This window comes from Amaranthus tricolor, chromosome 5 (genome assembly GCF_026212465.1).
Source record: "Amaranthus tricolor cultivar Red isolate AtriRed21 chromosome 5, ASM2621246v1, whole genome shotgun sequence".
Classification (NCBI taxonomy): domain Eukaryota; kingdom Viridiplantae; phylum Streptophyta; class Magnoliopsida; order Caryophyllales; family Amaranthaceae; genus Amaranthus; species Amaranthus tricolor.
In genome coordinates this window covers 24,222,727-24,480,226 of record NC_080051.1, presented here as the reverse complement: position 1 = coordinate 24,480,226, position 257,500 = coordinate 24,222,727, and the positions used below count along the sequence as shown (strand labels likewise).

At 31.7% G+C, this 257,500-nt stretch overlaps 22 protein-coding genes, 2 long non-coding RNA genes, 1 other non-coding gene and 4 pseudogenes across 32 annotated transcripts in view; 17 read left to right on the top strand and 12 right to left on the bottom strand.

The window, feature by feature from the left end:
• Positions 1 to 7,903: 7,903 nt before the first annotated feature.
• Positions 7,904 to 9,475, bottom strand: LOC130813604 (cytochrome P450 736A117-like). Its single transcript, XM_057679439.1, has 2 exons — positions 8,621 to 9,475; positions 7,904 to 8,512 (listed from the first exon to the last, which is right to left on the bottom strand). Exons 1-2 carry the CDS (start codon positions 9,473 to 9,475, stop codon positions 7,904 to 7,906), a joined length of 1,464 nt encoding a protein of 487 aa, XP_057535422.1.
• A 13,771-nt stretch (positions 9,476 to 23,246) lies between these two features.
• On the top strand, positions 23,247 to 25,112 carry LOC130813603 (cytochrome P450 71A25-like). The gene is made up of 2 exons (XM_057679438.1): positions 23,247 to 24,206; positions 24,507 to 25,112. The coding sequence occupies exons 1-2, from the start codon at positions 23,247 to 23,249 to the stop codon at positions 25,110 to 25,112; spliced, it is 1,566 nt and encodes a 521-aa protein (XP_057535421.1).
• A 20,698-nt stretch (positions 25,113 to 45,810) lies between these two features.
• Positions 45,811 to 47,886, top strand: LOC130812994 (cytochrome P450 71A25-like). Its single transcript, XM_057678668.1, has 2 exons — positions 45,811 to 46,819; positions 47,119 to 47,886. Exons 1-2 carry the CDS (start codon positions 45,860 to 45,862, stop codon positions 47,722 to 47,724), a joined length of 1,566 nt encoding a protein of 521 aa, XP_057534651.1. The 5' UTR covers positions 45,811 to 45,859; the 3' UTR covers positions 47,725 to 47,886.
• A 13,352-nt stretch (positions 47,887 to 61,238) lies between these two features.
• Positions 61,239 to 63,521, top strand: LOC130813602 (cytochrome P450 736A117-like). Its single transcript, XM_057679437.1, has 2 exons — positions 61,239 to 62,186; positions 62,910 to 63,521. Exons 1-2 carry the CDS (start codon positions 61,239 to 61,241, stop codon positions 63,519 to 63,521), a joined length of 1,560 nt encoding a protein of 519 aa, XP_057535420.1.
• Positions 63,522 to 68,749: 5,228 nt separating this feature from the next.
• On the top strand, positions 68,750 to 87,309 carry LOC130812993 (serine carboxypeptidase-like 13). Of its 7 annotated transcripts, none has more exons than XM_057678667.1 (15): positions 68,750 to 68,857; positions 69,192 to 69,264; positions 71,789 to 71,934; positions 74,224 to 74,327; positions 75,332 to 75,451; positions 76,005 to 76,107; positions 77,225 to 77,265; positions 78,081 to 78,182; positions 80,952 to 81,047; positions 83,284 to 83,358; positions 84,365 to 84,430; positions 84,714 to 84,838; positions 85,489 to 85,605; positions 86,031 to 86,085; positions 87,001 to 87,306. In XM_057678667.1, the coding sequence occupies exons 3-15, from the start codon at positions 71,871 to 71,873 to the stop codon at positions 87,082 to 87,084; spliced, it is 1,152 nt and encodes a 383-aa protein (XP_057534650.1). In that variant the 5' UTR covers positions 68,750 to 68,857; positions 69,192 to 69,264; positions 71,789 to 71,870; the 3' UTR covers positions 87,085 to 87,306. The 7 variants fall into 7 exon arrangements, with proteins under 7 accessions (XP_057534650.1, XP_057534647.1, XP_057534644.1 ...); XM_057678664.1 differs by having other exon boundaries at positions 68,757 to 68,857; positions 69,087 to 69,264; positions 87,001 to 87,307; XM_057678661.1 differs by having other exon boundaries at positions 68,758 to 68,960; positions 69,055 to 69,264; positions 87,001 to 87,307.
• A 407-nt stretch (positions 87,310 to 87,716) lies between these two features.
• LOC130812987 (cytochrome P450 736A117-like) lies at positions 87,717 to 90,190 on the top strand. Its single transcript, XM_057678657.1, has 2 exons — positions 87,717 to 88,749; positions 88,917 to 90,190. Exons 1-2 carry the CDS (start codon positions 87,802 to 87,804, stop codon positions 89,523 to 89,525), a joined length of 1,557 nt encoding a protein of 518 aa, XP_057534640.1. The 5' UTR covers positions 87,717 to 87,801; the 3' UTR covers positions 89,526 to 90,190.
• LOC130813601 (cytochrome P450 736A117-like) lies at positions 89,797 to 91,897 on the bottom strand (annotated as a pseudogene).
• Positions 91,898 to 93,240: 1,343 nt separating this feature from the next.
• On the bottom strand, positions 93,241 to 96,851 carry LOC130812991 (cytochrome P450 736A117-like; annotated as a pseudogene).
• A 7,949-nt stretch (positions 96,852 to 104,800) lies between these two features.
• LOC130813600 (cytochrome P450 736A117-like) lies at positions 104,801 to 108,856 on the top strand (annotated as a pseudogene).
• Positions 108,857 to 110,947: 2,091 nt separating this feature from the next.
• LOC130812986 (cytochrome P450 736A117-like) lies at positions 110,948 to 113,738 on the top strand. Its single transcript, XM_057678655.1, has 2 exons — positions 110,948 to 112,065; positions 112,656 to 113,738. The coding sequence occupies exons 1-2, from the start codon at positions 111,118 to 111,120 to the stop codon at positions 113,277 to 113,279; spliced, it is 1,572 nt and encodes a 523-aa protein (XP_057534638.1). The 5' UTR covers positions 110,948 to 111,117; the 3' UTR covers positions 113,280 to 113,738.
• Positions 113,739 to 114,344: 606 nt separating this feature from the next.
• On the top strand, positions 114,345 to 118,524 carry LOC130812989 (cytochrome P450 736A117-like). The gene is made up of 2 exons (XM_057678659.1): positions 114,345 to 115,624; positions 117,351 to 118,524. The coding sequence occupies exons 1-2, from the start codon at positions 114,692 to 114,694 to the stop codon at positions 117,966 to 117,968; spliced, it is 1,551 nt and encodes a 516-aa protein (XP_057534642.1). The 5' UTR covers positions 114,345 to 114,691; the 3' UTR covers positions 117,969 to 118,524.
• Positions 118,525 to 121,570: 3,046 nt separating this feature from the next.
• On the bottom strand, positions 121,571 to 124,818 carry LOC130812992 (uncharacterized). Its single transcript, XR_009042151.1, has 2 exons — positions 124,677 to 124,818; positions 121,571 to 121,881 (listed from the first exon to the last, which is right to left on the bottom strand). It is a non-coding gene; the product is annotated as an uncharacterized LOC130812992 (long non-coding RNA).
• LOC130812988 (cytochrome P450 736A117-like) lies at positions 122,737 to 125,220 on the top strand. The gene is made up of 2 exons (XM_057678658.1): positions 122,737 to 123,925; positions 124,561 to 125,220. Exons 1-2 carry the CDS (start codon positions 123,014 to 123,016, stop codon positions 125,218 to 125,220), a joined length of 1,572 nt encoding a protein of 523 aa, XP_057534641.1. The 5' UTR covers positions 122,737 to 123,013.
• A 5,460-nt stretch (positions 125,221 to 130,680) lies between these two features.
• LOC130813599 (uncharacterized) lies at positions 130,681 to 131,908 on the top strand. Its single transcript, XM_057679436.1, has 4 exons — positions 130,681 to 130,768; positions 131,136 to 131,248; positions 131,357 to 131,517; positions 131,632 to 131,908. Exons 1-4 carry the CDS (start codon positions 130,681 to 130,683, stop codon positions 131,906 to 131,908), a joined length of 639 nt encoding a protein of 212 aa, XP_057535419.1.
• Positions 131,909 to 135,518: 3,610 nt separating this feature from the next.
• Positions 135,519 to 141,177, top strand: LOC130812985 (cytochrome P450 736A117-like). Its single transcript, XM_057678654.1, has 2 exons — positions 135,519 to 136,621; positions 140,376 to 141,177. Exons 1-2 carry the CDS (start codon positions 135,578 to 135,580, stop codon positions 140,985 to 140,987), a joined length of 1,656 nt encoding a protein of 551 aa, XP_057534637.1. The 5' UTR covers positions 135,519 to 135,577; the 3' UTR covers positions 140,988 to 141,177.
• A 2,810-nt stretch (positions 141,178 to 143,987) lies between these two features.
• LOC130812990 (rhodanese-like domain-containing protein 11, chloroplastic) lies at positions 143,988 to 149,520 on the bottom strand. Its single transcript, XM_057678660.1, has 10 exons — positions 149,246 to 149,520; positions 149,029 to 149,124; positions 147,886 to 147,993; positions 146,490 to 146,586; positions 146,212 to 146,251; positions 146,039 to 146,113; positions 145,360 to 145,447; positions 145,193 to 145,260; positions 144,302 to 144,374; positions 143,988 to 144,203 (listed from the first exon to the last, which is right to left on the bottom strand). Exons 1-10 carry the CDS (start codon positions 149,393 to 149,395, stop codon positions 144,120 to 144,122), a joined length of 879 nt encoding a protein of 292 aa, XP_057534643.1. The 5' UTR covers positions 149,396 to 149,520; the 3' UTR covers positions 143,988 to 144,119.
• Positions 149,521 to 151,494: 1,974 nt separating this feature from the next.
• LOC130813598 (cytochrome P450 71A9-like) lies at positions 151,495 to 157,365 on the bottom strand (annotated as a pseudogene).
• Positions 157,366 to 159,510: 2,145 nt separating this feature from the next.
• LOC130812984 (proline transporter 2-like) lies at positions 159,511 to 183,777 on the bottom strand. Its single transcript, XM_057678653.1, has 11 exons — positions 183,371 to 183,777; positions 183,007 to 183,090; positions 180,076 to 180,261; positions 168,901 to 169,021; positions 167,924 to 168,148; positions 167,736 to 167,830; positions 166,886 to 167,075; positions 162,093 to 162,217; positions 161,677 to 161,892; positions 160,922 to 161,152; positions 159,511 to 159,975 (listed from the first exon to the last, which is right to left on the bottom strand). The coding sequence occupies exons 4-11, from the start codon at positions 169,001 to 169,003 to the stop codon at positions 159,826 to 159,828; spliced, it is 1,335 nt and encodes a 444-aa protein (XP_057534636.1). The 5' UTR covers positions 169,004 to 169,021; positions 180,076 to 180,261; positions 183,007 to 183,090; positions 183,371 to 183,777; the 3' UTR covers positions 159,511 to 159,825.
• An 8,788-nt stretch (positions 183,778 to 192,565) lies between these two features.
• LOC130813597 (uncharacterized) lies at positions 192,566 to 193,246 on the bottom strand. Its single transcript, XM_057679434.1, has one exon. The coding sequence runs from the start codon at positions 193,244 to 193,246 to the stop codon at positions 192,566 to 192,568; it is 681 nt and encodes a 226-aa protein (XP_057535417.1).
• A 1,756-nt stretch (positions 193,247 to 195,002) lies between these two features.
• On the top strand, positions 195,003 to 200,377 carry LOC130812981 (probable UDP-glucosyl transferase 73B6). The gene is made up of 2 exons (XM_057678652.1): positions 195,003 to 195,575; positions 199,046 to 200,377. Exons 1-2 carry the CDS (start codon positions 195,063 to 195,065, stop codon positions 200,006 to 200,008), a joined length of 1,476 nt encoding a protein of 491 aa, XP_057534635.1. The 5' UTR covers positions 195,003 to 195,062; the 3' UTR covers positions 200,009 to 200,377.
• On the bottom strand, positions 195,885 to 198,269 carry LOC130812982 (uncharacterized). Its single transcript, XR_009042150.1, has 3 exons — positions 197,934 to 198,269; positions 196,791 to 196,860; positions 195,885 to 196,374 (listed from the first exon to the last, which is right to left on the bottom strand). It is a non-coding gene; the product is annotated as an uncharacterized LOC130812982 (long non-coding RNA).
• Positions 200,378 to 202,866: 2,489 nt separating the features above from the next.
• On the top strand, positions 202,867 to 206,458 carry LOC130812979 (28 kDa ribonucleoprotein, chloroplastic). Its single transcript, XM_057678650.1, has 4 exons — positions 202,867 to 203,656; positions 203,764 to 203,865; positions 205,387 to 205,668; positions 206,142 to 206,458. Exons 1-4 carry the CDS (start codon positions 203,189 to 203,191, stop codon positions 206,202 to 206,204), a joined length of 915 nt encoding a protein of 304 aa, XP_057534633.1. The 5' UTR covers positions 202,867 to 203,188; the 3' UTR covers positions 206,205 to 206,458.
• A 1,507-nt stretch (positions 206,459 to 207,965) lies between these two features.
• On the bottom strand, positions 207,966 to 211,226 carry LOC130812980 (protein-L-isoaspartate O-methyltransferase-like). Its single transcript, XM_057678651.1, has 4 exons — positions 211,102 to 211,226; positions 209,548 to 209,824; positions 208,677 to 208,841; positions 207,966 to 208,595 (listed from the first exon to the last, which is right to left on the bottom strand). The coding sequence occupies exons 1-4, from the start codon at positions 211,105 to 211,107 to the stop codon at positions 208,348 to 208,350; spliced, it is 696 nt and encodes a 231-aa protein (XP_057534634.1). The 5' UTR covers positions 211,108 to 211,226; the 3' UTR covers positions 207,966 to 208,347.
• Positions 211,227 to 221,254: 10,028 nt separating this feature from the next.
• LOC130812977 (protein SIEVE ELEMENT OCCLUSION B-like) lies at positions 221,255 to 224,915 on the top strand. The gene is made up of 7 exons (XM_057678647.1): positions 221,255 to 221,516; positions 221,906 to 222,019; positions 222,119 to 222,567; positions 222,661 to 222,770; positions 223,217 to 223,359; positions 223,483 to 223,965; positions 224,046 to 224,915. Exons 1-7 carry the CDS (start codon positions 221,319 to 221,321, stop codon positions 224,661 to 224,663), a joined length of 2,115 nt encoding a protein of 704 aa, XP_057534630.1. The 5' UTR covers positions 221,255 to 221,318; the 3' UTR covers positions 224,664 to 224,915.
• Positions 224,916 to 225,017: 102 nt separating this feature from the next.
• LOC130812978 (protein MHF2 homolog) lies at positions 225,018 to 228,890 on the bottom strand. Of its 2 annotated transcripts, none has more exons than XM_057678648.1 (6): positions 228,786 to 228,890; positions 228,650 to 228,698; positions 228,498 to 228,538; positions 227,445 to 227,484; positions 225,874 to 225,930; positions 225,018 to 225,776 (listed from the first exon to the last, which is right to left on the bottom strand). In XM_057678648.1, exons 1-6 carry the CDS (start codon positions 228,804 to 228,806, stop codon positions 225,673 to 225,675), a joined length of 312 nt encoding a protein of 103 aa, XP_057534631.1. In that variant the 5' UTR covers positions 228,807 to 228,890; the 3' UTR covers positions 225,018 to 225,672. The 2 variants fall into 2 exon arrangements, with proteins under 2 accessions (XP_057534631.1, XP_057534632.1); XM_057678649.1 differs by having other exon boundaries at positions 225,874 to 225,927; positions 228,786 to 228,880.
• A 57-nt stretch (positions 228,891 to 228,947) lies between these two features.
• Positions 228,948 to 229,019, top strand: TRNAT-UGU (transfer RNA threonine (anticodon UGU)). The gene has a single exon. It is a non-coding gene; the product is annotated as a tRNA-Thr (tRNA).
• Positions 229,020 to 235,737: 6,718 nt separating this feature from the next.
• On the top strand, positions 235,738 to 240,183 carry LOC130812976 (uncharacterized). The gene is made up of 5 exons (XM_057678646.1): positions 235,738 to 236,493; positions 238,271 to 238,307; positions 238,454 to 238,690; positions 238,778 to 238,825; positions 239,339 to 240,183. Exons 1-5 carry the CDS (start codon positions 236,192 to 236,194, stop codon positions 239,831 to 239,833), a joined length of 1,119 nt encoding a protein of 372 aa, XP_057534629.1. The 5' UTR covers positions 235,738 to 236,191; the 3' UTR covers positions 239,834 to 240,183.
• A 4,892-nt stretch (positions 240,184 to 245,075) lies between these two features.
• LOC130812975 (cathepsin B-like protease 2) lies at positions 245,076 to 249,659 on the bottom strand. Its single transcript, XM_057678644.1, has 11 exons — positions 249,501 to 249,659; positions 247,348 to 247,401; positions 247,178 to 247,258; positions 246,887 to 247,043; positions 246,755 to 246,759; positions 246,573 to 246,647; positions 246,354 to 246,479; positions 246,030 to 246,248; positions 245,816 to 245,929; positions 245,543 to 245,578; positions 245,076 to 245,385 (listed from the first exon to the last, which is right to left on the bottom strand). The coding sequence occupies exons 1-11, from the start codon at positions 249,552 to 249,554 to the stop codon at positions 245,257 to 245,259; spliced, it is 1,050 nt and encodes a 349-aa protein (XP_057534627.1). The 5' UTR covers positions 249,555 to 249,659; the 3' UTR covers positions 245,076 to 245,256.
• A 7,505-nt stretch (positions 249,660 to 257,164) lies between these two features.
• The window catches only part of LOC130812974 (leucine-rich repeat extensin-like protein 6), a 1,219-nt gene continuing 883 nt past the window's right edge, over positions 257,165 to 257,500 (top strand). Inside the window, exon 1 of the mRNA XM_057678643.1 lies at positions 257,165 to 257,500. This exon is cut by the window's right edge and continues 883 nt beyond it. Coding sequence (XP_057534626.1) covers positions 257,204 to 257,500 — 297 coding nt within the window. The 5' untranslated portion in view covers positions 257,165 to 257,203.

Sequence of the window (257,500 nt, the reverse complement as noted above, 5' to 3'; positions counted from 1 at the left end):
AAAAAAGTTGAATTTTTTAGATGATGAAAAATATATTGTTTTATTGAATAGTAAAATTAATGGATAAAAATAAGGACTATAAGCATTAAAAAAATAGATAAATTAACTATAAATATTAAAAAATATTAAAATAAAATTAGAGGAAAACATATGAGAATCCTAATTATTATGAAAATTTGAAAATAAATTTTAAAAAGTTATATTGAGATCATAAGCATTAAAAAAATATCAAATTAGAGTAATTAGGTTAATTATTTCCAAAAATATGATATAAATATTAAAATTCTTTTGAAGAATAACAAATAAAACTAATTAAAATAAAAAATAAAAATATCAAATAAATAAGGAGAGAATACATTTTTGCAATCTTAACCGCTGAAAATATCAAATAAATAAAGAGAGAATACATTTCTGTAGCCTTAACCTCTGCTACTCTTATACAAGAGTCATGGATGTCATTGACAAGACACTTATGCACGCACCCTTCTGAAATCATTAGAAACGTTGAGGCCTTGAGGGGGTGTTTCGTGAATGTCATTTATGTTGACTTTTAGCTCGTTGATTGGTGAAGAAGTTCAAAAGGTATTCTTTTAAGCTAAATTGAAAAAAATTTCTTTAGTTAGTTTTTTTTATTGGCTTTTAGCTTGTTTTCATCTTTTTTTCTCTAATAAACAACTAACAATCGATATCCAAATTTACCAAATATTGTCTTAGATATTTGGTTTATTAAACTAGCTTAAAAATCAGCAAAAATAATCAATACTTCAACAGCTAGTCTCTTGAGAGACCGTCTCTTTAAGAGACGTATTTCAAGCTCAACCCATTAAAGATTAATCTCTACTTATCGTTTTCTTAATGCCCACTTACATTATTTTTAATGCTAACTTACGGTATCCTTAATGCCTACTTTTAATATCTTAAATGTCTACTTACATCATTCTTGATGACTAATTACAAAATTTTAAAAATTATATAATGGACCAACCCAATTTGAAATGGCCTCTCAAAGAGACTGTCTTCCACAAGAATTTGTAATACTTCAAACTAGTCAAATAAACCAACTAATACAATTAACAATAAACAACAAACAACTAACAACCAATAATTATTTACCAAACCCACGAAAAGCTCATGTCTCCGGTAAGTTGCAAATAGACAAGGGACTACACTGAGCCTGGCACGACTCTTTAAAATTCACGCTCAAGATTACCGTGTGGTGGACTATATATTGCACCCACTGGCCCAATAGAATCAATGAAAATAGCCCATAAAACTAATTTTTTCAACTCATTTTAATGGTGTGATTCAAATGTTAAATAAATAATATATTTATTTTTTGAACATCAATCAACATCAATACGGGATTCTTAATCCTAAAAGATTTGGATTGACCACATAAAACAATCATACATTATAATAAAATGTTTGGAAAATTTCAAGTGTCACACCTTAAACGAGTTTGCCAAATGAAACTCATTTATTGGCTAAAGAAAAATGATATAGCATTTAATCTTGACCAATATCTCTATAATTAAAGTATCTTTAACTAATTAACATTGATTTATAGTTAAATTAAGTAAATAAGAGAAAAATATATATTGCATAATATATTATTGATATCATATCATATCATACATTATACTTCCTTCATTCCAATTTACTTGCAATGTTTGCTTTTTACACAATCCAATGCAGTAATTCAATCCTTAATATCTCTAATTATGTATAATAAAAAAGTATAAAAATTTGATATTAATAATCTTTGCAATAAAACGAATCAAACAAGATCTCACTTGATTATATTTAACTTATAGATTAAAAACTAATCACAAATTAAGAGTGATGAATGAATAGTGCCAAGTTTTGTAATGTTGCAACTGATATGGAACAGAGGAAGTACTAAAAAGTTTGGAAAATTCCAAGTGCCACAACTAAGGAGAGTTTGCCAAATGGAACTCATTTATTGGCTCAAAAAAATTACATGGCATTTGATCTCGACCAATATTTTTACCATTAAAGTATCTTTAATTAATATTTATTAATAGTTAAATTGAGCAAATTAGAGAATATAATATACTGCATAATATATTATTGATATCATATCATATTATATATTCTCTCCTATTCTCCACAAGTGTCCCATTTACTTTTTGGGTACTGTCCATATCTTGCTCTTAATTTTTATTTTATTATAAATTTATAAGTTAAAATATAGTCAAGTGTAATCTTATTTGATTCTTCTCAATACAAGGATTATTTATACCATTTTTTCATAATTTTTAATTATGCACTATTAGAGATATTAAAGATTGAATAAGTGCATTGAATAGAGTGCATAAAGCAAATGAGACACTTGTGGTGAAGAGGAGGAAGTATTATACTATAGAGCTTGGAAATTTAAAGTGTCACATGAAAGAGAGTTTGTCAAATGAAACTTATTTATTGGCTAAAGAAAAATGACATGACATTTGATCTTAATTAATATCTCTACCATTAACTTATCTATAACTAGCATTTATTTATAGTTAAATTGAGTAAGGTAGAGAGTATAATATACGACATAATATATTGTTGTCAATTTCAAAAATGATAAAGTTAATTTATACATATAATTGTCAAATTGAGTGTTTTTATTACATAATATTCTTGTACACCTGAAGCCATCTTCCAATCAACTTTTTTAACAACTTTCTCTGTGAAGAATTTAGCATTATCCTCTTCTAATCATCACCATTTAATCCTATGTTTCAATTTGGCTTTCTTAACCTTTAATCTTTTGAGCATCTAATATAAGGAGTTTGTGTTAGGTGGCTACACACTTTCCAGCAATAACCATACAACTTAGGCAACTACCTATATCTATCATACTTGTTAAAAAAAAACAAACTCTACTTTTAAAACTCAATAAGTGACTATTTCTCTTCTTGGACTGTGCGTTAACTAGAGCTGTTCAAATGTGACCCAACCCGAAAATCTGAACCGAAATCGAAAGTTAACCGACCTGAAAATATGTTTCTTTTTTAGGTTTATCAAACCGACATTATCCGAACCAAAGTTGCACCCGAACCGATTTACGATCGAAAATCGTAAAATCGAACCTGAGCTGCAACCGATTTTTATAACCGACATATAACCGTTAACCGAGATTACCCGAACCTAATAGTGACCGACCCGAGTAATACTCGACTTGAATCATGCTCAAAACCGAACTTGATCCGGCTAAAACTGACTTAACCCGAACGAATTATTAATCGACATGCTGTAAACCTGAACCAATTTTTAACATAAAGGTATGATCGACTCATGCTCAATAATCTTATTAGTTAATCTAATAAAGTAATAGAAATTTTAATAAATTAAATTTTATACATACATGGTTTCATATATTTAGAGTTAATAATCAATGGCCAATGTTTATTTAACTATTTTTAATCAATTTAGATGAAAAGTGATAAAACTTTAATTTTAATTTACAGTCAAACAAGTAAAAGTAACAAAGTAATAATCACTAACTGATTTGCATTTTAACTATTTTGCCTTAACAAAGGGGAATCTTATCATCAATTAAAAAATGTCTGACAACTTAATCTAATATTGAATCGATCTATAGTAATTAGTAATTCGTAGCCGAATTCTACTGGAAAATAATACCTGAACTCGATCTGTACCCGATAAAAACCGAACCAATTATTAACCGATGACAGTTCGAGACCGATTGACTACTCGACACGAACTTCAATCGACACCGAACCGATGCTAACCCGATAACTCAAATAACTGATCTTCATACGAATCGTGACTAACCGACCTGACCCGAGTGTGACCCGCCGTAACACGTATCTGAAAAACAACCGATCTGAAATAAACTGAACCGAATGACACCCGTCCGAAACCGACCCGATCACCCGAATGAAGACCTCTAGCGTTAACTACTAACAAATTGTATGAGTGCAAAATCTAAATTGACTCTACTTTTGCATTCCTAGTTTCATAGTCAAGGCTTACATGCAGGGCCGTCTTGTACATTTCAAAGGCCTTAAGCAAAATATAAATTATGGGCCCCTAAAATCTAAAATTACGTTTTATTATATTTTGATATTTGTAAATTTATTTATCAATACTTTAATTAGTACAATTATTTTTTTATCAATATATTAAAATATTGCTAAATTTTATAATTACATGGAACCAACAACTATTAATCATAAATTTAAATAGCCATTCCTTTTAAGTTTAAAGTTTAACCACTATTATCACTTATCTTAATTGAACTAATAATAAAAGTCGTAAATTAAAAATTAACAAGAGAAATTATATTGCTCACCTACAATGATTTATACTAGTATATCCTAATTATTCAATACAAGCTGATAATATAAATTTATTAACCAATTTATATAATTATTTTTTAAAAAAATAAATTGAATGTGAATACATTAAATTTTGGAGTAATACTCTCTCTATCCATTTAATTTTACTACGCAATACACAAAAGCCGTTATTTTAATTTAATTATATAGCAAAAATATAAAGTCCTCTAAAAATCGGGACCCTGGGTGATAGGTAGCTCATGGTGATCCCCTAGTAGCCGGCCTTGCCTTCATGGATACTTTCATAGCCACTACAAAATAACTCTACGTGTCCATTCAGATCACCTGTTGACACTGTTGTTAATCATTTCCTCAATCCCTCTTGCGATGCATAGACCCTTGGACGTTCCAAATCTCTTTTATCAAATATCACTCACTCTTATAATAATCCTATTGTTCTTTCTCGAAGCTTCGAATAGAAGGTAGTTAAAATTTTGTCCCATAAAATCATATTTGTGGTTTGTCGTTCCTTACTGTTTTGAAATGTTGATGAATATCCCAGAAATTGCTGGCTAATGAATGGTTAGTTGGTTAACCATTTAAATAAATGAAAAAGAAGTTAACCGTGTTAATTGGCTAGGGAAATACCATTACTCTCTCTTTTACTTTATCTGTATGAGAAAATTATGGATTTATGTTTTTTTTTCCACAGCTTATTTGAAAATTATACCAGAATCCAGAATGTAGGGATTAGAAATTTAGAACATCCAAATTCCAATCGTAGTCAGGTCTTGAATTTCCAATAGTAGTCAAGAAGAATCGGTTGGTACACACCCATGTAACACTCTCTTTAGATACTTCTCCCAAAAAAACAAAAAAAAAAAAAAAAAAAAAAAAAAAGTCAAGAAGTAGTTAATATGAATATTGCTATATCACTTATTTTTTAGTCTATATTAAATAACGTGTTATTTAATTCAAGCAATGTTCATATATATATATATATATATATATATATATATATATATATAGGATAATGATATTTACAATCCTAAGAGTTGCATATAAAAGTCAATAAATTTTTCTTTTTTATCAATTATTTTAGTTTTTAAAATAATTTAACATGGAAATTGGAATTAATTAAATGGAGGTGTTAGGCAAATTAGCTTGTAGGCAATTTTAGCTTATTTTGATAGAAATAGAGGGTTGGACGGTCAAACCATCCAATGCTAGTGTTTGGTAAATTAACTGATTGAAACAAGTTATTGTCATAAATTAGCTGGTCAAACCAATCAATAAACTTAATTGGTCAACTCAGCCAATATAATCAACTACCAACTAGTGTTCTACTGGTTAAGTCATATTCAATCATCCTCACCCTTTTTAAAATTCTTGAATTTTAATTTTCTATCTTGTTTATCGATTTGCCAAGAACCATTTGTTGTTCATAGAAAAAAGAAATATTCCCTCCGTTTCTTAATGAAGTTTCATAAGGATTGTTCATGGAAATTAAGAAAAATAGAATCTTTTAGATAGTGGAGATATTATTTTATTGAATAATAAATTTGATGGAGGAAAAGTGAGGACATTATATATTAAAAAATATTAAAAGAAAGTTAGTGGAAAAAATATAAGGATCACGACTAATAAAAAAATATTTTTATAAGGTTTGTGGATAAACATGTGGAGATCACAAGGAATATAAAAATGTTAAAATGATGTTAGCAGAAGATATGCGGGGACCATAAACATTATTAATATATTAAAATGAAGATAAGTAAGATTATTTTTGTCTAAAATTTTTGTTATAAATGAAAGTTCCTTATATGAACAATAAATAAAACACTCTAAAATGAAAATTGAAAATTTCTTTAAGAAACAGAGGGATTATTTTATCTTTTAACATAGTTTATCCGGCAGCTAAAATTTCCACAATGGTACGTTTACCGACAATTGCTTGACTTTGCTTATAACAATTGTTTACGGGGAATTCCTTAACGGGTGATTAGGGATGGTATCATTGATTCCATTGACATTTCCTCCCTCCTCCGTCCCCTACAATACGTAATACCAGCATTTACACAAGTGCTAATAAAAAAGTGATAGTGGTAGAATAATTTAACTTTTTTATTATTTTTCTACAATAATCTCTCTTATTGCTTAATTATAACTTAGCTTAAATTTGAGGGTATTTGCCTAAAGTAAATTCAACTAACCAAATAATCTGTTATAGCAGATAATCTACCAAAATAAGATAAATTGAAAATTAATGTGAAAATAGAGAAAAAAATTTAAAACTTACAAAAATAATGCTATAAAAAAATCAGAATTTTTTTTAATATTTTTTACATTATATTCGATATTTTTTAATTAATTTTTTTAAAAATAAAACTTGTTATAACAAGTCATCCGGTTATCGGGTTTTATTTAGGCAAATGCCCCCTTAAATTTGAAATATTTATAATTAATTAATAGGAGAAGTTATTGTGAAAAATCATGAAGTAATTAGATTATTTCAAGTAGTTTTTCTAAAAAAAAATATTGTAATGTCATAGGGACAAACTAGAATATAATTGTTGGTAAACAGATAAGAATAGAGGGACTATTAGCTACCAACATGTTTTCTATGCTAATTAATGTAAATAAGAAAAACAATACTACGAAGAATCTTTTTAAATAAGTTTATTTAAATGATGTTAGTAATGATTCTTAATCTATGCCTTTGTGACATAGGTTACATAAAACCTTATAAAATTATGATTTCAGAATTTTAATTTCAATTTAATTTCCAAAGTGCTAAATGCAAACAATTATTGTTGTATTAGGTTAAATGGATAAACTTAATTCAAGTATAATATTTTAAAGCGTTGTAAGATGTGGGCTTGCAGTTTTGCTTTCACCAAGTTATTATTGTTGTAGAATTATCTCTTTATGAAAATCTTTTTCGAGCTGAAATACTCTTTAACGGCATCTTTAATTTATGAGTATAGATTGTGTCTTTTTTCCCTCAAGATCTGATCATAGTTCATTAGTTTTTATAGGCAAGAATATGATGATGATGATTTTAAAGTGTGTAAAAGATCTCCTATTTAACAAGGCTTGCAATTCTCATGATGAGGTAATTTCTAGTAGAACGATTGAAGAGTAGCACTAGTCACTAGAAAGCTCAACGTTACCAACACCAAATTACATAGTGGTCTTTAAGGATGCGCGAGATAATCGACTGCACAAGTTCTCCCTCTTTCTTCTATATATGACCAAGTTAATCAAAGAAAGAAATATATTAAGGTTATTAATAAATAAAATATATTTACTATAAATAAGGCGCAAAATAAAAGTTTTGCATAAGAATTCCAAAATTTTCGTCGACTTTGCCAAATTATTGACTTGAACTTATAAAGAACCAATGAAGATATTTAATTTATAAACTGAATTTACTACTCATATATACTATATATATATATATATATATATATATATATATATATATATATATATATATATATATATATATATATATATATTACATTAAAGGGGAAGTAGATACATACTGACATAATTATTCTAGTAAATTTAACAAATACTCAAGAATATTATCATTTGCTAACAAAGGGAGTTGCAATAAGCATAGGAGGATCTCGTGTTTGTACAGCAAGACCAGCAATTTCAGTCATGTCTATCGCACTTCCATTGGGTAATTGCCAATCAAAGTCGTGAACAAGAGTAGCAATCGCAAGCTCTGCTTTTACAACACCAAATGATATCGCAGGGCAAATCTTTCTCCCCGCTCCAAATGGAATATAGTTAAAATTTTGACCCTTAAAATCATGTGTGTTATTTAAGAACCTCTGCGGACGAAATTCTTCGGGTTCAGTCCAATAAAGAGGATCTCTATGAATTGCCCATACGTTGATGATTGCGTGTGTTCCTGCTTCTATGTCATAACCATTTATATTAACGTCCTTTGATAACTTTCGAGGAATCAAGGGAAAAGGAGGGTGCAACCTGAGTGTTTCCTTCACCGCTGCTTTTAAATATGTTAATTTCTCCAAATCATCCTCGCAAACCTTTTTACCATTGCCTGCGACGACTATTTTTCTAACCTCTTCTTGCACTTGTTTCATAATTTTGGGATGTCTAATTAGTTCAATCATTACCCATTCTATTAGTGTATAAATTGTGTCAGTTCCACCAACAAACATATCCTGCAATAACATACATCAATAAATTTAATTATCATATAAATTTTGGCAAGTAATTAAATATATGAAATGCAATAATAATATATATATATAATATATATGCTTACGTACCATTATAACAGCTTTGATACTATGAGGTTGAAGTGCTACTTTATTTTCCTTTTGAGCTTGTAACAAAATCTCCACAAAGTTCATGGTCCCATGATCTTCTTTAGTATGGATGTTATTATTTTGTTTATTATTCATTTTAATTTGATTTTCTTGTACAACATTTTCAAGAATATGATCCAATCCTTTAAAAACTCTATCCATTTCACCATCTAAACCCTTGAGTCGATCCATCCAACCAAGCCAAGGGATTACATCTTTAAAGCTATTATTCCCAAGCAACTTCATAGCATCATTCAATAGCTTCTTAAAATTACTACCCCCCTCATTATTTTCACTATACTTCTTACCAAAAGACGCCCTACAAATTAAATCATTCGTAAAAAGCATTATAATCTCCCTCAAATTAAATATCGAACCATCAGATTTCTTAATTTTTTCAACCATTAAAGATGTCTCTTCTTCTTTTATAACCCGTAAAGATTGAACCTTTTTCGTACTCAAAAGCTGAGACACACAAATACTTCTAATTTGCCTCCAATAATCCCCATAAGGAGAAAAAGACATATCAGTAGCATTGTAAAAAAATTTATTAACAATATGAGAATTAGGCCTATTAGAAAACGGAATGTCATTATTTTTCATGACTTGTTGGGCATAATATGCAGATGATACGACCAGGGTTGGCTGACAGCCGAAATGGAGCAACATTAGGCCGTTTCCATAAAGCTGGGACAAAGCTTGAAGTGTACGATGTGGTAAAACTCCAAGCTGGTGTAAGTTACCAATGATTGGGAGCTTTGGTGGTGATGGTGGCGACGCCGTTTTCTTTCCATTACTTCTCTTTTTTGTTTTCATTTTGTACAAAATTGTTATTACAAACACTAAGAATATAGGAAGGGAAAATAAATGGCACGAAAACAACCTCATCATTTTTTGTAACAAATCTACAAACATTATTTTTTTAATTCTTATTTTTTGAAATATGATGATGTATATAATATTATTTTATGAAATATTATATATGGGTTTTTGTTTGAGTTACTCCAAAGTGCATGCATGTATATATATAGTACTCCATATAAGAAAAGTATGCTGGCACTCAGGTTAATGGGCCTTGTTGGGTACTAAGAATAATATTCAACTTAAATTCAATAAATATTAACTGTTTTTTATTATTAATATATGTTGTTCAAGGTTGAATAATGGGTTATGGGTTTATTTTTACTTCCTAGTAACTTCACTAATATTCTTCTTTTATTTTTTTTTATTAATTGGTAACTTGTTAATTGTTTTTGTTTTATTATAAGACGAGAAAATTACAGTAAATAGTGCGATTGTACGTATTTGGGTAGCTAAGCACTAACCGTCCGTTTGATTAGTGGTTCTAAATAGTGGTAATGAAAATAATTTATAGTGTAAAATTTCATCAAAAGTTCCATATCATTCCCATAACAATGAAACTTTTTGATCACAAAATAGTTTTTTTGTTTACAAATTTCCATTACCACCTAACACCTCTCTCCCAATGGTAATACATTAGAATGAATTTTATGAAAAAAATGTGATGAATGAAGTTAGACAAGCATGGTCATCAAGATAACTAAGATATTTTTCAACCAAAATCACAATAGTTTTTCATTCTTATTACCACCGTTTATTACCACATAGGAACCCACCAAGCAGGCCAAAATATTCTTCTTTTACTTTATCTTTTTATGAGAAAATTAGGTATTGATGTTGTTTTTCCACAGCTTCATTGGAATTATGTATACCGTAAAAAATGGAACGTGTATGATATGGAAATTAAGAAATTGCCAATATTGATGTTACTCACTGTCTTCTTTAATGTCAAAATTTTTTTTTGGAGTCATGATATATATTTGTAGTTTCAATTAAAGTTCCACATACATAAAACTAAAATTGAGTAATGTCATAATAAAAGCACGTACCACTATTTTTAGGAGAATAATACTCATTATCACTCTTCTTTCCTCGACCTGATCGTAACTCAAAAAAAATTGTATATAAAAAATTTAATTATAATTGAATCTTTTCACAATTTTCTATAAAAATAATAAATAATAAATAATAAATAATCTTCTCTAAATTATAAATAATTCCAACGTTGAAATGTATTTACTTAACAGGTAATTGTCTTTATAATTTTTAAGTAAAAAGAATAAAAATTAGTAAAAACCACTATAAAAAAACGCTAACTTTCGACTTACAAAAACAATCAGAATTCAGTCAGTATCCTGGTATACCGACTGAACTCTGATTGTTTATGTTAGTCGAAATAAATGTAGTCGAAAAACTATATCACCCATGATTTTAGTCGGAATATCAACTAACAGAATGTTAGTTGGTGTTTTTGTCGGAATTCTGACTTGTCTGGCTTGTAGGAATTTAGTCGAAATTTCAATTGTTTTCCTAATAATTTTCAATTGGAAAATTTTGTCTAATATTTATAGGAAGATAGTCGTCAATTTCAAAAATAAAAATCTCAAACATTTACCCAAATTCACTTATGAAAAAATAATTTTTTATGACAGATTTCCAACTAACAAAACAGTCGAAAATTAGCCTGAAGGCAGTGTATATGGATCCTCCGACTAGTCATTCTAGTCGAAAATTTCGTTGCAACAATAAATTTATTTGTTGTCGATTAATTTCCATTTGATTTTCTATATATTTATAAATATAAAATATACTATTTATTAAAACATAGTTTAAATATTAAACTATAAGTAATTATTAAAATTCAAATGCGAAAAATAAATCAATATAAAAAATTTATGAATCAATGATAAGAAACTGAATCACAAATTAACAATAAATAAATTGTTTGAATATATAAAAACATATAACATTTGCATTAAATAAAATCTAAGAGGATGAAGGTCGAGGAAAACTGATTCTGATGGAACACGGATCGTACAAAGTGGAGCAAATTGGTCACTTTTCTTGTTTGATATTGCTTCTCCACAAGAGCATCATATTGCTCTCGAGTAACACTTGGATTGATGCGATCATCCAACTATTGTATTATTTCTTGCAGATAATTGAGCCTCTCATTCACTATTTATTGGGGAGGAGGATTATTTTGGTATTAAGATTGCAGCATCACTATGTCAGCTATTAAAATGCCTTCATGATCAATATTTGGATCCTAATATTGTTCAAAGGTCATGCAAATAGAGGTGGCGAATTGGTTGCCAGATACAATAGCAAACCAATAAAAAAAAATACAACAAGCAACATTACTTAATGGGTAAACTTTTAATGATTAAAAAATATAAAATTATTAAATTATGTATAAATTAAAAAAAAAATACCTAAGTTACTTGTATATTTGATGGGATTTTTTTTGAACCTTAAATAAAATAATTTTTTTGTGAAATTTTGTAAAGAAAGGTATATGTGATGTTGAGGTTAAGTGATTTATTATTTTAGTGATCATGGGCACAATAAAATCACTCAAAAAAATTTGAAATACCGACTAACTTTGCAACTTAATTATGACAATTTTTCCCCTTAAAATATTTTTTGACCTATGCTTTCTTATTAGTTGAAAATTTAGTTTGTAGTTTCCGACTTACAGTGCTGGACAATAGTAAACTTAATCGGAATTTTCGACTAACAACAATTTAGTATGTAATCACTTGAAAATTTCGATTAAATTAAATTCATAGGTACTTCAATCGGAAATTTTCGACCTATTGAGACTTTTTTTCTATGAACTCCCACCCCAGCCCCAATTCCTCCACCACCCTAGCTAGGTCCACTATAATTCACATTTTAGCAAAAGTATATTCTTCGACTTTGTCGGTTTATTTGAAATTAAAGTATTTACGTTGTTTGCACTGCAGCTTGAAAATCAGAAGATATGAAGCAGACTTTGCTAGAATTATTCAACAGACAATTGAAGTTAGGTTTTGAATCTGATAATAATAATAATAATAATAATAATAATAATAATAATAATAATAATAATAATAATAATAATAATAATAATAATAATAATAATATGCATCATGAATCTGAACTATTGTAGCATTTTGATCATTAGTGATCACGTTGTTTCGTTTAATGTTCCAATTGTTTATTTCTTAATCTTCAAAAACTGCCAATATTGAATGCTATCATGATTTTGGTTTTTTTTTTTTTTGTCTTTTTTTAATCACGATTTATTAAATGTAGGTTATATCTGTTGGAATCCGACAACATGACTTCAATGTTTTATTTATAGTAACTAATAATAAATCAGCCGATGTCCTGAGAAACCGTCTTTAAAAGATGTCTATCATCCAATTAACCATACTGTCCATTTACTGTATCTTTAATACCTATATACATTATCTTAATGCCTACTTACAATATACTTAATGTCCACTGAAAAAATACTTAAAAATGTTTATTTACAATATTCTTAATGTTTACCGAGAAACTTAGATTACCAGCCTACTTTTTATCTTTAATGCCTACTTACAATATACTTAATGCCATCAAGTAAGTACATAAGTACTTATAATAATCTAAATGCTTACCGAGAACTTATTTTATATTTTTCATTTTGGGACAACCCAATAAGAGATGGTCTCTCAAAGTTACCGTCTTTCACAAGAATTTGTGCTCATAAATAACGAAATTTAAGACTAAAATTTATAAGGGAACCTTTAGGTTTTGGGTTTTTCACGTTGTAATCAAAACTTTTTAAAAATCTACGCGGTAACCCTTAGGTTTATCAAATTCTTTTTCCGTTACCTTTTGACATAGAATATGTTTGAAAACGTTAATTACAAAGTTTAAACCTTGTTGTACGCCTATTTATTCGTTTTACCAGATCAAATTGCATTAGTTTCATAATTTGATAGTAGAAGAGAATTGAAAAAAAAAACTAGGGTTTGAATTTGGGAGAAAAAATGTGATTTGGAGGAAAGAGGGTAGAGTTAGGGTTTATATTTTGGAGAAAATTTATGAAACTAATGCAATTTGATCTAGTGAAACGAATGAATAGACGTACAATAATAATATTTTCATGATTTATAAATGACCTAACGTATACGTGTTTATAATATAGCTCAGGGTTACCACATGGAATTTCCTAATGTATAAATGACCTAGCTTATACGTTTATAATAAATGATTTTTTTTTAGTTTATTAGGAAACATTACTACAATAATCCAACATTTTCATGATTTTCCTATAATAATACTAACTTTGAGGGGTGTTTTTCTAAAGTAAACTCAGTAATTAGATGACTTGCTATAATAAGGTTTTTTATAAAAAAGATAAATTAAAATAAAATATCGTAAAAAGAATATAAAAAATATTTTAAAAATTCTGATTTTTTTTTATTATTTTAGAATTTTTTATGTAAATATCAAAATTTTTTCTCTAATTTTACATTAATTTTCAGTTTGCTTTTTTGGTAAATTAACTACTATAGTAGGTAATCGGGTTACCCATGTTTACTCTAGACAAACACCCAAAAGTTGGGATTATTCATAGTTAATCAACATGTGAGATTATTGTAAGAAAATCATGAAAAAATTGAATTGTTGTAGGTATTTTTTTTTTTTTATTATGATAAAATATGTGAGGATGAAACTGAAAACCTAATTAGCTAAAAAGGTAATATTTACTGTCCAACAAACAAGACTCGATTTGCGTATAATCTTTTTTATTTGTTTGTTATTATCGAATATTTCCTTATTAATTATTATCTAGCATTACAAGTATTTTTCTATGATACCTACCTTCATGGGCTGATTAGGCCATGTACAATTTAATTTTAAAAAATAAGTAATTAGTAAAAGTAAGTTTTAATTGGTAAAAATCAGTTATAATCAGTAAATCAGTTGCAAATAGTAAAATCAATTATAATCAATAAAAATTTAGTTATAATTTATAAAAATTAGATGCAATCACTAAAAATTAATACCAATCAGTAAAAAAATCAACAATTGATAATGATCAATTTTAATCAGTAAAAATTATTTTCAATAAAATATGCAATTTTACTCAACTAAACAAAATTCCTATTTTAATTTAACAAATTTAAACTATATAATGTACAATGACCAAAATAAAATGTTCCAACATATATCAAAATATGCTATTTTACTCAACAGTAGCATAACATGTACTCCCTCTGTTCTACTTAATTTGTATTATTCATGTCCATCCCACATAATTTGCATTATTTTTATTTTTGGCAATGGTTCACCACTTTCTTTTAATCTCATCTATACATTTTAACTCTCTTTTAATTTCATTCACATAATTCATTCTCTCTTTTTATTTATTATTATTACTCACTATTTTCTTAAAAAAACTCTTACGTTCAATTTAATCACTACAACAAATTTAACTTTTTGTGACATTAGATTTAATGGCATTAAAAAAATGTCACTAATTTATATTTTTAGTGTAATAATTATTGGTTTTTAGTTTAAGTTTCACTATAAAGTGATTTAGCGACACTTTATTTGGTCTTTAATGACATATATAATTATTACTATAATCTATAGTGACATTTGTGAGAAATTTTACTAGATTTTTTGTCGCAAAAAACATTAATGTGATTTTTTATTATATTGATAAAGAGTTTAATAAATATCATCAAATCTTTTTAGTAGAAATTTAAAGCAGTGATATTTAAATTAAATGCGGCTAAATAAATATTCATCAAAAAAACCTGAGGAAAGAATAACACAGAACAAATAAACTAGCTTGCTCACCACGTTGTTCCTCCACTTTATTATTCAACCTTGGACAACATATAATAAGCGCTTATAAATTTTGAATAATTTTTGCAATATTATTATATCTCATTAACAGATCCAGTGTGATGTCATTGAGGATTTGAGGCCAGTTAACATCACTTAATAAATATATCTTAGATGAATTGATTATTGTATTGCCTTTTATATATGTGATGGGATCAAAATCCAATAAGCATATATGTTTCACAATAAATGACATTATTTATTTTTTTTCTGGATACGCTATTGTCATTAAAAATATTATTGTATATATTTTTTGGCACACCGCGCACGTAATCAATTATTTTTTTTAATTTTTAATAATAAAAGCAAGTACTATAAAATATAAAGGTCACATGCATGTTTAAATTAGGAGCCAAAGGGTCCCCACCCATTTCACAGTTCTAGTAATAATATTCATCAAAGATTCACAAGTTATTAGAAATTAACATGCAGCTTTTGTTTGAAGGATATTTTGTTAAGATTATTACAGCCACCAGTCGACTATTACGGTCAATTTTCGTCAAATACTCAAATGCTAATAAAACACTTGCATCTTCTAACTGTACAATCATCGTTTAAAACAAGATTATTCCAAACACCACTTGACTATTACGGTCAATTTTCGTCAAAAATTCAAATGCTAATTAAAGTACACTTGCATCTAACAATCATCATTTAAAACTCTATACGGTTATTTCACATCATCATATAATAAAAATTACTCTAATTATCTCATTTAATTAACAACAAATTTTTTTTTTAATAATAATGGTCTTCAAAATTCTTTTTAATCTCATTAATAAATTAATTGTGTTCATTAACCTCATCCACTACCTAACTACAAAGTAATATTTACACTCTACAGAGTAGACTAACATAAAACATACAGATTACCTATGAAAAACTTTTTGTTTTTATTTGTTCTTCTAATTAACGTTTTGTACGAAATTTATATAATTTTAAAAATTAAATCAAATAATTTTAATTTTAAGTTTATTAAAAAAATCTAAAAATTTGATACATTGAGACGAAACAATCAAAATTTTATATGAATATATTTTTTCATATAGATTGATGAGAGCTCATAGTCAAAGTTTGATATTAAAATTTGCAAATTCTATTAAAGAAGAAAATAATTGAAAATTTTGGATAATTTAGAGTACAAAAAGTGTAAAAGTCTTAACTATACAATGTATAAAAAGGTATAAAAGTTTAAGCATAATTATAAGTTCTAACTACACTAAAGTTTAATTCTATAAAAAATGATAGCAAATACTATGAAAATAGTAGAACCAAAATGACTATAAATATTAATTTTATAGCTAAGGACAAAAGGTAAATATCAAGGTAAAAATAATAAAGGAAAATAAAAATCAGAAAACAAGTTTCGCGGATCGCGAAAAACGTTACTCGGTTACTCCGCGCGAGTAAAGAAAAAAAAATATATTCTGTTTTAGGCTTTGGTAAGTAGCGGGTCGCGAGTGTTGGGCCAAAAGCTTCTGTTTATTCAGCGCCTCGCTTGAGATACCACCTTTATAAAAGACGGCTTTTCAAGCTTAGACCCAATATTAAAAAAAAATCTAAAAACTGACACGTGCGGTTGAGCCTATTTTTATAACCTATTGAAGTTGGTGTTATAACCTATTAAAGTTAGTATTATAACCTATTAAAATTGGTATTTGAAGTTGGTGTTATAACCAATTAAAGTTGGTATTATAACCTATTTGGAGATACCAACTTTAATAGGTTATAATACCAACTCTAACAGCTTATAATACCAACTTCAATAGGTTATAACACAAACTCCAAATAGGATTACACAATGCATATTTTCTTAAATTTTTTTTCTAAGTAATAATGGGCCGGCCTACTTGAGACGCGTCTCATATAAAGACATTCCCAAGTAAGAATTTATTGCTCAGCAGTTTAACGGGTCGAGGGAGTACGTGGGCCGCGAGTTGTGGCCTGCTGCACAGATCTCAACTTGTGCCTATTCTTCTTCTGGGCTTTAATTTCCAAAAATGAACTTATTGGACTTGATTTCACAAATAGCTTTCCGTGAGTTTAATTGAAGCAATTAATTTGCCTTTAATAATCGGCTAGTCTTTTGAGAGACTATCTTTTTGAGAGACATATCTTAAACCCAACTCATTAAAAATTAATGGCTACTTACATTATTCTTAATGCTTACTTACCGTATCCTTAATGTCTATTTTTAATATCTTAAATGTCTATTTACATCATTCATAATGCCTACTTACAATATTTTCGTTTCAGAAACTTTTTTTGTTTTTTCTCGAGTTGAGAGACTCTTTGGCCGCGCTCTACTTTCTGGGCATGAGTTGCCACCGTCTTTCCCTCCCCAGATCCTGCTCATAGTTTTTCTATGTGCGGAATATACTAGGTATGATGATGAAGTTCACAGTGCCTCTTGTATTCAAAAGCAGTTACTAGGGTTCATAGTTAAAAGTGAACGATTAATTAATTTAACCTAAAAGATATATTTCCTATTTATTTTCCTAATAAATTGGGAATATGTGAATCACGGGATTAAGGATAGTTTAATTCTACTATTATATAACGTGACCCAATTTTCTTGGGTTGGATATACAATTTTCATAGGTGCAATTTTAAAAATTATTTTCAATTATTGTAATATTTTTACTATCTCCCCTTAAGTTAAATTCTCTACAAATAATTATTTTTTCATTCTATTTTTAAGTTTCTTCAATATAATCTCTAGCACTTTACAAAGATTAATTATATAGTGCTTATAATTAATTGCCAAACCGTTGTATTTCAAAAGTGTATTCCAAGTTTTAAGCCTAAGCATCAAGTAGGCGGAATAACGCTTGTAGAAAAATTAGATAGTGCCTCGATTTGGTATCATGTTTACGTATAAAGTATTGTCTTAAAGTATCTTCGGTTTAAGGTCATTTATTTATTTTAAGTTAATTAAGTAATTTCAATTCCTAGAAATTTGTATTAGGTTGCAAAAGACTTGTAATCTTATAGCGGTGCTTGTAATCTCTTCAAGAGCGTTGTGGCCTTGTGGGTGTGTCCATACGATTACGAATTATCATGGAATGCTGTTAGTAAAAATATACTATAGCCGGTATCTACAATAGCCAGGTTAAAATGTGGTAAGGGGTACTGTCAGCAAAAAATATACAAATATTAGATTATGTAGAAATAATCAATAGTTAAAAGTTATTCACAACAAATGAAAAATAAGTACAACTATTATAACAATTTTTTCAATAAAAAATTAGAGCAAGTAATATCAATATTTCAACTTGTAGACTCAGTATGGAAATCAGGATAACAGTTTTCCAAGAAAAAACTTGGCACAATTATAAACAACGCAAACCGTGATTAAATTATCAGTTCAAACAATATTATACTTAATGGAAAATCTATATTCACATTCTAGACTTGACTTCTATTGAATAATTCTATGCAATGAGTTATTAAATGTAAACATATACATATATACCACTTTGACAAAATAATCAGAGCCACAATTGGAGACAAGTGACCTAAAAAATAAATTAGGACTTAACATGGGTGGTTATTGTTACTACTCGGTTTTCCCTCGAGATTTAACACAACCTTATTCAATATCATCATTAGTATGCCACATTTACAGACTAACGCATAGAATCCAAGAAAATATAAACTGAAAATAGTAGTTAAATCTTTAAGAAAATTGAGAGAAAAGTGTATTTTTTGTGAACTAGAGTTCTCTATTTAAAGTAATAAAATCTTTAGTTTTAGTTGTAATAGCGGCTAAAAAATAACTCTTATAATCACGTCAGTTATTTATTAGTTCTAAGTTTACAACCAAGATTACAAGGATACTGTGTAAAAGATGGTTACAAAATTACTAAAAAAATAAAAGTAATAATCGTCACTCATGATTTTTCTGTGTAAAAAATAATTAAGCTCAACTCAGCTTTATTTCTCGAGCTCAGCTCAACGGTGGCAATGCACATGGTCCAAGCCCTAGCTCAAGTCGAATCAACTATCATCTCTTTATTTATGATTCAAACCGACTTAAGCATTAAAGAGACTTTATGAGAGTTCAAACCCGAACAAGTGTTCCCTTGTGGTATCAAGTCTCAGGTATATATAGCACGGTTATACATAACTCAAACCTTGGATCATATTTCACGAATTAGTCTTGTTAACTTATATCACGGTATTTTATAACATAATCCGACTCTTAACTTAGGTATAACATTTTTTTTCTGCCTTGTATTTTTTGTTCCAAGTTTCTTACAGAAAAATGAAACAATATGGGTAAAAAAAATGTATATTGAATTATTTTTGTTATAAGTTATTTTTGTACATGTCATATTCACATGAAAAGAATTATTCAAATGATTTTGAATTTGAATTATTTTCAAAGCCTAATTGCAGTTTACCTATTATAGATTTTACCTATATTAAAAAAAAAAAGCAACAATTCAATGGGAGAAAGAATACAAGAACAACCATGAAAATTACTTTCTCAACCTTCAAGCTTAATCATTTGAGAGAAATTACCAAGAGTGCTTATAATTTTAACTATTTATAAAAAGTCTCGTAATCAGATCGAGTTGTAATTTAATGTAGCAGTATTATTAGTCTTTTTTAGAGTTCCAATTCGAGTCCTAGATCATGAAACCTGTCTTTTTGGAGGTTTAGCTTAGATAGTCTAAGTTAAAGTTAGAGTCTCCTTATTGCTCATAAAAACTTGTATTTGATAGCAGGTTGTCTTTTTAGGGTTCGCTTGGATTTAGGGCAAATATTTAAAGAGTAAATAAAAATCAAAATAGAATTACTAAGTTAGTTAGATAGATGATTAAAGGAATTTGATTGTTAGAGAGGTAGAACAATTAATTAGAAGATAATAAAAGATAGAGAAAATAGCAATTAGTTATCTTATTTATAGGTATAAATTTACCTTAGGGAGGGTGAGAGCATTCTTTACCTCCAAATGAGGAACATTAACCTTTTTTTTTATTCATCTTTTTTAGTATTTACTCCTATTCTACCTCTACCACAATTATTTCAATTATTTGCTTCTTTATATACCTTTATTACAATAGTTTGACTTTTTTTTACCCCTTAAATATTTACTATCAATCCAAACGACCCATTAGTGTTGTTTTTAGGAATAAATGTAATTTATCTTTAAGTGTAATAGACTTAATAAAAGGTGTGAGATTTTAGGAGTTGGATAACTTCAATCAAAGATGAACTTCATAAACAAGCAATTTGTTTTGTCCCATCTAATTCCTCAAATTTACATTTTGTTAATTCTATCCAGGCAAATTGGCTAACAAATTTGTCAAAAAGTTTAATACTTTATTCAACTCCTTCTAAAATGTTAACTCATAGTTTTAAAACCAATTTTTCAGTTTGGACCGCTAAAAATTAGGGCTTCATAAACAACATAAATACCTAATTTCCACATAAACGAACAAACTACAAGAACACTAATGTCCGTCCCTTTCTTTTATGAAGAGCATTAGTGTTTAACTCTTGGAGCACGAGATTAATTAATTATATTATGTCTACTCACCGGATAATATACTCATATGAGGTGATAATTGGTTATTTATGTTGTTTTAAAATATAATTTACGAATTTTAGTGTTAAATTTTGATTACGATTTTTCATTGATTTATAAGAAAAAACATATTTATGTGAAATTTTGTTAAATTCGTCTTAATATATACTTTTTGATTTTAAAGTTTACATTGAGATATGTGAAAAAAGTAAACAAGAAGAACATTTGAAAAGAGAAAGTAATTGATTAATAAATAAATATAAGATAGTTGATGAATTATATTGAATATATATAATTTTTGTATCTTCAAAACTATCTTAAGTCGGGTAACAAAGTTTTTATTTTGGAGGACGTTATAGCTTTTGACATTTTCAAGTTAAATAAACAATATATGTAGAATAACATTTGTTTTCTTCAATATTCTCCAGTCAACTCTTGACTTTGACGATTAATTGAGTTTTTGCGTAATCTAAAACACTTGCACAAAACTATATATATAAAAATACATAATCTTAGGGAGATGATAAATCAAAGAATTATATATTGTTTTAATTGAAGTAATCATTATTTTTTTAATTTTAAGTCATAACTTGTGTTTGATTATTTAATAAAAAAATAGATTATTTGTTGAAAAATAATCTTAACTGTGAACCATTCGCTTGAAATGATTCATAATATTGAAAACTTAAAATTATCAATACTTTTAAAGCAACCGTCTCAAAAGTCATAATAAACCAAAGTATGTTTTTTACTAAAAAAAAAGTATTTTGAGAAGAATAAAGCTTCGGTTTATATAAGAAAACTTCAAAGAATTAGTACGAGATCTTTTGAATTAATTAATAACTAATAAATAATATTTAATTTAATGATACATAATTGAAATTATTTTTATCAAATTTTGCCTGAATTTAAAGACAATTGCACAAATAATAATATAATTAATGCCTAATTTTCAATATGTTTTTCCATATTTAGCTTTCTATTAGGGATTAGGGATGTTTTGTTATTTTTGAAATTAATTAGTGTAAGTAAGTCGAGCTTAATAATCACAATCGTATTTCCTCTATTCAAAAATATTTACAACATTTGACTTTTTACGTAATTCAATGAATTAATTATTAAACCTTAATATCTTTAATAATGTATAATTAAAAATTATAGAAATTTTATATAATAATATTTGCATTGAAACGAATCAAACAAGATCTACTTGACTATGTTTTAACTTAACTTAAAAAAATAATTGCAAATCAATGAAGATAAATAAATAGTGCAATATTTCTAATGTCGTATCTATTATGAAACGGAGAAAGTAATAAAATAGTAAAGTGAGATGAACTTTAAATATAAACATAATTACAATAATAGTTTTGTAACACTCCTAAATTTCAGACCCCTTAACGGAATCAAAACCGTAAAGGACGAGAGGAAATTTGAATGTTACAGTTTTCTCTAATATATTAATGTAATAAGAAAACTATTAACAATTCCTTCAAAAAGTTTTTACAAAACCTCTTAGTTAACAATCAGAAGTGTTATATATATGTGTGCGAATACAAATCAATCTAATGATTTTAATTAAAGCTTTCTTTGCAATATTTGTTAGGAAACAATAAAATATTTTGCTTATTTCTCTATAAAAGTACTAATTTTTGATTAACCATAAATAATATCAATTTAAGGGGTGTTTCCCTATAATATCCCTAACATGTTAAAAAAAACAAACTATATGAGATTATATGACAAAAAAAATTGGTAAATTAGCTAATAAACTAAAGTTAATATTATTTTAGAAAAAAACACCCCTAAGATGGTATTATTCATAGTTAATCAAAAATTGGTATTATTGTAAAGAAATTAATAAAATGTTGTATTATTCACGGTCATTTTTTCTATTTGTTATAGGAGTTTACTATTTATCACCTGCATAAATCTTACTTTATTTTCTCCCCTCTTACATTTAGTAATATTTTCAACTATATTTTGGAATCAATAAATTTTTATATATGAAAAACTTCGAAAAAAGTAGAGATATATATTAAAAAAAAACGAAGAAAGAATTAGTCAATAACTAAATCATTTCAAAAAAAAAAGTCAATGACTAACTTTTCAACCTTTACCAACATATATAATAACACAGTAGAAAAGACTTTAGGGTTTTTTTAATTCGTTAAGATTATACAAATAATAACCTTGTTTATTTACTCTTCCTATATATATATCCATGCATGCAAGCTTGGAATAACTCAAACAAAAACACACCATATATACTTATCATCACTTGATCAACAAAAAAAGATGAATTTAGAAACTCTTAAAATGTTCAATTTATTTCAATCTTTATTACAAAACCCCAAGTTTAACAATGTTCTCCCATTGTTCATTCCTTTATTGCTAGTGGTGCTATTTTTGCACAAAAGTTTTTCTAGCAATGGAAAAAAAACACCACCATCTCCACCAAAACTACCAATAATAGGGAACCTTCACCAACTTGGTGCTTTAACACATCGATCACTTCGAGAATTGTCTAACCGATACGGAAAACTTATGTTGCTCCATTTCGGCTACCAACCAACCTTAATCGTATCATCAGCAGATTTAGCTCAAGAAGTTCTTAAAAGTAATGACATTATTGTCTCTAATAGGCCAAGTTCTAGCATTGCCAAGACATTTTTCTATAATGCTACGGATATGTCTTTTTCTCCTTATGGGGATTATTGGAGGCAAATTAGAAGTATTTGTGTGTCTAAACTTTTGAGTACTAAGAAAGTTCAATCTTTACGAGTTATAAGAGAAGAGGAGACTTCTTTAATTGTTGAAAAAATTAAGCAATCTAATGGTTCAGTATTTAATTTGAGGGAGATTATTATGAGTTTTACGAATGATTTGATTTGTAGGGCATCTTTTGGTAAGAAGTATATTGAAAATAATGAGGGGGGTGGTAATTTTAAGAAGCTATTGAATGATGCTATGAAGTTGCTTGGGAATAATAGCTTTAAAGATATTAGCCCTTGGCTTGGTTGGATGGATCGACTTAAGGGTTTAGATTGTGAAGTTGATAGAGTTTCTAAAGGATTGGATCATATTCTTGAAAATGTTGTGCAAGAAAATCAAATTAAAATGAATAATGAACAAAATAACATAATTCATACTACACAAGACCATTACAATGGGATGAACTTTGTGGAGATTTTGCTACAAGCTCAAAAGGACAAAAAAGTTGCACTTCAACCTCATAGCATCAAAGCTGTTATAATGGTAAGGAGATTTTAATTCGGTTTCTGTTAAGATAATTTATCTCAAATCAATGAATTTAAGATGGTGTGTACACTTTATAAGTCATTGGAGCCCTTCCTCTCAATGTCATATGGTTTTGAGACAGTATCTCCTTGGCTTATGAAATGTATGCGCCTCATGTTTCTGATTATATGCTAAAATTATTAATAAGTCCAGCTTAATTTAACAGTTTTTTTACCCAATAAAAGGCTTTAAGAATTTATACAATTTGTACACTAATTGATTATGTACATTAACATTGTTGTGTCATTATGTATGCAGGATATGTTTATTGGTGGGACGGATACAATATATACACTTATAGAATGGGCAATGATTGAAATAATTAGACATCCCATAGTTATGAAAGAATTAAAGGAAGAGCTTAAAAAAATTGTTGGAGGAAAGGGCACAAAGCTAAGCGAAGATGATTTGGAGAAATTAACGTATTTAAAAGCCGTGGTGAAGGAAACACTTAGACTACATCCTCCATTTCCTATGATTCTTCGAGAGTTTTCAAAGGATGTCAATATAAATGGTTATGACATAAGTGCGGGAACACATGCAATCATAAATTTATGGGCAATTCAGAGAGATCAAGTTTTCTGGAAAGAACCAGAAGAATTTATTCCAGAGAGATTTCTAGACAACTCATATGATTTTAACGGTCAAAATTTTAATTATATTCCGTTTGGAGCGGGAAGAAAAATATGTCCAGCTATAGGATTTGGTGTAATCAAAGCCGAGTTTGCAATTGCTACTCTTATACATGAGTTTGATTGGGAGACACCCAATGGGAGTGCGATTGATATTACTGAAATAAATGGTCTGGCTGTACAAACAAGAGATCCTCCTATGCTTATTGCAACTCCGGTTGTAAGCAATTAAGAAATTGTTAAATTTATTACGAATTTATGTCGTTTTCTTAATTATTCCACTTTGATGTGAAATAAATAGATGATTATGTGTATTTAATATTGTTGACTAATTATTCTAAGCCATTTAGATTAATTGTTTTAAGTTTTAAGTCAATAATATGATATATTATGCTGATTTGGTGTTGTTAAAGATAAGCTCTTAATTTGTTAATTAAATTGTTTTATACTTCTTCTAAAACAATACTTTGAATTTGTCTCTCAAATTCAAATGATACTTGAAGGCTTATTACGATTTAATTTTTTGTTGCTCCTAATTAACAAGCTCTAGAATGAGTTAGGAGTATTTAGAGTTGTCTCTGACATTACGTAGTAGCAAAATATAAATTATGGGCCCTGAAAATTTAAAATTATATTTACATTTGGTGTTTGTAAATTTATTTATTAATACTTTAATTTATTAATTTTTTATTAATATATTAAAATATTACAAAATTTTATAAATACATGGAACCTACTAGAGGTGTTCATTCGGGTCATCCGGTCGGTTTCGGATGGGTGTAATTCGGCTCGGTCGGATTTCGAATCGGTAAATTTTCAGTTGTATGCAACAACGAGTCATACTCGGGTCAGATCGGTTAGTTACGGGTCTGTTTAAACAATGGTTGTTCGCATTATCGGGTACAAACTGGTTTGTTATCGGTTGAAATTCGAGTCGCGTGTCAATCGAGCTCGGGTTGTCATCGATCTAACATTAGTTCAGTTTATTCTGGCACAAATCGGGTTCGAGCTTTATTTTTCGAGTAGTTATCGGTTACGAACAACTATTGATCGGGTCCATATCGAAATAACTTAATAGTCGGGTTTTTAATTGATGTATGCTCATTTACTTACACAAAATAATTACTAATTTTTTTATCAGATATGGCAGATCAATTTATTTCAATTATTTTATATATATATATATATATATATATATATATATATATATATATATATATATATATATATATATATATATATATATATATATATATATATATATATATATATATATATATATATATATATATATATATATATATATATATATATATATATATATATATATATATATATATATATATATATATATATATATATATATATATATATATATATGAGACTATTATTTAACAATGCATCATGTTGCTACTTTTGATAATTGATTGAATATTAAAACTCAATAATCAAAACTCGATTTGTTTGAATGAATAACAATAATCTAAACTATCTTATAGGCTATTACATGCTTAGTCTTATGAGTGTTATTGAAAACTCTAAACTAATAGTCCCTCCAATTCAGAGTAATTATCTCGATATCTTTTTAGGCTTGTTATTAACTTATTAGAAATTTAGAATATATTACTAGAGGGAGAATTTATGCAAATTCCAAATGAGACATTTGTTTTTAATTAGAGGGAGTATAAGCTATTAGAATATACATTACTCTATTACACTAATAATCGATCGTATTTCTATGTTTGAACTGAAACTTATTATAATAAAGTGAATTAGATTAATCAAGTAATCATAACCATTTTATATGATATTATGTATTTATACTTATTAGTGACCTTGAATACTTTAAACTAATAAATCTATTACACTAATAATTGATCGTATTTAATTTATAAAGCTTAATAATGTTCGGAACTAGAGCTATTGGAGTGAATGAAACTAATAGAAACTCAACGTTATAGACTATCATTGACAGTTAACTCAACGTTATAGACTATCATTGACAGTTAACTCAACGTTATTACTTATTAATGATCTTGAATACTCTAAACTAAAGTAATTTATAGGCTATTAATAATCGATCGTAATTCAAAGTTCACTTATCGTAATTCGATCTATTATAGTAAATGATACTAATACTTCACATTTTTTGTTACTTTGAATTAAATAGCCTAAATTATACAATTTGACCAAATTCAATAATAAAAATATTTAATATTTGATATACAATATTTATATTACTGAAATAAATTATTTTAGATAACTAATTGTCCAATTTGATGAATATGTTATTCAATTGATACATCACTTATTCTAAGTCGTTGATCTTTGTATATAAACGTGTGAGATCTTACCATCTTAGCAATCCATGAGTTGTACTTGCACAAAATGTTATTGGTTACTAAGATAGCACACGGATAAGGTGTTTTAGATGTTAGATTTATAATGCTAATATCGGATCAGTGGTCAAGAAATTGACACGTCACTCTCATTTGATAAAAAAAAGGAAATTTAAAAAAATTTAAAGAAAATTATCTTTTTTGAATTCTAGGGGGTCAAAACACAATTTTCAGAATAACAATGAACTTCAAAACACTACATTACTCCCCTTCTCTCTACTCTGAAAAAAAAATAACCCAACATAATTCAGTCCCTGCCGCCTGCCACTCTTGCCACTCTCACCGTGACTGCCTGCCGCCGGTGGCCCAGACGCTGCTCACGCCTCACTGCCTGCCACGCTGCTGTCGAGGGTCCATTGTCTTCTTCACAAAAACCATAAAATTAAAATTTTGATTTTTTAGGTATTTTCCTCTTAATCCTAATCTTAATCTTAATCTTAATCTTAAATTCTTAATTTTGTTGTTCTAATCTTTATTCTTAATTTTGATTCTTGAATTTTATTAGAATGTTGTTTCTTGATTTTTTTTAATGTTTTTTGAGTGATTGAATCTTTGTTATTGTTAATGTATTTGTTGATGTATTTGCTCATCTTGAATAGTTGAATTATTGAATATTTCTTGATTTTAGATATATGTGCTTCGAGCCATATCCAGAAGATAATTTGGAGTTTATTAAGAATAATGAAATTAAGCATTATTAATTAAGAATTTCTAAACCATTGTTGTACTGTTGTTGTTTCTTAATAGAAGAAGATGATATGCTTTTTTTTTGAGTGGAAGATCATATGCTTAAGTTAATAAATGTAAGGAGTGCTTGATAATCTGAGAAGTTGGAGTGCTTCATAATCAAGACAAAAATTTTTTGTTGTACTGTAATTTTTTGTTCGTTCTTTATGTAAATTGATTTTGAACATTGTTGACTAAATTTTTTCTTTGTCACTCATTTTTAATAGCTTATTATTTGGAGAAGTATAAGATAGTTTGTATTAGTAATCTTGAATATATATTAGTGTATGATTTTGTTCAAACAATGTTCAATACTTCTATTGAAAATTGAAGATGGTTTTGAATTTGTTCAATCTCTCATTCTTAATTGTAGAAAGATGAATGCTAATGAGACAAATGAAGCTAATGGTTTTGAATTTGACAATATTTCTAACACGGGTAATTTGTTAATCTAATGGTTCAAGTACCTTATAGGTATCATTGTTTTGCATTGTGTTCAATATTGAGATAGAATACTAGCATGTGTATTATTTTTGTTGAAATTAACAGCGTTTGAAGAGTTACAAACTAGTGCATCCACTCCAAGGAATGTCAACCCGAACCCTAGACAAGTTGTTGCTGAATAAATGTTAATTTTTGGTTTAAAAGCTTGATATTTGTATATTTACATTAGATGGATGTATAAGTGATGGATGTAAATTTTTGGGGTAAAAAACTTGATATTTGTATATTTAAATTTGGTGGATGTATAAGTGATGGATGTAAATTTTTTGGGTTAAAAACTTAATATTTGTATATTTAAATTTGGTGGATGTATAAGTGATGAATGTAAATTTTTGGGGCTTAAAGCTTGAAGAATTGGTGGATTACTAACATGAAATATATAATTATTAATTAGTAATAGAAAGCAAGATAAGTCTAGATTGAAGTGTTGAAGAAACATCTAAATTTTGTATTGTTCCACTTCAGTATGTTTCTAAGGTTTTTGTAATGTGCTTATTGGTTTATAATTGATATCAATATCATGGGGAATCTTATTTATTTATGTATAATCTTGTTTACAATGTTTCAATATTAGAAATTAGTTTTCAGATATTCAAAAAATCATAATTAGAAAACTGTAATTGGACCTAATTTGCTGAAATTAGGTGAAAAATTGATTCGGATTTATAACAGTTCGATTAATAATCGGTTCGGGTTTGTATCAGTTCGGGATAAAAATAGTTCGATTAATAATCGGTTCGGGTTTGTATCAGTTTGAGTTAAAAACAGTTCGATCTTAATCGGTTTTAGTCAGGTTGCATTCAGTTACGTGCATAATTCAGGTCGGATTTGACTCGGGTCGATCACTGTTGAGTTCGGGTAACATTGGTTATGTCGGTTATTGATAGGTCGTTTTACTACCAAAAATAATTCCTAATTCACCTAACTAGTATAGTTGGGAAAGTAGGGTCGAACCACTGTGGAAGGACAAATAAAGTCACAATTTGAACCAAGTTCACTATTGCTAACAATCAAATGTTGGATTCTTGTTTATCTAAGTATAACGCAAAAACAAGAGATGAATAAAATTCAATGATTAAAAACCTAGGGCTAAAAGGATTCACTATGCATCGATCATGATTCATGAACAACAATTGGGATAGGAATGAATATAGGCGAAGGAAGATGTTGCTCTCGCAAACAAATTCGACAATCAAACAATAAAACAAGCTATCGCGATTAAGGCTTAATTGTTCAAAGAAGGAAATCGTTCACTCAAACTCGCAACTCTCGCTTATAGAGTTGAGCGAATAAAACTTGCAAATTGGCCAAACATGCAATCAATCTAAAACCCATCAATTGAATCGCCTAGACAAACCAAATTTAAATCCTAAAATCGAACAAGAATCATGACCTTTTGCATAGTTTCACCAAACCCTAGAAATAAAACTACTCACTAAGCATATTAAAACTAATTAGAGATTCAACAATTAAATTCATGGAGAAAATCAAATTCAAATTAAATGTAGAAACAAACATTCAAAGATAACAACGATAAACAAGAACAAGAAATTAGAATTGAAACTAATACCTTCAATATAATTAAAATTACAATGTTCAAGTGTTGATTAACAATCCCCCATGACAAGTAATGTGTTAAATCTTTTCAATACCGAACCCTCAAAAACAGAGAAAAAAAACTTGTCTCCAAAATTCCTCTCAAAAGCTATTTATATCCCCCTTAAAAGAGATCGGAGGATATGGGAAGTTACAAAAAAAAATAACTGCTTGACCCGGCCGGGTATGTGGAAACCCGCCCGGGTACGCAGCAAAGCATTTTAATCTTCAATGGAAGCCTGGCCGGGTATGTGGAAAACCACCCGGGTATGAGAGTCTCACCCGGCCGGGTATGTGGAAACCCGCCCGGGTATGAGAGGCTCACCCGGCCGGGTATGTGGAAACCCGGCCGGGTGCGTGTGGCAACTTTTTCCTCCAAATAGCGTCTTCAAATTCTTCTAAGTATCAAGTGCAAACCCGGTCGGGTATGTGGAAACCCACCGGGGTATGAGAGGCTCACCCGGCCGGGTATGAGGAAACCCACCCGGGTATGAGACCTGGTCAGCACAAAAATGACCTTTGAGTAGCTTATGACCTTCCAACTTGCAAATCTCGCTCCAAGAGTCGATTCCTAGTATAATTAGAGCTTTGTACCTACAAAATAGATAAGAAACAAACACTCCAACCAAGCATAAAAACCAATAGAAAATTGAGCAAAATACGCGAGAAATGCTATGAAAATACAATGGGGGCATGGTAGAAAATAATATATAAAATACACACATCAAACTCCCCCGAGCCGAACCTTTGCTTGTCCTCAAGCAAACAAGACAAGGTTCTAAGAATAAAAGTATGCTTCACCCTATAAAAGCAACATCGCAAAACACTCGTGATCACATCCTCTCAATCAAAGCATTCAAATAGTTCAATACCAATCCAGGAGTAAAATATCATACAAGCGAATTCAAGCCTTATCACTAAGGAATAACGAGAAATCAAGGAAAGAGTTCTCACGGGTGACACTCCTCTATCTGTGGCGAGTATAAAATGTACTCGATCGCTCTCCGCCCACAAATATGCAAAAGATGTGCATATGAATGAATTTTTGTAGCCTAAAATGCTAATAAGGCACCCTCCCATCTGAACAACACTCATGTGTTTAAAAGGGAAATAATATCACTCGACCTATAGAAGTCGACTCGAAATGCATCACATACTCTTAAATCTTGGCAAGATATTAAATCGAGGAAACACATATAACTGCATGATTGTCAAGAAGGTCTTTATTAAGCTTGTAATGGGGTTTGGGTCAAAGGTAGGATTCAATTTGAAAATATGCGAGCTGAAAGTCTATTTTGGGGGAGCATAATCTAAAAAGTAACGTAGCCTAAAGATGAGACTAAAACAACTCCAAATAACTTCAACTCATAACTACCGAACCAACCCAACTAATGGAAAGCACCGTCATATCATCATCAAACGATAAAAGATTTACAACTTGCAAAGGCGAAAATGTACAATAAAATAAAAGATGTGAGCCAAGAGGGTTTTTGAATTTTTTTTTTTTTTTTTTCTTTTCTCCTTTTTTTTTTTTTTGAATTGAAACTACATAAATATGAATAATGAAAAGATGGTAACATATGACAACCCAAGAGGGTTTTTCTCCTCTTTTTAATTTCTCTTTTTTATGTTTTTTTTTTTTAGAATTGAAATTGAACAATGAAGAAGATGATGATATATGACAAACTAGATAAGCACACTCCAACAATGAGGAAATAATCAACCTAACTTAAGTACCCCATGCACGTAAATGTGAGGCAGATGACAGAATATATACCGCCCACTAACTAACCAATTGCTCCCCCAAGCTAGACTTGGGTTGATCAAATAGGGTCAAAAGGTTTATAATGCGGTTAGTTATGAAAGAAAATGTAGGGCTTAAAATAAAGGATCAAATGGCAAATAAAATAAAGGATCAAATGGCAAATAAAATAAAGGATCAAATGGCAAATCATGACTTTGAAAACAATTTTGCACGGCTTCTAGCAAGTGAGGGCCTTCTATCATGCTCATCATGCAATTACATAGCTAACAAGACCAGTACCAAGCCAAAATGGAGATCAGTGATACACCAGGAACTAATCGCTCAAGAAGAAAATATGAGAGTCTCACCCGGCCGGGTATGTGGAAACCCGCCCGGGTATGAGAGTCTCACCCGGCCAGGTATGTGGAAACCCGCCCGGTTATGAGAGGCTCACCCGGCCGGGTATGTGGAAACCCGGCCGGGTGCGTGTGGCAACTTTTTCCTCCAAATAGCGTCTTCAAATTCTTCTAAGTATCAAGTGCAAACCCGGTCGGGTATGTGGAAACCCACCGGGGTATGAGAGGCTCACCCGGCCGGGTATGAGGAAACCCACCCGGGTATGAGACCTGGTCAGCACAAAAATGACCTTTGAGTAGCTTATGACCTTCCAACTTGCAAATCTCGCTCCAAGAGTCGATTCCTAGTATAATTAGAGCTTTGTACCTACAAAATAGATAAGAAACAAACACTCCAACCAAGCATAAAAACCAATAGAAAATTGAGCAAAATACGCGAGAAATGCTATGAAAATACAATGGGGGCATGGTAGAAAATAATATATAAAATACACACATCAAACTCCCCCGAGCCGAACCTTTGCTTGTCCTCAAGCAAACAAGACAAGGTTCTAAGAATAAAAGTATGCTTCACCCTATAAAAGCAACATCGCAAAACACTCGTGATCACATCCTCTCAATCAAAGCATTCAAATAGTTCAATACCAATCCAGGAGTAAAATATCATACAAGCGAATTCAAGCCTTATCACTAAGGAATAACGAGAAATCAAGGAAAGAGTTCTCACGGGTGACACTCCTCTATCTGTGGCGAGTATAAAATGTACTCGATCGCTCTCCGCCCACAAATATGCAAAAGATGTGCATATGAATGAATTTTTGTAGCCTAAAATGCTAATAAGGCACCCTCCCATCTGAACAACACTCATGTGTTTAAAAGGGAAATAATATCACTCGACCTATAGAAGTCGACTCGAAATGCATCACATACTCTTAAATCTTGGCAAGATATTAAATCGAGGAAACACATATAACTGCATGATTGTCAAGAAGGTCTTTATTAAGCTTGTAATGGGGTTTGGGTCAAAGGTAGGATTCAATTTGAAAATATGCGAGCTGAAAGTCTATTTTGGGGGAGCATAATCTAAAAAGTAACGTAGCCTAAAGATGAGACTAAAACAACTCCAAATAACTTCAACTCATAACTACCGAACCAACCCAACTAATGGAAAGCACCGTCATATCATCATCAAACGATAAAAGATTTACAACTTGCAAAGGCGAAAATGTACAATAAAATAAAAGATGTGAGCCAAGAGGGTTTTTGAATTTTTTTTTTTTTTTTTCTTTTCTCCTTTTTTTTTTTTTTTTTGAATTGAAACTACATAAATATGAATAATGAAAAGATGGTAACATATGACAACCCAAGAGGGTTTTTCTCCTCTTTTTAATTTCTCTTTTTTTTGTTTTTTTTTTTTTAGAATTGAAATTGAACAATGAAGAAGATGATGATATATGACAAACTAGATAAGCACACTCCAACAATGAGGAAATAATCAACCTAACTTAAGTACCCCATGCACGTAAATGTGAGGCAGATGACAGAATATATACCGCCCACTAACTAACCAATTGCTCCCCCAAGCTAGACTTGGGTTGATCAAATAGGGTCAAAAGGTTTATAATGCGGTTAGTTATGAAAGAAAATGTAGGGCTTAAAATAAAGGATCAAATGGCAAATAAAATAAAGGATCAAATGGCAAATCATGACTTTGAAAACAATTTTGCACGGCTTCTAGCAAGTGAGGGCCTTCTATCATGCTCATCATGCAATTACATAGCTAACAAGACCAGTACCAAGCCAAAATGGAGATCAGTGATACACCAGGAACTAATCGCTCAAGAAGAAAATATGAGAGTCTCACCCGGCCGGGTATGTGGAAACCCGCCCGGGTATGAGAGTCTCACCCGGCCAGGTATGTGGAAACCCGCCCGGTAATGAGAGGCTCACCCGGCCGGGTATGTGGAAACCCGGCCGGGTGCATGTGGCAACTTTTTCCTCCAAATAGCGTCTTCAAATTCTTCTAAGTATCAAGTGCAAACCCGGTCGGGTATGTGGAAACCCACCGGGGTGTGAGAGGCTCACCCGGCCGGGTATGAGGAAACCCACCCGGGTATGAGACCTGGTCAGCACAAAAATGACCTTTGAGTAGCTTATGACCTTCCAACTTGCAAATCTCGCTCCAAGAGTCGATTCCTAGTATAATTAGAGCTTTGTACCTACAAAATAGATAAGAAACAAACACTCCAACCAAGCATAAAAACCAATAGAAAATTGAGCAAAATACGCGAGAAATGCTATGAAAATACAATGGGGGCATGGTAGAAAATAATATATAAAATACACACATCAAACTCCCCCGAGCCGAACCTTTGCTTGTCCTCAAGCAAACAAGACAAGGTTCTAAGAATAAAAGTATGCTTCACCCTATAAAAGCAACATCGCAAAACACTCGTGATCACATCCTCTCAATCAAAGCATTCAAATAGTTCAATACCAATCCAGGAGTAAAATATCATACAAGCGAATTCAAGCCTTATCACTAAGGAATAACGAGAAATCAAGGAAAGAGTTCTCACGGGTGACACTCCTCTATCTGTGGCGAGTATAAAATGTACTCGATCGCTCTCCGCCCACAAATATGCAAAAGATGTGCATATGAATGAATTTTTGTAGCCTAAAATGCTAATAAGGCACCCTCCCATCTGAACAACACTCATGTGTTTAAAAGGGAAATAATATCACTCGACCTATAGAAGTCGACTCGAAATGCATCACATACTCTTAAATCTTGGCAAGATATTAAATCGAGGAAACACATATAACTGCATGATTGTCAAGAAGGTCTTTATTAAGCTTGTAATGGGGTTTGGGTCAAAGGTAGGATTCAATTTGAAAATATGCGAGCTGAAAGTCTATTTTGGGGGAGCATAATCTAAAAAGTAACGTAGCCTAAAGATGAGACTAAAACAACTCCAAATAACTTCAACTCATAACTACCGAACCAACCCAACTAATGGAAAGCACCGTCATATCATCATCAAACGATAAAAGATTTACAACTTGCAAAGGCGAAAATGTACAATAAAATAAAAGATGTGAGCCAAGAGGGTTTTTGAATTTTTTTTTTTTTTCTTTTCTCCTTTTTTTTTTTTTTTTTTTTGAATTGAAACTACATAAATATGAATAATGAAAAGATGGTAACATATGACAACCCAAGAGGGTTTTTCTCCTCTTTTTAATTTCTCTTTTTTTTGTTTTTTTTTTTTAGAATTGAAATTGAACAATGAAGAAGATGATGATATATGACAAACTAGATAAGCACACTCCAACAATGAGGAAATAATCAACCTAACTTAAGTACCCCATGCACGTAAATGTGAGGCAGATGACAGAATATATACCGCCCACTAACTAACCAATTGCTCCCCCAAGCTAGACTTGGGTTGATCAAATAGGGTCATAAGGTTTATAATGCGGTTAGTTATGAAAGAAAATGTAGGGCTTAAAATAAAGGATCAAATGGCAAATAAAATAAAGGATCAAATGGCAAATCATGACTTTGAAAACAATTTTGCACGGCTTCTAGCAAGTGAGGGCCTTCTATCATGCTCATCATGCAATTACATAGCTAACAAGACCAGTACCAAGCCAAAATGGAGATCAGTGATACACCAGGAACTAATCGCTCAAGAAGAAAATATGAGAGTCTCACCCGGCCGGGTATGTGGAAACCCGCCCGGGTATGAGAGTCTCACCCGGCCAGGTATGTGGAAACCCGCCCGGTTATGAGAGGCTCACCCGGCCGGGTATGTGGAAACCCGGCCGGGTGCATGTGGCAACTTTTTCCTCCAAATAGCGTCTTCAAATTCTTCTAAGTATCAAGTGCAAACCCGGTCGGGTATGTGGAAACCCACCGGGGTATGAGAGGCTCACCCGGCCGGGTATGAGGAAACCCACCCGGGTATGAGACCTGGTCAGCACAAAAATGACCTTTGAGTAGCTTATGACCTTCCAACTTGCAAATCTCGCTCCAAGAGTCGATTCCTAGTATAATTAGAGCTTTGTACCTACAAAATAGATAAGAAACAAACACTCCAACCAAGCATAAAAACCAATAGAAAATTGAGCAAAATACGCGAGAAATGCTATGAAAATACAATGGGGGCATGGTAGAAAATAATATATAAAATACACACATCAAACTCCCCCGAGCCGAACCTTTGCTTGTCCTCAAGCAAACAAGACAAGGTTCTAAGAATAAAAGTATGCTTCACCCTATAAAAGCAACATCGCAAAACACTCGTGATCACATCCTCTCAATCAAAGCATTCAAATAGTTCAATACCAATCCAGGAGTAAAATATCATACAAGCGAATTCAAGCCTTATCACTAAGGAATAACGAGAAATCAAGGAAAGAGTTCTCACGGGTGACACTCCTCTATCTGTGGCGAGTATAAAATGTACTCGATCGCTCTCCGCCCACAAATATGCAAAAGATGTGCATATGAATGAATTTTTGTAGCCTAAAATGCTAATAAGGCACCCTCCCATCTGAACAACACTCATGTGTTTAAAAGGGAAATAATATCACTCGACCTATAGAAGTCGACTCGAAATGCATCACATACTCTTAAATCTTGGCAAGATATTAAATCGAGGAAACACATATAACTGCATGATTGTCAAGAAGGTCTTTATTAAGCTTGTAATGGGGTTTGGGTCAAAGGTAGGATTCAATTTGAAAATATGCGAGCTGAAAGTCTATTTTGGGGGAGCATAATCTAAAAAGTAACGTAGCCTAAAGATGAGACTAAAACAACTCCAAATAACTTCAACTCATAACTACCGAACCAACCCAACTAATGGAAAGCACCGTCATATCATCATCAAACGATAAAAGATTTACAACTTGCAAAGGCGAAAATGTACAATAAAATAAAAGATGTGAGCCAAGAGGGTTTTTGAATTTTTTTTTTTTTTTTTCTTTTCTCCTTTTTTTTTTTTTTTTTGAATTGAAACTACATAAATATGAATAATGAAAAGATGGTAACATATGACAACCCAAGAGGGTTTTTCTCCTCTTTTTAATTTCTCTTTTTTTTGTTTTTTTTTTTTTAGAATTGAAATTGAACAATGAAGAAGATGATGATATATGACAAACTAGATAAGCACACTCCAACAATGAGGAAATAATCAACCTAACTTAAGTACCCCATGCACGTAAATGTGAGGCAGATGACAGAATATATACCGCCCACTAACTAACCAATTGCTCCCCCAAGCTAGACTTGGGTTGATCAAATAGGGTCAAAAGGTTTATAATGCGGTTAGTTATGAAAGAAAATGTAGGGCTTAAAATAAAGGATCAAATGGCAAATAAAATAAAGGATCAAATGGCAAATCATGACTTTGAAAACAATTTTGCACGGCTTCTAGCAAGTGAGGGCCTTCTATCATGCTCATCATGCAATTACATAGCTAACAAGACCAGTACCAAGCCAAAATGGAGATCAGTGATACACCAGGAACTAATCGCTCAAGAAGAAAATATGAGAGTCTCACCCGGCCGGGTATGTGGAAACCCGCCCGGGTATGAGAGTCTCACCCGGCCAGGTATGTGGAAACCCGCCCGGTAATGAGAGGCTCACCCGGCCGGGTATGTGGAAACCCGGCCGGGTGCATGTGGCAACTTTTTCCTCCAAATAGCGTCTTCAAATTCTTCTAAGTATCAAGTGCAAACCCGGTCGGGTATGTGGAAACCCACCGGGGTGTGAGAGGCTCACCCGGCCGGGTATGAGGAAACCCACCCGGGTATGAGACCTAGTCAGCACAAAAATGACCTTTGAGTAGCTTATGACCTTCCAACTTGCAAATCTCGCTCCAAGAGTCGATTCCTAGTATAATTAGAGCTTTGTACCTACAAAATAGATAAGAAACAAACACTCCAACCAAGCATAAAAACCAATAGAAAATTGAGCAAAATACGCGAGAAATGCTATGAAAATACAATGGGGGCATGGTAGAAAATAATATATAAAATACACACATCAAACTCCCCCGAGCCGAACCTTTGCTTGTCCTCAAGCAAACAAGACAAGGTTCTAAGAATAAAAGTATGCTTCACCCTATAAAAGCAACATCGCAAAACACTCGTGATCACATCCTCTCAATCAAAGCATTCAAATAGTTCAATACCAATCCAGGAGTAAAATATCATACAAGCGAATTCAAGCCTTATCACTAAGGAATAACGAGAAATCAAGGAAAGAGTTCTCACGGGTGACACTCCTCTATCTGTGGCGAGTATAAAATGTACTCGATCGCTCTCCGCCCACAAATATGCAAAAGATGTGCATATGAATGAATTTTCGTAGCCTAAAATGCTAATAAGGCACCCTCCCATCTGAACAACACTCATGTGTTTAAAAGGGAAATAATATCACTCGACCTATAGAAGTCGACTCGAAATGCATCACATACTCTTAAATCTTGGCAAGATATTAAATCGAGGAAACACATATAACTGCATGATTGTCAAGAAGGTCTTTATTAAGCTTGTAATGGGGTTTGGGTCAAAGGTAGGATTCAATTTGAAAATATGCGAGCTGAAAGTCTATTTTGGGGGAGCATAATCTAAAAAGTAACGTAGCCTAAAGATGAGACTAAAACAACTCCAAATAACTTCAACTCATAACTACCGAACCAACCCAACTAATGGAAAGCACCGTCATATCATCATCAAACGATAAAAGATTTACAACTTGCAAAGGCGAAAATGTACAATAAAATAAAAGATGTGAGCCAAGAGGGTTTTTGAATTTTTTTTTTTTTTTCTTTTCTCCTTTTTTTTTTTTTTTTTTTGAATTGAAACTACATAAATATGAATAATGAAAAGATGGTAACATATGACAACCCAAGAGGGTTTTTCTCCTCTTTTTAATTTCTCTTTTTTTTGTTTTTTTTTTTTTTAGAATTGAAATTGAACAATGAAGAAGATGATGATATATGACAAACTAGATAAGCACACTCCAACAATGAGGAAATAATCAACCTAACTTAAGTACCCCATGCACGTAAATGTGAGGCAGATGACAGAATATATACCGCCCACTAACTAACCAATTGCTCCCCCAAGCTAGACTTGGGTTGATCAAATAGGGTCAAAAGGTTTATAATGCGGTTAGTTATGAAAGAAAATGTAGGGCTTAAAATAAAGGATCAAATGGCAAATAAAATAAAGGATCAAATGGCAAATAAAATAAAGGATCAAATGGCAAATCATGACTTTGAAAACAATTTTGCACGGCTTCTAGCAAGTGAGGGCCTTCTATCATGCTCATCATGCAATTACATAGCTAACAAGACCAGTACCAAGCCAAAATGGAGATCAGTGATACACCAGGAACTAATCGCTCAAGAAGAAAATATGAGAGTCTCACCCGGCCGGGTATGTGGAAACCCGCCCGGGTATGAGAGTCTCACCCGGCCAGGTATGTGGAAACCCGCCCGGTTATGAGAGGCTCACCCGGCCGGGTATGTGGAAACCCGGCCGGGTGCGTGTGGCAACTTTTTCCTCCAAATAGCGTCTTCAAATTCTTCTAAGTATCAAGTGCAAACCCGGTCGGGTATGTGGAAACCCACCGGGGTATGAGAGGCTCACCCGGCCGGGTATGAGGAAACCCACCCGGGTATGAGACCTGGTCAGCACAAAAACGACCTTTGAGTAGCTTATGACCTTCCAACTTGCAAATCTCGCTCCAAGAGTCGATTCCTAGTATAATTAGAGCTTTGTACCTACAAAATAGATAAGAAACAAACACTCCAACCAAGCATAAAAACCAATAGAAAATTGAGCAAAATACGCGAGAAATGCTATGAAAATACAATGGGGGCATGGTAGAAAATAATATATAAAATACACACATCAGTTATAAAATTCAGTTGCAGTTCGAGTTCGATTTTGCCCTTTTCAGTTATCAAACGGTTCGAGTGCAGTATTGGTTCGGATAATGCCAGTTCGGTAAACCTAAAAAATTAACATTTTTTCGTGTCGGATAATTTTCGATTTTCGGGTCGGATTTTCGGGTCGGGTTAGATTTGAACAGCTCTAGAACCTACAACTATATTAATCATAAATTTCAATGGCATTCCTCTAATTAATATTTTCTAGGAAAAAATATGAGGCCTCCTGTAAATTGAGGCCCTGAGCAATAGCTCATGGTGCCCCTCATATAGTCAGCCCTGTGAATACTCCTAGTTAGGGGTGTTCAAAACCGGATACCGGGTCGACCCGGTTCCGAAAAACCGGGTACCCGATTTTCCGGATAGCTAAAATTGTATTCCGGATCCGGCCTGGTTTAAACCGGGTACCCGGTTTTGTTTATTTATTTTTTTTTTCTTAATTCTTTTAACAATTTTTTAAACATATAATTCAAATAATATTAAAATACTTAACTAACTTAGTCATAAACTATTAAAATACAAGCATTAGTTAATTAAAATACAACCACAATTCCATAAACTATTAAAATTAAAAAAAAATAAAAAAAAATAAAAAAATAAAAAAAACCGGATACCGGGTACCCGGTTATCCAAAATTCGTGATCCGTATCCGACCCGAATACCCGGTTTATCCGAATTTTGGAAACCGGGTAATTTATCCGCTTTAAAAAATCTGAAAACGGGTTTTCGGATCGGGTTTTCGGATACGGATATTTTTGAACACCCCTACTCCTAGTTGGGTATGCATTTTTCTGAAAAAAAAAACTAGTGATGTCAATTTAAGTAAAACACGCTTATCGAGTTTTGATCCCTGGTTACATGTAGAAAGCAATATATTAATCAATTCATTTAGGTCATTTACAAGTAATATTTGATTTTATTTTGAATTTCAAGTGATATCAACCAACTTTAGTAACATTGCGCTAGATCTGCCGGTCATGCTACTCCTTATTCCTACATCACACAATCTAAGGATCTCCTGCCACAGTAAATGAAATTCATACAAATACAACTATGAACTATATATACAAGACCAACTCTCTTAAGGAAGTTCCCCCGTTCGAAGAAGCACACTTATGGAGAAAATAACATAGTCCGTTCTTGACTTTGACGACGTCCACATAATCACTATCCAGTCAACAATTACTTTTACATCTGCGCCTCCTGGTTTTTTTTTTTTTATTATTCTTTCCGTTACCTAATCAAGTTCTGATACGGAATGTTCACAAAAATTAAGAAAAATTAAATATTTTAGATAATAGATATATTATTTCATTGAATAATAAATTTGATAGAAGAAAAGTGAGGATTACAAACCCTAAAAATTACTATATTCTATTCTAAGAAAGTTAATGAAAAAATATGCAGACCACAACAAATAAAAAAATATTTTTATTAAAATAGTAGAAAACAAATGGGAACCATAAAAATTTTAAAATGTTAAAATGAAGCTAGTGAAATATATATAAGGACCATAAGCATTATTTATTGTCGATTAATTTTCATTTGATTTTCTATATATTTATAAATATAAAACATACTATTTATTAAAACATAATTTAAATATTAAACAACAAATAATTATTAAAACTCAAATGCAAAAAATAAATCAATATAAAAACTATATGAATTAATGATAAGAAATTGTTTTACAAATTAATAATAAATAAATTGTTTGAATAAATAAAAATTACATATGACATTTGCATTAAATAAAATCTAAGAGGATGAAGGTTGAGGAAACTGATTCTGCTGGAACACGGATCGTACAAAGCTGGAACTCGGATCACCGGTGACTACTCATTAAGATTGTAGACTGGCCTCACAGACCAACACAAGTCTTTCCAGCGCACTTCGCCTTACTCGTGCGCGCCTGGGAAAATTTTTCAGGTCACCCATCCTAAGATTGCTCTCCACCAAGCACGCTTAACTATGGAGTTCTTAGCAAATGGGCTCTCATGAAAGAAAGATACACCTTGTTGATATGAGTAGTCTATTAATTTCTTTTCAAGCTAAATCTGGGGTATTACAGATTATGGATGGTTAACGAAAGTCAATGGTGACTAATGATGGTTAACGGTCATTTAGGCCGGTTAAAGGTCATTTGAGTTGATCAACGATCACTTGGCCTGAATGGTGTAGACTTTGATACTTTAGAGGCAGTAATTCGAAAACAAATTTTAAGGCTGTAATTCGCAAAAGCCCTAAACTTGAAGGCTATTTTTGCAAAATAGTCTAAGCCAAATAAAAAAGTTACTCTAGTTAGCTTTTTTTGTTAATTTTTGGTTTATTGACCTAGTTTTCTCTAATAAACAGCCAACAGACAATACAATAATTTACCAAACATCTCTGTAAACAGCTGACTTTTTTAACTAGCTTAAAAGCCAACAAAAACAACAAACATTTTGAGCTAGTCAAACAAGCCAACTAAAGGAGCCCTACAACTAACATTTAATGGCCAAACATCCCTTACGTAAATTATTTAGATAAAGGATGTGAAGAGTGCATGCGTGCTAAGTAGACCTGGGAAAACGGTCGGTCGGTCGGGTTTTGGGTCGGATCAATTTCGGTCGGGTCATTTTCGGGTCGGGTCATTTTCGGATCAGGTCAGTTTCAGGTCGGATCACTCTAGGTTTCGGGTAGGTTCGGATTGACCCAACGGGTTACCATGGAACATTAGAATATCCAATCGACTAATTCAACATAAAAAAAAAATCATTAAAATGTCTAAAAAAAATCATTAGAGAAATTACATGTACAATTTTCAAAAAATAGTTGGTATGTCAGGTTCATTTAAGTGCATGAAGAATAGGGGAATTAATACTTATTTTGAAAGACTTGTAAAATACGTGCTTTATAGAAGTTATTTTGTTTATTATATTTGTAACGTTAGATAAAAATGACGTTAAAATTATCTTCACAATTTTCATGTTGGAAAGATATACAACTAACTAAGTACTTATTTCGTCTTATAAGATACGCGTTTTATAATTTAGGGTAGCGACATTCGTTTTTTGAAAAGCTCATTCAAACGTGCGAAACGTTCGTATAAATTATATTGATTTGCTTACTGAAATGTAGAAGAATTAAAAACTCATTTGACTGATTTAACAAGATACATGTATTCAATTAAGATGATTATAACGTCCTGTTTTTAAAGAAAAATAATTACGATGGCTAAAAAGACGTTAAATACGTGTTTTTTGAGATCTATTGATGAGTTTTAGGGTTCAAGTGATTTACTCAATATGTTGAGATACTTTGAAAACTAAAATTTTATTTGAAATGAATTCTAACATTGAAATTACTCTAAAAATTGATATTAAATCTGTCAAAACGGGTCGGTTTCCGGTCGGATCATTTTCGGTCGGGTAATTATCGGGTCGGTCATGTTTCGGATTAAGTCACTTTCGGGTCGGTCGGGTTCGGGTTTTGTCGGGTCGGGTCCCGGGTTCATTTTCGGGTCGGATCAAATTTTCCCAGGTCTAGTGCTAAGCATCCAAGAGATAGGTTTTCTTTGACCGACAATAAAGCATCTATAATTTTTGAAAAAAAATTCATTGTGATTTGTGGGGCCCGTATAGACATGTTTCGTCGTGCGGCACTAGTTCTTTTTTGAGGATAATTGATGACTATTCTAGAGCTGTTTGGATTTATTCATTGAATGATGAAAGGGAGGTCTTTCGTATGTTTTTGATGTTTATTGCTATGACAGAAAGACAACTTAGTATAAATGGTAATATAGTTTTTGAACAGGTATGATTTTTCAAAACAAGAAGTGTTCGTACCAAATAATAACCTATTATCTGCTTCATTTAGGTCCCAAAATGGTGATTAATTTATAAAAGTACGAGGTAAACTTAACATTTCTTTGTAGAAAAGTTATATGATATTTGTTGACTATATACTAAATAGTGCAACAAGTGCCCAACAGAAAGTAATTGGTCTTTATTGGCGACTTGTACTCTAGGGCGATTGTAACGTCTACAACCAAGTAGTAACTTTTTGTCCTTGCGATTTTGACAATATTTATTTTTATCGGTCTTTGACACAGAGTAAAAGTTAACAAATTGTTTAAAAATCTTGTGCTTTTTTAAAAATTATATTATTTTTCTAACATTTTATTATTAAACATTTAATATATACTACATAATTTAAAATTGAGACCTTTAATTTTTTTAGAGCCCTGACTCCCTGTGCGGCTGAACATCTTAACATGCTCTGCACCTTTCCTGCCATATCATTTACGTTGTAACATCTCTATTTTAAAAAATATTTTCATGTACCAACATTACTATAAATTTAACTTTTCGTGACGTTGGATTACATTGGATTAAGTGACATTAAAAAATGTCATTTTTTTTTATTTTAAATTCCACTATAGAGTGATTTAGTGACACTTTATTTGGTCTTTAGTGGCATATGTACATAATTGTTACTAAGGCCTATAGTGACATTTATGAGAAATGTCACTAGTTAAATCTTATGTGGCGAAAAACTTTAGTATGATTTTTTATTATGTTGTTGAAAGATCTAATAAATATCACTAAATCCATTATATATATACTATTAAAAATTTAAAATAGCGACATTTAAATTAAATGTCGCTAAATATATCACACTAAAAATAAATTATATAATAATGCAATTTTTTTGATTATACACATCTTTTTTTTTTCTTTAAACATAAGATCTACACAATTTAATTGTTCCATAATTTTCAAAAATACTTGCACAAATCTTGAAATTTGCATATTCAAGGTCACATAGGGAGTAAAATGAAGCAAGCATTATCTATTTTTAAATGAAACGTAACATTATATTCCATAACTTACAGCGTACATATATCTTTAAAATAATGAACATTGTTTACAATTTTCAAATTAAGACTACTCAAAATCAATTGTGTGGAAGATTATTCAGAATTCAGATGCATGTATTTGATTACGAGAAATAGAAAATGAGGAATTGTCGCTTCAATTTAATTCCATATTAAGATGAGTTCCTGTTTAGTTTTGTAAGTCAATTAATTAAGAGCTTAATCTTCTGATTTGTAATTAGTCAAGAGTCAAGTGTTGGTGGAAGTATGTCTTTACTATCTTGCCAAGTTATGAAGTATGATCTATGGAGAAGATGGCTATTTACTATTCCTGTAAAATGCAACAAGGGGTTAGCAGGGCCCGGAAGGTTTTTCCGGAGACCCACTCCGACGCCCAAGTCAGTATCAGTATGAGACAAATTGCCTAATAGGTCCTTCCAAGAGCACTATGGCTGCAAGGTGGATTAATACTTAGGACTTGTTTAGATGTGGGGTCTTTGTGATTAATATCTGAAAAATATTCTTTTGAAATTTAATTAGAAAAATTGTAATCACCCACTTAACGAAATCAAAACCGTAAAGAATGAGAGGAAATTCGAGCGTTACAATTTTCTCATATATATTAATGTAATAAGAAAACTATTGACAATTCCTTGAAAAAGTTTTTACAAAACCCCTTAGTTAACAATCAAAAGTGTTATATATATGTGTGCCAATAATAACCTTGCTTATTCACTCTTCCTATATATATATCCATGCATGCAAGCTTGGAATAACTCAAACAAAAACACACCATATATACTTATCATCACTTGATCAACAAAAAAAGATGAATTCAGAAACTCTTAAAATGTTTAATTTATTTCAATCTTTATTACAAAACCCCAAGTTTAACAATGTTCTCCCATTATTCATTCCTTTATTGCTAGTGGTGCTATTTTTGGAAAAAAGTTTTTCTAGCAATGGAAAAAAAACACCACCATCTCCACCAAAACTACCAATAATAGGGAACCTTCACCAACTTGGTGCTTTAACACATCGATCACTTCTAGAATTGTCTAACCGATATGGAAAACTTATGTTGCTCCATTTCGGCTACCAACCAACCCTAATCGTATCATCAGCAGATTTAGCTCAAGAAGTCCTTAAAAGTAATGACATTATTGTCTCTAATAGGCCAAGTTCTAGCATTGCCAAGACATTTTTCTATAATGCTACGGATATGTCTTTTTCTCCTTATGGGGATTATTGGAGGCAAATTAGAAGTATTTGTGTGTCTAAACTTTTGAGTACTAAGAAAGTTCAATCTTTACGGGTTATAAGAGAAGAGGAGACTTCTTTAATTGTTGAAAAAATTAAGAAATCTAATGGTTCAGTATTTAATTTGAGGGAGATTATTATGAGTTTTACGAATGATTTGATTTGTAGGGCATCTTTTGGTAAGAAGTATATTGAAAATAATGAGGGGGGTGGTAATTTTAAGAAGCTATTGAATGATGCTATGAAGTTGCTTGGGAATAATAGCTTTAAAGATATTAGCCCTTGGCTTGGTTGGATGGATCGACTTAAGGGTTTAGATTGTGAAGTTGATAGAGTTTCTAAAGGATTGGATCATATTCTTGAAAATGTTGTGCAAGAAAATCAAATTAAAATGAATAATGAACAAAATAACATAATTCATACTACACAAGACCATTACAATGGGATGAACTTTGTGGAGATTTTGCTACAAGCTCAAAAGGACAACAAAGTTGCACTTCAACCTCATAGCATCAAAGCTGTTATAATGGTAAGGAGATTTTAATTCGGTTTCAGTTAAGATAATTTATCTCAAATCAATGAATTTAAGATGGTGTGTATACTTTATAAGTCATTGGAGCCCTTCCTCTCATTGTCATATGGTTTTGAGATGGTATCTCCTTAGCTTATGAAATATATGCGCCTCGTGTTTCTGATTATATGCTAAAATTAATAATAAGTTCAGCTTAATTTAACAGTTTTTTCACCCAATAAAAGGCTTTAAGAATTTATACAATTTATACACTATTGATTATGAATATTAACATTGTTGTGTCATTATGTATGCAGGATATGTTTATTGGTGGGACGGATACAATATATACACTTATAGAATGGGCAATGATTGAAATAATTAGACATCCCATAGTTATGAAAGAATTAAAGGAAGAGCTTAAAAAAATTGTTGGAGGAAAGGGCACAAAGCTAAGCGAAGATGATTTGGAGAAATTAACGTATTTAAAAGCCGTGGTGAAGGAAACACTTAGACTACATCCTCCATTTCCTATGATTTTTCGAAAGTTTTCAAAGGATGTCAATATAAATGGTTATGACATAAATGCGGGAACACATGCAATCATAAATTTATTGGCAATTCAAAGAGATCAAGTTTTCTGGAAAGAACCAGAAGAATTTATTCCAGAGAGATTTCTAGACAACTCATATGATTTTAACGGTCAAAATTTTAATTATATTCCGTTTGGAGCGGGAAGAAAAATATGTCCAGCTATAGGATTTGGTGTAATCAAAGCCGAGTTTGCAATTGCTACTCTTATACATGAGTTTGATTGGGAGACACCCAATGGGAGTGCGATTGATATTACTGAAATAAAAGGTCTGGCTGCACAAACAAGAGATCCTCCTATGCTTATTGCAACTCCGGTTGTAAGCAATTAAGAAATTGTTAAACTTAATACGAATTCATTTCGTTTTCCTAATTATTCCACTTTGATGTAAAATAAATAGATGATTATGTGTATTTAATATTGTTGACTAATTATTCTAAGCCATTTAGATTAATTGTTTTAAGTTTTAAGTCAATAATATGATATATTATGCTGATTTGGTGTTGTTAAAGATAAGCTCTTAATTTGTTAATTAAATTGTTTTATACTTCTTCTAAAACAATACTTTGATATTATAAAAAAGGTAAAGAACACTTATAGTATTTTGCACAACGTAAATGACACTTTGAATTTGTCTCTCAATATTATGTCTGTTCAGATGATCAAATTTAAATAATACTTGCAGGATTATTACGATTTAATTTTTTGTTGCTCCTAATTAACAAAGTTTTAGGATGAGTTAGGAGTATTTAGAGTTGTCTATGACATTACAAAGATAATAGCAAAATATAAATTATGGGCCCTGAAAATTTAAAATTATATTTACATTTTGGTGTTTGTAAATTTATTTATTAATATTTTAATTAGTATAATTAATTTTTTATTAATATATTAAAATATTACAAAATTTTATAAATACATGGAACCTACAACTATATTAATCATAAATTTCAATGGCATTCCTCTAATTAATATTTTCTAGAAAAAATATGGGGCCTCCTGTAAATTGAGGCCCTGAGCAATAGCTCATGGTGCTCCTCATATAGACGGCTAAGTGAATACTCCTAGTTGGGTATGCATTTTTCTGAAAAAAAAAACTAATGATGTCAATTTAAGTAAAACACGCTTATCGGATTTTGATCCCTAATTACATGTAGAAAGCAATATACTAATCAATTCATTTAGGTCATTTACACGTAATATTTGATTTTATTTTGAATTTTAAGTGATATCAACCAAAATCTAAGGATCTCCTGCCACAGTAAATGAAATTCATACAAATACAACTATGAACTATATATACAAGACCAACTCTCTTAAGGAAGTTCCCCCGTTCGAAGAAGCACACTTATGGAGAAAATAACATAGTCCGTTCTTGACTTTGACGACGTCCACATAATCACTATCCAGTCAACAATTACTTTTACATCTGCGCCTCCTGGTTTTTTTTTTTTTATTATTCTTTCCGTTACCTAATCAAGTTCTGATACGGAATGTTCACAAAAATTAAGAAAAATTAAATATTTTAGATAATAGATATATTATTTCATTGAATAATAAATTTGATAGAAGAAAAGTGAGGATTACAAACCCTAAAAATTACTATATTCTATTCTAGAGGTATTCATTCGGGTCATCGGGTCGGTTTCGGACAGGTGTAATTCGGCTCGGTTGGTTTTCGAATCGGTAAATTTTCGGTTGTATACAACAACGGGTCATACTCGGGTCAGATCTGTTGGTTACGGGTCGATTTAACAACGGTTGTTCACATTATCGGGTTCAAACCGGTTTATTATCGGTTGAAATTCGAGTCGCGTGTCAATCGAGCTCGGGTTGTCATCGGTCTTACATTAGTTCGATTTTTTCGGTCACAAATCGGGTTCGAGCTTTATTTTTCGAGTAGTTATCGGTTACGGACAACTATCGATCTGGTCAATATCGAAATAAGTTAATAGTCGGGTTTTTAATTGATGTATGCTCATTTTATGGCAGATCAATTTATTTCAATTAGTTTATATATATATATATATATATATATATATATATATATATATATATATATATATATATATATATATATATATATATATATATATATATATATATATATATATATATATATATATATATATATATATATATATATATATATATATATATATATATATATATATATATATATATATATATATATATATATATATATATATATATATATATATATATATATATATATATATATATATATATATATATATATATATTATATATATATATATATATAATATATATATATATATATATATATATATATATATATATATGTATGTATATATATGACTAATATTGAATAATGCATCATGTTGCTACTTTTGATAATTGATTAAATATTAAAACTCGATAATCGAAACTCAATTTGTTTGAATGAATAAGAATAATCTAAACTATCTCATAGGCTATTAGAATATACATTACTCTATTACAATAATAATCGATTGTATTTCTAAGTTTGATAATTGAAACTTATTATATATAATAAAGTGAATTAGATTAATCAAGTAATGATAACCATTTTATATGATATTATGTATTTATACTTATTAGTAAGATTAAATCAATTGTGCAAAAAAATATAAAACGCATTAAGTCGCTGTTACTAACAAAAAAAAAAAATTTCTTTTAAGTCGCTGTTAGTAACAGCGACTTTGGGCTTTTATTTTTTTTTTTTAAGTCGCTGTTACTAACAGTGACTTTGGGCTTTTAATTTTGTTTTTTTTTTTCACTTTCGCTGTTACTAACAACGACTCTTCCCGAGGCTAGGCTTGGATGTACGGACGCTTATTTTGGGAAATAAGTTTTCACGAAGCTTATTTTTGAAATTAAGTTGTTAAATAATCTTATTTTTTTCAAATTTTCGCCTAAAACAGAATATTTGTTCTATACTCGCGCGGAGTAACGTTTTTCGCGATCCGCGAAACTTGTTTTCTGATTTTTTTTTTCCTTTATTATTTTTACCTTGTTATTTACGTTTTGTCCTTAGCTATAAAATTAATATTTATAGTCATTTTTGTCCTACTATTTTCATAGTATTTGCTATCATTTTTTATAGAATTAAAATTATCCAAAATTATCCAAAATTTTCAATTATTTTCTTCTTTAATAGAATTTGCAAATTTTAATATCAAACTTTGACTATGAGCTCTCATCAATCTATATGAAAAAATATATTCATGTAGAATTTTGATTGTTTCGTCTCAATATATCAACTTTTTAGATTTTTTTAATAAACTCACAATTAAAATTATTTGATTTAATTTTTAAAATTATATAGATTTCGCACAAAACGTTAATTAGAAGAACAAATAAAAACAGAGAGTTTTTCATAGGTAATCTGTATGTTTTATGTTAGTCTACTCTGTAGAGTGTAAATATTACCTTGTAGTTAGGTAGTGGATGAGGTTAATGACACAATTAATTTATTAATGAGATTAAAAAGAATTTTGAAGACCATTATTATTAAAAGAAAATGATGCACAAATTAATGAAAACACTAAAAAAAAATTGTTGTTAATTAAATGAGATAATTAGAGTAATTTTTATTATATGATGATGTGAAAATAAGCGTATAGAGTAATTTTTAATATAGGTAAAATCTTTAATAGGTAAATTGCAAAATTAGGCTTCTGAAAATAATTCAAATTCAAAATCATTTGAATAATTCTTTTCATGTGAATATGACATGTACAAAAATAACTTATAACAAAAATAATTCAATATACATTTTTTTTACCCATATTGTTTCATATTTCTGTAAGAAACTTGGAACAAAAAATACAAGGCAGAAAAAAATGTTATACCTAAGTTAAGAGTCGGATTATGTTATAAAATACCGTGATATAAGTTGACAAGACTAATTCGTGAAATATGATCCAAGGTTTGAGTTATGTATAACCGTGCTATATATACCTGAGACTTGATACCACACGGGAACACTTGTTCGGGTTTGAACTCTCATAAAGTCTCGTTAATGCTTAAGTCGGTTTGAATGATAAATAAAGAGATGATAGTTGATTCGATTTGAGCTTGGGCTTGGACCATGTGCATTGCCACCGCTGAGCTGAGCTCGAGAAATAAAGCTGAGTTGAGCTTAATTATTTTTTACACAGAAAAATCATGAGTGACGATTATTACTTTTATTTTTTAGTAATTTTGTAACCATCTTTTACACAGTATTCTTGTAATCTTGGTTGTAAACTTAGAACTAGTAAATAACTGACGTGATTATAAGAGTTATTTTTTAGCCGCTATTACAACTAAAACTAAAGATTTTATTACTTTAAATAGAGAACTCTAGTTCACAAAAAATACACTTTTCTCTCAATTTTCTTAAAGATTTAACTACTATTTTCAGTTTATATTTTCTTGGATTCTATGCGTTAGTCTGTAAATGTGGCATACTAATGATGATATTGAATAAGGTTGTGTTAAATCTCGAGGGAAAACCGAGTAGTAACAATAACCACCCATGTTAAGTCCTAATTTATTTTTTAGGTCACTTGTCTCCAATTGTGGCTCTGATTATTTTGTCAAAGTGGTATATATGCACCTTTCCTGCCATATCATTTACGTTGTAACATCTCTATTTTAAAAAATATTTTCATGTACCAACATTACTATAAATTTAACTTTTCGCGATATTGGATTCCATTGGATTAAGTGACATTAAAAAATGTCATTTGTTTTTATTTTAAATTCCACTATAGAGTGATTTAGTGACACTTTATTTGGTCTTTAGTGGCATATGTACATAATTGTTACTAAGGCCTATAGTGACATTTATGAGAAATGTCACTAGTTAAATCTTATGTGGCGAAAAACTTTAGTATGATTTTTTATTATGTTGTTGAAAGATCTAATAAATATCACTAAATCCATTATATATATACTATTAAAAATTTAAAATAGCGACATTTAAATTAAATGTCTCTAAATATATCACACTAAAACTAAATTATATAATAATGCAACTTTTTTTGATTATACACATCTTTTTTTTTTCTTTAAACATAAGATCTACACAATTTAATTGTTCCATAATTTTCAAAAATACTTGCACAAATCTTGAAATTTGCATATTCAAGGTCACATAGGGAGTAAAATGAAGCAAGCATTATCTATTTTTAAATGAAACGTAACATTATATTCCATAACTTACAGCGTACATATATCTTTAAAATAATGAACATTGTTTACAATTTTCAAATTAAGACTACTCAAAATCAATTGTGTGGAAGATTATTCAGAATTCAGATGCATGTATTTGATTACGAGAAATAGAAAATGAGGAATTGTCGCTTCAATTTAATTCCATATTAAGATGAGTTCCTGTTTAGTTTTGTAAGTCAATTAATTAAGAGCTTAATCTTCTGATTTGTAATTAATCAAGAGTTAAGTGTTGGTGGAAGTTTGTCTTTACTATCTTGTCAAGTTATGAAGTATGATCTGTGGAGAAGATGGCCATTTACTATTCCTGTAAAATGCAAAAAGGGGTTAATAGTCGGGTTTTTAATTGATGTATGCATTTAATTGATGTAAAATGCAAAAAGGGGTAAAATGTAAAATGCCAAGTTATGAAATAAGTTAATAGTCGGGTTTTTAATTGATGTATGCTCATTTTATGGCAGATCAATTTATTTCAATTAGTTTATATATATATATATATATATATATATATATATATATATATATATATATATATATATATATATATATATATATATATATATATATATATATATATATATATATATATATATATATATATATATATATATATATATATATATACATATATATATATATATATATATACATATATATATATATATACATATATATATATATATATATACATATATATATATATATATATATACATATATATATATATATATATATATATATATATATATATATGTATGACTATTATTTAATAATGCATCATGTTGCTACTTTTGATAATTGATTAAATATTAAAACTCGATAATCGAAACTCAATTTGTTTGAATGAATAAGAATAATCTAAACTATCTCATAGGCTATTAGAATATACATTACTCTATTACAATAATAATCGATTGTATTTCTAAGTTTGATAATTGAAACTTATCATATATAATAAAGTGAATTAGATTAATCAAGTAATGATAACCATTTTATATTATATTATGTATTTATACTTATTAGTGACCTTGAATACTTTAAAATAATAAATCTATTACACTAATAACTGATCGTATTTAATTTAAAACTTAATAATGTTCGGAACTAGACCTATTGGAGTGAATGAAAGTAATACAAACTATCTTATAGAGTTATAGTTACAGTTACAGATTATCATTTACAGTTAACTCAATGCTATTACTTATTAGTTATTACTGAATACTGATATTGAATACTCTAAAGTAATTTATAGGCTATTAATAATCGATCGTAATTCACTTATCGTAATTCGATCTATTAAAGACTTATAGTAAATAAAACTAGTACTCCACCTTTTTTGTTACTTTGAATTAAATAGCCTATATTATGAAATTTTACCAAATTCAATAATAAAAATATTTAATATTTGATATAAAATATTTATATCACTCAAATAAATTATTTTAGATTAAGATAACTAATTGTCCAATTTGATGAAATATATTAGTCAATTGATACATTACTTGCACAAAATGTTATTGGTTATTTGGATAGCACACGGATAAGGTGTTTTAGCCGTTGGATTATAATGCTAATATCAGATCAGCGGTCAACAACGTGCCACGTCACCGTTATTTGATAAAAAAGGATTTTGGTTCCTTTCTTCATCCTTTCCTTTAACAGCGACATTCACATTCCCAAATCCCGCCCAAATAAACCTAACTCAACTCTCTCTTCTTCATCCTCTCACTGAAACCGGCGGCCCTCTTACAATACCATCTGTTCTCCTCCAATCCGGCCGGTAGAACACGTTCATCTCCGGCAGCCTGTAGTACCGTAGGTATGAAGTTCTTGTTTTTTTTTCTTTTTCTCTGTACCGTAGCAATTGTATCTGTTAGTAGCAATTTGGCATTCTTTATCTTTCAAAATGAGCTGGTAATTGGAATTAGGCACCAAGTTCTACTGTAAAACTCCTTCTTCCTTTTGATCTAACTTTGATTTGCATTTGAGTTCTAATTTTGTAATGGGCTGAATTTTATTTTATCATAGATTTTTTAGGGATGTGATTGAGAGGAATGATGAGTTTTGCTTTGAGTAAATTGCTTTGAATTTTGAGTTTTGCTTTGAGTAAATTGCTCTAAGTTTTGACGATAGCCTTTTCATAAAATTTGTACCAGGTACTTTCGGATAGGATTGATCTTCCATGTATGCTTGTGAAAAGGAGTCTATACATAGGGATTGATGAGGGGGCTGTGAACTTGATTAAATTTGGTGAAGGAGGTAAGGGCTGATGCTGTTGTCTTTGAAAGTTATATTCATTGGGGTTAGTTTTTACTTTCTTGGCATGCTTGAAGTCTGTATTTATGAAAATTTAGTTCAATTCTCTTCTGCATGAATTGTGTTGCTAGTTATATTCATTGTGTTGCTAGTTATATTCATTGTGTTGCTAGTTCAATTCTCTTCTGTATGAAGGTTTAGTTCAATTTCTGTATGAACTGTAATTAACAAACATTGTTGTTGCTGCACAGACCTGCTAAGCTGCTGCTGACTCTTGCTCTTTCGAGGTTGTTCATTCAGCCCACATCTACTGATACTAGTTAATAGCTGCAACTTATAATCTGTATGTACTTGACTATGCCGATGAATTGAACAATCAAATTGAATAACCAATCTGGATTACATGCTGTTTGACTTCAGAAGGCACCAATGCACAGATTGTGATCATATTTGGTTGCTCAACACGGGATTGATCTCAAGCATATTCATTCAAATCTGAACTAAGCATATTTGGTTCTGTTGGAAATTGATTTTTTGTAATTTTTGTTCATGTAATTTTGTCATGGAATTTTTTGTTCGTTATTTGTGTAAATTGATTTTGAATATTTTTGACTAAATTTTTTCATTGTCACTCATTTTTAATAGCTTATTATTTGGAGAAGTATAAGATAGTTTGTATTAGTAATCTTTAATATAGTTTGTCTTCATGGTTCTCATTGTTCATAACTTCAATTTTATCATCAGTGTTTATCATAGATTACATGAAATTGTAAATTTGGGTTGAACTGTTCAATTGTCAATTCGATTCTTCAGCAACTATTCAACTATATATTTTCAAATGTTGCTATACTTTTGCATCTGTTTTCTTGTTTGGGTTGAAATTGTAAGTTTTTGTATAGAAAAAGGCTGATATTCATGGTTAGCTTTATCAAATGGCCCCTTGTAAGTTGTTCATATGTTGTTCATATGTTGTTCACTTGATTGTAAGTTAATTATCATTCTATTATAACTCGTGTTTCGTGTACTTTATGTATTCAGTTATGGTTTGTTCACTTGATTGTTGTCATGCAAATGATGTTGGTTCTTATGGATCTGATTGTGGCTCAAATTGAAACACGAAATCTGGACACAAGTAATTTAACCTTACAAGTCACATGGAAACTTGATAGTCGTTAGGTTGGGTGAATGTTATCCATAAGTCTTTGTCTTATAGGAAACTTTCTAATAGCCTTGTTTACTTGAGATTAGGCAATTAGAAATATTTCCTTAGCAATGATTCTTGTTGGTAGCTTGCTGAACATGCGGCGTTTGTTGACCTTGAGAGGCATTACAATGATCTCACCCGACATGTGATACATATTCTGGTAGCAAAATTTTAGGTGTTTCTTTTTTGTATCTTTCTTATAAGAATGAATTACTTTCTTTTAATACTTTTTTTGTTTGTTTTTGTTCAAGATTGAAATATGGTACCACAAGCAAAGCAGCAGTACGTGAGAGATTTTGGTGCTCGTTGTCGACTTTTATGTTTTGTTTTGGAGAAAGTATTTAATGGTGGACATACTCACGTACATTTGATGGATGATACGTTTATGGTGGATATATAACTATATATAGTTGCTGATTGAATGTTAATTTTTGGGGTTAAAAACTTGATATTTGTAAATTTACATTAGGTGGATGTATAAGTGATGGATGTAAATTTTTGGGGTTAAAAACTTAATATTTGTATATTTATATTTGGTGGATGTATAATTTGAAAACTGAAATTGGACCTAATTTGCTAAAATTAGGTGAAAAATTGATTCGGATTTATAACAGTTCGATTAACAATCGGTTCGGGTTTGTATCAATTCGGGTTAAAAACAGTTCGATTAATAATCGATTCGGGTTTGTATCAGTTCGGATTAAAAACAATTCGATCTTAATCGGTTTTAGTCAGGTTGCATTCGGTTACGTGCATAATTCGGGTCGTATTTGACTCGGGTCGATCACTGTTCAGTTCGGGTAACATCGGTTAAGGTTTATATGTCGGTTATAAAATTCGGTTGCAGTTCGAGTTCGATTTTGCCCTTTTCGGTTATCAAACGGTTCGAGTGAAGTATCGGTTCGGGTAATTGCGATTCGGTAAACCTAAAAAACTTACATTTTTTCAGGTCGGATTTTCGGGTCGCGTTTGTTTTGAACAGCTCTATTCTATTCTAAGAAAGTTAATGAAAAAATTATGCAGACCGCAATGAATAAAAAATTTTTTTTATTAAAATAATAGAAAACAAATGGAAACCATAAAAATTTAAAAATGTTAAAATGAAGCCAGTGAAATATATAAAAATGTATATATATATATACATATATATATATATATATATATATATATATATATATATATATATATATATATATATATATATATATATATATATATATATACATATATATATATATATATACATATATATATATATATATATATATATATATATATATATACATATATATATATATATATATATATATATATATATATATATATATATACATATATATATATATATATACATATATATATATATATATATATATATATATATATATATATATATATATACATATATATATATATATATATATATATATATATATATACATATATATATATATACATATATATATATATACATATATATATATATATATATATATATATATATATATATATATATATACATATATATATATATATATAGATATATATATATATATATATATATATATATATATATATATATATATATATATATATATACATATATATATATATATACATATATATATATATATATATATATATATATATATATATATATATATATATATATATACATATATATATATATATATATATATATATATATATATATATATATATATATATGTCACCCATCCGATACAACACACAATCATTCGGACACGCATGAATCTTCTAGTACTCTAAGCCGAAAGGACACATGAGCTTTTTGGCATAATATGTCTGTAACACCTCGGCCCTTCGGACCGCTGGTGACTACTTTTGGAGACTGTAGACTAGCCCCATAAACCAACACAAGTGTTTCCAGCGTACTTTGGCCTCACTCGTGCACACCCGGGAAAACTTCCCAGGAGATGACCTATCCTAAGATTGCTCTCCACCAAGCACGCTTAACTGTAGAGTTCTTAGCAAATGGGCTCCCTAGAAAAGAAGATGCACCTTGTTAGTATGAGTAGTCTATCAATCCTTTTTCAAGCTAAATCTAGGGTATTACACTCACCTCCACTTAAGAATACAACGTCCTCATTGCGCCGTAACTTCAGGATCTTTTTCCCCGCTAGGTGCACTAAACACTATCAGCCACGATCGCAGGGTTGCTCTGATACCATTTGTAACACCCCGGCCCTTCGGACCGCTGGTGACTACTCTTGGAGACTGTAGACTAACCCCACAAAGCAACACAAGTCTTTCTAGCGCACTTTGGCCTCACTCTTGCGCACCCGGAAAACTTTCCCAAGAGGTCACCCATCCTAATATTGCTCTCCACCAAGCACGCTTAACTGTGGAGTTCATAGCAAATGGGCTCCCTAGAAAAGAAGATGCACCTTGTTGGTATGAGTAGTCTATCAATCCTTTTTCAAGCTAAATTTAGGGTATTACAATGTCGACTTTGGAAGTTCATTTCCCTCAGGAAGCATCTCACCTAACGCTTCTAATAAAATTGTGAAACTAGCGTCACTCCAATTGAACTTTGACTTAATATTGAAAATCGTCAACACTGCTGTTAGTTTGGTGAACTTTGTACATCCAGGGTACAAAGGCTTTTGAGAAGCCTCTGTCAACAAGTCAAAAACACGAGGACGTTTTCCTAACTCATCCTCGACTCCCTCCATCATCTCATCAACACGATCCACATCCTCATCGACATTCTCTTTATCTATCTCATACCCATCAACATGATCTACTACATCTTCATTGACATCGGCCACATTATTGACGTCCTCAACAACACTTTTCTCTTTGTAAACTCCCTCCTCACCATGCCAAACCCAAACATGATATTGAGGCCTAAACCCACGTCGAAGTATGTGCTCCCTAAGGATATGAACACTATCTAACTTTGATACATTGCCACAAGTGACACATGGGCAATAAAAACTAACTCGCCCCGTTCTAACTTGATATTCAACCGCAATACTACAATATTCTATTACGCCATCAATAAATTTTGACGATGCAATGCTTCCATACATCTAAGAACGATCTTTTGTCATCCTAATTAGTGTGATTAATTAATTCAAAACAAAATTAATAACAACTTTTTAACATATATACTTATTTATAACAAACATATTTAACCCTAAAAATATATACTTATTTATACTAAATCTATTTAACCCTAATTATACATACTTCATATTCTAGTTCTATACTTCATACTTCAATATTAAGCACGACATTGTAAATAAAATCATATTCTAATTCTAATAGTTAAAGACATAAGTATAAGAGCAAACCATATTTTTAACAAATTACACAAATATTTAACAAACTAATAACATAAACTTGAATAATGTAAAATTCACAAATAAAATGATATCTTTAGCACTAAATTACTAAATTGCATGCTAAACAATGAAGATATGAATTTGCAAATTAGTAAAATAAATATAATTACCTTGATTTCGCGAGTTATGTTATTTACAACGAAAAACAAAGAAGCAAAATTAGTATACAAACAGTTATCCTAATTTTCGAGTGTTTTCATGAATATCTTGCAAAACTTAAATGTTTAACAAATTAAAAAGAGAAAAAATCCTTAATTTCGTGGGTTTTGAAGATGAACAAGACCAAATTATTAAATTTCGAGTTTATGAACAGTTGCAGCCGTGGGTTTATGAATAAGAAGTAGCAGTGAACAAGAAAATATCATAGGTTTCAATGGGTTTTTCGATTGAACAAGAAGTAACAGTTTTGCTGTGGGTTTATGAAACAAGAAGTAGCAGCGTGAAGAAGAGCTGGGTGTTTTGAAGAAGATGAACGTATATATGTTTAATGAAACAGAAGAGGGTTTTGCATTTTAACGTTAAAAGCCGCGTTTTTGAAAGTACTAAATGTTGCGGGCAAGATGAAAACCGCAACACTTAAGTTATTTGTTGTATTAAATGTTGCAGGCAAGCTAAAAACCGCAACATTTATGTTTTCAAAGTGATTATCTGCTGCGGGCAAGATGAAAACCGCATCATTTGATTGTTTTTTTTTTCTAATTTTTTTTCCTATTTATTGTTGCGTATATAAAAACCGCAGCAAATGATTAGCAGCAGATACGTTTTTTTCCACTAGTGTATATTAGTATGATACTAGATAATACCCGTACGATGTATGGCTTTGTTAAAATTTCTAACATATTTGTATTAAGAAAAGAATAAAAAATTTACGGCTTTATGTTTTAAACATCTCAATATATCCTATACCCATTTAATAAAAAACATTATAAAAATTTTATAAAAAAACTTGAAAAAAAAAATAAAATAAAATATAGGTCTATGACTTTCTAATGCATTAAATGATATGACCTAAAAGTAAAAAAAATCAATAAATATGGGTAATATTATAGTCATATTTAGAAAGTAGTAAAGTCAAAGATATTAACAGTAGTCATTATAACAATGACATTATCATTAAGTTTAAGAGGAAAATATTTTATCAAGAAAATGATAGTAAGCAATTTTGAAAAGTAATAACATCAGCAGTTTTTTGTTTCACTAATAATTATAGATTATTTATTTTTCGGTTGAGCCACACAAATTTGTCTTTGCCCAACTTCCCATTAAGCCTCATTATATTATAATGACTTGGAGTTAGATACTGGTGTGCTAGCTTAACAACTCTTTTATAATTTTCCGATATAAACTCGAGATGTATATTTAACAAGATAAATATGCTTAGATGATCAAAAATTTAACAAAGAGTAGACCACCATCCATAAATAAGTAATCTGATTGTTACCAGCTAAGATAATTTCAAAATTTAATACGTCAACTCGTTATGTTTCTTAAAAAATAAATCATTCTCTACTAATACACTTCACTATGATCATCATGCTATTTCTCCAATATTTTCAATTTATTTCAAAACCCATGCATAGGAATTAATATAATATAATCGAGGTGATGACTCATGTAGTGAGGTGATGAATTTAGAAATTTTGTTGTCTTATCCCAAAAACCCATTCATGGCATGGCTCTGCCTATAAATACATGCATACTCTTAGGAGTAATAAATCATCAAAAAGAAAATCATCCAAAGATCACTCAAATTTATTAAAAGTGATATAATATATGATGGAAAATACAATATTTTGTTTGTTCCAAGATTTCTTGCAAAAACACTTGTTTTTCTATCCTTTTACCATTCCTTTTATACTTTTTGTGCTACTTTTGTACAAGAGTACTATTACTATTTCAAGCAATGGAAAAAACACACCAAAATCACCACCAAAACTACCCATAATAGGGAACCTTCACCAACTAGGCAAATTACCTCATCGTTCCCTTCACTCATTATCCCAAAGATATGGGAAGCTAATGTTGCTCCATTTAGGTAGCAAACCAACCCTTATTGTATCATCTTCAAAATTTGCTCAAGAAATCTTGAAAACTAATGATATTATGTTTTCAAATAGAATAAATTCTTATATTTCTAGTAAATTTTTCTATGGTGGTAAAGATATGTCTTTTTCACCTTATGGGGATTATTGGAAACAAATTAGAAGTACATGTGTCACTCAACTTTTAAGTAATAAGAAAGTACAATCATTAAGATCAATTAGAGAAGAAGAAGTTGGTTTAATGGTTAAAAAGATTAAGAATTCTTGTAATTTAGTAGTTAATTTAAGGGAGCTTATTATGATTTTCACTAATGATGTTATTTGTCTTGCATGCTTTGGAAAAAAGTATAGTCATGAAAACAATGAAGGAGGTAAAAATTTCTATAAGCTATTGAATGATGCTATGAAGTTGCTTGGGAATTTTAGTTTGAGAGATGTGAGTCCTTGGCTTGGTTGGATTGATAAACTCAAGGGTTTGGATGATGAAATCAAAAGAGTTGCACATGGGTTGGATGAAATTCTTGATAAAGTCATAGAAGAAACTCAAAACAAAATGAGCTCTAGAGAAAACATTCATGGTGGTGATGATAAAGAGATGAACTTTGTGGAGATTTTGCTTGAATTTCATAAGAAGAACAAAGATGTATTTCAACTTGATGGTATCAAAGCCGTTATAATGGTAACTATTTACTTGCTTCCATCCACGCTACAACTCTGTCTATTTAAGATTATAACTGATAGTAACTTTTTTCACATAACGCATTATTATAATGTTACTATTATATAGGAATAGAAATATCAAAGGGATAGAGGAAGTGGTTAGAGGGATTAGAGTTTTGTTATTGATAGAATCAATATATAAATGTAAATATTTAATCTTCTTGTAAATTACATGATTGACCTTGGGTTTAGGTCAAAGCTTAAACTTTTATCAGTTTGGACTAGAAATGTCAATGAATTAAACCAAAAGCTTAAGTTGATGGTTGAAGCTCCAAAATATGTTATATACGTCAACAGTTATTTACTAAAGTTATGATTTTTCTTTATGAATAAATAAAAAAAGGAAAAATTGATATTAATAAACTAACCTTTCACCCATCCGCTGTGAATAATCCCACCTTTGTATTATTTTTTAATAATCCAACATTTGGTCTTAAAATTAGTTTGCTATCAATAACTTTTTATTTTATAATAATTCAACATTTACCTTTAATTTGCTATCAACATGCCTATTAGTATGCTGACAGCAAACTAAGGACAAAGGATGGTTTATTAAAAAATAATTCAAAATTAAAATCATTCATAGCAGATGAGTAAAAGATTGAATTATTAATATCAATTTATCCAATAAAAAAATAAATTAATTTCTATACTCATGAGCCATTTTAAAATACTTATGCAGGATATGTTTGTTGGTGGGACAGACACCACTTACACATTAATAGAATGGACCATGATCGAGCTAATTAGACATCCCAAAGTCATGAAACAATTGCAACAAGAAGTTCGAGAAACCGTAGGAGGCAACGGTAATAAAGTTATTTGTGAAGATGATCTAGAGAAACTAACGTATTTAAAAGCAGTGGTTAAGGAATCACTTAGGCTACACCCACCATTTCCTCTAATCTTCCGATGGACATCACAAAATGTCAAGGTAAATGGTTTGGATGTCGTTGCAGGAACACAAGTTATCGTGAATTCATGGGCAATTCAAAGGGATCCCAGTATTTGGGAAGAACCCAAAGAATTTCGTCCCGAGAGATTCCTAAACAATAATACATATGATTCAAAGGGTCAAAATTTTCACAATATTCCTTTTGGTGGCGGGAGAAGAATTTGTCCTGCGATATCATTCGGTGTTATTAAAGCCGAGTTAGTGATTGCGACTCTTATTTATGAGTTTGATTGGGAATTACCAAGCGGAAGTTCAATAGACATGACCGAAATCAATGGTTTAGCCGTTCAAACACGAGATCCTCCTATGCTTATTGCCACTCCCTTCGTAAGCGGTTGATATTCAATAATGATGTACTATACTCTTGTAGTACACCCAAAAACTTATCCTTAACTTTCATCAATGCTTATACATCCCAAATAACAATTTATGTTTGTAGTTTGACCATGTCGAATAAAATAATCATGGGTTTTCATGTAGAATAGAAAAAATAAAAGGGTTCTTCATTTTTGTGTAAGAGGTTGATGTGCGTGTCAAATAAATCAATAATCAAAAGTTTTGAATTGCGTATTCAATATTATCAATCAAACAATACAACTGCATGTGGCTCTTCGATCATAAAATCATTATTTATTCAAATTTATAATATAATTTCAACCGAGAGTGCTTATGACGGCTCAATGGATAAATTATTATTTATTTAAATTTATAATAAAAATGACGCATACCAAAATAATAATTAATACAAAAAGAACTGAGACACATGGACGACTATACCGCAACTCTGCAAGAGCACAAGCTATTTCAGAATAGCGCGCAAGTGCAGGCCGTATCTTAAAGGAATTATGGGCATTCTATATATGCAAATCTCAATTAACGACCAATAAAGTTAACAGCTTTTTTTTTAAAGGATTTTGGTTAATAACTAGTGCAATAATCAAGAAACTAACCAAGCAAAGCTAAATCATAAGATACAAACAACCAAACAATGATCATTAGATTCACTTACTTATAAGATCAAAGGCGTACTCAGGATTTTAGGAATGAGGTTGTAATATATATATATATATATATATATATATATATATATATATATATATATATATATATATATATATATATTTTAAAGTCCAAATTAACCTGAATTTAGTTTTGCATTACTTGATAGATCATGAGATAGAATGATGCATATAAGACACAAATAAATAAATAAAACTCCACTAACTTATTAACCTTTATCGTATCTCAAAATAAAGAAAACATTGTGACTCTAAAAACATTGTGAATTTGATTGTATTATCAACTAACCCGCAAAATTGAGAACTTAATTGTGTTATCAACTTAACATCACTATCTTCAAGTATTAAGGAATTAATAAACATACAAATACACATAAACACATACGCATTGAAAAAGCATAACCATACAATTTACATAAAAGTAGTTAATATCATAAAAGAAATCATCAATAATCTTTTTAAATTACAATTTACAAAATTAAATCAGGAAAATTTGTCAGAATAATCCCACCTATTGTCCATCTGCTGCAAATAATTTTTACTATTGATTATTTCTAAATAATCCAACTTTTGTATATTATTTGATGACAGCACCCATTTCCACATTTTAACTGGCTATTATAGGTATCTACCACCAAAGAAGAGTAGGGTAAGACCAACAAAGAAGGATAAGGGGGAAGAAGAAGTAAGCGTAACGGTTAATAGGTATCTACAGTAACTGGTTAAAATGTGAAAAAGGGTGTTATCAGCAAATAATATACAAAGGTTGGATTATTAAGAAATAATTAATAATAGAAATTATTCACAACAAAATAAACAATTTAGAATTATTCTGAACAATTTTTTCATTAAATTACATAAATTACTTGGGGTTGGCATGAGTCGTAGGAGGTGATGACCAGTGAGTGGGTTTTGAAAATTAATTATTGTGTGGATTGGAATGCAGGCGATATAATTGCGTTTTAATTGCTACAATAATCATAACAGGCTCACAACTTATACTTAATGTTCGCGTGAAGTATCAAGAAAATAATAATCATAACTAGATAAACTACTCAAAAATAATTATACTAATTATCCAATTAATCCATTATTTTTAACTATCCACTATTTCATTAACTTTTAAGTTGTTATTTGTAATTAACAAAAAAATTTTTTATATTGAGCGTCGTCCCCTACAATTTATTTATTTATTTATTTTTTTTGAAAGATCCTACAATCTACTTTTAAAGTTTATTTTGACAATTTATATTTTAGTTGGCAACCCTTGTTCATTCTTTTATTATATATATATATATATATATATATATATATATATATATATATATATATATATATATATATATATATATATATATATATATATATATATATATATATATATATATATATATATATATATATTTGATTTCCTTAAAATATTTCGGCTTCTGCCTTGTTTCTATAAGTTGTTAAAAATTTGACCAAATTATGAGTAATAGAATTATGAGTAGTAGAGTTATTGTAACAAACAAACATAAAGTAATTTTATAATAGTTGTATATTATTCCCATTATAATACTAATATTAGTTTTTCGAGAAAAAAAGATATATTCCTATATTTATCAGTTATTAGTCAAATGTTTTAGCTAGTTAGGAACCAGATGGGACGTTAGTCAGTTATTTCGGCCAACAAAACCTAACTAAAGAACAATATAGCTTCCACAAGGAGACCACTTATATCGATGCGCAACAAAAAGCATGTGTTTAGGTACTTTCTCTATCTTATTTAATTTGTAATATTTTCTATATTGGTTTGTATTATTTAATTTGCATCATTTTTATTTTTAGACTATAGTCCACCGTTTTTGTAACACTCTTGAATTTCCATCTCCTTAGACAAAACCAAAATTGTAAAGAACGGGAGGAAATTCAGGAGTTAAATAAAAAGAAAAAGAAAAGGATTTAAATAAACGTTAAAGATTAACTTAAAAGGTGAGTGAGTGGAAATTTTGGCACATCTCTACTGAAATTGAGAATATAATGTAGATCGATAAATGGAGTAATTCAACTAAACTAATCGAAGGTATCCAAGCCCTCCAAAAGGTGTCACGACGGGATGAATCATCGTCGGCTCATTAATTCACTAATTCCAACACGAATCGTGGTTCCAGCGTTAACGCGTCGGTTTAACGGATACAAAAGAATTATTCTTACGATCATACATCCAGAAAAACTACGCAACGGACTATAACTTTACAAAGAATCACATGGCCCAAAAAAAGTAATTGTACAACTCAAAACTTTACAAATAGTATAAGAGCTACAACGTCAGGCTAATCGCATAGTAATTGCTATAATCGTACTCCACTCTTTCCCCAAAGCCCAAGCAAAAGAAGCTCCTATACTTGTTATGCCAAGCTATGATCCTCTTGCTTCTCAATATAATGACCAAAGTAGAAGGTCATAAACAAACAACAATAAACATATACACGTCAGTTTTCAATGAACTTATAACAATTAGAATCATAGAACAAGGGAATAGATGACGACATAGCACAGCAATACAAATCTACTCATTTGACTAAACACTTATATTTACCCATGGTTTCTCTTCAACTACTAATCCCTCAAAGTATATTTAAAGGTAGTGAATCTTTTCTCTATTGATGGCATAGTGACACGGCCAAGGGCGTTATCGGCCACCCGGCGCCATGGCAAAGTGTGAGCTCATACCCCCTCCAGCTGACCCTCTCGGGTCCTACCTTCGGGAAAAACTAACACACTGAGATACCAATCCAGTGAAGAAGCCACCATATTTGGGTTTGCAAGGCCCGCATGGTAACACCTCGGTCAAGGGGCGATATCGGCCACCTCAGTGCCCAATGACAAAAGTATGCTCATACCCAACAGTGATCCTGTCGGATCTCACCTAGGGGACTACTAAATCAACCGGACATAATCTAGTTGAGTCACGCCAACTAATCATAATCAAAACTCAATGACTAGGGAGTCATTTCGATACCACACGCAACCATAGTACGTTCTCTACTATTTAGAAATTTGTTCTCATAATCTCCTGATGCTTTCATTCTACTTGCCTATACCACTATTATGACTATTCGATAGCATAGTTTACTTTCTGGTGTTCTATAAAATTATTCGATTGCATATTTTACTTGCCTATACCACCTACCCACTAGCTATGGCGAGTAGGATTTTTTTATACCCATAGCTACTCTCTACCCACAAAAATCATACACATACCTACCCGACCCGAATGGGGCGGATACAGTGTAAAATTTGTATAATTTTACTCGCTTGTCATCCCTAACTAGTTTTTATCACTAAATATTGGTTACTGATGTGGTTTGGTATTTTTATTTATTTTCATCAATAGTCATTGGATATTGGTAATTAAGCAGTGATAAGGTTTATTAGATGTATTTTCTTGGATAATTAGGTAATTAATTAAGAAAGTTAGTGTTTTGTCTAACCGAAAAAATAGTAATTTATTAAGTGTCCTTTAAATACAAGAAACATGTCATTTGTATCTTAAGAACTTATATAATTTTAACTATTGTTCAGGATTTAAAAATGTCTAAAACGATCCAAACCATCAACATAATTCGCCATTAACACATGATCCTCATCTACATCAAAGTTGGCCCTCATTATTATTAATTTTTTGTTTTTAAGTGCTCCCTCATCATGTGTAAACAAAATTCTTCAAAGTGATTGATTTTTGAACTTATCAAATGGGATTTGCAATTTAAGGCATATGAATAATTTTAAAGGCAATTCCAATACATACTACTCATCCAAACACGCGCACAAATAACTCTAATATCTATTAACATTTGTACAATTTATGAGTAATTCTTACCTGGTGGGCCCGTAGCTTGTACAAGTATGTGACTTGTCTATAGCATCTCTTCTTACACAATGATAAATTGTTAGTTGTGTACTTGTGTTGGAGCATTATTTATCTTATACAGGTATAATTTAATAACTAATAATTTTTGGTTTGCATTCATTTTTTTTACCGTTTCATCATGAAATGGCCTCAATTAGGTCAATCTAAACTTAAAAAAATTGCTGCTTTGTACAATTTAAATTCTATTGTTTTTCTTTTTTTTTTTCTAATGGTCTATTTGTATAGGTTCGTCTCATAGTGAGACGGTCTTATACAAAACTTGTTAATTTGCATTAATTGTGTTCTATAACTTAAAAAAATAGTCCTATGGACCAGATCAACAGGTGATATAATGATTAATGTCTATGAGTGAGGTTAACATATTTCCTAACAAAAATAATTAGGTCTTGATTGGAGTAAGCATGGTTGCCTCTTTATAGACAACAGAGGTTCATAACCTGGGTTCATTAAAAAATGTAAGAAAAACAATGTTTAATATTATTTCACGGTGAGATCGGATTTGTTCAGTGTATATTTATATTATCTTAAAATAATTATTTATAATTTTTAAGTGATTATAATTTTAAAATAATCATTTAGAATTTTAAAATAATCAATTAAATAAATAGACTAATTACGTGTACTTCTATATCATGTTGCCTTGCCACAGTCTCAAACTAGATTTGCTATTAACTGTTAGTACTTGAAGGCAATAATTAACATTTTTCCTGGTAACTCTCAAATCTCGGGTTGGACCCGGAGTAAGTCCTGTATTCTCTGAAGCTACCTGTAATTAAAAAACACATTTTTCTCACAAACTATTTAGTTTGTAGTTCATATCTTCTGCTCTCTAATCCACATTCAGTAAGAATTCAATAATTTGGTTTCCTACTTCTTTCAATAAATCAGTATTATTGTCTGCTAATCAGCATTAAATGATTGTTTAAATATGTTTCAGTAATATAATCATGGTGGTTGGTTATTTTCCAGCAAAAAGTGAAACAGGATTAATGATGAAGAACAAGAATAAACAATTATTATCAAGAATAATCCATGTTAGTGTTGTTCTTATATGGATGAATTTGAATGTATCAGCTTCTTCGGAATCTACAATTTTGGAGTATTTACCTGCATTTCCTGGAGATCTACCTTTTAAGCTTGAAACAGGGTAAGCTTTTTTATTTTATTTTTGGGTAATTCTTTTTATTTTCATGAATTTGCAACAATGCTTAGAAATAATACAAATAATGATGATGTAAGAAGTAGAAAAGATATAGTTGCTCTGTACCGTATTAATGGTAACATTACAAAATAATATAGTATTTATTTATTTATCACTTTTAATCTACAAATAACTTGATCTGCAAATAATTTTAAATCTTTAAGTTAAAATATAATCAAATGAAATTCTATTTTATTCTTCTTAATGTAAAAATTATTAATTTTTAAATTTTTAAATTTTTTGTTATATATACTTAGAGATATTAAGAATTAAATTATTGCATTGAAATGCGTAAAAATTAAATGGAGTAAGTATTTTAGAACCGATAAAGTATATAGATAAGAATAAATAAAGTGATAGAAAATAAAAGGGCTACGAATTCATGATGATTGATGAAGAACACCTGTTAATTTTTGCTTTTAAAATTATAAAAATAATGTTTTTTTTTTTTTTAATATTTGGTCAAAAACCACTTTCTAAGTTATAATATTATATTTAATTAATAAAAATTAACAGGCTAATAGTAGGTTACAGCTAAAAACATTGATATTGAACTAAAAAATAAAAAAGATTTTAGGAAAAATAGATCGGGTCGGTTGGTTGGTTGGTTTGGTTGGGTTTGACACGTCTCTCAAGAATAAGGATAGGTTTGGGTCGGATTTGCGTTGGGTCTAGCTAGATCTAAATTCAGACCTAATTTTTTATTGGACTTGAATTCTAACCCAAATCCATAGGATTTGAAAATTTTAGACTCGGACCCAGATCTGGTAGGTCTAGAGTCTGGATCAAGGTCCAAGGCAATTTTTTTTTTCTTGAAAGTTTTTTCAAAATATATTATACAATTTTCGACCATTCGTATAAAATTATTGAAACATTTTCGACTAACAAGGATCTTCTAAATTTTTATACTAATTGAGCGTGTAAATATATTAAGCTTTCCAACATTTAAGTTCATATTTATCAAGTCTTTTAATTTTTAAAGTATAGATACAATGACCACATTTCAAATTACATGAACCGACAAAGTTCAAAATTACATGAATCAAAAAAATTCAAAATTACGTGATGTTCTAAAGTGTAAAAAAAATTCCAAATCAAATAATTAAATACACATGATAGCTGATATACATTTTTTATAAAAAAATATAAATGGGTGATATATGGGTAGGATCTAGGTCTCAGATGGGTAGACCCGGACTCGGACTCGGACTCTAAGGTCATTAACCCAGATCCAACCCGAATCTATAGGGTACAAAATTAGAATCAGATCGGATCTAGAAGAATCCTAACACCCATGCCCATGCCCATGCCCATGCCCATGCCCATGCCCAGTAAGGAAGTATTGACTTTAAAGTTTTTTTAAGGCTACCATCTTATCACATGCTTGATGCTTCTATCAAGTTATCTAAAACTTATGGTTAGCGTTTATGATCTTTGTTGCATTTCTCGGCTCTAAATAATCACTAAATAAGGGGCTTGGAAATTGGAATCCTTTAGCGTTTTGGAACAGAATTATCGAGTATATGTGTTTGTGTAATGTATATATTTTTTAGTTTGTTAATTTAATTTATATAACTATAATTAGAAAATTTAGTAATTATATAATTATTTATTATTTTAAACATGATTATATATGGGAACAAAAATTTGGATGTTTGAATACACGATTTATTGTCATTTGAAAAAACTTGATGATTTAAGAATTTTTTTTTGAAAAAGTTGCTAATAAAGACAAAAGTTTAGAGTTGCTAAAAAACATCATATGTAATATTGTATGCCATTAAATTAGCTTCATTCTTTTTTCTTGTGTGTCAATAATGAATGAAAAAGTATGTTTAATTCATTATTTGTGTCAATCAACAAACCTTAATCGTTTTCATTCCTTTCATGGATTAATTATCAATAAGGAAATATGCTTCATTTCGTTTATGGTTAAATAGTAAAATAAAAAAGGAGTAGTAATAATCAATTGCCACATAGGATGTTTAGCTTCCGATAAAGTTATTAATATACATATAAGCAACACACTTGATAACTTGACATTTTTTATTTAACTTTATGTTTGTTAGTATGTATGATATGATACTTTCTCTGTTTTTCTAATAATTACACACTTGAGTAGTAACCACTATTCATCAATTAATTTTTTTATCAAATAGGATCAATATATTGATTTTAAGGCTATATCGAAGAAAAATTAATTAGAAATAATGGGTCCAACTAAAAATAATGAAACTGTATAATACAAGTCAAAAATGGATAGATTTGGATTCCAGTCGGATTTATCCCAATTTTTTCCAGTATTTTTGAGTCGAGTGATTTTAAGGTCATGGATTGAAATTTTTGAGTTTTAACCCATTAAGATATCGATCAATTTAGGATCAATTTCAAATGGAATCAAAATTTGACAGTCTAATTTTACCTAACTATATATGCTTATTTTTTTTAAAATCATGTGAACTAAGTGTAGATATATTGGAGTTTGGGAAGAGGAAGTGCAACTCTTTTACTACTTCATAGAGTCGGAGCAAAATCCAAAAGCAGATCCACTTATGCTTTATGTTTCTGGAGGACCTGGTTGCTCTTCATTCACTGATCTTGTTTTTGCTCATGTTGGTAATTTACTTTCTTCATCATAATTTCTTATCATCGTTATTCATTGCTATGTTGGTTTATTCCCTTTTGGAATTTACACGTTACAACAAGAGATGATCCTGGGTCCCAGACTTCATTTAAGATCAGGGTCTAATTTTTTGAGACTTTGCGAATCCGAATCCAGTTTCAAGTTCAAAAAAATAAATGGGTCTGGATTTGAGTCTGGGTCTTGGGTTTTCCGATTTATACCCGATCTAGACCCGTCTCTTACCTACCAAACCCGCTCTAAATCTAACATATTATACAATTCAAATTCAATTATAAGTTCATTATAAATCTATTTTTATATTAATTTGGACTCAATTTAATTTTATATACAACCAAAAAATCTATTTTAGTACTAATAAAAACTTTAAAATGTAAAAGAAAAAATTAATATGAATAATTCAACCAACTCGAATCATTTAAGACCCCATACCTGTCAAATCCAGTAAATTTGGATTCGAGTCTAAAATTTTCAAAGACCTGATCGAGGCGTCAATTATAAATGTTTTTAATACATTCACATATATTAATAGAGTATTTTGTTAAAAAAAACTATTATTATTGAACTACTTATAGACAAATGATTTAGTTATATTCAACTTCATCAACATTAAAACTAGTTAATAAAAGTATGAAATTGTGAATTTGTTTCCTAGGGCAGTATTAGCTTAATAAGATCCATATTTATGGACTTTAACACGTATGAGACCGTTTCACCATGAGATATACCTTATATATACAGAAAATAGCGAGAATGATGCAAATTTAAAATAAAATCAGAAAATAGTCTTCTTACTTAAATGTCGTCTCATTAAAAACGACCTCTCACAAGAGTAGTCATAACACTTTATACTAGAGCGTAGAGGTGTTTATTCGGGTGATTGGGTCGGTTTCAGACGGGTGTCATTCGATTCAGTTGTATTTCAGATCGGTTATTTTCGGTTGTGTGTTACGACGGGTCACACTCGGGTCGAGTCGGTTACTCACGGTTCGGTTGGAGATTGGTTATTCGAGCTATTGGGTTAGCATCGGTTCAATGTCGGTTGAAGTTCTTGTCGAGTGTCAAACAGTCTCGGGTTGTCATCGGTTACTAATTGGTTCCGTTTTTTCAGGTACAGATCGGGTTCGTTTTTTTTTTTTTTAAAAAGAATTCAGTTATGTATTACTATTACTATCGATCGAGTCAATATCATATTAAGTTGTTAGTCATTTTTAATTGATGACAAGATTCCCTTTACTTAAAGCAAAATAGTTAAAATGCAAATCAATTAGTAATCATTATTACTTTATTACTTTTACTTGTTTGACCAGAAATTAAAATTATAAATTTTTATCAATTTTTCATCTAATTCGATTAAAAGTAGTTAAATAAACATTGACCAATGATTATTAACTCTAAATATAGGAAATCATGTATTTATAAAATTTAATTTATTAAAATATCTAGCACTTTATTAGATTAACTAATAAGATGATTGAATATGAGTCTATCATACGTCTATGTTACAAATTGGTTCAGGTTTACAGCAATTCGATCTAAAATTCATTCGGGTTAAGTCGATTTTAGCTGGATCGAGTTCGGTTTCGAGCATGATTCGGGTAGGTCATTATTAGGTTCGGGTAATCTCGGTTAACGGTTATGTGTTGGTTACAGCTCGGGTTCAGCTTTCCCATTTTCGGTTGTCAACCGATTCGAGTACAACTTCGGTTCGAGTACTGTCTGTTCGACAAACCTAAAAAACGGAACATATTTTTGGGTCGGTTTACTTTCGATTTTCGTTCGGGTCACTTTTGAACAGCTATAGTAGAGCTTTTTCTTGTATAATACTCCCTCTTATTCTTTTTAGTTGTCTCATTTCCTTATTTGACAGTTTACCTTTATTGTTCCATTTCATTTTAAGACATATATATTTAGATGGTCCTCTCATTTTTTTAATATTAAAAAAACCTAAATATTGCACATTGATCTACTATTCTAGGTGGTCTTCTTATTTTTTTTAACATTAAAAATACCCAATACTTCACATATGGGTCTATTAATTATTTTAGATGGTTCCCTCATTTTCTTAATATTTATGCCTAAAGCAAATGAGACAACTAAATTGAATTAGGGGGAGTATTAAGTTTCTCAATTCATATTTTCTATTATGTAAATATAAACACAAATAAAATATATAAACCGTCCTAATATAGCTTTATAGTCGCCTAAATTAGCCGGAATGGCAGATAAGCTAATTTATTGTTTTTTGGTTGCTATGAATTAAGGTCCCCTGTACTTCAACTATACGGGAATTATTTTTAACTACACAACATTAAGTTGGGATGTTGATCTACCAAGACTTCAATTAAATCCTTTTTCATGGACCAAGGTACATTTCTATACCAACTATGCAATTTTATGCTTAAAAATTTCATTTATTAGTCATAATTTTGAAAACATGGTTCAAATGAAAGAAGATAACGAAAAAATTTGATGTACTTCAATTAGAAAAACATGATGGGTTGGTCAAAAATAGGAGTGTTTAATGGGCCGGATAAGGGGCAGCCACACTTAAGTAAATATGGGTCGGGCCGGATAAGTGCCCTTTATAATTAAAATAGGTTTAAAATGATCCGGGCTTTCAAAGCCCAGTTCGGCCCAACCCGACCCATAGTTTTGCTATTAAAGGTTCATTTTAATTTCCATTTATCAATTTATAATAAATAAATTTAAAAAATATTAATAATTAATTCCATTGACATTGTCATTTATAATATTTAAATTATACATTAATAATGCTATTTACAAAGACCCGTTTTCGGCCCTTATTGATTCTTTTTATAGTCCGCTTCATTTTAATTATAGTATAGCTTGTTTTTGGCCCGACCTATTTTCAATCCGACCCTTACAAAGCCCTTCTAAAAACGGGCTAAATAAAGGCTCAAAATAGGGGGCACAACCCATTAAACACCCATAATCAAAGCCGAAGGTAGAGCAATTGAGTCTAGTTTTTTCTGATTTGAACACTATACTTGTCCTTACTTAAATATAAATCTAACATAAAAAATGAAAACGAACATCCTAATCAAGTAGATCGAAAGTAAGTGAAACAAATGTTACATTTAATTAAAATAGAAGGGTATACTAGTTATGTTTTTTTGTTAAGGTGGCCGATTGCCGAAATATGATTGTCACTAATTATTTTACTAAGGTGAGAATCATGTGTCAGCCTTGAGAGTTTTTCCGCTCATCCTTATAATAAAGTTTATTTATCAATAACTTGTAACTATAAGAGTTTATTCCTCTTTCCCTTCCTTTTAACGGTAGAATTTTTTAGCTTATCCCTAAATTAAAAAATTATTTACAAGAAATTAGTAAATTCAAATATTTCAGGTTGCAAGCATAATATTTATAGATTTACCTGCTGGCGCCGGATTCTCCTATGCAACTAGTGAATCTTACTATCCCGGTGATACCAAATCATCAAAACAAGCACTTCAATTTTTACAAACGGTTAGTAATATTATTTATTTTATTTGAGTTTGTCTAATTTGATTTAAAAAACTCTTACAATAAATAATTAAATGAGGCAAACTCAAAAAAGAAGCTGTTAAAACAAAGCTTAATTTAAAATAACTAAAAATAACTAAGAGTCTAAGACAATACTTGGTGAATCGAGCGCGTTTTCCAACTTGGTTATCTAAATTATCATAATATTATCCCCTCGATATTAATATAATGATTTTTACTAATTAAGCTGATTAATTATAACTGAAAATTAGGTTAAATTCTTTTAGAAGGAGTAAATTATAATGACAAACAAAAAAATCAATTTGCCACAAAGTAAATTAAGTATTGGTTTTATAGCAATTAAGGCAATCATTTAAAAACTACAAAAAGAATAATAACACGGAAAAATTACAATTAGGATGAAGTTAACACGACTAATTAACTTGTGGTGTTAATTAATAAATTTATGTTATAAATATATCATTATTGAACAAAACAAAGAGAAGAGAGTCAAAACATGAACAAATAATAATCTGTTCTATGGTTTTAAGTACAGTGGTTTGTGGAGCATCCTGAATTTGCAGAGAATCCTCTTTATATAGCTGGTGCTTCTTATGCTGGAAGAGTTGTTCCAACAATAGCACTGGAGATTGTTAAAGGTAATCGTGAATAAAATTCAAAAATAGTGTTAAAAGGAACTAACACGACCTAAAGCTTAAGTTGATGGTTAAGGTTTTATAATATGTTATATGTTTTGATACGCCCCTCACACGAAAGCGCTTTCGTGCAGCACAGACCCCTCCTCATACCTAGTGCAAAATATTCCACTTGAATTTGAAAGGTGGTTGAGTTTCGAACTCATAACCTCTTGTCACGATGGCTTCTGATAATATGTCAAGAAAACAACTTTACCAAAAGCTTAAATTGATGGTTGAGACTACATGATATATTTACGTAGTATACTCTAAGAATTAGAATCTTTTATATGATTAATATATTAATTTATTGAATAATAAATTTGATGGAGGAAAATTGAAGACCATTAGCATTAAAAAACTATTAAACTAAAGTTAGTAGACAAAATATAGGGACAATAACCATTAAAAAAATATTTTAATAAAGTTAGTGAGAAACATGTAGAAATCATAAGCAATATAAAAATGTCAAAATGGAGTAAGTAGAAAATATGTGATATCATAAGCATTTTTAAAACATTAAAATGAAAATAAAAAAGTTAATTATGTCTAAAATTTGTAATATAAATAGAAATATTTTTTATGGGACAACAAATGAAGCAACTCAAAATGACAAATAGGAACAACTTTAACAAATAAAGAACTACTAATTAAAATATACTATATATTTCGTTGGTTAATACTTATTTTTATTTCAAGTTTTTCAAATTCGATTACGATAGTGAGAAGTTAGTGTCAAGGAACCAATTTAAACAAAAGTTTAAACTGATAGTTGTGACCCCAGAAACAAGGATATGTAATGATCTCTAATACGCCCTCTCACATGAGAGTCATTTGGGCTAGAAGTGTAGATATAGCACATATCCTCTTCAAACATGGTTCTGAATATTCCATTTTAAACGAAAGGTGATTGAGATTTAAACTTGTGACCTCTTGTCACGTTGGCTTTAATGCTATGTCAAGGCACCAATTCAATCAAAAGCTTCTAGTTGAGGCTCAGTTAACAGTTAGCGGGTTAAAATTTTTGTCTATTTCTTTCAACAATTCTTGATTGCTTATTTTTCTAGCTTGTATGTTTTAGGAAATGAGGAACCAGGTTCTGGGAAAAAGATGAATATTCAGGTATAGCATTACTAGCTAAGTTTTATTTCAAACGATGGTGTTAATGATATCTAAGATACTGTTATTCATGGGTATGAGTTGTTATCTTTTTTTCCTTCTTAGATTCCACTTATAGTTTTTTTATGGGCAGCATAGACTGGATATGATGATCATAAAGCAACAATTATTTATCATGTTTAGGCAGTAAAAAATAAAATTATATAAGGAGTATAATATTTGAAAAATAAAAAGACTGTTTTTGATTGATGATTAATATTCCATTTATTGATTTCAAGTACAAAATCAGTAATAAAAAATATAAAAATAAATTTGAAAAATCATTATCAAATTCTCAACGTCAACTATAGTATTTTTTAATAAAATGATAGAATTAACTTATATTCAAATCTTAACTTTTTATTTAGCAAAACATTAATAAATTTAAACAATTTTAAATTTTCAAATAAAAACGGCATTCACATGTGGTAACCTTTGCTATACTAGAGTCTAGTATATAGTATGTAGTAATACTTTCTTCGTTTCAATTTACTTGCAATATTTGCTTTCTCATGCAATCTAATGCACTAATTTAATATTTAATATCTCTTATTATGTACAATAAAAAATTATAAAAATTTGATATTAATAATCTTTGCAATGAGAGGAATCAAATAAGATCTCATTTGACTATATTTGAACCTAAAGATTAAAAACTAATCACAAATTAAGAGTGATGAATAAATAGTGTCATTTTTACCAATATTAAAGCTACTTTAGAACGGAAGTAGTACTATTTTTATTCTATTAATTTGTTTCCACTATATTGTTGACTTTAGGGGTACATTCTCGGAAATCCGTTGACTGATAAATACCTTGATAATCAAATACAAGTTGATGTTGCTCACCGTCTATCTTTATTACCCGATGAGCTTTATATGGTAATTCCTTCATTTTTGTTATAGTATATGTACAAATTCGCGCAAAATTCAGTTTTTTTTAAGCATCGAAATATATAAATATATGATATTAGAAAATAATATCAGAAAAAATACTTAATTTTGATTGTTATATGTATAAATTAACTTTGTAATTTTAAAAATTATCGATAATATATTATGCTGTAAAATATATTCTCTAATTTACTCAATTTGACTAAAAATAAATGCTACTTTAACATACTTTAATGGTAGAAATATTGGTCAAGATCAAATGTTATGTTAGCGAATAAATGAGTTTCATTTGGCAAAGTCTCCTTAATTGTGAAAATTAGAATTTTTTAAGTTTTTTAGTATATTGTATATGATTTTAGAATCTCAACCATCACCATAAGTTTTTAGTTGAGTTGATTTCTTAAATTTTCAATTGAGTTGATACTATGTCAAGAGCCTAACTCAACCAAAAAATTATAGTTTTCGTTAACTTGTTTCTTTAACATATAACTTATCTTTGATTGATTGGGAATTTTTTTCTAAACAAATTGAGAATTAATTTAATAGAAATACTAAATACCTAGCACTATTCGCAACTGTAATTTTGTATTCTGACATTTTAAAATTTGCTACCTTGTTGTCATTTAAATGAGAGTCTTTTAAGACTGATTTGAATTTTGAATACTTAATTTGTATTGATTTATCAATGAGAGAAACACCTCTATTTATACATGAAATTCGGACTAAAAATAAGGAAACAAATTATTAATCTAAACCTAAATAATAGGAAACAAAATGTTAACCTAAACCTAAATAATAGGAAACAAAATAACTTTAATATCCTAAATATTAAATAAGATCTTAACTTTTTAAAACAAAATATTCTAAAATAATATCTTCATTTTATTCTACTTCTTATTTTCCTACACTCCCTCTCAAGTTAGGTCTCGAGATCACCGAAACCTAACTTGCACAATATTTTGATCCAATTGCCTTTAACAGAAAATCTGCTAGTTGATATTTTGATTTTACTGAGGAAATTTTGATGATCTCTTCAGCGAATATGTCATAATTGACTTTCAATTTTTTGAGTTTAGATAAAAGGTCATTAAATTGATTGGGTTGGTTTAATTTTTGTTTTGGGTCAACAATTTGGATTTTGAATTTTTGGATTAATTGAGATTCAAAGATAAAATTGAGTTGAAAATGTTTAAAGGGTAGATGGGCAGAAGATATGGGTTTGTGGGTTAGTTCGTGGGTCAGTGTGTTGGGGGTTTTCAATATGGGTAGGTTTAGGTTAGACAAGGATAACAAATGGGTAGCATCCATATAAAACTCATTTTTTAGAAATATACTCTTAATTTTCATATTTGGTCTTTCTTTCTCTATTGATTTTTGAGATCCTGAGTTTGTGGTTTCGTTTTGGTTATCCTTGCTTACTTCTCCCTTTGGAGAACCTTTCTTGGGGCGTTTTTCGGGTTGGGGTTCGAGTGTTTTTTCTTCTGGTTCGTTTGTCCCTCCTTCTTTTGGAATTTGATTTTTGTCTATCTCTTTACTTCCCCTTTCACCATTGACTTGCGTATTCCCTTCATCTATATTACTCCCCCTCGCAACCTCACGCTGCATGGTGCCATTCACGGGAGGTAGCGAAATTGACCCGTACAGAGTATGAATCCAAGTCCATAATTCATGGGCAGTAGTAGTAAATGAAATAACGAGGTCGATAATGTCAGAGTTAATACATGCGAGAATCCATGACATAACCCTGCTATCATATTGTTTCCATTGTGGAGTTATGGTCGTCGGGGGAATAACTGTGATATGATAAAACATCCCTCGATCGCCAAGTTTAATTTCCATTTCTTTACACCATTTGGTGTAATTTTTTCCATTAAAGTTTTCAAATAACTTTGGTTATTTTATTTTATTTTTTTTATTTTTTTATTGATTTTTGGGTTTGTATCAATTTTTTGGTTTCTTTGTTGGAAAAGAATAATAATTTGCTCAACCCCTGCCAATAAAAACATCATGTCCTCCATTTGATTTTTTTTAATTGGTTTTTTGTTTGGATCGATTTTGGTTATCATGATCAATGATAAAATACCGATAGAGTTTTTCCATTCAGGAAAACCTTACGGCGCTGATACTATATAGAAAATCATAATGCGGAAATTAGATTGATTTGAGTTTTGAATACTTGATTTTGTATTGATTTATCAATAAGAGGAACACCTCTATTTATACATGAGATTAAGACTAAAAATAAAGAAACAAAATATTAACCTAAACCTAAATAATAGGAAACAAAATAACTTTAATATCCAAAATATTAAAAAAAGTCTTAATTTCCTAAAACATAATATTCTGAAATAATATTTTTATTTTATTTTACCTTTTCTTTTCCTACAATTATATTTCATCCGTTCCATATAAGTTGTAAGATTGGCAAAAATGACACTATTTATTCATCACTTTTAATTTGTGATTAGTTTTTAATTTATAGGTTTAAATATAGTCAAGTGAGATCTTGTTTGATTCGTCTCATTGCAAAGATTATTAATATCAAATTTTTATAATTTTTTATTATACATAATTAAAGATATTAAAAATTGAATTAATACATTAAACAGCGTGAAAAAGATAATATTACAAGTAAATTAAAACATATATACCAGCAAATTCAAAATAACTGATAAATATATTTGGCTGAGGAGGGGGGGTAGGGCTGGAGGGGTGAGTAATCCTTTGACTAATGTAGTAGTATCTTTGGATTGATAGTCGACCAAAGAAAGTTGCAAAGGAGATTATCCGAAGGATGTGGCTGATAGCCGTATTACTACACAATGTAGGAAGAATCTTGAAGATGTATCCAATGTAAGTAATTAATTAATATTTATATTCTTTAATTTAAGTTATACTTTTTGTTATATCTTATTTTCATACATGTGTTATGTTAAAAAAAAAAAAACCGAATCGTTTGATTCGACCCGCTGACCTGCCGACTCAAACCTTAAATGGCCGATTATTTTTCGAAAATGTTATAACCTACGGGTTGGATACCCGGCCCACTTTAATCGGATCAGGTCATAGGCCGTAAAATAATTTTAAACGGGTACCCATTAACCCGTAAAATAATTTCAAACCTCGCAGTGCAGTTTCCTCCACATTTAGATTTCTTTTATTCTCTCACTTGCAGTCTCCTGATCTCTACTTCATTTATTCTTAGTGTTTTTTGGATTTTGATTTTTTTATGGTGAAAGCGCAAGCCTCAAAGAGGTATAACAAAGAAAAACAAATGAAAATATAATGCAAGAATGAACACATGTGTTTATGAGGTATCTTGAATACCTCCCCCTCAAATGTAGTTTATTATAATGAATTCAACTATTACAAGTATAATAAACTCCCTTACCTTGAGAACAATCTCTCAAGATCACAAATACTAAAGCAAAGTAAGAACACTCTCAAGTTTCTAACAATGCAATAGCCCTCTCAACAATATGTGTGTTTGTGGTGAATGTTACTATGGGTGATGAATCCTATTTATAGCCAAGTATTCATCACCCTTAGTATTCCCTCATAAATCACCATAAACTCACAATTAACATCCTAATTAACTATGACAATTAACCATAGTAATAAACATCACAATAAACATTACATTAAACCGGCAAGTAATGCACCTATTCAATGACTACACAAACATTCTGACCAAAACAGAATTCAATACAGTCTTCTGATCTTCCGCTTGACCCGAGCCACTACTTCGCTCGGTCGAGCGAGCTTCCAGAGAAGCTACTGACTTGTTCTGCACACATTGCTCGACCCCCTGCTCGACCGAGCCACCCCCGCTCGACCGGTCGAGCCACTCTTTGCTCGACCGAGCGTCTGGTCGAGCTGCTCCCAGTTTGTTCCTCTTCTTGTTGCTTTGATCAAACAACTCTCATCAACCGTTCCAAACCTTAAACCACCCATATTCGACACATCTTTATTGACCCTCTCTAAAGTAGAAGATAAAGCATGCTCGATTAAATGTTTAAAGTTAACGTCATCACTAAGATTATTGGCACTTGCTTTAACATATGGCTTAGATGGATTTTAGTTACTTTCCAGTTTGATGTATTCTTCTTTCTCTGGTATTTTCCTCTTTAATTTTCTTCTAAATAAATGTTATTTGGATTTCTCTAAATTAGTTGATTTTTAATGTTTTGGTTTAGTAAATAAGATTAGTCAACCATATGTTTTACTTGGTTGTTTACACAGAGGTTTAAGATTGTAGAGGTGATTGTCATTAGTAAATTAAGTATTATGCGTACTTATCCGTATCCGGTGTTCCGACCCGAATTGTCCGATTACTCGGATAAATTAGACCGAGACACGAACTGTTAAAATAGGTACCCGACTAACCGGGTACCTGAAATACCGGGTACCCGGTAATGAACACCCCTTTGTGTTAGCATGTGTTTGGTTCCAAATAAAATACTATAACATGTCATCTCAATCTTAGTCGTTTTGGTTTAATTATTGAGCGAAAAAGAAAAATTAAACTGGATATATACTTTCCTCTAAAATTGTAACAAATCCAAATATTTTTTTTTTTCATTTTCACATTGCACTTTTCCCATTAACCAATTAAATCAAATAACATAAGAATAATTTGCGAATTATAATCTTAAATTAAAATTACAGCTTTAATATCAATTTTTTGCGAATCACAGAATTTGGGCCACTTGAACTAAAATTCCGACCATTAAGAATATTATAGACTTTGATATTTTGATGGTTGTAATTCGCACAAATTAAATATTAAGACTGTAATTTGCAAAATTCTTAAATTAAAAAAAAAAACAATAACAAAATTGCATTTCATTGGCAAACATTTTTGTCAAGCCAAACACCTCCTATAAGACACGTGCTTTTGTCAACTACTCTCGAATCCATCCGTTCCTTTTACTTGTCACAATTCCATGAAAACTATTAGGAGTTTTTTTCTTTTTTTTTCAAAATGCGAAAAAAAAAAAGCTTTTTGTCAAATTCTTAGGCCTGCCTCTTGTTTTAACCGCACGAATTTACCAAACTTTGTTGGTTTGATTATTTGTGGCGTATGCAGTTAATTGATCCAGTGGAACCCGAAGATGTCATGAAGCCTAAATGCTTCTTCACAATGCCAAATGAGATATGTCGGGTATTACATTCCTTTTCTTAATTGCTTTTATTTTAAAGCATTGATGACATATTTATCAATATAATTTGATCTTGATTAGGACGGTTTTATGGTAAGATTATCTTTTATGCGCCGTGCCAATATACACTTAGTTTATTAAAGTGATTACTCACACCTCTAAATTGATCAATAAGAGAATATGATTTTTTATATGGGTCCGTCTTATGATGAGACGGTCTCATACAAAACAAGCTTGTTAAATTAGGCCGGACTTATTGTGAATGCCAGCATATTAACGGGGGGACACAAGTACACACACTTCAGAAGCCAAGGAGATATATACCATCCCAAAACCATATGGCAATGGGAAGAAAGTCTCTAATAGCTTATAAAGCGTGCACACCATTTTCACTTTATTGATATGGGATAACTCATCCCAACACCCCCTCACATGCGAACCCCCGTCAAGTTCGCATGTGGGAGTAATCAATTAGGGTAGGAACGCCATTCTTTTCGAACCTACCATTTTTAAATTTTTGATCGAACCATCGGCTCTGATACCATGTTAAATTAGGCTGGACTTATTGTGAATGCCAGCATATTAACGGGGGGACACAAGTGCACACACTTCAGAAGCCAAGGAGATATATACCATCCCAAAACCATATAGCAATGGAAAGAAGGTCTCTAATAGCTTATAAAGCGTGCACACCATTTTCACTTTATCGATATGGGATAACTCATCCCAACAAAGCTGATTATCATTATTTTGTTTTATACGAGAAAAAGTGGTATGTAATAATGAAACTTTTACAAATAATATATTTGTTATTAATAAGTTGGGAGACTTCAAAATATTTAAGCGCACTCTACCATATATATATCACAAATATATGGGAAATTCATTTCAAATAACTAAATAAATAATAAATGGAAAACTTAAACACATTGCATTGACAATTTTTTACTAAGACGTCTTAGCAATATAAATTGTGAACTAATTTTATTTTTTTCTGGCCATGAAAAGGAACATTCAATTTCTTGTCAATGGGCTAATAACATTCAAGTCCAAGAAGCTCTTCATGTTCGTAAGGTATGCAAAATGATCACTCTTTAAATTCTCACAATTTATTTAAGCAAAAAATTATCACACTTTTTAACTCTTTAAATTTGTAAATAAATCGACTTAATTAAAAGATTAATTTGATGATTTAGACGTTTGTCATGATATATTCTACACTTTAACACACACTAGCATAAGAGCTCTTTGAGTTAAATATAAATTACGCAAATCTTTCTATAACTGGCATAAAATATTCTAACATTAATTATTATGTAATAAGAGTCTTAATTATAAAGAATGATATTTTGTGTAGGGAACAATAAGGCAGTGGAGTCGTTGCCACCACGAATTGTGGGATGTGTATGATTTTGATATTAATAGTAGTATACAATATCATAATAACCTTTCAACTCAACCTCTTCGAGCATTGATCTTCAGGTAATACTTCATATTCGTTCTTCCACTCCTTCCATTTCAATTTGGAATTTGATAAGTGTTAGAAATTTTTTAAAAATAGTTTAATTATCTTTTAATTTACTAATTTAAGTGTTTATTATAACTAGCCCTATTATTTTTAGGGAGTTAGTTAGACTAGACATTTAGTATAAATAGTCATGTATCTCATATTATTTCAAATTAATAAAACATATACATACGTTCGATTCATAAAATTTTTGTTCTAAATTAATATAAAAAATTTTAGATATTTTAAATTAAATTATAAATTAGTTATAAATCATGAGATATAATAGAATCGTGAATTTATATTATGTTTGCCAAGTTTTAAATCTATTTTCTAAAATTTGTAATATAATAAATCTAATTTAAAAGACTATATTTGTTTTTATCTGTATATTATTATCCAAGTAAATTATATTACATTTTTACAAATCATGAAATATAACAGAGTTGTGAATATAATACTCACCACCGTCACACCACCAACTGTCACAATTTCTCCATTTAGTGCTTTATTGTCAAAAGCTCGCTTCAATCAAAATTTTAACTATAATTAAAGCCGCATGTTATGTTAAATACAATATTAATTATATAGAAGCATATACTAATCGTTTTGATTGTGACAATAGTGGTGACCAAGATTTGAAGCTTCCATATGTCTCCAGCTTGAAATGGATTAAGAAGCTTGATGTCATTCCAACCCATGATTATTGGAGACCATGGTTTGTACAAGATCAAGTTGCAGGGTAATTTTATAATTCTTCTAACTCTTTAATACTATATATATATATATATATATATATATATATATATATATATATATATATATATATATAATTATCATATTTATAATCCCTTTTTATATCATGTATAGGAGGTTATGTATGATAGAGAAGATAATTAAATATATTTGTATATATAATTTATTATCTCCTCTACCAGTATAAATACTCGTTTTTATTTGCTTTTGATTTTTACCGTTTATTTTTTGCCTCGACACATTATGTCTTTTTATTAATATAGGAGCAAAATGACAAAAAATTCAAAATTCAAAATAACATTTTGTTTGTAGCATAAATTAAATAAAAAAGGTTCATAACGGCAAATTTTCAAATTTATTTTCCATTTGTACAAATATTGATAAAAGTAAATTACCATTTGTTTTAAGCAGATATGTAACAGAGTATTCAAACAACCGGTACAACTTGACATTTACAACAATCAAGGTAAAAACTAATTAACTACTTGAATTTTACTTATTTTTTGTCTGATTAAATTTGCATTAATTTAATTGTGTAAGTTTTTTTTTAAATTACCTTTAATTTGGCGAGTTTATAATACATTTCATATTACCGGCCACCGTCATTTGAAATTTGATGGTTTTGAAAAGTTTTCTTAATGTCAGGTCAAGAGATCCGTAGTTGGTGAGTATGAATACACACAATTTGTGTATTTAAAATGTACTATTTTTTTCTTTTAGAGTTTGAGCATATAAGTAAAAAAATTCATATATTTAAATTATATAGTATTTCCTCCAATTCAGTATTAATATTCCATTTTTATATTAGATCAGTTCATTATTAATGTTTCATTTTCTATTTTAATAATGATTTTTTCTCATTTTACCCTTACTAAAATAAATAAATAACCCTTTACCCCTTACTAAAGTAAGTAAATAACCCTTACTTTTGGTTTACTTTTATCTAATTACATCCATTCCTTAAATTTGTAGTGGTCCCCAATGCATTTTTTAATATCCGTGCAAAATCAATATGGGACTTTAGTGGTGAATAAGAGGGAGTACAAATTAAAAGGGACAGAGGGAATATATACTAACACGGGACATATCTAATCCTCGCCCATTTGGCTATTGGTATTAAATGGTGATAATGAAAATAATTTATAATACAATTTTTTATGGAATGTATCATGTCGTTTCCATAATAATGAAAAGTTGATTATAAAATTTTTTTTATTAATAATTTCATTAATTACTTAATACCACATCTCTAAATGGTTTTACATTAAAATGAATTTGCGGAGAAACATGACCATTAATTTGACAATGAGATTTTCAAACCAATATGTCATTGCATTGTTAAAGATATAGAATTAAATAAATGAATATGAATTGTTTGTAGGGAGCAGGACATGTTCCGGGAGAATATAAAGCTGAAGAATGTTTTGCAATGTTTACGAGGTGGATATCTTATAATCATCTCTAACCTAAATCATAATTGACATCAGCTTCATCAACTTTGTACTCTCAATTCATGAAACTTACTCGCTCTTATGAGTTTCATAATGTAATATTATCTAAATTATATATTCTAAAAACTGTTCGTTTCAAAATGAATGACTTTGATTTTATCCAAATTATTTATCCTAGTATTAGATACTTTGAATGTTATATAAATGTTAGAGTTAGACTTTTTTGTTGACATACTTGAGTTGTTGGTTAGTCAAAGAGCTTAAGAAAAGTGTTTGGTAAAGTATAACTGATCGACTTTTAATTAAAAACAAAAATGTTATTTTGGTTGACTTTTTTCATTAGCTTTTAGTTTATTCATTTATTGGTTCACTTTTTTCTCTACTAAATAGTACAGTTAACAACCAGCAACTAATTATTTTACTATCAATTGACTTATTGACATATAAACCAACAAAAATAGCATACACTTAATGACTAATAACGACCATCATAAAGAAGCATATATTGTGACTAGAATGACATTCATTTATGGCATAAATAATGACAAAACAATGCCTTCATTCAATGACTTGTGGCATGGGGCTAAAACATCATCACTTCATGGTCCCTAGTCCATTCATGACAAATCTTGTAAGTGTATGTGGAGACATATACATTTACTCCTATCAATTTCTATCACAAATCAGAGCCAAAAAATCTCATTAATCCTCAAACCCTGCAAAATCATACAATGATGAAATCCAATATTCAACAAATTCTTGAAAACCAAGTAAAACCCACCATTTTGCAACCATCAATACTACTACCAATCCTTCTCTTCTTGTTCTTCCTCTATAAATGGCATCAACTAACACCCAGGAAAAACCTGCCTCCTTCTCCACCAAAACTACCAATTCTAGGAAATATACATCAGCTAGGAAGTCATCCTTATCGATCACTAAAGTCATTGTCCGATAAATATGGAGAACTGATGATGATTCAGCTCGGCAGTGTGCCTACGCTTGTAGTGTCCTCTGCAAGAGCAGCAAGAGAAATAATGGTAACCCATGATGTAATATTTGCCAATAGACCCATGTCAAAGAAAGGCCAAACACTTCTATACCATTACAAGGATGTTGTAGGAGCACCTTATGGTGAGTATTGGAGGCAAATGAAGAGTATATGTGTACTTAATCTGTTAAGTAACAAAAGGGTTCGATCATTTCGTAGTGTACGAGAAGAAGAAACCGATAATTTAATCAAAAAAATAAGACAAGCAAAATCTTTACCAGTTAATTTGAGTAAGATGTTCATAGAATTTAGTAATGATACTATATGTAGAGTGGCTTTTGGAAGAACGTATAGTGGGGAAAATGAAGGGATAAACTTTAATGAGGTAATGAAAGAGTTTAATAAGGTTCTTGCTGAATTTAATGTTGGGGATTTGATTCCTTGGCTTGGTTGGATTGATCGCATTAATGGGAGGGATGCAAAGATCGATAAGATTGCTCAAGTGTTCGATGAGTTCCTTGAAAGGGTGGTTCGAGAACATGAGGATCGTTTGGTCGAACGCAGGAAAAATAAGGACAGTGATTCTTGTGAGCAAGTGAAGGATATTGTGGATGTTTTGCTTGATATTCAAGAGAATCAGACACTTCAATTTCCAATTGATAGAGACTGTATCAAGGCTCTCATCCTGGTGAGCAACTTTTTTTATCTAGAACAACTTTTTTATGTGCAGTCAACTCTCTTCTTATGCCAGTCTTGTTGTGTACAAGCCCGTCAACAAATTTTTTTAAAGAGTTCCCTTGACAGGTATCTGAATCTTGTGTTGTGTAGCTGACAGAAGTAAATGTATTGACACAGGATATGTTTTCTGCTGGGACTGATACAACTTCCACCTTGTTAGCATGGACAATGTCAGAACTATTAAGACATACCAAAGTTATGAAAACATTGCAAATGGAAGTTAGAGGAATCAAAGGAGAAGAAGGCGATATAAAAGAAGAGAATTTGGAACAGATGAAGTATTTGAAAGCGGTGATCAAGGAGACTCTCCGACTACACCTTCCAGTCCCGTTGTTAATACCCCGACAATCAACACAAGACACTAAAATCTACGGTTATGACATTCCTGCAAAAGCAGGAGTGATCGTCAATTGCTGGGCAATACATAGAAATCCGGCTTATTGGGACGAACCTGAGAAGTTTAATCCCGAAAGATTCATGAATTCTACAGTAGACTTCAGAGGGCAGGATTTCGAATTTATACCATTCGGAGCAGGTAGGAGGATGTGCCCAGGAATATCGTTTGCCATGGCGAGCAGTCAGTTGGTATTAGCAAATATTCTGCACAAGTTTGATTGGGAATTGCCTGATGGATTATGTGGTGAGACCTTGGAAATGAGTGAGAGCTTTGGGATAAATATGCATAGAAACACTCCTCTTTTCGCGGTTGCCAGGGCTCATATATGATGTTTTGAAACTCTGTTACTTGTCACCATGAGTTACAGGCACGCCCCACCTGACTCTTCCGACTCTAAATAATTTATGTATATCAGCTAGTATAATAAACGAAAAATAAATAGTATGTGCAAAAATATAAGTATATGTAGAGTTATAAATTTGGGTGTTCAGACGAATTTGAGAAATACAAGTATGATTATGTTATTCGAACATATTTGATATTATAAGAAAAGCCACAAGTATATACAAAACTTTGACATGTCCATGAAACATCTCCAATTTATTTGCCTGCATTCACAGGAGTTGCAACAGCAAGAAGGGCAATCTTCTTATGGGCAGTAATTTCAACACTTTCACTCATATCCAAATTTTCACCATCTGTTCCACCAGGCAACATCCAATCGAACTTGTGCATAAGGTTTGCTAATACAAGCTCATTAACAGCGATAGCAAATGTAATCTCGGGGCATATCCTTCTACCTGCTCCAAACGGAATGAATTGGAAGTCTTGGCCTCTAAAATCTATTGGAGAATTCAAAAACCTCTCGGGAATAAACTTGTCAGGCTTGTCCCATGTAGCAGGATCCCTATGAATCGCCCATGTATTGATGAAAACACCTACACCTACTGGTCTATCATATCCTTTTATTTTTATGTCATGTATTGATTGTCGAGGAGCCAACAATGGAACAGGAGGATGTAGCCATAGAGTCTCTTTGATCACGGCTTTCAAGTACTTCAATTGCTCCAGATCATCTTCATTTGCGTATAGTTTTCTTACGGTTATTGCCCTGACTTCATTTTGCAATATCTTCATACATTTCGGATGCCTTAATAACTCTGTCATTACCCATTCTAGCAAGGTGTATGTTGTATCAGTCCCACCAGAAAACATATCCTGTTGAATCAATATCATATTGTTACAGTATTTAAGAAAATTTTCAAGATCTAGTCTGCCTTTATCACAATAATCTTACCAATTCCTGTTTGTTAAGAAGACCACTATGAACTCACACATCATATCAATTCTTAAATCTCAAAGCAAACATTTTTTTGGAAGTTGGTTTCAAAAAAGTTCTATAATAAAATGAAAATATGCAAGTATTTGAGTTGTGCTTCTTATGTGTCATTGTTCAATACTTGAAACACTCGTGTGTTTGGTCGAACAGTCAAAAAAGTAATTGATAAATAACCTTTAAACTATTTGAAAACCCGACTTTCAAGCCAAAATCCAAAAGCTATATCAAGTTTTTTTTATTAATTTTTTGGTTTTTAACTCATTTTCTCTAACTTTTATCAAACTTTTCTACAATTGTTGGCTTAAGCAGTAAATCCATCAATAGTTATCACTAGCCAAACTAGTCAAGAGCTCCAGCCAACAACCATTTAACAAACAGACCTTGTATTTTTGTAAATTGAATGAATAAAGATAAGTAACTAAATATTACCAATACAACAGCTTTGATATTGTCTCTATCTATGGCAAACCCGACCAGCTTTTCCTTCGAAACCTCGAGCAAAACATCTACAAAGTCTTGTACGATCTCACCATTTTTAGTCTCTCTATTGCTGTCGTCTCGACTACACTGATGTTCATCAACAATCTTTTCTAGAACAAAATCGAACTCTTTAACAAATTTTTCCACCCTTGCATCCCACCCATCAAGCCAATTAGTCCAACCCAACCATGGAATAAAGTCGCCAACTCGTAAAACGCCCATCAACTCTAAGAACTCCTTCAATAGCTCCTTAAACTTTACACCACCTTCTACACTGCTATATGTTTTTCCATAGGCCGCTCTGCATAACACATCATTTGTTAAGTGCATAAAGATGTCCCCCATATTCAAGATTGATGAACATGATTTCTCAATCTTATCAATCATGCGATTCATCTCTTGTTCCCTAACACTTCGAAAAGATCGAACTCTTGTGTTACCCAAGAGTTGATGCACACATATACTCCTCATCTGTTTACAATACTCGCCATACTGAGCAGCCGCTACATCCCTCCTATTGTAAGTAATCTTGGAAACTGTCTTGGGTATTGATCTGTTACAAAAGTTAAGGTCATGTATTTACATGATTTCGCAAGCGGCTTCTGCAGACGACACGATAAGTGTGGGTGAACTTCCCAAATAAATCATCATTAAATCCCCGAATATTTCAGAGAGTGATCGGAGAGAGCGATGAGGGTAAGTTCCGAGCTGATGGAAGTTGCCAATTATTGGCAGCCTTGGTGGAGATGGAGGTAAATGTTTCCTGGGATAAGGCTGTGTTAGAAACCATTTGTAGAGGAAGCATAATAAGATAATGACTGGAAAACTTGTGTAGTAGTAAGGCCAGGTTAACTTCAGCTGCTCTATTCTAAGCAGGATCATTGTTCTGTCTTTTGGTTTACCTTCTAACTTGTGTGCTTTTCTGCATTAGGAGAATATTTATGTTGCAAGAATGTACTTACTCCGTTCCACTATACTTGCTACATTTGACTTTTTACGGAATCCAATGTGTTATTTTGATCATTTATATGTTGAACTATACACATCTAAAAAATATAAAAACTTCATATTATGAAAGTATGCGATTAGACGATTCAAACAATATCCCACTTGACTATATTTTCTCTTACATAGCCGTAATATATAAAATAAATTTAAACAATAAATAGTGTCAAAATCTAGCAAGTATTTCAGAACGGAGGAAATATAAGTAAAGTAACATGACGGCAGAAATCTTATCTACTTTGACAGTAGCTATTATCCACTACACTGTCACAATGGAATTTGCTTTCGTATGTAACTAGTTTTATAGTAACAACGATAACATTTTATTATCCCAATGATATTAAACGGGTCTCAGTTATCAATCTGGACTCTCGACTCAATCTTGAAGTTTGATATCACAAAATGATGTACATCCCTTGCGACAACAGTGGCTGTAGCTATATAATAAATCTTGAGCTCATCCTGATAATTTTTTGTTTTCCAAAAGCAATTTCTGATAGTTTGAGTCAATCTTAAGCTTTGGTATGTCTTTTGCCCAAATGCAAATTGTAGTAGTACTACATGACAAATGAAAAGAGCAGAAGATTGCGCGGATAATGTCATGGCATTTGGGTTTTTTTTGCTGCTCGACTTATTGGGCAAGGTTAGTAGGGAGTAGGAAGTACGAAACTAGACTTGTTTCGACAAATCAAGAGAATCCTCGGTCAGAGGTCGAGAGTTTTTACTTTTATCCTTGTGTCAAGAGTTGATTCTCACTATCTACGTGAATGATTAATTCTATTTTATGAGTGTTTGGTAGTTAGCTTTTTGGTTGGCTTTTGACTTATTAATTGGTTAAACGGCCAGAAAAAGTATTTGGTAAAGAGCTTTTAAGCTAAAATAAAAAAATAATCCTTGGAAAAAAAAATTCTCCAGTTTGTTTATTGAATTTTGGTTTATTGGCCAACTTTTTCTCTAATGAATAGCCAACAACTAATAATTAAATTTATCAAACATCTCCATAAACAACTGATTTTTTCAGCTAGCATTAAAAGTCAACAAAAACAACTTAACATTTTTAGATGATCAAACAAACCAACTAAAAAAGTCAACAACAATCAAACACCCCTTTCTCTTGTCTATTGGAATTCTACAAACTATCTAAATAAAATACATATAAAAGCATATACTCATACATGAACAATTCCAGAACAAAACATACTCATTCACTAATCTCAGATTCAGTTGTATACATTCACAGGAGTTGCAACGGCAAGAGGAATCTTCCTATGGGCGCTGACACCAATACATTCGCTCATATCCAAAGTTTCAATATCTGTTCCATCGGGCAACATCCAATCGAACTTGTGAACAAGATTTGCTAATATAATTTCATTATTAGCAATAGCAAATGTAATCCCCGGACAAATCCTTCTACCTGCTCCAAATGGAATGAACTCGAAATCTTGCCCTCTAAAATCTATTTGAGAATTTAAAAACCTCTCTGGAATGAACTCTTCGGGTTGTTCCCAATATACAGGATCCCTTTGTATGCCCAAGCATTGATCATAACAGCAATTCCTGCTGGAATATCATTGTTGTTAATGGTGACTCAAACTAGCAAGCACCATTGAAGAAGACGAGTATAGGTCAAAAAGGAGGTCCGCGGGGCGCGGAGAAGCTGCTGCCTCAGTCCGCGGGGCACAGGAGTGCGTTCTATCTCCATTTTGCGGCTCGTGTAGTTGTACAGGGCTCGCGAAATGGCGGTTTCTTTTCACGGGAGGTGTCTTTTGGGACGGTTACTTTATGTTTATTATGTAATAACTTACTTTTATAGGGCATTAGTATATAAACTCCCATTTTAGGATTAATATATGATGATTCACAAAATTGAGAGAGATGACAAGAGAGCCATTAATTTGTGAGTGTGATTGAGATTCATCTTGTAATTCTTTGCGATCATAGTGAAATTATTTGATCTTGGTGCCGGTGGATGTAGCTATCACATTCATAGTAAACCACGTTAAATCTCTCGTGTCAATTTCTTATTTTGCATTGAATTTTCTTATTGTTTCATTATTGTTCGACGAACTTGCTTCCGTTGTCGCACAACAATCATAACCATTCATTTTGGTTTCTTGTCTTGTTTCGAGGAACCAACATAGGAATTAGAGGATGTAGTCGAAGTGTCTCTTTGATTACTGCTTTTAAGTACTTCATTTGCGCCAAAACATCTTCATTTACATATGATTTTGAGCAAGCAATTTCTCTCACTACGTTTTGAAGATTTCTCATCACTATCGGGTGCCTTAATATCTCTGTCATCGCCCACTCTAACATTGTGTATGTTGTATCGGACCCAGCAGAAAACATATCCTGTTGAATCAATAATCACTTCACAAGTGTGGAAAAATTCATTCAAAAGGTTTGTTATTTAAAATAATTAAATGGCTCAATAACCAGAGTTCATGTCAACTGTGATCTTAAAGCAAACTTTTAGTTTAAATGTTGCATCATATATTCGTATTTCTGATACTTAGTCAATTATTGTTTCTATGACAATCATTTAAGATGCAAGATCATTATATTAACTGTTAGGCGTGACAATTCGTCACATGATCGTCCTAAGGGCCCACTTGTATGGACACACCCACGGGGTACCCGTGGATTCGAGCGCACAAAACACGGGTAATAAATGTGGATTTGCATACAACACTTGATGAGTTCCACTCTTTCCTAAAACCATATGGTATTAGGTGGATCACCCATCAAGTGTTATATACAAGTCCATAATTCACTTTATTGGTGATGTGAGATCTTTTCACATGTGAAGTGTTTCCAACAAATATTATACGTCTCTATTTTGAGGATAGTTTGGGGCTTCTACAATAACTATACACCAATACCCTCAAAATAATATGTGGTATTGTACTCGATCTAAGATCTAAGCCCTCTAGCCCAAACACAACATTAGAGAGATCTTCAACTCTTGTAGATTCTCTATTGTAGTCCCCATATTGATTTCTTAGAACTCCATTGTTCCTCATAAAACAGTAAAATGGAGGAAGTAACCAACATTAAGTGAAGTTCATTAAATCCATATACCAATTGTTTTTGGTTTTAGTTAGTTGTTCTTCCATTAAAATTTAAATTAAAATACCTAAAGTTTGTTTTCAATTTCAAAACCCCAATCAAGGCAATTACTATTGACCTTAGACAATTTAAGATTACTATTTACATCATTGAATCTTCATTACAACAAAATGTCAATGACAATCATTGTTACATAATTAAATCTTCATTACAACAAGATTTTAGTTAAGTTTGTTTCTTGATATGGTATCAGCAGCTAATGTAACAAAAACATCACATGTTCAAATTCAACTACCCCTCAATTTCAAGTGAAATATTTATCACAAGGTATAAGAAGTGTCTTTGCTCCATCCATACTTCTAGTTCTAGCCAAAAGCCTTTTGTGTGAAGGGCCGTGTTAATATATAACATTATCTTTTATAATATTCTATTCCTAATAATAATGTCATCACTCTCAGTAGTATTTCCTTTCTCTTGGGTAGGTATTAAAGATGAGGTTCAGAGGTTTCTTACTTTAGCCGTATTTGGTGATTCATAAAAGCCTCAAAAATCATAGCAAAAATCAATAACATAAACACATCAAAGAGCTCTGAATAGAATCTTAACCAAATCAATAAAAACAACAAACTAAACATTACCAGTATGAGAGCTTTGATATTGTCTCTATCAATGGAAAACCCAACTGTATTTTCTTCTTGAACATCCAGCAAAACATCTACAAATTCCTCTACTTTCTCATCATTTTCACTCTCTGATCCGTCTCTGAAACTACTTTTTCTCCGATCTTGATGTTCATTAACAATCTGTTCAAGAATAAAATCAAAATCTGTAAAAACTTTTTCGACTCTTGCATCCGACCCATCAAGCCAATTAATCCAACTCAACCATGGAATAAAATCCCCAATTCGTAAACCACCCATCAACTCTAAAACTCCTTCAACAACACCTTAAAATCAATACCAAATTCAATACCATCATATTTCCTTCCTAAAGCCACAATCGAAATCACATCTTTTGTCAAATTCATAAACATCTCACTGAAATCCAACACCGATGAACATGATTTTTCAATCTTACCCATCAATAAAATCATCTCTTGTTCCCGAACACTTCGAAAAGATCGAACTCGAGTATTACTCAATAACTGAAGCACACATATGCTCTTCATTTGTCTCCAACACTCACCATACTGTGCTACTGCAACATCCTTACTATTATACATAAGTTTGTTAAAAGTTTTGGGGGTTGGTCCGTTGGAAAACTTTAGGTCATGGGTTTTCAGGATTTCGCAAGCGGCTTTAGCAGATGATACAATAAGAAGTGGTCTTCTGCCCAGATAAATCATCATGAGTTCTTCATATTTGTTGGATAGTGACCGTAGAGAGCGGTGAGGGTAAGTTCCAAGCTGATGAATGTTGCCAATGAATGGGAGCCTTGGTGGGGATGGAGGTAGATTTTTTTCTGGGAGAAGATTTTGATATTAAACATTTGTACAGATAGATAAGAAGATGATCAGTGGAAGAATTGTGGAGTTGTGCCAGATTAATTTCAACTGCTCAATACTATGCAACATACTTCTCATGTGTTCTTTTAATCTCGGTCTATGATCATGTATTCGGTATTCCGTATTCCTCAATCTTCCTCGTACAGCTCCTCACAGGAAATGGCATGAATCATGATAATTAAGAAATATGGATATTGTTGGTTGAGGATTTAAAACATATTTGAAAATTTAATATTTATTTAATTTTGTAATTGAATTAATTTCACTTGACTAGAAATCAACTTATCCAAATAAGCACGTAGAATCATACTCTCTTTGTTTTTTTTATCTTCCACCTTACTATAACGGATAGTTTTAAAAGTTTTTCCTGTAGGAAAATTTAGATGGTAAAATAGTGAATGAATTTATTTGGAGAGGAAGATGAGTGAATATGTAGAATGGATATTGTTCTTCATTGCACAAAAAATTGATTACATCAATTGGTATTTATAGTGTAAGTTTACTAAAATATCTTAGATATTTTTAATTTTTTAATTACTTTTCTAGGATCTTCCATTATATTATCTTAGATATTTTTATTTTTTAATTCTTTAGTTTAGATATTTTTATATTTAATTAAAATCCTAGATTTTTCTAGATTATTTTAACACTCCCCCTAATCTGAAAAATCTTGAACTCTAAGTCGTCTTCTGAAATCGATAAATCTATCAGTTGATATGGGTTTTGTGAAAATATCTGCGAGCTGCTCCCCCGTCTTGCAGAATTGTAGTTCGATCTCTTTCTTATCTACTAACTCACGAATGTAGTGATGTCGTATCTCGATGTGCTTTGATCTGCTATGAAACACTGGATTCTTCGTCATTGCTATTGTTGACATGTTGTCGCAGAACATTGTAGTTGGTGTCTCTTGCGTATGTTGTAGATCGATTAATATCCTTCTCAGCCAGACTGCTTCACGTGCTGCACTTATTGCTGCAATGTACTCTGCTTCTGCTGATGATAAAGCTACTGTCGCCTGTTTTTTTGATGACCATGAGACCACCTTGTTTCCAAGCTGAAATACGTACCCGCTTGTACTTTTTCTATCATCCACGCTTCCAGCCCAATCGCTATCGGTGTATCCTGTGAGCTTGAAATCTTTTTCAGTTTCGTACATGATCCCATAGCTTTTTGTTCCCTTAATGTATCTGAGAATCCTCTTTGCTGCTGTTAGATGATCCTTGCTCGGTTCACTCATGAACCTGGATACGATGCTGACAGCGTTGACTATATCTGGTCTTGTATGTGTGAGATAGACAAGAGAGCCGACCAAGCTTCGATACATTGCTCCGTCGACTTTTGGTTTGCCATCGTACTTTGATAACTTCTCATTGATTGCCATTGGTGTAGCCAGCGGTTTACATTCACCCATGTTAAATTTCTTGAGAAGGTCTTCTGCATATTTCTCTTGTGATAGAAATATTTTTCCTGGGCTTTGTTTGATTTGTATGCCAAGGAAGTATTTCATTGTACCAAGGTCTGTCATCTCGTAATCCTTCATTATAGCCTTTTTAAATTCTTCGATCATCGTTGGGTGTGTGCCTGTATAGATTAGATCATCCACGTACAAGCATAAAATGAGAAAGTTGTTACCTTGTGTCTTGATGTATAGTGAAGGTTCACTGGGACTCTTGATGAAACCATGCTGGAGAAGATAATTGTCGATGTTGCTGTTCCATGCTCGGGGTGCTTGTTTGAGTCCGTACAGAGCTTTTCGAAGGCGATATACTTTGTCTTCTTGGCCTTTGATGACGTATCCCTGCGGTTGCTCAACGTACACTTCTTCTTCGAGTTCTCCATTTAGAAATGCTGATTTGACATCGAGTTGAAAGACTGGTAGCTGATGTTGTGCTGCTAATGCCAGGACTGTTCTGATTGTCTCCATGCGGACAACTGGTGCATATGTTTCGTTGAAGTCGATTCCTGGTTGTTGCGCATATCCCTTTGCTACGAGCCTTGCTTTGTACTTGTTAATGGAGCCATCATCATTATGTTTCACCTTGTAGACCCACTTGAGTCCGATGACTTCCTTATCTTGTGGTTTGTCTACAAGTTTCCATGTGTGATTCTTCTAAATCATTTTGATTTCTTCGTTCATAGCCTCAATCCATGTTTCTACTTGTGTTGCTTCTTGAAATGTTTGTGGCTCACTAGAGAAGAGAGCCATCATTGCTTGGTCACAATGGTAATCTTGTAACCATGATGGCGGTTGCCGATCTCGTGTTGATCTTCGGGCTTCTTGATGTTGAGGAGTTGAACGTGATGTTTGGCTTCTTGAGCTTGGGAATGATCTTGTACTTTCAGATGTACTTGGACTCGGAGATGATGGGTTTATTGGTTGGTCTGCTCCGTCTTCTTCACTTGGATCTCTTAGGAGAGTATCTCCTTCGCGAGCTTCAGTTTCTTTTTCTTTCCACGTCCATTCGGCTGCTTCGTCGAAAATTACGTCTCTAGAGATGATTAATTGTTTAGATTCAGGCTTGTAAAGGCGATATCCTTTTGTTTCGTGACTGTATCCAATGAATATGCATTTTTCTCCCTTCTCATCGAGCTTTTCCCGATTCTCCTTCGGGATGTGGGCATAAGCTACGCATCCGAACACTTTGAGGTGTTCTACTCTTGGCTTTCTCTTGTGCCAGGCTTCATATGGCGTTAAATCCCTAACTGTTTTTGTGGGAGATCTATTGAGGATATATACTGCCGTGTGAACAGCTTCGGCCCAGTATCCTTTGGGTAGATGTTTACCCTGCATCATGCTGCGGGCCATCTCTGCTATAGTGCGGTTTTTCCTTTCCGCGACACCATTTTGTTGTGGTGTACGCCTTGCTGTAAGTTCTCTTTTAATCCCATGCTTCTTACAGAAACTGTTGAATTCGTTGCTTGTAAATTCTCCGCCACGATCCGTTCTAAGAATCTTAAGAGAATGCCCACTTTGATTTTCTGTGAGGGCTTTGAATTCCATGAAGTGGGAAAAAGCTTCTGATTTTTTCTCCAGGAAATATACCCACATCATGCGGGAGTAGTCATCTACGAACAAAAGAAAATATCTTTTTCTGCCAAGAGATGGATTCTTGGTAGGACCCCAGATATCTGCATGGAAAAGCTCTAGAGGAGCCTTGGCCCTCCAAGGTGCGGTAGGAAATGGCAATCTGTGCATCTTGCCATATATTCAGCCTTCACAAATTTTTCTTTCATTTTTTATTGATGGTAGTCCAATTACCATTTCTTTTTGTTTTAATAGTTTTAGACTATTAAAATTTAGATGCCCGAATCTCAAATGCCATAAGGTGGATTCATCATTTATTGAGCTTAAAGCCAATTTTTCTTCAAATGGCAATTTTAATGGGAATATTTTGTTAGGAGCCATTTCAACCGTTGTTATTATCTGACCCTTATTTTTATCATAGATTTGACATTTGGTATTGTCAAATTTAACCATATATCCTTTTTTAATTAATTGGCCTACACTTAATAAATTTTGTGCAAGTCCGGGAACATAAAAAACTTCATGAATCAATTTTGATGAGCCATTTTTTGTTTTAACGGCGATTGTTCCTTTTCCGGCGACATCTTCTTTTTTACCGTCGCCAAGTGTGATGTGTGTTTTAACATTTTCGTCAAGAGTGACAAAATAATCTTTATTGCCAGTCATGTGGTTTGAACAACCACTATCAATATACCATATGTCACTTACTTTTTCTTGTGCATTTAATCCAGTGTAAAATATTTGCTCTCCGGAATTATTATTTTCGGAATAGTTTGCTTCTTTTTGTCGATACCAACAATCTTTTTCGAGGTCAGTGTGTTTTTTACACCTCTTACATTTATACCGACAATCATTAGTATTGTGGTTAGTTTTCTTACATAATTTATAATAAAGGTCAGTTTGATTATTTAATCGATTACTTTGATTTTTAAAATTTCCTTTCCCTTTGCTACAATTAGTTGATGTTTGTCCTTTTTCATAATTTTTACAATGACTATTTTTATTTCCACTATTACAAAATTTTAATTTAGCTTGAAATGCTTGTTCTAGTGGTTCTTTGTTAAATCTTTTTAATCTATCTTCATGTGCAAGTAGTGATCCCATTAATTCGGGCATACTTAATTGAGATAAATTTTTCTTGTTAACTTCTTCTATTGTTGTGGCAATAATGTTATATTTTTGTGAAAGACTCCTTAATATTTTTCGAGTCACATTTTCATCTTCTATTTTACCACCATTTGATCTTATTTGATAAACTATATTAGTGACTCGGTCAAAAAATGAATGTATTGTTTCATTTTCTGTCATTAATAGATTATCAAATTCTCTCCATAGTGATTGGAGTTTAAAAAGAATTACCTCTTCGGAACCTCTGTATTTTGTCTCCAGGATCCTCCAAGCCTCCGTAGCTGTTTTTGCAGGCATGATCGTTGTAAGTATTGCCTCGTCGACTCCACGATATAATAGGGATAGGGCATAGTTATCCCTTATCCTATTTTGTTTATATTGTTTTATTTTTGTTTCATCCCAAGATGACTCTTTAGTGTCATCTTTGGGTGGTTGCTCGTAACTTTCTTGTACTAATTCCCATAAATCTTGGGAGATAAATATTGACCTCATTTGCATAGCCCATTGTTCATATTTTTCTCCCTTAAATGTGGGAACCCAATTAACTTGAGGGTAATTAGTGGTTGAGGTCATTTTTTATTTTGTGGTTAGAGGTTTATTTTATTGTGGAGTATGTTGGTTAATGTGTTTAGGTTGTTTGGAGGTCTTGGTTTTAATTAGCTCTTGATACCAAATGTAGGAAAATTTAGATGGTAAAATAGTGAATGAATTTATTTGGAGAGGAAGATGAGTGAATATGTAGAATGGATATTGTTCTTCATTGCACAAAAAATTGATTACATCAATGGGTATTTATAGTGCAAGTTTACTAAAATATTTTAGATATTTTTAATTTTTTAATTACTTTTCTAGGATCTTCCATTATATTAACTTTGATATTTTTATTTTTTAATTCTTTAGTTTAGATATTTTTATATTTAATTAAAATCCTAGATTTTTCTAGATTATTTTAACACTTCCACCTTAGAATACTTTTTATTTTTGAAAAGTTTTTATCTCATTTTTACCCCTTAAAACCCCTTTTCTTTTAATGTACCCATTTTCTTTTATTTATAATTATTTTTTCTCTCATACGTTCAATACAATCATTACTTCATACTACTATTTAATTAAAACAATACCCACTACAACCTATTACTTCCAATTACAATCATTACTTCACACTACTATTTAATTAAAATAATACTCACTACAACTCAAAGATTCTATCTATCTTAATATGTGTGAAAAACCCAGAGTGGAAAATCAAAAAAGAACAGAGGGGGTATTTTTTGATAGGGTAATTATAGATTATATAATGTAGAAAACAAAAAAAAATTAGTTTTTATTAGTATATTTTGTGGTTATGTATAAAAGTAGTTATAAGCAAATTTAGTAAAATGAACTGAGGTAAAATTAAAGTCATTGGAAAGTATTCACTACTATTTTTGTCAAGTTCATTTTCTTTTGACATGAATAAGAATACAAACAAATAAAGTTTGTATTAGAGATTAATCCCTTATCCAATATTATTGATGAGTATTGGTTTATATAAAACCTAAGAATATATTATTTTAGGCTACAATTAAGAGGTGCCTTTGACTAAATTGATGGAAAACAATATTAACCTAAATTAGAGGATTATGAGAATATTACATAATAATAAAGATACTAACAAGATTTACAGGATATTGTCTAACAGTTTGAATAAGATTTTTTTAATACTTTTTATTTAATTTTCAAAGATTAGTATTTTGTAAATTTTAGTTGGAAGTTTATAATAAAAAAAATAGCAGGATTTAAATAGAATTATTCGCTCTGTATTGTAGCATTTGCTATAAGGATAAAATTTGATCAAATTAATAAAAGAAAAAAGTAGGTAAAAAAGTGTAATATAAAGATAATTGAAAAGATAAATTGAATGGACATATAAAAATTAAAGAAAGAGATTAATTTATACCTAAAAATAAAAATACAACTATAGAATTCACTAAAAGGAAAAATGAAATAAAACACTTATAATTAGACCTGGGAAAACGGTCGGTCGATCGGGTTTTGGGTCGGATCAATTTCGGTCGGGTCATTTTCGGGTCGGGTCAGTTTCGGATCAGGTCAGTTTCAGGTCAGATCACTCTGGGTTTCGGGTAGGTTCGGATTGACCCAACGGGTTACCATAAAACATTAGAATATCCAATCGACTAATTCAACATAAAAAAAAATCATTAAAATGTCTAAAAAAAATCATTAGAGAAATTACATGTACGATTTTCAAAAAATAGTTGGTATGTTAGGTTCATTTAAGTGCATGAAGAATAGGGGAATTAATACTTATTTTGAAAGACTTGTAAGATACGCGCTTTATAAAAGTTATTTTGTTTATTATAATTGTAACGTTAGATAAAAATGACGTTAAAATTATCTTCACAATTTTCATGTTGGAAAGATATACAACTAACTAAGTACTTATTTCGTCTTATAAGATACGTGTTTTATAATTTAGGGTAGCGACATTCGTTTTTTGAAAAGCTCATTCAAACGTGCGAAACGTTCGTATAAATTATATTGATTTGCTTACTGAAATGTAGAAGAATTAAAAACTCATTTGACTGATTTAACAAGATACATGTATTCAATTAAGATGATTATAACGTCCTGTTTTTAAAGAAAAATAATTACGATGGCTAAAAAGACGTTAAATACGTGTTTTTTGAGATCTATTGATGAGTTTTAGGGTTCAAGTGATATACTTAATATGTTGAGATACTTTGAAAACTAAAATTTTATTTGAAATGAATTCTAACATTGAAATTACTCTAAAAATTGATATTAAATCGGTCAAAACGAGTCGGTCTCCGGTCGGATAATTATCGGGTCGGTCATGTTTCGGATTAAGTCGCTTTCGGGTCGGTCGGGTTCGGATTTTTTCGGGTCGGATCCCGGGTTCATTTTCGGGTCGGATCAAATTTTCCCAGGTCTACTTATAATGTATGGGGTACGGGGTACTTGTATTGTTAATGAGGGATGAAATGAAGAAGCCATATGGGCTTGTATGGCTATTGGCTCCATTCAAATAATTACATCATATGCCTCAAACCTATGATTCTGTCGCACGTTTTTTATGACTCAATTGCACGCGATTGTGTTTATTTATCCTTATATTAAAAATCAAAGTAAACTTTAAATAGTCTTTATTTCTTGTTTGATAGTTGAAATTGGGCATATAATATATCGCTGGAAAGGTCATGAAGTCTAATTTCTAATGCCGTAAACCTTTCATTGATGTGATTTTCCTATCAAAAGTTATAACCAAAAGAGTGAACACGTATCAAATTTCAGCATAAAACTTTTGCATTATAAATACTTTTTTTTCTTTTGCTCCTCTTCTTTCAACCGAACTAAAGTTATAAATTTTTTGAAATAAAAATTTAAATATTAAATAAGTAAATAATTTTGATCCAGACGCACAAATTGTGCAACTTGGCCGAGGTCGAATCATACGAAATGTGCGACTAGGTACATTTTTTGATTTTTTTTTAATTTCTTTTCAAACTAATATTTCTTTTTTTAATTTTGTTTTATAATTAAAAATAAATTTAAGGTTTTTTTGTAGAGCAATTATATTATATATAGGTGGTGACAAAATGAAAAAAATAACGACATTTAAAAAGCGGGTAAAATTATAAGATCCAAAGTTAAGTAAACAATCAACGTCATGAGGTACAATTGATCAAATAGGAGCTAAAAGTGATATTATTAATATAAAATTTGATCTTATTAATATTAAATCCTCAAAATTCCTTATTTATATTAGTTGAACTAATGAAAATTTAATTTAAATATATCTCAAACCTATATTACTCATAATCACAAATTACCATTAAAATAAAAGGGATAATACATAGAATAATAATAATAAAAATTTATAGCGATTAATTAAAATAAAAAATGAAATAAATTAAATTTAAAAGGGGTATAGAAGAGAAATTTTGATATGCAGGACAACATAAAATCTTTGAGATTTATTCAATTAATGACAACAAGACACCCACCTACTCACGCATATATAGCAAAGATGATTTGTGAGATTTCATTTTCCAATACACGACCTGAATATTTAAACGATAACAGGTAATGTAGTGGATTAAGGTGTAATTAGAAACTAATCAGTGTGATTTTGCATCATAATGGCCAAATATATCATATTTAATAAGTAAAAATCTCGATTTCACATATTTAAGTGCAGTTAAATGACCCCATTGCTAACTATATGGATCGGACCCCAACTTAAGTGGCCACCAATCCAATTTCTAGCATTCCAAAAAATTGATAGTATGAGAAGGAAGAATCTAGGAATAAGAGAAATCTAGCAATCAAGTATTTTTGACTGGTGAAATTTGAACTTATGACATTCAACTTACCCGTAAAAAATGACATATTGTAATACAAGTTTCTATTCCATAAAAGACAATGCACCATAAAAAAAACGACTTTGTTTCTTTATACATTACATGCTATAAAATACATTATCATTTATCTCATGGACATTTTTTTAGTTTTTTTCTAAAAACAGTGTCGTTACTAACAATTTTGGCCTCTAGGCGAAAACTAAAAAAGGGACCATTGTATAAGCTAGTAAAGTTCAGTTTTTTTGTTTCAATTATGCATAATATAATTTCTCTTTTTTCCATCACATCAATGTTAAATAAATATACGAATTTAAAATCATATAATGATAAGGTGTAAATTATAATTAAAGAACTGATCTTTAATAATAAAGATTAATTCAATTTGCGAGTTGCACCTTAAAACTACCTTAGTAACGATCGTGCTAAAAAATATGCCTATAAATTATATACAATATAATTGTTATGTTTCTTTACACAAAGGAATCAACTAACAAATGAGTTGTTGTATTATCATTCAACAATTGATGATGAACATCATCTCCATGACCATGCAACCCTTATCATTTGTACCATTAATTTTTTTGTTGCTCTTTCTCTACATTAATTGTCATAATAAAAAAAGACATGTTCCCATAAAAAACTTACCACCTTCACCACCAAAACTGCCAGTTATAGGCAATATTTATCAGCTCAGCAGCTCTAACCCACACCATTCTCTCCATTCATTGTCTAACCAATACGGGGACGTCATGCTGCTTCACCTCGGCAATGTGCCAACACTCGTTGTCTCTTCTGCTGTTGCTGCTCGGGAAATCATGGTTACCCATGATTCTGTATTTTCCAACAGGTCTTCTCTCTTGCTTATCCCTTCTCTTCTTTTCTCTCAAACCATCAATTTTTTTCCTTTGGTTCAACTTAAATCACATGATATGATTATATTCTTTGAAATGAGAAGGTGCACGCTATTTTAGTATAAATTAAGTTCATGTTTTACACTTATCGGCCGATCTCCTGAGAGATTAACTCATTAAAGCTTAATGCTTACTTAATGTATCTTTAATGCCTACTTAAATTATCCTTAATGCCTGCTTACAGGATCCTAAATGCCTAATTGATACCTCTTTACATCATTTTTAATGTGTACTTATAATATTCTTAATGTCCACCGAGTAATAAGCGTGTAGTACTTACAAATATCTTAAATTCCTATTTACAACATTCTTAATATTCACCGAGTAACTTACTCTATATTTTCCTTTATGGCAAACCCAATTAGAGATTTTCTTTCAAAGATATTGTTCCTCATAAGAGTTTGTTTTTACACATTATTGTAACTAATTTTCACTGATAATTATATCTTATAATTGAGTTGTACTGAATAAAACTGATTTTATTAATAGACAATAGTTTTTACTGAGAGTAACTAATTTTTACTGATTAAAATTAATTACTTAATTTTTCTACGGTAAAATAAACAAATCCTAAGTTGATACGACTTTTATGTATTTATGTATTTTCATGTGAGACTTTTGAGTTATCATTTATAAAATAAAACTTAAATCACATGATTATATTCGTGTTAAGATATGACTCTTTTATTAATTAAAAGTAAAAAAAAAATTATTTTTCGACAGGCCAATGATAAAGAAAGCGAAGAAGTTTTTCTACGATTTCAAGGACATTGGAACAGGACCCTATGGGGAATACTGGAGGCAAATGAAGGGTATATGCGTACAAAACCTCTTAAACCATAAAATGGTTGAATCTTTTGGTAGACAAAGAGAAGAAGAAATCAATATTACACTTGAAAAAGTCAAACAATCAGCTTCTAATCCAATAAATTTAAGTGAATTGTTCAAAGATTTCACAAATGATATGATATGTAGGGTGGTTTTTGGAAGGAAATATGGTGAAAATGAAAGTGGTCTAAACTTTAATAAGTTTATGAAGGAATTTGCTTTGGAGATTATTTTAATTGGCTTGCTTGGATTGATCGCTTAAGAGGCTGGGACGCTAAGGTTGATAAGATTCTTAAACAATTTGATGATTTCATTGAAATGGTTATTAAGGATCATGTGAATGATGGTGGTAATAATGCTGAGAAAATGAAGGATTTTTTGGATGTTTTGCTTCATGTTCAAAAGGATGATACAATTGGTGTTACTTTTGACCATGTTGGTGTCAAAGCAGTCATAATTGTAAGTATTTATTCATTTTCCACAACAAAATCATTATTTCAAAGCAGTCATACGTTAGTTATTCTTGTGAGATCAGGTTGTCTCAGCATATGAAAAATGCACAAACAACGTTACATATGCTCAATACTATTAGCTAGCCCATAATGTTAATTCCAAATAGGAGAAAAGGAAAAAATTTGGAAGCATATGTAATATTTACAAAATTCTCCCCTTCTTTTTCGTTCCATAATTAGTATCTCTTGAATTGATATGGCGTACTCTTATGTACCAACTAAATACTCTATTTTGCTTTTAGCACGGAGATTAAGAAATTGAATATATCGAGTAAAATTAGTGAGATTCTCCAGAAATAAAATAGAGAATATAGAGAGAAAAAAGTGGTGAAGTCATATCGAAAAAATTAAAATAAGACAAATTCATTATGACAGACTAAAATGAAAAATAGGAAAAATTAAGTAGGACAAAGGAGTAACATGTGGCACTTTGCAATAGAAATTGTAGGGGAAGGAAAGGCATGTATGGCAATGTTAAGAAATCAAATCAATCAAAAGCTTAAACTGATGGTTGAGATGTTCCAATATGTTACATATTCTAACAAACTGATCAAAATTGTTTACACTATTTGTAATTAGTATCAAAATGTTAAAAGTGTCAAGTGATTAATGGTAAGGTTGGCCTATTCTCTACATTGTCTTACACCTTGAAGTAAATGTTAAACACAGAATATGTTTGCTGCTGGGACTGATACCACTTCAGCCTTACTAGAATGGGCAATGGCCGAACTTTTAAAACATCCCCAAGTCATGAAAAAACTGCGAAAAGAGGTCAGACAAATCACCAGAGATAAAATGCAGGTACAACAACAGAATTTAGAGCAAATGAATTACTTGAAAGCTGTTGGGATGAGTTATCCCACATCGATAAATTCAAAATGGTGTGCACACTTTATAAGCTATTAGAGACCTTCTTCCCATTGCCATATGGTTTTGGGATGGTATATATCTCCTTGACTTATGAAGTGTGTGCACTTGTGTCCCCTCGTTAATATGCTGGCACTTACAATAAGTCCAACCTAATTTAATAAAAGCAGTGATCAAGGAGACTATAAGACTTCATCCAACGGTTCCTTTGTTAGCCCCCCGCGAATCAACTCAAGACACTGAAATCAATGGTTATCATATTCCTGCTAAAACATCAGTTCTGATCAACGCTTGGGTGATCCACAGAGATCCGTCTGCTTGGAATGAGCCTGAAAAGTTCAATCCAGAAAGGTTCCTACATTCTCCAATCGATTACCAAGGGGATGACCTTCAGCTCATTCCGTTTGGTGCAGGAAGAAGAATTTGTCCTGGGATATTGTTTGCTATGGCAAATACTGAGCTTTTGTTAGCAAATCTAGTGCATAATTTCGATTGGAGATTACCTGAGGGAGTAGGAACCCAGAATTTGGACATGACTGAGTGTTTTACGGTTAGTATGCACAAAAATACTCCTCTTATAGCTTATGCAATACCTCATCTTTGATCCTTCAAGCTAATTTATGCCCCTGCATATTGCTACTATGGGTTAATAAAAGTTCTTTAAGCTGAGATGTTAATGTATTCAGAATTGAGATGTTATAAGCATTATCGATGTTGGGTTCCATTAAGTTCCTCTTGTTTCTATGTTTAAAATTAGCATGCCATAGCTCACTATGGTTGGTATTTGGCAAAAGCAAAAAGTCGTTTGCGTTGACGGTAAAACCTCTTTTTCGATCATAATCGAAACTGTAATTTTGCACTATATTGAATATTACATATACATAAAAATGTACGTCTATATTCATATATAAAAGTATATATACAAATAATATACTTCCCCCGGATTTTATTAGTTGCTACAGTTTCTGTAGCAACTACTATTCATCAACTGATTTTATTTGGTATATATTTCTCCATGTATAATGTAAAACACAGTCAAGTGGAATCTTGTTTAATTCGTCTTAATACGTATTTTTATAAAATTAACTTTTTAGAATTATTTATCATATGAAATTAAAGACATTAAAGATTAAAATTGTGCATTGAATAACGTAAAAAATAAAGGAAGTATATAGTTAACAAAAAAGGTTGAGAATTTTCTCTTGTGGAGTGTTATTTGTAGATAGTGGGGAGTTAGAATTTTGAATTTGACGGAGTTAAATAGTCTATATAGTAGCAAACAAAATAATTATAGTGAAATGATTGTATAAGAGTTGAAATTATTTATATAAAAATAAGCTCTAATTTTAAGCTTTTGTTACTATTGCTTTGATCACTAAATTTTACATTTGATTTATTATAGTTGATCATATGATGAAATTATATAATTGGAGTATAAATTAGTAACATTGTTTGGATGAGAAATTAGGAGGGAAAGAATAAGAAAGGAAAGGGTAAGGGACGGAAGAGAAAGTAAGGAAAGGAAATGAAAAGAAATTTTCCTTGTTTGTTTAAGAGGAAAATAATATAAACGGATATAAAAAAATAAGGAGTTAATTTCTTTTATCCAAATCCCTCCTCTTTAAATTTGTTATTCAAATAATAATAGAGCCTTTATCCCAAAAGAAACACCATTAAAATCGTTATTTACTGCAATAGGACCTGCCTTATTACTCCCTCCATTTTCTTTTGTTTTTCCCGTTTATTTTTTGCACAGTTTTTAAAGCAAATTTTAAACTTTAATATCTCTAATACACATAATAAAAAAATTATAAAAAATAGATAATAAAAAAGTATACATTAAAACGAATCTAACGAGATCTTTAAAAATATTAATCAAATTTCTCTCTACTTAAAATGAAATATTCCAAATGAGAAGACTATTAGAAAACGGAGGGAATTGTCGTCCTTGTCTTCTAAGGATATATTTAATTGTACAATTTCAGAGTTTCTTGTCAATGTCTTTGCTCATTTACAATTTGTGGGCCAGTGCCCAGTAGCCTTGTATTTCTCTCATTTTATGTACACGAATCCTCGTGCGGCCATGCAATGGATGCACGGAGGATAAACACCAATGATACTCGTATGTGCTTTTGAATTTGTGAAATAACACATACTGAAATGACGGTTTTATTGATGCTGAGTACAGTATATATTGGTTTTCATAAAAATTATTAGAGAAAAATGTCAAAAAGCACATAATAAATTTTTGTTTTCAAAAAATACCTAATAAAAAAATTTTGTCAAAAAATACCTAATAAAATTTATTCTTTTTCAAAAAGTACCAATTAACGTTTTTCTTCAGTTAACCGTCAAATATAACGGTTGACTGGTCAAAATCGAAAATTCTTCTTCCATATCTTCAATTTATTTTCCACTTCAATTTCCTCACTGTCTTCTCCTTTATTTTTTACTCAAAATCGAAGTTAAATTGGAAAAGAAATTGAAGATGAGGAAAAAGAATTTTCGATTTTAACCAGTCAATCGTTATATTTAATGGTCAACTGAAGGAAAACGTTACTTGGTACTCTTTGAAAAAGAAAAAATTTTATTAGATTGTTTTGGCAAAACTTTTTTTATTAGGTACTTTTTAGAAAAAAATTTTATAAAGTATTTTTTCACACTTTTCCCAAATTATTAACATGTGGCCACAAAATCAATTTATAATATAAGAATAGACTATCATCATATTCAGTATATATCGTTCACAGAAGCTAATGATTAAGGTAAAGGAAGATCGTCCACAAAATGGTCCAAAACTGGTGACTATTTTAAATACTTGCCCACACAGAGCACACAACAGGGCAACACAAACAAACACTGCACATGGTTCTTACTATCATTCAACCATTGAAGTTGATCACTTCATTACAAGCCCTGTCCCTAGTTTTACCTTTCATTCTCTTCTTGTTCTATCTCCACAGATGGCATCAACAACGAATCCATTTCGTAAAAAAATTCCCCCCTTCGCCACCAAAACTGCCCCTTATAGGTAATATTCACCAACTTAGCACCCGCCCACACCGCTCTCTCCATTCACTATCAAACCAATACGGAGACTTGATGCTGCTACACCTAGGCAGTCTACCAACGCTAATCGTTTCCTCAGCAAGGACAGCTCGAGAGATTATGGTAACCCAAGACATAACATTCGCAAATAGGCCAAAGTCAAAAAAAGCTGATAAGTTTTTCTATAATTACAAGGATATTGGAACAGCACCTTATGGGGAATATTGGAGGCAAGTGAAGGGTATATGTATACAGCACCTCTTGAACAACAAAAAAGTTCGTTCCTTTCGTAGAGAAAGAGAAGAAGAAATCACGCTTATGATCGAAAAAATTACACAATCAACATATTTACCTGTTAATTTGAGTGAATTGTTCAAGGATTTCACTAATGATATGATATGTAAAGTGGTGTTTGGAATGAAGTATAGTGAAAAGGAAGGTGGTATGAATTTCAATAAGTTTATGAATGACTTTACTGAGTCTTTAGCTGAGTTTTGTTTCGGGGATTTTATACCTTGGCTCGCTTGGATTGATGGCGTAAGAGGGTGGGATTCGAAGATTAACCAGATTTTTAAGGAATTTGATGAGTTTGTTGAGAGGGTAATAAAAGAACACCAGGATCGTCTAGATAGCTACGGAATGGCTGAAGATGGTGATAATATGAATGAGAAAGTGAAGGATTTTGTGGATGTATTACTTGATTATAAGAATGATCACAATGCTGGTGTTACTATTGATCATATTGGTGTCAAAGCAGTTATATTGGTAAGCATGCATTTCACTTAATTTTCTAGTGCAAATGTTGAAGCATGATTTGATTTTTGATTTGGGGTATGGTCGGGGATTCCCTACAGGCAAGGGAAACTGGGAATTAGTCTTTGGTATAGGGGTGAGAGGGTGAAAGGGAAAGCCTTAAACCACCAGGTTAACACATGATTCTAAGTTAAAGGTGATGTATTATAACTCAATCGATCTAAGAAATTCAAGGACTTCTAACAACCATAAGTACACATGAACATAATTGTTATTTTACATACATGTGAATCTTTGATGGTTTTCTAGAACTAATATGGTTTGATTCAGTAAAACACAATTCGCTAGTTAGTTCGCCTTTTGAATTTGTGATTCGCTCAAAATAGCTCAAAAATAGCCTAAATTCGACCAAAATTCGCTTTTTTCGATTTGCGATTTGCAAGACGATTAGCAAATCACGTGACACTGGTTTGAATGTATAATTTTGCTTCACTTCTCTGTATTATAGTTTAAGGTGTAATGTGATAAAAGGTAAGATTAGCATACTTCTATTTAGTACTACCTCCTCTCTCCTTACTCAATGATGTAACTATTAAATACAGAATATGTTTGCCGCGGGGACTGATACAACTTCAAGCTTACTAGAATGGACAATGGCAGAACTATTAAGGCATCCACAAGTTTTAGAGGAGCTTCAACAAGAGGTCAGAAAAATTACCGAAAACAACACATGTGTGAAAGAAGAGGACTTGGAGCAAATGAAGTACTTAAAAGCCGTGATCAAGGAGACTCTACGACTTCACCCTACAGTTCCTCTATTAGCTCCCCATGAATCGACTAAACATACCAAAATTAATGGTTATCACATTCCTGCTAGCACAACAGTCCTAATCAATGCTTGGGCAATCCACAGAGATCCCTCTTATTGGGACGACCCTGAGATGTTCGTGCCAGAAAGGTTCCTAAAATCTCCAACTGATTATCGTGGGCATGACCTAAATTTCATTCCGTTTGGAGCAGGTAGAAGGATTTGCCCAGGAATATCATTTGCCATGGCTAGCACTGAGCTTTTAATAGCAAATCTTATACACAAATTTGATTGGAGATTACCTGACGGAGTAGAATGTTCGACTTTAGACATGAGTGAGTGTTTTACGATCAGTATGCACAAAAATACTCCTCTGCTTGCTACTGCATTACCTCCTACTGCTTGCAGGGAACTCTGATACACCAGAAAAATACTACTACTGAACAGTTCAAGAAAATTGAATGAGTTACTTAGCTTAGATGTTTGTTTATGCAAGGACAAGCTAATTTCATGTTTATGCAGTATACTTTTAGCATTCCCCTTCCTTCAATTTCATCTTGCTATTAGCAATAGAATTAATCTCGGATATAATCTTGGTTGTGACATTCATCTCGATTCTTTATATTCAACAACAACAACCACTACAACATTCCATTACCCTAACACCATTTAGTGACTACCACAGAAGGTGAGGTTCAGAGGGCCAAAGATCAGATGTACGCAACATTACCTTTGTTAGTAATAATAAAAAGATTATTTTAGATAAACCCTTGGTACGTAGCAGATGTTATCTACACCCCAAACATTAAATGACCATTAATAAAAAGTTGTCAGACATTTAATTTCACAGTGAAATTAGCTACAACTATAAATCCATGCATTATTTTAGCTTGTTTTTTTTTTCTTTTTAGAAATCACACAAAATGACAAAATATTTATAATATGTGAATGGATCAATATAATGAAGAAACTGATGAAAGTTGGTGATGAGAATTAGAGAAAAATACTAGCTTATATTTCTAAAAAAAATATAACAAATATAATGAGATGGATTAAAATATAAAATCATAGAAAATTCAAGTAGAGGAATGTGCATGACATCTGAACCATTATAGTGGTTTGGAATGTAAAAAAAATATGAAAAAATATAAAAAATATAAAAAAAAAATCAAGGACCAATAAATGTAGAAATGAAAACAAATGCAAGTACTAGACGATTAATGTTGAAGACTTTTCAACCATAATACAAAAGAAATGAAGGACACATTGTCACAAATTTGGTCCATCATGTGTGGCTCATATTTGTGTAGGACCAAAGTCGTCCTAACATTTTTACGTCATCATATAATAGCAAATTGTTGGATAACTATTACTCCCTTCTATTCAGCTTATGTGTCTCATTTTTTTTATGGTCAAGTCACCTTAATTGTCTCATTTCTATTTTTGGTATGAGTTTTTGATTTTTATGCCCTTAGTAGCTTTATCCTATTTTCAATTATACACTCTATTACCCATACTAATTTTCTTTCCTTACGTTAAAAACCCATAATACCACTCTCTTTCCTACCCTTAGGGTCCCACTTTTGACTCTCCTTACAATCCGTGAAAAGTCAAATGGGACTCCTAAGGTGAATAGGAGGGGAGTACAATAAAGAGATGGTTACTAGCGCTCGTTATTTTGAATAATACTTTTAACCCCTGTTAACTTACGTCCAAAATCTGCAACTACACTCAATGTCATGATCTATCCAACATCAACAATACACCAGTTCTTCCCCTTCCAAAACTAAAAATCTAATCATATTCCGAAAACACACGCACACACAAAACATGCTCGGAATTGAAGAGTTTGAGTTAATTTGGAAGAACTCTTTCACAATTCTTCCACTCATACTCTTCTTATTCTTCCTCTACAAATGGCTTTACACAAAATCATCTACTGGGAAAAGATTACCTCCTTCACCAAGAAGGTTGCAAATTTTAGGCAATCTTCATCAGATTGGAACTCAACCTCATCGTTCTCTCCAATCCCTGTCTCGACAATATGGGGATCTCATGCTCATCTACCTAGGAAAATCACCATTTCTTATAGTCTCTTCTTCAAAAGCAGCAACCGAAATCATGAGAACCCATGATGTAATATTTTCCAATAGGGCAATAACTACGACAGCAAATAAGCTTCTTTATAATGGCAAAGATGTAGCAGCAGCTCAATATGGTGAGTATTGGAGGCAAATGAAGAGTATATGTGTTCTTCAACTATTAAGTAACACTAGAGTTCGATCTTTTCGAAGTGTTAGGGAAGAAGAGATGACTCTTATGATCAAAAAGATCGAACAATCATTGCTTTCAGTAGTGAATTTGAGTGAAATGTTTATAAGTTTTACGAATGATGTTATATGCAGGGTGGCTTTTGGGAGGAAATATAGTGGGGATGAAAATGGTATCAATTTTAAGAAGCTTTTAAATGAATTTCTAGAGTTGTTGGGAAGTTTTAGAGTTGGGGATCTTGTACCATGTTTGGAATGGACTAATTGGATTAGTGGGTGGGATTCAAGGGTGGAGAAAGTTGTTAAAGAGTTTGATGAATTCCTTGAACAGGTTGTTGAAGAGCATGAAAAGAAGGGTCAAGGTGAAAGAAAAGATGGGATGGGTGAAAATGGTGAGAAAGTAATGGACATTGTAGATGTTTTACTTGATGTGCAGAAGGAGAACACAACTGGATTTGCAATTGATAGAGATGGTATCAAAGCTCTCATACTGGTAACAATTCTAGTTTGTTTTGATTTGTTAGATGTAAGATTATATTACAACCTGCTTGGATGGCTCATTATTAAGTTTGTGTTACTATATAACATATTCTTAGGTTTCAACTATCAGCTTAAGTTTTTGGTTGAGTTGGCTTCTACAGTTTCTTCATATTATTCGGCTCATTTTTCATCTTTGTTATCTTATATCAACCATAGACCATAGTCCACTTCAATGAATTTTGGAAGGAGGGTTGAGAGGAAACACCATCATCAAACCAAACACGAAAGGAATAGTAGCAAAATATCAATGCGAACGAACACATACAGATTAATGCCACCGAATACTGACCCTTTCTCCAACCAACAAAACTTCTCATTTGTATATGTCAAGGTACCAACTCAACCAAAAGCTTAAGCTGATGAATGAGGACCCGAGATATATAATATACTCTAATACACCTCTTCACATGAGAGCCCTTTGGGCTAGAATTGTGGATACAACACAAACTCTCCTCATATTTGGTGTTGAATATTTCACTTTAAATGAGAGAGATTCAAACCCGTGACCTCTTGCCAGGCTGGCTCTAATACCATGTCAAGAAATTAATTCAATCAAAAATTTAAGTTAATATTTGAGACCCCAGTACAACTCTGAAATTACATTTACTTCTAAGAATACAGTTTTTTAGTTATTAATCACACTTCATTTTTGCTCTCCTAAACATTATTATTAAAATCACGATTTTAATCTATGATTTTAAGATTTTACGATCCAAAAATAAGCGAACAATTCGAATCATAAGTAGAATCGTAAGTTGGTACAATCTTATGATTCTAATTAAAATAAAATTTGTAGAGTTAAAATCATAACACGATCCTACGATTTGACGATTCGATCTACAAATTTATTCTTAATTTTTCTTATGATTTAATGATCCATCAATATAAATTTCATATAATAAATTTTTCAATGGTACGAAGACTTAAACTATATATTATAAAATATTTTTCTATTTCATTCCTAAAAATAAAGTGAAAGAAACTTTAACTAATAAACTAAAACTTTTGAGATGAATAATTATAATTAGGTAGCAAATCTAAGTTCATTATAGAATCTTACGATCCTACAATTCAATTACACCGATTTGATTCTACAAGCCTGAATGATTTCAAGTAGAATTACAATTTGAACAACTTTGCTCCTAAACCCTTGCAATTTGGCGCACTCAACTAGCTCTCATATCATAACAACTACTCTTAAACGCGCTACAATGGATTCTTTACAAGAAAACTGTAGAGTCATATAGGCGGAAACAAAGCATCATGCAATCCCACTTCCTCGCCTAATTTGGAGTATGAAGGATTTAAGAGTTGCTGAGAAGGTGCCACATTTTTTGCAGTTACTAAACAATTTTGTTGGGTATTGCTGATAATAAAATTCATAGTTCATACGTGATACCTTTCCTGCTTTTGGATAACCAAACAACCCCTACAAAGTTGCAATGAGTGACTACTCTTGCACACAAACACGATGATCCATCCTAAAATAAACTGGTATTAAGAGAAGTAGCCTATCAAATATATATATTAGTCAATCTCTCTAATTCTTCGATGTGGGATCACATGTGGGTTATTTTTCAACATCATCATTATTTAAGGCAATAAACCAAGTCAAGTAATGACAGTTAAATTGAATCTATTCAGTGAATTCCTTAATTTAAACTCATTGAATCATACAGGATATATTTTCTGGGGGGACTGACACAACATATACAGTGCTAGAATGGGCAATGACAGAGATGTTAAGAAATCCTAGAGTTATGAAGGAATTGCAAAGAGAAGTCAGGCAAATTACCGGAGAAAAATTATACGTAAATGAAGACGACTTAGAGCAGATGAAGTACTTGAAAGCCGTGATCAAAGAGACTCTTCGGCTGCATCCTCCAATTCCCTTGCTAGTACCTAGACGATCACAAAAAGACATCAAGATAATCGGTTATCATATTCCAGCCGGTGTATCAGTTATAACCAATGCTTGGGCAATCCACAGAGATCCAGCTTCATGGGATGAACCTGAAAGGTTCAATCCCGAAAGGTTTCTAAATTCTCAAACCGATTTTAGAGGACAAGATTTTGAGTTGATTCCATTTGGAGCAGGAAGAAGGATATGTCCTGGGATTACATTTGCAATTGCTAATAATGAACTCGTGTTAGCAAACCTCGTACATAAGTACAACTGGAGGTTACCTGATGGAGTACAAGGTGATACTTTGGATATGAGTGAATGCATTGGACTCACAAAACATCGGAAGACTCCTCTTCTGGCAATCCCAACTCATGGGACTGTAGATATTTAAAAAATTATGTGCACTTCTACTCTAAAAACAGCAGATTAGCTTTAAAGATTATAGGAACAGACCACATATGTAATAATGATCCTTGCTCTTTACACCTTTGTATATGATAGAAAAAATCATTAGCTACTTTTCGAATCTCAACCACCCCTCAATTAAAGTGGAATATTGAGCGCCGGATTTAAGAAGGACATGTAGACATGTGTTGTATGTCCGCATCCATATTTCTAGCCCCAAGGACTCTCGTGTTTAGAGGCGTGTTAGAGTATATAACATATTCTGGGGCGTCAACCATTAGCTTCAAGTTTTTGGTTGAGTTAATTCCTTAACATGTGCAAGTCTACTAACATTTGGTGTTAGTATTTCTATGAAACTTTGTGGCAATAAGTTTATGGATCGCCCGGTCTACATGAGAACAATAACATTTCATTATTTTGATGCCATAAAGTGGCTTCCATTTAACATGAGGTATGGGGAGTTGGATGTGCAACCTTACTTTTATTAATAATAAAATTAATATAAAGGATGTTTCCAATTGACCATTGATAACAAACATCAATTTCAATTTCACACACGTAAGTAATCACATGATTTTAAAATTTATTCTTCAAGAGTAATATTGATTGAAAAATCTCTTGATTACATTGATGGTCATGCTTGTCCAACTTCAATCATCTTATTTTGTTCATGAAATTCATTCCAATGCATTACCATTGGAAATGTTGTATTAGGTGATAATAGAAATTTGTAAAAAAAAAAATTTTTTGTGATCAAAGTTTCATTATCAATGGGAATGATATGAAACTTTTGATGAAATTTTACACTACAAATCATTCCCATTACCGCCATTTTGTACCATTAACCAAACAGGCTGAAAATGTAATGGAGGATCTAATGGTTAGAATTGCTGGATAGAGGAAAATAAGAATTTTGAGATTTTATTTTTTATTCTAAAATAGGTGTCAAAATTTTAAAATGAGTAATTGAGAAAAGTAGCGGAGAAGATTCTAATACCCAAAAGTGACAACTTTGTGATATAATAACATTAATCAAATTGCAATCAAAAAAACAAATTAATCAAATTAAAGAGATAAGACTCCTTTTGGCACACGGTTATAAATAATGTAATAGGAATTAGTTTTTCTGCTATTTTTCATAAAATGTGTTATGTTAATAAAGCTCTTATTTTTAAATGTGTTTTTTAAATAATATGTCATCACCACCCAATAACTCTTCCTAAATTGATAATGCCAAACATCAAACCAACTCTAAATCCTCTTTTTTCTACTATAAATAGAGAAGGTTATAGGTCGATTCTAAACCGAATCTGACTAGATTCGAACTATTTTTGGTGGACTCATACCCGACTCGTATCCTTAGGGGTCTAAATTTTGAACTTAGATCCTGACATGTCAGATTTGATGGGTCTAAGATCCTAAACAGATCCTAAATAGATCTAAATTCAATTATTCATAGTCAAACTTTTTCATACTGTAAAGATTTTATTAGTACTAAAAAGAGTATATAGGTTGTATATAACTCTTAATTGAGTCCAAATAAATATAGAAATATGTTTTGAGTGAAATAAAATTTGGGTTTCATTAGTATTAAAAACACTAGATCCTCATCCAAATCCATTTAGTTTTTTTGGACTCAAACAAGGCACTATGTACAGGTTCTAAAAATTTAGACGTAAACCCTAAAATCAATAACAAATCTAAATAGATCCAGTAATATTCATGATCATTCCCAGAGTTCACTTTGCCTTTTAAATACTGGCTAAAAATTGCAACAATTTAGGGAATTACCAAACAAACAACTCTCACAAAGTATTAGCCTAATTTAATTTTTAATTTGTGACATTGTATTTGTCTTATTTTTTATTTTTTTTGTATGACACTTACATTCTTTTTTTTTATAATGTCATTTACGTATATAACTTGCATATTCATCTTCCTTACATATTTCTTTCAATTTTATATAATTTTTTTTAATCATTTATACCTATTTTTCTTATTTTTAACTGTTACGGATATTATTTGGGATAAAAAAAAATACAACTTGAACATAGCGGAGCAAAAATAGAACTATGCTCCTTGTAAACGTGCTTTTCAAATCAATGCATGTGCCTTTTATGCCTGCTCATGTGCTTTTACTAAAAATTTCGACACATAACATGATCATTTCTTTTTCATATGTTTACTTTTCAAAATATTCAATGTATTCTTTTTATTTTTCATACTTTACTTCATTTTTGACCTAATTATATAAGAGTTTTTAAATTATAAAAAGCAAATTTTGAGGAGTAAAGGAGTATTTTTAACTTTGTCCATTATTTTAATAAAATCAAATTTTATAAACTTGGTTTTAAATTATACTCCATAGAATATTATAAAATAGTTCATTAATTATGTATACTTTTTATAATGTTTACTATCTAAAGATTTAAATTAATAACTTATAAATAAGTTATTTCCTTAAGAGCAATATTGACTTGCCTATCAATATATAGGTTTCGGCCATAACAAAGAGACAAAGTTATGTAAGCAATCCAATTTCCAACTAATTGCAACATTAGTTTAAAGGGGGGATAATAATAATAATAATAATAATAATAATAATAATAATAATAATAAAATATGCACAAAGAGCGAGTTTTACGTACTCTAATGTAATGCTGTCCAATGATAAAGATAAGTGCAATTACTTTAATATCATCCGGCTAGGAAGTACAGAAATGTCATACATACTCCTTTATCCTTAGCCAAAACATTATTAAATGATTTTTTTATTTTTATATAGAATTAACTGCTATTTTATTACTTTAATATCATTAAGCCAACAAATGATGTATTAGGTCTTTTGAGATATTTTGATTAGATATCACGATGATGTTTTGAACTAATTTGTGTCAACGAATCAATTCAACTAAAATTTAGCTAATTATTACGACCCTAAAATATGTTTTATATACTCTTCCGTTTCTCTTTAAATGTCTCATTTATTTTTGGATTACTATTCGTCAATCATTCTTAATTCATACATCAAAACATAGTCAAATGAAATTTCTTTGATTCGTCTCGACATAAGATTTATTAATATTTAGTTTTTATAATTTTTAATTATACACAGTTATCGCTATTAAGTATTAAATTGGTGCATTAGCAAACGTACAAAAAGCAAATAGGACATTCAAAATGAAACAAGAGACTATAATATATCAAGTCTTCTCATATGAGAGTCTATTTGGACCAAAAGTATGATGTAACACATGACTTCCTCATACTAAGTGAATGGTGAATTAAATTCTAACACATGACCTTTTATTATGTTGAACTCTAATACCAAAAACTTAAGCTAATGGTAGTAACGCTGTGATATACTATATACTCTATGAACTGAAATGCGAAATCCATATTAAATTATGTGTTGTTTGCAAGTACATAGTAGTTCATGACAACACAAAGAATGCCTTTTAGTTTAATGATTTAATTAACTTTTATTCGAGGAGAGTTTACAATATTTTCAAATTACTATAATAACAACTAGTTATTAATTTAAATAATAAGCAATACATGATATTAATTAGTTTTATACTAATAAACTTGACAAAGTCAAAAGCTTGTATTGATGAAAGCCATGAATTAGGTTAGAGTAACAAATGAGCATAACAAATAAAGGATAAAGAATACTATTTTGTATTGAAAGCCATAAAATGATTGATAAAGACACAAAATACATGAACAAATATATTCACTATCTGCTACCTTGTTTGCCCAACCAGTTTTGCGAGACTGTTTCAAATACAGTAAAGGAGATAAAGACTCCATGGATATACTGCTTCTCGGTTCTCTCATCCAATTAGCTACTTCCAACTTACAAATATGGTCACAGATATACATAACTCATACTCCTTCTGTCAAAAAGAAATAATCGCAACTACAAATGGATTAGATAATTTTCTAAAAATTAAGTAAAAGCGGTTAACAGTCAGATTTGAATGGATGAGATGAAAATGTAATTTAAATGTTTAAATGAAAACTAAAGAAAAAATATAATGAGCAAATTTAATGAAACGGACTAAAAAAATATGCTGATTTTGGGAATTGGGACAGAGGAATAATATAAAACTTCAAGATCTAATCTAAATCTAGCCCTTTTCTCCTAGGTTGATCACTATAATTTTGTTCTGTATGCATTTCTTCTATTACTTAAAAGATAATAATATATATATATATATATATATATATATATATATATATATATATAAACACAACTTGCATTAAATTATATACTTTTCTCATTATTATATAAGAGTTAGTCTAGCCATTTATTGATTGAGTTATTTCAGTACATATGTTAGGGTTAAATCTTCTATTTGTGACAATTTAAAATAATGATTTTAGAAGTTACGTCTTATCTCAGTTCAAACTAGTACCACTTTCCTAGGTAAAGTCTTATATTTGGTTTTCATTTAGACTCTCCCTTTTCTTCAGCTTACCATGTACGTTACCCTGAAAAAAATTTTGATATCAATGATGTATAACTGTTAATCAATGAATTAATAGTAAACGTTAAAGAAACGAACAATTGACAACTTTAAGAAATAAAAAGGTCACTTAACATATACACATTTTAATTCAAAAAACATCACATACATACTATTCAGTGCACCATGTCAATTGTCAACGCTTATTACGTACACAGACTACTTCTATAAAACCTATCAACAGCAAGCAAACAAGATCATACCAACATTGCTAAGACAATGTCTACTCTTGTAGGAGTTTTCAAGTTATAACTTCAGACTTGAAAGAAAAAGTATGTGTATCATATACAAACGATCCTACTAGAATAAAGCTATACCAAGTTATTTGATCCTTCGCCAAAACCTCAAAAAGTTCCTTCTTCACCCTCGTTTTCTTGATGCTTTAATGTAGAGGTGCACATTCGAGTGCGGTTGTTGGGTATGATGTCTCAAGTCTAGTTGACTTCAGTTCTTGAGTGCATGTAAATATCTTGGTTATTTCGAGTTGCATGTTAGCGTCATGGTAATGGAAGATTTTCTACCTATGCATCCAATCTCTATTCCCTTCATTTTTTTATCCTTATTCTACATATGGCTCAAAAAGAATACAGCCATTAGACAAATTTTACCTCCATCTCCCCCAAAGCTGCCTATACTAGGGAACCTTCACCAACTCGGGCAATACCCTCACCAAACTCTTCAATCCATGTCTCGGCAATATGGTGAGCTTATGTTGCTTCACCTCGGCAGTAAGCCAACTCTTGTTGTATCATCAGCAATTGCTGCTCGAGAAATTATGCAAAAAAATGACATCATATTCTCTAACAGACCTCAGTCTATTATCAGTAAAAGACTCATATATGATAGGAAAAATGTTGCGGGTGCTCCTTATGGAGAGTATTGGAGGCAGATGAAGAGTATATGTGTGCTTCAGCTTTTGAGTAACAGGAGAGTTCGGTCCTTCCAAAATGTGAGGGCGGAAGAAGTGACTGTCATGATGGAGAAGATAAGAAAGACGACATCTGCTGTCAATTTGAGTGAAGTATTTATGACGTTTACAAACGACGTGATATGCAGGATTGCATTTGGGAGGAAATATAGTGGAGAGGAAAGTGGAGTGAAGTTCAAGGAATTGTTGAAAGAGTTTGTGGAGCTTTTAGGCACATTTACGGTGAGTAATTTCATACCATGGCTCACTTGGGTTGATCGATTAAATGGGTTGCACGACAAGGTGAACAGAGTTGCTAAAGAGTTTGATGAGTTTCTAGAGGGAGTCGTTGAAGAGCATATAAGCCGAAGATTGAAGGAAGGAAATAGTGGGACAATTGAGAGAGATAGAGTTAAGGATTTTGTGGATGTTCTACTCCAGGTTCAAATGGACAATACAGCCGGTTTTCCCATTGACAGAGATAGCATCAAAGCTCTCATATTGGTAAGTCTTCCTCATCTCTTAGCCATATTCATAGCTCTCATATCGGTCCCTTATTTCGATGGGGTAAAGATTTATACTTCTTTGCTTTTGGATTATAATGGACTAGAGTAAAAATGACTCGTTAAATCTAGCAAAATCTTATTGTGTGAAGTTACAAATGATGTTTGCCACCAAAGGTTAATCAGAAACAACCTCTTTGTTATTTAAAGTTGCATATATCTGACGACCCCTTAAACCTCATCCTAGATGGAAGTCAATTAATGACATTGGGTTTAACAGAATGTTGTTGTATTAAAGGGCTCATAAACAATCAAATTTTCTAAACAATCGACAACTTTGCATTGGTAGTTAACTACTAACTAGGTCTGCTAAAAGCCTAAAATAGATTGTCCAGCTTCTCACAACACAGCTACGGTATGTTAGACAGTTAGAGGTCCATCAACTTCCATCAATGGTTTTAACATAAATTAGAAAGCATAAGCACTTCCTATGACAAGACGGTATCTACCGACTGTCATAGCAATCAATAAGATAACATGCTCAATTGCTATACATAGCTAGTGTCATAAAAGATGTAAGCAGCTTAGTTTTGTAATACTTAGCAAGCATATATCATTCTGATCTACTTTATTCAGGATATGTTTGCGGGTGGAACTGATACAACATATACCGTCTTAGAATGGGCAATGACAGAGCTTTTGAGAAATCCTAAAATTATGAAAAAACTGCAAGAAGAAGTGAGGGAAATTACCAGAGGACAAGCAGACGTATCTGACGACGATCTAGAAAAGATGAAGTTCTTGAAGGCAGTGATCAAAGAAACACTTCGACTTCACCCTCCAATTCCATTGTTGGTTCCTCGAGAATCAACTCAAGATGTCAAAATTAATGGCTATGACATCACTGCTGGGACACGGGTTATCACTAACGCTTGGGCAATCCATCGAGATCCAGCAACTTGGGATGAGCCTGAGGAATTCCAACCAGAAAGATTCATGAACTCTACAACAGATTATAAAGGACAAGACTTCAAACTGATTCCATTTGGGTCTGGCAGGAGGGGCTGTCCAGGGATCTCGTTTGCCATAGCCAACAATGAGCTCGTACTAGCAAATATATTGAGTAAATTTGACTGGGCATTGCCTGGAGACAAAAAGGATGAGACTTTGGATATGAGACAACGTACAGGACTTACAATCCACAAAAAAGTTCCTCTTTTTGCGGTTGCAACTCCTTATACTAGCATGAATGAGGAATATAGTTTGTTCAATGAGGAATATCTACAAGCAGAATAGTTATTATACTCTTGACCCTTTTAAATTTTCCCTGTTTATATTTTGACAGCGAGGATTTTGCAAACAGAAAGTCACGTAGACCCGATTTAAAGTGTCTACTTTATATACCAGAATTTTCATATAGTATGGCCCTTTCTAATTCTGGGCACTAGGCAAATGCCTACCTTGCCTGTGGTAAGGAACGGCCCTAGCTCCATGTTCCCAATTTAGAGAAAAAACTCAAACAAAGTGTAATGTTCCATCAAATACAATAAAGAACATGACCACAGGAAGTAGGATTATATGCTTTCGGAACTGATTCAGTAAAGCACAACAGGTTCATGGTTATGTGCTTTTGGAACTGATTCAACTTCAACAAGCTTCTAGAGTACACTTAAGGGTATGTTTGGACACCATTTTCAAAGGGAAGGGGAGGGAAAAGGAAGGGAAAGAAAATGGTGGAATGTTTTTCTTCCAAATCAAGAATATATTTATTTTGTAAAAAACATAGAGCAATTGTTTTTTTCCAATTCCTTTTCCTTCATCCCCATGATGTCCTCTTTTGCTATCCAAGCGAAAGAATTCGATCCCTCTATTACCTTTCCTTTCCTATCCTCCCATTTCCATCCATTCAAACATAGTATAAAGGAGAATACTTCCCCAAAACCCTTCTATAAATAATGTTCAACTGTTACTGTTAATACTGAAGGCTACATCCTCCACCTTCTAGAAATTACAAGTTTTGTCATTAATTTGCAAACAAATAACGAGTATAAATCCATGCTTCCTTGAATAAATATGGGGGAAAACATAATTCATCATAATTACAGTTCAAACTTACAAATTAAGGGTTTGAAACCCAACCCAAAAGTTGTTCAATTAAAATGGAATACAAGATAACATTTGAAGTGGAGAAACCAATCTTAAGATAGAACAACACTCAATACAGGCATACTACAAAAGCCACCAAAATCAACAGGCAACAGCATACAACAGAATACTCAAGAAAGATTAGGGTACAGAAAAAACAACAGAATAAGAAAAACTATTCCATTCCCATCAAAATAGAACCCATTTTATCCAGATTGAAAAAATTAGTCACCTCCAAGATTGGATTGATGTTCATTTACCTCCAAAAGAAAAGGAACGAAAATCAAACCTTGTATCCGTAAGAAGTTTAGTCGGAGATTGAATTGATAATTAAATACACGCTACGCTCTCACAAGTTTTAACTGCTGATTTTTCATAATTTTTACAAATAATCTCACAAAACCATGAATAATCAATATAGCGGAAACTTGAAATAAATAAGATCTTTCATAGAAAAATAATTAATTATTAATTTTAAAATTAATTAGGTGATATGATATCTTATGACTCTTCTCTTCATATAAATACATTATTTTAAACTAAAATTTTCTATTCAGTATATTTCAATAGCACTTTTAGTAGTTTTTTAATAATTATTATAGTGTTAAATAAAAATTATATATTTTATTCCCTATTACGTAATTAATCTGATTATAAGAATTAAGTAAAATAATTAAACTAGTTTTCTTATAATTGACCTGTTAGACCTGTTAGTCACACGTATACTATCGTCACATTATCACTAACAATCACAATGGAATTAGTTAGAACTAACATCAAATGTGACAATCACGTTCACAAAGGACAAAATTTGCTATATTTGAAATTTAATCTTTTTATATAAGGGCTTTTGACATCAAATTTGTTTATTTATCAATAATGTCTCAATGTTATTTTTACTTAATATATACTTTTAACTTAAATTTTTATTTCATCTACACATTTTTCTAATTTTGTCGTACAATAATAATTCGCCTACTCTTAATTTTTCCATCAAATACCTATAAAATAAATTTAACATGAAATATAAAAGTAACTAATTTTATATTGGACAACGTCTAACTTAGAGCTTAGGTGTAGGATGTCATGCAACTAATCTAGTCAATGTACACAATGCCAACAAATAACCATCCGTCGGTTAGTAAGAGATTCGAAGTTACAAACCAAAAAAGCAACAAGTTTTATATAAGACTATTTTATAATGAGATTGGCTCACACAAATAATTGGCTCACACAATTATTTATATTTGTGAAAAATTTATTTTTTTTGTATATATAAAATTTTAATTTAAATTAATCCTAAAATGTTTTTTTCTTTTTTTAATAAATTAGGATTTGACCACCTCATATTAAGTCATCTCACGGTGAAACGATCTTAATAAAGAATTTGTAATTGAGCAGTTGACACCCAACAACATTTTCTTGAGACATATACTCCTTCTCATATTCCACATGTTGTAATATTATTGCCAAGGAAAATTTGGTTGGCAAATAAGAAAAAAATAGTGAATAATTGAAATGAGTAATTAAATTTTGAAATGAAAAGTGAAAATAAATTTAGGGTTAAGATTAAAGAAAAAAGAATGAGTTCATTGCAAGAAAAAAGAAGATTCAAAATAAATTAGATAAATTAAAATGAAAAATATACATCACCATATAAAGTATAGGAAAGAAATCAGTGCTCGCTAGATTTATTATGAGAAGAAATGGAAAGAAATCATATAAAAATATAAAAAAAATGAAGGAAGAAACTCCTTATTAATATTAGTCCGACTTTCATATAAATACACGAATCTTACAAAATCTGTGAATCAACAGTATATATACAAATATTATTTTAAGTTTAACTTGTTGTTTGAATAAATTACTACAATTAACATATAGATGATTAATTCACAAAATTAATTTGATTGATTATTTTTTTTATTTAGCATTTATTTGATGTTAATTGAGTGGTTGTTATTATATAATACTAGACATGTAGAAATATCACATATTTCTTTTTATAAGCAATACTTCTCAAGACATACATGCAAATACATATTTTCAACAGCTAATATCAAACTAATCTAATAACACCTTAAGAAATCAAATTAATTTACTAATAAACCATAAAAATTCAAATTAATCTACTCATAAAACCATAAAAATATGTAATGTCATCATAAAAATATGTCTCAATTAAAAAAAGAAAAATCAAACTAATCTAAGAAAAATCATAACAAACGAATTATATATAATAAAATTTTAAGTAACCAACCCTAGAACATTTGATATTGCCCATGCCTTTGTAGAGGAACATTATGCACCATGGGAATTGCATGGGCACGTTTGATGGGGGCAAAACGGCAACGTATGATGATGATGCTCCAAGACTTTTAACAAATCCTGACCCTTGATCATAGCTCATATGATGATCTATCCCACCCATAGCATTCCAATTATTGTACATAAACCAATTATTACTACTATTATCATCATCAACTTGTTTAGTGAACACATTAGGATTGTAGGTCACTAATTGATGATAAAATTGATCTTGATTATGACCATTATTATCACTAATTATAGGATAATTAAACCAAGAAAATGGATTATACCCTTCAACAATATTAGGGTACCCTAGAATTTGATGATTATCATCATAAAAATTTGTTCATTAGAAACCATTAGGGTAGAATTAGTTGGTGTTGCTTGATAGTTTGGTAATACTAATGCTTCAACTTGATTAAGGTTACTATAATCATTATTAGTACCATTAATCATGTCAATCCTTTGCTTAACAACCTCCATTTTTTGATCTAAATAAACTAAAAATTCCATAAATTGTTCTAAACTAAATCCATCAAGAGAAGAAGCCCAATTAAGATATTTATTTAGAGCATTTTTACGCTTTATTTTAATCAAATCTTGGCTAGCCTTTCTCTTCCACCCATCAAACATGTCAATCAAATTTAAAGACCTTTTGTTCCTCTCTTCAAGAGGAACCCTTAAAAACCTATCAATTATACCCTTAACCATTTCAAAATCCCTTGATTAACCCAAATCATTAGGGTCACTATCCCCTTTGAAGGCATAAACTTCAGCTTCTAAGGACACTTGTCCTTCTTTATAAGGGTATATAATTATGCAAACTGGTACATTGCATAAAATTGAAAATTCTTGAGTTTTTTTAAGTAATCATTTTTTTCTTTTAGTGTAAGTAGTATTTTTCCTTAGTTATGAATTCCATTGATATCTTTGCTTTACCATAATTGTGGAAACAAATTAATGGCTTACATGGAATTGAAGTCCAAATATTGAATTGATCATTTATTTTGAAATCTTAGAACAAGTAATAAATGGGCCAAATTTTTACACTTCAAAATATAGCCTTTTACCCTGTCATTTGGAAATTCTGTTAACTACTATTTTTATATCTCTAAAATTTTTTTTGCCTCTTTTTAATTCCTCTCTCAATTTTTCTATAAACCCTAATTTTTTCCCGTTCTCTCTCTACAAGCTTCTGTAATAAGAGAGCACAGCCATTAATGGTTGATTATTGTTCAAGCTCGAGTACAAGCAAGACGTGCGCGTTTGGTGTTGGAAACTCAAACTGAACAACAGAAAGCCATAGCAAGAGGCTCGTGTTTAAGAAATAGAGGTACTTGTTGCTCCATTTCTATGGAATTATAGCTTATTTAATCATTTTAACTGAACTTTGATAATCTCCAAATATTTTTGATCTTAATTCTTGGCATCATTCATAAAACCATAGTTGCTATTTTGTGTTACGTATTTTTTTTCTACATTACTATAGAACATGGTGCAAAAACTCGCCCGAGTTGACTCAAAACGGACGAGTTGGAACGATTTTGCAATATACCGTTCCGAAACCCGTTTCTACATTACGATATAGGCCTTTTGAACCGGACTTATCGCTTGTGATGGTCGCGATTTGTATTTGTTTGGGGCAAAATCATGTTAAAACCAACAATTCTACCCAAAATACCCAAAAAAAAAATATGAAAAAATAACTAAAAAATACTTACTAATGCGACTGAGAAACTATTATACTGATGTAAGGTTAGGGCGTAAAACTTTGAGTGCTTGAAAATGGAGTACATGGGTAGTTTGGTGGGAAGATAAGAAAAAGATGAGAAAGGATGGTACAGTACTCTACTTGTTTCTATAAGAATCCCATGTGATTATGATGGTGGTGGATGGACGCCTAATACTTCATGAATTTTTTTGATTTTTTTTATAATAATACTCCCTTCTACTTATTTTACTTGTCCTATTTTTTGTTTACACTTGTTGAGGTAACATTTTAACTCTTAATATATTTTAACTTATAGATTAAGAATAAAATACAAATTAAAAGTGATTAATAAATAGTGACAAAAAATAAATGGGACAAGTAACTAGAACCGCTATCGCGTTTTAACATCATGACTGTATCTTAAATTATTGTGGCCTCGTGTTTGGTTCAAGAAGAGTATGTTGTATTGTTATTGATTATTCATGATTAACAACGTGAAAGCTCTATGATGATTTTTGTTTCATATTTCATCCTTTAAATATCAAATGCTAAGAAATAATTTTAATTTTACATCTTTTTAATTGTAGAATATGTCAAAAGAATTAATTATTCAAGAGTCACGAAAGCGTACAAGGAAAAATGATGATGGTAGAGATAATGTTTTGTCAATTGTGATTTGTGAGTTTCATTTTAGTAGTTTTAGGAGTACAATATAGTCAAAAGTACAGGGTGAGAGAGGTCTCTTGGGATGAAAAGTTTCGTGCTCAAAAGAGGGTCTTTTGGATGTTAGACTTGAAAAATGATAGGAAATGTAACGATCAATTGCATTTTGACCCACACTGCTTTGAAAAGTTATGTAACATTTTGCAAATCAATGGAGAATTAAAGACTACTTGATATGTAACGATGAAAGATATTGTCGCAATGTTCCTTCATATTCTTGCCCATGATTTAAAAAATAGAGTAGTACAAGGGATCTTCGCTCGTTTAGGAGAGACAGTGAGTCGTTAGTTTCACATCATACTTGAAGCCGTACTAAAACTAGGGAAGTACTATATTAAACCAGTTAGTCACAATACTGATTGTTCCGATGACATTAAGTGGAGGTACTTTAGGGGTGTTGTTGGAGCCCTTGATGGGACCCATATAAAAATGACGGTGCCTATTGAGGATCGACTGCTATCGAGATAGAAAGGGGATATAAGCACAAATGTCATGGCTTCCTGTGATTCAAATCTTTGTTTCATTTATGTTTTACCTGGTTAGGAAGGATCGGCTTCAGATCCTCGCATCCTTCGCAATGCTCTTCGGAGGCCTAATGGACTGAAAATACCTAGGAATAAATTTCTTCTTGTTGATTTGGGATTCACTAATGGTGAAGGATTCTTAGCTCCTTATAAAGGTACTCGGTATCATTTAAATTTAAGGTGAGGGAATACTCCAACAAATTATAAGGAGCTTTTTAACTTGAGGCATTTCTTGGCTCGAAACACAATTGAAAGAGCTTTTGGGTTATTGAAGAAACGTTGGAGTATTCTCAGACATTCAAGTTGTTTTGGAAAGATGACTCAAGTTAGAATTGTAAATGCTTGTTTTATACTCCATAATTTCTTGAGGGAAGAGAAACTGGAAGAAGGGGATTTATTACATGAGGTAGATAATGAATTATCAAATGTAACCGGAATTGATGAAGAAGAGGAAGAAGCTTACATTTCACTTGTGCGTTCATCACCCAAGTGGAATAAATTTAGAGATGAGCTTGCAATAAAAATGTTTGCGGATTACCAAAGGCGAAGGGCACAACCTAGTAACAATTAAAGTGGAGAGATATTGAACACTAGTGGAAAAAAGGTCATTTGCTACGGTTTTTTGGCCATTATTTGCTGCGGTTTTGGCCCCAAGCAATAGTGATAGCAGCAAATGGCCAAATTTAAATGCTGCGGTTTAAAACCCCAGCAAAAAGGCATTATTTGCTGCAGTCAGCCCCCAAAACCGTAGCAAATAAGTGGCATTATTTTTTTCGTTTTATACTAATAATAATCCAATAATAATGTACAATGTAATAACAATGATTAATCCAATAATAATCCAATGATAATCAGAAATAATCACCAATAATCTCTTTGTAATAATAAACTCTCAATCGTATATATAATATAATATTATGTACGTACACATATATATAATATACATTAAAGTCCTAAAAAATTTATACTAATTACAATTTATCAAGGACAAAAATTAGCAAGATACGGGGCAATCTTGTCTTTTAATTTGCGCATCTCTCCACTTCTCAGAGGGCGTGTTTCCCTTGGAATGTCGTATAAAACCTATAATATAATATAAAATTAAAAGATTAATAAACATTAGATTTTTACCAATAATAATAATTTAAGAATGTAACAAATACTTACGGTATCTATATTTTCGACTCCAAAATCCTTCGCGGATTTTATAATATCGTCCATTTACTTCAACGTGTGGTAGCCGCAATCAACGGAAGTAGAAGGTTGTTGAAAGCACTAAGAAAAAATAGATGTTAGTGCCAAAAAAGCTTAAAAACGCATACAATCGCAACTTAATACGTAATTTCTAGCATATGACTATGATTTTCAATTCTAACCACTTCAACACAATGATATATACCAAATAGTGTTGTGTGCCAAGTTTCGTGCAAAACAAACCAAGTTTGAACTACTTTATGCGCAAAAGTAGCAAAAGCGCTTAAAAACCCTTAAAATCGCAACTTAACACGTAATTTCTAGCATATGAGTATGATTTTCAATTCTAACCACTTCAACACAATAATATATACCAAATATGTTGTGTGCCAAGTTTCGTGCAAAACAAACCAAGTTTGAGCTACTTTATGCGCAAAAGTGGCAAAAACGCTTAAAAACGCATAAAATCGCAACTTAACACGTAATTTCTAACATATGACTATGATTTTCAATTCTAACCACTTCAAAACAATAATATATACCAAATAGTGTTGTGTGCCAAGTTTCGTGCAAAACAAACTAAGTTTGAGCTACTTTACGCGCAAAAGTGGCAAAAACGCTTAAAAACTCTTAAAATCGCAACTTAACACGTAATTTCTAGCATATGACAATGATTTTCAATTCTAACCACTTCAACACAATAGTATATACCAAATAATGTTGTATGCCAAGTTTTGTGCAAATCAAATAAAGTTTGAGCTACTTTATGCGCAAAACAAACACTGAAACCCTTTCATCCCACATCTTTCTCAAATCCTCAACGAGAGGTGCAAGATATACATCTATGTCATTGCCAGGTTGTTTAGGACCCGAGATAAGAAGCGAAAGCATAATGTACTTACCCTTCATACACAACCAAGGTGGCAAATTATAGATCACTAAAAGTACCGGCCAAGTACTATGTTGAGAACTAAGATTGTCGAATGGGTTCATTCTATCCGTACACAGTCCGAGCCTTAAATTACGAACCTCATCCCCAAAAGCCTTATGCAACCTATCAATACTCTTCCACTCCAGAGAATCAGATGGATGTGTGAGCAAGTGACGTTTCTTCACCCTATCTACATGCCATCTCAAATTTAACGCATCTTCTTTATAGAAAACAAGCGCTTGAATCTAGCTATTATTGGAAGATACCACAATACCTTAGCTGGGGGCCCTTTAGCATCCCGAACCCCTTTACGCTTGTAGCGTGATAACCCACACCTAGGACACTCTTCTAAGTTCTCGTTAAACTATAAATAAATGCTAATCAAAGATACTCTAATGGTATAGATATTGGTCAATATCAAATGACATGTCATTTTTTTCTACCCAATAAATGAGTTCCATTTGGCAAATTATTTTTAATTGTGACCTTTAGAATTTTTCAAGTTTTTTAGTATAATGCATGATAATGTATAATGTCAATAATATATTATGCAATATATTTATATTTTCTGATTTACACAATTAAACTATAAATAAATGTTATTCGAAGATACTTTAATGGTAGAAATATTGTTCAAGATCAAATGCGATATCATTTTTCTTTAGCCAATAATTAGTTTCATTTGGCTAACTATCTTTAGTTGATACTTGGAATTCTCTAGCTTTGTAGTATAATGTATGATTTCATTTAGAGAATTCTCTTTAATTTTGACAATTAAAAATTTTCAAAATTTGTAATATAATATATACGTACTCTTTAATAAATTATATTTTTTTATCAAGTTATAATTACCCTAAAAATTTTTAAGACTAAAATTACGTCAGAATATGTTGAGTATTGCTTTAATTTTTTTAGTAGTTTTGATGATTAGAATCTTGATTGATTTTACATGAAGAAAGTATAATTAATATTAAATCAAAGAAAAAGAAACTAGACAATTCAGTAAATTAAACAAAATCTTTATAGATACGGTACCCACATAGAAATAATCAATTAGTTTTGGACGCTTATCATTAATTCATAATTATCTAAACATATGAATCGAATTTATGGCAACCATAAATCAAGTCCTACGTGTTGGATAATTTGCTCCATTTATAAATAAAAGTAGCTGAAAAAAAAAAAGGTAATTTTTATGGAAGTAATGGGGAGATGCACTATAATTATTGTGTTTGGATTTACGGTCTTAATTTTTATTTTATTTTCAGGAAAAATGTTTTAAAATTTTTTATTTATTGTCCATCTATTATAAATAATTTCTAATATTGATTACTTCCTCCGTTCCTTAATGAAATCTCCACAAGAAATGTTCACGGAAATTAAGAAAAAATAGAATCTTTTAGATAGTGAATTTATTATTTTATTGAATAATAATATTTTAAGAATGTTAGTGCAAAAAATATGGAGGCCATAATTAATAAAAAAATATTTTTAGAAAGTTAGTGGAAAACATGTGGATAACACAAAAAATATATAAAAATATTAACATATAGTTAGTGGAAGATATGTGGGGACCAAAAGCATTATTAAAATATTAAAATGTGGATGAATAAGGTTATTTTTGTCCAAAACTTGTGACATAAATAGAAAGATCTCTATGGAAACAACATTTGGAACATCCCTAAATGGCAAATAAGAACTTCTTTAGGGAATGGAGGGAGTATTTTTAAGTAATCCAACCTTGTATTTTTTTGTTGATAGCATCATTTACCACATTTTATCCGGCTACTATAGGTACCCACTAGCCGTTACATTTACTCCTCCAACTTCCTTCTTATGCTTCGTCATTGGTCTACCTCTACTCCTCTTTTGTGATAGGTGGCCACATTATCTGGTTAAAATGCGATAAGGTGTTCTTACCAAATAATATACAAAGGTTGGATTATTTAAAAATAATCAATAATAAAGATTATTCACAATAAATGAAAAATAAATGAGATTATTAAATTCAAATTTTTCCTTATTTTTATTAATAAGTTATGACATAATCACGTCAAAACTTGTTTCACTCGTTTCGATATAAATTTTTTAATATTAACATTTTTCAATTTTTTAATGAAAAATCAAACATGCTTAAACTTAAAACTCCCATCATTTGGTGAAAACCTGATTGAGCAAACAAATCAATTGAAAATGGCTAACAATTACCAATGGTTAAAAATCCAAAACAACATATTTTCCTTACACCCATTAACAATCATACTCATGATCTTCTTCCTTCTAATCATCATTTACAAATTCCTTTTAATCACCCCCAAATCGAAAAAACACCTTCCACCATGCCCAACAAAACTCCCAATCATAGGAAACTTTCACCAAATTGACAAAAGACTACCCCACAGATCACTACACAATCTAGCCAAAAAACATGGAAAAATCATGTTACTTCAATTTGGTATAAAAAAAGTTCTAATAATCTCATCATCAGAAGGTGCATATGAGATAATGAAAACCCATGATCTAATATTTGCTAATAGACCAGCTTTAAGTATGTTTAAGAAGCTAATATATGACTGTAAAGATGTAGCAACTGCTCCTTATGGTGATTATTGGAGAAGAATGAGAAGTATTTGTGTTAATCAATTGTTGAATAATAGTAGAGTTCAAGCTTTTCATATTGTAAGGGAAGAAGAAATTAGTCATATGAATAAACAGATTAAAAACAGTAAATTAGTGAATTTGAGTAATTTATTGTCTAATTTTTCTACTGATGTGATTTGTAGGGCTGCATTTGGGATGAAATTTAATGGAAAAATTGATGGGATTAATTTTAAGGATTTGCATGAAAAACATGAGGAGTTAGTTGGGAGTTTTAATGTGGCTGATTTTGTTCCATGGTTAGGGTGGATTAATTATGTTAATGGAGTGGAGAAGGAGGTTAAGAGAGTTAAAAGAGATATGAATAGGATTTTGGAAGGGTTGATTGAAGAGCATTTGGATGGGTTTAGGAAAAATGAAGGGATAATTAAAGGAGATAATGATAGTAATTATGAGAATACAAGAGATTTTGTTGATGTTCTTCTTGATTTGCAAAAGGATAATTCTGATTATGCTGCTGAAAATAGTCTTACTAGGGAGAGCATCAAAGCTATTATTATGGTATGTAATTCCTCCGCTCTGAAATACCCATTACATTCTTTATTACTATTTAATATTTTAGTTTATTTTATACTCTCTTCGTTTTCAAAGTTGTTCTTATTTCTTATTTTAGGTTATCTATTTGTTATTCTCATCAAAAAATTTTCTATTTATATCACAAATTTTGGACAAAATTAACCTTATCATCCTCATTTTAATATTTTACAATTTAATCTTTTAAAAACAATTATGGTCCCATGTATCTTTTACCATCTTCATTTTTACATTTTAATATTGTTTATGATTTCCACGTGTTTTTCATTGACTTTATTTTTTCAAATATGATACTCCTCCTCTTCTTCTAATTAGTCTCATTTGACTTTTCACCAATTATTTGATGGGTCAAATGATATGAGACCATTTAGAAAAGAGAGAGAAAGAGTAATAAGTAAATTGTTACTGTTTTTTCATTAGATTAATTATAATAAGATAATGTGAGTGAGGATAATAAGATAAAATATAAATACTATAAATAGAATTGAGACTAATAGGGCGACTTAACTCTATTTAGAAATTGAACTAATAGAAAAAATATAAGAGAGTATAATTTATTCTTCGTTTTAATTTGTTTGTTACATCATCATCATCTTACCCAGTGTATCCCGCTCATAGAAAAACTATGGATAGGGTTTGGGGAGGGAAGGACGGCGGCAACTTATACCCATAATGGAGAGCGCGGCCAAAGAAGTCTCTCGGCTCGAGAAAGATCGAGAGACGTAATTACAGGGGAAAGATAAATTAAATGTCTATAAATAAAATAAATAAGTAAAAACAACTACGAAAAAGAAAACAAATAAACTAATAATAAAGAAACGAGAGAAGCATGAGGGCAAGAACACCAAAAGGTAATCTAAGAGGAAATCAGTAGTCTAAAACATGGATATGGCGTCTCCAACTATCTCTATCCCTAGTCAGGTCTTCAGAGAGGTTTAACTCACGCAAGTTAACTTTTATTTGTTCATTCTCGACTCCTCTTACCTTCTACTATAATGCTTTCTACCCTCCTCACAGGAGCGTCGAAAGTCTTTCTCTACACATGTCCAAACCACCTCAATCTATTTTTGCGCATTTTTCCAGAAATAGGAGCTATCCCTAATTTGTTGTTGCACTATGATTAAATTTATTGGTTTTAATTGAACATCACAACAACACAAATTCTTGTGAGAGATTGTCGTTTTGAGAGACTATCTCTAATTGTCGGCCTATTATATATTTTTAAAAATATTGTAAGTGGGCATTAAGAATGATGTAAATAGACATTTAATATATTAAAAATAGGCATTAAGAATACGATAAATAAGCATTTAGGATAATATAAATAGGCATTAAGAATATGGTAAATATGTATTAATTTTTGATGGATTGACCATAAAATACGTCTCTCAAAGAGACAGTCTGCCAAGCTGCACAATAAACTAAAATATTTGTCGTTCACGGTAATTAGATTAGGTGTTGATGGGCCTAGTGGAGCCATGATACAAACTTCTCCTTCCATACTTGTGAATTTTAAATTCGTTTAATTGTCACAATTTCCTAGTACAATTTATAAAGTTTGGTATATTACCAAAAAGACAAAAAAATTAAAAAAAAATTGATAAATGAATTAGAAAAAGTTAATAATCTCATTTTCGATCAACAATGGATAATCTCAAATTTGCATTAAACATGTCATTTTCCAACAAAAAAAAACTTAACAAAAATAATTCAGCTAGTTTTTTGAGAGACGTATCTCAAGCCCAACCCATTAAAGATTAATGCCTACGTACCTTATTCTTAGTGCATACTTATATTATCCTTTGTTGAGTCAAGACCCAATTCCCATGAGGTTAGTGATGGGTTCGATCAATTGATCATACATGCTCTATCTTGCATTTTTGAGAGTGAAGATGAGAGTGTTACTGCGTATGGACACATATGTTTTGGCTCACTTGATCAAGTGATGAATGATGATGAGTTGGTGTGCCTTAATGATGGGAAGGCACGAAGTTTAGGAAGCTTCTTTGTATGGAGCTTGATCGAGCCTTAATGTAGCAACTGTCTAGTAACATCAGGGAGCTAGATTGACCGGTTGAGCAGCATGCAATACTTACCCAATATGCGTTTCTGTTTACTTGCGGGATTTTGTGGGCTTTTAGGCCTTTTGTCCTAGGTTTGTCTATTATGTCTTAGGGCTATATAAGGAGTCTTAGAATATCATTAGAGTATAGAGAGAGGCATATGCAAGATTGAAAGCTAGGGTTCACACCATAAGAGCCCTTCATCCTTGTTTATGCATATTGCATGAGATTGAGTTTAAGGTTCAATCTTTTACTTTGAGAGGGTACTCTTGAAGCATATAAGGTGAGTCATTAATGTATTCTTACTTATATTAATGATAAGATACTTTGTTTGAGGGGGAGGTATCATTAGATACCTCGTATATTGTGTGTTGTTGTCATTGTTGTTGCTTGCTCTGTTTTTGTTGTTTACTTTGCATTTGTTTGTTGGTTGTTTCTTCACTATTGCATTGGCCCATTTACAACATCCTTAATGCTTATTTACCATATTCTTAATGTCTATTTCAGATGTCTTAAATATCTACTTACATCATTCTTAATGTCTACTTACAATATTTTACAAAATATATAATGGGTCAGCACAATTAAGGATGGTCCTCAAAGAGACCGTCTCTCACAACAATTTGTGAAAAAAATTTAGAAAGAATTTTTAAAAATAAAATAGATAATTTTTTTCTTTATTTTACCTTTTAATTTAAAATTATTTTTTGTGGTGGTTAACCTATAAAAAGCAGTAAACATTTGGGCAACAACAATTAAGCATAAGTAATAATAACGTTGAGATTATTCATTATTAATAAAAAATTAAGATTATTGTAAGGATTTTAGTCGTTGTAAGTCGCCCCTTCTTTTTCCTAAATTTACCTTGTAATTGAAAACAGTATTTACTTTGTTTCTTTTTAAATGTCTCATTTACTTTTAGGTTATTATTTATCAATTGTTTTTAATTTGCATTTTATTCTTAATCCATTCATTAAAATATAGTCAAATGAGATCTTGTTTTATTTTGTCTCAATATAAAATTTATTAACATATAATTTTTATAATCTTTAATTATACGTAATTATCACTATTAAGCATTAAATTAGCGCATTGACAAACGTAAAAAAGAACAAACAAGACATTTAAAATGAAGGCAAAGATATTAAAGTATAAAAAGTACAGTAAGTTATCCAATCCCATAAATCATGATTCATGTAGTAAGTTGCGTCTAAAACTTTTGTTCTTATATTATAATTGACTTCACAATATTTTTACAATAATCATTTTTAAAATGTTAATAATTTAATGACACTATTACTTTTAAGAGCATTGCTTAGCCCAGTAATTAAGGGTATTTTCTTTTACTCTTATAATAATTTAATTATTACCATTGCATATTAATACTACTTATAATAAATAAATCTAATTTTAATATTTGTGGTTAAGAATGAGGTTTAGGTGGATCCAATTACATAAACTTAGAAATTAGCGTAATTTTTATATGTTGTCATCTTAAATTTTTAATTGCCCCTTTTAATTTACTGTTCAAAATTCATCACTGTGAACACGGTTTGTGTCTCAAAAGGCCAAGGCCAAGGTCAACGCCCCCCAATGGTACGTGTACGTCAATTCACACCCTTAATTTATCCGGCCACTATTTATTTTACTTGATGCAGGACATGTTTGTTGCCGGATCCACAACAACTTTTGCAACTCTAGAATGGGCAATGTCAGAACTCCTAAGAAATCTGCATGCAATGGAAACTCTTAAAAGAGAGGTAAGATCAATCACAGGAGATAAAGAGATCATAACAGAGACCGATTTGAACAAAATGGAATACTTAAAAGCCGTGATCAAGGAAACATTTAGGCTACACCCTGCAGTTCCTTTGTTGTTACCTCGCGTCTCGACGAAGGAAACAACAATCAATGGCTACGACATTCCGGCTGGAACACAAGTCATCATCAATGCATGGTCTATACATAGAGACCCATCAATGTGGAATGAACCTAATGAGTTTAACCCAGAAAGGTTTATCAATTCTGGCATAGATTTTAAGGGGCAGCATTTTAATTTGATCCCATTTGGGGCAGGTAGAAGAGGGTGCCCAGGAATTTTATTTGGTACTGCAAATATAGAGCTCGTGTTGGCTAATCTTATGCAGAAGTTTGATTGGGCATTGCCTGATAATGTAGATGGAAAGAGTTTGGATATGGTTGAATATCCTGGCCTTACAACTCATAGAAATACTCCTCTTATTCTTATTGCTACTCCTTATTCTACCTAGTTTGGGTTTAATGAGGAAGGATAGGTTTGAAAAAACTAATTTATTTGGTAATAGTTGTATGCAATGTTGAGATTTCAATAAAATTGTTTGTGTTGAATTATATTTTCATTAGTTTATGCTCCAGATTCTTTTAAATTATTGGTAGTGTTACCAGCAGACTAAGAAAAAAGTTAGTGAAAGCATATATGACTAGTTTATATAGAATAATCCAACATAAATTATAATGTATATTTGAAAACTAAAAAGTTTTCATGTGTAGACGTTGGAGGACACCAGGGTTCGCCACTAGGTAGTGCCTTATAAAACTAATGCTTTCATAATGCATGCAAAAATATAGATTCAATCTATGGTAAAGGCTCCAAACCACTTTTAGTATCAATATGTGTGTTTAGATGTTGTCTTGACTCTTGACCTATATTTGAGGATGAAAAAGTTAGGTTTTAACTTGTTTATCTTAATGAATTTGTCTCATTTTATTTTCGAATATGACATTACCACTGTTATTTTTTATATTTTCTCGCTTATTTTTAAATATCTCACTAATTTAATTTATTATATCGAATTTATGAATTTTCATGATAAAAAAAGTTAATGGGGCTAAATAAGTTAAGAAAAGAAGACAATATCCTTTCCATTAGGAAAAGTATTGTATAGTAGTATATGATTGTGTAGGTGGACTACTGAAATGCGGGTGGGATTGTTGTCTATTATGCACGGAGAAAATATCCTTTCCATAGTCATCTATGATGAAACAATGGCCAAATATAGGGAAAAAAAAAAGCCGACAGAGTTGTGGGTGACACTCCCTCCTTTTCTATGACTTTGCCTACTATCATCAATCACAAAACCCAATCTTTTTCTTATTTGTGTCACATTATATTTATCGCTATTTATCGATTAATTTTTATTTATATTTTATTTTTATTTTATAAATAAAAATTAAGTTAAAAAATAACTAAGTAAACTTTGTTTGATTTGTCTAGGTAAATTTATTAATATCAATATCTTATAGTTTATAATTAGCATAATGAGAATAACAAAAAAAATTTAATTAGTGTATTAAATAGCGTGCGAAATCAAAAGTGAGATAAAGTATCAATCACAAGCACGGAGTTAAAGTTCTTGATGGTTGTCCAAGCAGATAGCATTAATCTAAAAATCTGGGAAATCTAGTGATTTGTGGGTTTCTTATTTCTTTAACAATCTTTTTACGGAAAAATACGGAAATTAAAAGGTACTAATCACAAATGAGAAAATTTGATGTGATTAGATTCCAAATTAAATTGGAGAAAAATAATTTCAGAAATCCTAATTAAAAAACTATACACTTGTAAGAATTAAACAATAAATTAAACAAAACGAAGTTCATCCAATGTGGACTACATTTTCAATGACCTATATATTTAATTTATGTTAAGAGTCAATTATAATTTACTCGAATCATGTATAAGACCCCTAAGCCAAGTTGGCTTGACGGTGGTCATCAGCTGCACTAAGGCCGACTCGACTTTAGCCTAACCCTAAATTATTTGTCTTATTCACCTACTTAAAAATAAGGAAAAATTACCTTGAATAATACGAACTTTCACTGATTTTCCTACAATAATACGAACATTCAATTAACCATGAATAATACGAACTTTGATACATATTTCCCGCTGGCATACCATTTTACCTGTTACCGGTAAACTTACTCATTCCTTTAAAAAAAATTTTTTGGCTAATAAAACTAAGTAAGAAAAATTACCCTGAATAATACGAACTTTCAATGATTTTCCTACAATAATACGAACTTTCAATTAACTATAAATAAAATACGAACTTTGATACATATTTTCCGCTAGCATAATGAAGAAATGGGAATTTACCGTTTCTCCAGGTAAAGAACCGGTTAGGTATGCTAGCGGGAAATATGTATTAAAGTTCGTATTATTCATGGTTAATTGAAAGTTCGTATTATTGTAGGAAAATCAGTGAAAGTTTGTATTATTCAGGGTAATTTTTCCTAAAAATAATGTTTATACCTTTATATAAAAAATGTAGGTTAAATGGGACAAAGGGAGTAGTCAATTAGCTATGGAAGAGTACAGGCACACATTGATGGGTATAAGAAACAAATAAATAAGTTGGCACGAGTACGACCACAATGATATTGATATTTCCAAGATTCGGCATGCATGATAATCCCTTCCTCACTTACTATCCAATTGCAATTCAGATAATTCGAAATTATTTTTAAAATATTAATTCATGTTATATATATGAAGAAATTACAAAGATACTAGCAAATAGAAGTATTATTTACTTTATAATAAATACCCCAGCTGTGATATTACAATTTACAATAAATAAAAATCGAATTACTAAAAGATCCCACATTAATATATATAAAAAAAATAATTGACATTAATAATCTAACCTTTCATTTATTCTCTGTGAATAATTTCACAGTTAAATTATTTCTAATAATTTAACCTTTGACATACATTGCTCACAACATATCAATTACTAATAATAGGTAATAATAGAGTAATTGCCAGCAAACTAAAACAAAAATTAGATTATAACGAATTAAATGCAAATGTTAAATTATTAAAATAATCTAAAAGTGAAATTATTTACAATGGATGAGCAAAAGATTCGATTATTAACGTCAATTTTTCCCATATTAAATTGAACTAAAACTAAAACTACTAATGATAAAATTGTTAGCGACTGCTATTAGATGATGAAAAAGAAATGATGAAGTACTTGGTGGTGTAATTGACTTCAAAGGGCTGGAAGGATTTCGAGCTGTTACCTTTCGGTGTAGGAAGACGAGGGTGTCCGGATATCTCTTTTGGAAAATCGACTCGGGAGCTCGGTCTTGCTCGGCTTCTCACAGTTTTGACTCGCAACTTCCAACTTACGTATCCTCTTTAGTTTGTCATGCAAACCAACAGTATACATTAAACAGGTTTAGATATGAACTTCCAAATACTCATTTATCAGCACAAAAAATGAAACAGAAAGACATACAAAAACTCTGATATATTAATATTTCATACAACATTCTAAATCACACTACAAATTTTGATGAACAAATGAAAATCGGTCACACGTGTGTTGCGAATGACTTTAAGGGCCGGATATTCAATGAGTTCTTATTTCTTGTAGGTAGCGAAACACTTGCTGAGTACCGAGATACAATGCATCGGCAGCAAGAAATAATCCAACCTACAACAAGAGACACACAACAGGAGAGATACCTTGTGTTACAACACCATCGAGGAAAAGGGAATAGCTTGTTCATGAATTGTTGAGTGCATACATACCATACGAGCAGAGAAAACTAATCGATATTGCCATCCTTCTCTAGCTGCAGCGACTCTTTGCTGATCTGTCCAACTGAAAAGGTTTTGCACTTCAAATTAAGGACAATAAGATTTGAACATAAGACACAACAATCTTGAGGCTGTGTAATGAATCTAATAGTGCAGAAGCTAGGAGCAGTGTAAGACTGCCCATTCGAGTGCACTTGTGCTCGTTTGAGCAGCATGAGTAACAAAGTTTCTGCCTGCAGGTTGAAGGGGTGTTCGTTCGAACGCTTGAAGGTAGGCAACTTTTTGGTTCTTCACGTGATAGCTTTATACATAAAATCGAAAGCCTAAGACTAACATTTCCGAATTGCTCCAAGACAAAATCAAGCAACTTTGTCGATACCAAAGATTGACAAGAATGTAAGAAAGTCTTGAGCAATGCGACCCATGATTCATCAAACACAAATTTCTTTCACCGAATAGGCCATACATATCCTTGCCATGATAAAGCATGTATCAAGGATTGTTAACAAAAATGGTGTTTGTCCAAAGAAACACTTTTCTCAATACTGGTCATCTATGTTACTCAGACTCTTCATTTTGCTTTACGTACCCGTGTCCGATTCTTGATCCTCGGACAATGATATAGTACTCAGACACTTCAGTTTAAGCGTAGAATTGAATATTTAGACGTATCTGACACTTGGACACGTACCAGTATATAACATAAGTATCCGAGTCCAAGTAACATAGCTTGTCATGGAAACACCCATGCTCAAAGTTCCGATACATAATTGAGTCCAACATGACTCAAGTCACAATTTGACAACAGACTATATAGACAGAATTACATTCTGGAGAACAGGTGGCACACAATGTTATTGAACGGAAAAACGGAATACTCACCCAAGGAACTCAGAAAGACCTCCAATTCCAGCAAATTTAAAAGGCTGTGGACCTTCCCTCGGGAGTTCCTGCATGAGTATAGCACACATTAATAACCACTACATTTCATTCATCAGAAGGATAGACAACAAACAGAAAAAATCAAAATGCTTTAAAAAAGAAAGTACCTCTTCTTCTGCTGCTTCTAGACCCCCTTGCACCCAAAATACATTTTGGTAGCCAGCATTACAAAGCAGCTCACAAGCAGCTAAAGATCTTCCAGTCAAATACGTTCAGTGTGTTAGGGGAATGTAAAATGAAATGTGTTTCAATTACATCATCAATCACACTACAAAGACCGTTAGCTAACGTCAGATCAATGTGGAAGAGGAACTACAACACGATCCTATTGTTGTCAATCAATGGTCGAGTTAGATAAAGGAAATGACGTTAATTTAAAAACTGAATCAATTCTTTTGCAAGGAATTTATAGTCACGCACATAGTCGCTCTTGCCCAATTTTTGTTTGTCATTTTAAGTATTTTCTCTTTTTATGGACCTCAGGCTCAGACAAAAATTTACTGGAAACAACATCGACCATATTATTTATGGAGGAACACAGAACACCAAAGGTTACAAAAGTTTTAAACTACCAAAGCACGGTAGAAAGAACAACATCCACTTGGACCTTTTCAAGAAAAAGAAACGGGAACACATATATCTTGAACCTTTTTATCTAATCCAAAGGATTCCACCGATAACGTCAGATCCTAGTCTACACACAGCTATCGCCACAAAGAAATTTCTAAAAACAATAAATAAAGTCTCCTGCTTTCAGTTATAAGAATCAGACAGTAAACTTATCACCTTAATCCCTTCTGGCACGCAACTATAAGATCGGTATCTTTTGAGAATTTCTCGTTGACTTTGGATAGGAATTGGCTGTAAGAATGAAAGAAAAGGAAATACACCTTCCATCACTTGTCAAATAGGAACTGCAATCTATTAAAAGGGCTGTAGTTTAGCTACAAGTGACGTACCTATTATAGGAAAGTGTAGGTACACCACTCCACCATCCACCTACATATATTCAAACAGATTCTGAGACATCGCGTAACTTATCTAAGTTTAGGCACAACATCACATCTTTCATGCAGTCCAATTTCCAAATAAAGTACAAAATTGTCTCCCTGCCCCCATTTGGAGAGCACTAAGCCACAAACAGTGGGTTGTGCATATCAGCATAAAGTGGCAAAAACTCATCTATACAGTTTAACATTGTAATAAATAGCAAAAGATGATAGCAATCAAAAAGTACCCATCAAAAAATTTGTTGCCTTTGTTGAGAGTGTTCCGACATCAAATCTGTCATCAACATCAAAAATGGGAATCCAAGTTGAGCCCTTAACCCATGCCTACAACATCAAAATAGACAAAATATTATCGTGGCTAGTAGGGCTGAGCAAAACTATTTGATGATCCAGAAAACTATTAGATTCAAATAATTGGATATTTCGAAATTCTAGTTGGATCGGATACTGGATTTAAAAAATCGGATATCTAATACTGATTCGGAAATCCAAATATTTGACAAAGTTCAAATAGTCGGATATAGAATCTACGCAAATGTTTAGTGAATTCATATATATGATATTAGTAGGATTAAATAATCTTTAAAAAACTTATTTTGACCAAACTCGGATGTCGTATATCAAATACTTCATATATTGACTCAACTTTTCCAACTTATCCACTAAGGCATCAGATATCGGATATCTCGAATATCCGATCAGAGCATTTTCTGATATCGGCTTTAAATATCCGTGTCAGATCGGATCGAAAATCGGATATTGGAATTAGATCGGATATCCGATTTTTCTCACCCCTAAGTTGCCTAGAGATGGCACAAAATCGTAACTATCGTAACAATTATGTTGTCTTCTAGGAGAAGAAGTCGACTAGAAGTGTCATATTCAAGCAACAGAAGGCATTATGCTGGAACCATGAAGAAAACTTGTAACAAATAAGAAGAAAACAGAAAGTATCAGAAAAGTGTATACAATACATGGCACTTGTTTTTTTCTACAAACTAAGAACCATAACTCATAGAAACCTAGAATGTGGAACCTAACCCCGTTCCATGACCTCAAAACTCTTGTCCCTGATCACTATCAAAACATATCCCCAATCGCTCAACATGTCTGATCAACCAATATTGTACAAAGATTTTTGGCCTTCATTTTTAGTTTATTGATTAAAGAGAGGAAAACGAGAAGATTAAAAACAAAAAGCCAAAAAGCTGAAAACATCATGTCTAAAAAAAGAAATTTTAAAAGCACAAATATCAATTAATTTTATTTTGACATTAACTTTACATTATATACACAATCTTGTACGTTTCCGAGTCACCCTAAGTTATGTCCCATGTTCATATTCCCACGCCACGTACTGAAATGAATTGTGTTTTGGGTAACAATGCCATAGCATGGATGTTACCAAGCAAATTGGAATAGTTAATGTAAATACCATGATACTTAACACTAAGAATTCAGAAATACCAAAAAAGCACAACATACTAAGTCAAGCTTTACTATCACATTAACATACATCCAACATTTCAAAGCTAATAACAAAAATAGGAATGGGGGTAGGGGTGGGTGTGCAGCTGTGCATGTAGCCTCAAGAAAAAAATGATAGATCAAGTAAATATTCACCTTGTTGCGCTCTGATGTTGGACGGACATCTAGCAAAGTCTTGCCAGAGAGTTGGATAGCGTACCCAGCCTCCCTTGGTGTCAAAGGTTTGACTTTACCTTCTCTCACCTATGCAAAAGAGTTTGGAAGCCTAAGGCATAAAATATAGAATTCTCACACAAGGATTTTATACCACAAGCACAACAAGATATAGTTTGCATACAAAGAAAATTGTCTTAGGATTCACAAAAAATGGGTCTTTACATCAAACACGCCATTAGGTGAGTATTCCACCAAACCCCGAATAAGCTACTAAACACAAATTCAAGTAAAGTTGTACATAGAAAATTCAAAACACAATGCATGGACAATTCCTATGTTGCTTTTCTTCATCATAAAAGATAATCGGCTAAACCATTTGACAAGAAAGCAAGTCACCAGACCTCCCACCACAAAGCTATTAAAAGAAATACAAACATTGATGCACTGAAAACACAATTTATAGTGCGCCATTCATTCTAAGAACTTAGTCATCATAACAGATCAACACTAAGCCACAGCTAGAAATCCATATGTGTGGTTATTTCCTTTGATTCCCCCTGACTAGCTTACTTCAATATGTGAAAGAAAATACTAGAATAGTGTACTTATTCAACAACATTACATTACCATAATATCATTAAGTGTCTCCACCTGTGTGAGCTTTGAACCTTTGAAGTTTGAGGGGTCAATACATGCAATCTTATCCAATAACCAAGAGGTTGTGTCCAATTAACCATAAAAAACATCATAAGCTACATTACATACAAGGTTTAATAAGCCTTTTAATTAAGTCCACTAAAATTGGCCTCATTGATAAAGGACATAAAACTAGTATCCTTACCCACAACATAGTTTAATACTGCTATTATCCTTCTTGAAACCCTAATCAAAATCTTAGTACATAAATTAACTTTTTATTAAAGGAAATTCATTTACTCATTTGTTAAAATCTCTTAACTTTTCGAGTTACAACAACCATAAAATACTAAAGGTTAACCTAATCACATACTCATGTATAGAAGAGTCCAACATATTCCACATACTAAAGCAAATCAATTCAAAATTCAACATAAATTGAAATTAATAAGCTGCCATAAGAGTTCTAATCAAATAATTTTATACCAAAGCTTCCCATCTTTTTCTAGCGGCAGCCATATCCTTCATTTGCCTTAATTCATACTCTTCTTCCACTACTTGCATTCTGGGTACTTTCCAAATCTGTGTGAAATCAAGAAAAGAAAAAATACCCATCTCAATTTATACACAATAAGACTTCAAAATTGAATACAGAATAATATAAGATGAAATAGACTGAAATGTTGCAATCTTTTTCACATACATTTTTTCGAATTGGCATGAATTGCCCATAACAAGGGTCAAATAATTTGTAACAGGGAGCAATTGAAGAATACTTTCTGCTGAATTTTGGATCAAAATTTGTGGGCAGAATTTTGGGAGTGGAAAGAGGGAGAGGTCCGCAGACTTCCATTATAGTGGAAAATATTTTCAAGGGGTGTTCAACCAAGAATTCCTAGATGGGAAATATCCTTTCTTTGACCCTCCTATGGTTTTTACCTTTTTTTTTTTTAAGGTTAAGGTCTAATTGTCATTAATACTCTATTTTCTTTTACTAATGGAAAAATTAGAATTATGTCATCCGGACTGCGGAATGTTTTATAGGGCTAGGGTTTGAGATAAGGGTGATCATTATCGAATTATCTTATCATAATCAAGATTTAGTTATTTGTCGCTTTCAATTTGCGTTTATTTGTATTTTAGATTATCTCGTTTATTTTACATTATTTATGTATTTGGAAATAAATTATATGCCTCTTTTAAATTTCATTCACAGGTATACACAACTGAATTCTTTGTAAACATTATTTGTATAATTTAATCTTTCTCTTTATTTAATATCCTTTCTTATTCAGTCTACTTATTTTATTTGTCTTTTTCATACTTGTTGAAACAATAATTTAACTCTTAGTATCTCTAATTGTCCATATTAAAAATTATAAAAAGTTGATAATAATAATATTTACATTGAGACAAATAAAACATGAAATCACTTGATCATATTTTAACTTCCTATTAAAAATAAAATATGATTAAGAGTGATTAGTGAATAAAAAAAATAAAAAAGATAAATAGGAAGAATAACAACGAGTAAACATTTAAAACACTTAAATTGATGCGATGTCATTGGAACAAAGTAGTATTCTTTTTAACCTTTTAAATGGTCTCTAGCGATTTCTTTTGTCCATAATTAATTCTATTCGTTAAATATTCAACTTATACACATGAGAATTACTTTTCGACTGGTCTTCAATAATTTCTAAACAATAGTGCATATTGAAATGGAAGAATATAAAGAGATGGAGAGAGTATTTTTCAAAATGAAAGAGTAGAATATACTAAAGTGGACAAATAAATTTAAATTAGGAAAATTTAATTTTACAAATTTCACTTTTTATTCGTTGTTTTTTAAAAATCTCACCTTTTGATTATTTTTTAAAAATCTGACTTTTATATTGCGTTTTCTTTTAAAGTACTGAACTTGTAAAATTCAGCAATAAACAAATTAAGAACCAAAAGGTCAGATTTTTAAAAGAAAACGCAATATAAAGGTTGAATTTTTAAAAAATAATCGAAAGGTGGGATTCTTAAATGACAACAAGTAAAAAGTGGGATTTTTAAAATTAAATTTTCCATTAAATTACTACTAAATAAGATGGATAAATAAAAAAACTAAGAGAGTACTTCTTAAAAAAAAAAAAGGAGTTATATAAGTTATTATTAGTTATGCGAGATATTTCATGTAAATCAATAAAATTTTGTAAATCAAATATTTAATTGTTTGTCAATTTACATGATTAGTTCACAAACTCATATGTTGATTCAATTAATTGATTTCTTTCTAATGTTATTGTCAAAATCAGATATATGTGGATGTTTTTATTAGTCTAATGTGATTCACCTACACAAATATTTACATTATATCCGTCAATATAAAATTATAACATAGTAAAGATTAATTAAAATAATAATTATTTTTCAATTGTTTTCAGCTTTAAAATTAAAGTCAAATTTACTATCATCATCATCATTCTACCCAGTATATTCCGCTCTTAGAAAAAAAACTAAGGTTAGGGTCTGGGGAGGGAAAGACGGCAGCAACTCATACCCATAAAGGAGAGCGCGGCCAAAGGAGTCCCCCAGCTTGAGGAAGATAAAGAGACGTGAAAAACACGTGCAAGACAACTTAAGGCCTATAAAAAGAGGAACCACTACAAAAGAAAACAAAGAACTAAATAGAAAGGAAACGATAAGGACAAAGGAATTAAGAGCACTAAAAGGTCAACTAGTCGGACATCAATAATCAATATATTTCAAAAGACACTTTTAACTTATGAGCAACAAAATTTCATTAACTCAATTAAATATGAAAAAAATGAAAAATATATACGATATAAACACAAATATACATATTACAAAAACTATAATAATAACATTGTCGCAATTACTTATAATAAGTGAAACTAAAAAATGTATGCCTCCTTTTACAAAGGAATATTTCATGTGGTAGAATTGAACGGAAGAAGAGGGATAAGAGTAAGAAAATTGTTTTCAATTTTTGACTAAGAGGTTTTAATTTGAGCATTTCATAACATATAACGGTTCACCAAACGTTTGTTGCATCACTAGTGCTACAAAATCATTTACAATACAATTAGGAGGCTACGTTGTGGACAAAAATTTACAAAAGTGTTAACACTAGCTTTTCAAAATAGTTCAGTGCTACCATATGAAATATCTCAATGATAAATTAATCTAATGCAAAATACTCAAAACATTTATTATTAAAAAAAAAATAAGTGCTTATCACCACTTGTTAAGTTAAATAATATGCAATACCTCATATAGGTGAAATAGGACATTTATCCTTGTACTTAAAGATTGATATGCTCAAACAAATTAATGCAATAGGTCTTAAAACTTAGAGAATAATGAAACGATAAAATTATGAGAATAAATTTTTTTTGTTAAGCAAGACTAATTTCATTCTAAGAGAAACTTCACAATTCTTCATACAAATATATGGGCCATGCTAATATGGCTTGGGATATTAGCACACAATATAAGAGGATTTTTCTTATGAGTAGTAAGTCCAATAGCTTCTTCCACATCAATATCATGATTTTGCATCCCTTTTGGCAAACTCCATTCAAAACAATACGAGAGATTAGCAAGTGTTAGCTCAAACCAACAAAACCGCAAAACTAACCCCAGGACAACCTCTCTTACCAGCACCAAAAGGAATCAACTCGAAATCATGGGCTTTATAGTCAATTCTATCCGAAAACCTCTCTGGATTGAACCTTTGTGGGTCATTCCAAATAGTTGGATCCATTCCAATGGCTTCTGCATTGATAATAACCCTTGTATTTGATGGAATTTCATAGCCTCCAACAATAGTGCATTGAGATGTTGTTTCCCTAGGGAGTAGTAGTGGAGCAGGAGGGTGTAGTCTTAATGTCTCTTTTATCACCATTTTTGAATATGCAAGTTGAGGTAGATCACTCTTTTCAACTCTTTGTTTCCTTTGACAAATTGTCTCACCTCATCTTGGGCTTTTTCCATCATTGATGGATTCTGTATTAATTCCGTCATTATCCATACTAGTGTTGCTGCAGATGTATCCGACCCTGCTATAAACATATCCTGCATTTTCAAATGAAAACATGCATGATTACGTATATTTTTAAACTCTAATATTTCTAGATCGTGATATTAGAATCGAATTTAGCTAAAACTTACTGTAAGAATACCCTTGACATGCTTATTACTCAAAGTGATGGTTTGATTTGAATCATTTTGAAGTCGAAGAAGCACATCGACAAGATCTTCATGATCTTTTTCGGGTCTTGTTGTATGTTCGAGATGTTTTTGAATAACTTCTTCATATCTAACTCCTTAAAATTCTGTTCAAGTCTAGCATCAAATCCATTTACTTTGTTAAGGAGACAACCAAACCAAGGATATATAAAAATCTGCAACATTAAGCTCTCCTAATAATCTTTGCGTTTCCTTTAAAATCTCGTGCGTTTTGCTCTCACCAGCATGGCCCTTCCTTTCATTAGTAGTATCAAATTTCTTGCCATACGTGACACGACATATCACATTGTTTGCTAGTGAAAGCATTAATTCATTAAGATTGACATGTTGTCTGCATTAAAAATCTTAAGTTATTAGCCATTACTTTAAAATTGTGGAATATTTAGAGATTGTCACATTTTTTGTTTTAGTCTCTCATTTATATGGATATAATATTATTTTTTAAAAAAATAACTATAAGGCAAAGTAATAGTTTAAGTAGCATGTTTTTGGATTTTCAACGGCTACATGGAGGGCCGGTAGAGGCCAGATTCCGCAACCTACTTTTGTAGTCCATTCTTATACGATCTATTTGTTAGAGTATATAATATATCATAAGACCTTAATCATCAGCTTAAACTTTTAGTTGAGTTGATTCTTTGACATGAAGCCGACAAAAAGATCACAAGCTTGAATCTCAACCACACCTCAAATTTAAGTGGAATATTTTATACCAGATATGAGGGCATTTGCTGCATCCACACTTCTAATTTAAAAGTGTTTTGTTGTTTTTTTAATAATTGTATTTTTGTTTGTTTGTGATTGTAAAATGAATGATTTAGGTTATGAGAGAGAAAAAAAATGAAATGAGCGATTGAAATTGTATTTTAATGATAGGTAGAAGGTAGGGTTCATATCACAAAAAAGAAATGTAACTAAAATTTTGGGATAACCAAAATGAAAAATATAGCTAAAATTACGGTATAGAGTGAGTATAACATATTATTATGGGGTCTCAACCCTAAGCTTAAACTTTTGGTTGAATTGATTTTTTGACAACTCTAGTTTGATCACTGTAAAATTTTCAATTATATATTACTAATATTGAATCATAGTTTCTCGGCCTCTTAACTTTTATTTCCTAGCTTCACCCCTAGGCTGACGACTATCATAACCTCTAGTTTTATTGACCATTATTCATAATTTATATAACTAACAAACAACTACAATTATACAACGACAACTAGTTATATAGATAACATCTAACCCACAATAACATTGTGTCAAACAGACCCCGAAACAAAGGGATCGATTGGAGTAAAAATAACAAAGCATACCAGAAGCGCATCGAGCGATTGAATCAATGACGAGTTGGAAAGACGCTCGAAAACGAGTTAACTCTCCTGGGACTAAGTAGCTCAAGGACGGTAATTTTTCTAACTTCTCTCCAATACTCACCATAGGGAGCAAATGAGATGTTATTAAACCCATAAGATATCTTTTTGGGGGCATATAACTGTGGTCTGCTAGAGAAAATAGGGTCGTGGTGTAACAATATTTCTCGGGCTACGTCGGCGGAGGAAATGAATAGAGTTGGGATTGAACCTAATTGTAAGAGCATAAGAGGGCCATATTGTGTAGATAATTTTTGAAGACATATATGGGGTAAATCACCAAGTAGTTGATGGAGGTTTCCTATTATTGGAAGCTTTCTTGGGCTTGGAGGAAGCTTTTTTCTTGGTGAAAGTATTGATTGAATGGCCAATATGAGTATGATAAACAAGAATATTATTTTTAAGTCCCTGTCTAGTAAGTGGAGATGTGTATGTGTTTGAGCTAATGTAATTATTTATAATATTTCTTTGAGCTAATGTGTGTCTAAAGTTTTAACGGCCCGTTTGGTACATGGTATTAAAGGGCGATAATGGTAATAAAATTAAGTAATGAAAAATTTGGTTGTTTGGATGCCTTCAATGGTAATGAATGGTAATAAAATAAGGTAATGAAATTACCAAAAAGGGCCATTTTTATTACCATCAAACAATCTAGTATTAGGCGGTAATGGTAATGAAGTATTACTGTGGTAATAAAATAAGGTAATGTTGTTTCGAGCTGAAGAAAAAAATAATGAAGAAAAAAAAGGTAATGTATATAATTATCTAAAAAATATTATTATTAAAAAAAGAATCATTAGATAGAATAATTTAGATACAATAATGCTTTTAGATACAAATATACAATAATGAAACTAAGAGTCATTACCATTTTTTATTACTAATAACTAAATGCAATCAATGGAATATTATCTTTCATTACCATTCTTTAGTCATGCACACCAAATAAAAGAATCTTCATTACTAATTCTCATATCCATTCCTTCATTACTATTGCCATTACAACATTTCATTCCCATTACTTCATTACCATCAACCAAACGGGCCGTAAGGGATTTCAATCCTTAGACTCCACGGCCAGGAGCATGTTTCCCTGAACCCCGCCTTGTTGACCGAGCAAAAAGATCTCGCCTATGAACATTGTCAGCGAAGCAAGTACATGAAGATGTATCTCGTATTATCACAAGTAATAAACAATTAGTTATACAATTCGTATGGCTAGTGGTAATGAAAACAATTTATAGTGTAAATTTTTATGAAATAAATGTATAATGTCATTTCCATAGTAATGAAAAGTAGATCATAAAAAAGTTTTTATTCACAATTTTCATTACCACCAAATACAACATCTTTAAATATAATGCATTGAAATGAATTTTGTGAAACCGAAGAAAATGAAATACTTAAATAGAACAAGCATGATTATTAAACTTGTGAAGAGATTTCTCATGAAAACTACTCAAAATTTTCATTACTTTTCCCATTATTTAATGACGATTACTAAATTGATCACTAGTTTTTTATACACAAATTCTTGTATGAGAAGATCTCATTATAACATGTAGTCATGTACTTCATATATATGACGGGTAATAATACAAATTATTAATTTATACATTTTTTATTTTGAAATAATCTGTAAAATAGTGACTCACAGAAATATCTTTATTTTATATCGCTAAATTCACACGGAACGTTGCGGAAGGATACTACAAGCATGAATGACTTTTGTTTCCTTCGGAATTTGTAAGCTGAAACATGGATTCGGAAATGAAAGCTTATCGTTTTGATTTCCAGAAACCACAACGTATCCATATTTTTCACAATAACTTGGCCCATACTTGGACCCTCAAATTAGTTTTTTTTTTGTTCAACTCTTGGCTAGTAGTACACCTGTTCAAACAAGCAGGCAGATAAATTTTAGATTGGATTATTTTCGAGTCAATTACAAATCGGCCACAATGTTTTATTACAATTCATATTTTAAACTATTTCAAAAAGTTTTTCTTTTAAAATATAAAATATTCTTTATGGACTCCACAATTTTTATATTTCTAGTTAAAGTATTTTAATTTAAATATAATTATTTATAGATTTAAATAAAATAAAATAATATTTATGTGAGATTTTATTATATACATTTTGATGTATAGTTTTTAAATATGCATTTTGTATGATACACATTTACAGTGTTTTTTATTATAGGCCGGTAGGATAAGAAAAAAATTAGGTTAGAAATGAACTTATATACTGACCTGCAAAAGGTGATACTTGCTCTAAATGAGACAAAAATCGAATTCTCCACAAGTTATATATAATAATTAAAGCTCAAATAAATATGTGTTTTAGAAAAGTAAATGGAAGATAAAAAAAGAAATAAACAGACTATTACGTTTGATTTTCAAAAAAATATAATCATTAATTCTTAATAATTGTTTTAGGTAAATTCTTATAGAATACAATCTCTCCGTAAGAGATGTCTTATTTATAGTGTTTTTTATAATAGGTGGGTAGATAAGAAGTCTTTTGTTTACTCGTCTGTTAAAGTTCTAAACAATTTGACTTGTACTTGCAACTAGAAAGTTGTTCCATCATTGACTATGGTTATTAATTGCGTGGAGTATTGGTGCCACTATGCAAGATCGGCCACAATATTTTATTCATTCTCAGCTATCTTCTTGAGTTTATTATGAAGAGACAAGGGTTATAGAAAATTGTAGGTATATACGCCTCTTATTTTATATGTTTTATTATTAAGCTTTAAGTTTAAATATAATAGTTCAGTAGGCTTACAGGATGTCTCTCTTATGCACTTTTTATATATATATATATATATATATATATATATATATTTTAGGGTTATTTATGAATAACTGATTTTGATTCTATTGGCCAAAATAAAAGACATATATTCTCTCTCTAACTAAACACATTTATGCTACACATTTATACTGACTTGGGCGTTGGGGGCACGGGGCACCCCCTCAGGACCACTCTCGAGGTGACGGTGTACCCTGCAGGATCTCAGAGACTACTAGTCTACCACCACGAATGGACCCACCGGAGATCCCTCTCCGGCCTATTTTGGAGAGCTTTATGAAACTTTGAAGGTATGAACTAGATAGCAATTTCAAGCCTCACCCGTATTTCTACTACTCATAGTACCTTCTACTAAGGTACCCCTTATCATACTATTTCATTGATTGTTTCAGTAAAGAATTAGGGACCTTGATTTTTTATAGAAACAAATAATTAAAATGAGTATTTTAATATTTGAATTGTTAATTTAACATTTAAAATAATGTGTTAAATATAAAACAATGAATTAAGTAAGTATTTTAAATATGAAAGTGAATGTTCGTAAATAATTAGACAATTTAACGTTTTTACAATTTTTTAACTGTGAGAGCCTCCAAAATAAGAATTTGTATTAATTCTGAGAGAGGCGTATATAATATTAAAAACGAAAAGAAATATATAGAAGCATGGAAGCATGGAGATATGTACGAAATATAATATAATGAACGAAAATGAAAAATAGCAAACTTAGAAGACCAGAGCACGTTTAACAAACTTTATACTTTTTCTGTTTCTTTTTAAATGTTTTATTTGCTTTTGTAGTACTATTTATCAATCGCTTTTAATTTACATGTTATTCTTAATCTATAGTCAAATATAATTTGTTTGATTCGTCTCAATATAATATTTATTAATATTTGTTTTTATAATTTTTAACTAGACACAATTAGAGTCGTTATTAAGTACTTCAACTTTTGTATTGACAAACATGTAAAAAGTAAATGAGACATTTAAAATGAAACGAAACTAGCTTTTTTTTTTAAATTCTATGAGATGAGAGTATTGTTATTTTTTTTTTAAATAAACGGAAAGTATTTTTTTCAGGTTCAATGAAATTATGGTAGAGGTTTCATCCAAACAATAAGACAATCCCTTCCAAATTGCCCATACGTCAAGTATCAAACAAAGTAGACATGCTCTTCATTATAGCGTTCAATCATAACATCATGGAGTATAATGACATGCGAATAAAGAGAATAATATTCAAAACAGATTTAATAATTTGATATTTATTTAATCAATAATTAAATTTAATTTTGACCAAACTTTAAAAGAAATTTTAAATTATATAAAAAATAATATAAATACAAAAATTCAATATCATTTTGACCCCAAACAACATGAAATTGACCCGACCAGCATATATTACCCTACTATTTAAAAAAAAAAAAAAGACTATTTTATCTTATCTTTATCAATTAACACTTTGATATTTTGATTGGACGTCCAATTAGTTCTTAAAATAAATTTACTTTTAACTATGAGAACATTTCAAATTCTCGTAAATATATAACGAGTGTTTAAAAATAAATATCACATTTAAAATTTTAAACTTTAATTATAATATTAAAAATGAACAGTTTAGAAATAATAGGGCTTGTAAAGTATTCTCAAACAATAAACGCCTTTTAAAATAATATTTTGAAATTAACTCAAATTAATATTAATTTTTTTTGATTTGTGAAACACTATATATGAACGATTTCCAAATGAAGTATTTTTTTTTTCCAATTATTGAATAAGATCCATATGAATCTTCTAACTCAATTCTCCCTCTATAATTGAATTTGCAATATTTTCTATTTTAGTTGGTTCCACTTAATTTTTAATTTTGGATAATGATTTACCATTTTTTTAATCTCATCTATATATTTTTACTCTTTTTTTAATTTTATCTACATAATTCATTCTTTCTCTTTATTTATTACCACTTTTTAAAATTTATCATCTTTTTCTTTAATGTAAATAAAAAACGACATATGAGTATATAGTTCAGCCCTAGACTTAACATAGTTCGGCATGTGTCACCTAGTAACCAATACCTTTTCCAACACGCCTCAGACTACTACCGGTGCTTTCCGCAACTGAGGCCTATAACGATCTGATCCGATTAGAGAATTATGAGTTCCATTTGAGCCTATGTAACGATTTGATACAATCACACAATTATGAGTTCATTTAGAGGCCTATAACAATGTGAAATTAGAGAATTATGGATTTGGTTAGAAGTTTTCAATTTCACCCTTGTAATAAAATTCAATTCAATACTTATAGATTATCAAGTATGTCTCAGTTAGAAATTAAACTTACAAAATATAATATATTGAGACTTTAATTATCAGCTAAATTAGTTTTTTGTTGAGAAGGTTTTTTAATATGGTATTATAACTCAACGTGACAAAGTATATAACGATCTTGTATTGCATCACACTTTTAACACAACGAAGTCTTGTGCTGCATCACACTTCTAGCGCAACGAGGGTCAATGTTGCATCATACTTCATGCACAAAAGGGCTCTTGTGTGAAGGAGTGTATTAAAATATATAATATATCGTGTGACCTTATCATCAAGTTAAATTTTTAATTAATTTAATTTCTTAACACCGTCGTACGTCTCTTACACATAAGATATTTACAAAAATAAGAAAAAAATACACAATTAAAAAAGTGCTAGATAGCTGGTTTAATTTGTCACTTGTATTTGTTGTCAAACAATGCAGCCAAAGGCATTCATACACTTATACTATTAATTAGTGCACGTGTATATATGAAGTATATAGAGTGAGCAAATCATTGATCGGCAAAAAAATGATAATAGCTAACACTTTGAATGACTAATCTGAATGCTGATATTGTAGTTGCCACACCAAGTAGGGAAAATACAAATATGATTGCCCAATGCATTGCCTTATGTTCAACACTAGCTGTCTTCCCCTTAATCTGTTCCATTAATTCACAATCAAAATATTTTCATTAAAAAGTAAATAAAAGTTAGCCCGTTTATTCCTTAAAGTGTTTATTCCTTAAAGTTATTCTCGCCACAAATTTTTACCTAAATAAAAAAATAGAATTTTTTAGATGATAAATATATTATTTTATTAAATAATTTTAATAGAGGAAAAATAAGGACCATAAGTGTTAAGAAAATATTAAATTAAAGTTAGTGAAAAAAATACGAAGAGCACAACTATTAAAAATGTGTTTAAATAAAGTTAGTGAAAACATGTTAAAATGAAGTTAGAATAATATATATGAGACGACCATAAGTAGTAATAAAAATATTAAAATGAAAATAAAGAATGTTAATTATGTGCAAAATTTGTGATATAAATAAAAAATTCGTTAGGTAAATAACAAATAAAACGACCCAAAATAACAAATAAAAACAACTTTGAAGAACGAAGGAAATAATGACAATAAAAAATTTGAACCCAATTATTGCATTATCTAAAACTAATAAAACTCAACACGTCTTGTATAAGACCGTTTCATCATAAGTCAAAAATATATTGCCTCCTATTCAATTTAGGTGTCCCATTTACTTTTGATATATTATTCATTGATCACTTTTAAATTGTGTTTTATTATTAATTTATAAGTTAAAACATAGTCATGTCGGATCATTTGATTCGTTTTAATATAAAGTTTATCAACATCAACATTTTATAATTTTTAATTATTCATAATTAGATATATTAAGATTAAATAAGTGCATTGAATAGAGTGTATAAAGTAAATAAGATACTTAAGATGAATAGGAGGGAGTATAATTATTCTGTTTCTATAATTAATCACTTTAAAATTATAAATAATCACTTTAATACGTTTATACGTAGGCTAGTCTAATAAATATTCTCTCATTTAAAAATTTGTGAATACAATTTACCTTAATGAATATCATGCTGGGAAATATAAAAGTCAAAGAAACAAGTGTAAATGAACCCAAGAGGCCAATAAAATATCCCATAAAAGGAATGGCCGCAGCCACAAAAGTATTTCCTGTGAATAGAAGTGCTCGTAGGATAAATCGTCTTTTTAGATTTTCTCTCGAGTATATTCCCTCATCCAGTTTTAGGAACTTGGTGTCTAGGAATTCATGGACTGGTTGAAGAAACATCTGCAATGGAATGTACGCAATATTTCTATAAGGTTGTGTTGGGAAATAATTATAATGAAGAATTTTAAAAAGACAAGATTACAATGTAAAATTCTCAACTTTTATTATATTTAAAACAATGATGAAATTGGTTTAAATTTAAACATTAAATTTAAGTTAATTTTGAATTTTTAAAGAAAAATAATTTGTGAATTAGACCCTTAAAGTTTAACGTTTTTAAGAATTACAGCTTCAATGTTTATTTTTTGCGAATTACAACCACTAAAGTAACAAAGTTTGCAGCTTCAGGGCAAAATACATAATTCCGACCGATCTTTAAAATTTTAGGTTAAGTGGTTAGAGTTCTGTGTTTTTAGCCCGAACTTGTAAATTTTAATACTTTAATCGATATAACTCGTAAATGTACTAAAATTTAAAATTATAATTCGCAAATTATTCTTACACAAATAATTTAAGTGCGAACTTTTTGAGTGTAGTTTATTAAGAAGGAAAGAAGAACACTAAATAAGAAGATTCGTACATACATGTTGGGAGAAGATATTTAGCAGACAGACAGCAATGTTAATGAGGACCTTGACCCACTTTGGTCCACTAAGGGCCTTGGGTAGATAATCTGGAACATTTGAACCAAAAGCCCAATATCCAACTATGGTAACTCCATAGTATACTATGAGCCCAATACTAAATTGTGCACACAAGGCTTTTCTCATGTTTTTCACAGCTGGCTTACGGAGTGTTGACTGCACATAAAAAAAATCAAAAAAATCAGATACATGTAGGTAGTTCACTAGCTATATCGAAGCTATATATTTTAATGTATGAATGAGATGAAAAACTAAATTAAATGTACGGATGAAAAATAGAATGTGGGTCTTGGTTAAAAATAAAAATATGACAAATTTAATAAAACGGACTAAAAAAGAAAGTGAGACAAAGTTACCTGTATTTCTGGTAGCATTCCTGGATTATTGCTTAACATAATAGCTGAAATTGCACCAAAGGCATAAAACACTTTATCAATTGTGCTTCCTTTAATTTCGTAGTTTATCTTTATGTTAGATTTGCCTATAGGAATATATGAACACACTAACAAGTTAGAGTAAATATAATGCGCAAAGAGTTTTGTTTTGTTTATCTTTGTAATAAAAGTTCGATTCTAACTATATACTAAATAAATATTTTCTCCGAACTAATTTAGTTGTTCCATTTTCTTTTTTGGTAAAGTCTTTTTTAGTTGTCTCATTTCTATTTTTGTCAATTTTTTTTACCTAAATATCCTTAGTTCACATAGTAATTACGAATATACCCTCATATACCTTACTTACCCAACTACCTTTCACTATTTACCCTTCACTACTTATCCTTTTTAATGAACCTCATACCATCCTTAATAACCGTGCCCAAGCAAATAGGACATTTAAATTAATTTGGAGGGAGTATAAATCATTTTTTCCTCTTGTCTATAAGAATTCTCTAGCCTACCAAAAACCATCCAATCAAAAGAAAATACATACCAACTATAAAATTTAAAGTACATAGTGATTAGTGTAGGAAATAAGAATATAAGAATATTTCTAAAGTATATTTAGTGAATATTATCATTCTGTTAATAATAGTTTGTTATATTTAGCTTGTCCTTCCGTTTATATATACATGGTGTAATACTTAGACTTAATAAAAATTAGTATGCATAGGCCAAACAATTTATTTTTAGCCGATGGTGTTTTCCGGTGACCTGTAACCGGCCCACCGTATCGGTCTTTATTATATACCCGAAAATTTTACCTGAAATGGAAATTAAAATTTGGTTGTCAACACTTGTTGTAACTTGGACAGTTAAACACCAACAAAGGTGTCTCTAAAATTGGATTTGTTTTTCCGATGAACCGGTTTATCGGTGTTGGGAAACCCACCCAACTTTACAAACGAACAAAACACTAACCCAAACAAAAATCAGCCTTCCTTTCCTCTTTCCTTTGCCAAATTTTTTCTCCCATCTGAACCACAAATACACCGCCTCCAAAATATCGGAAAATCGAACCGGTGCCAAGACCGATTTCCCTGGTGGTGAGCAGAGGCAGCAGAAATTAGAAGGAGAGGAGAGAGAAAGTCGTTTTGTTGATGATGAAGAGGCGGCTCATGAGAAGGGAGGGAAAAATGAGATGCTACCTTCCCAAAATAAATCATTTACAGAATATTATGATTTTTGTACCAAAAATAAACAAAGAAAAAAAGAAAGTCTTTATGCCATTTCAACCCACAAAGAAAGAGAAGAAGGGGATGACCCAATTTCTTGCTTTTCGTCCCCATTTAAAGAAAAAGTGGGACAAATTCATTCCGCTTGGATTTTTTACCGTGGTGCAATCGACACAATGACCTATGATTCTTTTGATCTTCTCAATACTATCCTAGCTATCCGAACTCAAATTTAAACTGTCAATAAAAACTGTGTTGCTGTTACTAAGATTGGGACTATTGAAATTTCTCCCTCCATTAATCTTCAAAATTGTCTTTTAATTTTCAGTTTAACTCATAAACTTTTATTTATTAGTCAGTTGACTAAAGAGCTTAATTGCACTGTTAGTATGTATTCTATTGATTGTGTTATGCAGGATGCCCATATTGGAAAAATAATTGGTCATGGGAACAAGAAGGTTTGTACTATGTGAATGAGACGACTCACAAAGGTCAAGTTATGCTTACTCGTGGATCTTCTGATTATCACCTCTGGATGTGGCATCGACGTCTGGGTGATCCTTCTTTAACTTATCTCAAACATTTATTTCCGTCATTTAAATCACTAATTTGTCTCTTGATTGTGAAGCTTATGTTTTAGCAAAGAGTCATAAACATTCATATTTACCTAGTGTAACCCATTCTACTAGACCTTTTTCCTTAATACATTCTGATGTATGGGGGCCCACTCCAAATTTTAATACCCATAAATTTTCATACTATGTCTTATTTGTGGATGATTGCACTCGTACGAGTTGATTGTATTTTATGAAACACAAATCTAAAGTTTTTTTTTCAGTTTTTGTTACATTCTATAATATGCTTTGAATTCAATTTAATGCTACACCACAAATAGTAAGTTTTGACAATGGGGGGAGTACATTAACCTAGGCATGAAACAATTCATCTTTGACCGTGGGATGATCCATCAAACCTCATGTCCCGACACTCCACAACAAAACGGGGATGTTGAACGCAAAAATTGCACATTGCTTGAAATCACCCGAGTCCTCTTAATAGAGTCCCATTCCCCTGCTTCTTTCTGGCCTGAAGCCCTTGCCACAGCAACCTACTTCACCAACTGTCTTCCTTCTAAACCTCTTAATTGCAAAACTCCGCTTGCAACTTTGGGGTTTTTTTGTTTCCCTTCCCTCCTTTCATTCCCCTCCCCCTTGTGTTTTTGGATGCATAGCTTATGTTCATATTTCAAAACAGTCCAGGACAAAACTTCAACCACGGGCTATTAAGTGTATTTTTCTTGGCTATGGAGTAAATCAAAAGGAATACATGTGTTTTGACCCTCTCCACAATCAGATGTATACTACTATGGATTGTGATTTCTTTGAACCGTCTTATTATTACCCCCCAGTCTGGTCCTCAGGGGGAGAAGGTTAGTGATGACCTAAGCTGGCTTATATGTTCAGTTGTGATTAATCCAAAACGAAAAGAGCAAGTAAACGAGACTACCGATGTTGTTCCTGAAAACATAGTATCTTCTCTTCGGCCCACTACAGTTCTACTGAGCACCCAGTCCAATCTATTGAGCATCTTGAGCCGGAAGAGGTACATTCTGATGTCCCTCAAATGATTAATAATAACTTTGAAAATGTTGTGGATGTAGACATACAAAACAAGTATGTGTTGCCACCCAGAAGCACCAAGGGAATCCCACCAAAAAGATATGATCCTGAATTTGAGGCACAAAGATCAAGATATCCAGTTAGCAAAGCTTTGACTTTCAATACTGCTCTTTATTCTAATGATGTGCCTAAAAATGTTGAAGAAGCCCTTCAGGATCCGAAATGGAAAAAGGCAATGGAGGAAGAAATATCCGCCCTCAAGAAGAATAAAACATGGGAAAACTGTCAACTACCAAAAGGAAAGAAAACTATGGGGTGTAGATGGGTATTCAGAATCAAATATCATGCAGATGGTTCCATTGAGCGCTAGTACTACAAAGCTCGACTTGTGGCCAAAGGCTACATATAGACCTATGGAGTAGACTACTCTGAAACTTTCTCTCTAGTGTCCAAAATTGATACAATTTGTGTTCTATTCTCAGTTTCCGCAAATAAAGATTGGCCTCTTCATCAATTTGATGTAAAAAATGCCTTTCTACATGGTGAAATCGAGGAAGAGGTTTATGTGAAAGCACCTCCTGGCTTCTCAGAAGAGTACAATCCAGGAGAAGGATGCAGGCTTAGGAGAGCTCTATACGGGCTGAAACAATCTCCAAAAGTATGGTTTGGAAGGTTTACTATAGCTATGAAGAAGTTCGGCTATGAGCAAAGTAACTCGGACCATACTCTTTCTCAAGAAGAAAAAGGATCGAATCACATGCTTGATTATCTATGTTGATAATATGGTGATTAATGGAAATGATGCAGAAGAGATTTGTGATTTAAAGAAGAAACTATCCCTAGAATTTAATATGAAAGATTTGGGTAACCTTAAGTATTTCCTTGGCATTGAAGTTCTGAGATCAAAAAAGGGAATCTTCATTAGTCAGAGGAAGTATATTCTTGATCTTTTGGCAGAGTCTGGCATGCTTGACTGTAAACCAACCGAAACTCCTATCATGGCTAATCATGAGCTCCAGGTGATTGAAGGGGCAAAACAAGCAGACAAAGATCGATATCGAAGAATGGTGGGGAAACTCAAATATCTCTCACATACAAGACCAGACATTACATATGTTGTAGGTGTAGTAAACAGATTCATGGATATGCCTCAGATACAACATATGACAGCCGTAATGAGAATCCTGAGGTATTTAAAACGTACTAGTAGTAGAGCCTCAGGAAAAATAATAATTTAGATCTTCTTGCCTACACGGATGCAGATTGGGCAGAAGATAAAGATGATAGAAAGCCAACTTCTGGATACTTTACTATAATAGGGAGTAATCTTGTCACTTGAAAAAGTAAGAAGCAGAAAGTTGTAGCTCTCTCAAATGTTGAAGCTAAATTTCGAGGAATTTCCAAGGGTATTACAGAAATCTAGTGGATCAGGAAATTACTAGGGGAATTGAACTTCACACAAAAGGGGGCATGCAACCTTTATTATAATAACAAAGCAACAATCAGCATTTCAAGGAATCCAGTTCAGTAAAGCAGCAATTAGCATTTCAAGGAATCCAGTTCAGTATGATCGAACCAAACATGTCGAGATTGATCGTCATTTCATAAAAGAAAAGCAAGAGAAGAAAATTAATAGCCTTCCTTTTGTTCGCTCAAAGGATCAGTTGGCAGATATCCTCACTAAGGCCGTAACATCTGAAGCATTTGATGATGCAATATGCAAGTTAGGACTCGGTGAACCATACGACATATAGTTAGGGAATATTATTATTCTGTTAATAATAGTTTGCCATATTTAGCTTGTCTTTCAGTGTATATATATACATGGTGTAATACTTAATTAAACTTAATAAAAAATTAATATTCACTGGCCAAACACTTTATTTCTGCATTATTATTTTCTTCAATTAGTGCATACCATCATTTACTGTTAGCACAAGGACAGCTACAATGTAACTAAAGGTGAGAATTGCTGATACTCCTAACCATATTCTCATGGAAGAAAGGTTTGGAACCACAAAAGAAAATATGAAATATGCTACACCCGTGATAATGATAAAATATTGGAGCCTCATGGTTGTTGTGTCACTAAACACAAGGAGTAGTTCCTGTAAGAAAACATCACAAGTTTAATTAATTCCAATAAGGATAATGTTGCACTATAAAATATACCATAACATAGCTTCAGTTATTAATTTAAGCTTTTGGTTGAATTGTTTCTTTAACATGGTATCATAGCCTGTGTGACGTCATAGGTTCGAATCTCAACCAATCCTCATTTAAAGTGAAATATTCAACACCAGCTGGTAGAAGAGGGTCTATACCGCATCCACACTTCTAATCCAAAAGGCTTTCATGTGAGGGAGCGTGTTAGAATATATAACATATATATCCAAGAGTCTCAATCATTTGCCTAACCTTTTGGTTGAATTAGTTTCTTGAGGTATGATTGAGGCCCCATAATATTTTATATGTACTACTATAACATTATACTGTTTTTCCATTTGGAAAATTCTATTTTGGAGAGTGAAATTTGATTAATATTTTTAAAACATATTTAGATGATAAAATATAATCATGTGACTTGTGAGATCTCGTTAGATTCGTTCTAATGTCTATTTTTTTATTATATATTTTTTATAATTTTTTATAATACGTATTTAGAAATATTAATGTGCAAAATTTACTTTAAAAACTGTGCAAAAAAATAAGCGAGAAAAACAAAAAAGAAACGGAAGGGTATAAATTTGTAAAGACATTTTAATTACCTTCAATGCTTTGCCCCCTAGAAGAATAAAACCCATATTTCCCAGAATGAACAATGGAAATTGGAAAACCCATGTGATATAGTACATTTTCTTTCCTGCACAACACACAGTGCACTGTTTATCACTTTTAATAGAATAATTGTTGATAAAAGATCAAATTCATTGTTTTCAGTTAGGAATTTACTAACCAAATACATGACCCATGAGATCTCTATATCTGATGAATCTCTTGCCTTCAATATAATGAAAACCAGCCAATAGCCAGTTTGCGTAGGCACTCAACAACCCAACAAGAATCAAACAAACAATACCCCATTTCCAACCCAGAGGAACCAACATAAGATTTGAAAAGCTTAATATCCATCCACAATTATAGCTTGTTACCAGCAGCAATGCTACCTGCATCCATGAATCTGCATAGCACGGCTACCTTCTTTCAGGACTAAGTAATGTGTGCTTAAACATCATAAACTTGATCTAGCTATATGTTAATTTGAGCTAGACTTATTGTGAATTCAACAAATAATCAAGCAACACCAAATGCATATACTTCATAAGTGTAGTAGATACCATCCCAAAACTATATGACAATATGAGGAAGGGCTCCAATAATGACTTATAAAGTGTGCACAACCAGAGTCGTCCCGCTTATTTTTGGACCAAAGAGCAAAAGATAAAAAGGGCCCCTAATATCTTAAGGCATAACGGATAATATAATATACCTTTTATTTTTTATTGTTGATTTTTAAACTACTTTATAAAAAGGCACAAATCACTCGTATTACTTAGCAAAAAATATAAGTTATATCTAAATTTAATTCTAATTAATACTACTCATATACATAAACTTAAGTTTTTTGGACCCTAAAAATTTTGGGGCCCTAGCCCCTAGGTGGTAACCTGCTTTGCGTTTGCTAATTGACGGCCATGTCACATGTGCACAACATTTTTAATTCATCGATGTGCGACAAATTATCCCAACATAATATGTTATGCAATTTCCTAGTGCACGCGTTGAACATGAAATCAGAGCGAGTTATGTACTCATTTTAGGAGACCAACCCTACTAAAAGTATAAACGGGATATGAAAGCCAGTACCACACAAAGAAGAAAGAAAAAGATATTGGCATATCAAACTTATAAGTTGATTTTAATGAAACAAACCTGATCCAATAACATGAGCTGAAGCTGGATCCTCTTCCAGCATTTCTTCATCCTTTCTATTTCTACACTTCATTTCTACATTTAAAACTTCTGCGTGATTCATTTACCTTAGCTTCGGCTCCTATAATATTTTTTGTTTGCAAAATATAATTAGTGTTTGTTAATTAAGTTTATATAATAAGTTGTTGCTAATAATTAGAAGTACACATTATATTATATATAGCAAGAGAAAGTAGTTATTTGATAAAAATTGGTAGGAGTATTAAATAAACGTTCACCTGTTTTTTGGTGAATTATTTTTCAGAGTGTATTAATAATATGCATGCTAAGTCAATACTAGCTTATGTAATTGAGATCTTATCACAAAATATCTTGTAGAGCTGCTTGCACGATTACTTATAATATATACTCCCATATATGTGTATCTTAATTAACTGTTAGTCGGATATATAGACTATATATATTTTTTTAAGATTATAAGGCGTCGGATTATTTTAGTTTCGGATTATTTGAGTTTCGAATTAGTTAAATTTATTACACATATTCAATGCAACATATCTAATGGCCAAATGTATACACTAAAAAACTATTGTTATAACTATATTAACTCTTAGTACCGGACTTGTAACCCGTTTTATAAATATTAAAAAAAAAGTTGAGAACAAAGAACATAACTTATATATTTTTATTGATTGCTTGATGTCCATATATTATAACAAAATTAACTTTTTACATTATAGAATTTAGTCACATTTGAATAAATTTCATTGGTTTATATTTTTAGTGTAATAATTATTGGTTTTACTTTAAGTGTCACTATGAAGAGATTTTAGTTTATAGTGGCATTTGTGAAAAATGTCACTAGATTTTATGTCGTAAAAAGTTTTAGTATGATTTTTTATTATACTGCTAAAGGGTCTAATAAATGTCACTAAATTCAACATCTATAACATTATAAGAAGTTATGATATTTAAATTAAATATTACTAAATACATCCCACTAACATTAATTTGAAACTACCTATTATAATATATTAATATTTATCATAAGATAATTAATATTTGAAACTACTCGTTATAGTATGGTAAACAAAAAAACGAAGGGAGTATGCTGTAGTGATTTAAAACAAAGTTTAATATTAATTACCTTATAATAAACATTAAATTAAGCTATGCCTATGCAAGTTCATTTTTAATTAGGGATCCACTCTTGTTAAGGTTTATTTTTGACGTGTAATTCAAAATTACTAAAAATGTAATTTTGTATGCTACATACATTACACCTTTGAATTTTAAAGTACGTATTGAAATGTGTGTTTTTTAATATTTCCACTTAGGTCAATTTCTTTTTATTATCCAAGCATGTAAATACTTTTATTATCCATGCATGTAATTATGTCCTTTTTAAGTTGACAATATTAATGTGACTTGGTATTTGGCCGATTCTAACATTTCAAATTACGTCACCTCTAATAATTGAAACCTTCTTCAGCATGTATCATATGTATTTGTTATTTATTGGTGAAATGATTTTTTCTTCGTTGACATTTATTTTGGTATTTGCTTACATACTGGCTACGCCTATTTCCAAGTCATAGGGGATTTAATCAATCTTTTAATTATATACAGCTGTATGATTGTGTCATTTTAAATTTTATATATATATAAAAGATTAAGCATGAGTAATTATGATAAAAGATTATCCAGAAGGTCTAAATTAATACTAATTTGAAAAGAATTATTTAGGCTAGAAAGTTATCTAGGAACATTCATCTGATACGGGCAAAAAAGAACATTTTACAAATAAGATAATATTAATGCATGAGAAGCTCACGAGTGGTTGGGAGACACCTGTCAACTATGGAAAGGCATTATAAGGTAGCAGGACACATGTCCAAAAGAGAAGCAAAGAATAAAATACAATAGAATAAATGAAGGATTGACACGTCAAACGCAAGCACAGTGGCATGCAGAAAGTTATGGGGATTAAAAATTCAGAAGAATGTTTTACAAGCACATTTAAGAGCTATAAATACGGATCATAGAGCACATAAATGAGGTAACTTAAATTCTTCATTAACAGAAAAACAAAAAAAAAAAAAAAAAATCAAAGTATACACACTACAAAAAACTATTAAACTGGCGACACACATTATCGATTTATCGTCGCCATTTCATAGCTAAATGGTCTGCCTTGGCGATGGAGTTCGTGGTGGTTGCCTTTTCGTTCGTCGCTAACACCAAAATGGACGCCATATCCTCGCCATTTTTTAAAGAAAAGTTGGCGACCAAGAGGCGACGAGATGTCCATCACCAAGAACGTGGTGGTCGCCTTTTCGTTCGTCGCTAACACCAAAATGGACGCCATATTCTCGCCATTTTTTAAAGAAAAGTTGGCGACCAAGAGGCGACGAGATGTCCATCACCAAGAACGTGTCTGACATGGCGACAAGAATCTCCTCGCCAACGTTCTCGCCAACAGTATTATTATTTTTACTGTTTAAATTATACTTATGTTTCACTTTAAACATTTTGATTCGTCCTGCTTAATTTGCATAATTTTTACTTTTTGATCATGATTTATTATTTTCTTTTAATCTTATTGATATATTAACTCTCTATAAATTTCATCAACATAATTTATTCTCCCTCATTATTTATTATTATTTTCTTAAAAATACACCAATTTTTCTTTGATACAATTCAAAAATTACATAGTAATTATTTGTGTTATAAAGCATAGATTTAGAGATTATCACTTGCTATGTTTCAAGCCCTTTTTATTATATATATATATATATAATATATATATATATATATATATATATATATATATATATATATATATATATATATATATATATATATATAATTTATTTACAAAGTCACAAAAATTACATATATTTTATCATTCATTTGGAGAAGGTGGAGGAGGAGGTTGATTCAAATTGAAATGCGATTCAATGAATTTCAAAAAGAGTTCTCGTTCTCTTGTTATTTGTTCAGTCAGCCTTTGATGAGTCTCATAGGCAGTCTGAGCATTTCCTCTTTGTATCGCTTCCCATAATTGATTATTAAACTCCATTTGTCGGGCTTCTAAAACCGCAAACCTTTGTTGTATAATGGCATCATAATCAGGTTGTGCAGGCTGAGAAGACGGAATATCCGTTGGCTCAGGAGGATAAATAATTTGAGAGGCGGATCCAACCCCAAATACCTCTTTTTTTTTGTTTGAACTGCTTTCTACGTTTTTTATAGCATCCAACCAAATTTGACTTGGGTTGCGAGTTGGATGCTCCTCCATCAAAGAACGATATTCATCCTTCAATAAAACAAAGAAATCAATTACCAATAAACAAAGTATTAATTGATACTAAAAATAAATAAATAAACAACTTTAATAGATTATTACGTTAACTTTTTGTGACTTGTTATTCATCCATTGGGAACAATCCCCTGTTTCATTGTCAAAGACCCATGTGTTCGTGTAAATATTTCGTAAGTTGTGGGTCTTTGACCTTTTGATTGTTCCTGAAATATTAAATAAAAAAACCACTTGAAATTAAACAAAAGATAATAAAAAAATTCAATATAATACTACTTAATTAACTAAGTACTCACTAAATCCCGCATTGTTCTGGCGTGCGGGATTTAGCCACCTATATGGGTGGCTTCAGCTTTATCTTTTCCTCCACGTCTATTGGAGGAATTCCTAGCCGAAACAGCTTTTTTATCTGGGCGTTCCCAATCAACCTTCCATCGCGCCCAGGTCTCATTATCGATGGAAGGAGGTTTAAATTCAGGCTTGCTTTTCAACGTCCTGCGCCATTTGAAAAGCATATCCGCATAGCACTTTGCAGCTTTTTCCTCCCATGACCTTCGAACGAAATGTTCGAGGCGAGGGTCCCATTTGTATTGTTTCTAAATACATAAATATTTCATCAAATAAAATACTTAAAATAATTTATATATAAAAAAGTCTAAAAATAAACAACAAAATAATAATTTTACCTTAAATTCATTAAAATAAAAATCTTTGGTGGGTTTGGTCACATCCTTCCAACTACTACCTTCGACATCTTGCCTATAATTAAAGGTAGCCCTTATTTTGGATGCAATGGTGTTCCCGGATATCGGATTAAATCTTACAATATTTAACAAAATTAGTTTACATTGAAATTTTAATATTGAAAAAAAAAATGATAATAAGATGATAAAAACATTTACTTGTTTATTGTTGGTAACCATGGAAGATTCGGACGAGGATCGTCTCCATCGTCCTCTTCCATATTATGTATGGAATCACTTAGAGTATTTTCACTACTCCCATGAATTGGGTTATTGTTGTCTTCGTCGCTATTGTTGTCGTTGCTAATCGACAAATTATTCAAGAAATAGTTGCTAGCCCAATCATTAGGGTCGCTGCTCATTTTTCCTATAATATTTATTTCAAACCCTAATATTATTTTCAACTAAAATCAATCTTTAACTATACCAAAAAATGTCTCAATTTTATCTACATAATGAATTATCTACAATTTCGCCAAATGGATCAAGAAGTGGTGTTTTGGAAACATCTTCAATTTCAATACGGTCCCTATTTTCTTCTTGGAAAGCAGCATCTTTGGATTCCTGTTCTACTTCTTTGTCAAATTTAATTTGTTTGACTTTGCAAACCGCTCTCCAATCTTTTAAATTATGTCTTGTACTCGGATATAGAAGATAATATACTTGACATGCTTGACTTGCCAACACAAATGGATCATATAAACGATACGAGCGACCTTGATGTATGTCAACTAACTTATATCGTTTATAAATATTTGTTCCGCGGCTATTAATAGTAGTAGTTGGGTCATACCAATGACATTTGAACAACGTTACTCTTTTGATAGGTATCCCCGGGTATTCAACCTCTACGATTTCAAGCAATTGCCCGTAAAAATCTTCTTCGTCACGACTGTTGTCAGTAGCTTTGACGGACACTCCACTATTGTCTGCTAATTTATTTGATGCATGACGTACTGTATGGAATCTATATCCGTTTGTGTAACAGACATTGTACTCCGAGCATGTTTAAGTGGTCCTTCAGCCATCTGCTTCAAAATTTCACTGTTCAATCGGTTATCGAATGATCCTTATCTTGCCTGTTAGATAAATGGAAATAATTTATGAATTTAATTAACGTAATACTGACATACATACATAATAACTAACGTAATAGATGAACAAACATACTGCAGTTCTGAACGCATTTGTGAAATTCTCTTTCACAAACGATTCAATCCTCTGACTTGACCAATTCGGTTGATGTCTTTGAATTGAACTTTTAAACTCAGATACAAATACATCCACCTCTGGACAGTTCATTAGCACGTATCTATGTGCAATCTCATAATCTCTTTCATCCAAAATATATGCTTTTCCTTTTCCATGAAATCTTATTGGATGACTAAAGATTGTGAATACACCAATTACAATATTGTTGTAACTTCCATCGTCATTCCTAGGAAGGTCTCTGACCCTGCATCGCACATGTGGCTCAAAATAATGGGAAACAAAATGTGATGCTTTCTCGGTTAAATATGCGTTGCATATCGACACTTTAACATGAGCTTTATTTTTCACATTCAGTTTCAAATGTCTAAGGTAAGAGCTTCCCAAACCTTCACCGGTAGCAATTCTCTGAATGCAATTGGAATTAAGCTTATGCTTTAGAAGTTTGACAACCACAAAGCTATGTGTGGAGGATTTGAGGAAGATGCAAGCAGATATTCCGGTTATCATCTGCAAACTAGAGACTATATTTCCGCCTACATTCTTTGATAGCATGGAACACCTTCCTATCCATTTGGCATATGAGGCTAGAATTGCGGGACCGGTCCAATACAGATGGATATATCCATTTGAGAGGTATAAATCATATGTAATTAATTTTTTCATTATTCTACCGGTGAACTAATTTTTTTGTACAGGTATCTTAGACATTTGAAACTGAATGTGAAAAATAAAGCTCATGTTAAAGCGTCGATATGCAACGCATATTTAACCGAGAAAGCATCGCATTTTGTTTCCCATTATTTTGAGCCACATGTGCGATGCAGGGTCAGAGACCTTCCTAGGAATGACGATGGAAGTTACAACAATATTGTAACTGGTGTATTCACAATCTTCAGTCATCCAATAAGATTTCATGGAAAAGGAAAAGCATATATTTTGGATGAAAGAGTTTATGAGATTGCACATAGATACGTGCTAATGAACTGTCCAGAGGTGGATGTATTTGTATCTGAGTTTAAAAGTTCAATTCAAAGACATCAACCGAATTGGTCAAGTCAGAGGATTGAAGCGTTTGTGCAAGAGAATTTCACAAATGCGTTCAGAACTGCAGTATGTTGTTCATCTATTACGTTAGTTATTATGTATGTATGTCAGTATTACATTAATTAAATTCATAAATTATTTCCATTTATCTGACAGGCAAGACAAGGATCATTCGATAACCGAGTGAACAGTGAAATTTTGAAGCAGATTGCTGAAGGACCACTTAAACATGCTCGGAGTTACAATGTGTTACACAAACGGATATAGATTCCATACAGTACGTCATGCATCAAATAAATTAGCAGACAATAGTGGAGTGTCCGTCAAAGCTACTGACAACAGTCGTGACGAAAAAGATTTTTACGGGCAATTGTTTGAAATCGTAGAGGTTGAATACCCGGGGATACCTATCAAAAGAGTAACGTTGTTCAAATGTCATTGGTATGACCCAACTACTACTAGAAATAGCCGCGGAACAAATATTCATAAACGATACAAGTTAGTTGACATACATCAAGGTCGCTCGTATCGTTTATATGATCCATTTGTGTTGGCAAGTCAAGCATGTCAAGTATATTATCTTCTATATCCGAGTACAAGACATAATTTAAAAGATTGGAAAGCGGTTTGCAAAGTCAAACAAATTAAATTTGACAAAGAAGTAGAACAGGAATCCAAAGATGCTGCTTTCCAAGAAGAAAATAGGAACCGTATTGAAATTGAAGAAGATGTTTCCCAAACACCGCTTCTTGATCCATCTGGCGAAATTGTTCAACAGATGCATGATAATGATGAAGATACTAAAGAAGATGTGGATCTTGTACTGTCAGAAAACGAACAATCCGAAGATGAAGATGTTGAGAACGACAACTATTTTAGTGTTTATTGTTTAATTTTTTGAATTATTTCAATGTTCTTGATGATTATGATGATAAATTATGTTTGAATGTTTTTTTTTTTTATGTTTGATTTCGAGCTATGGAGTACATTATCATCTTCAACATGTTTTTTCTTGTTATTTCATATGTTTATGTTGAATTATGTATGTTTTTTTTAAATTTCAAATTATGGTATATTTTGAGCATGTCTAATGTTATTATTTTGTTTCGTCATTTTTTGTATGTTTTTAACATTTTCGAATTATGGTATAATTTGAGCATGTTTAATGTTATTTTTATGCAATTTTTGAATTTCAAAGTAATTTATATTTTCGAATTATGAATTTTGGTATACTTTGAGCATATTTTATGTTATATTTTTCTACATTTCTTTTATTTAGAATGTAATTTTGGAATTATAGAGTAATTCATTTTTAATATGATGTTATTATCTAGTTTCGAAATTTTTTAATTTTTTTTTATAATTTCGATTTTTTGAGCATGTCTAATGTTAATTAAAACAGTTTTTTTTTTTAAATGTAATTTTCGAATTACTTTAATAGTATACGTAGTAATGTTTAGTTTGGGATGAAATAATTCATTATGTAGATAAAATTGGGACATTTTCTGGTATAAATAAAGATTGATTTTAGTTGAAAATAATATTAGGGTTTGAAATAAATATTATAGGCAAAATGAGCAGCGACCCTAATGATTGGGCTAACAACTATTTCTTGAATAATTTGTCGACTAGCAACGACAACAATAGCGACGAAGACAACAATAACCCAGTTCATGGGAGTAGTGAAAATACTCCAAGTGATTCATACATAATATGGAAGAGCACAATGGAGACGATCATCGTCCGAATCTTCCATGGTTACCAACAATAAACAAGTAAATGTTTTTATCATCTTATTATCATTTTTTTTTTCAATATTAAAATTTCAATGTAAACTAATTTTGTTAAATATTGTAAGATTTAATTCGATATCCGGGAACACCATTGCATCAAAAATAAAGGCTACCTTTAATTATAGGCAAGATGTCGAAGGTAGTAGTTGGAAGGATGTGACCAAACCCACCAAAGATTTTTATTTTAATGAATTTAAGGTAAAATTATTATTTTGTTGTTTATTTTTAGACTTTTTTATATATAAATTATATTAAGTATTTTATTTGATGAAATATTTATGTATTTAGAAACAATACAAATGGAACCCTCGCCTCGAACATTTCGTTCGAAGGTCATGGGAGGAAAAAGCTGCAAAGCGCTATGCGGATATACTTTTCAAATGGCGCAGGACGTTGAAAAGCAAGCCTGAATTTAAACCTCCTTCCATCGATAATGAGACCTGGGCGCGATGGAAGGTTGATTGGGAACGCCCAAATAACAAAGCCGTTTCGGCTAGGAATTCCTCCAATAGACGTGGAGGAAAAGATAAAGCTGAAGCCACCCATATAGGTGGCTAAATCCCGCACGCCAGAACAATGCGGGATTTAGTGAGTACTTAGTTAATTAAGTAGTATTATATTGAATTTTAAGTAGTATTATAAAAAACGTAGAAAGCAGTTCAAACAAAAAAAACAAAGAGGTATTTGGGGTTGGATCCGCCTCTCAAATTATTTATCCTCCTGAGCCAACGGATATTCCGTCTTCTCAGCCTGCACAACCTGATTATGATGCCATTAATGATACAACAAAGATTTGCGGATTCAGAAGCCCGACAAATGGAGTTTAATGATCAATTATGGGAAGCGATACGAAGAGGAAATGCTCAGACTTTCTATGAGACTCATCAAAGGCTGACTGAACAAATAACAAGAGAAAGAGAACTCTTTTTGAAATTCATTGAATCGCATTTCAATTTGAATCAACCTCTTCCTCCACCCCCTCCAAATGAATGATAAAATATATGTAATTTTTGTGACTTTGTAAATAAATTTTAGTTTTATATATAATATTTCCAGCTCTTTTATTTTAATTTATTTGTTTTATGTGTATATATTTTTATCTTAATATTATAACTAATACAAAATATATATAAATATAATAAATATATATATATATATATATATATATATATATATATATATATATATATATATATATATATATATATACACGGCGACCAAAAAGCATAAAAATGTTGTCGCTAGCAGTAGGCGACGAAAAGGCTATCAGAAGGTGGTCGCCATATTGGCGACGAGATATTTGGTCGCCAGGCCTGGCAAGAACGTTGGCGAGGAGATTCTTGTCGCCATGTCAGACACGTTCTTGGCGATGGACATCTCGTCGCCTCTTGGTCGCCAACTTTTCTTTAAAAAATGGCGAGGATATGACGTCCATTTTGGTGTTAGCGACGAACGAAAAGGCGACCACCACGTTCTTGGTGATGGACATCTCGTCGCCTCTTGGTCGCCAACTTTTCTTTAAAAAATGGCGAGGATATGGCGTCCATTTTGGTGTTAGCGACGAACGAAAAGGCGACCACCACGAACCTCGTCGCCCTCCCGTCGACAAGGGAACTTTTTGACCATTTAGCTATGAAATGGCGACGATAATGTGTGTCGCCAGTTTAATAGTTTTTTGTAGAGTGTTACTAACTTGGGCGTCGGAGTTGATCCCCTGAAAAACATTCTAAGCCCTACTAACCCCTCGTTGCTTTTTGTAGGAACTATCATCTTCTTGAGAGATCATTCAGCATAACTTGGCAAAGCATTAAGAACAAAACCTCTACCAGCACTTAGATTCCTTGATCAAACATTAATCAAAAGCTTAAGTTTTTCCACAAATCAAATACAGTAACAAAATATATATATATATATATATATATATATATATATATATATATATATATATCAAACACGAAAGTCATTCTAACCTTAGAAAGAAGTATAAAACGTGACATAAGAAAAAACTTAGCACTAAGTTCATACTAACCTTAGAAATTTAAAATTATATGGATAAATTTTCCAGGCAAGTGGAAAAAATTAATTCTTTTTATAGATTGTAAAAATCAAATTTATTTTCTGTTAAAGTGTAAAAGAAAAGCTATCAACCATTAAACTAACCCATAATTTTAAATTGTAAGCTAAAAAAACCCTTCTAATTTAGTTGTAAAACTTTTCGTACATTATTAATTATACAAAAAATAAAGATTAATTAAACAGTCATCATCATGTCTATCCAAAAAGTTTTTATTTAAAAATAATCTAATATAAAATAAAATGGGTCAAATTAAACAAGCTAAGTATGTTTCTATAATTATAAATAAAATTCTAAATGATTACTATCGTGATTCAATGAAACACTGGTAATAATACAGATGAAATTTGTAACATGAGTATGAGAAAAAGAGGGAGCAATTTCATGTGCAAATAATGTCATTACCTGACATTATTTATAGAGAATTCACATTAATCATCTTATTTTTGTGCCCATCAATTGTACAAAGTTATAATTGTATATAAAAACATATATTTAACTCATCTGGTGCAAACTTAACAAAGTAATATGCAAATCAAGAGGATATAAATAGATGGTAGTTACTAACATTTTAAAGTACTATAGTTGTGGGGCCGCGTGCATATTTTAAAGTACTATAGTTGTGGGGCTGGTGCGTATTTTAAAGTACTATAGTTGTGGGGCCGTGTGCGTATTTTAAAGTACTATAGTTGTGGGGCCGCGTGCTACGCACACGGTCCCCCAAGTTACACTATCGGATATCATGTTATTTTATATATTTTCATTATCAAGAATACAAATAAAAATATTATAATGTCAATGTGTTACAGAGGTGTAAAGGATAAAAGGGCAGAAGACGTATAGGTAATTGTAAGCACTGACATCAAATCAAGACCTGAAAACGTATTAAAAGCTTTATAGTGAACATACATGTTCAGTCATAAAGCTTAGCTAGGTTGTTAACGAGTATGAAGGGTGTAAGATGGACAAACAAAAAATAGTTACCTGATAGAGTATGTGCTAGGCTGTTGCAGATAGTTGTATAACAATTCCTATGTCTCCCCTCCACACAATAGCCATATAACTTAATCAAGTTTTCACGTATTACCTCTGAGATCACCTTAATCTCAGTTAGAAAACTGACGGAACGCCTTGTTGTGATCAAGAAGACAAAACTTTATTTGCAGCAACCTTACCATGTTTAAGTTTCCCCAATAAACACAAGAAGAATCATAAGATTAACCAAAGCAAATTATGAAAATTCCACAATAGAATCATAAGATTAACCAAAGCAAATCATGAACATCTACTATAATTTGTCTGAATTACAGAAATCAATTGAATGTAAATTTCAGAAAAAATTACAGAAAACAAATAATACAATTGAATTTTGAAATTACAGAAAAAAAAATCCAAAACAACATGGAAACAAAAAGCATATAATTTTTTGAATCACAATTTCGAAGAAATCAATGTCTGAATCACAAAATATTGATTTCAAATTCAACGATAAAAACTAAATAATACAATAGCAGACAGTAGCTGCACAGCCTTGCAACCCAAGTCCATGACAAGCCTGAAAAGTTGAATGTAAATTTCTGATTTGTATTGTTTCAATTACCAAGCACAAATTCAATGTATTAAAATGCATCTTATTTCATAATGCATACATTGGGATATGATGGTGACTTGAAAACAAATATAATCTATTACAGAGCACAATAAAAAAGATTCATCATATGAGATTCATAGAAATAAAAGAAAACAAATATAACCAATAACCATATGAGATTCATCGTAAATAAGTATCACTGTTTGAAAGCTACAAAAAGATCAAACTAAGTGTTAGGATTCATATTGTTGGAGCATTAATCAGTTGGCATAACCACAATTTAACCGATTATACTTCCTTAGAAACATCTTCTAATGTGCAACCTATAACAATTTAACAACTACTACCCAAAATAATTATTAGACAAATTCTCCCAAATTGCTAAGTCATGTAATGTAAAAGTTGGACTCTTAGAGCACTAATACAAATTATCCCAACCAGTAATAGAAAATTAGTAATGAAAACTTCACTACCATTGGATGACAACACACAATGTAAATTTCATCAAATTAATTTTAAAAATCGCTCTCGTTATAATCATAAATACCAATAACTCATTCTCATCACCGTGAGAATAAACTTTGACCCCTAAACCCAACTTATTTTTATAATGAAACTATTCTAAATCAAACTTATTCGTATATATTGCATTTGTAAATTGACAAACATTACGGTTTCAATTTCAATTACAATTAAGTAGGTTTACACATCAACTGGGATCAAAACTGAAAATGTCACAACTTGAGCTCCACATTTGTGGTCTAATCTAAAATTCAAAATTACTTATAGTTTACATATAACGTCAAGTAGGCATTATAGTTTACTTATAAAGTCAAGTAGCACTATGAACAAAGGGAGCTTTTAAAAACAACTTACTCGTATTAAAACAAATGAAAAAAATTACAGTATCTCATTAAATATCTACTAAACTTAAGAAATAATCGAACAATAACCACCAGCAAGGCAGCAAAATATAGATCAATTAAATTAACTATAATCAGTATGCAGATTAGGATAAAATTAAAGGACCATAAACACAGAATTTTCAAACCGAAAACACTAATATTTCTTTTCGGTGCTGGAAGAAACTCCGCATATAAGCTCATTGTAATTAATGCAATAAACCTATCAAGAATCAATCAACCAACATAAGAGCAAGTACTGCATATCAATCAACTAACTAATTGCCTCAACCTATAATATGACATCCTTGTTAATCCAGATGAAGTTTACACTTGAAAGTAGTTATATAATTGTAAGTCTCATAGAGTAAAGAAAACAATACATTGCAGATTTTCCCTAATTGAATGTTTTGTAATGCCATTCACATCAAGTAAAAGAAACTTCTGAAACTCTCTGTAATAGAAAAAACATCAACAATTGAAACAAAATCAACAAACCCATCCATCACTATAACCATAATACCAGATCAAAAAATACTCTTAATACTTCACAATCCAAACAGGAAAAAACCATATTACTCGAACTCTCCATTTCACTTTAGTACATGTATAGATTCTCGACACTCTTATTTGGGTATCACACATCACTTTATTTTAGTGATAACAAACAAGTTATTTTCGATTGACCCTTATTAGCAAATATAGCGTGTATCTTCACATAAAAAAGTGTAAATGATGTAGTGATTCATTTTAATACTATCTCATTGCTATAATCTAAATCAAACAACTATACGTACTTGATCTTTAACAAATGAAATATAAATAACAAAAGAAGATGATAAACAAGGAGTGAAAAATTATACCCTTATCAACAAAATTTCCTTAATACCAATACCTTGAATTCTTCATTATCACAATAGAGACATGTTCTAGAATTTGATGAACCTATAACTCAAACAGAGAGCCCATGACAGAAATCAGAACAAGAGAGACACAAACAAAACAAAAGAAGAAACATCAGAAACAGAATTCAGAGCTGCAATCTAGATGGCTAAGATCTTATTTTTATCAAACAATTTGGTCGAACAATTCAAAGTGGAGTTTTAATTAATCTGACGACTCATATTTAGTTTTATTTGACCAGTTTAAACTTAAAATTACTCCACAGATCTAAATTCAATTATTTTAGTAAGAGAATTTCATTCACTTTGAATGTTGGTTGATGTCCAGCAATCTCAAATACACAGCACTTTAAAGAACAATCAACTAAGAATGAGGCGAAGCTATACAAAAAAACTAATTGAGAGTACCTACAACCATACACACCGAAATATCACCAAAATCAGTCTACTGTTTGCAATTTTTTTGTTGATGGAAATTGGAAACTAAACATACAAAAATGCAAGTTCAACGCTCTAATACCTGAGAATAAAAGTTGTGACGATCTTCCATCCCAAATTTGTCTTTTAAGTCAATGACACTTTGGAAGATTGTGGCTTTTGCAATCTGCATATCAGCGTAATTACTTTAATGATTTTCTCAGCAAAAAATATCAAATTTCTGCCTTCTACACCAAACAATGAGACAATATTTGTGTCTCAGCATTACAACACCATGGATAGACATAGAAGGCCATTAAATGTAAAGCAAAAACAACAAATCAAATGAAAATCAAAACTAAACTGAAAATTAAATATAAAGATAAAATGAAAATCAGTCAAAATGAAAAATTGAAATTAAAATGAAAATCAAATGATAAAAAACGAAACTTTAAGAAAATAAGTACCTCAATCAAGCAAGAACCATAAACCCTAAAATCAAGAACTAAAACCCAGTCTTGACTTTAAAAGCCGAAAATCCCTAATTTTTCAAGGAAAAGGGAGAAGTAGAAGTAAGATATGAAAAATCCCTAATCAAAAATTAAAGACGAAGCATTGAAGCTATGAAAAATGGCGTGACAACACAGGAGAAAGGAGAAAAGCAGAAAGATGAAGCAAAAAAATGAGAGAATTCTGAAGTGTAAGAGCACAAGTAATGGTGATCTAGTTTTAGATCATATGACCAAATTGGAGTAAATTTACTCCTATTGGTGATCTCAATTGAGGTGGGTTGGCAAATAGGTTGCAAGAAAGTGTCATAGTGTGACCCGGGAATCAAAACGGTCACAAATTTTTTTTCAAAAAATCTGTCACGTGTCACGCACCCATTGGCCCAAAAAATCAGAAAAAACAATAACCTGACAGCTCCATGCATGCCTTTCCACGTGTCGCGTGTTCATTGGGCAGCGAACAAATACCCGTTTTTTGCCTTTAACGGCTATTTTCGTATTTATATAATTTTTTTTTTAAAAAAATTATACCAACGGTCATATTTTTTCGAGATCTATAAAATGAGACCCATATTGATATATTTTGACATAATTTTTTTTTTACATATTTTGTTCATATTTTCGGTATTTTTTTGGTTAAAAAAATACCAAAGTAATCATTTCAAAAATCCCCAAAAAAAATATGGATTCAAATAACCCAAATTATGGAAGAAATCCATGTAAAAAAAAAACCAAGGAAAAAGTATTTTTGTATTTATTTTATGTATGTGCATTGTAATATTTATTTGAAGTTAACGAATTTTTCTTAAATATTAAAAAATATTTATTAAAAATTATATTTATATTTATATTTATTTAAAATTATTATTTTTATTTAAAAAATAATTTTTTTTAATTATAAAATAGTAGATCTATTTTAATGTGAATGAAAGTGAGGTAAATAAATTAATGAACAGGCAACTTGGTCTTCTAGTACTCTGTTGTTTTTACTTTTGGTATGTGGGAAGGTGAGATAATGAACAGGGAACACAAAAAACGTGTAGCAATCTCTGATGCTATTTGTACACGTGGCAGAAGCTTAAAATTAAGCTCATTTTTTTTATGTAAAATAAAATAGAAGATTTACACTGATTGTAAAATAAAATGGGCTTTAACGGGTCAGGTCTTATTTGATTGTGCAATTAGCAACTTGGAGTACAAATGATTGCTGATGCTTGCAAGCCGCAGCACCATTGGCAATTTGGTGTTTAGATGCTGATAATGCTGAATTATCATGTTTCGAACGTCCAGTTGGATTCCAAATGGTGATGCAAGAAATTGTGAAAAATTAATATAAACAGGTCGGGCCATCAAGACCGACGCAATTAGAACCTGCATCTGTTTTGTAAGACCCGTCCGAGACCGTTAAAAGTAGAGTCATTATGTCTCTTATTTGGCCCATTATACAGGTCTACAATAGTTGCAACATCTATTGAAAAAGTGTTTGTTCGGAATAATTTTATAGTGGTTGACTTTCAAAGTAAAAGTGTATTGGTACCTTGATGAAGATCATGCGGGGAAAAAAAAAATTGATGATACATGATGCATGTTTATATAGTTTTTTTCATATAGCCCAAGTGGGAGATTATTGGTTCATATTTCAACATTGGCCTTATATATAAATATACATGTATCGTTATAGTAGAGGGTAGCCCCTATTTCTAGTAAAATGCGCGAAAATAAATTGAGGTGGTTTGGACATGTGCAAAGAAAGACTTTCGACGCCCCTGTGAGGAGGGTAGAAAGCATTATAGTAGAGGGTAAGAGGAGTCAAGGAAGACATAGGAGAACTTGGGATGAGCAAATAAAAGTTTACTTGCTTGAGTTAAACTTTTTTTAGGGCCTGACTAGAGATAGGGGTAATTGGAGGCGCCACATTCATGTTTTAGACTACTGATGTACGCTTATATTACCTTTTGGTGTTCTTGCCCTCTTGCTTCTCTTGTTTCATTATTATTAGTTTTTTTTGTTTTCTTTAATTTTGTAGTTGGTTCTACTTATTTATTTTATTTACAGGCTTTTAATTTATCTTTCGCGTGTAGTTACGTCTTTTTATCTTCCTCGAGCTAGGTGTAACAGACTCAAAATTCTTAATTTTAATCTTCCGATTAATTATTCTGAATTTTCAAATCAAATCTCTAATCCTTTGATTATCCATTTCAAACCATCTTTAATTCTTAAATCTTTTTCGATTTTGTAATTTCTTTCAAATATTAAACTTTAAAATAGTATTTTGTTTAAAATCTTTTTATAAGCACTAAAATATTATTTTATTATTTTATAGTACGAAAAGTAAGTTTTTATTATTATATTCACGATTTTGTAAAACGTTACTTTTTAACTTTCTTCCTTAAATTAACATTACTACTTATTATTTAACCTTATAATTTTGATATAATTATTTTATACATAAAAATGAGTCGTATTTTTATTATTAACATTAAGTATAGTTTAAGCAAAATTTTAAATAAACTACATATTTTCATGATCAAATTTACCCATTATTTTAAAGTATATTCACTTGTACATATTAGAACAAAATTTTGATGAACCAAAATCCTTTCTATGGTAACCTATGATGTTCATCACTTACACAAGTTATCACCATTTCCTTACACAAGCTATCACCATTTCCTTACACAAGCTAACCTTCTTCTACACTCCAAACTCTTACACATTCTGACATTCACTTACACACTCCAACTCTTACACATTCACTTACACACTCTAAATCACTTACACAAGTTAACCTTCTTCTATACTCCTAACACTCTTTTTCATACAATCTAATGAACTACAAAGTTGCCCAAACCCATTATAAATACCCCTTAGCCATGAGATCACTTACACCACCATCATCAAATCTTTCTAACATTCTTTCTTATATTTTCACTTCATTAAAATCTTACTACATTAATACCTTTATTAATTGAAGAAATTAAAGAACATGGAGCTTAGAACACTCTTTACTTAGCTTAAATCATCATCATTATTTTGGGAGTTGGGATTAATTATCTTTGGAGCATTATTATCTATCTTGGAGGATCTTATTTCTTATTATTTTTCTAATTAGTACTTAGTACTAATCCTTGGTGTTAGTATGGTATAACTTCTTACCCTACTCTTTTTGTGGAATTTTACATTATATTTACTTTATAATATGCAAAGTATGAAATATGTTGATATATTTTAGTGGAAGTTAGTTTAATGAAATTATGATCAAGATTATATTAAGTATGTGTATGCTAAAAGTATATTTAGTATGTTAATCTAATAGTCTTTGAACAAGTTTAGGAAGTTGAGTGCAAAATTATATTCTAGTGATATTAAGCATGATTCATGTTATAAACTAGTGCTAGTATATTTATGAGTTATGTGTTACATTAGAAATGTTATTATATTTAAGAATTTATTTTATGTTTGAATATTGTATTAATATGTTTATGTTAGCCTTCAAACTAGTTTATAAGGTAATAAGTTATTTTATGAACGTATTTTACTAAGTATGATTATATTAAGAATATTGTTATTATACTTTATTATGAGATTTAAGTTTATCCTTAAAAGTTATAGTAAATTTCTAAGTTATTGTGTAAAGTTTTTATTTTTTATTTGTTTTTTAGTGGTTATGTTAATTATTTAAATCTTGAATTTACTATGATAAATTAAATGAAGTTGTTTTATTAGTGAAAAAAGGCCCCGAAATACTCATAGGCCATTCGACCATTATCATATTAAAAGAAAAAGAGTTTGATTTATTTTTTTTTATATTATTATAAGCTATTTTGTGATAATATTAAAATAAAATCTTAAAAGTTATTTTTGAGAAAGCTTTATAAGTTATTAAATATTGAAGTGATTTTCTTGAATATATGAGATTTCATAATTAAAAAAAAATAATAATAACTTTTGTGACATTTAATTATTTAGTACAAAATAATATTTTATCTGCTAACTATTTGACCAAAATTTATATAAAAAGATGTAAAAGTATTTTTAGTAAACTTGTTCTTAAACTATGTGTGAAATATTGATGTTTTTGTGAAATTATAAGTTTTATTTGTTTTATAACTAGAATGTTGATTTTCGCGAATCTAATAAGTTTACTTGTTTTTCCAAACTTGAAATAATTATTTTTTTGGTAAACTTGTTGAATTTTGAAAACTTATCCAAAGGTTGCAGTTTAACTTGAATTTTAATTAGAATGTTTGATTTTGTGAGGAGAATAAAGTTTTATTTATTTTAAAGTTGGAAATTTTGATTTTGGAAACTTATTTCAAGAGAAATAGATTTTAGTAGCTACTTGTGAAAAATACTAATTTGGAGACTATTAATAAAATATTAAGTTATTAGTGTGAATTTAGTGAACTATTAAAATAAAGTTATAAATAAAATTTAATGTGTAAAAATTAAGTAATGAACATATAAAGACGTAAATGTGAATTAAACGTTATGATTAAGAATTATATTAAATAAATGAAGTTACCACTTAGGTTGGTCAAATTCAAATTCAAAGTCAACTTAGAGTAATAAAAATGTGATGTACTTGTGTGAAATGTATTGATTGAATGACCCTGATAGTAAGGTAATGTCGAACCATGGACCGGCATGTAAAATCCCGGCGTCCGTGTTGGCCGGCACGTAAAATGCGGTGTAAGACAGGGGGTTCGCTACCTATCCTGTAGAGCTCGAGCATAAATATTGTATTGGAGGGGTGACGACTCCCACCACAGTTAGGGTTTAGGACTACGGTTTTCACCTAACCAGACCTTTACATATATCAGGTGTCATATTGATGTGCTTGTTGATCACTGATAAACTTGATTAGTGTTGATGCTATGATGCATGGTACGGTTATGAGTATTAACCAAATGAACTTATTCAAGTGTTAAGATTACCGAATTGTATAAGTGGCAGTAACGTACTTCTGTCAAGATCGAGAATGATATCTTAATGACTTAAAAGTATGTAACAAAAAAGAACATGGTAAAAATATACGGTGGTGTCAATTAAGTATAAGTTCGTACTTAAATTATTATTTTGTAAAAGTAGCGTATAATTTCCGTATTTTGAGCTGGATAGGAAGTTATGCTCGGCGTTAAGCGCTGACCGATTCAATCGGCTGTCATCCGTATCATGGATGGCAGCATTTTGCAGGATTTAGTTCAGGTTCCGATCCAGGCCGCAGCAATTACTAGTTATCGAGAACTTAGCTGCTTTTTGTATCTTTATTGATCACTTGATGATGATGTATTTTTTTCTTTTTGAGCAAACAATATTTCTTATCAGAGGTAATATTTTACTTTTTTTGTAAACAGTTTTAGTTTTATGATTTAAAGTTTTTAACAATTCGGCATTTTGAGACTTCCGCAATAATTTTTTTGTATTAAACATTATTATTAAATGTTAATTATGTATCGAGATTGCCTCTCTTGTTACACGTGGTATCAGAGCTAAAGTTAATCAAATCCCGGAACTTCGGTTCCATGTAAAAGAAAGTTCTCGATAGCCGACATTTTCAAAAAAAAAAAGATGTGTTTTCTTTTTTTTTTTCCAAATAACCTTTTTTTCAAATTTTTTTACTTTTGTGCTTGTGTGACCATGTGTAGATTACATATTATAATTATGTTAATGTGATATTGACCACATGTTTAAATTTCATTTGAGATGACGAAAGATTATAATATTTCCTCACTCAGGAGTCTAGGATTTGACAATTGGAATAACAGTTAACGTGAATGAACACTTTGAAGGTAAAGTTATTTCTGATAATTTTCTCATAGAAAATTTTTCCATTCATATTCTTTTTGATTCTAAGGTCGACCGATCTTTTATCTCTACCTCTTTTCTTCACAATCCTCCGTCTTTCAAACCTCTGAATTTCAATCCCCAAATTTGTTCACCTATCAGTTCACCATTCCTATGTGACTGTATTTTTCCTGCTTTCCTCTTAAGATTTTAGATCATCATCTACTGTCGACTTGATAGTGTTTGAATTGGGTACTTATGATATTATTTTGTGTATGGATTTTTAGAGACGTCATCATGTGGAGATTTTTTTTAAAGGACAAGATTGTTTGGGTTAAAACTCAAGGAGATGAGTGCTTGATTATGAACAAATATGTGTCCCCTGTTCAAACCATTTATGTCGTTCAAGCCATTAAGATGATTAAGTATAGAGATGAGAGATACGTGCATGTGTTTTATTTCCAGTAGTAAGGATAAAGCCAAATTGAGTCTTGACGAAACCCCGATTGTTAGTGAATATCCTAATGTTTATCTTAAGGATTTACCTTGTTTACCCCCGAGGAGAGTTGTTGATTTCCATATTGATCGGATTTATGATGTTATCTTTATGTCCAAGACTTTGTACCATTTTATCCTAGTCGAGTTCACTAAATTATAGAAGTAGTGGATGAGTTACTAGGGAAAAAAAAAAAAAAAGAGTTTTATTCGCAGTAATGTGTCGCCTTGGAGAGCCCCTGTTTTATTTGTTAGTAAAATGATGGTACAATGAGGTTGTGCATTGACTATAGGGAGATTAACAAGATTACCACCAAGAACAGTTACCCTTTGTTTAGGATAGATGATATTTTCGACTAGTTAGAAGTTAGGAACTCAAGAGTTTTCTATGATTTATTTAAGATTTAGGTATCATCAATCAAGGATAGCCGAGAATGGTATTCTAAAGACTGCGTCAGTTATGGACTTTATGAGTTTCGGTGATGTCATTTGGGGTAACAAATACGCCAACAACGTTTATGGATTTGATGCAGAGATACATTCGTCCTTATTTGGATAAGTTTATAGTTTTTATGAAATTTTGGTATATTCGAGAAAAATGGAGGAACATGAGGAAAATTTGAGGATTATGCTAAAACTTTGAAAAAAAAATATTTAGGAAAATTTATTAAGTATGAGTTTTGGCTTGAGGAAATAGTTTTTTTTTCTGGGTTATATTGTGTCTGAGAATGGAATTTCTATGTATCTGGAGAAGATTAAGACGATAACCAATTGTCGATTACGAGGAATGTAACTGAAGTTCGAAGCTTTTTGGGTTTTGCTGGTTACTATAGGAAATATGTTGAGAATTTCTCTAAGGTTACTCGTCCCATGTTTGAGTTGTTGAAGAAAAGAATTCGATTTTAATAAAGTAAGAGGTACACGATTGCATTTGAGGAATCACAGAGGAGAATCACTACTGCTCATGTATTGATAGTGCATGATTGTAGCAAACGATTCAAGGTCTATTGGATACTTCATTTAAAGGTATGGGATGTGTACTTATGCAAGACATAAATATAGCTTATCCATCGAGGCAATTGAGGCCACATGAGGTGAATTACCCATTGCGAGATATATTTTTCTATGAGCGAGATATATTGGATAGGACGATAATGATGATGTATCGTTATAATTTATTAAAACTGTATTTATGTTTAACTTAAAGTGAATATAATAAAAGTCAAAGTATTTGTGCTTAATGTATGTATTAATAGATTGTGAACTTTAAATGTGTAGAGACTCTTTTTATAATTGAATTCTATAATGGTTTGAATACTAGTCATAAGTTATTATTATACTCCCTCCTATTCAGCTTAGGTGTCCTATTTCCTTTTATGGTCAAGTCATCTTAATTGTCCCATTTCTATTTTTGGTATGCATTTTTGACTATTATGCCCTTAGTAGTTTATCCTATATTCAATTATACCCTCCATTACCCATACTAATTTTCCCTCCCTTTTAATTAATCAACATACTTAATCCTAATTAACATACCCACCCATTTAAACACTCCCTCCATTTTTAAACCTAAAACCCTACCCATCCCAATTCCTCTTGCCGTTTTCTGATAACCCTGGGTTAAAGCTTCACCTTCTTCCTTAAGTTCTTTCGTGTTGTTCTCTGATAACCCTAATTTTTGGTTGAATCTTCACTTTCTTCCTTAATTTCTTTCGTGTTGTTCTCTGAAAATCCTAAATCTGGGTTGAAGCTTCACCGTCTACCTTAATTTCTTTTGTGTTGTTCTCTGATAACCCTAGATCTGATTTGAAGCTACACCTTATTCCTTAATTTCTTTCGTGTTGTTCTCATGGCAAACTCCAATTTGCCTTTTAAATCCCCCCTGAAGAACCCTAACTCGACAATCAACTCACCCATGAAAAACCCTTACTCGCGTACTTATTTACTTCTGAGAATCCCCAAATCTCCTTACAAATCGCCTTCTAAGATAGAGTTTAAGGGGTTCGATGATGAGAACCCTAAATCTGGACTGAAATTGTTTGAGGAAGAGTCTTTTGATTACTATGATGACTCAACTTCTATTGAGACTGATCCTAAGTGGGGAAGAGCACTTGACTCTGAAGGTGAACCCATTTACACACCTGAGCCTGATATGTATCCTGATCGTGAATATTCTTCCATTGATACTGTTTTTTCGAATACTGATTGTGAAGAAGAAGATTGGCTTGATAAGCTAGGTTCTTTCTCAAGTGAGTTTCTATTCGTGTTGGTGCATGTTCATTTTGACTGATGATGATTTTTAATTTAAACGTTTTTGTACGCATTTTATTTCATTGCTCAGTGATCTGAAAGTGAGCATTTTTAGCCACCATAAAATCGAATAAAGGGGGTTTGGATTGTTTTCCAACGTTTAATGCACAAAGATGTTCGATTTTCTACTCAATGATTTCAAAAAAAAATAAATAAGTTTACCTGAGAGTACTAAAACAACCAATTTTTTCATTAATGTATAATTGAATAAAAATGTTTCATTGAAAACAACATAAAATTTTTGTTGTTTGCATCTGAAACATCCCATGTTAAAGATCCCAAAAATATGTCCAAAGTCAAAGGGAATTTACATTTGAAACATGTTGTTGTGTTGGTTAAGGTTGTGTTGGCTGATGTTCTGTGTTGTTGTTGCTTTACTGTATGTCCCAAAAAATTTTGTTGGTTGCTGTTCTGTTGTTCATATGATGATTTCTGTTGCTCTTGCTGAAATTCGTTGAGATTGGTTGTTGCCGTTTTCTGATAATTCTACATTCAAATCCCCTTGATCAATCCCCCCTGCATAGCCAATCAGTTCCACAAGCTGATTCATTTTTTTTGTACTTAGCTTTGTGAATAATGTTGATGTGAATCAACAACCAATTGCTTGTCAATACTCGGGTAATCTGGTAAAGTCCCTTCCCTTGCTGCCTTTGTTTTGTTCATGTGAGGAATGTGATAGTCAAACCCCCCTTGTCTTTTCATAACCTCTATCATACAAGCTTGTAAAGTGATGAATACAAACCTTAAACATTGTGGACTTAGATTCTGAAATGCATTATTCACAGCCCTAAGTAATTCTGTAACATTGTAAGCAGATTTTTGATATTGCAAAGCTTGAATTGATCTAAAAAAACCTAGATCTAGCATGTTCATGTCAGGGGAATTTGGAGGTTGTTGCACTAATTGTATATTAAATCCATCTTTCATTGCCTCTTCTAAAATTTCTCTGTCATTGTGTGCTATATGCGGTTTGGCATTGTCTTGTTGAATGTAAATATGCTTTGACAATCCTGCAGGCCATTTTGCTCTTATGGTTGGCAGCACATTAGTGATAAGCATTGCTCTAATGTGCACTTTTGTGATTGATTGTATTGGTTTTGTTTCCAACTCCCCCCTTTTCCTGTTCTTTGAGCTTCTTTTTACTGGCTCCTGTGTAATAAATGGCCAAATGTCTATCTTACCATCAAAAAAAACATCACCTTCAGTTGTAAATATTGGCTTTGTAACTGCACACATAAACATGATTTTTGGAATGAACATTTTTGATTGACACTCTCTATGTGGTTCTACTTCACCAAGAGCTAGATAATAACTCTGTGTCTCTCGGGTTAGATAGAAGTGTTTTTCATTTATGTGAACAACGTTAGTATATGGCTTAAACTTGAATGCATCATTTTGTTCATCATATTCACATTTAGATAATGCAAAGCTTAACCTGTGTAACTTGTTGTTTTCATTCAAAGTCGGTTTGATTGCGTTTGTGTGCCTTCTTATGACTTTGTTCCTCTTCTATCTACACACTGTTGATTGTGACACGTCCATCTGCTTTGCTACTGAATGCTAAGTACCCTTGAGTTCATATTTAATGGCCTTAAATTTTTCTTCATCGAATTTGATTTTGTTTGCTGCTTCTCTGCCCCTTCTCTTATTGTTGAGGTTAATCACTGTGGTGTTGTTTGTCATCTGCTTCTTGACATCATTCCACAAACGTGTGATTGTTTTCCTACACACTTGAAACTCAATTGCAAGTGCACTGATTGTGCCTAGCACTGGTTTGCCCTTCTTATTTTATGCAGACAGCAACTTCTGCATTATTTGTTCTCTTTGTTGTGTACTTAAGTTTTTTGTAGGAGCCATTGTTTTAGATGAATGTGTAATAAATGACCATTGTCATTGTCAATTTATGGTTTCTGTTTTTTCATGTAATGATTGATTTTTTTTTCTGTTTGACAATTCATTTTTGGCGCCTAATACCCATTAATCTCAATTTTATGTTGTGTGCTTTGAAATTTTGGTTGAATTAATGGCGCCAGACACCAATATTAGTTTCTTGCACTGGCGGCAGTTTCTGATTTCCTTCTGAATTTCTTATTTTTGGACATTTTAATTTGGGGTTTCAAATTAATTTGGGTAATGTGATGATTTTTTTCATTTTGAAAATTTGGTTGTTTATAATTTGGAGGTTATTTAAGAAATTATTAATGCGTATTTTTGGTAATTTGGAAAATCTGAAGTCAATGATCGCAAAAAAATTCGCACTCACATGATCAATAACGACTGCAACTACACCGAAGCTGTTGAAGAATTGAGAAGGCTCTCTGAGATACCGTAACTAATGTATTTAATTTTTAGTACTCTTGAGAAATTTATGTAATTTCCAAAAATTATTGTAAACGCAGGACTTAACTATGTAATTCGGGATTTAATTAGATGATCGATGTAATTTTGGCGTTGTACTAAAAAAAATTTCAAACTTTTAATGCCAAAAAAATCAGCTTTTAAATTGGGCTAGAAAGTGCTTGAAAGAGAATTAAAGTGCGAACACTTATCAATCTATAAAATCTAATCGTTATCGTTTTCAAAATTTCTTGGGTGCTATAAGATTAAGTAACTTTCAGTTTTGTTTTTTATTTATTTTTCTAATTTAACATAATGAATCTTATTTGTTAATAATGATTTTCACCATTTATTGTACAATCACTAAATTCATGACTAAATATATAAATGAGATTAATAGAAAATAATAAATTATTATTCAAAAATAAAAATAATACAAATTAAATAAAATAAACCAAAATGAAAAAAATACTAGAAATTCAATGAAAAGAACAGAGTATAGAAGAACACTTTTTAAAAGTGTACTTAGCGTAAATAAAATGAAGAATGCTCGCGCAACTCGTGGTGATCATTTGTTAAACTACTTTATGCCTCGCGTGACTCGGGTCATTTGTGTCACATGTCAAAACTAAGGCTACAATATATAAATTTAAATATTTATTCTCCATTTAATCCATCTTCATCTTTAATTCTCTTAATCACAACAAAATAAACATAAACCATGGCTATTATTGAGTCTTCAACCACGACATACTCATACTCCCCCCAAAACTTAAGGGGATATTTCATTCCATACATTGTTCCAAGCCATATCTTCAATTTAGTAGACATAGCCAAACTCTTCGCCTCACGTGGTGTGCACGTGACAATCCTCACTACTCACTACAACTCACTTCTACTGAAACATTCCACTGATGATTTGGGGGCCCAGATAGAGCTCCATATCATTGACTTTCCTTCCAAGGAAGTTGGATTACCTGAAGGAGTGGAGAATTACAGTACTGCCACTCCTGAGATGGCTAGTAAAGTTTTTCAGGGGTTCATGATGCTTCAGAAGCCCATGGAAGAAGCTATTCGGGCCGCTAAGCCCGATTTTATTGTAGCTGATATGTACTATCCATGGGCTTCTGATCTTGCTATTGAGCTTCGTATTCCTCGCTTTATTTTTCATGTTAAATGTTATTTTGCTCTTTGTGCTGCTGAAGTTCTTGCTAAGTCCGCTCCACAGGAAAAGGTATGAAATGACAGAGAAAATAATTTCAGTGACTAAATTTTTTTTTAAACCTAGATTTAGTCTTAGGTAATTAAAAAGATTTCTTAAAAAATTAAAACATATCATATTATACTCCCTCCCTTTTCTAAGTTGTTTTCATTTGCATATTGGGTGGGTTAATTTGTTTTTGATATGAAGTATCTTTTTATTTTTTATTACAAATTTTGAACAAAATTAAATTTCTTCATCATAATTTTAATTTCTTAAGGATTATTTACCAATTATAGTCTTAAAGTTTTTTTTTTACAATAAACAGCCTTGAAGTTTTTTTTTTTTACAACCAACAGTCATCTAATTACCAAACACGACACTGATACAACCACTTCATCGGATGACCTGCTAAATGACCATTGACCAATGTAAATCACCTTTGACTTTCAATTAAATTTATTAATCTAACCTAATTTACCTAATTACTGTAACAACCCGACTTACCATTAACTGAGTAAACAGGATCATCACGGGGTTCATTTCCCAAGAAACTTAAATCATACTTCCAAAACTTGAGCAAAGAGGTCACCAGCTCTTTGACGTAATTAACTCAGCTAATTTTCAAACCAAACATCTAACTAAGACATAAGGTAATCATACAATTCACTTCGAGTCCAATATAACCAATACAACCAAGACTAATATACATCTATCAAAATCCGTATACAAAACTATAAATTCCCACGTGCTCAGCTCAAAATGACATCCTTGGCACTCTAATCAACATCGCTAACCCATCGTTCCCGGCCGGTTCCAATCTGTAATCAAACTAATATTTGAAAACAACAGAGGATCAAATTAAACTAAATGAGAAGTAACAATCCAAAACAATAAAACACAGTAATTCATAAGAAAGGTTTAAAAGCAACATCAGTTTTCTAGATCTATGTGCGCACAGGGAGTCTAGTTGAGAGGAACATCCATAGCTCTAAGGCTATGTCACTCTCGGTTGAGGCTAGTCAATATTCGAATGACAATTCACCTCAAAACAGGGGAATAGGAGACAATGTCTCACCACTCCGTCAATGACCAGCTCGTAAGCCCGATCCATTGACCATATCAATATCAGCATAATCATTCATAAACAAAATTATCTCAACAATATAAATTTCACAAACTTTAATAAAACATTCTCAAAAACTGTAGTCTGGCCAGACCCCTTTTTAAGGGACTGCTACTACTCACCAAAGATGCTTCAAGGAGCTAAGTCTGTTTCTCCGCGATTGCTAGAAAGGTTCCTCGATGACGTCGTCCCCTGGAGCATAACAAACATAACATCACAAAAAAGCGTTCGATACTACAATCTAGGTTTATTTAACTCATTGTATCTCCTCCTAGCCACCGCAGCTTAACTAAGACTTTATTCTTAATACTCCAACAACTCATGCCATGAGGTTATTTCTAAGCAATTAAAAGAATCTAAGGTTGTTAATATTCTCCTAGAGGATTCCCAATACTGGTTATCTTCTTTATACATCTAACTAACAAATATAACCATTTTAGTCCATTAAAATATTCAAAAGACTACTACACATCCAAGATCACTAAACTACTCAAATTTAGTTGTGAGAATTAGCTTTTACTACAATTACAATTTTACAATTAGGTTCATATCATCACTTTGACCATATTTAGTAATAACAACATTCAAATCCCAATCTTCACCACTACGTATAAACCATCAAAATTCTACGAATTCATTTCAACAATCATCATCTTCCCATTATATCCTAAATTGTCCAATTTTGCATATTATAAACACAAAAATAAGTATTCTCTCTACAATCCTCAAAATCACAAGTATTCAGTGTTTCATCCAAGAGCATCGAATTATTCGATTATTCCCCATTATCATTACTTGCCACAACTCCTAATTTCTAACAATAATTTAACAACTCAATATTACATATCCAGCTACTAATCTCAATCAACAAGACTCATCTAATTAATTTATATAAATTTCAAGATTCCTCAAATTTTAGGGCTTAATACATGGTAAAGGAATATGCAAATGAAAGTATGCCAATGAAATCAACCTCATATGAATAAAACATAAACATTGAGAAAGAAGAGAAAAGAAATCAAGAAGGGTTTACCTTCTGTTTTGATGATCAGCAAGGAACACAACAAAATAGGCTTCAAAAATTGATTAAAAAGGTTTCAATTGCTATCTTGCTAATTTCTACTTCAATGGAATAAAATCCTACAAGGATGTTGATATTTATGAAATTCCAATTAAAAATGGCTAGGGTTCGAATCTTGAGAAGAAAATCAGAATATTAAAGAAGAATGGAATAAAATTACACATAAAAATTGAGAGATTCAAACCTTAGTTTGTTTACACCAACAATCAACAAGGAGAGTAGGGCATCCATGGAACTTGGTTTACTCGAAAATCAATGGATTGAATGAGGAAGATGAGTGTAATTTTGGGTTGTACGTATGAGGAAGAAGGGAAGGGTTTAGTGGGTAATTAGAATAAGTGAGACGAGGGAAAAGAAATGTTGGGGGTAATGGGGTTACCGGGTACGAAAGGGGTTTTGGGTATTTTAATTATATATATATATATATATACGCAATGTATACGCAATATATAAATATTATTAAACTTACTTAACTTACACTAGTGGAAAAAAATGTATTTGCTGCTAATTATTTGCTGCGGTTTTTAATATACGCAACAATAAATAGGAAAAACAATTAAAAAAAATTAAATTCAACAAATGCTGCGGTTTTCCAGCAACCCGTAGCAAATAACATCAATTGCTGTGGTTATCAATAGGCCCGTAGCAAATAACAAAAAAAAAAATTTATCAATTGATGTGGTTATTGTAAGGGCCCGCAACAAATAAGGCTTTTGGTATTTGCTTTATCTCAATTTTTGCGGTTATTCTAAGAGCCTGCAACAAATAATGCTTTCACACAAAATTAAAACCCGCCATTTAACGTTTCATTTTTCACAAATTAAACTCAACTATTACTTGATTCATGGTAAATTTTCTAATTGGTTTAAAGCCCAATATAATTTTATTTATTATAAATTTCCGAATGTTACAATTACCCCCAATTAAACCCTTCTTCCCCGATCTCTCTCTAACCCTCCCCAATCACCATTCTCACATATTTTCTTATAACTTCATTTTAATATTTTTATATTGTTTATAATCTCTTTATGTTTTTTTGCTATTTTATAAAAATATTTTTTAATAGTTGTGGTTTTACATTTTCTTCACTAACTTTTATTCAAATATTTTATCTTTTTAATATTTATGATCATTATTTTCCCATAAATTCTATTTTTCTGGGGAATATTCTTAGAAACTTCTTTAATAACGGACGAACGAAGTAAAAATCTTACTACCCATCAAAATAATTGACACAAGATTTGGGAAATAACCCATTCTAATGATTATGTATCTTTATTTTTAATTTTCCAACAGGTTGAATCTGATAGTGAAGTTTTTCTTCTTCCGGATCTACCAGATGAGATCCCAATGACCCGTTCTCAGCTTCCGGAATGGATCCAGACCCGGAGTCCATTTACAGAGTTTAAGGAAAGAATTGATGTTGGTGATCATAAAAGTTATGGGGTTATTGTCAACAGTTCGTACGAATTGGAGAAAGCTTATGCAGATTTCTACAGCAATAACTTGGGCCGACGGGCCTGGTCTATTGGCCCTTATTCCTTACATTGCGACAAAGTGAATGCTAATAAGAAAATAGAAGAAAAGGAAGAACACCCATGTTTTGAATGGCTTGACAAAATGGAAGAAGGTAAAGTTATCTATGTAAGTTTTGGTAGTCTAGCTTGTTTTGGAGAAGCTCAAATATGTGAATTAGCTGCTGCATTAGAATCATCGGGCCACCCATTTATTTGGGTAGTAAGAAAAGGAGAAAAATGGGTCCCCGACGGGTTTGAAGCCCGAATCAAGGAACAAAACAAAGGGATTTTAATAACAGGATGGGCCCCCCAAGTACAGATACTAGAGCACCCATCAATAGGCGGGTTTATAACTCATTGTGGATGGAACTCAACCGTTGAAGGGTGTACAAGTGGGGTCCCAATGGTTACATGGCCTATTTCAGCAGAACAATTTTATAATGAGAAGTTGATAAGTCATGTTTTAAAGGTTGGGGTAGAAGTGGGAAGTAAAAAGTGGACTAGATCAATTGAAGAGTGTAGTGAGATTGTGGAAAAAGATAAGATTGAAAAGGCAATTAAGGAATTAATGAGTGATAGTTTTGAAGCTCAAGAAAGGAGGAAAAAGGTTAAAGAGATGAGTGAAGTAATTAAAAAGGCTGTGGATGAAAATGGTTCTTCTTGTAAAAATTTAAGTGATTTGATTCAAGAATTATTGCATGTAAAAGAGAAAGGATTACCCAATGACAATGGTTTAGAATAAACTTAATTTTGAGATGTTAATAAGGTTCTTTTGACCATGAAAAGAAAAGAAAATAAATGATGTTTAGTTTCATCATTCATCCAAAGGCAAGTTCATTTTCATTCTAATCTAGTTTTCGATTATCTTAAATGACCTAAATCATTCTTCAATCACATGTAATTATATTGTTGATCATGTTCGACAAGTTCGTGTGTTATATTAAGTGGTAGCTACTACTCCCTCCAATTCACTAGTATTGTGTTATTTGCTTTTTGGACACTATTTATCTCTTACTCTTAATTTGTACTCTCTTCATTTCTTTTTATTTGTCCACTTTATTTTTTCATGTGTTTCAACGCAAATTTTTAACCTCGACATCTCATAGTACGCATAATAAAAAATTGTAAATATAATATATTAAAATTCTTTGCATCAAGACGAAATTAACAAGATCCCACATAATATATTTAGTCTTGAATATATATTTAAAAAAATCAAATTTAAATTTCTCTCTCATAAAGTGAAAAAACTTAAAGTGGACAAAACAAAAAGGAATGTAAGAAGTATTTTATTATTAATCTATAAGTTAAAACATGATCAAGTGGGATCATGTTTGATTCGTCTCAATATAAGGATTATTCATATTAACATTCCATAATTTTTAATTATGCACAATTAAAAATATTAAAAATTGAATAAGTGCATTGAATAGAGTGTATAAAGCAAATGAGACATTAATAGCAAATTAGAGGGAGTATTATATTCTTGTTTTTGTGTTAATTTCTAAACAATGGCAATCGTGAAGGATAGGATATCATCATGTTGACAAGTTTTTAGCGGTCAAATTTAGGAAATGGGCAGAAGAAGATGTTCTTTCTCTGGACTACTTTTAATGTGGCAAATGTGATAAACAGTCTAAAACAGAAGAAGGAAATCAACGATTGAGGAAACAAGTAAAAAAAACCAAAGGAGAAATGGCAATTTTATTTTCCAAAGCCATATTCTCCATGGTTTGTCTGATTCCTTGTTTTGGTATTCTACTAATTTTATAAACTCGCTAAAGATTTATGGGATCATTCAAAGAATGTTAACTAACTTAAAAAATCTAATAATCTTGGTTTGTTGTGCGACAGCGGAAGCAAAGGCGATAAACAACAATGAAACAACAAGAAATTCAATGCAAACAACAAGAAAATGACACAAGAAATTAACGTGGTTCACTATCAACGTGATAGCTACGTCCACCGGCACCGAGAACAAACAATTTCACTATGATCGCAAAGAATACAGGATGAATTACAATCACGCTCACAAATTACGATGGCTCTCTTGTGATCTCTCTTTCAATTTGTGAATCATACCACCCTATGCTAACAAGGAGATGTATTTATAATAAAACGACTTGAAAGACGGTTTTAGGGCCTAAGTAACCACAAATAACCGATCACATATCAAGGTAACCGTCCCAAAAAACGGTTCCCGTGAAAAGAAACTTCAATTACGCGACCCGCTTAAAATTACGCGAGTCGCAAAGCTGGACCAGAGGCGACTCCGCGCCCCGCGGAGATCATGCTGTCTTGCTCCGCGCCCCGCCCGGCATTCTATGCGCCCCGCGGACTCCCTTCTGACCCAAAATTCATCTTCTTTCAATGGTGTTTGCCATGTTTCAGTCACCATTATTTAACATGGTTGTTGGAAATATGGTAAAGTTTGTCTATCACAAGAAAAATTGCTTTGTGTTCCAGCAAAACCATGAAAACTCTAAGGGAGAATAGAAGGGTCATGCTTTATTAAGCAATGACCAACTTACTTAAGGCAATTTTGCAAATTTTGATCATTTTGATTATTCATTATGGATAATTGTGTTGCAAATTATTTATCTGTAAATATTAAATATAATTTAAGTGATGATTAGTACTGTTAATGGCATGTTAGATTGCTTTAAATCAATTTTGATAAAGTTTTTTCAAGTTTAAGCAAGATTTGAATTTTATATGTTATCAAAAATTTTAAAATTATTTAACTTGCATGCTTAATAAGATTACTAGAACACATTTTAAAGTGTTGAAGGAATATTTGAAATACTTAATTGATTCATATTAGTATTAGTGATTTTCATAGTAGTCAATTAGTCATCTTTAGAAATAAAAGATATCTGATAACATTTATGATGATTATCAAAATATTTTTATGTTTATCCATTACGTAGTTAGATGAGATATTGAATTACTTTAATTTAATAAGAATAAAGTAGAAATGCAAGTGAATGAGAAGTTAAAAAATTAATAATCTATTGGAGAGGAAAATACTATGATCAAAATTATTTTAATTAATGGGTATAATAAAATGAGAAGTTTGCTTGACACACCATTGAATGGTGTGGCGAAAAAAAAATACTTAAAACTTCTTGAGAAATGCTTAATCATATATTATCCTACTCTAATTTGAGTGAACTTTGAATTTAAGTGAAAAATTTTCTCTATGTTTTAAGTTGCTTATAGCAAAATGTGGGACAAAACAATCAAAAATTTTAAAAACTAACTCTAAAACTAATCAAGTAAGCATGTACTTATCATTCAAGATAAATAGAGAAGTACTCTAAATATCATAGACCACAAGTCTACAACCTATCGTTTCTTTGACAATAATTTTTAATAAAAATATACAAAATTGATATAAATTAGTAAATTTTAGATATAAGGTGGGCGGCTATGAAACCAGACGAGTTGATATTGGATAGGATGAGTGAGTATTGGGTGGAACGAGTGGGTATGGGACGGATAAGACCTCATACCCACTACCTACTACTATCTATGACGGGTATAACTTTTCATATCCATAACTATTTACTATTCACCAAATTCATACTCATATCCATTTTATTCAGTACAAATATAATAAAAAAAAACCTGTCTTGTTACCCATAACCCCAATCAATTATCTATTGAACCAATTTGATGACATCCCTTTATTATGTGCCAAATATAGATTTCATCCAACTCAAGTGGGGTGAGTCACTTGTTATGCAAACACTTACGCGACCCTTAGTTTTTTTTTTGTTTGTACCCTGCAAATCTCCCACCAAGCCTCCTTCCTCTCATAATCTCCTTATCTCCTCAGAGTCTCAAACCCTTCTTCTTCCTCTCCTCTCCTCTCCTCTCCTCTTTCCCTCAGTTCTTCTGCCTTTCATTTCACAGAAAAATGTCAACAGCGACAAACCTTTCGCTCAAAACCCTTTCAATGTCGCATACTTGCTTCACTACTTCCCTTCATACTCCCTCAATTTTCAACCCTAAATCAGTTTGTTTCTCAATTCCGTCAAAACCCACAAAACTCAATCTTTCCCTTTCTTATTATTCACCTTTTTCTCTCCAAAAACCAAACTTTCCATCAACAATCGTGTCCCATGTTGCTCAAACCTCAGATTGGGAGCAAGAAGGTTCAAATGCTGTTCTTGAAGAAGAATCAGACCAAGAAGGAGTTAATTGGGGTAATGAAGCTCAAGTTTCCGACTTAAGTGGTGAAGAGGAAGGAGAAGTAGAAGGAGGTGAGGGGTTTCCAGAACCTCCTGAAGAGGCCAAATTATTTGTGGGTAATTTGCCATATGATGTTGACAGTGAGAAATTGGCTCAGCTTTTTGATGGGGCTGGTGTTGTTGAGATTGCCGAGGTACAAAATCTGTTCTAAGTTATGTTTTTATGTTTTCAATTTTGGATATTTTAATTTTTTTATTAATGAAATTGGGATGTTTCTGTATTTTTGGGGTGTTTTTGTAGGTTATTTACAACAGGGAAACTGATAGGAGTAGAGGGTTTGGATTTATCACCATGAGTACTGTTGAAGAAGCTGAAAAGGCTGTGGAAATGATGAATGGATATGTAAGTTTACTTCACTTTCAGTTTGCTGCTTGTAGTTTTTGTTGCTGCAATTGATGTGTTTTGAAAACTAATTCTTTATTATGGACGCTGTGATGCTAAGATGTTAACTGATGTTGAATGGAATATTATAGAATTGCTGAAGAAAATATTGGGTTTTCCCCAGATTTTATGTTGTAGAAGTTTTTTGTCCAGTTTTTATGAATGATTAAATGTGATTTTGCAACTTTTAAATTAATGTGTTAGACGAGATAGCTGTACTTTCGAAAATGGTAAATCTATGTCAAGTCATATTGGAGTGGAGTATTACAGTAGCCTTCCACGGTTCATTGAACTGAAAGGACTTTTTCTAGCTGATGAATAGCCTGGAAAATTTAAGTAAGGTCTTTTTAGATGGTATTGGTGTTGCTACATGTTTGTCTTCTGTGTGTAATCTGGATGCTTGAATTGAGATCAGCAGCGGGATCTTAAAGTCGTAGTTGAACTTTGAAAATCAGAAACTACAGCTGGTAAGGAGTTCCAAATTTTCAATATTGGAGGGTGAACCTGTGTTTCTCTGTGTGATTACCTTCTATGTGATAACCTTCACAGCTGCTAAGGAGCTTTTAGCATGAGTCATGACTAGATGAGTTCCTACCGGACTGAAATGCGAATGTAATCACTACTCCTGCAAATGGCTCAAAGGTTAGAAAGTGGTAGGAACATTGTGCATAGTGTAAAAAGTGATATCAATTGAAAGATGAAAATCAAATAAAGTGGTGGGAACATTTCCTTAAACGGAAATGTTGCAAGACTAAAGGGGCGGATGAAAATAGAAAGTGTAGGTTTTTCTTAGAGACAAAGGGAGTACTTTTTTTAATTTAAAGAAAACAAAGAGAAAACCAAAAGGAACTGAAGGAAATTGGGCAGATAGACATTGCTCCGACTCCGAGCAGGCGAGGGAAATGGAGGGGAGGGATTCAGATGAACATTATTCACATTTGTGAGAAGCAAATGTATTCAACGATGTAGAAATTTGGTGGTAAAACACATCTCTTTTCCCTCCATTGGCTTTATCTTCTCTTTCCTTTTTTTTAAATCTAAACACATCTACAACTATGTTTGATCAACAATTTAGGAAGGAACGGAGAAGGAAGATTCTTGTGTTTTTCTTTCAATTCTTTTTGAATCAAAATGAAGGAAATGCAATCTCTCTATTTCTATCCTGCTTATATTCCCCTCAATTCCTTCCATCCGAATATAGCATTATAGTGTTTAGATAACAATGATGAACGCTGAAAGGTAAGGGCGGGGATGGAAGTGGGGGTGGAAAAGTGGGCTTGGAGTTTTAATTATGCAATTCTATCAATTTTATGTTTTAGATTTATTCGAATAGTAACAATTTGGATTTTTCCATTTTCCTCCTGTTTTGTTCCAGGTCATAGCCTCGTGACGTTGCAGACATCTTAATTGTTTATGTTTTGTTTTCATTTAATACTCATGAACTGAATTCACAATTATATTTTATCTCTTTTACTGGAACAGGAATTGAATGGAAGACTCTTAACCGTAAACAAGGCTGCTCCGAGAGGATCACGTCCAGAGAGGCCTCCTCGAGAGTTTGCTGCTTCTTTCAGAGTTTATGTTGGTAACCTTCCATGGGATTTGGACAATGCTCGTCTTGAGCAAGTTTTCAGTGAATTTGGGAAGGTTTTAAGTGCCAGAGTAGTTTTTGATCGCGAGACTGGCCGTTCACGTGGATTTGGCTTTGTCACTATGGCTTCGGAATCAGAGATGAATGATGCCATTGCTGCTCTTGATGGACAGGTAATTCTAAATACTGTTTCCCCTTTTGGTCATTCCCTTATACTTGGGTATACTCTCAATGTAGTAACGAATTTGGTACTATCTATTGGAGATGGTCAAAGTATGTAGTGCTGGTGTTTGGTAAATTAGTTGGTTGAAACAGTTTGTTTTGAATGAACTATGTTACAACACGGTGCTCCCGCCAGTGTGTTCAATATCAATCGATAAATCATTTTGTCAAATCAGTCCCTACCTTCCTCATAGGGGGTACTGATATGGCCTACCTGCTACCTTCTTCCCCCGGACCCTGACCGGTGCAAGATACAAGGGGGATGACTATGACTATGAGTCACTCCAATCAACCGGTGCAGGATATATACATACTATTTGTCTAGTACATTATGAGAAGGCTTAGTACATTTTATGTGTATACACTTATGCTGTAATGTTGTAACTCGCAAAAAAAGCTAACTGAATGCTGTTGGATATCACAGACCTTGGATGGAAGAGCTATCAGGGTAAATGTTGCCGAAGACAGACCAAGACGCTCTTTCTGATTCGCTCGTTAAGCAGTAACACAACACTGCTGGTTGATAGTTTTAGTTTTCTTCAATCTTTTTGGCCCCTACTCTTTTGGTTGAGACTATTTATAGCTTATATTTTGACAGAGGCTGTTCCGAAAGAATGTTGTGATTTTAGTTAGTTCATGCAATGACCGCGATTATTGTAACTCGAAATGGTTTAAAATTTCATTACAGTTCAATTTGTTGTATCTATACGTGTATACCGGTACACGGCCTTCCCTTTCCAATGCATACCAGTATAATGATAGTATATTTGTTCAAACGGCTTCCAACAACCCTTGGGATCAATCATTATGGAATTAAACCATAAAAGACCTCTCTTGTTCTATGTAACTATGTAGACAATGTAGTATGTATTATTAGATATATATAACATAGAAGTATGGCATATGTATAATAATCCAAGTATAAACCAACATCCATCTACTTGGCATGTGGGCATGTGGCTACGAGCAAGATTGTTAGAATTAAGATGCTATTTAGGATCGATAAGGGGAAGGATTAAAATCGGTAGAATCAAATCGTAAAATTGTAAAATCCTACAAGTATTTATTGATATGCAATAAGATTGATTATAAATCATATTTATTTATATTAGTTCATGTTAAAAGTCTTGAGCGATAAATAAAAATATATTTAACTTCATCTTTTAATTTATACTTTTGATAATCATTTATAATTGTGAATCAGTAAATACTAAGTGCATGGATTTTTATAATTGTAATGATGATATATTTTTAACTTATATTCAAATGTAAATAAATCTAGAATTCAAAAAAAAAATTATCATTGAGATTACCCTTATAAGATTGAAACGTTAGATTGTTAAATCGTAGAATCGTAATATGATTTTATCATCTATATTCTCAATTTTGGTGGGGTCGTACGATCCTACTATTATTAAGGTTCTACTTAAGATCTAGATCACTTGTCTACTTCAGATTGTAAAATTATAGAAGCATAGACCAGAATTGAAATTTTGATAATCATGGCTACTCGAAATATATGATATAATTCCTCACCCAGTCACCCAGACTATACACATGTTCTCACTGTTGAAGGACGAAGTAGGCATTAGGGGTGTTCATAACTAGGTACCCAAAAAGCCAGTTACCCAGTTAGTCGGGTACCTATTTTAACGGCCTGTGTCCCGACCCGATAAATCAGGTCGAGACACGGGTAACCGATTTTTTTTCTGGCAGCTTTTAAATGATTTGGAATAATTTTTCGTCAGTTGTTTTAATGGCATAATAAACGGAAAACATGAACTTATGCAAATTAAAAAAGAAAAAACTTGTGCATGTACAGGTTCTTAACATGAAATCAAGCATCTTGTATTGAAATCCACTGTCTATTTCAATTTGAAGGATCCAACATCTGCAAATAATAATAATAAAAATAATGAAGAAAAGTCGGATTTTATTGAAAAAGAAATAATCTTTTTTTTGGAAGATTAGTAAACCCAATTAATTAATTAGGATTCACATTAATTTGAAGAGAAAAAAAAATCAAATACGAGATGCAAAGGAAGATTAAAAAAAGGTGTTGAGTTGCTATTAACATGTAGTTCTAGCTGTTTACCTTGAATGCCCAAGATTTAAGAAAGGGAGTTTTGAAAGGTGTATGTAATTTGTGTGTCTGAGTTTCAGAAATGAGATAGGAGCAATAGAGATTTGAGAAACGGCACTCAGAAATCAGAATAAGAATTAATTAAAGAACGAAAGCAGTAGTGTCTTTTGGAAAAAAAATTGATTTAATAATGCATACAAAAGAACTTTTTTTTTGACAAAAAAAAAAATCTTCTACAATAAGCGGGTCAACAGGTACCCGCTTTAAAATATTTTTGGCCCATGACCCGACCCGGTTAAGACGGGTCAGGTACCCAAACCTTAATTTATATTTTTTTCCCTTTTATGACCCGCCATTTAAGATGCGCAGCTGGTTGGGTCAAACAGATCGGGTTTTTTTGAACAGGCCTAGTAGGCATTATCCTCGGCTTAATCAGTAGAGAAACATATTAATCACGGGCAATTTCACAGAGGAAACACAAAAGAAGAGAGAAACAAATAAATGAATTTACATGTAGTAGACAAGACACGGAACAAAGGCAGCTCAATTAACCCCGCAACTGCTCCTCTCGACTGGTTAGAGGGACGTATCTCACAGAAGTTTCAGTTCTGACAGTCAGAGTGCCATCCTGCTGCTTATCCACTACCTGCAATTCTTGGCAGTACGTTCCCACTGGAATCACCAATCTTCCCCCAGGCTTCAGCTGCTCTACCAATGCTTTTGGAATCTCGGGTGCAGCTGCTCCTACATGAATTGCATCGTAAGGGGCAGTCTCTGGGTACCCTAATCTTCCATCTATCAGTGACCAAACATCACCATGGACCCAGTTAAAACTTTGAAAGCATTACGAAAATGTGAGAATGGTTGAGATCTTACCACCATCGTGAACGGACAATGAACCCTCTTCGAGAAAAGAAGCAGCTGCACTTGATTTTATATTTTCAATTGACCAAATAACTAATTCAGGTATGTGCTCTATTCCAACTGCACGACCCTGTGATCCAACCATCGCCGCAAAACATGCAGTCAAGTATCCAGTGCCTGCAACCATACTCCAGCGTAAAAGGTTAGCCTTAAAAAACTATTCACTCTAGAGCTCGACCTCAACCAACAACACTTCCTGAGAGCAGAGTATAAATAGGCCAAGTATAACGTTAGTTTGCCTGCAGCATGATCATGTTTTGTCATAAATTATAATATCACTAATTACCTAAGCAGTGTAAAAGCAAGGTTGCATCGCATCGGCAACATTGTAAAGGTTTTCAAAACAAACTGATATTTCCGACATTGTAAAACACCGCGTTTTGGGCCGTTTCAAGGGATATCTTATGATTCGACTGATATTTAGTCGTTACGATAACCACATCACTCCCATTACCACATCACCGTTCCATTACCGCAATCGTGACCGTTACTGCATTTTTACATTATGAACCTGAGTCTTTCTCATTCATTTTTGTTTCTTCCCCAACATTCTATTCTTACAAAATTATAGTACATCTATAACTCTTAAGAAGGGAAAACAATTTAGACCCACCTTTGTTTGACAATTACATCAAACAATATATGATGTGCCAATATGTTTACACAATCCCAAAAACTGTAGTGTTAATACAAGGTAAACCTATCAATGGTACTTCAATCAAGCTTACACACATTCCTATTCATAATCGTTTTTATAAAAGGACCTTGCACTGAAAAAACATAAAGAGACTACATAAGTAAACATTTGAAGATGAAAAATCACCTGAACCAACATCTAAAGCATGCATGCCAGGCTGCAGGTGGTCCTTCAATAGTTCAAGGCACATTGCATGCATATGCGGGGCTGATATGGTTACATTATGGCCTATCGGCATGGGGCTATCTACATAAGCCAAAGTCCCAGAAGGTACAAACAAGCCCCTATCAATAGTTTTCATCACTTCAGCTACTTTGTCAGAATGGAAAACTCCATAACGTTGCAACTGTTCCACCATAGCTCCGTTCTTGTTTTTTCCATCACCAGATCCAGAAAAGTATTTCTTCAAATAAGTTAAACAAAATGAATTAATGCTTCACTCAAGCCAAATATCCGAAAAAAAGTATTTCCATTGTTAGAAAAGGTTGTGCTAGTGATGCTAGTGGCTAGTGCTGTAACTCATCAGGATCAGGACAATATTTCAATAAAATTCAACAAAAATACTCTTTGCAAGACTTGGGAATGGCTACAAAACTCCAACTTAGGGACTTATGTTGTACTTAGATATGCGTTGCCTGTATCTGTAAAATAATTCCTTGATTGTGCACAAAATGAAGTGTCCAAGTGTCATTATAATTACATATTTTTGAGGATTTAACATGGGTAATTGAGGTGGAATGAATTGTCTTGACCTTAAGGGTGTGAAAATCCCCACTCAAAACCAAAATCTTCAGATTCTGCCACTAACTTCTATCAACTTTTCTATTATTCAGTCAATCTCACTGTCACATAATTCACTTATCTACTTGCGAATCACGAATGAAAAAAACAAATTATGATCGGTTTTGGGCTATTTTAGGGTCATTTTGAGTGAATTGTGAACTCAAAAAGCGAATTAACCTATGAATAATGTTACACTGGTCAGTCTCATACAAAACTCTTTCTAGTTTTATAATTTATCCTTAAACTCACTTCAAACTTCAAACTCTAACTTTAACTATTTAGAAATGTGTCCACTTCAAGAGTCTTGCAATGAATTTTATTTATCAGGACTAAGCAAGACACTTTTTTTTTTTTTTTTCAATTTTCCAATGGCGGTCTTGTTCGAAAGACTCATTGCAAAACTACCCTAAAAAGTTCAAACTAACAAAAAAACTTGCTCTGGATCAATACCCAATTCTATTAATACATCAATTTCAACAAACAAATCAGGCAAACAATTAACAGGCACAGATATCTCCTCCTCAGGATCAAAACTCCAATTCAACATATGAAGTCAGGGCAACCCTTTGCTTCTACAAATAACTGAATCAAATACATAACAAGGGTAAACAACTCAATGATCAAGGATTACAACCATTGATTTGGAGGCAATGGTGTTTAGTACCTCTTCAATTAACAATCTTTCTGGTGGGATTAAAATGGGAAATTTGTTAATATATAATAGAATTTGACACATTTCATCATTAGACAAATATGATCAAAGTAGACACCTTTGTTTGCCATACAACCCAGTACCCACAAATTAAATTCGAAAAAGAAAACGTAAGACCCATCAAAACTCAATCAAAATAAGCCAAAGTTGAGTTCAACAAGAAAAGAGAGAGAAAAAGAAAGAACCTCCATACGAGCCGAGGATGATGTGCCAAGTGCAGCGGAAAAAGAAAAGGGGAGAAACGATCGTCAAATGCTCCAAAGTTCAGATGGGGAAAAATTAATAAAATAACTTTTTCTACAAAAATTATAAAACAAGCTTTAAAAATTTTTAATTTTTTAAAGAAATGTCTTCGTTTCGGTGTTTTAAGATTAGTATTTGTTTGCTGTTACTAATAACGAATAAGAGGAAACAAATTTGCATGACTTTGAAAGACAGAATTATAACTTTTAAAAGATTAAAAATAAAATTATTTTTTATAGCAGTAAACATACAATTTATTTTTTTGTTCTTTTAAAAATTATAATTTTGTCTTCTTTTTATTTGATATTATAACAACTAACAAAGTCATAAATTTTTTTCTCTTGTTCGTTGTTACTAACAGCGAAATTCGCTTATTTTGAAAATTAAAAATTTTCAATTATTTTGAGTTAAAAAAGAAATTCATTTTTTTCAAATTTTCTCAAATAGGCATTATTATTGAATTTGTAATAGTCAAATGCTTACAATAGGGCAGACGATAAACGATCACAAACTTCAAACGGGCGGGCTTTCTTAATTTGCTCCAATTCAATTTGGTTCGTTTATATTTTTGTCATTTAAAATTTTCATTTAAACAACCATTTTAGATTGTGTAAATGTCTTGCATTTTCTGGTTTTACTCCTTTTTTCTTCTTCTTTATTTGCTTGGCTTAAGGCTTTTGCACTTGCATCAAGTGTTTTTATAGGCCCCTCATTGTGCATTGTAAGTTTTCAGAGTTTGAAATTCAAAACTGTAATTAAATGTTTATTCGGTTGGGTTTTAAAATATTTTAAATAGGTATTTAGGATATATTAAGTAGGGGTTTACAGTATGTCAAGTAGATGTTTTAGCACGCTGAAGTTGTTAAATAGGTGTTTTTAATTGTCTGATTCATGTGAACCTCAAACACCTACTTGATACCTCAAAACACCTATTGGACATGCCTCAAACAACTCGATATTTTGTTATTATATCAAACAATGGTCATATACACTATAAATATTTGTAAGCCAACCTTAAAATGCTATTGAACAACCGAAGACAAACAAACCCGAAACCCTATATTGTTATAAATTGATTTGAAAAATAAGTATAATCAAAATATAACAATTATGTCCCAATTGAAACAATTAAAAAAAATTGATCTGAGCGTTCGATAAAATAATTAAGAATTATTTTTTTTCGTAAGTAAATAAAATACATCAATCTAAAATCGACTATCAACTTAATCTGATATTGAGTAGGTCGATAGAAGTCTGTAACCGCGCGTCTCCTATTCGAGAGATAAAGGAGGAACCCAATTTATGTCTAGAGTAACCAAACCAATTATAGATTGACAACAACCTAATGACAACCTGAGCCCCATTGACATTTATATCGAACTTCATCTGACAACTAAACAGTGCAAACCTGATAACACGTAAATCGACTTGTAACTAACCAAACCAAATAAACACATTTTGTTAAAACACTTCTCTATATAATATACCTTGATAAAGTACTTCTATCTTGCTATCTGTTATCATGCATTTTTCATCATTGAAGAGTTTATTGTTTCTTCAACAAATCTTCATATGTTTGCTACAGATTACTTCATTTCTAATAAGTTTATAGACTTCTTGAATTAAAACTTTTTTCATTCACAATCAAAAATTTAGAATTTAACTTGTTTTATAAATTATTTTTTGCTTTTATTTAACTATAATTTCTTTTAGTACTATCGACTATTTGCCCTATAATTTTGAGTCGGATCTCCTTTATGGATATGAATTGTCATCTTTCTGTCCTTCCTAGACTTTACTTATAGTCCATATGAGCGAAATTAACTTAATACTTCTATAATAGTGAAGACTATTGCCCAATAAATTAAAGGTGTTGCTATTTTTCGCCACCCCTTTTCATTTTTTCGCCACCCCCTAAAATTACTTAATTGCCCCTGGATTTAAAAGAATTACAAAAATGCCATTGGAGTTAAAACATAATTAATAAATGTAAATCACGCTTAATAACACTATTAAGAATTTAATGCGGATGATTTGTCTATATATATCGAATTCTGAGATGCGTTTGAAGTACGAATTCAAACACGGTACTATCTCTCTAAAAACTGGTACTATCTCTCTAAAAAGTGTTAAAGAAGTTGTAAGGCGTAGTTGGTTGAATATGGCTAACGAAAGCGACTATGAGTCGGATGCGGTACGTAAAATTGCCGTTCGAAAAAAAAAAAAAAAAACAAGTCGCACAAATCTAGGCGACTGAACCATGGTTTAGTCGCACAAATCTGGGCGACTAACTCATGGTCCAGTCGCACAAATCTGGGCGACTGAACCATGGTCCAGTCGCCCAGTTTTGTGCGACTGGACCATGGTTCAGTCGCCCAGATTTGTGCGACTGGTTTATTTATTATTTTTTTTTTTATTTTTTTTTTTATTTTTTTTTATTTACGTATTAATGTTTTTTTAAATTATTATTATAATTATTGTTAGTATTATTATTGTTGTTGTCATTATTATAATTTTTATTGTTGATATTTTTATTTTTTAAATTTTTTAATATTTTAATTTACGTAATTTATTTATTTATTTAATTATTTATTTATTTATTATTGTTATAATTATTATTATTATTGTTGTATTTTTTGTCATTATTATTACTATTATTATTATTGTTATTATTTGTCTTGTCATTATTTATTTATTTTAAATGTTTTAAAATTTTTTTATTAACGTAATGTTTTTATTATTATTAAAATTATTATTGTTATTGTCATTATTAATTTGATTTATCGTTATCTATTTATTTATTAATATTATTATTATTATTATTATAATAATTATTATTATTATTATTATTATTGTTGTTGTTGTTGTTATTATTAATCCAAATATTATTATTGTAGTCATTAATGTACTTAATTTATATCATTTCAAATGTGCAGGAGTTTGAAAATTTTGGAGACAACGTAGACTACTCCGGTCGCTTTGTTACGGATAGGGAATTTATCTCCATAGATGAGTTATATAGTTGGGCCGATGCGATAGCAATAACAATCGGTTTTCAATTTACACGTGCTTCTTATAAAAAGAAAGAAGGACGTTCCAGAGTTAGTTGTTATTTAAGATGTCACCGCCATGGTAAACTTAGGGGTGATGTAGATAATGTAGATAATGCTGCCCGACCTGGTTCTAAAAGTAGGAGTTGCGAGTGTAAATTTATAATTGTAGGAAGTAGTCGTAAACCAGGAGAAAGACCTTGGACGGTAAGGGTGTGTCCTGGTGAAAAGGGAAAACATAACCACCCGTTCTTGGTGTACAGAGATGGTCATGTAAGGGCGAGGATTAATGTAGATATTCGGGAGCACATACGACAGCTTAGTGCAACCGGAATGCAACCGGCCTTTATTATGAATTCTATTAGAGATAATTTTCCTGGTTTTTATGCTAGTATGAATCAGATATATAATATTAGGCAATCAATAAGGAGAGATGAGATGAAATGGAGGGCAGGACTCCCCTTCAACACTGTCTTCATATGGCCACAGAACATAATTATGTGGTCTGGACAGAGTTGGATAATGACGGGCACTTGAGCAGACTTTTAATTGCAAATCCTACTTCAATCCAAATGATACGTACGTGGCCGTATGTTGTGCTGATAGATACAACGTACAAAACGAACAAACCAAAGTGGCCACTATGTGAAGTGATCGAAATGACGCCAACAAATCACAACTTCTTGGTTGCGTTTTGTTTGATGCGAGATGAGGCGGCTGTGTCGTACTCGTGGGTGCTGCAGGGATTGAGAGATATTTTTGGCACTGCTCAGACTCCTAACGTCATTGTAACCGATCGTGACGAAGGTTTATCTGCAGCTATTCGTGACGTCTTCCCAGGTAAAAACGCTTTGTGAGTTCATTATTGTGGTTATATCTATTGATAATGTCTTAATTACGTTCACTGTTTTGTTTTATGTAGATGTACGTCATTTGTTATGCACCTGGCATATTGGCAACGATGTTGAGAACATGGTGGACAAGTTGTGCGGCGGCAAGAAAAATCAACAAGGGCAGTTATTCAGGAAAAGTAGATGGAACCCCTTGGTTGAAAGTGCTACGATCCGGGAATATGAAAAGAGATGGGAAGGGATCGTCAGTACGTGGTCGGTTAGGAACCGAAGGGTCGTTCGGTATTTGACTGGAACATGGATTCCACTTAGAGAGAAATTTGTGCGTGCGTGGACGAATGATTGTTTACACTTGGGTAACCATACTACCAGCAGAGTGGAAAGCCAACACTCGTCTTTTAAGTATTACCTTGGTAACGGTAATAGCTCATTCGATACCCTTTTCAAAAGGGCGCACGCACAGATTACAAATCAACAAGCTAAAATCCGACAATCGCTACAGGAATCCATGACTTATGTACCAAGAACGCTACGACAGTATTTCTTTAGACCTCTATATCGCCACGTGTCTCTCTATGCCTTGGAACAGATCCAGAATGAGTTTAACCGCATGTTAGAACTGGGTGATTTTGTATTGAACAAATGCGGTTGTGTACTTCAAAAAACCCATGGATTGCCGTGTGCATGTTATTTACAAATGACCATTGGATCACATGGTGCTTTGTACTTGGATGACATTCATGAATTCTGGAGTACTTTGAGGTACACAGAGGTAGGAGACGAACCCAATGAAGAAGTACGAAACGCGAACGCCAATGACAAAGAGTACTTTGAATCTCTGGTCGATGAAGTCCTTAAATCTGATCCCGCTTTTGTTCGCCGAATGGCTGAGGTACTTGAATATGAATTACACCCAGATGGTGCGGATATACCTGAGCCTTACGCTAGTCCACCGAGAAAGGGAAGACCAAGCACTAGTAAAAACATGAGAAGGAGAAAAAGTTCATTTGAATATAGCCGATCATCTTCTCGTGGTCGAGGGTCTAGATCTTCTTCCCGCGGGTTAGTGTGTATATTTATGTAAATTAAATGCAATCATTGACGAAAATAAATGCAATAAATAATGTAAAATAGTTTCAGTACAGACTATTCAGGGCCTTGCCCTTGATCAGTTTGCCATTCATCATATAAATCTCTACAATCATTAAGGTATATTTCTAACGCATGTCGTTGACGGGAGTTCAAATCCGCAATCCGCGTAGGTAGTCTTGCCACTGGAGAGAATCGACTGACCCATTCTTTCGCGAACTGAAAACACAAAAGGACAATGTGCGTTATTAATTGATTAAAAAAAAAACTTGAAAAAAAATTGATAATAAAACTCACGTAATCAGATCTGCTCTGACCAGGACCAGGACCGGAAGCCAGCAATTCGTCTCGGGATATGTACGGGTGCAAGCACACTCTAAACTATTCAACGTAATTAGGTTCAGTCTCTGAAGGAACAGTAGCCCGTCGAAGTCCCTGCTCTACAAGGCGGGCACTGTAGGGGAACCTACTCCACGCCTCCACAAATGCAGCAGCAGAAGAAGGAAAGGTCACGGAGTAGGTTCCGTGTGCCGGTCGAAGAGCCTTGGTTGGTCTAATAGGAGCTGGAGGAATAGACTGCACGAACCCAATCTGTCGCAATGCCCGCTCCGGCAAATACACCTCCACAACATCAAAGCAGGTGATACCCCCGATGACTGTGGTGCGTGGGTGCTCATTCAGCAACGCAGCAGCAGAAAAATTGTAGGGAGTCCATTCAACCTGCATACAGGCCAAGTTAAAAAAAAATTTCCTACAAATAAAAAACAACATGCATGACAAAATGTAATGTAAAATACCTGAGTCTCTGTCATTGAGTCCAGAACCTTGCGGAACTCCATCAACCTGTCCAGCTCACGACCTACTTTCTTCGGCGTCCACATCTCCGCCCTAGTGTTTGGCACATCATTTCGGCGAGGATGAGGGCGGAAAGCGGGGAAGTACTCATAGATCCATGTCTGGAGCAATGTGAGGCATCCAGCAATGGTCTTGCAACCAGCCCTAGATGCCATTCCGAGCTGCCTGTACAAGAACGCCAAGGTCACCGCACCCCAGGCCACGTCCTGTTCATCATCGTTGACGACAACTATCGGGTGAGGTCGCATGCCAGTCCTGGTCTTATCCGCCAACAAGGTAGAGCCGATGACAGCCATGTAGTACGCTTTGGTCTGGGTATCCAAGGCCTGCGACCTATGACACAGCCGCATCAGTTCAGCAACGCTTATGCATCCGCTGGTGAATGAACCTTTACGTCGAAGCTCAGACAGAGGCTCGCCGACCAGATTGGTGATACCAACCTCCCACTCCGCCTCCGAAGGCTCAGCCGGCAGAGAACCATCAATAGAAATGCCCAATATGCGTTGCACGTCGTGCAACATAATCGTCATCTCTCCCCAGGGCATGTGAAAGGTGTTCGTATCCGGCTGCCACCTCTCGACGAACGCCGATATCAAAGCAGAGTCGATGTGCTGGTGCATAATGATCGGTAGTCGACCGAGGGAAGTGGAAGGTAGAAAATCGACTAGCTCATCGGACATATCCCTCAGTCCGATGATGGACTCCACCGGTCTCTTCCTAATACGGCACTCCAGAATCGGAGGCGTACGCTCGGAGCCGTCATAAATAAGTTTAGCTATGTGCCCGCCATAGCTAGGGATCAGTCGCGTATCTGTCGCCCCCCCGGGCTGGGGTGATGTCACTAACCAGTCCGTGTTAGTGGACTGTGAGGGCCTGCCCCGTGGCGGCTCATTATCGACAAAACTTACTCCTGCACGCTCAGATGCGGCGGAAGAACTCGGGCCGCCACGGGCAAATCTGCCGTCGGGGCCACGAACTATAGTCCAGTCCAATGGGGCAGGCTCAGGAGCTTGGAACTGAACATCATCAGCATCATTATCATCATCACTATAAACCCCCCAACTACTCTGGAGGCTATCAGCCTGGTCATCAAAATGAGTACGCACTTGGTTCAGCGTACTCGACCTTTGGGCCACACTGTGTCTGGCCGCCTCTTCCTGCCTAGCCCTCCTAGCAGAACCCGTGACCCCCCTCTCATGCGGGTCCCCTCTGAGTAAGGTAGGCCTAGAACTATTACCTCTCAACAATTGCCTAAAAAAACCCTTTCCTTTTCCTTGATTACCAGCCATTTTCTACAATTTTTTACGGTTTCATTCAATATTATAAATAATAATATTTCTAAAAACATAATAATCATAAATAAAATATGGAAAAAAATAACATAAAAAACAAAATAATTAATTAATAATACAAACATAAACAATTATATAACAACAAAAAATTAAATTATTATTAACTATCACAATAACAGTAATAACATAAAAAAAAAATTATATTTATAATAATAATCACCTTTTTTTAAAAAAAAAAAAACAAAAAAATTATTAATAATAATCACCTTTTTTTTTCCAAAATTAAGTACAATATTAACATTTTATTAAAAAAAATATATAAAATTATTAATAATAATCATGTTTTTTTTTATATTTCAAAATTTAAAATTATTATTCCTAAATAAACGGAAAAAAAAAAATTTAAAATAAATAAATAAATAAATTATTTACAATATTAACATTTTATTAAAAAAAATATATAAATTTATTAATAAAAATCAGGTTTTTTTTTTAAATTTCAAACTTTAAATATATTTTTCCTAAATATAAGGAAAAAATAATATATATATATATATATATATATATATATATATATATATATATATATATATATATATATATATATATATATATATATATATATAATAATCAGTTTTTTTTTTTTAAATTTCAATTTTTAAATTTATTACTCCAAAATATACAAAAAATTAAAAAAAAAAAAAGAAAAGAAAATGAGTCGCCCAGATCCGGGCGGCTGGACCCCGGTTCAGTCGCCTAAAATTAGGCGACTGAACCGGGGTCCAGCCGCCCGGATCTGGGCAACTCATTTTCTTTTTTTTTTTTTTTTTTTTTTCCGTGAAATATAAATAACATATATATACACTTACTAAAAAAAAATAAATAAACATTACAACATACAAATTTAAACTAATAATTTATAAAACAAAACATAAACATATATTTAATAATAAATAAAAATAACAATAACAATAATAATAATAAAATTAATAATAACAACATTAACATATATTTAATAATACAAAATTAACAATCACAATAATAATAATAAAATTAATAATAATAACATTAACATATATTTAATATTAACAAAAATAACAATACAATAATAATAATAATTAAATTAATAATAATAAAATTAACAAAATACATACGGAAAAAATAAAAAAAAAATATATATATATATATAGGAGTCGCCCAGATCTGGGCGACTCCTATTTTTTTTTTTTTTTTTTAAAATTTAATTACAAATAACTTACCTCGATTGATAAATTCCGGATTGAACTTAATTTTTGCTCCCAATTTTTGCTTTTGTATGTTGGTTTTTTGTTGTGGTGAGAGTATTTTTAGTGTGAGTGTGGTTTATATAGAAAATTTTAATTTTAATGGCATAATTGTAATTTTTTCAAAAACTAAGGGCAATATGGTAATTTACTAGGGGGTGGCGAAAAAATGAAAAGGGTGGCGAATTATAAAAATTGGGTAAATTAAACTCCTAACTTCAGCCTACCAATAACTACACTACACCTATTGAGATTGAGATACTTCATACTTGTATTGAACAATTTCTTTTGCGTCGGTGTCTTATCAATAGTTGTCACCTTTATATGCTACCTAGTTTAATAGGACCATGAGACCATCTCAATTCTCAAATAAGCAAAGAATAATGACCTCAAAGAAAAGCCAACAGTATTATTCCTCGTATTTTGAGTTTAAATTATACTTATGTTTCACTTTAAACATTTTGATTCGTTCTGCTTAATTTGCATAATTTTTACTTTTTGATCATGATTTATTATTTTTTTTTAATCTTATTGATATATTTTAACTCTCTATAAATTTCATCAACATAATTTATTCTCCCTCATTATTTATTATTATTTTCTTAAAAATACACCAATTTTTCTTTGATGCAATTCAAAAATTACATAGTAATTATTTGTGTTATAAAGCATAGATTTAGAGCGTATCACTTGCTATGTTTCAAGCCCTTTTTATTATATATATATATATATATATATATATATATATACATGTATATATATATATATATACATATATATATATATATATATATATATATATATATATATATTATATATATATATATATATATATATATATATATATATATATATATATATATATATATATATATGTTTATTTACTCTTTCCATACATCAATTTACTTTATCATCTTATCAATACATTTTACATTTTCCCATAAAATATTTTTTTTTTTTACATTTTTACTTGCTACTATCATGGATTTATGGTGACTTTAGAGGCAAAGGACTTGAGCTACTAAACTTGATGACTTTCAACCATAGTTGTATAAAGTTCAGGGATTTTCATGTAATTAAACCTTTAATGATCAGATAAGCTCTTTATCTAAAACATTCAAAAAGCACTTGTGCATTCCTAATAATTCTTACATGTTCAGTTTTACTAAATTGTCTTATAAGTATTTGGTGGAGAAATTAAATTGAGACAAAAACAAATTTTGTGCAATAATGAGAGAAATGTGTGGATGAGATAAAAAAAGGTTATTAAATATGTGGATAAAAATTAAAAAAAAGCGTGCGTCATGAACAAAAATGAAAATGAGACAAACTGAAAAAATGGTGCGAACTTACGATGTAACAACATTCTATTATTCCAATGTTAAATAAATGACTCTCAATTACGAGGAGTTTGAGAGGGTTGGATATACATAATTTTACTCCTATTAAATAATAATATGAAATGAGTTGTTTATGATGATGATTAAATTTAATGACGCTGAAAAGACGTCCAAGGGACCAGCAACACTACCTATACCTTATCTTATGCATGGCTTTAGGTTCTGTGCAAGTAAGGAACTTTGTTTTTATCAAATTTGCAAGTAAGGAACTTGATTCAAAGATTTTTTTCATCACTATATAATGTAGTGCTCACTAGCTTATGAAGAATATAGAACAGTTTACTCATTCTAGTAATTAAAATTCAAGTGAACTGTGTGTTGGTCAATAGTACAAGTAACATGTCAAGTGCACCAGTAGCAGCACCATCACATAGACACATGGGCAGGGGTGACCGTCGGATGTTTGCAGCGTCCGATGACAGCACCATGCTCAAGCAGATCCAAGGCACCCATGCCCCTGATGGCCGAGAGGTGGATGTTAGGCCCATTCTTGACGTTGTTGAGGATGTCTTTAGGCGCGCCACCCCTACTGTTCATGTATTTTTCTATCCATTTCAGGCACTTTTATTATATTTAGTTGTTTGTTTAGCTGGTATCCCGAGAGACCGTCTCTCTGAAATACGCCTCTTAGGCCCAACCATTAAAGTTTAATATTTACTTACTATATCCTTAATGCCTACTTACTGTATCTTTAATGCCCACCGAGTAAGCATGCAGTACTTATAATATCTTAAATGCTTACTTACATTATCCTTAATGCCTACCGAGTAACTTACTCTGCATTTTCTTTTATAGGTCGGTCCAATTAGAGATGGTTTCTCAAAGTGACCGTGTCTTACAAGAATTTGTATTGTTTGTTTGGAGCAAAATATGGATGATTGTTAATTACAATGTTGTATTAAGAAATAAGTTAAATATATATGCAGGGGGAACATCCTGCACATAGTGATTCCTTGGAAGATAAGACTAGTGAAGCCGTCATGGATGGAAATGGAATGCTTGAAACATTAGCTTATATCATTCAAAAGGTCTCTTGTGAGGTAACATCATTCCATTTCATACTCATGTTTTCATCTTCCTAAGACCCTAATCTTTCGGACTATGTCATCACATCAAATTTCCGCTAACTTTTAATGCAGATAACATGCAAGTGCTCCGGAGGAGGAGACGCACATGCAACGACAATGTCACTTCTGAACATGCTTTCAAACTATTCCTGGGATGCTAAAGTAGCGATAGCTCTTGCAGCGTTGGCAATAGCCTATGGAGAATTCGGGTTGGTGATTCAGCTCTACGCAACTCATGCTCTTGCCAAGTCTGTTGCTGTCCTCAAGCAGCTGCCCGACTTGATAGAGCATTCTAATGCACTGAAATCTCGATTTGAAGCGCTCAACAATCTAATTGAGGCGATGTTGGATGTAACCAAGAGGATCTTGGAGTTCAGGCATCTGCCTCGTCAATACATCTCGCCTGATCAACCGCCTTTATCTGTTGCTATGACTCACATTCCAACAGCAGCTTATTGGACTATTAGGAGTGTGGTGGCTTGTGCGACTCAGATCGCTAGCCTAATTGGCATGAGCAATGAGTAAGTCGTTTTTTTATTGACAACATTCATAAGATCAGCAACTAGTTCTGTTCTATTCTTCGTGTTAAGTAAATATTCTTATGTTTCGACTAGGTATATTACATCAACCACAGAAGCGTGGGAGCTTTCGAGCTTGGCTCATAAGGAGAAAAATATTCACGATCATCTCATGCAACAACTTGCTCTTTGCTATCAGCATATAGGTTTGTTCGCACTTGTTCGTTCTCAGCTAAATATAGTATAAAATAGAATCAAAGTTGATTAAAAAGCACATCAGTTTATAAAGAACTAAAAACAATATAAATTTAGAAAAAAGGTTTTAATTAGCAAGAATCAGTACAACCAGTAAAATTGTTTTGACGAGAACCCTCCATGATGATATTCTTAACGGAATCTATCAGTGGAGTTATGTCCAAAAAGAGTAACGAGGCAAAGCATGTGGGACGGACCAATATTGTTTTTATCATCTTGTTTACTTTGCATCATTATATACTTGCATGTTTAGTCTAGCTCTTTGCTTGCTCCATAGACACCCATTTCTCAACCTCAAATCTTGATCTTGGTGTTGTGAGTGCCCCTCATTTCAATTAGTATTATCGATTTACTCGAATTAAAAATTGAAATTCTGATAAATTAATGAAAACTGCAGATGAAAAGAAACACATAGAGGCATACAACAATCTTGTGCGTGTGTTTGAGTTACCCCAGCTTGACAATGTCAGGATTTTAAGGCATTTGATATACATGAAGGATGACATACAACCTCTTGTAGATGGCAATAGCAAATCAAAGGTTAACTTTGACTGCAATACTTTCTATTTTCGTTTGTACATTTCCTTTTTTGGAAATGATGCCAATTCACGGGGACAGTGATAGTAATTCGTTGTTCAATTTCGACATTTATGTCATGAACAGGTTCATGTTGAAGCACTCAGAAGAAAGACAGTGCTGTTACTCATCTCAGATCTAGATGTCTCCATGGAAGAACTAATGATTCTAGACCACATTTACAGAGAATCAAGGGCAAGACCCGAGTTCCAATACGAGATTGTTTGGGTACCTATAATAGACAAGTCTGTCCCTTGGACCGAGGCACACGAGCAAAAATTTGAGCAGCTGCAGTCCATGATGTCCTGGCACACTCTGATCCACCCCAAGATTATGGAGCCTGCAGCAATCAGGTATATCAAGGAGGTTTGGCGCTTTGCGAAACGGATGATTCTTGTTGTGTTGGACCCTCAAGGCAAAGTGGCTAACCCGAATGCCCTTCATATGTTCTTGATTTGGGGAAATATGGCCTTTCCTTTTACTGCTATGAAGGAGGAAGCTCTTTGGAGAGATGAGACTTGGAGACTTGAACTCTTAGTAGATGCCATTGATCCTAACATTCTTCATTGGGTATTTTCTCTACCATTTTACCTCGAAACTCGTAAAACTCTTTAATATGTAAGTTTTATGTTTCATGTTGTCTTTCTCAGATTGAACAAGAAAAGCACATTTGTGTGTATGGAGGCGAAGACATAGATTGGGTAAGAACATTCACTAGCACTGCAAAACAAGTAGCACACAGTTTAGGAATCGACTTAGAGCTAGTCTATGTCGGAAAAAGCAATGCAAAGGAGCGAATGAGGAAAATCACAAACATCATAAACCAAGAACAGCTTAGCCATTACTGGCCGGACTTAACCTCAATTTGGTACTTTTGGACTAGGCTTGAGTGCATGTTATACTCGAAAATGCAACACGGGAAGAATGTTGAGACTGATATCATAATGCAAGAGGTAATGACAGTACTAAGCTTTGACGGGAGTGACCAAGGATGGGCTACAATGTGGTTCGGGTCAACTGAAACGGCCCGAGCCAAAGGAGACATGATTTTACAATGCCTTCAAATGTTTCACGAGTGGGATGAAAATGCAAGGATGAAAGGGTTCATACCTGCTTTAAGGGATCATTTGCAGCAGCTTCATACTCCACATCACTGCAATAGGCTCATACTCCCAGGAGTTGAAGGTGGAATTCCCGAGAGAGTAATGTGCGCAGAATGTGGAAAGGCGATGGAGAAGTACTTCATGTATCGCTGCTGCTCTGAATAAACCTGTCATTTCTTCAAACCATAATTATTATTCAATTTCATGCAGTTAATTCAAATAGTTTTGCCTTAGGTTCAACATTTCTATGTTTTAAAGTATGCTTTCTTTAGGAGCTGCTATATGTTAGCTTCTCACCAACTCCATTAAGCTGCAATGTGTATAAGCAAAGATCGAGTTTTAGACTAATGTGTGCAAGTATTCTGCTGAGTATAATGTAATGGAGTAGTAATGAATTAAAGATTGTTTCTTTCTAAATTTGCAAGATCAAAGAAACACCCAACTAGTGTAATGTGTTTTCTGCCAAGTAATGGCGTAGTAATGTATTAAAGATTGTTTCTTTCTAACATAACCAAATCGAACCAATGAACCTTGAGCTGATAAACAAGGTATGTCCTGAAAATTCCATACCCCTAAATTTAGAGTAAACCTGTCTTGCCTGATCAGAACAGCCTAGCCCCTGATCTATTTACAATAGCATAGTAAATTACCCCTAAAAATTGTTTGCAATTACATCCTTGATGATCCTAACAACGGCCTAAAAGTAAGGCTATCAAGGGTATGTTGTCTCAAATAAGTCAAATTAGTTTAAGCTACGTCTTCTATAGGAATGGCGGCAGACACAGCAAGTATTCTACAATAGGAAGAAACATCTAGTGTATCTGAACATGTACAGCATATATACTGCTAGTGTTGATCGTTATGTATTTGAATCAAAGACATCCATATAATTCCTAGTGCAACATATAAATACTGCTATTTTTGATAAATGAAAATACTTGAACCTTTCTTTGATAAGCACAATCAGGTGTCAAATGAAGAGTTATTCACAAATCACGAGGAAACCAAATTACAAACAGCTTAATTTTGCAACGATGCTGCTATTATTAAGCAAAATTGAACGAACATTTTAACAGGTATAGAAACATCTAGGTAAGAAAGATCAGATGCTGCTAACTTTTCCTCACTCTAAATCAATTTTTTGGATTGTACAAAAAGTTGTCCTCATATTGCATTAAAAATCCAGCAGTAGTTGTGGAAGAATGCGTTCCAAATGGGTTCCTTCTATGTGGTTAAGACCTTCTGTTTCGGCGATAGCAGCAGCCCTTTGAATGGCCTCTGGATACAGATTACGGCTTGAGTGACATTTTCGAAACAGCAAGACAATTGGCTATTGCAAGTGAAAGAAGATAGAAGAAACTTCAACAAAACAAACCTGTGATAAAGATTCGGAGTAGCTCACAACTCAATTTCACGGCAGTCGCATTCGCTGCTGCGATAAATTAATGAGTCAATGTAATGCATACAAGGATCCATGAATCTATAAGTTCTATCCAAATTAATGACACAAGAAGATAATGATCTTAAATTACATAGCTATAATAATACAGAGCAAGCAGCAGACCCCCTCCTCCTGCTGCCTTTGACGACCACATAATGAGAAGGAAAATTACAAGTTGGAGGCTGGGTCTAAAAACTATTTTTAATGACTGACATGATCTGTCAACATCTATATGGAGTAACTCCAACCATCTAATGGTATGCATCATGAGATACTTTCCAGAAAGTTCAATAATACCAATTCCAATCAGTTGACCATCTGTCTTTTAAGTGGCTGAATATATCAAATACATAAGTAACAAATGCACACCAACAGAATGAACAAACAAATAAGCAGGAAGGTATAACACATAGGAAGTGAACTAGTGAAGTCCACGCCCACATATGAGTTATGACACCGAATTCTGAAATCATATGGACTTGTATTCAAGAAAATGACAACATTTTTCTGACTTCACAAAGGAAAAAGTTTTGAAACATAGCAAAATTAAAATGCTGTGAAGTTGCCAAGTTTACTACAATCAGCACAAGCATTAGAAGACAAACAGATACACCTCCGCATGTTTGAATATGGCCCAGCGTTTACAAAGAAGCTAACACAGAAAGCAATTGGGGTAACCAAGAAGGTACAACGGGAGTGTTGAACAATAAGAGTATGTTAGAAAATATACCTAAAGGCTACGTAATGGAGAAATGCTCACCCGAGCATTAAAGTACTCTTCTTAGCAAAATGTGCAAAAAGGAGACAGAAGGTCGGAAGGGATAGGTAGTATGTATGTTCTAGGAATTGGATGGTCATTCAAGAAGCCCTTGTGCTTGTTCAAGCATGGGGCCATCATCCGAGCAACCTCTGTTCTGCACTTTTGTTAGTGAGTCGATGTTACACTTAGTTGAATGCATGTATATCGTATATATTCAAGTGTAAGTATTTTTTTGTGCCTCTTCAAAAGTAACGAACACATGCCATTACTCTAAATAGAGTGCATAGGGTGAGAAACTCATCATATTAATCACATATACATTTTTGCCACACAATTTATTACTCAAATTCATTCTTACTTACCTGCTGAATTTTTTTTTTTTTTTGTTCTTTCCAAACACAATTCATTGATCTACATTCTTCATACTAGGATTGTAGTGCGGTGATTTTTATCTCATTGTGTATTTCTGTTTATATATTACATCTAAGCATCTTTGTGGGAGAAAAAACATAATAGGAAAGATTCTATACGCCTATATATGATATCAAGTTTTCGATAGGCTTAAGAGTCTTAAACAAATCTTTAAACGCATTTCAAGTTACTATCCTAGAGAAGACTGGAGATTCATTTGGCAAAGACAGTGAGCATTAATGAATACGTTTCTAAACTGTCACATAGCTCCAGAAGAAAGATACTTTGTAGGCTAATTGAAAACACTAAAGAGCATGACTGTAAAGTTTTGTACCAGATGTTGGCCGAGCCTTTTTCGCAGTCCCAGGTGCTCCCTGCAGCAAATATTAACACATGTCACAACTCAAATGTCAATGTTATCTGTGTAATATGTGAAGATAGATATTTTTGCAAAAATAATTATAACTTAAAATTTAATATTATATGCGCTTGCATATGGTTCATATGCTATGAGCAACTAATTAAACGTCAATCACATTCCACCAGTTGAAGCATCAAAGTTTAAGAAACAAAATTATATAATGAAACAGAAAAGTCTGTGATGCTTATTGCATTTCAAGAATAGAAAAGCAGAGAATAATTAACAAGTCAAAAGCCTAACTGTTGCAAGGATCAAGACAATTAAGAATATTGATTAGCTCATGAACACTTCATTCTTTGCAAAGTATCACATGAACAGATTACTTCAAATTTCACAGCTAAACTGGTTCGCCAATAAATGTGAGGAAACAGTGAGTCACATATAAATGTATGCTGCACATATTATAAGGTTACCCTGCAAGAATTGGTTCGAGTAATAAAAATTTCAGATTTATTGGCAAAGAACAAAGAAATAGATTCATTACTGCATCTCAATCAAGTAATGAACAAGAAAAAAGAATTGAAGTTGCTTCCCCTACGTTAATTAAGATTCTCAAAGGGATCATTTTACTAATATACGATAGTAGTCCCCATTCCAAACTCCTTAAATCGCTATTAAATAAGATATTACAAGTTCATCCTCAACAAAATGAAGAATAAGAAGGATTCAAGTGTAAATTCCACTATATTTTATAAAAGCTTGTTCAAGTGAATCCTCATTGCATCAAATATAGCCAATCTGAGGAGTTTGATCCTTTTTTACATCCAAATTGAAGATTTCAAGTGTTAATAGCTTCAAACATACATGATATACCTTTTATCCAAACTACCAGAACCTAAATGCAGAAAATTCAACATTTTATCTCCTATTTAAAAAACAAAATCAGTGATGACATAATTTAGCACAAATTTAAAGAGATTTTGAGATACAATACTATAACGAAAATGGAAAATAGACGCAATTCACCTCAGCGTCCATGGTATCAATGCCTTCATTCTTTTCTCTTTCTGCAATCACGAAACCGTATTAATTAATCAAATTAACTATTAATTTAATAAAAATATAAAAATATCATGATTGAATTTAAGCAGCAAGGACAAGAAAGAGGGAGAGAGAACCTAGGGCTTTTCTGCGCCAGATGAGCTTAAAAATGGCGTGAATTAGGTCCTATTTAATCCAAATCAATATATTTAAAACAACAATTGAGGATAAGAATTGAAGGACAACTGACGTATTAGAAGAAATTAAACTTACAGGATCAAAGGTTTCCTCCATTTTTGGAGCAAAGAAAGTTGAATTCAATTGCAGCAAAATTACTCAAAAATGGAAATGGCGCCCCTTTCCCTTGTTGCCTTTTATTCCTAATACATCAATTTTCAAAATATTATTTACTTAATATAAATTGATAGCAAAGAAGCTCCTATAGTTCAGTGGTAGAGCGTCAGCCTTGTAAACTGAAGGTCTGTAGTTCAATTCTGCATAGGGGCGACTTTTTCATGCTCCTCTTTTTTTTTCCATCTACTTCTTTCCTTACAAAAACTCAAAAAATGGAGGCACATTATTTATTTTCGTTTAATAACTAAAATAAATGTCGATTAACAAAATTTGAACAAGTCAATTAATAATATAAAAAAAGAAATATGATGCTTCGCATCAACGAAAGCTCATGGCTAACAAAAGCAACCTCAAAGTAACCTCAAACTCTGCTGATCGACAGCTTGTGAAACTCAAAAATACTAATCCACAAACAACTTTTAAATTAAAACATGGTTAATTAAGAACTGTTAAACGAGAAAATCGGGATTTGTCTAGTTTGGAGTATATATCTATTTTCAAAAGAGAAATCTTGATGCGATTTTGATTGCTCACTTGTTCCTTTTTTTACCACTCTCCTTCTGTTAGTCTTATTATGTACCTAAAAGGAATTGTAAAGCCATCATAAAAATATCCAAGTAGTGTTTGGGAACAAATAATTTATTTCAAATTGTAGATTTCAATTATGAAATCAAAAATTAAGAATTTAGAGATGTTTATTTGGATTAATGATTTAATTTCTGGTCAAGTGATTCGGGTCAGTTCGAAATTGAATCTTAAGTCCACATTAGTTTTATATAATTTTAAGTTCGTGTTGAAATCAATTCAAAGTCAGGTTCAATTATAAGGTCATGTAGATATCGGATTGTCAATTCTATTGAATTGTTAGGTTCAGTTATAATTTTAAATTCATTTAGGTTGCAAAAAAAAATCTCTAATTTAGAGGCTCTGATACCATATTAAACATCAATAAACACAATTAGGAGAAATGACTTAACGAGCCTTTACCATTAAACACAAATATATAGGCTTACAACATTAACCTAACATGTCAAAAAAAACTCCTAACAAGATATATACAAAATATTTACCAAATATTCACCAAAATATATCTCACAACCTAAATGTATCCTAACATGAACACCTTGAAAAATTTGAAAATGACATATATTGTTCTTAAATTCTCAACTTTAAATACTTTTAAAACAATATGAAAATTAGCTCTAATCTATTTTTTTTTTATTTGTCAAACATTAAATTTAAACTAATAGTACATTTTTAAATAGAAAATTTTGATTTGAAAGGTATGAACTTTGTCTCATTTGCTTTTAAAGGTTCGAACTTTCGTTTATCTTTTAAAGGCTCAAACTTTGGGGTGCCTCCGCTTTTAAAGGTTCTTTTTACTTTAACTTGTTGAACAAGTTTCTTCTTCTCCAAAAACAGGTCGCTTCTACCTCATCAATGGCTTCTTCTTTTTTTAGAAGATTTAGAACCTACAACAAAAAATGCACTAGCAAACCTAACTACCATGTTTTAGATTTAGGGGTTACAAAATCACAATTCACTAATGTTCTTTGGGCCAAACATTGAACAACTACTCCTTGTTCCTGCATCAAAATTCAGCATTTAAACATAACTGTCATTGTTAGTTCCATTTGGGCAATTTCTAACAAATACCCAACACTACAACTCACAAAACTTTTGAAAACCCTAACTTTTTGAAATTGGGGATTTCAAAAAAACTCAACACTATAATTCACTCTAACTAGAAGTATCATAACTAATCATCAAAAAAAATCCAAGAAAAACAGAATAAAATTAGCTATTAATTTAGAAATAACCTAACTACAAGATTCAAAATTGTAAACCCATATACTTCAAACTCATCCAAGAAGACTTACCCAGAAACCCCAAAAAAAAAACATTAAAAAAGAATATGACGAAGACAATCGAAATTAAAATCTGAAATTAATGAAACCCTAACTTTTTGAAATTGGGGATTTCAAAATTCAAAATAATACATGAAATCGAATTGAAGGTGGGTTGGTCACTATGGCCGTCGGTGATCTTCACGGTAGCAGGTGAAAGCTAGTGAAGAAGAAGAGACCATGGTGAAGGTTTAAGGAAGAAATTAGATGAAGAGACCATGGTGAAGGTTTATGGAAGAAATAAGATGAAAAATTAGGTTGTAGAAGAAGGTAACATGATATTCTAGGTTATCAAAATCGGAGGAAACTTTAAAAGCGGAGTCCCAAAGTTCGAGTCTTTTAAAAGATAAACAAAAGTTTAAACTCTTAAAAGCAAATGAGACAAAGTTCATACCTATCAAATCAAATTTTACTTTTAAATAAAATCATTATTCCTAAACATAAGATATTACTCATATTGTATCATTTGGATGAAAACACTCTGTACATCCTAATTCATAATGATGTGAAATGAGCACAGTAAATGAGTAAGACCCACGGAGTAAAGCATAAAGTAGGTTCCGGGTAACACGTATCAAATGGACCTGTTAGCTGCTTTCAAATCATTCTCTTAGACAACAGCATGCTACGCAAGTCACCCTACCAATACCATCCAGTCATTTTCAAGGAGCCATTATTGAACTTCAATCTTCAAGCTCCAATTATCTAAAGAAATCATTTATTCATGTTTGGTACCATCCTGGCCTCATTCATGCTTAATTCATTATGTATGAAATGAGCCTTATGATCGGACAAGTTGTAAGTATTACAGCCAAAGTCAATTGATTGTAGAATTTTTTGAGATAAAATTATGAAAATTTGTAACTTATTTTATTTATGTCATACTAAGACTGTTACAGGTATGGATGAAGTTAAATGAAGTTGGCAAAAGCCCAATTCCTGCCAATCTCCTTTGACTTTTCCCACACTTGTAACGGTGATATAAATAAAATAAGTTATAAATTTTTCTATATTTTTTATTTTGGTCCTTTGCTTATATACAATTAATATAATGTAACTATTAGAGCAATAAAAATTTATTGGTTCATTGATAAGAGGAGCTTTAGCATTCATCGTCATCATACCCAGTGTATTCCGCCCATAAAAAACTATGCTCAGGTCTGGGTAGAGAAATAAGACGGTAACTCGTACCTATAAAGAAGAGCGTGGTGAAAGAGTACCTCAACTCAGGAGCTTTAACATTATACGTTGTTAATTAGGTCGATGCTTAAGTCATGTTAAACAGCAAATTTCCTAGCCCCTATTAGGCACGGAAAAGGGCTAAAAGCGTTGGTCGATCTAACACGCGCGTTTTTTGTAGCAATGTAAGTAATTAGGGAGTTGATGAATTATATAATACTTGTATGAAAGTGGGACCAAAACCAAAGTTAATTTATGGTTTAATGAATACAGAGATCTGTTTGGTAGATCATGCGAGGGGGGCAATTGAACAATGAGAATGTGTGCCCACAGGAGTGATGTCCCTTTCCATAAAATAGCCCAAGGCAAACATGCTCTTTCTTCCAAAGTGGCCCGTCTCTCAAATTAAAGGTTACCTGCCAACAGCCGGTGTCCGGTCTTATACGAGACCATCTCTCTGAAAAACGTCTCTTACATCCAACCCATTAAAGCTTAATGTCTACTTTACTCTACATTTTCCTTTATTGGCCGGCTTACTCACAAGAATTTGTGACCTTCCAAACACTACATACCAAATTGCTACCATTTCCATTGGGCCTAGGGCTGGTCCTGGGTCTGGGCCTGTGTATGTACATGTGTAATCTTCTCTGTTCACTGTCCCCTGCAGTTTTCTGGTAGCATTTTTGTCATACTCCTACACGCCTACTGCCTGGATTCAATCAGCAACATATTTGTAGTGAACAACAAACATGCTTTCAGCTTTTAGCTTTTCATTATTGATGAAGATGTCATCAATTAGCATTTTAGCTGCCTTTTTTTCTTACTTCTGATTTGCATGTGAGCTTTTTTAAACTTGGGATCTTCAACATATGTTGGGCCCACTTTTTAATTTCAATTGAGTGTTCAAAATTTAAGAAACAAATGTTTTGAGGACAACCATGTGAAATTCTTCTATTAATACGAGTACTAGCGAGAGTACTAGTAGACTAGTAGTGTATCAAGTATCAACCACAACCTAGTGTTACTTTGAGTTATTTAACTATGATGTGATAATTAGTTATTCTAACATTATGTCATTAATACTCAAACTAAAAGGAGTGTGATTTTAGTTTGGTAATATTTTAGTTATAGTTTGTTTAGTTTTTTTTTTTTTGGCTTGGTTTGGCTGGTCTTTTTAGTTAGTGGGTTGTTTGGTTTATACCTTCTTTTTGTGTTTAGGGGTATTTTTTTTTCCTTTTTGTATCTTAGATTATAATAAAGTTTTTTGGAGTTAATATATTTCTTTAATAGCCAAAAAAAATACATAACAATGTCTACAGATCAACTTATTGCAAGCTTTAAGCTTGTTAAATTGGTAAACATTCGTCACATGACTTAACATATATAAAAATTCAAGTGTGGATGATTGGAAGGGGAAATCCTTGATGAGCAAGGTTAGGATAGTGCCTGATATTTTAAAGGTCATGAGCAAGGTATTAAAATTTGGCCTCCTACTTTGAAAATCCATTATTTACCGTCTAAAACAATAGCTATTCTAAATTTTTTTTTTAATTGTAGTTCCTCACACTCTATAATCGGTTCCTCGCAGTTAAATACTCCAACATGTAATTGACTAATTTCTTCATGATGTTTAGTATAAACTTTCAAGCTCTTCTATCCTAAACACATGATGAAATATGTACACTCGTTTGGGACGACGGATGTAACTCTTTATATTATTGTGTGCATTTGTTTTTCAGGCATAAATAGAGTCTATTCCCACAATATTATTTTTGTACAAAATAATTCCCATTTTACGTAACATAGATTTATATTCCCCTCAATACCGTCCACGTTGGATTAATATTATTTTTGTCGACAGGAAACCGCCAATTCAGATGATGGTTTGTAAGATGTAAATTGAAAAAAAATTAAAAAGATCAAAATTTTAACAAAGTGCTCTAAATAGCTCTCAAACCCGCATTCCACATTCACAAATACATAATGAAGGGCACTCCAACCACCTACGCTCCAAACTCTTAATGAAATGTTTCCGTGCCTTTCGTATTTAAACAAATCAAAGTTGCAATTTAGCCCATTACCGCATAAGGAGTTCAGATTTTTTTTCCCTATTAAAAAATTTTAAATAGTTAAAACCACCATCTAAAATGGCGGTTCACAATTTTATTTTTTATTTTTTATTCAAAATTATAGTTTAAATAACATCGCCATCTCATATAGTGGTTTGCTAAATAAAATAATACGAAATCGTCATTTTGAAATAGCGGTTTTATTAAAAAGATAAATAAAAAAGAATTATATATCGTCCTACGTAGACGATATCATGGGAAATAAATTTTACATCAACGTAAGACGAAAAATAAATTCCAAAATAATATTATTGAGGGCAAAATTTGCCATTAAGTCATCTTTGAACACCTTTAGGCTTTTGCTTTCCCTCTTGTTATGCCAAATTTTAATTTTGTGAGTAGTACAAGACTTATAGTAAAACATAAAATGAAGAAGGCAATTGTCAGTATTTGATATTGGTTAATTGTTTGGTTGGTTTTGCTTTATTTTCTTTAATTTTACGATAATGAATCCTATTTTTTTAAAAATCTCGACTACACATCTATTCTCTAATTTTATAGGCCCATAAATTCACGAATAATAAATGTTGATTAGATTAATTTTTTTTAAAACCATACGTTATTAGAAAGACTGTCCACTAAATATTATATGCAAGTAAACCACATCATATTCAAAAATCACCTTCAATTCTGATATCATATTGATTCCTTAACACTTCTTGATCACACCTTTACATCCCATAGACACCTTTACATTCCATAGACTTATTTTTTAGTAGGTGGGAACGGGAGCTAGACCCATAAAAAAAAGTACTAATATACAAGAACAAGAAATAAAAAGCAATAAAAACCTATCTCGAGGAAATTGTCTTGAATGTCACCAACATACTCCTCAAATTCTTATGCAAAAGCCAAGAACATTGAATTACTAAAATATTCAAACCATCATTTCGAAACAAAATAAAATCAAACCATCCAATACTATTATAAGACTCGGTTGATTTACTCAAAGAATATTAGTTGGACTTTGGAGGGTACTTCAAACTAGAATTATGTTTATAATATCATCCCATCATGTGGTTTGCCTTTTAGGCATTGTGGAAAGGTATTCACTTGGTTTTTAATTAATTCTAGAGTTGTTTAATCAATTTGCTAAAAAAAAAAATCTTTTATTTATGATTTTATAATTTTTTCTCATATATTTGTAAATATTAAGAAAATAAAGGTTTCATAATTAAATGGTGTTTTTCTTTGTAGTAAAAATATAAAATTAATTCTCTTGCCTAATAGACGTATCTATCACATTAATGGTAAACCATATAAATCTTTGTTCACCTCTTATTGTTGTTAAAATTTGTTTTATTATCATTCTCTTAGTGATCTATTTTTCGACACTCTTTCACAATCCGTACAAAATTCATTTTTATAATTTTTGTTGCAAAACTCACTGGGACATAAATTTACTATTTATTGTGGTGAAATATTTTTTCCGTTTTATTATATTATATTTGCTATTAATAGTAAAAATTTTCTATTAAATATGTCACTATCAATTATAAATATATCTAGTAACCAAGCTACTATGAGGAATAGATGAAACACAATCACACAAATCTTACATAGCCAACTACAATGACATGTGTACATGACTTACTACAAGAAGTGAAGAACAACCTGTAAAACCTATGTCCAATTTTGTCAACACCTTCTTATGAAGTAGAAGTACTATAAAAATACAAGAAATTTTATTTTTTTATTTTTTAAAAAATAAAGATAAAAATAAAAATTAATTATAATACCTCCACTTCCTTACATGTGACCACACTGTATTGCCAACTTGGTAACATCTCTTCTCTTCCTTCTCTCTCTTTCTCCTTCCCTCCATCTCCATTCTCCGCCATCTTTAACACCTCCTTCTACTCCTCTTTTCCCACCAAAATAATTAGAAAAATGTCCCAAAGATTATAATTAAAATTGAAAATAAACCTACAAAATTAAAAAGTTACCCAAAAGAAATGACAGAATAATTGGAGTATTCTGTACTCCCAATATTGAAAATACCCATAAGAAAAGTAAAGGAATGTATTAACTCTAACATTGTGTTTAGATTCAGTTCTTAGAGCAAGAAAAAAGAGAGAAAAGAGAAAAGAGAAAAGAGAAAAGAGAAAAGATGGGAGGAGTAACATCTTCAATGGCTGCAAAATTTGCATTTTTCCCACCAAATCCACCTTCATATAAAGTAGTCAAAGATCAAACAACAAATTTAATGGTTTTAGAACCATACCCACATAGGGAAAATGTTGATATTTTGAAGATCCCAACAAGAAGAGGAACTGAAATAGTTGCTATGTATGTTAGGTATCCTATGTCTACTTCTACTTTGCTCTATTCTCATGGAAATGCTGCTGATATTGGTCAGATGTATGAGCTTTTTATTGAGTTGAGCATTCACTTGAAGGTTAATATCATGGGGTATGTAACTTCTTTAATATTTTTGGTGTAGTTAAATTCGTAGTTTTTGACTATTCGCTTGTGGGTTTCTGATTTATGGGTCAAATTATTCTATCTTGTTAAGTTTTTGGAATTATTACTCCCTTTTCTTGATGTGTTGTCAATTTTACTGATGCCAAATTTGGCAAAATGTTGATTTGTGGCTGGTGATTTGTTTTGTATTTCAATATTGTGATTGAATGTTTTGATGTTCTTTTCTAGTTTGATCAGAGATTTGGATATTTGGGATTGTGAGTAAAAAAGATGCAAGAAATGGGTTCTGATTATTTTTGGTTTTCTTGTATTACATATTGATGGGTTGAAATGAACTTTGATCTTTGTGTTTTCTTGCTTTACATTGTATTTTTTTGGATTTCTGGGCTTAATTGGTGATTAGAATGAGATTATTGACTTGGGTTCTTTCTTAATTTAGTCAGATTTATAGGTGTTGCTAAATTTAGTTCTAATCTTTTACCCTTTGACTGATCTTAATCTTGTTCATTAGCTAAAAGATGAGAATTTAATTGTTATAATGCCAAATTAGTTGTGTTAATCATATTCTTAATTAAATGATGTGAAGTTGGACTATTTGGAGTAATTTCAGGATGCTAATGAAATTATGGTTGTCTTTCTTTGATCTCTTTGTGAGTGACAAGCCATTGTCTTTCAGTGTCCAAATTATCCTTTTCTGTTCATGGAAGAGTTGTCTCTCTCCTGCTTGTCATTTTGGTCTCTTGTGAATATTGTAGATTTGATTTGTCTATTATCCTCTTACTATTTAGAAGGGGTTGGATATTGGACTTGTGAGAAAGGGTTGAATCTTCACCATGTAGTTGAGGATTGTGGTTCAAGATGTTGGAAATACTTCACATTCGCTAAAAGAGTGGGTTGTAGACTTGTATATAATAATTGATCGGTGAATTTTCTAATACCGTATGGTGTTTGGGAAAGATTAAACCTGATCAAGTGTGTATGCAAGCCAATGCTCATTACCTGTGGGTTTATGGGCTCGAGCCTACGGGTGCCCTGTGGGTGTATCCAAACGAGTGGGCCCTTGGGGTGATTGTGTGACGAATTGTCACGGCCTGACACAAGATAGTTGAAAATAATGTGGTTGAGGGGCTCTCTTCTTTTACTTGTTTCAAGATTTTGTGTTGAGGGCATTGCGGATGGCTCCATTTGCATGTTTTTTGTGCTCACAACAAGCAACAATAACGATTGGTTGTTGTTGTTTAGTGCTGCTAGCTTTGGAGTTTTGCTATGTTCATTTTGTTGATGTTTTATGAAACACATGTTTGTGCCTCTTTTTGGACTGACTTTTGTAGCAAATGTAGATTATTTTGTCCTATATAAATAATATTATGAGCTATGTAAACAATCAAGCGTGAATAAATCGAAACATGTTGATTTTGTTTTAGATTAATCTCTAATTAACTCGGAAAATTTTAAAATTTTGGATTATTCCTATGTGATATATTTAAGTATGTTACCTTGATTATAAACCCTTAAAGTTGAAACATTTTAGTAATAATGTCATGACTTGATTAATCTAAGACGGTGAACTCATACTACTTCCATGGTAAAAGAGTAAAAAATGCGACTTAGGCCGGTTCAAGGGATACCTCATGATCTTGGTTAATATTTGGTGGCACAATAAGTGCAACACCCCCATCATTGCATAACCATGATCACTACCGCAATCGTAGACCAAACTGCATTTTTGCACTATGCCTGAGCGAAAATGAATTTGTTATTGCAGGTATGATTACTCTGGATATGGGCAATCGACGGGAAAGGTATCTCTTCTTTAATTTCAAATTTGTTTATTCTTGAAAGACAAAAACGTTTGAAATGGTTTGTTTCACTTTGTCGGAAAGGGGACTAAGTGCCCAAGTAGAGCTGCTTAAGTGCTTAGTGCTTACCCTCGTATTGTTTTTGGCAGCCCACAGAGAATAACACATATGCTGATATTGAAGCTGCATACAAGTGTCTTGAAGAAAACTATGGAGCTAAGCAGGAAAATATCATTCTTTATGGTCAATCTGTTGGTAGTGGGCCAACTTTAGATCTTGCCTCTCGTTTACCACGGTTAAGGGCCGTTGTTCTTCATAGTCCTATACTTTCGGGCTTGAGAGTCATGTATCCTGTTAAACGAACTTACTGGTTTGACATTTACAAGGTAGTCGATCATTGCCTTATCATTTTCTGCTGAACAAGTTATTTTTGTATGGAGTGCTATCGGTAAATGTTTGATTTTTATGTGCAGAATATCGATAAAATCCCATTGGTGAAGTGTCCTGTTCTGGTAATTCATGTAAGCATCAGTTTATTTCCTCTCTGTTTACTTCCTGATCCTCGATCACTTCCTTATTAAATATGAAAACATGAAACACTGATAGTATATTCGGAAATTCCATGTGGTAACCCCGAACTTTTAGCCACGTGGCAGACAAATATTTTTTAATACACGTGGTGACCTTGACCTTCCAACTTTACCGCATGGTAGACAAAAGGGAATTTTTTTTGTTAACTTAATGCTATTTTTACCCAATCCAATGACATGTTTTCAAAAAAAGAAAAAAAAACGTCTTATACATCCTAGTTGTGCACGTATTTCGAAATCCAATTGAAATAAGTACATAATTTAACCAAAAACATAACATTTTGTCTATCACATGGAAAAGTCAAAAAAAAACTCAGGGACACCAAATTTCCCTAGTTTATTTATACTGTTGTTAAGAAAATCGTGCTTTTCATCATATTCTAATATCACTGTGCGTTAGAAGATGCTAAACAAGACCCTATTTTACTCTGTTATGTCGTGTAGGGAATGGCTGATGACGTTGTGGACTTTTCTCATGGTAAAACATTGTGGGAATTATCCCAAGAAAAATATGAACCTCTGTGGCTCAAAGGAGGAAGTCATTGTGACTTGGAACTTTTCCCGGAGTACATCCGGCATCTCAAGAAATTTGTATCCACGGTAGAAAAGCCTCCCTCCCAAAGGCACAACATCTCACGAAGAAGCGTTGACAAGCCTGAGAATTCTCGGAAGAGCATCGACTGTTATGATGCTTCAAGGAAAAGCACCGACAGAAGAGAGAAACCGAGGAAAAGCATAGACCGGCCTGAGAAACTGAGAGTACACGATTACAAGGCCAGCAGCATCAATAAGCTTGAAAAGCTGAACATTCCTTTTGAACAGTTAGAGAGGTCTCGTAGAAGTGTTGAATACCACGACAAGTCTCGAAAAAGCGTTGATTTACAGTTTGAGAAGGGTCGACGAAGTGTGGATTGGGTGGATAGAATAAGGGCCGTCTGAAGATTGTCAGATCAATGTAAAGTACACAGCGATTTCTTGTGAAATGGAACGGAGGCGCAGAGAAAAACATCGATAAGTGAATAGAACAAGCAAATGGTGTCGACACACTTGACGCAACGGTATAAGTTATGCTTTGGGAGATGATATTCCATCAGAAGTTTTTCTCAGGAACTTGAGATTTGATGTAGGAGTAATGGGTTCTTGTTTCATAGATGTTTCCATTGAAGATCTAACAGGTTGTATTTTCCATCATTTCATGGGAAAAAATGTAGTATTTCTAATTTGACTTCCATTTGAAAATTTACAATGCTTTCTTGGTATATAGTAAAACATTGTTTTCCCCAGTTTAATCTCATTTTAACTTCAACCATTTACAATAATATGTGAAACATTAAGTTTGACCACAAATTCTTGTATGAAACGGTCTCACCGTAAGACGTTTCTTATATATGGGTTGAATAGCTAATTAAACAATTGTTAGTCTATGAGCTTCTTGTTTTGAGGTCATCTCACCGAGAGACAGTCTCTCTGCACCTAAAGCGGTTCGAGTTTTTGCTCCACTTCGCCTGGCTCGGCACATAAATAGAGTTGTTTTGAAAGTATCCAACTGTGACGTATTAGGATTCTCTTTACTACTTTTCTCAATTATCCATTTTAGATTTTGACACCTATTATAAAATAAAAAGTAAAATCTTAAAATTCTCCCTATTTTCCTCTATCAAGCAATTCTAACTATGAAATTGAGTAACAGACGCTTCATTACATTTTAAGTTATACATTGAGAATTGTTGGAATGATTTCATTAATTTTATGTTGGTGCAGTTTCTCATCTACTCTTTAGAAGATTGCTTGGTATGATATCAAAGTAATACTGCATTTAATGAGAACGAAAATGACCAAACAGCTGGTTACTTCTTCATAAACACACGAGGCTGAAACTTAAAGCGTAACAGTATTTGGCTGGACCATCCCATGTCTCTTTAATGTATTATTATCAGAACCTGATTCACCGATTCTTAACTCTATTTAATGTGTAATAATGATTCCTATCCTATGCAATTCTACGACCAGGATAATGATGATGATAATGAACGATTCTTATGCAACTGTTATTCATTGGTATAACTCTATATACAACTTCCTCCGTTTTATCTAGTGAGTTATGTTTGGAATATATTAGAATAATATATTTTGCGGGTATAATATATTTTGAGAATTATATATCGTGTGGGATTATTTTTGGTTGTTATCTTTTATATTTTGTTTCCTAAAATTTTAGTTGCCTAAGTTAAGGTAATTCTAGGGTTAGCTTTGTATATATATTGGAGTTGATTAATTAATAAAGCGGAAAAGCCATAAGTTTATACTAATTTTACATGGTATCAAAACCTTGTTAATTTTTTTTTATACCATGATCGGCGGTGAGAGATCACCTCCACCACCACCAAAAATAGGTAACTCTACAATTTTCGATAATTGTTTGAATAGTAAGTTTGATGATACCGCTTGGATTATTGACACGGGAGCTACTCATCACGTAACCGGAGAAAAATCTTGGCTTTTTGACACCAAAAACTTTGAGTGTCCGGTTAGATTGCCTAATGGTGAAATAGTGTCGGCTTCTAGTGTTGGCTCTATTTGTTTGTCAGATAAAATCACCCTCACCGGGGTGCTCTATGTTCCTAATTTGCATTGTAATTTACTTTTAGTTTCACAACTTATTGATGACCTTTATTGTATTGTCCAATTTAATGCTTATATGTGGGCTATACATGACAAAACGAAGGATTTAATTGGAACGGGAGCTAGGAGGGACGGATTGTATTATTTCAGCAAATCGGATTTGGTGCATCATGTGAGTGCTATTGCTGCAAAGTCTGACTTGGAGTTGTGGCATCGTCGTATGGGTCATCCTTCCGAGAAAGTAATTAAGTTGCTTCCCACTGTAAGAAGCAAAGATTATTTAGATAAAGGATGTGAAGTGTGCATGCGCGCTAAGCATCCAAGAGATACGTTTCCTTTGACTGACAATAAAGCATCTAGAATTTTTGAAAAAAAAATTCATTGTGATTTGTGGGGCCCGTATAGACATGTTTCGTCGTGTGGCACTCGTTATTTTTGAGGATAGTTGATGACTATTCTAGAGCTATTTGGATTTATTTGTTGAATGATAAAACGGAGGTCTTTCGTATGTTTTTGATGTTTGTTGCTATGGTAGAAAGACAATTCTCTCAAACCATAAAAATTGTGCAAAGTGATAATGGTACGGAGTTTAATTGTTTACGTGATTTTTTTCATACTACTAGTATTATTTTCCAAATTTCATGCGTGGGTACTCCGCAACAAAACGGAAGGGTTGAGAGAAAGTATAAACATATTTTGTCAGTTGGGCGAGCTTTGAGATTCCAAGCCAAATTACCAATTTATTTTTGGGGTGAGTGTGTTCTTGCTGCTGCTCACCTAATTAATCGAATTCTTACTCCATTGCTACAAAATAAAACTCCATTTGAAATCCTCTTTAACAAACCTCCTATGTTTGTTGCATTCATACTTTTGGGTGTTTATGTTTTGCACATAATCAGATTACTCATGGAGATAAGTTTGCGAGTCGAAGTCGAAAATGTGTCTTTGTGGGCTATCCGTTTGGGAAGAAAGGGTGGAGATTATATGTAGAGTATGAGGAGTTCATTGACAATGTGGTGCATGATGTGCACAATGGTGATAGTGAGGATAAGAGTAGTGTTGGTGACCCTACTACTGCTTCCCCGCCGGATGAGGTCGCCTCTGCCCAACAGCATCAGCCCGAAGTAGCCACAGTGCACCGAGACCAGCCCACTGACACTGACAGAGAGGCAGCAGCTCAGCTTTTGGGGCGTGGGTTTCGGGAAAAAGTTCCCTCGTTTCTTCTTCGTGGTTATGTGACTCACTCAGTGTTTGCTAAAAATCCGTCCCCTTACACTCCATCTTCCAATACTTCTTCAGGTACACCTTATCCTTTAGCACATTATATAAATTATGACAAGTTTTCTGTGAATTATTGTAAGTTTCTGGCAGCTATTGTTAGTGGTCATGATCCAAAATACTTTAAAGAAGCAATGAAACATGAAGGTTGGCGATAATCTATGCAAGAAGAAATTAAAGCCTTGAAGGATAATTGGACTTGGACCTTAGAGCACCTTACTCCCGGTAAACGTGCTCTACGGAGTCAATGGGTGTACAAGACAAAATATTTGTCTAATGGTGATATTGAACGTCTCAAGTCTCGTTTGGTCGTTTTTGGTAATCATCAGCAGGAAGGCATAAAATATGGTGAAACGTTTGCTCCAGTCGCAAAGATGACTACTGTTAGAGCATTTCTTGCTATTGCAGCTTCAAAAAACTAGAAACTTCATCAAATGGATGTTCATAACGCCTTTTTGCATGGTGATCTTGATGAGGAGGTGTACATGAAATTACCTCCCGGGTTTGAGAGTTCAGATCCGTCATTAGTGTGTCGTCTGAGAAAGTCCTTGTATGGGTTGAAACAAGCCCCGAGGTGTTGGTTTTCCAAGCTCGTAGCAGCCTTGAAAGGTACGGCTTCTTACAATCTTACTCTGATTATTCTCTCTTTACTTATACTAAAGGCATTATTCAGATTAATGTCTTAGTATATGTTGATGATCTTATTATTTTTGGAAATAATTCCGCTGCAGTTGTTGGTTTCAAGGCTTATCTTGGAGATTGTTTCAAAATGAAGGATCTTGGCCCTTTAAAGTATTTCTTAGGTATAGAAGTTGCTCGTAGTGTTTCAGGCCTTTTTTTGTGCCAACGGAAGTATAATTTGGATATCATTTCTGAAGCAGGTTTATTAGGGCCAAAGCCGAGTGGTTTTCCAATTGAGCAAAATCACAAGCTTGGTCGTGCCACAGACAAACATCTTGCGGATCCGGAGGTGTATCATCGGCTTGTTAGCCGTTTGATTTACCTTGCGGTCACTAGACCCGATTTAGCATACTTCGTTCATATTTTGTCCCAGTTTATGCAAGAACCTCGCAGTGAACATTAGGAAGCAGCTCTGCGTGTAGTTCGTTATTTGAGAGGTACACAGGGTTAGGGTATCTTATTGAGTGCTGATAGTGATCTCACCTTGCAAGGTTGGTGTGATTCGGATTGGGCGGCTTGTCCTCTTACTCGTCGCTCTATCACAGGTTGGTTAGTGTTTCTCGGGCATTCTCCTATCTCTTGGAAAACTAAAAAGCAACCTACTGTGCCGACGTCTTCTGCAGAGGCTGAATACCGCTCCATGGTGGCAGTTACTTGTGAGCTTAAGTGGCTTAAGGGTTTATTGTTGAGTTTGGGCGTGCACCACCCAAAGGCAATCAAATTGTTTTGTAATAGTCAATTTGCTTTGCACATTGCAAAGAATCCGATTTTTCATGAACGAACCAAACACATTGAAGTTGATTGTCATTTTGTTCGAGATGCGATTGTTGAAGGCTTAATTTATCCATCGTATGTCTCTACTACTTCTCAATTGGCTGACATTTTCACAAAGCCTTTTAGGAAGTCACAGTTTGACTATCTTCTCTCCAAGTTGGGCATTTTCGACACTCATGCTCCAACTTGGGGGTATTGGAATAATATATTTTGTGGGTATATATAATATATTGTGTGGGAGTATTTTTGGTTGTTATCTTTTATATTTTGTTTTCTAAAATAAGTTAAGGTAATTCTAGGGTTAACTCTGTATATATATTGGAGTTGATTAATTAATAAAGTGGAAAAACCATAAGTTAATACTAATTCTACAGAATATTTTATATACCGTGATCGAAAATTAAATATAAATTTTTATAAATGTATGAAAATTAAAATATATCCAAATGAAATTTTCTCAGTTTTTAATTATTTTTTTTAAACATATTCTAGATATTGAAGACCCCTCATCAGGCATTAGATTATTATTCTTTTGTACCAATTAGTAAATATAGTAGGTTTGCAAGAAACTCTATCCTCATTCACAGTCCTTGCTAAAAGAAGAGGAGAATTAAATGAAAATCAAACACCTCTTGGAAGACTCGATTCTCAAATATGCCCTTCGATACACCGGGTAGGTGGTGGTGCACTCAGTATCAACTAAGCCTGAACATTTTACATCAAATAAAAAATTAAATACTTTTTTTTTTTACTTACTCCTCTCATATGCGTCTCCTTTTTCTTAAATATTGATACATTATCAAATGAGATATTTAATTAGAATCAATTTTAAATAAAGAAATTCATTATATTCAGGGATATTTTAAATCTATAATGTGTAAACCAGATAGGAGATTACAATGTAGAACAGTGAATAAAGCATAAAGGCTTGAAATAGTATACATATTCCAACATCAATGGAAATTAGCTAAAAATAGATGCCAATCTCTGAGCAATAATCATGAAATTTATGCAGAGTCATAACCAGCTGCATCATCAGACACCTTAAACAAGTTTTTGGGAGAAGGCATGCCACCCACAACATCTTCTTCAATGCCACATTCATTTGTTCCTCTTGCTATCTTAAAGTATCCATCCTGTTATACTCAATGAACATTTTAGTCCCAAATACACAATATTGTCTCCGTCCATTTGAATTTGATACACGACATCTATAAAATTCTCGTGATTTACGTTATGTATCAAACTCAAATGGAGAAGCGAGTAGTGAATAATGAAAGCAAACAAACTTACATCACCCCAACTTCGGTTCCATTGATTTGCAACAAGCTGTAAACCATAAAACCATTATCATGTAAGAAATTGGACAACAAAATCGAGATATGGCCCTGAGATTTGTGAGGCTCGGGGCGAAGCATTAATTATGGCCCCCTAACTATGAACTATTAAAACGTTAATTTTCTACTATTTTGGATGGGTTAGGAGCACAGGCCCCTCTTGTCCCCTTATAGGGCCGACCCTGCACAAATCTAATGAAAACAAGCTGATAGACGAAAAAACATATACCCAATAGTCTTCTCCTTCAGCTGAAGTTCCCCATCCAATCAGCTTCACAGCATGTCCTCCAAGGTACTCCCCTGTTAGATGCTTGTAAACCCCGGATTTGTAATGAGCAAAATCCTGCAAAGATAATCGAGCATTAGAAATTAATGAGCAAATAACGGAAACAGCTAGTCTACTCTCTGGGATGTAAAAATGGTTTAGAATTTTATCGTTTTACCTCATAAACATCGAAAGCCACCTCTAGTGGTCCATTCTTGTAGAGTTCAGCCATGATTTGGTACGTATTTTTTCTTACTCTGTAGGCATTTGCACCATAATGCTTTGATTGTCGCCAGAGTTGGTTGCCTGTCACACATTTCCTCACACATTTCGGAGTAGGGTATCCAGGCTCACAACCAGGGTGGGAGCAACCAGTGGTGTCAAAGTATGGATCACACTGTCACAGAGAAATCGATAATATGCATCCGCATTTAGAAAAAAAAAGTTATGAAGAAAGAAAAATAAATAAAAATTACGGTTGGGATGAATAATGAACTTCTACCTCTTCTGTGACAACACCATGGTGAACGAAATAGCGCCAGGCATAAATGGGTGTTCCACCATTACATCCAGATCCGCACAAAAACCCGCAGCAAGCCAAGAGATCATTGACTGATAACGAGATGTTCTACAAGAATGTTTTTGAAGGAATCGAATGTTTTAGTTTTATCAATGAGGCAATGAAAATATTATGGATACACTCTCTAGAGTATGCAATTACCAAGCCGTAATGAATGCAGAAACGGTCTGAAAGAGATTCAACAGCACCAAATGCCCAACAAGAACCACAGTGGCCCTATCCGACAAAAAGAAGCAGATCATCCAAGTGACCTTAAATTTTCATAAATATGTGAAAATGTCACTACCAATATGAGAAATAAATGTAATTGGAATGACAAGTACCTGGTCTGTAATACGGAATTTGGCAACATCCCCAAGCGAGTAGTAGAAAAGGAAGGCAAGCATAAGTAATATATGATGATCATTTTATGAACAATTCATGAGAAAAAAGAGAGGATTTAGCATCTGATTTACCAAGAATTCTGCCGATAGTACTGCACTGAGGCCAGTGTGTTCTAGCATCGAATTCCTCCGGTAAGTTCAAGGACCTCTCATGATGTACGAGAGGGATATTCTTCTTTTCGCTCTCTGGGGTTTTTCTAGCACCTAAGATGCTCTTGAATTTGGCAACCTTAGAAAGAAAAATGCAAAGCATTTATGAATTTTCATGAGGCTGAAAACTAACACACTTATGTTGCTAAAAATACGAGATCCATTATCACCTTCACCAGATAATCATCAAACAACAATCAAATAAGAACTTACCGTGTAATCGGAAAATTGCTCATTCGTGCCAGCTTTCCATCCAGCCTTTGGGTTTGCGTTTATTGAATTAATTATTGAGTCCTGAGATTACAGTTTTGCGGGTGAAATATTAATAAATACAGAGATGGATGATCAATTAGATATCACTCAAAATAGGAAAAAGATTATACCTGGAGAAGGTTGGAATTCAACTTCAGCTCAGGGACTGATTCTTCTGCAGAAACCTTTAATAAAAGTTCATTTAAGCAGAATTTTCATATAAGTCAAAAATGAAAAAAACAAATACATTGCTGAGTAAGAAATTGAATTTTACCCCTTCAATACTATCTGTAAACAAACCTTCAATACTTAGAAACATTGTAAGTTTAATCCAAAGCAATAAAGAAGATATCACATAACCACCACTTATGCAACTTTGTTTACTTAAGGAGTTTTATTTAGCAGAGATCATATGGGAACTAATTTATGAAATCACACCTCTATAAGAAAGTACTTTATTCTAATCAATTTTTAGTTAATTCCAGTTTTCAACAGGTTCAAGACATGGAACAAAAACTCCACCTTAGGTTACATAAGGCCCATTAAGTAACCTGTTTAAGATTTACCATGAAGTTAAATCTCGTTCTATGGTACAGGAGTTTTCATGATCAAAAAAGTTGTTGACCGTCATGTTCACCATTACAATGATTCTTCACAATTAAAATGTTATTTATCCCGCGTTAAAATTCCAATAATACACATTAATATTAATTATTACAAATAACTTAAATTCTAGTTACTCATAATTTTAGACATTAAACAAAATAATTAACTAATAAGTTAATTAACTTCAAAAAAAACTAATTAGTAAATTAATTATCCACTAAAAATACTTTATATATAGCAATAATAATAGCTATGAGCATATTATTGCAGAGTAATAGTACTTCAACAACAAAAATGCAATTATAAGTTCAAAACATCCCTTATATGAATTTTTACAAAAATTCACACCGCATTAGAAAGGTGTTCATTCGGGTCATCGGGTTGATTTCGAATTAGATGTTTCGGGTCGGTTTGAAATCAAGTTTTGTGTCCATATTGTTTTTTACATAATTGTAAATCATTTTTAAATTCAGATCAAATCAAATTTGGTTATACCGTCAGGTAAACTTCGAATCATCGGGTTTATTTTGAACACCTCTACCTAAGGATAGATAACTACCCTTCCTTTAAACAAAATAACATACTGAGCTTAACAAATCCCATGACTTTAGACTTTAGAGCACCAACAAACTTTTATTTACGAGTCCCAAATCATGTTCTATTTACGGTATGTTTAGTTATTGGTATTAAACGGCACGAAAAATAATCTTATGTAATTTTATGGTCATGCACTCATGCTTATCCTACTCTAATTTTCTTCTTCCTTTGAGAATTCATTCACATTTAAGTGGTATTAAATGGCAATAAATAATTGCAAAGAAAAAACATAATCGAGGATGAAACCTTCATTTATGGAATAGCATTGCATATCTCATCAAAATTAACACTAAAACTCATATATATTACAACCATTAAAAACAATAACCAAACGGAACCTAACAAGAATAGGAAGTGATATGAAGTTAACCCAGAACATTATCAGTTTAGTAAAGAGCAAAAACAAAAATCTTTGATGATTGGGTAAAGGAGAAAACTTCCACCAAAACAGGACAAAACAAATTATCACTAGGAAAAACAAGGGTAGCCAAAAGACAAATTTGCTACCTTCTCTAGAAATAACCCACAAATAATACAGTCTCTTGTATATTCATGCCCTATTTCCCCCTGCCCCACTCATAGCCAATAAGAACACAAACAAAGCTCAAATCACAATACCAAACAAAATTTGACTAATCATTCCCATATCCATTTACAAACTCTAAGAAAATAATCCATCAAGATTAAAACATCAATTTTCCATGTTTTAAAGCTTTGTCAGAAAACCCCATAATTAAATTAAATTAGTTACTTAATCAAAGTATAATTAGTCAATCATCCAATCAACCTAAATTAGGGTTAGATGATGAAAAGTTATAAACATAATTAGAAACAGGGTAAGACCCTTAAAATAAGGTACTAACTGCGTTATGAAATATTTTTACCATCCAAACTAAATAAATAGAGATTGATACTTTTAAGTTTAGGTCTAATTTCAGACAGATATAAACAACAAATTTCAAGTGTATACAAAAAAAAAAAAGAAATTTAACAATAATAGAGAAGAAAGATCAAAATCACAGAAGGTCGAATCAAAAAATCACAGAAAGTAAAAGATTTAACATAGAGATAGATTAATTACCAAAGGGGAAACTACGAGAAGAAGAATTGTTAATCTGAGAAGAGAAGAAGCCATCTTCTTCCAGAAGGAAAGCTGCACTTTTTTAGGATGAAGAAAGATTGATGGCTAGAAAATGTTAAAGGTATTCACTTTCAATTTATACAAGTTTAAGAGTAGAAGATATTTCTTCCGACCGTATTAACTATTAAGTACTCCCTTCCTTCCTTGCTTAATTAAGTTCTCAGACAATACTAACGAAAATAAAATTTTTTAGATAGTAGGCATATTATTTTATTTATTGATTAACAAATTTAATAGAGGAAAAGTTAAGATTATAAAATATATAGGTATCATAACTAATAAAAAAATATTTTATAAAGTTAGTAGAAAATGTGTGAATACTATAAAAAATATAAAAATGTTAAAATTAATTTAGTGAAAGATATGTAGGGATCATAAGCATTATTAAAATGAGGATAAATAAGATTATTTTTGTCCAAAATTTATGATATAAATTGAAAAGTTCTTCATGAGAACAACAAATAAAACACTTCAAAATGAAAAGTGAGAACTTTTTTAAGGAACAGATGGAGTAGTATTATTGTTCCATACAAACTGTTCACCAAAATTAAGAAATAAAATTAAATATTTTAAATGATATAATTTTTGTAAAGTTAATAGAGGAAAAGTGGGACCATGAGAATTGAAAAAAAAAATTGAATAAAATTAGAGAAAAATATACATAAATTATAATTATTAAAAAAAATTTATGAGAAATATGGGGGAACTATATATAATATAAAAACTTTAAAATAAAGTTAGTGAAAGACATATAAATAATATATTAAAATTATTATGAATAAGGTCAATTATGTCCAAAATTTATAATATAAATAGAAAGATTATTTAACAAAACAACAAATAAAATGACCAAAAATAACAAAATAAAAGATCATTAAAGAATGAAGAAAGTATTTTGTATCTTTTCATTAAAAATTTGTTAAAATGTAAAAGAAAAATTCATTATAATAACCTTTTAGTATTAAATTTTCGTCATGGTGCATTTTTTTTAAAAAAATCTCATTCTAAATCTCAACTTTGAAATTAGAATGAAACTTGTTTTATATTACTCCCTCTTATTCACCACAAGTGATCTATTTACTTTTTGGACACTATTCATCTCTTACTATAATTTGTATTTTATTCTTAATCTATAAGTTAAAACATAGTCAAGTGGGATTTTGTTTGATTCGTCTCAATGCAAGAATTATTCATATCAATTTTTCATAATTTTTAATTATACACAATTATAGATATTAAGGATTGAATAAATGCATTGAATAGAGTGCAAAAAGCAAATGAAACACTTGTGGTGAATAGAAGCTAGTATCTAATCTAAAATGCTATAAAACAATTTAAATTCTAAATTAGTTTACCTCTTTTTTAAAAACCTCAAAGTCTCCTTATTAATTCGTGACCTCCTTTATAAGAAAAATAAAAATAAAAATAAAAAACAAAATCAACAATAATATAACAATATAAACTACATTAGAATAAAACAATAAAAATAATATTTAAAAAATGATCGTTATGATCACGGTGTAGCCTTACTTGAAACTAAAGGATTACAATGTGGGTTAAAAAAATATTGTCCATTAAGTCTAAAATTTTTAACTAGAGGGTGATTATAGGATATTTTCGATAAGAAAATAATGACAAAGCTAATGGGAAAATAGTTATATATTTGACTTAATAATTTCTTTTCAATGGATTGTTATGTAAATAGCTATATATTTTAAATTAATTTTGTATTACATAAATAATTAATAAATACTTATTTTATCCGCATAAAGTTGCTAGTACTAAAATATTTAATTTAAATGTTAATTCTCATTAATGAAAATATGTATAGATACAAGGTTTAACTTAGGCCTAAGATTAGTAATGTGAATTTACAACCAAGATAAAATATTAATTTATATATTGATACCTATTACCTATTATCAACTAATATTTGTTTATTAAACAATTTTGGACAAAAGATTCAAGATATTTTGGGGTATGAAGAGAAAAGAAAAATAAAAAATAAAAAAGTCAAGTGGGTCGCAATAATAGGGACTATGGATTTAAGCAGAGGATAAGGTATGGGAACTTGCATCTCAAAAGAAACGTATGGGAATTGGGAATTGAAATTTATAAAATATTGGGCTGGTGAGAACATTTTTTACTCGTTTTATTTAGGAGAAGTTGATATAGTTGGAAATGACTAAGGGATTAAAAAAATAATAGAAATATTAAAATTGCTTCAAAATGAAAAAAATTTAAATAAAATGTGTATTTAAAATAAAATGAAAATATTGCAAATTAAAAAGAACAATTCAAAATAGATTCAACTTTTAATTTATTTTTTTAATTTTATACATATATTTTATACTCTTTTAATTTAATTTACACAAGTTATTCTTTTTTTCTTTATCAAATATCTATATTTTTCTTAAAAATTACTTTATTTGTTTCTTTTTATTTGTCTATTTTACTTTTTCACGTAAATCAATGTAAATTTTAAGTCTCGATATCTCATAATATGTAAAATAAAAAATTATAAACATAATATATTAAAATTCTTTACATTAAAAAGAATCTAACAACATTTCCTATACACGTCAAAAATTAAATTTAAATTTATTTTTCGTATGTCGAGAAAAGTTAAAAATGAATAACGAAGAAAGTATTTTATTTTTCAGCCATTCTATACCCAAATCAAGATGGAACTAATTTAAAGTGGACAGAGGCGTACCAAAACTACCAATTGAAAATTATGGACTCCTAAGCAATGGGGTATCGTCAGATTATGGGACCCACTTGCTTGAGAGAGCCAATCATCTAAGTTATGGCCGGTGATGATCAATTGGTCGCGTGTCAGAGTTAGCAAGAGCTTTGTGATTGGATTATTGGTTGACCTATCGGCTAGTATCAGTTTGGTTGATATGGTTCGTCAAATTTGAACTAGCGGATTATTTATTTAGCAGGAATCACTCATCAATTGTACTGATTTGTAAATAAATAATCTTAACAGATAAAATAAATACGTAAATAAAATAAAAAAGATAAATTAAAATTTTAAAAGCTTCATCCTATTAAATTCTGTTGTATAAAGATGATTTGTCAATATTGTTGTTAATGCTCACCGAATATTGTAAGTTGTAGACTTTCGGGTATCTTTGATGATTTTTTTTAGCCGAGTGACTCTTTAATCGCATTCTCTTTTATGGGTCGAATTATCTTCTCTCTTCCTTCCCCAGATCATGATCATAAGTTTCCTATCAGTATTATATACTGAGTATGATGATGATGACGACCTTTAATTTAGCACTTCCTCCCTCCTTTAATACTCGTTACATTTTCTAGTAACATTATTTCTCGTTAATCTTATTTCGGTAATTTCAACTCATGCATAAGAAATATTATAGTCATATGAAATATTATAGTGATATGAAATCTTATTTTATATTCTTAAAACCATGTTTTTTAATACTTTTGTAATTTTCATAAATATTCGTTAAGTCAAAATAAAAATATTTAATATCCAAATATACATTGAATTACGTGCAAAATATAGCAAGTATCGGATAACAGAGAAAGTACTACTCCATAAAATAAGTTAATAAAATACCATGGAGTATAATATTTTGTTAGCTATTTTTAAATGTTTTTATTATTCTATTGGACTATTCAAATCATATCCCAAAAATAAAATGGTGTAAAGATTAAATGGTTATAATTAAAAATATTAATATAGAAATCCAAATGTTCCTAATTTTCCGGAAGACATACATATTATTTACTTTTTAGGACTTTGTTCTTCAATTCTCATCCATCCTCTTTCCTCGATGCTTAATGCCTCATATTCCTTTTAATTTACAATAAATGTTTTATTCAGAAGTTGCACAAATGTTAAGTCAAGAAGGTGATCAAAACAAAAATTATCCATATCTACAAATTAATAAAAAAAGCAAAATAAGTCAAAGAGAAGAGACCACAAAATGATGTCCTTATGTACAAATTAAGAAAGTAAACATATTATTTAATTAATAGAAGTACAATATTGTTTAATTTCGCTCACTGATTAATTTTTAAAATTTTTTGTGTGTTTAGATTTTAATAGCATAGCGTTTCTTGATGTTGAATATAATAAAGTTGTGGAAGAGGTTAAAAGTTGACGTTGGAGATTGTTGTGCCAAGCACCAAATAAATCTCACGATGGTCAAGGCAAGGCTTGAAGTGATGATGATTACTTGAGCAAGGAAGGCAGCAGGCACCTGAAGAGGGCGCTCGGCCAGTCGAACCAAGTTGTTGCAGCTGATCAGAAGGCCCTAGAAACTCGCTCGAGTGGTCGAGCAATGTGTGCTCGGTCGAGCGGCTTTTTAGAGAGTCAAATATTGCGATTCTGTTTCGTGGGCTGTTTTACTTGGCCATTTAGGGCTTTGTCCTAGAGCTTCTAATATGTTGAGGGACTAGATAAAGGGGTCCTAGAACATCATTAGGGGGTAAGAGGTGAGGCAAATACACTAGAGAAACTAGGGCATTGACCATTAGAGTGTTTCCCTTTTCACCATTAAAGGTGAAACCTTTATGGTTTAAGAGTGAGCTCTTAACTAGTGTATGTTGAGTCATTTGTGTAATGTTGATTATATTAATGATAAGATACTTTATTTGAGGGGGATGTATCCATTGATACCTCATAAACACATTATTGTTGTTGTTTGTTGTGTCTCTTGTTTATTGCTCTATTTTTCACTCTACTTCTACTCATTAGTTCTACCATAATATTGTTGGGATCCAATACATTCTCTTTCAGAGATGATGAGAAAGGTTGTTGTGTTTACTGCTTGGTTCGTTATTTATTTGTTTTTAGATTTTGGATTTTATTTTTTGTTATCTTTCTTTATTTTTTTGATTTTTTTTCTTTCTTCTATGTTTCTATTCTTTTTTTAGTATATTTAGATTTAGATTTTAGAGTTAATTAATTTCATTAGTTTCTTAGTATGAAATTATTTATATAAAGATCATGATTATGGAAGCTACACATTATTGTTGTTGTTTGTTGTGTCTCTTGTTTATTGCTCTATTTTTCACTCTACTTCTACTCATTAGTTCTACCATAATATTGTTGGGATCCAATACATTCTCTTTCAGAGATGATGAGAAAGGTTGTTGTGTTTACTGCTTGGTTCGTTATTTATTTGTTTTTAGATTTTGGATTTTATTTTTTGTTATCTTTCTTTATTTTTTTGATTTTTTTTCTTTCTTCTATGTTTCTATTCTTTTTTTAGTATATTTAGATTTAGATTTTAGAGTTAATTAATTTCATTAGTTTCTTAGTATGAAATTATTTATATAAAGATCATGATTATGGAAGCTTGTTGTTTTATAGTCTCAATAATAAAAAAATCATTATTATCATATCATACCCATATATCCTGCTTAAAGATAAGGTATGGGTAAGGAAAGATAACAAACAATCCATATACGTACTTCCTTAAAGGGAGAACTAGAAGAAAGTGGTCTATTTTACCCCAAAAAGAGAAGCCTTGCATAAGAGACAATAAGTGACGACTGACAATGTTATCTAAAGAGTAAAAACTATAGATAAAACTGATTAAAATAAAATTAAAATAAAAATAATACTAAAAAGCAATTTATAAAAAGATGAGTAGGTAAAAAAACCAAAATAGAGTGAGAAAGAAGTAACTAGACACTACGGCAAGAAGACGATTATAGAACCTATTAGTAGTCCAAAACATTGATCTGGTGTCTCCAACTATTCCTATCCCTAGCCAGGTCCGCGGAGAGACGCATCTTACTCAAGTCGTTCTTAATATGCTCAACCCACGTTTTCTTAAGTCTTCCTAGACTTCTCTTACCCTCCACTATGATGCTTTCTATCCTTCTAATAGGAGAGTCAATTGTCTTTCTTTGCACATGTCCAAACCATCTTAATCTATTTTCATGCATTTTAGCAGATAATGGGGCAACGCCTAGTTTCTCTCTAAACTCCTAGTTTTTGATTTTATCCATTATTGTGTTACCACACATCCACCTCAGCATACACTTTCCTACTACTTTCATCTTTTGTTGATGAATCTTCTTAAAGGGCCAATACTCTGTCCCATATAACAATGCTGGTCTAATGGCAACTCTATAGAATTTACCTTTCAGTCTAACTAGGAATTTTCTATCACATAACACTCCAGTGGCTGTTTGTCACTTAAGCCAACCCGCTTGTATATGATGTATAATATTTCCCTCAATCTCCCCATTACTCTGGATAACAGACCCTAGATACTTGAATTTATTCGTACTTGCAACCACATCTTCTCTAATGATCACCTTTGGATCATCATGTTGCTCATTACCACTAAAGTTGCATCTCAAATATTCTATTTTTGTACGGCTTATACGCAACTCTTTGCCTTATGAAATTTGCCTCCATTCTCCTATATAGCATTAGCCTCTTCACTAATTTCTGCCCAACACTATATCATCCGCGAATAAAAAAATCATTACGAAAATCACAAAATAAACTCACAAGATATATACTCATTTTGGACTTATTAAGGACCCTAAACCTATATGACTCACATATTTAGAATGCGAGTCAAAAAATTCCAAACCATAGTGTCCAAGTTTAGGTTTGAATTCATACAATATGAATGGGTTTGGATTCGATCTGATCCAAACCCAATACATAATCATCTCAAATTGTGTTTTTGCCTTTGTTAAGAGGTTTGAGGTTCAATTTCTAGCTCTTGTACTTGTAGGGCCATCTTGATTTTTTTACTTTTCTTTTTCAAATTGATTGCTACCGGATGGGGTGCAATTTATGATGCAAAATCACATAATTACCTTTTTATCCAAGGAAAAATATTTTAAGAAGCAATTTTACAAAGCATGCAGTGATACATTCATATAGCTCAAAGACTACATCAATTGCTAACCACAATATCAATATATAATGGTTCGGCATAAACAATCACATTTACAATATACACCCAATTTACCAAATTAATTAATTAATAAGAAAATACTTTTAAGAAGAGAAACTTTCTATTTTAATGTGCAAACCAATGCCTGGTCCTGGTCAAATTAATTAGATAACGAGTTATTTGGTGTTTGAAAAGTAAACTGAATTTATTAATTAAATTCAAAAAAAAAGTAAATTGGATTTATTTTCCTTGAAAAACAATTTCATAGTCATAGCTAGAACACTAATTTTCTAGTTGCCACCATACATTTTTTTATTCGGAGTAAGTTAAAGAATTTCTACAAACAAGATAAGAGAGTACTGATACTTCTAACTAGTAAGAATCAAACTCCTAACTCCTATCATAAGAATAAACGAAAAAACCTTCGACCACCAAGCTAACTCATAATTATTTCTTTAATACTACAGCTAGCTATATAGTATATACTATGTAACATTGACTTTCATTATAGACATCCTTTCACGTCTAAATCAATTAATCTAAGCCAAGACTAATTCCCACAAACTTGAGATTATATAATTAAACAAACCTACCCATTCTACCAACTTATTTTATCATACACTTGTATGTTGTATGACAAATATCCCCTTATAAGGTGTAAAAACATACTTTTAATTTAAACCATTTTCATTTCATCAAGACATTATATGTACATTAATATTGTACTTAGTATTGATCATGATGAAAATCCTTCAAACTCTCACTATATACTCCTTTTTCTTCCTTTCCTTCCCGTCTCTGTCCCATCAACAATACACTACTTCACCTTTATTCGAAAACCCGAGGCTTAAAAATGCGTACATAGCCCTCCAAGCATGGAAAAAAGCCATGACAGACGATCCATACAACTTTACGGGTAATTGGGTCGGGTATGATGTTTGTAGTTATAAGGGTGTTTATTGTGCTCCATCTATAGATGATGCGTACGTTAAAACGGTTGCGGGTATTGACCTTAACCATGCTAATATCGCTGGT

Bases quoted from the DNA above. Each gene is read 5' to 3' on its own strand.
- LOC130812994 (XM_057678668.1), top strand. From the start codon at position 45,860: ATGAATTCAGAAACTCTTAAAATGTTTAATTTATTTCAATCTTTATTA. The intron at 46,820-47,118 runs GTAAGGAGATTT...TTATGTATGCAG, and splicing joins GCATCAAAGCTGTTATAATG to GATATGTTTATTGGTGGGAC.
- LOC130812977 (XM_057678647.1), top strand. From the start codon at position 221,319: ATGTCAAGTGCACCAGTAGCAGCACCATCACATAGACACATGGGCAGG. The intron at 222,568-222,660 runs GTAAGTCGTTTT...TGTTTCGACTAG, and splicing joins CTAATTGGCATGAGCAATGA to GTATATTACATCAACCACAG. The intron at 223,966-224,045 runs GTATTTTCTCTA...TGTCTTTCTCAG, and splicing joins ATCCTAACATTCTTCATTGG to ATTGAACAAGAAAAGCACAT.
- LOC130813603 (XM_057679438.1), top strand. From the start codon at position 23,247: ATGAATTTAGAAACTCTTAAAATGTTCAATTTATTTCAATCTTTATTA. The intron at 24,207-24,506 runs GTAAGGAGATTT...TTATGTATGCAG, and splicing joins GCATCAAAGCTGTTATAATG to GATATGTTTATTGGTGGGAC.
- LOC130812989 (XM_057678659.1), top strand. From the start codon at position 114,692: ATGCTCGGAATTGAAGAGTTTGAGTTAATTTGGAAGAACTCTTTCACA. The intron at 115,625-117,350 runs GTAACAATTCTA...TGAATCATACAG, and splicing joins GTATCAAAGCTCTCATACTG to GATATATTTTCTGGGGGGAC.
- LOC130812986 (XM_057678655.1), top strand. From the start codon at position 111,118: ATGGTTCTTACTATCATTCAACCATTGAAGTTGATCACTTCATTACAA. The intron at 112,066-112,655 runs GTAAGCATGCAT...TATTAAATACAG, and splicing joins GTGTCAAAGCAGTTATATTG to AATATGTTTGCCGCGGGGAC.
- LOC130812993 (XM_057678661.1), top strand. From the start codon at position 69,065: ATGGTGGTTGGTTATTTTCCAGCAAAAAGTGAAACAGGATTAATGATG. The intron at 77,266-78,080 runs GTATAGCATTAC...TGTTGACTTTAG, and splicing joins GGAAAAAGATGAATATTCAG to GGGTACATTCTCGGAAATCC. The intron at 86,086-87,000 runs GTAAAAACTAAT...AATTGTTTGTAG, and splicing joins TGACATTTACAACAATCAAG to GGAGCAGGACATGTTCCGGG.
- LOC130813597 (XM_057679434.1), bottom strand. From the start codon at position 193,246: ATGTTTATGTGTGCAGTTACAAAGCCAATATTTACAACTGAAGGTGAT.
- LOC130812990 (XM_057678660.1), bottom strand. From the start codon at position 149,395: ATGGAAGTCTGCGGACCTCTCCCTCTTTCCACTCCCAAAATTCTGCCC. The intron at 147,994-149,028 runs GTATAAAATTAT...TCTTTTGCATAG, and splicing joins GAAAAAGATGGGAAGCTTTG to GTGAGAGAAGGTAAAGTCAA. The intron at 144,204-144,301 runs GTATGTATGCAC...CTCTTGTTGTAG, and splicing joins TAGTTTTCTCTGCTCGTATG to GTTGGATTATTTCTTGCTGC.
- LOC130812980 (XM_057678651.1), bottom strand. The intron at 208,842-209,547 runs GTGATTTTTCAT...GTATGGTTGCAG, and splicing joins TGCTTTAGATGTTGGTTCAG to GCACTGGATACTTGACTGCA. The intron at 208,596-208,676 runs GTAAGATCTCAA...GGTCACTGATAG, and splicing joins ATTGTCCGTTCACGATGGTG to ATGGAAGATTAGGGTACCCA.
- LOC130812984 (XM_057678653.1), bottom strand. From the start codon at position 169,003: ATGAATCACGCAGAAGTTTTAAATGTAGAAATGAAGTGTAGAAATAGA. The intron at 162,218-166,885 runs GTATGCACTAAT...ATATTCCTATAG, and splicing joins TGTGCTAACAGTAAATGATG to GCAAATCTAACATAAAGATA. The intron at 161,893-162,092 runs GTAACTTTGTCT...TTTTATGTGCAG, and splicing joins GAATGCTACCAGAAATACAG to TCAACACTCCGTAAGCCAGC.
- LOC130812981 (XM_057678652.1), top strand. From the start codon at position 195,063: ATGGCTATTATTGAGTCTTCAACCACGACATACTCATACTCCCCCCAA. The intron at 195,576-199,045 runs GTATGAAATGAC...ATTTTCCAACAG, and splicing joins AGTCCGCTCCACAGGAAAAG to GTTGAATCTGATAGTGAAGT.
- LOC130812979 (XM_057678650.1), top strand. From the start codon at position 203,189: ATGTCAACAGCGACAAACCTTTCGCTCAAAACCCTTTCAATGTCGCAT. The intron at 203,657-203,763 runs GTACAAAATCTG...GTGTTTTTGTAG, and splicing joins GTGTTGTTGAGATTGCCGAG to GTTATTTACAACAGGGAAAC. The intron at 203,866-205,386 runs GTAAGTTTACTT...TTACTGGAACAG, and splicing joins TGGAAATGATGAATGGATAT to GAATTGAATGGAAGACTCTT.
- LOC130812988 (XM_057678658.1), top strand. From the start codon at position 123,014: ATGGTAATGGAAGATTTTCTACCTATGCATCCAATCTCTATTCCCTTC. The intron at 123,926-124,560 runs GTAAGTCTTCCT...TACTTTATTCAG, and splicing joins GCATCAAAGCTCTCATATTG to GATATGTTTGCGGGTGGAAC.
- LOC130812987 (XM_057678657.1), top strand. From the start codon at position 87,802: ATGATGAAATCCAATATTCAACAAATTCTTGAAAACCAAGTAAAACCC. The intron at 88,750-88,916 runs GTGAGCAACTTT...GTATTGACACAG, and splicing joins GTATCAAGGCTCTCATCCTG to GATATGTTTTCTGCTGGGAC.
- LOC130813602 (XM_057679437.1), top strand. From the start codon at position 61,239: ATGATGGAAAATACAATATTTTGTTTGTTCCAAGATTTCTTGCAAAAA. The intron at 62,187-62,909 runs GTAACTATTTAC...ATACTTATGCAG, and splicing joins GTATCAAAGCCGTTATAATG to GATATGTTTGTTGGTGGGAC.
- LOC130812985 (XM_057678654.1), top strand. From the start codon at position 135,578: ATGAAAAATCAAACATGCTTAAACTTAAAACTCCCATCATTTGGTGAA. The intron at 136,622-140,375 runs GTATGTAATTCC...TACTTGATGCAG, and splicing joins GCATCAAAGCTATTATTATG to GACATGTTTGTTGCCGGATC.
- LOC130812976 (XM_057678646.1), top strand. From the start codon at position 236,192: ATGGGAGGAGTAACATCTTCAATGGCTGCAAAATTTGCATTTTTCCCA. The intron at 238,308-238,453 runs GTATCTCTTCTT...TGTTTTTGGCAG, and splicing joins ATGGGCAATCGACGGGAAAG to CCCACAGAGAATAACACATA. The intron at 238,826-239,338 runs GTAAGCATCAGT...TATGTCGTGTAG, and splicing joins GTCCTGTTCTGGTAATTCAT to GGAATGGCTGATGACGTTGT.
- LOC130813604 (XM_057679439.1), bottom strand. From the start codon at position 9,475: ATGAAAACAAAAAAGAGAAGTAATGGAAAGAAAACGGCGTCGCCACCA. The intron at 8,513-8,620 runs GTACGTAAGCAT...ATGTTATTGCAG, and splicing joins GTATCAAAGCTGTTATAATG to GATATGTTTGTTGGTGGAAC.
- LOC130813599 (XM_057679436.1), top strand. From the start codon at position 130,681: ATGTCAAAAGAATTAATTATTCAAGAGTCACGAAAGCGTACAAGGAAA. The intron at 130,769-131,135 runs GTGAGTTTCATT...TACTAAAACTAG, and splicing joins TGTTTTGTCAATTGTGATTT to GGAAGTACTATATTAAACCA. The intron at 131,518-131,631 runs GTGAGGGAATAC...GAGTATTCTCAG, and splicing joins CGGTATCATTTAAATTTAAG to ACATTCAAGTTGTTTTGGAA.
- LOC130812978 (XM_057678648.1), bottom strand. From the start codon at position 228,806: ATGGAGGAAACCTTTGATCCT. The intron at 228,539-228,649 runs GTTCTCTCTCCC...TCGTGATTGCAG, and splicing joins CTGGCGCAGAAAAGCCCTAG to AAAGAGAAAAGAATGAAGGC. The intron at 225,777-225,873 runs GTTTGTTTTGTT...ATCTGTATCCAG, and splicing joins ACTCCGAATCTTTATCACAG to AGGCCATTCAAAGGGCTGCT.
- LOC130812975 (XM_057678644.1), bottom strand. From the start codon at position 249,554: ATGGCTTCTTCTCTTCTCAGATTAACAATTCTTCTTCTCGTAGTTTCC. The intron at 246,480-246,572 runs GTAATTGCATAC...ACATTCTTGTAG, and splicing joins TCTGCATTCATTACGGCTTG to AACATCTCGTTATCAGTCAA. The intron at 245,386-245,542 runs GTAAGTTTGTTT...TGAGTATAACAG, and splicing joins GGAACCGAAGTTGGGGTGAT to GATGGATACTTTAAGATAGC.